This window comes from Colias croceus, chromosome 25, assembly GCF_905220415.1.
Source record: "Colias croceus chromosome 25, ilColCroc2.1".
Taxonomy (NCBI): Eukaryota; Metazoa; Arthropoda; class Insecta; order Lepidoptera; family Pieridae; genus Colias; species Colias croceus.
The window spans coordinates 5327856-5616213 of NC_059561.1; the positions used below are offsets into that span (position 1 = coordinate 5327856).

Genomic DNA, 288358 nt, shown 5'->3' on the forward strand with positions numbered 1-288358 from the left:
ATTTTCAGAAACGTTAGCTCTAAGGTTTTTTTTAGTTAAGTGTTAAATATTTAGTTTCTTAGTAGTTAATATTGAATGACAAACTGTATTATGCTTTTTTGTTAAATATTAGTTTATTGTGAATTATTGTAAACATTTAGTTTGTTTCTTAATTCTACAAATAAAAATTAAATAATTAATTATTGTAAAATTAATAAAAACAATGTTACAAGTTAATCTAAATATTGGATTGATTTGTATTGCTATCATTATATTTTTTATCTGATTATTAAGTTGAAGTGCAAGTAACTATGTTTTATAAATAAATAAATTACTTACATAAATTAATGGTATTTCATTTTGGGAAAATAAACATTTAAGGTTCTATTACAATTATTTGATTATTAACATTTGAAATCTTATTACTATTTCTTTGATAAACATTGTTATTATAATATTAAGGGCTGATTTTTAAATCCTTGGTTAAAACTTATTCATTGAATAAGATATTAAACTACCATTTCAAAAATGTATTCTAATTGCCCGTATGTGACAGTTTACAGGTGACATTTTAAAATATTTGTGTAAAACATTATTGGACGGATAAATTTTAACCAAGGATTGAAAGATTGGCCCTAATTTAAATAAGATATTAAAGTTAAGTCTCTTGGTAGATATTGTATTGTACATCTGATTCAATTATTATCGATGTCACAGAACATATAAAGAGAGGTATGTTCTGTGATCGATGTTCTTTACAAATAATGCAAGATCTGTGTGCAAGATGAACTCATGACGGGTTTGGAGCTCAATAAACAAACTTTTTTTTACCCATGTAGTCTATGAAAATTGCTAAATGGAATGAAATGTTTCACCACAATAAAAATTACCCTATATCACTCCTTAGCTTCCTAACTACCTATTTCAAAATATTATATCGGTCCATTTTAATGTAAAAGAAACATAAATATTAAACACAATATGTTATTTATTAAAAGAAGTCTCTTTACTTTCATTGTTTTGTAATTTTCAAGTAATCTTATCAGCTAGATATTATTTTTATCTTAATATATTCCGCGGCAAAATTTTAATTTATTAAAATAGACGTGTGGCACTCGGGGGACGGGGACTGCCGCGGTAAAGCTATTGCATAATGCATAGCATAGCATGCCTTCAAGCCACACCTTCGTGCCCGTCGGGGTGGGGAGCGTGAGGTTTTTCCAATGGTTTTTCGTTACACAATTTCTGTAAAAAAATAGTTAATACCTAGTGCCACAGATAATAATATAATACTGTACTAGGTAGGGCTGTAAAAGTACCTAGTTACATATAGGTATTTGGTTAACATATTTTCATTTTTCACGGAACACAAATCCAATAATTTATGTTCCAGAAGAATTTATAACGTGTGATCTTTCGATGTGATGTGTGTGTGTGGCAAATGACGTAGAAGTTATTTCTACGTCATTTGCCGCGGAATCAAAAAGGTTTTGAATAGATTTCATAATAGTAACTACCTAGGTACAAAAAAGTGAAAGGTATTCAATATAAGCGCCCGGCAAACTTCTTGGCCAAAAAGTAGCGTGGTGGCCGGTGGGGGAAGCTTGCGCATATAAAAATGTACCTACTAAAACTTGATGCGATACCACGTTACTTTTTGGTCAAGAAGTTTTCCGGGCGCTATACCTGTATCGCATTTTAAATATTATATAAGTAGGTAGCTATATAATATTTAGTAGTTAGGTAACTTGGATTAGAAGGCGTTAGAAGTAAGGATGATTTAATTGGATAAGTAATGAGAAAATAACTATTAACTAGGTACTATTAGGTGAAAGTTATTTTTGTAATATTACGCGAATGCTTTCAATGCGAATTCGCTTTATTCGAAACTAGGTTTCCGCCCGCGGCTTCGCCCGCGCTGTCAAAGAAAAACCCGCATAGTTCCCGTTCCCGTGGGATTTCCGGGATTGCGTCATTTTCCCGAGATAAAAAGTAGCCTATGTCTTTTCTCGGGTATCAAAATATCTCCATATCAAATTTCATGAAAATTGGTTCAGTAGTTTAGGCGTGATTGAGTAACAGGCAGACAGACAGAGTTACTTTCGCATTTATAATATTAGTATGGTCGAACCATTCCGTGCGATCAAAGAGAGTTAACTACGGTATTTTTGAGTGTATTAATATTAAATTATATATTCAGGCTTTGTGTCCTACTGCACTAGCAAAGTACTTTGGTAGAGTAGGTGCCTAATTTATATAGGTCAAATTTAAAAATAACTGTGTTGATAGTCCTATGACTACCTAATGGCACAGCCGTGTGCGGTGTATAAGTATGATATTTTGTCGCTCAAATACCAAGCAAATACGGTTAAAATGTGGTTAACCGATTATAGATTCCAAAAAGATTGATGAGCTATACATAGGTAATTAGGTAGTACATAATATTATTGGTACCTATATTATTAAATATTAGGTAGTTAAAGCTATTATAGATTATATCTTAAATATTAATATGCAGGGCGGTTTTAATCTACTTCATTACCTAAAGACTTTGTTCAACAAAACAGAACAAAACACGCTATTTTAATACGGTAACTAAAAAGGTTTTAAGGAAAAAAACATGATACAACCAGAATATTATGTAGGTACTATTACGTTAAATATCCAAATACATACGTTGTTTACAGGCACAGCAGCGTAAAAATTTTATAAGCCACGACGCGACTATTTTTTTCGCTCCACGAGCACTTTGCTGGAGTTTTGCAACGGTTAAAATCTGAGCTTAAAACCATGGGTACACAGTGTGTTAAGGGGAGGACGAGTGGTGAATATTTACATATAAAGTAAGAATTTTTTTATGATAACGTGTGTACTGTATAATGGAGAATGCAAAACGGTTATAAAATTGTGTATAATATCAAGCGGTATAGTTTGATTAAAATCCGGAAAATTTATTAGATGTATTAGAACTAGCGCGCAAGAGCAACTTTTGTTTCCGCAACTATTTTGTCTCTCCCATTAACTCTATAGGAAGTTGCGTCGCTACGTGCGCGCACTAATTTCTTACTAGCCCATAGAGCATAGAGGTGATGGGAGAGACAAAATAGTTGCGGAGACAAAAGTTGCTCTTGCGCGCTAGCTCTTTAGAACTATATTTTAGAAGTATTACTACTTATAAGGTACCTCGGGTCTCGGATTATAAAAAAATACATATTTATTACCAATAAAAAAAATGAGGCAAACAAACTCTTACAACACAAATTCTCGATTATCTAGAAAATCCTTAACATATTATGACATCTTTTTTTCTGTAATAAGCATCCAATTAAATGAAAAATAAATTTAGATAATAAAAATCCAGTCCTGTAATTGAATAATTAAAACCAACACTAATAATCATAATTTTCTACAAAACAAAACAAATAGAAGCAAAATCACCTCATTCTGCTATAACGTAATTGTACGTTCCATTTCTCATGCCACCTTAATTTGTCGCTAAACATAACATGACAGCGAGTGTGTGTGTCCTCTTAACGCGAGAGGACGCAAACCGTGCATAATTAATATCTTCTAGCGGACACATACTGCATATTCATGAGTACGCCTCAGCATAAAACTAGATTATTAGACCGTTTTCAACTGTTGCAGTTTATTTTTTATCTGTATCAATTCATATTCTGCGCGGGCAAAGCGTTGTGCTTTTGTGTTCTATAAATTCAAAAAGCGCGGCAATTTGCGTTGGGAAAAATAAATAGATGCTAGAGATTGTTAAATTATGTTTAAGGGTTGTTGATGTTTGTAAATGGATGTTAAATATAGCGGTTGAATTATAAACATTTGTGATAAACATAGGTTTTATAATGCTAAGTAGGTACTCAATTATTTTTTGTGGCCGTTGTAGCTATTATAACAAAATTGCCATTATTGTCAGTGACTGGTCACTTTCCTATACAAAACTTAAAATTGCCTAGTCAAAATATTAACAACATTTAGTTAGTTAGTGATTGGAAAACTTCATTGAGGCTCTATAATAATAATACACCATAAACAAAATTAAGTCATAGAGTTATATAAATATACGTTTAAAGTATCCCAGGTTATGTCTATGACTAGAAAGATTGATAAATTGGATAAAATCAACATTATCGGAGCAGTGTTGTTCACGTCAATCGATCGGATCTGTTAAGCAAGCAATTTCCAGATTAAATTCTTGGAAACCAGGTCAGAGGCAGACATAAAAACTTGCCTTTCGAAGCGTGCATCCACCTCTACTATAGAAAATTGACTTTTTTAATTATAGAATAATGCACTACGTTATATACTGACTTCCGTCCGCCTTTGTCCGCAGAGTAGGTAGTGTTTTTTATCATGATGTATGAAATAAACATTTTAACTAAAAAGGGCTCTGGCACAGGCTCTAGTATGTCGATATATCGGTGAAATCATCACGCAATAGTTTTGCATTGCGTATGTTTCTAAATTGAAGACCGTCAGACAGGTAGACAAAAGACATAAAACAATTTTGAAAAGTTATCTTTACCTATTGATAATAATTAATGTTGTTTTAGGTATCACAAAGCCAAAGAAAATTTTTAAAACATCTTAAGATTACAGGCAATTTATCGCGTAATTTAGAAATAGCATTAATACCTACTTAATTAATGACTTTAACTCATCCAGCATGCAAATTATGAATAATTCTCGACTCCATTTAATATTTTGTAACTGTAGTAGGGGTGTTCCGTCAAAGCCGTAATTTATAGCTCCTCCGATAGAGCTTTTAAAGCTACTGTGTTGTCTATATAACGTGCTTATACTTTTTGGTTTAATATATGAGTATTTCGTTTATTATTTTTTAGTTATATCGTCTCATTTACACATAAAATAGATGCTGGTAAAGTCTGTTTTAATATGGACAGTTTCATGCAAGAAATTAAGTACTTATTAACGGATATATCCATACTTAATATTATAAATGCGAAAGTACTTCTGTCTGTGCTGTCTGTTACTCAATCACGCCTTAACTACCGAACCAATTTGCATGAAATTTGGTATAGAGATATTTTGATACCCGAGAAAGGACATAGGATAGGTTTTATCCCGGAAATCCCACGGGAACGGGAACTATGCGGGTTTTTCTTTGACTGCGCTGGCGATGCCGCGGGTGGAAAGCTATTTAACTATATATCGCTATACAAATTTACAAAATATATCTCTACGATTCGAACACTACAACGAGCGTGATCTTGGACAGACTGAATAAATCATGTCAGAATTTTTACCTCTTATTCGTAAGTTATTAGCAGTCGCCGTAGCCGGAATCGGCAAGGAGTGAGTGATTATTAACACAAATATGTACTTTTACATTTTTATTTTTCAATAATATTACGAATAAGTAACTAAGTAGGTACCTACCTACTAAAGATTGTGCTTTTATTACATTCAATTAAGCAAACAGGGTTTGATTGATAATTCCTTATCACCCAGATTAACTAACAATATTATTTTTATCCTCTAACCATACAAGATACTCTTACAATATCTAATTTCGCCTACATCAAAGCATAGGTATATTAATACCTCGAAAACAAACTTTAGCATCCCCAGGGAGTCTTGTTTACTCGCCACTAGTTTATGTTCCGAACGGGCTTCCTTATGTTTGGTTTGGAAATTTCGTATCAGCTATGTGGGTGTGCTTTGGTAAGGTGTGAGAGATAGGCATTATAGGATTTAAAATAATGTAGAAAATTAGCAATATGTCGATAATGAGGAATTAAAATGAGTTGAATTATGAATTTGAAACACGATAATTTTTACACTAGTCTCTTATATTTTATCGACTGTCTAAACTTGAAGCTATAGTAGATATGCATATGAAAATTCGTAAATTTTCTGGAAAAATACTATAACTAAACGTGTAGGTACGGTGTAGGTATTGTGTAATAGCTAATTTCTAAATAAAATTCGGAAGTGGACAGTGTTAAATCAAAGCAACATTAGCACAACATAGCCTGATTGGTATTATAAAGTTAAAAGTGGTAAATGATTAACTAAAATTACGAAAAAAATTCCAAAATTATTTACTAGCTTTCCACCCGCGGCATCGCCCGCGCGCAATCAAAGAAAAACCAGCATAGCTCCCGTTCCCGTGGGATTTCCGGGATAAAACCTATCCTATGTCCATTCTCGGGTATCAAAATATCTCTATAACTTTCATGCAAATTGTTCAGTAAGTTCACTTAAGGCGTGATTGAGTAACAGACAGACAGAGTTACTTTAGAATTTATAATATTAGGTATGTACACATACAATATTAGCATTACTGTAGATAGCTAGTAACTACTATGTTTGTGGTATGTTTAATAATTAATTAATTAATGTATAAATTAAACGCTATGATAACGGGACTTCACTGTGTATCTTAGGGGAGAGGTCAAAATAATTAGTTTACGATATGAATAAAGTCCCTTGCTAATGTGATTGATAAAGTTTCGTATTTAATCTATATCTACTAATATTATAAAGAGGAAAGGTTTGTAATTATGTATGTATGTATGTATGGTTTTCACGCATAAACTGCTGGGCCGATTTTGATAAAATTTGACACAGACAATCTTTAGACCCTGAGAAAGAACATAGCTAGCTGCTACCTACCTTTTATTGCGAAATATGTACCACGAGCGAAGCCGGGGCGGACCGCTAGTATATATATAGATTCAAAGATGGTTTGTGCATTGGTTACCAACTATGATTATCCAATGGATATAGGTTCGGTTTGATGAATATCTATAAATATTTTTATTTAGGTTTTGAACATTAATAAAAAGGTAGAGAAATGATGTTCTTTTTACACTTTATTAAAATTTAAAGTTTAAACCAAATTTAATATCCTATTCGTTTAAGAAACCATATCTTTTTTTAAACCATTTTTTTGTTGTAGATTAGTTACCTACCTACATAAACTAAAGTTTTTTTCTGCGTCTTTGAAATCACTGAGCCGATTTTAATAACAACTTCAAAAATAAACAAATTGTATAAAACAAATAAATTCAATCTAATTAGGTACATAGCTAATTGTTTCAGAGAAACAGTAGGTACCTACGTAACTAGGTAGATAAACAATAAGCATAGTTAGTTATATGTGTACTTGCAATAATGATTTACAAATATTGAGTTTAATCATTATAAAAACTAATACTTACGATAATTCGATTCTTTTTAGATATCTTTCAATCGCCATCAACGAATGTGAAAATTATTACAGCAATTTAAATATATATTTTTGTAATTTATAATTTTAAAAAAATATTATTAACTATTGTAACATAACTATATTGTATTTGTTATTTGCTAGTCTACAGTTAAAACTAAGCTAATATCTACCATCATACAGGTACCCAGAATTTAACCCACAAATTGCAGTTCATAAATGTTTACATCGCGTTTTTCCAAAAAGTAGCATGATTTGTTTTCTATAACTCCTGTTATATAATATCTTCATTTCACATTCAATTCAGCCCAGCTACCAGAGATTGATGGGCAAAATAGTTATAAATATATCACGTTAAATAAAAAAAAAACGTGTGTCGAGCACACGTGTCAGAAGCGAAACTTCTTTGGCAAGATTCAAAGATTCAAAAATCATCGCCGTACACCATGATGCGACGATATTGCCATGACGCGTTTACTCTCAACGCGCCTAAAGAAGTTTCACTTCAAGAAAAAAAGTAATCTATACTAATATGAGGAAAGGTCCTCTTTATAAGAGGAAAGGTTCGTACATAATTATGTATGTATGTATGTATGTATGTATGGTTTTCACGCACAAACCTCTCAACCGATTTTGATGAAATTTGGCACAGATAATCTTTTGACCCTGACAAAGAACACCCATACCTTTTATTGCGAAAGATGTACTAACCACGGGCGAAGCCGGGGCGGACCGCTAGTATCACATAAACAAGATGGATAAAACGTGGAACGCCCAAACGTACTACAAACGTACATTTTGTGTACGAAGCTTTGCCTGACTCATCACGCGGGGGTTTCCTCAAGACGCACATCAAACTATATAAACAACTGGATCTCGTAATCACTTATCATTCCCGTTCTATAAACCACAACAACAAACATGTTCGCTAAAGTATTTGCACTGACTTTAATAATCGGCGCGTATTCCCGCCAGATCCCCATAGAAAGTAAGTTTGAGCAATTGAATCTACAAAATGACGATTTGGAAGACTATTACTTCGAAAAGGAACTTGAGAGTGTAAGACCTATATATTATACGTTAAGAAGAGTCCCTCGGCAAGTGCGTGGTTCAGTTAATACGAACCCTGATGGTACTGCTAATGTGATGGCAAAAATACCCCTAGCTGGTAATGATAAGAATATTTTGAGTGGTGTTGGAGGTATATATGGAGCTAAAGATGGAGGTTTTGGCGCCGCATCGGCTGGTCTGGCTTTGGATAATATGTAAGTAGTATCTTTGTTATAATTAAGTTCTTTATTATGTATGTAGTGTCGTACACATAATTTATGTATACCTTTTAGTATACCTATTGTTTTAGATATTGAAATCGGAATCATATTTCAATCTTCGGTTCTCTTCTTAATTTTATTTGAAATCGAATGACAAATGGTTGTTTAATTTTGATGCATACTTATATTACAAAAAATGGCAAGTCTGTAAAGTTAAAATTTTTTCCTTACCTAATCTAAATTTTATTTTAATCAATTACGTAACTAGATACGTAAAAAAATTGTAACACTATTATACTTTTCGCTTACAATAAAACACAGCTCTTACACCACTTCAACTTTATTTCTTTTTACAACTTCAGAAATGGCCACGGCGCAAGTATCACAGGCAAGCACATCCCAGATTTCGGAGACCAGTTGACAGGTGCAGGGAAGGTGAACCTATTTCATAATGACAAACATGACTTGAGCGCTAATGCCTTCGCGACTAAAACCTTCCCTAAGAACCCTGTGATACCCAACTTCAATACGTATGGAGGTGGTGTGGACTACATGTACAAGTGAGTTTATTAGCAGTTTCTTGCATTGGTAGTTTTGAGTTGGTGTTTTAGCGATCGAGATAGAAATTGTTTCCATGAGATGTAATGATGCTACATTTTTGCCATGCTTTTAATTGAAAGATTGGCTTATCATAGATTAGCAAGTTATAGCATAGTTTCTTCTTCTTCTTCTTTTTTTTTTTTTTTTTTTTCTTTCTTTACGCGGCAGAAACGTGGACAGTGCGCGAGTTGGAAAAAGGGAAGATAAATGCTCTAGAAATGTGGTGCTGGAGGAAGATGCTGGGGATATCGTGGACAGAGTTTCGCACCAACGAGTCCATACTCCAAGAGCTCGGCATCAAACAGCGTTTATCGACCGTAGTACAGTCACGCATACTGCAATACTTTGGACACGTGTCTAGGCGAGATAACAACTCCATTGAGCGGCTAGTGGTACAAGGAAAGGTGGAAGGAATCAGATCGCGCGACAGGTCACCAATGCGCTGGACCGACCAAGTGAAATCTGCTGTAGGAATTCGCGTATCAGACTGCGCCAGACAGTCTAGTAACAGGAAGAGATGGCGGGAGATCGTGCGGAAAGCTGTGTCCGCCTCTACCACCGATGTGGACGTCTCAACGTGACCACGACCACTCTGCCAAGAGTGAATCGACAAAGAAGAAGATTAGCAATATAGATACCCAATTTTGTCTTATGTCATTATGTTCTTATTCTATAAGTTAAATACATATAGTATGCAACCACGATGCCTAATTTCGATTTTCTCACCTACCTATCTATCTACTTTTACACTGAATGGAGTAGCCAATAGATAGTAACTATTATATAAGTATCTATTTAACTTGTGATTGTGATATTTCGATATAAGCAAATTATTATTTATGCAAAAACAAAGTAGTACCTACGTCATAATACAAAAGTATACGAAAACACGAGTGCTTTTTGATGTACTTCTACATCCTTTATAACGAATTCTAATCATTCCAGCAACAAAGTTGGCGCATCCTTGGGCGTCGCGCACACAGATCTCATGAAGCGAACCGACTACTCCGCGATGGGCAACGTGAACCTCTTCAGAAACCCCACCAGTTCCTTGGACTTCAATGCTGGAGCCACGCGTTCCATATCACCGTATATACCGAAGAGCAATTGGCAGCCCGCTTTTGGAATGACGTATTCTAGATATTTCTAAATGTCTATTAGTAGATGTAGTTTAAAATGTGAATGTAATGGCCCTCTTTACAATGGGCAGCATTGGACCAACAAAATATGATCGTCGATGTTTGCCGCCACTATGGCGATTGACGATTATGAATAAACATGTAGATGTTTATTCATATATAGCAATAGTGGCGGTAATATGGGAATATGGGAAATTTAGTTTAAGATAGCATTGTAGAATAACGGCCAACATTTAGGTTCTAGACTCTAGAATCTAGAGTCTACACTATCGTGATTGTTTCTACTCGCCAAACGCTGACCATTGTGAAAAGGGCCCATTATGTATCTATAGTAAGTACATTATTTGTAAGTAGTTTTGGAATTGAAGGAATTGTTATTTAGATCAAGTATTAGGTATTCTTTGGCTATGTTTTGGAATAAATATAATTGTATGTGGAACACCTTGGAGACTGATTAATTATGTATTTGATACAATAAAATATTTTAAGATTAATTCCATTCTTTGATTTTTATATCCATTTTATATTAAATAACTTGATATAATGAAAAAAAGGAAACCTATATAACTATACACGCACCAAGAGCGATGGTGGGTCGGACCCCATAGTTTATTTTAATCTCACAAGTAATCAATATTATAATTATTAAATTAGAAGTTTAACGTTATTCGTAAATATCATTGGTATGTTCTCATTTGTTTATTAATTTTGAATATCTCATAATATATATTGAAGACTAGCTTCCGCCCACGACTTTGTACGTGCATCCCCGTTTTTCCCCGTTCCCGCAAGAATTTCGGGAAATCCTTTCTTAGCGGATGCCTACGTCTTAACATCTACGTTACTTAAATTTCAGCCTGATTCGTCCAGTGGTTTGGGCTGTGCGTTGATACTTGATAGATCACTATATCAGTCACCTTTGAGTTTTATATTATATAGCTATATGCTTCTTTTTTGGATGAATATGTACCTACATAAAAGAGAAAACCATTCGCTTTTTTAGTTTTTCCCCATCAAAACACAACAAAACGAAATAGCTACCCTGAAAGATAAAAAAAGCAACCATAAATATAAATTTTCGACTTTACAACAATACTAAAACAAGGGAATTTGTAGCGAAACGATAATGTCGGTAGTTAATGTAAGAGGAATGAGGGTACTTTGAAATTTATTGCAGAGTTACGATCTAGGCACGACCTTTGAGGGTTTGTGTATAAGGCTTTAGTTTTTAAGTTAAGTAATTAAATGAAGGCTTACGTGAATAGTATTACTTTGGACGGGGTTTTGTTGGGTCGATAGTGTAATCACTGTAAGAGTAGACTTGCGGTGTTAAAAATAAATAATGGTGAAAAACATTAAGGTCTTTTAATTTTTATGGCTTTGAAATTGTATATTTACTTCATAAAGTACCTATTTATAATACACTATACCACTTAATATAATATTTGAATACTTAAAATATTAATACATAACTAGGTAAGTACATAACTATATAAAATACAGATAATTTTTATTACCTAGTTTAGGCACTAGTCTCACACTTATTTATATGTACTGAAAATGTATAAACTTATTTATGTAACTGGTGTGAGAAAATAAACTCTTTTTTATTTTATTTATTTTTATTTATATATTAAAGTTGTGTTGTTGTAACTAAATAACCGAAATAAAAAATATACCCTATGATAATGCGGCTGACTATTGAAAAATTTCAAACCCAATTTAGTAGATCCATAGATTACCTGCTACAACGTCATAGACTCAAAAACTCTATAAAATTAGTAGCAATTGTAATATCGTAATATCTCCTTAGAAATCGCAATGTAATAAAAGTAATAAAAACATTCGCAATACAAACGCGTGAAAACAAAACAGAAGAACGTAAAGCTCATTTAATTATAAGTCTCAAACGCTTTGGAAGATAAACAGAATACTTTGGATGTTGTGAAAAATCCCAGCAAATTTTATGTACAAGAAGCGAGTCGAGAGCAGACATTGATAGCTAAGTGCTTAATGTATCCGGAGAGGCTGCGCTGCGAAATTGAAATTGTTTTAGGGTGTTTAGTAACGTAGCGCTTTTCTAAATTAATTTATTCTAGGTAATATGGGAAATTAAGTTTAAGATAGCAAATGTTAATTTAATAAACAGAAAGTTTGTTGTTGTATGATCGATACCAATGTCGATAAATTGAGATCGTATGTGTAGAGCTACTACTAGAGATTATATTGTGTAGAGCTACTGTAATCCAAACTAACCTACGTAATCAGTTTCCTGTTAACTTTGGAACGCATATTCAGCAAGCAAAGTTTATATATTATTTAGTTATTAATTTAAGTAATAAATAAACATTTTAATTGACATTAGGTACCTTCTTAGGGCTTAGGGCAATTATACAATAAAAGAAGCTTTGCCTGATTCCAGTTTTTACTCATTTTTCACTTCCATCCATTGTTTGATTCATAATGCAATCTACGCGACCAAAACCGCGGTCAGAAAGCTCTTATTGTAGTAGGCAACTAACTAGTAATTTTTCAAATAATATTAAATCTCATAAAGTTAATTTAAAAACGCTATGTATTTACCGAGCCTTACGTAAACTCTTCTTAAGAGTTATTCAGGTTTAATATTTCGCAAACAAAATAAGCTTTAATAGCGAACGCTTATGGCTTCATGCCACAACTTATCAATATTAAGATCAACCATTACAATAAAAACAAAGGTCCATAATATTATGTAATATTTTTTAAAATAACTACCTACTAGTACGTTAGGTAAATTTTTACTATCACGCTATTATAAACTTTTTTGAATAGCTTTCAGCTTATTACCTTTGCTTATTGGACAAAAACGGATATCTTGAAAGAGTTGGAATAAGTCAAGGAAAATTGTAGGTACATATTTTATTATTTTGCATGATTAGGGCAACTGGAAATGCATACCAGCTATAATTACCACAGTATTACAATATCTATAAATATTGTAATACTGTGCCTATACGTTTACCTCATAAAATTGTATCGCCGCTTGACTAAAAGACCAACATTATCAAAGCTTTTCTGTGCACTCAATAATCATAGTAATAATTACAGTTTTAACACGTTCACTGCGGGTCACCCACAATCGGCCTGGTGCTGTGCCAAATCACTGTGCGCGAGGAAAAAACAGGTCTTTCTCGCTTGTGCGGAACAGGTTTTCTGGGCATTTTTACGAGCATGATAGAGACAAATATAGTTTTCGAATTGTGGCAAGAAATGTAGTAATATAGGCAGTTTACTTCCGCGACAGGTCGTTTTCGACCTCCGCCGCACAGGACTTTAAAAATGTTACCTCAGTGCGGGAGCGGGCCTGTTTCGGTGGGTGACCGGTAGCGACCTGTTGCCGCACTGTGTAGATGCGTACGCGTTGAGCCGCCAGTAGTGTTGTGCAGTCAAAAGAAGGATGCGCGCTCATCGACTTCAAAATGGCGCATCGTAAAAAAATATAACGCTAGAAAATGTAAGTAATAGTGATACTGAAGACGATTACGAAGAGACTAAACGAAATAAATACAGGAAAATATTTCAAAAGCAAGAACCATAGCCATCCACCAGCAAAATCACAATTTTAGAAAATAAAATAATCCGCCCAGCAAATTATAAACGCCAAAGTATTCTCGGCGACGACATAAGTGACGAAGAAATTTTCCCTAAAAGAAAAAAATATGACTACCCTGATTCTAGAAATAATATTTACATCAGTCCGAGTGGAACAAAACTTCGTCATGTACAGGAGTAGGGCCATGATAACTCGGTTACGAATAATATCGTGGTAAGAACACATTAAATAGTTAAAGTTAATTATATAAAAAGAATTGTATTTAATTTTGTTTTTAATAACCTTTTTTATTGTGTTTGGCTTAGTATACAATTTAAATATAATTAATGATTCGATAATTTATTTTCTTTCACTATCCCATCACTATAAAAAATACACTTTGGTGCGGGATCAGGCCTTGTCGGCCTGACAATTTCGATTGCTAATTTCTCAATTTCTGTTTAGAGAATCCAGGGGCGGGATCAATGTATAGACAAGTGATTCATCAAGATTTCAAAACTGTAAAAAAATCATAGATACTTTATGGGTTGGCTAAGATAATAGAGCTTTAAAACTTCTCAGAGCTGTCGTGTCGAAAGGGCCTGCCACGCACATTAAGAAAGTCAAGTGTGTGCTTTTTTGGACTGCCACCGCACCAGCTGAAAGTTATTGTTATTTTTTACGCAGTGAACGTGTTAACAGAGTCAAATTAGTCAACATAGTGTGTAGTTATCGACTTGTTATATATTAATGAGTTTCGTTGGTTCTAAATGTGCAGTGTACGAGTATAGCTGTGGTTTGAACTAATGACATTATGTTCTGGTTTAGTGAATACGTCAAGTACGTAGACAGAGATATTTATATGCTGGAAGAGGAGTTACTATGCCACAAATAAAAATAAAATATCATACTGTTTTGTGCTGGAAAATTACTACTAATACTATCCTTAAATCTTTGTACCACATTTCTTGCAAAGAAATAACTTGAATTTGCATTTGAATACTACTATGCGATACATCTAAGAATGTCAATTAAATTTATGTGTCAAATGTCATCTGAAAAAAAAGAATTTAACGTTGTTTCCTTCCTACTGACACCTATGACGTCACAAAATGGGGTTGACTCACTTCTTAGTTGAATGGAAACATACAGATAGTTTATTAAATACAGAGACGTTTAATATTGACATACGCTTTAATTATTTGCTGTATTTAGTGGGGTCAACGATCGGCTTATAATTCATCGTTTGTTTATCGCCTATCAGTTGTCAAAGTTCATCGTACAACTCATTGACTGCTATCTAACAAGTATCTAACAATATAGGCGATATGGGTTTCATTCAAGAAGCTTATATTATTATCTAATACACTGGAGATTACACTATGAACATTAACTTGTCACAAGAAAATAATAAGGATAAAAAAACATACAGGCGTCATTCAAGGTCGTATTTTCTTGTGACAAGTTAATCATTCAATGAAACCCATAGCTGTGCTTACATAGCAGTAAGTAGTAAGTACCTACCTACTCAGAGTACAAGTCCAACATTCGAATTTAATCAATTAGACTTCTTTTAGAAGCACTTTTGAATTTTTCTAACATATTATGAACATATTTTTACACAAAACAATTTCTACAGGGAAGAGCCGGTATTACCTCGGCCAACGTGAAATAACTGTAGTTTTCATTTGGATGCGCGTCACTCATAAGTCTTAACCAATTTGAACATCAGTCTCACAATCAAAAACTCTCTAAAATTATAGAGAAAAGACAGTATTTAATACATAAACTATTTAAGTGTGTAATTTTAATTTAAGTAATTAAAAAAAGTTGTAACTTGTACTTAATATAAAGCTACAACTCTAAAGTGCTTATTTATGATCTACGATAATAGCAACTTCCAAACATACAATACAAACTCGGACAGACTCAGAGGCCAATGGCTAGTACTATACATAATACAATAGAAGTGAACCAAGTACCAAGAACAGCTGAACTTACATCCCAAGCGGTTGGACCTCAAGGATTCCCTTGATAGTGTCGTTACCGTGCCAAAGTTTCTGTTCAAACGATATCGTTTGCCGTTCGCTTTATTGTAAACTATTCTGGGTTGTAATGGTGATCGATATGTAAAATTTAATTTAAAGTTTACTGTGTACTATGATTTTATTTATTGTACCTATGTAAAAAAATTACCTTTAATAAAAGGTACATAATACATAATATAACAAAAATTGTAAAGGAATTTTTAAAGATGCCTTCTCGGGTTTTTAAGAAGGAACATAAATAATTACTTATGTAAGAAAATTTTAATAAATGTATTTTTAATAGACAGGATTTGTTGTTGTAAAATTGCTCTTATTTTGATATAAATGCATTTTATTCAAAAGTTAATCGCAAAGGTATCATATATGTAAATATAGTAGTTATAATGTGTAAAAAAAATTTTTACTTTTTTTAATTATGCTTATTAGCTACGCCAGGCCAGCTAGTCTCTGTAGTATAGTATCTTAGCTAAGCTAAGCTGAATCAAGTTTCCTTCCTTCAATTACATGTCTAGAAACAAGCTCAAAATTCGATAACCCAAACTAGCATTGAAAAGAGCAAATATGTAACGTTCCGAACGTATCTAACGTAGTACTATTATGTAACCTAACCAAGCTTTATATACCTAGTATCTAGTAAATTTGGATGCTTGCCAAATGCAACGCTCATCCATTATGTTGACTCAGCACTGTATGGGGAGAGCGCGTTTCCGTTGTTACACGAGATTTTATAGACAACTAGCTTTCCAGCTTCGCCCGCGCTGTCAAAGAAAAACCCGCATAGTTCCCGTTCCCGTGGGATTTCCGGGATAAAACCTTTCCTATGTCCCGGGTTAAAAAGTAGTCTATGTTCTTTCTCGGGTATCAAAATATCTCTATACCAAATTTCATGCAAATTGGTTCAGTAGTTAAGGCGTGATTGAGTAACAGACAGACAGACAGAGTTACTTTCACATTTATAATATTAGTATGGATTAATAGTGAACATACAGTATACACAACATATCAAATTATAGTAATGTCTGTAGACAATTAATATAATTTTATATGTAGAGCCGAGACCTTACGGTCGTTTTATTTCAACCGTTGGTTGGACCTCTAACAGTGTCATCCATCGGCCAAAAAATCTCCGTATCTGTACATGGCGATAGTCCATATTATCATTATGGAATGTATCATGTATGGTGATTGCGGAATACAAGAAGTCTCTGAAACATTCAGCAGCCCTCATGGGCTGGGGTGGTTTCAACACTGAGTCCTCTCCTGAAAACTGATGAATTTGAAAATGAAATTGAAAAGCGCGCACGCCAGTCAAACCTTTTCTTCTGTATTTAATTTAAATACAACACGAAGTCTATTAATTTTTTTTGCCTCAATTATTGTCTTGTCTGTTGTTTTCCCAGCTTGTTATGCAGCATTACAAAAAAAAAACTACACAAAAAGTCGTACCGCAAAACATTGGAACTACACCACCCGGTACAAAGTAAATAGAGCCTCTCGAGTGTGCAGTGATTGAAGCATGTTACATGTCCGGTGGGTCCATTCCCCAAAATGCATGGATTTGGGTTACGTACGCCTTTAGATCGTGCGTACACTCGATCTGCTGTACTAATGTGTTTAATTGCTTGGTTATAGGTACCTACTGACTACTGCTTGGTAGTTAATCTATACTAATATTATAAAGCTGAAGAGATTGTTTGTTTGTTTGAACGCGCTAATCTCAGGAACTACTGGTCCGATTTGAAAAATTCTTTCGGTGTTAGATAGCCCATTCATCGAGGAAGGCTATAAGCTATATAATTATCATCATCACGCTAAGACCAACAGGAGCGGAGCAGCGCGGGTGAAATCGCGTGTGTACTTACCACATATCATCAAATCCGAAAAACTAGTAACGATTCATGCAATTATAAGTAAAAAACACGAGAATAACCAGACTCTTTATCTTCTATCTTTACCAACCTACATGCTTAATACTAACATTGTTAAATATAAATAAAGATCTACCTAGGTAGGTATTTGATATTGAAAACAAGAAAGATTGAGACAAATCCAACATAAATACGGAACGAGATTCAAAATATAAATAAGATAAACTCGCAAAGCTTCTCAATTTTTCTACTTCAAATAAAGTGAAATATTCATAACTCGTAGTAACGTAATTTCCAACGTCTCTGTATATATACAATCTACAGTTTTTAAACTAGAATTTTCGCCGAACCATCGGGAAATGCATGTCAAAGTTTCGGAGAGCACTACCAATATTGACGGAGGCATGATTAAAGTACTGAAAAACGTACGTTCTTAGTAATCAAGTTAAAACGTTTGAAAAACATTTCTGTTACCTGTGCGCTGTGTAGGTAGACGTGCTGTTCGCCGCGGATTTTTATATTAGGAATGAACTTGATTTTGCTAAGATTGAGGTGGTGGCTGATTTATTTATGTTAACAGTTATTTTACAGAAATCAGCATAGGGCTGTAAGAACAGGATTCAAACCCACAGAACTACAGTGTTCAAACCCACTAGTATGTACGTAAGTAACATACATACGAATTTGATGTGAAATTAAGCCAATTTCATTTCATAATATGTATATTATAAAAATTAATACTGAACTCTACCTACGAGGTACCTTCAAACAGATTTTTACTACCTAATGCATAATAATCTCATTTAAAATCATTTAAGTATATTTAATAATCTCATTAAATTTTTCCAACATAGTTCCCATTTATTTCGTCAAGACTAGCAATAGTAGGGTTGTCAACTCTGCATTTTTGAACGGGGCCAAGGGCTCTTAACAGATAAAATTCTCGTCTAAAAGTCATTGAACTCGGCTTGCTTTACAAAACTTTCATACTCGTTTGTCATTGTAAGATAATGGAACGTTAAGAATCGAAATCATTAAGAACAGACTGCTAAGAAAATTTACCGTTAAGTTTCAGTGGCAAAGCTTAGCTTCATATGTAGGTATCTATCAAATGCTATAATATTATATAATATGTACCTAATTTTTTCCACAGTGTAATCTTCACTTTACGTTTTTATAAATACTTACCTATAACTGAAAGATGGTGAGTATACTCAAGGATTCATTCTTGTATTATTATTTTTTTTTACTTTTAGTCTTTAAGTAATAGCGCTTTTCATGTTATTCCTCGACAGCTTAATTGTTGAACAGCTTGTCATCATCATTGCATTAAAAAAGTCTACCTACACATCTTTCAAAGGCCAAAAACGCAATGTCCCCAACATTGCAATTGCTTATGAGTGGCGGCTCTACATTATTACATTCCCGAATTCTAGTATAAATCGTGTTTTCCACATTCTGATAATCCTAGCTCGCAATCATTCATACCCGACGTGAAATGGACGTAGTAACTGCTGCCAAAATCACTATGTTGTGAATGTGGATTTTTACGCGCGAAAACCGTCCACATTCACGTTTATACCTGGTCACGGGGCTTCGCGGCACTAATGTAGAGCCATCATAACAAGTTCATGGCATGCTCCTTTGCTGGTTGTTGTGTGAAAATGCATTATAGTCCGTTTGTCTGCTGACGGTGCATAATAATTTATTCATTTAAAAACTGAAACTTAACAACCCTATTACTAGCGTTACCAAATCTAGGACGTCTCGCATCCCGTATGCTACTGTTTATACAACTCTGCAAACAATTCCACAGTATTTGCGTAGTTGAATCGATCGTGAAGCTACGTTAGCTCTAGGGTTGAAGAGCGATTGTTTATTTGTTTAATGCTTATGGATGAAAATACGTTGCTTGTAAATAATTATATACGTCATTATTTTTGGATTGAGTTGCCGTATGTTGGAGATAGTTTGGACTGTTTTGATCCGGAGCGTAGGTACTTTTAAATGTTTGGCAGTTGGTGGCTTTAGCGAATTTGACTATAGAAAAGCTAATGTGATGCTTTATGTACAACCTGGTATATAAGTTGATTCAATGGACCGCGGTTTTAGCAATTGTCTTCAAGCTAAAGAAGAAAACTGAAAAACTGACACAAAATTTCGGGTCAATTTTAACAGGATGGCGGTTCTACAGGGGTCTTAGTAGGCAATGACAAAAAGAAAAATGATGGTCAGAACGCTGACACCGGATAACTTAAGATACTGTAATACTTTATATTAGAGAATCTTAACATAAAATCTATCTTCACCGTGTGTGACGCGCTTTAGCGAGATGATATTATTATAGAGAAAATATTCACTATGTTACAATACGTTGAGTATGTAAATTTATTTGTGTTCGTGTTCGTGTTCGTGTTCGTAAGCGCATAACTCGAGAACGGCTGAACCGATTTCGATAATTCTTTTTTTATTATATTCCTTGAAGTACGAGGATGGTTCTTATGTAGAGAAAACGTAAATATGTACCACGGGCGAAGCCGGGGCGGGCTGCTAGTTGATAATATATATTCTGAACTAGGTTTCCGCCCGCGGCTTCGCCCGCGCAGTCAAAGAAAAACCCGCATAGTTCCTGTTCCCGTGGGATTTACGGGATTTCGTCATTTTCCCGGGATAAAAAGTAGCCTATGTCCTTTCTCGGGTATCAAAATATCTCTATACCAAATTTCATGCAAATTGGTTCAGTAGTTAAGGCGTGATTGAGTAACAGACAGACAGACAGAGTTACTTTCGCATTATTTTATAATATTAGTATGGATGTAGGGGTAAACCTACCAATTATTGGCACTTTAAGCAGCTACTTCACAAAACCGGTGCAATTTGCATGTACAATTATGTTTTAATTAAGAAAAAAACATTTTTACTGGTATTCTAATCTATGGAGAATATTATTAAGTACTTGTCAATTTTAAATTAAATCGCTTTATTTGATATAGTGAACCTTTAAAAGAAAAACCTAAAATACCAGTTGCTGGCATAGTCAAACCTTTTATTGGCAGTGATTGTTACCTATTATTGTCACTATTCTTGCAAGACTGAAATGTAATGTAAAAGTATGTAGGCTTTCAAAGTGCATACTATGACATTTTAAAGTTAATTTGTACCATTCATAAATTGTAATAAACAAAATAAAAGACTTTGTTAAAAGAAATGTATAGGAACATACCATTTCAGTTGGAACGCTTATTTTTAAATATGGTTTTAAAGTTTCCATAAAATATTAAAAGACAACCAAAAAACCTACTAGGCTTAAATAAAAAATAGAACAAATTTAGCTTAAGATTATCTTACATTTAATTAAATCACAGCTCCGATTGAATGAGATCATAAGTAATTTTTAAGTCATGTTCGTCATCTGAATCAATCTCAATTAACATTTTTGTAAGTAATTTTTAAGTGCCAATAAAATGGATAAACGGATTTTAAGCAGCCCAATTGTTGGAACACCACAAATAACTAAAAGTTGGCGGTTAAATTTTAAAATAATGTGTAAAAAAGGCAGATCATACATTCAATAATAAGACAAAATGAATATGCATAAGAAAAACACAACGGAATTGCAATTTCTTTTAAGTTCATGATAGCTCTTACCTTAGTAAAAAACGAATATTTTGAATATTTTTGCCACACAAGTCCCGGCTTGTCAAACAGATGGTTGATACACCGCCATGTTTTAAGAAATAAAAAACATTGTTTGCTAGTTGAGTAAAGAATGATACGCTACTTATTAATTTCTACTAAAAAATTTATACTGGCTACAAAAAAATCTTAATTTTCTTAAAAAACTGGAGCATGCCAATAAATTGGTAGAGTGCCAATAATAGGGTGGTTTACCCTAATTTTGAAAAATAAAAAAGTTGTGTAATAATTACGCGCCTTCTATCATCTGTCAGAAATTATCTGTATTAAAACTACAAACTGTCAAAAATCTGTGGTCAAAAACGCCGACGGCCGATGACTTGCGTTGATTACCTACCTACTGATTAGTTTTGATGTGAGTTTTTCATGAATAGATTTGAAATAGAAATATTTTTAGTTGATTAATATTGTAAAATCGATTCTAAGTAGGTTTATAACGTTGCTAAACCGTTAAACATGGCTTCAAATAGGGAAGAAACGATGCGTCAATTCTGTGATGTTACGGGCGCCGATGAAAATCGCAGTAGATTCTTTTTAGAATCTTCTAATTGGCAACTCGAGGTAAATCTTTTAAATTTCCATTAATTTTATTACTTCATTGTGCACATCTTCCAATGAAGAACGTATTTTGCCAAGCTGTATCGGAATACATGCGCCTTGTTGCTTGAATTTCTTTGTTTTGTTAAGGTTTGTTATTAAAGAAGGCTCACAGATAACGTATGTTTCAGGTTGCCCTGTCAAGCTTTTACGAGAATGGTGGTAATGTAGACGAGGCTCCAGCCAACGCACCGGCGGTGACTGCGTCTCCACAACCTATGTCAGAGAGCGACATGGATTCGCCACCGGGATCACCGGAAAAGGCTCAGAAAAAAGACAAGAAAAAGAAAACAAACACAAAATTTGCGACGTTAGATACTTTAGAACAGGACAGCTCTAGTGAGGAAGATGAAGGTTTGTTTCGTTCATTTATAAATTTGTATTTTTTGTTCTGTAGTTTATAGATAAGTAGGTGCTGGGCCAAGCTCAACCAAGGTTGCGAAATAAATAACAAAATATAGTATGTGAATTACTGTCCATACAACTTCACAAATGACACTTATTGTACAAAAAAAAAATGGTAGAAAGTAGAAACATCGTTTATGTCATAGGTACTATGTTATTCTGAATTGTAGATATAGCTATATTGTATTTACAAAACCTTCAACATTTGACGTTTTTCTGTATTATATCTGTATCAATATTACAATAAACTAGCGGTACATATTCACGTTTTCTCTACATAAGAACCATCCTCAAACTTCAAGGAATATTATAAAAAAAGAATTAACAAAATCGGTTAAGCTGTTCTCAAGTTATGCGCTTACCAACACATTTTTGGATTCATTTTTATATATATATATCATTAATAATAGATTACCAAATAAAACATAAATTCTGATATCTGTATTTGTAACCAGTCTTGAAAACTGGCTGGTTACCGCAAACTGAAACAATAGTACAAGACTTCTTTTGTTGCACATCAAATTGTCCAAAAAAGAATAACAATTCCAGTCAAGATTTACTAAATGAACTAAAGAAAGAGATAGATAGATTGAAAGCAGAGATAGAAAGACTCACAAAAGAGAACAATGAATTAAGAACAGAAGTTTCAAGATTAAGACTGGTTGCCGATGAAGAGGCAGGTCTGTTTAATAGTTACAATATTGTATAGTATATACTATAGGTATATTAAAATATTACAGTCTTGTGAACTTTGTATAGGGTAAAGCTTGCCTGGCAGAGTTCACAAGGCGATAAGACCACCGATTAAGTTTTTAAATAAAAGTATCTACAAATTATAAAGATTATATTTTTTGTATGTTGTTAGCTATCATTGAAAATACATACTATACTATATAAAGTAACTGTCTGTCTGTCTGTTACTCAATCACCCCTTAACTACTGAACCAATTTGCATGTAGATATATTTTGATACCCGAGAAAGGGCTACTTTTTACCCCGGAAAATAGGATAGGTTTTATCCCAGAAATCCTACGGGAACATGAACTATACGGGTTTTTGTTTGACTGCGCGGACGAAGCTGCGGTTGGAAAGCTAGTGTTTACTAAATTAACTTTGTATATGAACTTGGGTTTCTTTGTTTACAATTTATTAATTCTGTGTAACTAATCAGCTCCATACATTTCTCCTTTTGATAATACTTATTTATATCATATCCTGTGATGGCTGTTTAAAACACATTACAATGTGTTTTATTACTTGCATACATGCTATGGTCATAAAAAATAGTTCATTTCATTCCTTAAAATGAACCTATATTGTGGCTATTAAAACAAAAATATTTCAAACTAGATATCCGCCCGCGGCTTCGCCCGCGTTTGTAAAGGAAAACCCGCATAGTTCCCGTTCCCGTGGGATTTCCGGGATAAAAACTATCCTATGTGTTAATCCAAGTTACCCTCTATATGTGTGCTAAATTTCATTGTAATCGGTTCAGTAGTTTTTACGTGAAAGAGTAACAAACATCCATACATCCATACAAACTTTCGCATTTATAATATTAGTAGGATAATATCATAAGATATTAAGTGTGTCTTTTCTACTAGAAAAATAATGTTCAAAATCAGTTCAGTTTTTTTTTTTTTAATTTTATCCCATACAAGATTGGCGACCCAAAACAAAGTCTTTATGATTTTTTTTTATTGTTTCAGGCCAAGCATTCTACGCAGGTGGTTCAGAGAGGTCAGGACAACAGATATTAGGCCCTCCCGGCAAAGGGAGGAAGGACATTGTCACAGAAATGTTTAAGAGCATTCGCGAGTAAGCATTTTTTCAAATAATGCTCTAATTTTATCCTCAATAATGCTCAGGCACACCCCAGACACTCCATACAAAATTATCGTTTTGACAGTCACACTGTAGAGAGTGCAAATGTGTGTGTTAATGCTTTAGGGAAGGCACATTTGTGATTAGCGTAAAGAAATTCGCGTTTTTCTAATGAAATACATCCGTAAACAGCACAATATCTAACCATTTTCTTCTAAAAACGATAATCACAAATCCAAAATAATAAAATTACTTTATGTCAATTTGATTAATGTTGTCAATCTTCGTTGCGTATCGTCCTTACGGAAAAATGCGGGCCATTTATAGCCTGATCGTGCGGGGTGAGGTAAGTGTTTAATTTTGGCGGGAGGCGGGAGAGTGTCCGTTCTGTAGCGTTTAGCTACTACATATTATGTATTCTGTGGTTCAGGTTTATAATACTGTGCATGTAACTATACAACTCGTAATATACTTACTCCTTTGTATTTTTAAGATACTGGTTATTAAAATTTGCTAGTATTGAGTATGTTGAACATAATCACACGGGGAGTGCTTACATTTAAACTTAACATGATGGATTTAGTTCTTTTCCTTTATTGCCCCCAGTGGACCCCAAAATACAGGCTGTCCTAGTTTGGGGTCCAAATGTTACATGTTTGTACCTAACCCACAAATTGATCAATAAATGATTTTTTATTTTTTTTATTTTATTATTGCAAAAATACTGAGGATGAAGATGTTCATATTAGTTGTAAAAATTGAAATTAAGGAATAAAAAATCATGATTTTCAATGCAAAATAATATTTAATGAATAAATTGCATATCCAGTCATGGTATAATTTCTATTTATTTACTTTCAGACGCGGTGCTGTTGTTTTTGAAGACGAACCATCGTCAACTAGCCGCGGTCGTGGTGGCGTCTTTTCTGGAGCTGGATACAGGCTTGGTAAGTTTAATAATAATCTTTTATTAGATATTACCTTTTTAATTAAGTAATAAATGGTAAAACTATATTATGACGATTCAAAAGTGCTTCTAGAAGAAGTCTAATTGAATAAATAAATGTTTGAGTTTAAATTGTATGTAGATACGCGCCCTTGCGCCCCGTTATACCATCTCCTTCCACTTGATCGCGGTCAACGTAGAGCAGTTAGAATGATTGGCGACCCAAAACTTAGCGATCGGCTTGACCCTCTTGCTTTGCGACGAGACATTGCTTCACTGTGTGTCTTTTATCGCAAATACCATGGGGAGTGTTCAGAGGAATTATTCGAGCTCATACCTGCAGCGGAATTTCACCACCGCTCCGCCCGTCACAAAGTAAACTTCCATCCACACCATTTGGACCGCTGGCGAACGAGTACCGTACGCTTCTCGCGACACTTTTTACCCCGCACTAACACCTTGTGGAACAGTCTACGCTCTTCTGTATTCCCGCACGTGTATGACTTAAAAACCTTTAAAAAGAGAGCCTACACCCATCTTCGACAGCCGGTAACAGCCTCACAAAGGTAACTTTGTCAGTGCTCATGGGCGGTGGTGTCACTTCATTAGGTGATCCACCTGCTCAGTTACCTGCTCTTACATTACAAAAAAAAAAAGATATGTAAATGCATATTTTAACTATGAGGTCTGATAAATATTTGATATTGTATCAGTTCTAGTATGCTGTTATATTATGTTGAATTCATCAGTTTTGCTTACCTGACTTAAATCACTTAACTAATAAAAAAAACACTAAAAAGTTGGCAATTAAAAATTATTTTGGTTTTTTATAATAATTATTGCATTTAAAAAACTATATTAATGTGTTCCAGGTCAAACAGCAGATGATCATGAACAAGTTACGCCAGGCGGAGCAGCACAGACGCAAGTAAATAACATATAATTTAATATTTTTTTGTATTGTGTTTTCTGAAGTACCAAAACTCAAGAAAATTTATGTACTGGAAGTCACAATGGAATTTATGCATTGTTATTTAAATTGACCTTTTAAAATATTTTTTTTTTGCTCAATAATATAAGTACTATAAATAAATAGCTTTAAAAAAAAGTCAATTTCGGAATGTAAAACGTTTTTTAATTCCAAACTATATTTATAACGGTATATTTCTGTAGTTTTTTTTTTATATTTCAAATGTTTCAGGACCAACCACGTTCAGTACGTCTCCGTCTATACAGAGAAGGTTTCACCGTTGATAACGGTCCGATACGTCAGTATCAAGATTCGGAAAATTCCGAGTTCCTCAGCTGCATTCGAAGAGGGTGAGTGTAGTTTTATTATTTACAAAAATACAAAAAAGTTTTTTTTTTATTGAATTTTGATGTATCTTGTAAAATAAATATTGCACACCTCAGAGAGTGTTGAAATGGTCTTTTTTTCATTAAACTTTATATTTATTTACCAATTTACCTATTTAATTATCAATACTTCCAGTGAAATACCCCCTGAGCTATCAGGCGGTGGTGAGGTTCGGGTGAGTCTCGAGGACAGACGGCACGAAGAGTGTCCACGTACAATGTCCAAGACGCAGGCCTTCACTGGCAAGGGACATTTGCTTGGCAGGTGAGTTTGTATTTATACGTATTTTTTTATGATATACTAGCTGACCCGATATACCAGATATACTAGACGTCCTTTCTTGGCACAATTTGTCAAAGCTATGAAAATTAAATAGTCGCTTCGTTTTCGTATTTTTAAGCTAGTGCATAGCTTCTATCGCGGGCCTTGAGCGCGGGGACCTAATCGAGAAATTCCATAACGAAAAAACCTCACGCTCCTCACTCCGACAGGCTCGGAGGTGTGACTTGAAGGCATAGCATGCAATAGCTTTACCGCGGCAGTCTCCGAGTGTCACACGTCTTCTTTTTATAAGATCTTTCTGCTGACTATGACAAACACATCAAAATAAGAATTTGCTTGCTCTGACAAAAAAAAGAATTATCGAAATCGGTCTAGCGGCAAACGCGTGATAGCGTGACTAACTGGTCACGTCTATCCTATCCATGGGCAATTTCACAGCTTCTTATTAATTTAATGTATTAAATTGTCATATTATTGTGTGTTTCGTGTTTTTTATTTGTATTTGTTCTGTGTTATGTTATTATGGTTGACAGTTGGAATATATTGTGTTATTGAAGTGAAACTTCTTTATCGGGGTTGGAAAAAAAAATATTTTTTTGAAAAATAAGGTTATAAAGAAGTTTCACTTCTTACGTGTGTACACTAGTATACGCACACATTTTTTTGTGTGAATAAAGTTTGTCTATGTCTTGTATATTTTGTATTCTAGCTCAACACCAGTGAAAGTGGGCGTACTCATAATGCCATTAATGTCATTTGATATTTGATTTAGTTTTATTATTATTACTTCAGCCCGACCCCAGCGACAGTGGGTGCGACTGTACCGGTAGCTGCCCAACCCGGCGACCGCTCGGCCAACCAGCGCGCAGCACAGCTGGCCGTGCGCGTCGACGAGACCGCGCCTGTCACCACTGTGCAGGTGAGTGACTGTACGCGACTGTACCGCTGTAGCTGAGTGACTATACGTGACTGTACCGGTGCCGTGGCTGATTTTGAATTTACCCTATTTTATGTTTTCGAACAATTCGAAAATTGCCCACACACAGACGTTCACTAACTTCAGTAATACCATCATCGACTTAAATAGGCATGACGAAAGATTTTGAAATCCTCTTCCATAATGTGTGTATACGTTTACTATACCTATATTTCGGTAATATACTTAAATTTAACGAAGATAAAAGCCATTTTTCAAAAAATATTTATCAACTGTGCCAAAACAGCTCGCAGGTGTCATGGCGTAAGCGTGACGTCACTCTTTAGTAAATACGTAATTATTTGTATGCATTGCGAAGAAAATTAAAAAAATATATATTTAATATGTGTTATAAAAACGAATTTCAAAGTTTATAAGTGGTGTGCAGTATTGCAGTGTGATTCCACATTATAATAATGCTCAAAAATGTGTTAGTAATTATTTCAAGCGAGAAAATAATAAGAAATGATTGTATAAAGTTGGCGCAGAGATCCCCAAAACCACGTATTCGTGAATTCGCAATTATATTTCTGTTCTGAGTCGATAAAGCATACGTGAAACAATAGAAAATAAATAAAAATGCGTATTTTCAACATATTCATAACAACAAAATACATCTGACGTGAGTTGTTTACTTAAGCGTGACGTCACGCGTGTTTTAGTCAAAATGGCCAACTGCAGAATTTCAATGTTTTATTTTATTGATAATCTCATTAATCTTAGTGTTTTTAAGATTTTTAAGTCACTATATTGAATTTATTTATTATACATTTTCCCTTAAAAACACTAATACGATCATTTATGGATACTGTCGTCATGCCTATTATATCTGATGTTAGACTAGCTTTCCGCCAGCGGCTGCGTAGTCAAAGAAGAACCCGCATAGTTCCCGTTCCCGTACGAATTCCGGTACAAAACCTATCCTATGTCCTTCCTCAGGTCTCAAGCTATGTCTGTACCAAATTTGAAGTAAATCTATGCAGTAGTTTTGGAGATTAGCCTGGACATACATACAGACAAAAATTCTAAAAACTATATTTTTTGCTTCTGTATCTATTGTAGATCACGCCCCAAGTATTCTTTTAAAAAATATTCAATGTACAGTTTTGACATTCCTACTACTTTATTATATGTATAGATAACCGCAATTGTCCACAAAAACGATCCAATTTATATTTATTTTTCCAGTTTCGCCTGGCAGATGGCAGCCGTCTAACCGGCAGGTTCAACCACACGCACACAGTGGAGGATCTCTACCAATACGTGTCTACAGCTGAACCGAGCTATCAAATACAACCGTTCGTCTTACTAACAACGTTCCCGAGCGTGGAACTATCGGATCGCTCTATAACGCTAGGGAACGCTAAACTGTTGAACACCACTGTATTACAACGGCTTAAATAAATGATTGATATGTGACTGTGTTTTGTTTTGGGGTGGGTCTTTATGATGTCTTATTTGTGCCTCATTGTAAAGACTGGGGAGAGGCGAATTTATGTAATTTCATTTTGGCTGTTTTTAAACTTGTGAGATAAAAAAGATCTCTTTTGTAGGTACCTATATATTTATGTAACAAAAAACTACTAAAATGTGTCCATTGTTGAACTGAGATATTATAACCGTTCGTCTTACTAACAACGTTCCCGAGCGTGGAACTATCCGACCGCTCTATAACGCCAGGGAACGCTAAACTGTTGAACACGGAACACCACTGTAATAAACGATTGATATGTGACTGTGTTTTGTTTTGAAGTGGGTCTTTATGATGTCTTATTTGTGCCTCATTGTAAAGACTGGGGAGAAGCCAGTTTATATTTGTTTTTGGCTGGTAGATTCGAAATAGACCGGTATTAATGTTTCAGTTAGTCCAAAACGCGTGGTTTTGGCATATCTATATGTAGGTAAATAATGTTACAGTAAAAATAGCTACAAAAACAAATATCTAAATACTTAAGGCACATTTACAAAAACAACCCACTAAGCTTCTGTACACAATTATTATTATTTCAAAACCTATGCAGAAATGTGAAATTAAAAGGTTTTTTTTTTTTTTCTTCAATATGTATTTCTAGGAAAACAATTTCTTTTCTTTATAACTATAAAATATTATTCATCAATTCCATGTTCTGTAACGTATATAATAAATGAAACATGGTTAAGGTGTTAAGTATATAAGTCGTTTTGTAAAGACTGAACGATTGCTAAAAAATAATATTTTTGTTTCACTTCGATACCCATTTCAGACATTACTAACCAAATTGTAAATTTATGTTTCACCATCATACCTACTTCTTTAGATACCTAGGTATTTAATTTGAAGACAATATTGTAAGTGTTCGAATAAGATGGTAAATAATAATTAGTACCAAATTTAAGAAAACAGTTTTAAATACTTCAACGATTAACGATGTGTTTAACTAGCCTCTATGGACTAAAATAAGTATGTATGAAGCAAAACAAATTGTGTTATTTGTTGAAAAAATAAAGATTTTCAAACCAATAAATGCTTGCGTTTCATTAAATAAAACAAAAGACATAATAACAACCACTTTATTAAATACTGTTATCAACAAAAATATAAGTACTAAGATGGTAAATCTAGGTACACTATCATACATAGTCAAAACCTTTATCAAAAAATGACATCCTTTCAGTTCACTCGAAAAATAATTTATAAAATTTGAAATACATTTCAAAATATACATTTTACGCCAGGATAAGCCCTTACAAACGCGCCATCTTGTTTAGGTACGTCACAACGCAAAATGGCCGCTAGCTGCAACATTCGGCTCTTGGGAAATTGCAAGCGCAAGGGTCTGTCGCTATGCATTCAGCTGGGCACATACAGTCACAGGCTGAAATAAAATAAAAGTTAACTTTTAATATTGTTCACTTCAAAATATGACATCACAATTTGCAATATCACGAAGCAGCAGTTGAATGGATATAGAATTTAGATGATATTATTACCTATAGGTATTGAATTTAGTTCATCAGAACAGCTCATAAATAATTACCTATACTGGTACTATACTATACTACACTCTCGAATAAAAATCTCGTTTAAAATCGTTAGGTAGTCTTTAATTTCTAAATGTACCTATAGGTAATAGTTACTTGCAAAAAATCAAACAAGAAAACACTATGATTACCTACTGTTTTCTACAATATGTAAAGAAGTATGTGTTTATAACTAAGGTTTATAAATAAAATAACTTACGTTTGCAATCACCATACGAGCAGGGGTCGATGTATTCCGTGCAGTCCTCGCCGGGTGGCAGGAACGACGACCGGTATATTGTTGTACCCTCCAGCTGAATATTAAAGAAACTGTTTAATGTTGTTTTCTAATTAATTATGTAGAGGTAGAGCAAGAGCATTCTTTCGTGGTCATTTAGTGTAGGTAAACGAAAACTCGTATTCAGTGTTGTTCAGTAGGTATTACAACATTGCATTGCATCTTTTTGAACGTGATAAGAATAACGAAAAAATGCTCTACGCCAGTTTACACTAAAATAATTTGACATAGTGGGGCTAGAATGAGCATTCCCTCGTTTGATGTAAATGCACCTTTAAAACGTAAGATGTTGTAGATTGTAGGTATGTTGCATACAACAATGTTTTGGGTAAATGTACCTACTCATCTAATGTAAGCTGTATGTACTATATTAGTTACTTGCTCTGTGGCTGTATGTAGGTAGGTATGTAGATTTGTTTTGTTTGTATGTACAGTAAGCTAAGACAGTAAGTAATAGGTTGTAGTTAAGTATGATTTTGCGCAAATGTGTTCATCTTAAATGCATGCATATAATTATGTATGTATGTTTGTTTATGTCTTACCTTTTGACACGGCTTCTGGTACTGTCCCTTGCAGGCCCAGGGCGGCCGCTGCGGCGCCGGCGCGCACACGGGCTGGTACGACATCTTCTGTGTTGTACTGCTCTCCATTTTAGCTAGAATAAAAATGGAAATTTCAAATAGCCGTCACAGTTTAAAATTTGATAAAATAAAGATAGGTAACTACATAGTATAAAACAAAGTCTATTTCTCTGTCCCTATATCCCTATATATTATGCTTAAATCTTTAAAAACGATGACGCAACGTATTTTGCGTTTTTTTAATAAATAGAACGATTCATGAGGATGGTTTTATTACTTATATATCATTTATTTAAGTATATAGAAAGCTAGTAATTAATAATATAGTTTAAAGATAAACTAAAAAACAAGTTGTCTGACTGAGTCTAAATCGAGTATTTTTATTGCCTCATAATTCTCCACGTTTTGTTGGAAATTTTCTTGCAATGGTCACACAGAACTGTGTAATAAGTTACTATTATCTAATCTGTGTTAGTGTGCATTAACAGTGCAACGTAATCGCATATTTAGCGTACATGCACATTGACCTTATTTCTGCGGTCATGTTTCTAAACATGGCTTTGGATTAATAGAATTCCAATGTCACAGCATGATACCGACGCGACAAAATTTTCGCTCAATGTATTATTATTTTTCATTGTTGTTTATATTATGAAGTTAAGTAGTCATATTTTTTTACTCATTCTAGACAATTACAGACTACTTACACAATAATTGTTCTAATTCGAGTAGACCAACAAATCTAAGCTCATCTAAATAATTAGGTAAGTAAATTTTGACTCTACTATTATTATTTTTATTCAATCGTTTCTTTTCTTATGTCTATCATACTAATACTAGAATTACATTATCTGTGCTAATACTTTAAAAGATGATGAATGTATGGATGTTTGTTACAGTTTCACGAAAAATCTACTGATCGGATTTGTATGAAACTTTATACGAATATAGTTTATACATCGGAATAACACGTGAGCGATGGAAACACATAATTTTTCAGTTAAGTGATATTTAGTACTAACCACTTGGCTTTTCATATCCTCTGTTAGGTGCGTATGAAGTCGGTATAGGCACTTTCCCTGGGTCCAGGAAGGACATACGATTCACAGTGCGATCTAGTGACAGAATAATTAATAATTTTAATAAAAATAATAAATAAAGCACAAACTGAGAAATTTTAAAGGATTCACGAGGCGGGATTCGAACCCGCGTCGTTTTGCCATACCAGGGCAGTGCTTAAATCCTCTCAGCTACACATGAGCTCGTCTGAGCAATGGGATTTCTATTACTCTTTCGGTTTTATGTGCCTAAGGGACACACACACTATCTATTGAGGTGATTAAACAACCGTCTCAACATGATCTCAACCAATATGAAACATTATTTCAATGATTACAATATTTTAAGAATAGAACGCGGCTTTTCTTGAATTCAATATTAGTGATTCTAATTTCACGTAAGTATGAATGCTTCAAAAGTTCGACGACATGTGACTTCCAGCGTCCGCCAAGCTGCACTTGAACAGCGTGGTGGATAATGGCCTGAACCCTTATACGAGGCCCGTATCCCAGCAGTGGGAACATAATATGTTATTATATTATGGCCTAATGATGATGAAGTCTACAAAGCCAAAAGCACAAACTTTCAAAAGGCTGTTCCACACAGTGGAACTTGTGCGCCGGTTTGAAAGACTCCCTCGGTGCCGCCGCCTTCGGCACATAGTCGTGCCGCTGCGTGGTGAGGTTCTGCATCGGGCCCTGCCCCCACATGTCGTGGTGGCACGGACGGATCGCCTGCGTCACGCATACTGGGTTCGGCAGGAAGGACAGCTGAAACGGGAGCAAGAAAGAAAAAACATAAAAAAATGTGCGCGTGTACTAGTGTACACACGTAAGAAGTGAAACTTCTTTATGACCTTATTTTTCAAAAAATAATTTACTATATGCAACTTTACAGAAATACGTCGAATCACGCGTGGTAGGGATTAGTAAAAGATGGCGCGTAACGGAAAAATGTCACGCGTAACGAAAAAATGTTACACTAATTTTTTTTCCAACCCCGATAAAGAAGTTTCACTTCAAAAACATGTCCAAAGCACACGTGTCAGAAGTGAAACTTCTTTGGCAATATTCAAATAAGTAGGTATACCAAAATCGTCGCCTTGCTCACTTGCTCAATGCTCAGTGAAACGTCTTTAGGCGCGTTGAAAAAAAATTAAAGGTCACGTCATGAAAAAGGCGACGATTTTGGTATCATTGAATCTTGCCAAGAAAGTTTCACATCTGATACGTGTGCTCGGCACACACGCTCTTTTTAATTCATTTATTTATTTATAATACTTTATTGCACAAACTAAATTATGAAAAAAATAATATAATATTACTTAGTTAGTTGTATATTTTAGTAGTAAGTAATATTTTATATAGGTATATTTTAGTATAAAATTTAAATAAGTATATCCCGCCAACCTTATGAACAGTGTCTCCGTCCATCAAAGCGGTGGATGGCACCAGGTTGGGCACCGGCTTGACCGGTTGCGGTATGGGCGCAGTTGCTGGCAGATAACTGAAATGTATAGAAAGAAAGAAAGAAACCATTTATTCCAACACACATATCAAATAGCATTGTAAATTATAATAAATAGGTAATAGAAAACAATATACAATATTTAACCCTAGTTAATAGCCCAATAAGGGGCCATCCATAAAGTACGTCACACTAATTTCATGAGTTTTTGAGCACCCCCCCGTGCTTGTCACAGGTGGTCACATTTCTAAGATCCCCCCCTCCCTAGTGTGACGTCACATGTTTTGCAATTTAATATCGAAAAATTATTAAATTGGAATTTACTGGTTGCTTGGAAGAAATTGCTATTTAGCAATAAAGCCGCCAATTGCTTCTAATGTCCTTGTATTGTAAATTAAAAATTGTGTGCAATAAAGAATATATAACTAACTATATAACTATAACTAAATTAAAACAGCAGTTCCGAAATTAGTTTTATTTCCATTTAAATTTTTTATGAAATAAACATAATATCAAATATTTGAATCAATAACAAAAAATAAACTAATGAATAAATATAAATTGTCAACAAAACAATTTAAACCATATTGCCCTAAAGATTGGACATATTTTTTAGTTTAATTTATATTTCAAATTACGCGATTAGTACCTCTAGATTTTGAAATGTGATGTCACGAAACTTAGGACCCCTCCCACCCCTTGTCACACCATGTCACACTTTGTCGACCCCCTCCCCCCCTCTTTACGTGTGACGTACTTTATGGATGGCCCCTAAGGTATTGACGAATTGTGTACTATGTAGTTAATATGGTAGTTAAGTTAAATTATTATCGACATAATTGTCCTCATTATGTTTTATAGAGGTTTATCAATGTATGTTTCATCGTAATAAGTCTTTAAGTTATTAATGATCTCTAGAACACTTCATGCATTTTTAGGATGATTAACTATTTCATTTTTTTAATCCATTAAAAATGAAATTATCATCCTAAAAACGCTCATACAATTTTCACCCCTATTTACCTGTTTTTGTATATGGTTTGCGTTTCAAATCGCTTGGACGCCGTGACGGGATTCGTACAACTGTTTGGTAGAATGGCGCAGCGGCGGCAATCACTCGCTGGGTTTAAGAAGCTGAAATAATTAAATCGCACCTAAATTTCATAATCACTATCTCTATACTATACTATAAAAATGAATCGCAAAATGTGTTGGTAAGCGCATAACTCGAGAACGGCTGAACCGATTTCGATAATTCTTTTTATTATATTTCTTGAAGTACGAGGATGGATCTTATGTAGAGATAACGTAAACGGGCGAAGCCGGGGCGGACCGCTAGTTATACATAAAAATGAATCCCTATTTCCCTTGGTCACGGCATCACGCGTGAACGGCTGGACCGATTTCGATAATTCTTTTTTTTATCTCGTATTTCCTTGAAGCACGAGAATGGTTAAACATGTACTACGGGCGAAGCCGGGGCGGACTGCTTATATACATTAAAAATGAATCCCTATTTCCCTTGGTCACGGCATCACCTGTGAATGACTGGACCGATTTCGATAATTCTTATTTTGATGTGTTCGTTATTGTGAGGAGAAGAGGTCTTATATCACGGTTGAGAAGCATTGATAAATATAATACCTATTTAAGAGAAATGTCCTTGCACTAGAATGATCTTATTTTTTGAGTCATAAGATAATAAACTGCAGTTATCAAAACTACGGCTGTAAAGCTATTCCGTTGTAATAAAACAATGATTGTTTGATTGGTATAATGGTATTATTCTATTCGTTGTCTGTTGCTGGGGCTGCAGGTACTTACTTAATAACGTTTTTTTTAAACGACCTCTATTATTATGTCAATAAAGATTTTTTTATTTTATAATACGGCTCCAAGTACCTATTCAGTATTGTCGTAATCATTGTTCCCGCATAGGTACAAGAGACCGAAATTGCTTGCTTTAAAAATGCCGAATTTTACCGACTCTATCAAAGAATAACCAGCAGTTACGCTGTGATATTTTACCAGCTGAAATGAATAATTAATATGAACGTCATGCTAACCTCATGCTGTATGTAGTATTATCTTCTATTTTCTGGCAAGGTTTCTGATACTGCCCCTTACAGGCCCATGGTAGAGGCTCTTTCGGCATCAGCTTGAAACAAAACCTTATTAATATAAATTTTCAATTAGTAGAAAAAATTCGATCACGAGGCGGGATTCGAACCCGCGTCTTCTGCCAATCCTGGGTGACGTCTTGACTCTTGACCAACTCCACCCGTGATCCAGCCAGAGCAATCGAATTTATTCTACTCTTTCCGTTTTATATGTCTAAGGGACCACACCCCGCGCCATCTATTGATATAATTAACAACTCAACCAATATAAAAAATTATTTCAACGATTACAATATTGTAACGATAGAACGGTATTTTGTTGAATTTGATATTTTTGGTTTTATAGCATTCAAATGCTTTATAAATATACTTTTTTAAAGAGTTGCAGATTGGCAGAAGACGCTGGTCTACCTGATTTGGCATAAAGCTGAGCTTGTGCGTTGTGCTCGATTCCATTTTGGCCGCTGGCTTTTCATAACAACGCTCTGGTGCGTACGATTTGACTGGTTCCATCTTATCCGGGGGCAAATAGGACAGCTTGTTAACTGTGCGATCTGGAAAATTATGCGATCAGCATTTGTATAGAGGAAGAGGTTTTAATCATACGTTTTTAAAAGAGACCGTTTATTTTTGGCTAACGCAGACTAACATACTGATAACTAATATACTTAGTATTTTAATTGGTGTGAAACAATGAGAAATAATGGCTACAAAAGATGGCCTATAGAAAAATAAACTAATGCCTTTACGCTGTGTGCTCTTTGAGATTTCAACATTATTAACGAACAAAATATGTCCTAGTAGAGGTCTTTTTATCAAATTTCTTGCGAATAGGTACTGTACATTCTAAAGGACCATAATTATGCCTTTTCATTTGACATAATTACATAATAGGTACATCTTAATTGACAGAATATTTAAATTAAGATGAAATGGTGGCGCGAACACCCCGTGTTGGTGAATGCCCTCACTTTCAAAGGGCTGGTCCACACAGTGAAACTTCGCTGGCGGCTTACAGCTCTCTCTGAGCACACAGGGCTTCGGCACATAGTCGTGCCGCTGCGTGGTGAGGTTCTGCATCGGGCCCTGCCCCCACATGTCGTGGTGGCACGGACGGATCGCCTGCGTCACGCATACTGGGTTCGGCAGAAAGGATAACTGGAATAAAAATATGCTAAAATTGAACATGTCGACGTAAATAACTTATTTCTAGATCTTATGAAGTAATTTTGAAATTATTCCGTACCAAAAGAGCGGCTTTACGCAAATATATTATGTAGACTAGGATAAATGTTTAAGACGTAATGCCATCATATTCAGAAGAAATTGATAATGATGATGATACCTTTTGAACAGTACACGACTCCATTGGCTCACAGCTGGGCACCAAATTGGGTTCTGGTTTTTTCGCTTCTCCACGAAGATTCTTACATCCATCAACCGGCAGATACGACATATTGTATGTAGTGCAGTTCTCTACTCGAGCCGTGGGCTTCATGTAACATCGCCGAGGAGCATACGAATCGGGGATTTTTGGTTGCTTGTAGCACTGTCAGTAATTATGGTTTTAAGGATAATTTACGCTACACAGGGCCGTGGCACGTTCGTGTCCTAGCTGTGCCCACAATCAGACATTATAGTATACTTTTTTTATGAACATATTATCAAAAAAAGTATCCTGGACCTGTCGTTTCCGTCACCAAGGGAAAAAGGGATTCTTTGTTATGAATAGAGATTAGAGATACGGAGCCTACCAACTTCTAAGAAGTGGAGGAATTAGGACGCTTACTGGTTTAACAATCGGCGGTTTGCCGCAACAGCACGAGCGGCACATGCAGCTGAGCTCTTGCTTGCCGTCCAAGGGCTTCCCATCGCGAGGGCCGGACTTGATGCCAGCGGTGGGCGCGCAGGGCGCTGCGGCGGGGCAGGACACACACCTACACATAGACAGGAGGTTAGAAGGGTATTTTTAACTGACTTCAAAAAAGGAGGAGGTTCTCAATTCGACCGTATATATATTTTAATGAAGTTAAAGTTCTTTAGGCGCGTTAAGAGTAAAATTTCAGGGTCGCGTCATGAAAATACCGTCACGTCAAGGTGACGATTTTGGTATTTTTTAATCTCGCCAAAGAAGTTTCACTTCTGACACATGTGCTTGGCTCTTTTTTAAACGCCTTCACAGAGTGTTCGCGCCTCCTGGATTATTGTCTAGACATTATTTACTTTAATTCGCATTCAATATTAGTAACTAGTGATATTTATTTTCATAACTTGAGTCTCTACATCTACTCTACATAGTACATTAAAAAAGTAAGTTTGACCCCGAAGAACCAGGGGTCTAACTATTTTCATGCCAACGTTTATTAAAATCGGTGCTGGGTTTGGCCGTGAAGGCGTAACATACAGACAGTCAGAAAGACATACTCTACAGATTTTGGTATTTATAGCATATTAAGTGTAAAAGATAACATTACATCAATATAAAATTTCAAACTTACTCGGGCATGATTTACGTTGGTAAAAATATATATCTAAAGATAAAAATAATCTAAAAACTAAATTTAATAATAAACTGAAAGGAATTTAAAAACGCATCTCCATCTAAAAATGTTATAGAAAACTGTCAGATATGATAGACTCAGTAATTTTTTTTCAGTCGATGCATTCCTTATTTAAAATTTACGCACAGAGAGTTTATAGATATCGTTTTATTTTATAATAAACAACGTTTTTGTTCAAGTTAAAATTTAATTCTAACTTATTACTAATATTATTATTTTCTTTATTACACCAGAAGCTTACAGTTATCTATTACTAGGTTTCCGCCCACGGCTTCACCCGCGCATTCAAAGAAAAACCCGCATAGTTTCCGTTCCCGTGGGATTTCCGGGATTGCGTCAGCGTCAAAAGTAGCCTATGTCCTTTCTCGGGTATCAAAATATCTCCATACCAAATTTCATGAAAATTGGTTCAGTAGTTTAGGCGTGATTGAGTAACAGACAGACAGACAGAGTTACTTTCGCATTTATAATATTAGTATGGATAGACTATGGAACCTACCTCATTATTTAATGTTATGACTGAATAAGTTAATTAAATATTCCTCTTTGATATATTTTAAAACTATTTTTACACCAGGTTATCTAATAACAAAAACAAATCAATTTAGTTAATTACTTGTTATTGATTTCCGTTGCCGCTTTAACAACAAATTCAAAAAAAAAACTTTAAGGGGGTTCCCCATAGTACAGAACCGTTCGTGCGGGAGTCCGGCTCGCAGTTGGCCGGTTTTTTTAATTAAATCGTTAGGAAAATGAAATATATCGGTCACATATTATCCTTTGGGGTCTAATTTGAATGCGATATAGCAACACTCGAATAATTTGTCTCGTAAACGACCAACATAGGTAATATTGTATACGACTGACTCATTGACGATGACCACGCGACTGCACCATTTATTATTATATTCTTATAATACTTGCTCTGTGGACAGCACGACACATACTGGTCATATTATCTAATCAAAGTTTATCTTATTTCATAATTTTATTAGATAATTTTATTATAATAATATCTGCGTGTAGATACTATAATTTATTTTAGTGTCATTTATTAAAGTGTTCTTAGTTCATGTGAGTACACATTTTTAATAATTTATCAATGTAATAAAAATGAATTGCTAAATTTGTTGCTAAGCGAGACATCTCGAAAACGGCTGAACCGATTTTGTTAACTCTTTTTTTTTAATATTCTTTGAAGTAATGGCATGTTTATGGATAGAAAATGTAACCACCATGTACCACAGGCGATGCCCGGGCGAACTTCTTGTATGTAATTAATGTGTAATTAATTATTAATAAATGTGTTTGAAGTAGGTTATTAAACTTCTTTGGAACGGCTTGACCTATTCTCATGAAATTATGTCCGTATCGGGTAGGTCGGAGAATCGGACAATTTGCTTCGTCGTAGTCGGGTAATAATCATCGAGATTCATGTTTATTTATGGATTAAACGATTAAATAAGTTACTGTACTCGAGAGTTGAGATATCAAAACAATTTGAATAAAACTTCGTAACTAACGCAAACAGAAGTTACAGCTGTAAATTATTGTCACAGTAACAAGAGAATCAGACCTATAGACTTAGGTATCTTGAAATTTGTTATGGAGCAACGTCTTATAGTATAGCACAGGCGACTACACCACCGAAACTAGCGCCCCCCCAACATTTTATTTTTTTACTCCTAAACCAGATCAAATTTAAAAAATCTAGCTCGGTACTTTGCTAGTATATTACTTGTAGTATTTTTGGTATTACTTTTCATTATTTTGCATTCGGTAAATTAGGAGAACTTTTGATTACCACCAAAAGTGGCCACTTTTGGCGGTAATCAAAAGTTCTCTAGAATAATGAACAGTTAGAATAGTGAAAAGTAATACCAAAAATACTACAAGTAATATACTAGCAAAGTACCGAGCTAGATTTTTTAAATTTGATCTGGTTAAGGAGTAAAAAAATAAAATGTTCGGTGGCGCTAGTTTCGGTGGTGTAGGCCTCTTAAAGAGGAAATTATGTTATATTTTAAAGGTATGTAATAAAAATAGGATTGTACGGGAGCCTCAGAGCGCGAGTCCGACTGGAACTTGTCTGGTTTTATTGTTACACCTACTCGTTTCTTTTTCCAATAGGTAGGTAGGTACCTACCTTTTATTCGATTATAATATTGGTTCTTAGATCGATATTTTTTCTGTTGCCAAAACATACCTATCGGTACTAGTTTATGTAACTATGCCTAATATATTATACAGATAATGCCAAAGCATTTTGTCTGGTCATCATTATCATTAGACCATCACGATACACCATGACATGGTAGAGGCAGGTCTATAGAATTACGTAAAATGCTGTACTCCTTATTTTATAATATCTCTATAAGTGAGATGTTCTCTACACTGGTCATCATCAGCGGTATTTTCTTAACCGTTTCTCACTCTGAGAAGATAGTATTTTAACACGTTCAGTGCCACCGACTCGCCCGGAGAGTCCACGTAAATTTTATTCCAGCGCCGTAGACTCGCCCGTCGAGTTCAATGTGTTTGCTATTTTTTTCCGAAATGCATGTGTATTTTCTGGTTAAAATGATACTGAAGACTAAATATACCCTAATCTAAAGAATTACGTGGTGGGCCGGGTGTGCAGACCCAGTTTATAATCGAAAGAAAATAAACTATTCTGCAATGCCTTGAACTCGCTAGGCGAGTTCACTGACATAGATTCTCAAACTTTTATTAATGAAATATCTATATGTACGGTTGATACTTTTATTTTCATTTTACCAAAAGTCACATTCACTCGTAAAACAACGGCGGATTGTGTTCTACACCTTGCAGGGGCTCGAATTTGGTGTTATTAAATAGGCAAAGGTTACCTTACACGCTACTTTATCACGCAATTGCCGACCTTATGTAAACACAATAAGGATAATAAATTGCATAGTTATTATTATGAAAAGCATTCCGAACCAATTCACATACTAACACGCAATTATCGAACTTATGTCAAAGTAATAAGGATTATGTAATAGTGACTTAACACTTGTGGAATATAATGTGCAAATAGTTGTCTATGAGCTATTTTATATTTATTATACTCGTACAAAGTTTGTTATCATTGCTCTTGTGAGTCAGAGGAACTGTTTAAGTAACCATTGTTGTAAGTATTGCTCTTTAAACTCAACTCTCGGTCTATTACTTTAAGAGTTATAATTGAAAGAGGATCCCTTCGTATTGTTAAATAAAAAAATGTGTGAAACTTGAAAAGATTGAGAGCCACTGCATAAATTACGAAACAAACTTACCTTTTCTTTTATCTATAGTGTTTCTTGCCATTTTTATATGTTAAATTACACCGTATGTTAGTAAAACTCTTTTTAATTGCGTTAAACACGTAACGTACACTGTCACGGCCACAAAAATAACAAAACATTGTTTTTACCCTAACGCAATGCCACTGAACTCGCCTGGCGAGTGATTCAATTCGTGTTGCAGCGCCGGGGACTCGCCTAGCGAGTCCAACGTAAAATGTATGCGGCATCCGAGAAAACATCGTGAAAATCGTAGTGGTAATGAAAGTGTTAACATTTTAACTGTTCGCAGATGACCTGCACGATAAATATTTCTTAATTTCGAGATAGCAACCCCAAAGTGAATTAATAAACTTCGGAACGTGTCAGATAAATTGCAGATAACAGATAAAATGTCAGCAGTCAGTTGACTTGACAATTGACAGATAAATATTTAGTTTGGGTTCCCGGCAAATTACAAATTACAATTTACATCCAAACTCAATTTAGAGATTAGAGATTAGTTGTAGTGATTTCTCCTTTAAATATTACCTTGGTGATCCAGTTTTTCGTATTCCGGTAGTGGAAACCGGAATCTATATAATATAAAAATGAATCCCTATTTCCCTTGGGGACGGCATCACGCGTTAACGGCTGGACCGATTCTGATAATTCTTATTTTGATGTATTCGTTATTGTCCGGAGAAGGATCTTATGAAAGAAAAACTTCACGTGTTTGACAATTTGCGCGAAGACAGGCCAACGTCTGTCGGGTCAGTTTGTAATGTACATGCCATTATTTTCATAACACAGTTTTTTTTAACTAATGTTGAAGTTATAATAACATTTCACTGCTTGTTGTTTGCTGGCGTCACATATTGTTCACAATATTAAGAAGAATTTTATTTTCAGATATAAAATGGAGTGTACATGTGACTATATCCTCAAAACACAGCCTGACTGGGAGGAGCATTACGAAAACTGCAAGGTCAAGTGGATTGCTCGTGAAAAGCGAGATTATCCAAAGTAAGTTTAGTATATTATATCTTCCTAAACGTCTTTCTTTCTTTAATTTATTATTTCTTTTGCCCCCTTCGAAGAATACGCACAGGTAATCTATACTAATATTATAAAGCTGAAGAGTTTGTTTGTTTGAACTCACTTATCTCAGGAACTACTGGTTCGATTTGAAAAAATATTTCAGTGTTAGATAGCCCGTTTATTGAGGAAGGCTATAACTAGGCTATATATGTACCATATAAGGAGTACCTTAGGCTTAAGGAGTTAATAAGACATTCCCACAGGAACATTAGGATTAAAAAAGTGTTCCATAAGTGACAATGAGCAACCGTCGCCCCATAAGACCATTGACTGCACTAACATACATAGTATTCAACCAACGGCAACACTTTCATCTAGTAAAACAAAACATCTTTCCATGCAGGAAATTATTGTGTTGTCAGATAATATAGGTCAGGGTTTTGGCGCTTTGCTTAACAACTTAGGGCATAAAGTTACTAATTTTTGCACTCCTAATAGTTCATTTATATATATCATGAATTCATTAGATAATTTTAGTTTTAATGAAAATAGTATTGTTATTATATTATACGGAGATATTTTTAATTTAAAAAAACATGACATTGATATAGGATTTCAAAAAATGTTAAAAATTAGTGGTGAGACAAAATGTAAATTTATGTTGTGTACATTACCGTATTTGCCTGGTTTGACACAAAATCAATATAGGTTTATCTATAATATTAACTTGAAATTGTATAATTTAACAAATCATCATAGTGATGCATTTATATATTTTGACTAAAATTCCTGTATAAAATCTTTTTGTATGACAAAGAATACAGTGTATCTGCCATTTAGATATAAGAAAGAACTTGCTATGTTAATAGCATATAAAATTATTAACCAGTCTGGTACATGTTCTGTATCAGACCATCGATCTACTATAATTTTATGTAGTAGTAACTATATACACCAACCTAGGTTAAGTGTTGACAGAAAATTTAGCCCTAAGCTAGATTTAAACTAGTATGTAAGACAACAGCTAAGCAGCCTTTTTCCATTGTACATCAAAATATTCAAGGCTTGGCTAGCAAATTATTAGAAATAGAATTATTCTTAAATCATTATAGTATTAAAGTTTTTTGTGTAACAGAACATTGGCTTAAACAATGTCAGTTGTTAATAAATGTTGATAATTATGAGTTAAAAAGTATATACTTTAGGAAACATGCTATTCATGGAGGTTCTCTTATTTTTGTACACAATAGTGTCAAATGCAAAGAACGAACTGACATTGTTAGTCTATCTGTAGAACGCACCATTGAACTGTCCTGTGTTGAACTTGAGCGTTACATTATTGTTTGCGTTTATAGGCCTCCTTCCAGTGACTATAATATGTTTGAGACAGTCATGGAAGAAATATTAAAGCGTTTGAGCAGAAGTGAAAAGAAGGTTATAGTATGTGGAGACTTTAATATTGATTTACTTTCACACACACAAACGGCAACACGAATAGTTAATTTATTTCAATCATTTAATTTACATAAACTTTTTGATGAACCCACACGAATTACACCTAGTTCTGCAACTTGTATTGATAATGTTTACTGTGATTGTAACTTTTTAGAAAAAAATATTCTCAATACACTGACTTCGGATCACTGTGGCCAGAAAGTAGTTTTTGAATGGGATTGCATACCTACATTTAAAAGAATTAATGTTAGGCCTATAACTAAAAAAGGCATTCATAAATTTAGAGATAATATTAATAATAAATTGCCTGGCCTGAATGATCAATCCTTTCATAATAATCCTTGTGAAATGTTTACAAATCTTTTTAATTTAATTCATAATGAGTTTGAAAAAATCTTTAAAGTTAAATCTTTAAGTATTACCAAGGATTTACCATTTAGCCAATGGGCAACACCTAGTATACACAGATGCAGGAATGTTTTATATGAGTTATATGGCATGAAGCAATATAACAAAGACATGTCATTTCTTAGTTATGTTAGAAATTATTCAAAAACTTTTAAAAAAGTTTGTTTCACTGCCAAGTGCTTGTATGTCAGAGATAAAATACGCAACTCTGATAACAAAGTTAAAACGGTTTGGTCAATTATTAATGGTGAAATGGGCAAAAGCCAATCAAATAGTACCATAAAACTTGTTAATGCTGGTAGGGTCATTGACAAAAGTGCTGATGTTGCGCTTGCTTTTGAAGATTTTTTTAGTAGTGTCCCTGTTAGTATTACCGAAAAATTAAATTCGTCATCAGCGCTTGCGGAGTCCTACTTGAGGGACCATGTTGCTGAGTGTAATGTATTATTTGAATTGCGACATGTGACTGCAGAGGAAATTGTTAAAACTTTTAAAACATTAAACTTAAAAAAAACATGTGATCTCTGGGGAATGTCTGTAAATTTAGTAAATAATATTATAGAAAACATTGCCAACCACTTAGCGTTTATATTTAATCAATGTTGTGACTGTGGTATATTCCCTGATTTATTAAAGTTAAGTAAAGTAATTCCTTTATTTAAAAGTGGTGACCAGGAAGACTGTAATAACTATAGGCCAATTTCCATTTTACCAACTTTGAGCAAAGTCTTCGAGAAATTAATTTTAAACCAATTATGTAGTCATTTTGTATCAAATGGTTTACTGCACGCCAAACAGTTTGGTTTCACAAAGGGGCGCTCTACTACTGATGCTGGAATAGCTCTTTTGTCACATATATATAAAGCATGGGAAAATTCAAAGAATGCTTTAGGGATATTCTGTGACCTTTCTAAGGCTTTTGACTGTGTAGAACATACCACTCTATTACGGAAACTAAATTTTTATGGTATTAAAGGTTTATCTCAGGACCTCATAGCTTCATATCTTCAGAACAGGGTACAAACCGTTGTTGTTAATGGAGAGAAATCTCGCGGTGCGCCGATTAACATAGGTGTTCCGCAGGGATCTATCTTAGGACCGTTTTTGTTCTTAGTATATATTAATGACCTACCTTATTATTTGCAGGATATGTGTGAAATAGTACTGTTTGCAGATGATACCTCATTAATATTTAATGTGGATAGACATGACTCAAACGTTGACGAAGTAAACTCTGCTCTTTTACGCATATCCAATTGGTTCACTGCTAATAATTTATTATTAAATGCAAAAAAAACAAATTGTGTAGAATTTATCCTTCCAAATGTAAAAAAGGTAAAAAGGGATATTATTTTAAACGGGGAGGTATTATACCCTGTGGATTCTACTGTTTTTCTTGGATTGACACTAGATGAGAAGTTACAATGGGGGGCCCATGTTGCCGCCACCGCTGCTAAGCTTAGTTCAGCTGCATATGCAGTTCGAAGAATAAGGCATCTCACCGATGTAGACACGGCTAGATTGGTTTATTTTAGCTACTTTCATAGCATTATGTCCTATGGAATTCTTCTATGGGGCAGGGCTGCAGATATTGAAACTATATTTATATTACAGAAAAGAGCCATACGCTCTATATATAATTTACGTGCTAGGGACTCACTAAGAGATCTCTTTAAGAATACTGGTATCCTCACTGTACCATCACAGTATATATTTAATAATATTTTATATGTACACAAAAACGCAGACTTACACACAAGAGTAGGAGATAGACACTGTTATGGCACAAGGAACAGAAATAAAATTGAAATGCCATTTTACCGGTTAGCTAAAGTTAAAAATTCATTTATGGGTCAAGGTATACTTTTTTACAACAAAATTCCTCATAGTATTAAAGAGTTTAGTAGTGCTAAATTTAAGAATTATGTAAAAAACGTCTTAGTTCAGAGAGCCTATTACAGCATTAAGGAATATATGGAAGATAAAAACCCATGGAGGGTTGTCGCGTGAGAACCGCAGGACAGTTCTTTGGCATATTATGATAATATATACGTACGGTTACTTACATATTTTGTAAAATTAAATTGTAATACTGAAATGATTTAAAAGAGCAACTATGGAGTTTCTTGCCGATTCTTCTCCATAGATACTGCTTTCCGAATCGGTGGTAAATGATAAAAATATGTATTGACGTTTCAAAAGTGCTTCTCGAAGAAGTCTAATTGAATAAATAAATGTTTGAGTTTGAGTTTGAAAAAGGAAAAACTCATATGCTGGTAAAACCGCGACGCGCAACTAGTAAAATATATATATTTATAATTCTTTGTTGTATAGAAACAACGATGGGACATTGCGACTCAGAAATAAGCATCTATTAAAATTGGATTATGATGTACTGTACCATTTGGGGTTGGACACGAAGACCCACGATCTGCAAGCAATGTTCGGCGATGTTAAAGTAAGTTACTTTTGTTATTGTTTCTCATAGAAAATATTATGTATTTATACATTCTAGGTAATGTATGGTTATTTATTAAATTGTTTGTAATCTTGTAAAAATTTAAAATTATTTCAGATAAAATTTTCTGTTTTAAATATAATTTTAGATAAAAATTTTGATCTTTTGATCAATTCTCAAATGTTGACTTCATATACTCATATTATGTTAGTAATGTATGTAACCTATTTATGTATTATGGGGACTTATAAACAAATAGTCCCTGAAAACTAAAATATTTTAAAATAAAAATAAAAAACTTTCTGAATAAAAGCCAGCATGATGGATCATTTTCTCAAATAAAATAACAAAGTATAGACTTTTTTTTTTTAAGCAATTAATATGTAATTAAATTATTTCAGTTTGTATGTATGGGTGGTACGAAATATAGAATGAAGGAAACTGCAAAGCACATGGCTAATATACTAGATATACAGTGTGACTTCAAGAATATAGTTAAACAGGGTCACAGATACGCACTATATAAAGTTGGCCCCGTTTTGTGTCTTAGTGTAAGTAGATGTTATTAATATGCTTATGAAATTTCAGCTGAAATAACATTTTATCGCTGCTAATATTATAAATGCGAAAGTAACTCTGTCTGTCTGTCTGTTACGCTTTCCCGCTTAAACCTCTCAACCGATTCTGATGAAATTTGGCACAGACAATCTTTAGTCCCTGAGAATGAACATAGGCTACCTTTTATTGCGAAATATCTACCACGGGCAAAGCCGGGGCAGACCGCTAGCTTTATTTATAAAAGGTATGAGTACCATACAATTTATTGTACAGTAACTATAATCATTTCGAATGGCTGGAATTCCATTAGTTTCTTATTCCATAAGTACAGAAATTATTTTTAATAGAAGGGTATATACAATTTATTAGGTTTACACAAAGCGGTCGAAGCCGCGGGCGGTGAGCTAGTATAACATAAGGATGAATTAAGTCAAAACTCGTGTTTATATAAAAAAGTAAGTGGAAATATATAACTTACACTTACGCCACAAAAACTTATAAATACAGTAGAACCCGTTTAATACGATCACGCTTAATACGATTTCTCGTATAATACGCCATTTTTCATCAGTCCCTGCAACTTGAGACATGTTTTCATACATTATTTAACGCTTAATACGATCGTCATCCCGTTTAATACGCTCTAACGGCCAACACATTAACCCCTGCGACAGCGGCCGACTCAAGCCCGACTGACTGAACTGACGCGATGACTGCTGTGGTTTCCTGGATATTCATTGATGATAATGTATCATCATAAGAAATTCAATCTATTGAACATCTTATTGAGAGTGTGAATAACACACAAGAAGAGGCTCAAAGTGGTAATGATCAAAAAGAAGATGAGTCAACTTCGATATTGACATACGCCCAGGCATTATCAGCGGTTAATGGTTTAAGACGCGATGTAACTTCTTTAAATCAAAAGCGACGACAACAAAAATTATTTTCGGATAGTTCGATTCCCGGTCGATGCAAGTGATTTTTCGAACATCTTTGAATGCAGTAAAATTCCTTTTTAAAAATAAAGGAATGTTTCCTTTCAGCAAAATTTGCTATCATTAGTAAGTACTTACTTCAAGTACTTTCCCTCCAGGGCCCATCGAAAATTTCCACACTGTAGGTATATTATAATAACGTGATTTTGTATAACGTACATAATGTTTAAATGTACAATAGACTACATCCGAAAAACCATAATAAATATTAATACATAATATGTATGTAGTAAGTCCGTTTTTTTATTTCCCGCTTATTACGCTTTCCCGCTTAAGACGCGTTTTTGGTTGAGTCCCTGGAAAATCGTCTTAAACGGGTTTTACTGTACTCCTTTAAAGTTTAAAGAAAATCTACATTTTATTATATATTACATATATATTTACAGCATGGTATGGGCGTTCCATCTATGACGATAGCTCTAGAGGAGATATTGAAGTTACTGCACTATGCTAAAGCTAAAGATCCCATAATATTGCGTCTCGGTACTAGCGGTGGGATCGGAGTGACGCCGGGCGCTGTCGTTATATCCTCGTCTGCTTTAAACGATACTCTGGAAATGTGTTATAAGCTCGTAAGTAAACATGACGTGACGGTATTGCCATGACGCGACCTTGAAATTTTACTCTCAAAGCCACTGAAGAAGTTTCACTGCAAAAGAGCGTGTGTACTGAGCACATGTGTCAGAAGTGAAACTTCTTTGGTAAGATTAAAAAATACCAAAATCGTCGCCTCACTCTACGACGTGACGGTGTTGCCATGATGCGACCTTGAAATTTTACTCTCAACGCGCCTAAAGAAATTTCACCTTAAAAATTCTTAAATTGTTTTCATTTATGAAAATCCAGAAGACAAACATTAATTAATATTATTTGTTTAAGGCGATTTTGGGTGAGGAGAAAAAGTTTCCATGCAATTTTGACAAACGATTGAACCAAGAACTCTTGTCAGTCGCCGATAGCGAAGATTTTGAAACTCATCTTGGAGTTACATTGTGTGCAAATGATTTTTACAGAGGTAAGTTTATCCTACTTATATTATATTTGCGAAAGTTTGTGAGGATGAATGAATGGATGTTTTTGCACTTTCACGCAAATACTACTGAACCGATTACAATGAAATTTAGTATGGTAGGTAGCTGAAGACCCAGAATAAGAAGGCTACTGTTTTCCCCGGAAATCCCACGGGAACTATGCGGGTTTTTCTTTGAAAGCGCACGCGGAAATCTAGTATTTTTACATTTATTTGCAGTTTATATTATTTTATAACTTAAGTCCGGCTTGCCTGTTGTACATGATAGCCTATTCTAGTCAAGAATCAAATCGGTAGAAGTTTTTGAAATTAGCGCGTTGTTAAAAAAATAAGTTTTTTTTTATTTTTAATTTCTGAATTAAAATACTAGAGTGTAATAATAAAATCAAGCAATAAAAATTACTAACCACACGTAATATTTTCAGGTGAAGCGAGAACGGACGGTGCGTTCTGCGACTACACAGAAGCAGACAAACAGACATACTTGCAGAAATTATTACAATTAGGTGTAAAGAATATGGAAATGGAGGCCACAGCGTTCGCCCACTTTACAAGCGCGGCCGGTGTGCGGGCTGCTGATGTGTGTGTCACGTTACTTGATCGATTGTTGGGGGATCAGGTGTGTATTAAAATATAAAAAAATAACAAAAAAAGTCATCACAGAGGGGGGGGGGATCACAGGGGACACAATAGTAATCCATACTAATATTATAAATGCGAAAGTAACTCTGTCTGTCTGTTACTCAATCATGCCTAAACTACTGAACCAATTTGAATAAAATTTGGTGTGGAGATATTTTGATACTCGAGAAAAGACTTAGGCTACCTTTTATTGCGAAATATGTACCACGGGCGAAGCCGGGGCGGACCACTAGTAATATATATGTATGATATCTGTAATATACCAATAATACAATTTCAGTGTCTGTTTTAATATTGAAATAACTGATTTATACTAAATGCTTATATATGCGTATACATATATATCAAAATAGTAATTTTTACAATTTTTGTCTGTTTGTTCCGGCCTATCTCAGTAACGGCTTCACCGATTTTGACGGGACTTTCACTGACAGATGTCAAATATTTTTTAAATCGATGTTCCCACAGGAAGGATTAAAAGGATAAACGCATTCGCACGCGCGAATGCAACCGCGGGGTGCAGACAAACAGACTAAAATTCTAAAAACTAAATCTTTGGCTTGGTTGACGGTAGATGGTAGATCACCAGCCAAGTACCAAATATTCTTTTAAAAAAATATTGAATGTACAGTTCTGATTTTCCTACGATTTTATTATATGTATAGAATATGAATTATAAAGAGTTATCTTTTAATTTCTTAATAAATATATTCTTTTCTTTTAGGTAACACCGGAAAAAGAAGTTTTAACGGAGTGGCAGAAACGTCCTGCGAAAATTGTAGGAAATTATATTCTCAAATATTATAATAAATAACCTTTGTTTTACTTGGAAGTGAAATATACTTATATTTTATATTTTTATAGTGACATTAAAATTATAATATTATCTATTATGTAATAAAGAATGTGTTTTTAATATTTGTTTTATTTTTTAATTAGGCAATAACATATGTTTTTGAAATATCATGTCTAAAGTAATATTATGATCATAGTCGTTGTCGCGATTTTTTAATAAATATTATCTTTTTAATTATAATGTCTAATATGTTCAGTCCTTATCGCGATTTTTAACACAGCCATTAATTTGGATTAAGATATCAAACGTTAAACAAAATATATAACTATCATTGTGATAACATCTATACCGACATTATAATTATTATTTTTTTAAGGTTATAAAATAAAATTTATAATACACAGAGCTTAACATTTTTATCTCCTAATTTTAATTATAATTACCTTTGATTAACTTTTACAGTTTTGCTATCAATTTAAAAAAGCACCTAATATTATAAAAATTGTCGGTAATATTATAATCAATTAGTCATTAAGGTTTATAAAGTTAGATAAGTATTGTACCTATATTATTGTCGTGTTGCAAATAAAATAAAATAATAGTGTTGCAAATAAAATAAAATAAAATAAAATCACACTTCACTTCTAAATAGAGCTTAAAGTCGAAAGAAAAAAAGTCTAATCCCCTTTGAACCTCTCTTGTAGCTCAGATTAAACACGATTTACTCACGATTTACTGATAATTCAAAAATAACATTTTCGCTTTCTATTTGTGTTTGAAGGCGACAAATATAATTTTATTAATTGAAGAGTTTTATACATATTTTTGTGCATTGAAATCTTTATAAAAAAATGTTTGTTGAATTGTTTGTAATGATTGCACATTTGAATGGAACTTTCACTGAATAAGAAATGAGTAGGTTTTATAAATTTTTTAAATGGTTTGCGCAGACGAGGGATTTTTGTCCGTCGAGAAAAAAGTACGCGCGGACTCGACGCACACGGTGTGCAAAGAATGGAAGCGAATATTCAGAGGTTACAACACGGACTAAACTAGTAGTTAAAAATAGTTAAATAGATACACTTAAAAATATTTTATTAAAGAAATTATTTAACGCCAATTTTGCATACTTGTCTCTGTCTTACTGTGTCTGTATTTTATGTTAATACCTGTGTGTGCAATAAAGTATTATCTATTTATCAGGAACTATAGAACTATGGTGCAAGCTAACGGAATTCTAACTTTTTCATGCTCTCCTGTATAGTTATCTGATAATAGTTGTTCAGTTCATAAGTTCAGACATGTAATATAATTCGTATCTTCTAAACTCGTAGGTTAAACCAACTTGCATTGACCCAGGTAAGTTTCATAAAAGCTGGATCTATTAATTGGATTTTTTTTATTAAGTTTTCTTGAAGCTTTAGTTGTATTATTTAAATAAGTTTGAAATGCGACTCTTGCCTTGTTTATTTTCTACGCTTTCAAGCCAAAAGCGGTCCAGTTTCACCAATTTGCATGAAACGATAGATTAAATAAATAAACGAACGAAATTTTCGCATTGTTAACCCACATGTTAAACTGTAGCCCGGGATATGCGCAGGTTTCCCTCCAAATTCCAATTTCATTTTACATCTACGTCAGTCGCTCGTAGACCGTCTACGGGGTGGGCATGCTACGCGCGTCGTAGCACCTCTTAATGAATATTTTTATTTTTCATTAATTAAAAGAACGTTTGGAATGTGCTGATTTTAGCGTGATGTGTGACGAGTGAGTTAGTGTGTAAGAATCTTTCTTCAATTTCATAAAATGTGTTAATTATTAGGTTAGCTTGTGCAGTGTATTTGATTGCAATTTTTTTTGCAAATGTCGACTCTATGTGTATGTGATTTATGGCGCGTAAGTATTTTTTTATTATTTTAAGTTCAAGCTATTTCCTGAAATAGCTTTTCAATAAAGGCTTTATCTGGATTCAAAATCTACAATAGAATTTGATCAAACTAGAATTAATTTTACCTTAAAATTAAAAGCATGCCGTTCATACCTTGTAAATAATAGCATCAAAATTCGCATTACGCATTCAATTGATATTCCTACTAAATATAACAGTCTGTATGACTATAATATGTAGAATTAAGTACTAATTATAAAATAAGAAAGTAAATATTACAAGCAATAAGACATAGGTAATAAATAATATATTACTAACTAGCTTTCCGCCCGCGGCTTCGCCCGCGTTTTCAAAGAAAAACCCGTTCCCGTAGGATTTCCGGGATAAAACCTATCCTATGTCCTTTCTCGGGTATCAAAATATCTTTATACCAAATTTCATGCAAATTGGTTCAGTAGTTAAGGCGTGATTGAGTAACAGACAGACAGACAGACAGAGTTACTTTCGCATTTATAATATTAGTATGGATTACTATTAAACATTACGCATTGTAACTGAATATATCAAACTTAAATCTCAGATTTAACTAGATCCAACTAAGGTTTCTCTCACATCCTGCGATCTTAAAATCGCGTGTCACGATTATTTATTACCATGTACTTATCTGACAGCGTGGTAGACAGCAGTAATAGGTGTGATAAAACCAGAAAAATGAAAGCTTTCAAATATAATATTTATTTCTATATATAAGTAGTGGAAGCAAAAGTATATGAATTGGGAATGAATGTTTTATGAATTGTTTTAAATAGAAAAGTATTGACGGTTAAGTGGTTAAGCTTTCTCTTAAGGTGCATTTACATTAAACGAACATAGAGCTAGAGCAAGAGCATTCTTTCGTTATATTTTAGTGTAAACGAAAACTCGTATTCAGTGTTATTCAGTATTAGAATATTGCGTATTATAATATTTTCGAACGCACTAAGAATAACGAAAGAATGCTCTACGCTTGTTTACACTAAAATAATTTGACATAGTGGGGTTAGACTGAGCATTCACTCGTTTGATGTAAATGGACCGTTAGATGGATTGTAAATAATAAGTCTCACCAAAAAAAGGAATTTAAAAAAATATATAAGTAGTTACCTATTTAAAAAATCAAATAGATAAAAACAATAGAATAATTTAAAATCAAATATTTTATGTGTTATCCAATGTATGGATTACGTATACAGCACGTCATTTCCATTTCTTTCTGAGTATTTTTGTGTATATTCGATAAGTGTGAGCAAAGGTCGTAAGCTGTTTTTGATATCTCTTAGTTATTAGGGTGATCTGGTGGAACGAAGTTTGCTAGGTCATAAAGTATAGGTATATAATTCGGGTTATGTTTTATGAACTTCAGATAAAGCTACATAGGAGCTTAAGCGACATCCCTTGTTCCGTAGGTAGATTTTCAGGTCTATTTTTAACTTAGATTTTCTGTACGTCTCTCGAACCAGAATTTGTCTCCAATCAAGCAGCTGCCTAATGGAAGAAATTTGGCACAACACATACAATTTATAATCCAATAAATGGATGATTAGCCTTGTTAGAAGCCAGACAAAATCAGAATGGTTAATAAGAAACTCGAGATTATTATAATATAATCAGTTCTTGGGCATAATTTATTTATTTATTTATTTATCACACTTTATTGTAATACAACCATTATATAACAAAAAACAATAAAAAGGAGATATATGGAACGAGAAGGACGTATTACAATTGGCGGCCTTATCACTAAGCAGTGATCTCTGCCAGGCAACCAAGCGGCAAAAAAAGCGAAATATTTAATAATAATTTTTTAATTGAGCTGAAATTGGAAAACCATAAAAAAAAAGAATAAAAAAGAGTTATACACTAAATGAAAATTATATGCACATACATAACTATACATATATGTATAAAAACTATACTATAAATAACCTAACATACTTACTTACTTACTTACTCACTCCTGTGGCGCTGAAACCCCGAAGTGGGTCTTGGCCTCCGAGACGAGAACTCTCCACCTTCCCCGGTCCTGAGCGGTCTCTTGCCAATTGTCATTGGCTTGGAGCTTACTCAGGTCTCTCTCCACTTGGTCGCGCCAGCGATACTTGGGTCGACCAACTGGCCGTCGGCCCGACGGACGACCCAAGTATGCTCTCTTCAGACCTCGCTCCTCACCCATTCGCTCTACATGCCCGAGCCAACGCAGGCGTCGTGATTTTATTTCCCCAAGTATATTTGGCTCGGCCATGAGTTTTTCTAAATCGGCATTCTTACGGACTTTCCAGCTTCCATCCTCTTGTTGGATAGGACCAAAGATCTTCCTAAGAAGCTTTCGTTCGGTAACTAAAAGGTTACGCTCTTCGTTCTGGGTTAGGGTCCAGGCTTCACAACCATATGTAAGTATTGGTCTTATAACCGTCTTGTATATCCGCAGTTTGGTGTTTTTGCTTAAAAGCCTGGACACGAGCACTTTATGCAAGGCTGCACCACACTTGAGGGTATTTTGGATGCGGATTTTGATTTCTTCCTCTCTGGTGTGTGCATCAGTTATCGTGCAACCCAGATATCTGAAGCTTGCTACTCCCTCGTACGTCGTATCTCCAACCTGTAGGTTTTGGCGCTGCGTTCGTGTGTCCCTATAGCGTTTCATGTGGAGATATTCCGTTTTTTTGACATTTATCTTTAGTCCGACCTTTTCTGCTTCTTCTTTCAAGATCTCAGCGGCTTTGCTAACTTCGTCACGGTTTTCACCAAGCAATGCGAGGTCGTCTGCATATCCAATTACCTTATGCTTTCCATTTAGTAGCACTCCGCAGTCCAGTGCAAGCATTTTCCGCAGGGTGTATTCCAGTACCAAATTGAATAGCACCGGCGACAGAGAATCGCCTTGCTTTAATCCGGTGAAAACCGCAAACTCTTCTGTTAGTTCCTTGCCTACTCTCACTCGCATGTTACTGTCTTCAATAGCCGCTTTTATTAAGTCCACCAGTTTGGTTGGGATTCCAAGCTCCTTTAAAATTGCGAACAGGGCGCCCCTATCGATACTGTCGTAAGCTTTTTCGAAATCCACAAATAGCGCGTGCATGCTCTGAGCATATTCCCACCTCTTTTCCATGATCTGTTTGAGGAGGAAGATCTGATCTATCGTACTTCGGTTCCGACGAAACCCACACTGATAGTCACTGAGAATTTTTTCCGCGTAGGGTTCCAGTCTGTTCAGCAATATGTACGACAGGATTTTATATGCTGTTGGCAGCAGAGCAATTCCGCGGTAGTTGCTACATTTCTTCTTGCTACCTTTCTTGTGAACTGGGCAGATGATCCCTGTATTCCATTCTTTGGGCTGTATCTGTTCCTCCCATATCCTTCTGAGGACTTCGTACAACTTGGATTGAATCACCGCTCCACTTTGCTTCCACATTTCAGAAGGCACGCCGTCAATACCTGGTGCTTTGTTATTTTTGAGCCGCATAATTGCTTTGTGCACTTCTTCAAATGTGGGCGCGGGTACGTCTTCCATGTTGTCTTCAGTCTCCCTGATTATTTCAGCTTGAGGGGGTGGGCAGTTAAGTAGGTTCTGGAAGTACTCTCGCCATGCCATCTTGATGTCATCTCTATCAGTAATGAGGTCACCATTTTTGTCCTCCAGCACTTGGGTTGTTGGTTGGTATCCTTTTTTTGTGGTTTTCACTTCCTGGTAGAATTTCCTTGATTCCCCGGCTCGTATAAATGACTCCATATTTTGAATGAGGTCATCAAAATGCCGTCTTTTGGCTCTTCTGATTGCTTTCTTGAGTTGAAACCCGCATTCCATGTATTTTTCAACCCATTGCCTATCTTGCTCCGCCAGAACCTTATAGTGTCGTTTTTCTTGCATTTTGTCTTCACACTCTTGGCTCCACCACTTCCTCCGCTTTTTCTTTTTGACCTTTCCTAATACTTTAAACCCAATTTCTTTTACGGTGTTCTTTATATTTTCCCAAACTGTATCAATGTTTTCATTAATATCTAAATCTTTAAATCTATTACTTAACTCTAATTGAAATTGTTCTTTAATATTTTGTGATTTTAGGTTTTCTATGTCAATTCTATCATCTGCAGTTTGTGTATGTCTTGTTACTGATTTTATTCTAAACTTGAGTTTTATTCCCAGCAAGTAATGATCACTGTCACAGTCTGCCCCGCGGAAAGTTCTCACATCCTCAATGGTTCTTTTGTGACGCTCATCAATCGCTACGTGATCGATCTGATTAATGGTGTGTCCGTCCGGGGATCGCCAAGTTCCCTTATAAATATCCTTGTGCGGAAACATAGTACTTTTGACTACCATGGCTTTGGCTGAAGCAAAACTTATTAGTCTTAGCCCATTGTCGTTAGAGTGCACATGCTTACTATGTGTTCCGATTGTTGGGACATATATATTCTCCCGTCCAATTTTGGCATTAAAATCCCCCAGTACTATTTTAATATCGTAGCTCGGTAATTGGTCGTATATTAATTCAAGCTGTTCATAGAACTGATCCTTATTATCGTCTTCCGCTAATTCTGTAGGAGCGTATACATTAACTAAGGAGATGTTGGCAAACTGACCTCTAATACGAAGTACTGATATTCTATCAGATACAGCGTCGTAGCGGATGACATTACGGATGAAATCTTTGGCGACTATGAATCCAGTACCGTGTGTATGGTGTCCAGTGTCATTACCTATAAAATAAAATCGCTTTATCGTCAATATTACACTCCCCTTTGCCCGGCCATCTTACTTCTTGGAGTGCGGCTACTTTTACACTGTATCTACACAGCTCACTATTTACTTGGTAAATGGCACCCGGGCGAAATAGGGAGCGGACATTCCATGAAGCTATTCGTAAATCCTTTATGCCATGCCTGGAGTCGTCGTTCTTGGGATCGGGTTTCCTTTTTCTCGTTCTCGGTTTCGTAACACGAAGATTTTTTATGTGGGAGGGGTGTTAACCCGCCGCACAACCCCCATATTGCTGGAGGACCACACCCATCGTTGGTCAGCGAGTCCATCGGACTTAGCCAGTAGCGTAGCTAGGCTGTACTACCGACCATCCCCCCATCCGCCACCCGGGGGACGCTCCCCTACGCCACGTGGGCCAGCGCGAGGAGTTTTTTTTTTTTTTTTTAACCTAACATAATATATACAATATATTATAATAGAAAAATAAATAAATAAATGATAATACATACATAAAACTACATAAAGTATATCATATACTAATAAATGTAAATACATATTGTAATAAATATATTATTCCGAATTAAAGGCAGATAAGAGGAAATGTTTCCGAGCAAGTTTTTTAAAAGAGGAAAGAGAGGGAGCAAGTCTTATCTTTAGTGGTAAGGAGTTCCATAGTCTAACAGCAGAGGCAGTAAAAGAATCGGCATAGAAGTTAGTGCGACGAGATGGGTTACTCAAAATAAGTCTGTCGACGGATCGGAGAGAGTAGTCTTCACAGTGTAGAAATGAAAAGTTATTCTTAAGGTAGGAAGGAGTGATGGGATCAAAAAGGATACGGTATAATAATTGAAGGTGATGGAGATTACGTCGCATGCGAATAGGGAGCCACTTGAGTCGTCTACGATATAAAGATACATGGTCGAATTTCCGAAGGCCAAAGACAAATCGTATTAGAAGATTTTGTAGACGCTCAAGTTTCTCCATGCTCTCAACTGTAAGGTCAGGAAAGCACGCATCCGCGTAATAATTTACTATCATATAAATTTCTTGGTCATAATTTACTTATATAATATACAAAGGTTTTATTCATTAGATAATATTATGTTCTGCGTCTAAAAAAACTTGGCTACGACTACAGACAATCAAGATATAATGTCATTGACTCATATTATCGAGACAATGCTCTATACTATAATAGAGTAGTAGTAGTAGTAGTCATACTTAATAAAGCGATTCTTAGTAATTTTTAGGAAATGTTTGTAAAATATAGAAGGTTTCAAAGAAATTGGTTTAAGCTTTGATTAACGACTGATTCTAGTAAAAAGTATCTATACGATTGCCTTTTGGATATTTTGTTGGTTAAAATAAATCAATAGATTTTTCATGTGTGTAGATAATAATTAAACACTGTGATTTGAGATTAAGTATTTATAATTATTATAAAAATGAACAATACAAAAAGTTTATAAAATTAGTAGTTACCTACATTCAAATCTGTAAGGGTATTTATTATTAAAAAAACATAAGTTTTTAGAATCAAATATTGAATTTAGTATAGTAGGTTTATTCCACAGTTTATTCGGTAAATTAAAATCAATTTGTACGTCGGTAATTGCAAACCTTATTACGACTTAAGTAAGCAAGGTTTGCAAGCTATAATGGTTTTATAGAAGCGGTTTGCTCCGGTTTGACTTCCGTTTTCCATACTATTATAATTTTAAAACTTTTCGTCTATAAACTACTTATTATAATTTTAAAACAATTTGAAAATTTCCGAAATTTTAATTCAATTTGCAGAAAGAACTTTACCTAATTAAACAAATTTTTAATGACCTAATTTTTGGTCTTCGTTTGTGAATTAAATAAAAATCTGCCACACAGCATGAATTCAAATTGGTAAGTTAAGCTTCAAATTGGAGTCTAAATTACTTATCTACGTGGTTATTTATAAGTACCTAAAGTGAAGTCCCTTGTCCCCAAGTGAGGTAAGGGGCAGATGCATACATCTGTTTCACTGATCGATTTTCTTTAGGGACAAGTAGGTGATCAGCCTTCTGTGTCCTGCCAGACCGAGACATTTCTTTTCTTCGTCTCCACCGGAATCGAACCCAGGACCCCTCAGTTTTACGCTCATGCGTCAACCACTGTACCAAGGAGGCTGTCTAAACGGCGGCGGTCTGGTTATTTATAATGGTTTTTTAATTCGAGTCACGCCTTAGCCAGTTTTGTTTAACTTAGCATTAGCTCCTAATAGTTGGTCACATACTTTCATAGCATAGCTATTTTCCTAGTTTAGCTGCATAGCATATCTAGCTATGGAAAAGCACCCTTAAGCAGCACTGGCGCAATAAATTCAAATTGTATCTCATTCCTGTCACAGATAGCATATTGGGAATATCGAGAACGATTTGATATTTTATCAATGGGAACACGTGTAGCGGGGGTTTAATATCGTTTTATGTGTAAGTAGAAAAGCTTGGAAATTTTTAAAGAAGTGAAATTATTGAAGTCGGGTTAGTACATTATTTTTTTTGTTGTGTTAAAATTTAGAAAAATTCAGGTAGATAACTAAACTTTCATAAAGACGTCAGCCGTGTTAGCTAATATCCTTGATAAAATAAGACAAATAGGGGGCGGATCGAGAGATCCGATATGCGAGAGCATATGCTCGCATACCTATATAGTAGAGCCACAGATAATATAATATTATATTAATAGAGCTCAAAATCCTCTATAACTGCAATGACCTATTATACTAGTAGACGCGGCATACGCCAACATCATTGCACTAAAAAACAGCGTAATTAATACATACCTACTTACTAACGCATTATCACCAATACAGTTGTTCTCTCTTTCACTCTCACGCACGAGACATAATACATGTCTCACTCATGTACTTCGTAATAACAACTGCCGATTAAAATACAAAAAGAACGTCCAGCCACGACGCTGAATGGTGCGTGACTAAGTGAAACTCGGGCACTTACCTGAGTTTTTTCTTGCCAAAATAGAGAGCGGGTAACGTATCTAGCTCTTTTATATATCATAGTATAACTGTTGCAATATTATAGCCATTATATTATGTTATGAAAATTTTATTATATTATGTTTAGGTTTTCAAGCTTCGAGCTTTGCACCGACTTTCTTTCATTTCTATTATTTTTATATTATATTCATATACCTATTCTGCGTGCTATTTATGTTTTTAATAATTACACATTACTGGGGTTCAAATTCATGTAATAGCTATTATAGTCACTAATGGCTATATATTTACATAAGGGAGACGGTCAGTAACATTCAAAATCCCGAACAATTCTAATGAATTATTTATAAGTTTATGGACAAGGGTGAAAGATTACCAATTTAAATGTGAGAGTTGTCAATTGGCTAACAAATAGTTCTGTTGGAAGTAAGAGCCAAATATTTATGAAGTTATTAACATAATCTTAATATTATGCTTTTCATTCATATGCTGATTTATAAACATTTATGATTTTTATATAATTCAATAATTAAAGAAACTTATGTAACAGCTGATATCGTTGTATAACTCAGTAAAAATGTTGTGTGGTTTTATGAAACCACGGTAAAAGTGAAACTTTTTTTCACACTATAGACATTTAGATAACTAAAAATTATCGTATTTGTACGATAATTATCGTACGTATCGTACGTCACGCGACATGCGCTACACAGACCAAAAAGTTTGAGACGATGTAATAAAAGTTTCACTTTAAAAACATAAAAATGAGCTCTACTTTATGTTTTTATGGGCTGCAATTCCAAAAAGTTGGTTATTTTTTGTAACGTGTAGGTAACATGTAATACATTGTAATACAAATTGACTACACAAGCAACGAATATAACAATTAATATAAACTCTATCAAAATTAAACTTACTTAATTCGAAAACATTCAATAACTCAAGCAAAAAAAAATTGTTTATAGTTAATTAAACTCGAAACGAAACAAACGACTATAAATTTACATTATTACTGGTAAAAATTACTGGCTGGTTGGCGAGAAACCTGACGATAATTTTGAGAGAAAATTCTCGAGCCATTTTTCTTTTTATGCTTCCAATATTCACGATTATATTTTTATTTTTACCGCGTTATGACCTTATTCACCAGATTAACACAGAGTTGCAATATCTATTTTTAATTATAGCAACCATTTTCTATATTAGCTAAAGTTATTTCTTACACTTTTATACAGCCACTTAGCCGCTTTAGTTCGTAGTTTAAATTGAAAATTCTATTGGTCAATACTGCTTTATAAAAATATGGATAAATGTTACTAAAATAAATAAAAATAAAATTTGTCTCTTCACAGCATTATTACATTGCTTGCATACCTACATTGTGAGTTTATCTTACTCAAGTTATAGTAGACCAAAAAATCTGTAGCACATATACACAAACATACATACATAAGACATTACTCCCAGTAGACTGTGAAGCTTGTCTTCCCTAGGGCTATAAACTTTATGAGTACGTATTATGGCACTCAGAGAGATAGATATTAAAATAATATACTCCAAGTTGCTCTGAATATAATATGTTTTGGCAACCCTATAGAGAAACTGTAACATAAAATCCGTATCAGTCAGTGAACCTATTGGCTATTGTAATATAAACCACAAGAATGAAGAAGCGAGAGCGTTTGTATGGAGAAGGAACCGCTTTTCGACTTAACTTCATAATATAAACTCTTATACAAATACTTCTTAATTAAAATATCTGCAACATTGATTGAAATCCGAATTAAACTTCTAATTTTGTTTCTATATATTATTTTCTGAATAGACTTGAAGATCTCTTCATTGCTTGCCAGACAGAAACGTAAGGACATTTCTGTCTGACAGGGCATAGAATTTTCCACCGATATTTTGCGCCGATAAACAAAACTCTACATTTTAAAGTAGTACCAAATATTTTAAAATATTTTAAAGTAATACAAGTAGGTACCTTACTTGTAAAATCTAGCGTTCTGTACCTTACTTGTAAAATGTAGACATTATTATACCAAGTCTGCATAGAATACGCAATGTTTACCAAAATTACCTTAGCAATTAACTTTGAAACCACGTCTTGCAGAAGTCCTAATCATAGTTCCTAATCATACCTAAAGCTTGCCTATAAACCTAATTATTTAAATACCGATTTGAATATTTAACACATAACTAACTTATTACGATCTCGGGTGATCGTACGGCCTCGTCGTTTGGAGTAATGCCAAGCGTCCCATTCAAACATCTCGCCGGCTTAACAAATCGATGTCGTTTTATCGAAGCTGAGACTCGTCTTTTAAAGTTCTGCATCTTATGAGATGCATGAATAAAACTACTATTTCCTATTGCAGCCTATACGACTATAATTAGCAATTTACTGTTTAGCAGATATATTATACACAGTTGAACATATACATTTTTGTGTTGTGAATTGTGGAAGTTTAATATGATTTTGTGGATATTTCTACTACAGATATCATAGTACTAGTATTTATATGCTATGGAACATAATTAGTAGAACGCATTTCAGCATAATTTTAATAGATATTCATATATTCAAAGATATTAATATATTTTGATCCTTCAGAAGAAGACTTCATCTCCTACCTATGTCTTTTCTTTCTATCTTTCTCAGCCCGGTTTAACCCAAAGTTGGGTATAGGCCTCTTCATGTGCACGCCATTCCTTTCTGTTCGTCGCCACCCGCATCCTTCCCAAGATCTTTACTATGTCTTATTTATTTTTTATTTATTTTTATTTTATTCATAAAAGGCACCTTACAGCTGTTATTAAGATAAATTATACAAATTACATATAAAAACGCCAATTACAAGGCACACCAGTAATAGTCCAATTGTGTGACAACAAGAGGTAAACTAATTAATTGTTTTCTTGTTGGGAACAATACTTGTTTTCTTTTTCTTTAACAAAAGTACAATTGTTCTTGATGAAACATAAAACGTACATAAAAAATAAATGTGACTTCTAGTAAACAAGCAATATCAACAAAATAACATTAAAGTTGAGAAAAAAACAAAAATAAAAATGAGCCTAATAATATGACTGTGTGAGTGAATGAGAGGATGTGTGAGTGAGTGTGTGTGTTTGTGTGTGTGTGTGTGTATTACTTATTCAAATTATTGATAATCTGAAGAATTGCACTTTTAAATCTAGGACGTGACAAACTAAATATATCAGCTGAGCAAAATTTATTATTGTATACTTCGGGGAGTCTGAAATATGGAGAATTTTTAAGATAGTTTGTAGATGTTGAGGGCACTAAGAACAAATTTTTTTGACGAGTGCCTTGACTTGGAACCCGAAAATTTAAAGGATTCAAAATAGAGATACAGTCAAATTTATTATTTAAAATATCAAACAAGAACATTACGTCGATTAGATCTCTTCTGTCCGATAGAGCGTTAATATTGTAATGTAGGCAAGCTTGCTCGTAGCTTGCAGGGAAATGTTTAGATTTAAAATTTAATTTCTTAAAAAATATTTTTTGTATCTTTTCTAGCCTATGGATATAGCATTTGTAGATTGGTCGCCATATTACACATGCGAACTCAAGGATACTCCGAACATATGCGAAGTATAAGACCTTTAAGCATCGTATATCATCAAAAGGTTCAGCTGTGCGCAAAACAAACCCTAAATTAGCAAAAGCCTTTTTTGTGACGTAGTCAATGTGATCGCTGTACGTGAGTTTCTCATCCAGTATCACGCCCAAATCCCTTACTGTATTTGTGGATGGAATTTTTTCGTTGCAGATTGAATATTCAAAATTTATAATATTTTTTTTATTTCTAGAGAAAGTTATTTTTTGGCATTTATTAATATTAACGGATATCTTATTCATGTTATAGTAGTTTGTTAATCTGTTAAGGTCGTTTTGAAGTGATAGACAATCATCTAAGCTAGCTATTTTAGTAAATATCTTTTTATCGTCCGCATATAAAAGAAATTTAGAACTATTAAAGCATTTATCTATATCATAAAGATAGATATTGTACAGCAAAGGCCCCATGTGCGAACCCTGGGGCACACCTGAAGGGATATCTACAAAGTTAGACCTATAACCACCAACTACAACGGCTTGACAACGATTTCTTATGTAAGAATCTATCCATCTTAGTAGGTTACCTTTAATATTAACGTCTGAAAGCTTGCCTATTAGAACATCGTAATTTACTCTGTCAAATGCCTTCTCAAAGTCTGTATATATTACATCAACCTGCACGTTGTCACTCATATTGATGTTGAGATAGTGGGTAAGATCCAATAAGTTTGTTAACCTTTTGAACGCCAATGACATCTATAGATGTCATGCGCAATCGTGCCCTGTGCGCCAACGACACCTATACATGCCAAGAAACAGATCATAGATAAATACAAAATAAACATATTAAACCTTTACTTTTACGTGTTTTATTTATACAGTTTATGAACTGAATCCCCAGTTATTACATAATTGTACACAGTAAACAAAATTGCCAAGTAGTTATTCAAATATTTGATGACAAAAAATAACTTAATTAATGGCTAAAAAAGCACGTTCTCTCGCGCCAATGACATGTATACGTGCCTACTAGTGATGTAGTGTAATATTCAAGTAACTTCATTTATTTTTTATTTTATCGTCACAAACACAATGTATGCGTTCTAGCATAATATTTATTGTCCATGTAATGATAAAAATTCGCTTAGGTCCAAAATGTATAAATATCTCTAAAAATCTGTAGGTACTTACCTATTTAGCAGTTTTCAAAATTTATTACCTAATAAGTCTAATCAGTGCCTTTATTAGAATATTCTTATGATACAAATTGTCGCTATGTCATATCAAAATATGGTAATCGACCTAAATAGGTACCTACATATAATTAGTATTTGTAATAACTCAAGTATTAAACTAAATGATTGGAAAATAAATATGTAGTTTTAATGCAATTCCCTTTATTTAAAGGTAATAGTTGTTTTGATATTTACAAATAAACACTCCACAGTAATACCTATAGTTCATATAAACTTAATAAATAAACTCGATAAGTTATAATAATATACAGCTACACATCCCTAATCAGAAGCGAGAGATTATAAAAAAAAGGATGGTTGCCCGCGCCATTGGCATGTATACATGCCAATGGGGCGTAACTGATAGAGAATAGTGCTGTAACTTGCTGCAATTTTATATGTATTTTTGTATCTCAAAAGGTTGATTTTTTTTGTTGATAGTTGCTATAAATGTGGTCTTAAGTTTTTACAGTAGGAGATGAGGTTAAATAAATATTATTTTTGTGTTATAAGCTGTTTATTCAAATATTCAGACGTGAATTATTATGTTTATCGATAACATTTTGGACTCCCTACTATTTTCAAGGTTATCTCATTGAATTTGTGGCTTGGCGTGGAGGGCACGGCGATGCGTTTTTGCTCTGGCGGTCAAAAGGTTAAGACATTTCGTGATTTTATAAAACCGTGTTGATTATGTGGAATATAATTCAGAGCAGCAGCACAAATAGGTGTTCATAGTACAACGGATGTCACCTGTTTCTAGGAATTTAATATACTTATCTTGATGTAAGAAGAACATGACTGACGGGGATTCTGTACGTATGCACTATGAATTACGACTGTATTTGAGAAGCAGCATCTATACTAATAATTATAATAAATCTGAAGAGTTTGTTTCTTTGTTTGAACGCGCTAATCTAAGGAACTACTGGTCCGATTTGAAAAATTCTTTCGGTGTAAGATAGCCCATTTATCGAGGAAGGCCAAGGCTTGATATCATCACTCTAAGACCAACTGGAGCGCAGCAATGCGGGTGAAACCGCGGGGCACAGCTAGTGTAATATAAACGTATGCACTGCGAAAACAAAGCATAACTGAATAGCTTTCCGCCTGTAAAGAGTTTCGAGTTAACATCTTTTTATTATTATTTTATTAATAGGTACTATTTAAATTATTGTTAAATTAAAACAAACTATTACTTATTGTTGCTATTTTGAATCATAGATTTATTCCATCAGTTTACTTAGTAATGACAATATAAGCATACTTTTTAATTAATTTTTCAAGGATCAATGCACTTAATTCCTAGATTTAGTGCATAGTGATATAGTTCATATTTCAAAAATTTCCACGAAACAAATGCTAGCTTATTAAAAAAGACGGTTAGTATTAGCAAATGCGAAAGTAACTCTGTCTGTTACTCAATCACGCCTTAACTACTGAACCAATTTGCATGAAATTTGGTATGGAGATATTTTGAAACCCGAGAAAGGACATAGGCTACCTTTTATTGCGAAATATGTGCCACGGGCGAAGCCGGGGCGGACCACTAGTAAAATAATATATTCAAAAGTAGTAGGTTCATGTTGCTTGTAGTTTTTTATTCACATTATAGACACGACTATTGCAATTACTTAGGCCTGTAATTACAAAGTAAACGCAATTTATTAACTTGCAAAGTGTTATGAGTAAGAATACATATTCCATTTGCTAATTGATGCTTCAAACTTTAGGGTTGTTGGAAAACCTGTTGGCTAGAAGCAAACATTTGCACACTATATAGGTAAGCTACTAAAAAAGCACCATACAATAAAACATAAATAGACGAAACTTTAAAGAGTCAGAAAGTCCTATGTTTATTTTAAGTAACAAGCTTTGTCCTAAACCTAACAAATTATATACTAAAACCTTCCTCTGGAATCACTCTATCTGTTAAAAAACCGCATCAAAATCCTTGGCGTAGTTTTAAAGACTAAAGCATCGGAAGGATAGGGACAGAGAAAGTGACTTTGTTTAATGTTATGTAGTGATATTAATATATTTACTTTTATGCATTTTCGTTCATGCATAATAAAGTGTTAAATAAATAATAATAATACAGAATATATTACCAGTATTTATTGCTAGCCAACATAATGTTCTTATAAAAATTATAATAACCTTTATCGAGCCAGGAAATGTTTCAACAATCTTTTCATTTTATTGCATCAACTGTGTATGTGTTTTATATTTCTTGAAGACTTTTAATTATTGGATGTAATTAGAGAATTGAATTTTTAAATCTAAGTTCTTCTCACTTCTCAATATAATTATTTAATAGATATTGCAGTTGCTTTGTGTGTTCTCTAACGAAAAAATTTGAGCATGATGCGGGACGATCGAAAAAGTTATATTCTTTTCATAAAAACCAGGTCTAAAACATTTTAATATGATAACTATGAAACTAATTACTAAAAATTGAACTATAATTTTCGTCAAAATATTCTAGAATTCAGCCCATTTCAAAAATATAAAAATTTTGAAGATATTTCCAGAAAATTTTGATGTATACCTACTATGTTTATATAATCATGCCACAAAAATATATCCGATTCTTTTTTGAAGCAAAGTATTCAATTCGTTGTCTAGAGGAGATCACTCATAAGTAATAAGGCTGCCTTCTGTGCGTTCCGTTGCTGTTCTTCTTCGGTACCTTCTATTAGAATAAGTTTTGTTTGTCTGATTTTATGTTGGACGTACAATAAAGTGTTATAAATATCCTTGGTACAAAATATATGTGCTGCATTTCATGTTTGATTCAAAAATCAACACCAGCTGTCTCGTTCCATTTAGATTGCGTGAATAGAACATGTGGTCTAAAGGTGAACAACGTCAATTGTGGGATGGTTTCACATGTCCGGTACGACTCAGCTATTGATTTGAGGTGAAAACTTGTGTCATACAAGTTGCACTATTCGTGAGATTATTAAGGGTAAATACTGAATTAAATAAATAAATATTCAGAACAATTTTCACAGACGGCACGATCTGATCCCATACTAAGCTTTCGCTTGTGTTATGGAAACCAGATGGCTGATAGACATAAATATATAATTTTAAATAAACACTTATATACATAATTAACACCCAGACACGGAGCAAACATAGACTTTAATAGTTGTCTATGTGAAATACGACAAAACCAAATTAAAGAGAACCTGCGCTTAAAGTTAAACCCTGTCTAAAGTTTTTTTTGCTAAGACAGTTTTATTTTAGCCATAAATGTATCTCATTAAAAATGTTGAAATTATAATATAATATCATGAGACGAATTTCTATCACGTAGTAACCCTATCGGTTTTTATTTATTCATTAGACCCCGGAGCCGAATTTCAAATTTAATTAAAATCAATATTTAACGGCGTGTTGTAGGTAGTTATTGTTTGGTTGGAAATTAACGTTGCAATATCGAATAATGTTAATGGTACAATACTTTACCACTGTAAAACGTTATTAAGACAATAATTACGAATACTCGCAAAATTTTGTATTTTATCCTCTATTGTTACATATTGGAAATAATACTGTTTTAAGACATCGTGGTAACCCCACTGACCTAAATTCGAATATGGCTGCTAATCTTGCCTGAGACTAGCCAACACTTGAGATAATGCACAAATGCACACAAGAGAATTAAATGTATGCAATGAGCAAAAAAATAATTGACTTCAATTTTATTTTCAACACTACCGTCGATTCGCAATGTCGCTTAGACCATAGGCTAAGTAGGTAATCATAATCTATACTAATATTATAAAGAGGAAAGGTATGGTTTTCACGCATAAACTACTGGACCGATTTTGATGAAATTTGGCACAGATAATCTTTAGACCCTGAGAAAGAACATAGGCTATCTTTTATTGCGAAATATGTACCACGGGCGAAGCCGGGGCGGACCGCTAGTTATTTATAAAGATAATTATATGTAGGTACCTATAACGATAATTATAATAAGCTGGTTTAAAGCTGGATAAGAAGCTGCTAAGATTTATAAGAAAACTAGGTCTCCGCCCGCGGCTTCGCCCGCGCAGTCAAAGAAAAACCCACATAGTTCCCGTTCCCGTGGGATTTCCGGGATTGCGTCATTTTCCTGGGATAAAAAGTAGCCTATGTCCTTTCTCGGGTATCAAAATATCTCCATACCAAATTTCATGAAAATTGGTTCAGTAATCAGTAGTTAAGGCGTGATTGAGTAACAGACAGATACACAGAGTTACTTTCGCATTTATAATATTAGTATAGTATGGATTTCACCGTTGTTTGACATAGTTCCTATATTGTATTGGAGCATTATCACAGCCTTGTTTTAGTGATTTTTGAATAGTTTTCTGAGATACTTCTGATATATTTTTTCTTTAATAGAAAATTGAGGAAGGAAAAGATTGGTATAAACATCTGAAGATTCTCTCTTATTGGACATTGATGAAAATATAATTAATATTTTCTAAGCTATAAGCAAAGCTCACGGAGAAAGTTTTGTTGAAAAAGTTTGTTCCTAATTTGCTTTTATACGAGATAACTCAGTTTGAATAAACAAACAGAAAGAAAGTGTTTTACCTACAAGGTCATTAATTATAAATGCTACTGTTTTAACGACTTTAGTAAGACCACAAAGTTATGTATCTACAATATTTTCTTCTGTGCATATTCTTTGTAAGAATTTGTGCCATCAAAAGAACCATAGGACAGTTCTCTGGGATCATTATTATGATACACCTTATCGTCGTCGTTGGCCTATACATCTATTACAGACGATTTATGGTGCTATGCCTGAGCAATGCTTTTGGTGTCCAAACAATCACACACGCTTTATAGGTTCATGTCAATTTCATATAACTTTAATAGAACTAGAGGCTTTCTTGTCGGCTCTTCTCCGCAGAAATTACTTTCCAAATCCGTGTATATGGTTAACCTATGTTATGTCGATTCAAAAATGCTTCTAGAAGTCTTATCGAATATTTAAATGATTGAGCTTTAAAGATAAAATTTCTATAAATTAAAATCTGTTAGAGAATATTTAGGTATGCTTTTATTTTAAATTTCTAAAAATTTAATACTTCATTTATAGCAACGTAAACAAGGAAGTAATTTGTCAGTAAAGCCAGACTTTAATGTGCACTAAGTCCAGAATCCGTTATAATCTAGTGCTTACGTTCATATCTGAATTCAAAGAGGTACCTTATATTTAGACTTAGCTTGAGCTAAGCGCAAGTAATGAAAATTGATTTTTAACAAGCAAGGATCAAGCGCATTCTTTGTTTTAAAACAAATATTTATTCTCAAATTAAATTTGTAGTGAGTGTAATTGTTTACTAAAGTAACAAAATTTTAATTGGCCGTGTGTATCATCGTTTTAGATAATAAAATACTTAATAAAGAGTAAGCAATAAATTATTTGTATTTGAGTTATAGACATGGCAATTAAGAGAATGCTTAGCTAAATATTTTATTTATTCTGGTTTCTGTTCACGTAAAAATACTTTTTCAATCTTATTTACAGCATAACATTAACTTCTATTATATTTATTAAATACAAAATTATTAAAATATTCATATAAAACCTCCGTATTTTCTATCTCCATTCAATAGAAGTGACAAACAGATAAGGCTGTAACAACTTCTTATCTCTATTAGGTTCTACTACTGTAACACAAAATCGCATTTACAGGTTATTTATGACGTCATGAAATCAAGTTTATCTAAACAGATCTAGTTATAGAAATCTCTTAGATAAAACATTGCTGTATTAATTCATTAATAAAAAATGCACAGATAATAAATAACAATGTTTGCCTTATATTTGATAACATACCTACATGCATCAATTCATGTTGTATCATAATGACTAACTACTGATTAAAAGTCCATAAATTATTATTATAAAGCAAGTGAAAATTATTTTAACAAATGAGAAATGTTAAAATAATAGAAAAAATCTAGTAGGAGGCGACGCCTGACCACTCGGCCACCCGTGATCTCGCTAGAGCAATTGATGAAAACATTTTAATAGTAAAACCGAACCTGTGATATTAAGAAGAACAAAGCCACCGTCTTATACTCCTGATCTTCTTATCAATCAATTTGATAACTTTAGTATCAATTTATTCTAGAGTTGGTGCAATTCAACTTTCTTCATTATTTCCTCCCGAAAGTTAAAAAGTAATAGGAAGCTGGGGACACGCTTTACGACTTTAGAAGTCCATCAGTTTCTTCAGCTATATACTTTTACGATATGTATAAAAATAATGCTCTTTTCGGTTATAAGATAATGCGATAAACAAGAAAACATGGTTAAACACAATGTTTAAATGTACTTAGGTATTATTTTATCCATGAAATTTTAATAATTTCCTTTTGATTTCACCCTAAAATTTTTAACATTCTGTTTCATTTTTTAAATTAATCGCTCATGAAACATGCAAATAACTAACCACAATTTTATATGATTTGTAATAAGGTAGAAAGGTTGATTAAGCTCTCCCGAATGGCACTTTAAAATGAGGCTAATCAGCCACATTTTACTTCAGTTGTCTCTTTTCCGCTCACGATAGTTAAATCATGCCATCTCATTTAGACGTCTAAATCATGAGTGCGTTTTTGAATCGAATGTTGTGTTGGTACTTACCTTTGTATACTTATAATATGTAACCATCATTAAATTTCTTTCATGGACAACTCATGTCAGAAAATAGAAAATAATACTTTGGAATTTTTTGCATATTTACAAATGGTTCAACACTATAACCACAGTACTATAACAGTAAGGTTCCTCCTCGTGTTTTCAAAACCTCGCTTTGAATAGAAACGCTGCGTGTTGGCCCGAATTTGCGCCAACTATTGTGTTTCGATTACAATCAACTCAACGTCGTAATTACTTTAATATACTTTATGCTATTAATAATTCAATACTACTTAGTAATACGACATCTACCTTGATTTGTCGCAGACTGTGATATGTTAATTTTATTAGAAATTGGTTTTATTACGTAGTTCGATGCTTTCGAACGAATCTGTAAAGAAAATAACTATGTATCATGAATTGTCCATGGTAGTATTATAATACTTATAATATTATCAAAGTTCATGCTAAAGTAAAACAAAATTAATGTGCACCCAACAAATGAAGACACCAATCATGTCACATGTACATTTTTATAACCACCTTCCTAGGAAACGTTATAAGTACCTATAGCCGAAATGGTGGAGCAACACATTCAGCTATTCATTTTTATTATATCTATAGGTACTTGTAATATTATAAAGCTGAAGACTTTGTTTCTTTATTTGACGGGCTAATCTCAGGAACTACTAGTACGATTTGAAAAACTATTTCGGTGTTAGATAACCCATTTATCGAGGAAGGCTGCTATATAATATCATCAAGCTAAGACTAAAAGGAGCACTGCGAGTAAAACCGCGGCGCACAGCTAGTAGAAGATAAACTGTGTTTTCAATAGCTTTATTCATAATAAAAAACACATCAACCTCAGTATCATATACGACCGTAGCTTATTTATCTGACCTGATTGTCTCTAGAGATATTTGCACATGGCTTGTGCATCCTTGACATACGGTCCGTTGAGATTGGTCACAGATTAGATTAGCCTTGTGGTTATTAACATGCTGTGTTGATCTAAAGGTTTATAAGTCATTGATTAAAGTTATTTGTGCGTTTAATTGAGATAATAGAATTGTTTGAGTAATTTAATAATAGTCAGGACCGTTTAAACCATTATAAATAGATTACGGAAGAAAAGGTAAAAATATTGAAATTTTAATGTGTGCCTAAGCACAGTTTTTTAAGGAACATTCACTAACTATAAATATATTACCGAAAGGCAGATGATCTTACAGTTTAATAACGTAGCTTTCGGTGCTTGGAGTTATCATTGTTAAAAGTATTACAACAGATAGAAAGTTTTGCGTGAAAAGTACAAAACTACATTCTTTCGGAAACGCACTTCATAATATAACTACATACTTACTTACCTAGGTGAACATGAACACGAAATTTTATTTTATATAATTCCTTAAAAAATCGTTCGTTGTTAACTCACTCAATCTACAAAATGTACATAAAATTCCTAACTCATTTAAAAAATTTAAACAATCCCAGATATCCGAAAAGTTTTTGAAACACGTCTAAAAGTTGAAATTCTGTTTAACAAAGGATTTCATTGGAACCGTTTAATTAAAACATTTTATTTGTATTGTGAATGATTTCACGAATTTATTATTTATTCTCGTTCCATTCCCTCCAAATTATTAATTGTATCTCTACCATATTTGCTTAATAATTCGGTGTTTATATTTCACGTAGATAAAACAGAACGCTTAAAAAAGTATCGTACCTATTTGTATTAAATATGGGCTTCAAAATAGAATAAACTTTGTATGTGGAGCAGATGCATTTCACGAGTATCAAAGATCGATTTTATCAACTGACAGAAGTAATATATAGGTATTTAAAGCTAGGTATATAGATTGCCTTATATGCTTACTTTTGCTAAATATAGCAAAATTAACTCTATCTGACTGTCTCTTCTTCGGTTCGGTCGGTACAGTTTTTATTAAAGAAATCCCACGAGAACGGGAACTATGCGTACAAAGCCGCAGGCGGCTAGTGTTAAATAATTAATTACCGATTTGATAAGTAGTTCATAGTTACGGAATCCATACTAATTAATATTATAAATGCGAAAGTAACTCTGTCTGTCTGTCTGTTACTCAATCACGCCTAAACTACTGAACCAATTTTCATGAAATTTGGTATGAAGATACTTTGATACCCGAGAAAGGACATAGGCTACTTTTTATCCCGGGAAAATGACGCAATCCCGGAAATCCCACGGGAACGGGAACTATGCGGATTTTTCTTGACTGCGCGGGCGAAGCCGCGGGCGGAAACCTAGTAATAAATATGCTCCATATTCCGAATGTGAAATATCATACCCAAATGTAACTATATGTAAAAAATGATGAAAAGAAACACAATTAATTATACTTTCAGCATCCTAAAGTCATAATTATCTCAAGGCATAATTAAATGAACTGATTCGTTATTTCAAGAGGTGATTCAGCATTTCCTTTTATAATGACATATATTTTAATATCTTATCTTGCGAAAAACATAAAAATGTAATTTAATAATGTAATGTGAGTGTTTTCTGTATTGTATCGTGTTAACGTTAAAAATAATGATAAGTACTAGACTGATAAGGATTATTAAAAAGATGGAATGTACATAATATTATAGTACGAACTACGATTATGTGAAGCTTTTATATGCTATAAAATATTTTACTCAATTAAAAACCAAGATCAGAATCCTTTGCGAAGTTTCTAAGCATTCATATAGATGGAAAGACAGTGGGGAGCGACTTTGTTCTATGCTTCGGTTCTATGCTATGTAGTGACTACCGGTCCACCCCGTGGTACATATTTCGCAATAAAAGGTAGCCTATGTCCTTTCTCGGGTATCAAAATATCTCCATACCAAATTTCATGCAAATTGGTTCAGTAGTTTAGGCGTGATTGAGTAACAGACAGACAGACAGAGTTACTTTCGCATTTATAATATTAGTAGGGATTTGAGATTAGCGCGTTCAAGCAAGAAAACTCTTTATAATATTAGTAATTTATAGTTCGTTCTTATCACTACATAATAGTATACAAAGTCGCTTTCTCTGTCCCTATGTCCCTTTGTATGCTTAAATCTTTAAAACTATGCAACGGATTTTGATCCGGTTTTTTTAATAGATGGAGTGATTCAAGAGGAAGGTTTTAGTATATAATTTATTAGGTTTGAGACAAAGCGGGCGAAGCCGCGGGCGGTAAGCTAGTAGTTACGATTTTAACATACATAACAATTAACAACACTTTTCCTGAAAAACCCAAATAGAAATTATTCAAACGCAAAGTGCGTGTAAACACGCTTGACGTTTTTCATGTAATTTTTTTCGTATTATATCATTAACATTCGGTCACGATATCATTAAAAGGGCTTGGCAATTTGCACGCTAATTGTAAAGTTAATTCCATGTTAGTATAGCCCTGGAGAAAACTAGGTATATTAAAACCATTTCGAGGGGTTAGGTGGGTGACGGAAAATACAATTATAATCCTGGATTTAAATGTCCAATTTACATTTAATACATTATTCACATTTAGGTAGCGCCCAATCTATTACTTGTGAGATACTCCATTAGATCTCGATATATTTTTGTGAACTCCTCAAAGCGAACCAATGATAATGTATATCGCCTTGTTTAGTTTTACTTTATTTACATGAAAAAAAAATATCGCTTAACTATATCGCATAATATTATAATCCTTATTAATATTATCATTTATATTTTCAACGCATCATTTTATGATATATTATATCTAGAAATAGTAAGAATGCTAGACCGTGACATGTACTACTTTTAAACGCTGTAAAACTTTAAACATCTCATTCCCATGGGAATTTCCATTTAACATACGGGCGAAGCCGTGTTCGTAACGTAATATTAACTAAATTATAACAGCGAATCTATAGCGTTAATAATTAAACTATTCTCCATACTCCATTGACCACTTATTACCACTTAACTAGCAAACGGAATATTCAATGAACTGACAAAAACGACGCTCGAATCGGTAACTCGATCCCAATTCATCCAATCCTCTTATGTTCTCATTTCAATGAAGAAGGATTACTAATACTGATATTTGAGAAATTCTTTGTGGAATATAACGGAATGGGATGAAAATTCAGAAGTTTATTATCGATGAAAATTTATTCGTGAACTAGCTTCCGCCCGCGACTCCGTCCGCGCGGAAAAATTAAGAAAAGTTAAGATTTATTTTTTTCTACGTATTTTTCCGGGATAAAAAGTATCCTATTTTATGCCCAGGATAATAAAGTATAATTATACCAAGTTTCATCGAAATCGAACCGTTAGTTTTCACGTGATGCCTGAACATACAGACAGACAGACAGACAGACAAAAATTTTTTTAATCACATATTTGGTTTTGGTATCGATCCAGTAACACCCCCTGCTATTTATTTTTTCAATATTTTCAATGTACAGAATTGACCCTTCTACAGATTTATTATATGTATAGATGATCAAATAATAACTTTTAGTTAATGAATGCGATGTTTGAGTAAATTATGTTTACCTTCATTACCTATAGTTAAGTCAAATTCATTGGATTTGTTTCTAATAAAACTAATATTAGTCTGAAATATTATAGAATTTACATATAACTTAACTTTGTATATTTTAGTGTCTACAAAGTTCTAAACTGAAATCATTATATTTCGTTTGATCTGAAAGTTATAACTAACTTCATTACCACATACCTAAATACAGAAACTATCAGGGTTTTCAGTATTATACATTTTGTACATCAATTTGATTCATTATAAAATTAAAACTATTTTATCCACGCACTAGCGCACTAGCTGTGCTCCACGGTTTTACCCGCAGTGCTCCGCTCCTGTTGGTCTTAGCGAGATGATATAGCCTCTATAGCCTTCCTCGATAAATGGGCTATCTAACACCGAAATAATTTTTCATATCGGACCAGTAGTTCCCGAGATTAGCGCGTTCAAACAAACTAACTCTTCAGCTTTATAATATTAAGTATAGATTAATCATAGATTTGCGTTCTCAAAAGGTTTTCACCAATTCACAATGTATAGAATTCATTCATATATAAGTGGCCATACGATCGAAGGGCCATACCCATATTTTGAATGGTCGACGTTATTGTGCCGATTGCCGATGCTTGAAAATTGATGACACTCAGATCTATTGTAGCGTAGATGTATTGAAACTATTTCTATTTTTGTATGACTGTTCGAGTGATTCAAAGTTTCTTTTATTAGGGTAAAAGTGTGTTTGGTTTTTACCAATTATGGCTTAAGCGTCACGGCTTTTCTTCATTGCTACAACACGTTGCTGAATATTATTTTAGCCACGAATTTCGCTATGTCGTCTTTCTATGATTGACAGAAAACTTCGTGTCCGTTTTCATTAGAGCTGTAACAAGAATTTCACGATGTGGCTTTTTTACTTTAACTATTACATTTCTTGTGTTTATCATCAAACTGCTCCTAAATAGCTGGACCAATTTAAATGTTTTTTTATGTATCTTCAGTTGGATTGGAAAAAAGTGTAGATTTGGAATTCGAGAGCAAAGCAGCGTGCAAAAGCTAGTTTTCTTGTGAAAACCTTCTATTCGTTTTAACGAAGAAACCACACTCATTCAGAAAAAAAGAGAAAACCTTTGCAAGGTTTTTTTTGTTTATCAAAGCGAAGTTGGGTCTCTATTTTATAAGCCCTACCTTTGTACAGTCATGTTCAAGCTTGAATATGCTCTTTGCTAGATGTATACGACAGTTGTTAATAACTTAAAAATGTACACTTGCAATTGGATCAAACGTAGATAACGAAAAATTTCAAATATACTGCATAAATATTTCTATGAATTTCACGTCTTAAATATTTTTTATAGGCAGGGAAATAAATCGCAAAAGTAAAATAATATTATGGCTATAAAACTGTGCAATATCATTTCAGATCAATGTTTTGTGGTCCCAGTCTCTGCGTATAAAAACATAAAACATGAAAAGAGTTTTTTTGGTACAAATAAATTGCTGCCATGTGAAAAAAACGGTCAAATGCAAATCGATAGAGCTATGTAAGCTATGAAAACTAGTGATTTATTATTTTATAAACATTTATTTCCTTTTAAAGACCTGTTAAATGTAGTATATATTTGTCAATAAAGTCAAGATCACTAGACTCTATTACTAATCCAGTCTTTATATTGGTCAAAGCATGACAGGGAACTGGGAAGGACCACGGGTAAAAAGTAGATACTTTTATTTCAAGAGCCCGTAGACGCAATGCTATATCATTCTTTAACAGTGGGTACAGAAAGACAGATATTTTAAGCAAACAAACACATAAAAAAATAAAAAGGCATTTCTATTTTCTACTATATAAAAATAAGTCGGGTTTTCCTTCCTGACGCTATAACTCCAGAATGCACGAACCGATTTCCACGGTTTTGCATTCGTTGGAAAGGTCTCGGGCTCCGTGAGGTTTAAGTATAGCAAAGAAAAGGTGTCTCTGGTGGCGAAACGGAGTTCGCCCGGTTTGCTAGTTTATTATAAAAGAGAGTATACAACTATTCTCATTGAATTTTTTGCAGACATTACTTATTCAAGAATCCTATAGTTCTGAAATCCATCAGTGTACTCAGAACTTGAGTTAAAAGCATATGTGAATAGAATAAATACAAACCGAGGGACCTTTTAGCGGTAGTAAATTGAATTGTGGTAAAAGACAGAGAATGCAATAGCATACGAAGCAATTTTCTTCTTGTTTCTTATACTTAGCTAATAATAAGAAGTAAGTTAACTAAAGACTGTGCAACGTATCTGTTGGTAATTAACGACTGCATGTGTTACACTTCTGTTAGAAAAAATCATACTGATATTATAAATGCGAAAGTTGATATATATGTTTGTTATTCTTTCACGCAATGAACGAGTATGAAATTTGACACACACATAGAGGGTAACAGAGGGTAACACATATATGTGTTAGTCAAAGTTAGGATAAGTTATATCGGAAATCCAACAGGAATAGGAACTATGCGGGCTTTTCTTTGAAAACGCGGGCGAAGCCGCGGGCGTAGGGCTATAACTTAACCGAATATTTAATACAATATGATTTATCTTCACCTGTATCTTTGTATATAACCGTCTCCTTTAGAGTTCGATTTTGACTCACTTTAAATGAACAGATTTTCAAACTCTGCACAATTATCAACGATCAGTATCAATGCAATAATTTCCTGAATTTATAGCGTGTTTTATAACTATATTATTTATTATATTTGAGCTTTTATAAATAAGTGGGTTTCATTATAGTTGGTCTGACATGTATATTATTTCAGAAAAAATAATATATGCCAGACAAGTGCCAGACCAACAATTTATGTTATAAACAAACCATAACCACTAATTAGAAACTTCGTGGTATTAAAATTATTGTTTGAACTAAATATAACTTTAGTTTTATTCTGTTGAAAATACAAGTTGAGCTGTGAATTGTTTTTGTTTGAAGTTTCGTCGAATTTTCAATCAAAATGTTTTGTTTTTCAAATAAATTATAATTTATGGTAACTTATACATATTATAAGTATTAACACGCTACTATTAAGATATTAATACAAAAAGAAAATTCATTTTTAGTCACATCAACTGTATTAAATATATAGTTTTGATTATTTTTCACTCGTATTCATGAATATATTTATTTCCCCCTAAGTATAACATTTATCGTTATATTAGGCAATGTCTCTTTCAAGGTTCTATCTACTAATAAGTAAAAAGTCATCGATACAAATATAAAACAATTAAAATAATTTATACTTAAACATTTAGTTCTTGTCTAATGGTGTAAGTTGCATTTATTTCTGATACTGTGAAAATTAAACTTCAATATAACATTGTATTGCGTGCAAGCGTCCTTAACAAAATTCGTGACGACTTGCCTTATAAATATTTGAGTCACGATACAATGAAACATGGCCTGCGTTATTACTTTGTGGTGACACAGAACTGCTGTATTATATACCTCAACCTCACTAGCTGTGCCCCGCGATTTTACCCATATTGCTCCGCTCCTGTTAGTTTCGGCCTTCCTCGATAAATAGGCTATCTACCACCTAAATAATTTTTCAAATCGGACCAGAAGTTCCTGAGATTAGCGCGTTCAAACAAACAAACTCTTCAGCTTTATAGTAATAGTATAGATATATTTTTAATATTATATATAGAATGTTCAATTATATAGTTGTAAATTAGTAGGTTCAGTTATTACACCCCGTGTAATATTTACGTCAAATAAAATTAACGTGTTCTACGAATATTGAATTTCATGTTTTGTTTTTGTATTTACCATGTATTCATAAACAATGTGTACAAATTATGTACAACTAGCTTACTGCCCGCGGCTTCGCCCGCTTTGTCTAAAACCTAATAAATTATACACTAAAACCTTCCTCTTGAATTACTCTATCTATAAAAAAAAAACCGCATCAAATTCCGTTGCGTAGTTTTAAAGATTTAAGCATACATAGGGACTGAGAAAGCGACTTTGTTTTATACTATGTAGTGATGATAACATCTTATAGTATGTAGATGTAAGATCTTTATTATTTACATTATTTTATAAACAAACCACAATATAATAAGGTTATACAAAATAATAACTGTTTTGTATACGATATAATGGATTAACAAGGCTTAACCACAGGGCACAATAACAATAATGCTTTAGTACAACAAGCTTTTCGCTTAAAAGCTCTTATAACTTTTACAAGCTCAATCAAAGCTTATACTGTATATATACAAGTAGTATGTATATATACACAACATACAATATAACAAAATAATCATTTTATTATGTTCATGTATAACTAGCGGCTTGCCTCGGCTTCGCTCGTTATACATATATAGCACTAGCTGCGCCCCGAGATTTCACCCGCGTGGCTCCGCTCCTGATGGTCTTAGTGTGATGATATTCAGCCTACTAGCTTTCCGCCCGCGGCTTCGCCCGAGCAGTCAACGAAAAACCTGCATAGTTCCCGTTCCCGTGGGATTTCCGTGATAAAACCTATCCTATGTCCCGGGGTAAAAAGTAGTCTATGTCCTTTCTCGGGTATCAAAATATCTCTATACCAAATTTCATGCAAATTGGTTCAGTAGTTAAGGCGTGATTGAGTAACAGACAGAGTTACTTTCGCGTTTATAATATTAGTATGGATAATTGGATAGGCTTTCTCGATAAATGGACTATCTAACAAACAAACAAACTCTTCAGCTTTATAATATTATAAATAAAGAGATTATAATATAATTAAATAACAGTATAGATTAAGTATGGATTGTTCAATAATTTAAAATGATTAAAATGCAAATACCAGGCACTTTATTAAATAGAAAAAGTCGCAAAGAATATTAATTTGAAGGGGTAACCCTAAGGGACTCTTCAATTTATCATAGCACTTTATTCCGTGAGGCCTTTCGTGTTAGAAAATTATTATTATAATCTCTTGTTGATATGAATGAGCTGTTTTAAATTTTTATTTAGAACTAGGTTTCCGCCCGCGGCTTCGCTCGCGCAGTCAAAGAAATACCCGCATAGTTCCCGTGGGATTTCCGGGATTGCGTCATTTTCCCGGGTTAAAAAGCAGCGTATGTCCTTTCTCGGGTATCAAAATATCTCCATACCAAATTTCATGAAAATTAGTTCAGTAGTTTAGACGTGATTGAGTAACAGACAGACAGACACAGTTACTTTCGCATTTATAATATTAGTATGGATTGAGTTGAAATAGTTTTTCCATATAAATATTCGAATCACTGTAAAAAGTGTTGGTTATTTCTGGATAACAAATTATTTCAATACCATTAGGTAGGTACTACATATTTGGAATTTTTGTATGAAAAATCGACCTATGCCCCAGTTTTTATATTTACATTCATCAAATTGGAATTAGGTAATTCATTTCTTTTGTAGAAATTTAATTTCAAAAATTGCTTTTTCGATCAGCAAGTCATTTGCGAACCAACGAACTTGCTATATAATCATTCACCTTTTAACCTTAAATATAGAAAGAACTAAAATACATTTATTTCAAGGCCAGGAGGTTTTATCCGCGGACGCATCCGTGTGCAAAATCAATATCTATAGCATGTGTTATTCTGATGACCTATATTCTTGTACAGTTTCATCCAATTCAGTCTAGTAGTTTTTACGTGCAAGAGTAACAAACATTTTACTGTATCCATACTTACAAACTATCGCGTTTATTATTAGTAATATGATTACCATTTTCAACGTCATAATATAAATAACAGCTGGAGTTCAAAGTACAATAAATAATATTATGGAGTTCAACTGAACTGAAATAACATTTAATAGTCGCTCACTCTAATAATATTATTCTATAGAAACTTCTTTTTGACTGAGATATTAGAATAGTATAGAAATTTTCCTTTGACTGTAAAGAAACTTCTAGAAGCAATTACGAGTACAATTCTTGCAAAACGCTAATAGATATTATTTTTATAGAAGCCTTTGACTGCTATTTTAGAATTCTATAGAACAATCGTGAATAAAACGGTAATAGATATTTTTTTATAACAAAAAACTAAATCGCCCGGAAATAGTCTGAAGTTGACAAAACTAAAATGTGACCAACCGGATAGCACTACTTTCAGACAAAAATAAATCATCAAAATCGGTTCACCCAGTCGAAAATTCGTCATCAACAATCAATCAACACAGTTCAATTGAGAACCTCTTTTTTTGAAGTCGGTTGGAAATTCATAAAATAATGTTATTTTTTCAGAATCTTCCGATGGTGCGCCGACCGCATGTGAATGACGTCATGCATCTGCAAAAGATGTCTTAATGACGATATGTCCAAGAAACATTCGCCGCAACCAAGTGAGTATTGGCACAAGATTGGCACAGATTATATTAAAATATCAAGTATTGATTAAATATTACTCGTTACATACAATGAACTGCAGTAATTCGCTACATTAGCAATGTAGTCTTTGATTATTTTAACGCGGTGCGCTACGGCGTAGCTGTTCTGCTACGCGTAGGTTACGCGTTGGCCATCTACACATCGAGCAGCGTTGGCCCAATAAATGATCGTCGATGTTTACGGCGCAATTATGGCGATTATGAATAAACATCCTAAAAGACGGCGGATAGAAGAAATTTCAGAAGACCTGTATTTTGTCTGCATTGCACTGTGGATGCCCTCTGCCCCAGCTAGGGGACACAGGAACATAAGTCAAAGTCTGTATTTTGTCACATCCTTCATAGCAAACGAAAATACTTGAAAATAAAAAAAAGGAGATTAAAAATTGTCATAAAATATTAAAAATCAAACCCTTGGCACGAATGTATTATTTGTTCACACGCTCGCTTCTCTTATGAATCGTAAAATCAACAAACACATTGAAAACTTAATATTAAGTCATAGCCACTAACTACCAAAAATTAACGTCCTAAATATGACAACTGTCCCTAGTAATTTGGGCGCCACTCAAGCTAATAGCCACCAATTCATTTTGTTGACGTACAGGCAGAAAGTTTAACCGATCATTCAAACTTGTCAAAAATTCTGTTAGCTCAATTTCACGTGGAACAATACTTTATTACAACCTCAATCCATCACGTCACATGTACCAGTCCAATTTATTTATCCGCAAATTATCTGATATTTACGAATTGGCGTTTATGTTATCTGTATCTGTTTTTATTCATTTTTAATCTGTATTATTTATATTTTTGTATATTATAATACCATGTACAGAATATTAAACATTATCTGGACAGTGTAATATACAACATTGGACCATTGTCTAATTTTAATAATATCGATCTATTAACTTTTTTGTTTTTTGGAGAATATCTTACAATATTGATGAATAATTCTTACCAAGTGTCCAAGCGATGTCTATATTATGTTTCATGCAATAAGCTATTTTGGTGCAAAGTCTTATTAATTAAGGAGCAGTTTGCACAATGTTTCCTTTACCACATCATAACTAACAATTAATTATTTACATGTTCCCTTGTCACTCGTATTTTGCATATGTTGCGTTACAAATACAACGTTCTCTAATTAATTTCATAACAAACTGAGATGTAATTCTCTTCAATTAATTCAAAATATAATATTTTTAATCAAGAACAATCAATTAATTCCTATTGTGACTTGTGACTTCTTGTGATTGTAAATTCTCTCTCGTAACCTTGTAGATTGCTATACCCTTTTAAACTTTGAAATATTTTGAATCTGCATATGGGGTTTATATATAACTAACTCTCCTACTTACACTTAACTTTATATTAAAACCTTCCTGTTTCTACTCTACGTATAAAACCGTATTAAAAATGTTCTGTAGTTTTAAAGATCTAAGCATCCATTTATATTATTAATGTTATATTTAATTATCTAAATAAAAGCCATTGAATAAAATAGTGTAACGTTCAATCCATTATGCTTTATAGATTTCGCAATGGTCTACCGCACATTTACGCTCGATAGCTACAAGCGATTGCTACGCGTAGCAAAACAGCTACGCCGTAGCGCTCCGCGTTAAAATAATCAAAGAATACATTGGTAACGTAGCGAATTACTGTTTATTGTATGTAACGAGTAAATGGATAAACGTTGTGTTTCGTAGTCGATTAAATGTAAGCCGCTACGAAATGTTTCGTAGAAATTACGTAAACTGACAACAGAAGTTATAATGTAATTTAGAGTTGGCATAGTTGTATTTGTAGACTGCTTCTTATTTGAGTTATAAAACTTACTCACAATAGAGTTAACAAAACTGTTATAAAATTATAGAGAGAATTTTAATTGTAATGTAGAATATCATGATAAGGTGTCTATATAATAAAAACCCAACACTTTCTAGATACTAAAGAATGGTAAACAAGTGTATCTATATATCATCTACAAGCAGATGATTATAAATAGTTGTAACTATTACTTTTAAAATAGATATTTATATAAGAGATCCTATAGGATTGAATCTAATTAGCATCTTTATAGGGTTGCCTAACCCTATAAAGATAATAAGAAATTCTTATTATCTTTTCTTAAGAATGCAGTGAGGCGCGAACGCAGCTGTAGCCTGTAACTCGTTAAAGAAAATTCCATTACTTTCCTCTGTTGTCTGGATTTTTTCTTCTTCAATATAAATTTAAACATACCCTTTAGATTAAATCATTATTTTATAATCCCTCCGTCTTTTACATTTTCAGAGCTGAAAAATAATATAGAAAGCGATAGAATATGTTTTATCGTCCAAATACTTTAAATTCTACAATCACTATACAATTTTAGTACCTACGAACATCACACTGATCCATCGGAGCTAGACGGATAGCTATTTAAGAAATAAACCCCGAACAATGAAATTTATTATTGTAACAAAATAGCGTAAGAGCAGCAATAAGTCAAGCCATATTATAAGTATTTGCATAAGTATAGAATGACATAAGCCTTTTTAAAAGATACAGCGATAAAAAGGATTACTTTACTTATATATCCGATATACATATATGTACATATGTATATATTTGGCTTCAACTGTATAAAGTAGAACGCAATTACTTAAAGCCTTTCGAGCATTTAAAGAAAGAAACGTTATTACAAAACGTAATTTCCTATTTAAACCTAATGTACCTACGCTTGATTTCTTTTGAATTTAACCCAATATAAGGTTTTTGCAATTCATTTAGTAATTCTGTCTATCTAAGTTAAGTAATCAAATACTTTTCATTTTTATTATTATGCAATGTCAAAAAGTTAAATGTTTAAAATATATTTCAGGACAGTTTTCACACAAGGCACGATCTGATCCCATACTAAGCTTTCGCTTGTGTTATGGAAACCAAATGGCTGTTTAATACATAATATATGTATCTACTTTTAAATAAATACTTATATAGATAATTAACACTCAAACACGGCAAACATCTATGTTCATCACACAAATATTTGTCCTGGGTGGGAATCGAAATCACGACCTCTGACTTGGAAGGCAGGGACACTACCAACTTAGCCAACCGGTCAGTTTAAAAAGTAAAAATATTTTACTTCGATGATAATAAAATTTTTCGACTTCATTCTATTTTTGGGTTCATCAAAATTTAATTTGATAACTGCCTTAGATTACTGAACAGAATATTGTTTTAGTATTCATTATTCTGAACATCTTCTCTTTAGTCATTGAGATTCCATTTAAATCAAATCCAAAATTAATTCAGACAATGTTATTAAAACAAAAGCTACCTAATTATCTTACTCATACAATGGAAGGAAAACTAACAATGATGAAATTACAATGCAAAATATACTCTCTCATACTTTGTTAGACACATATTATAATTAACTGGCGGTCGGGTATATTTAAGTGTATGTTTAACTAAGAATTTAGTTATGTAGATTGTAGATCATATTCAGGTTACTGTTAAATTAGTAAACCTTTTTATGAACATGACGTAGGTTTATTTAAATGTTAATTAAATGTAGGTAAACCACTGAACATTTCCTTTAGGTTTTATGTTCATCTACAATGTACAATGTAAAATTATTAATTGTAATAATTGAGGTTGTGAAATAAAGATATATTTATTTTTATTTTTTTATTATTATTAAAAATTTCATAGTTGTTTTGAATTAGGTCAAGAGGAGTCGGGATGAATTGTGGGCATAAGGGAATTGAAAAAAGGAGCTTGTATTGATTCAATACGTCAGAAAACATTGTTGTGTAATGTAAGTGTAGTACATTTGGGCAGTGGAGCCTGGACATGACCCATTATTCATAGGTTACACGCTCAGTCTGGAGTCAGTTCAGTCCATCAGTTTGATCCGGCTTAGACTGATGCCAGAATGATGGATGAAAAACACGGGTATTCTGAACCATCAGTCCGTCAGTCAACCGGTTAGACGATAATTCTCCCGTCATTCTGAGCAGACTGATGGACTGAACTGACGCCAGACTGAGCGTGTAACCTATGTCGACGTTTCCACCAATGCATGCGCGAACGCGGTCTATTAAAAAAGCTGCAGTGTCTAAAATTCCGATTAACATATTGTATCTTATATTTGTACTTGTAAAAAAATACTCAACAACTATGACGAATATCCTTGACGAAATAACCTTTAAAAATAGCCAGATTATAGTACAATCATAAAAATAATTTAAAATTATAAAACACGAGTAATTCACGAAGCAAATACGTGTCGGTAGGTTAAACCCTGTTTAACACGCGATGGCGTGTTGAATAAACGCACTTACAAACTTAATAAGGAATTTAAAAAATGTTGATTTGTGCAAGCGACTGTAGTTCTTACTCAACAAGTCACATAGTATTTTATCCCATGAAATATCATTGCGTTTAATCCTTTTAACGACCTATATATTACAATGAACCGTTCTAGAAATTGCTTTCATTTTTAACTTCAGTCACTATTTCTAAATGTAACATTCTTCACGAAGTTATTCGAGCAAGAAATTTGTTGCAATACAAAATACGACAGGAAGTTAACATAGTTTACCTACTTCTTTTCTACAACTGATTCAGTTATATTGAAACCTCATAAATTCTAGTATATTTATTTTGTCATTTCATCATTCGTAGAATAAATTTTATAGTATGCTTTACTGTACGCCATTACAGACAGGATATTAAAATTACATATTTTTCAAAGAAAGGGACGTGCAAAGGTTGCGTTTTGGTTTCATTTATTCATAATAGAATAAAGAATATTTATATAAAACCAGAAAACATTACCTTATTATAGAATCTTCACGTCAACTGCAACGTCATTCATCTGTATTCTACGACAAGCTTTACTCTTTGAATATTACAGTCCTTGTATTGAAACTTAGGTTTGTATTATATATTATAAAGGTAAGGTTTAAAAATATATAACACTGAGCGTATACCATACAATTATTTTTATCGCGTATTGAAAACCAAAATACCCACGAGAATACCCACTTCTTGACATATAAAGGAAGCTTAAACACAAAACAAATTCGTGATAAACAAATCTCAGAAAAGCCTCTTTGTAAAATGCGGAGGTGAACCCAATCTGTCCTATTTTTCGGGCTTAATTTAAAGTAAAGATAAGAGAGCTTCATGCGTATATTTCTTATGTAGGTATCTATACTAATATTATAAAGAGGAAAGGTTTGTAATTATGTATGTATGTATGGTTTTCACGCATAAACTACTGGACCGATTTCAAAAATTCTTTCACCATTAGAAAACTGCATCTTCACTGAGCAACATAGGCTAGGTTTTATGCCCGGAAATCCCACGGGAACGGGAACTATGCGGGGTTTTCTTTGAAAACGCGGGCGAGGCCGCAGGCGGAAAGCTAGTTTCTTATACGGTATAAAATTCATTTAAGATAAGGTATAAAAAAGAACTAAACATAATTTGGAAGGTATTAAATGATAATCATCCACATTACATTACATAGAAAACGAAACAAAATGTGTTTAGGAACTCCCCTATGAATATTAGCTTAGCTAGGAGATTACAGTATTTGAAAAAGTGTGAAAAATATCACACATTGTAAAATGATTTTTGTCTCAGAATATGAAACTACGGGAAAAATATGGGGTCAAGAATTTAGCAACCTGATATCGTTTCAATGTCTGACACTTCAATAGGAACCAGGCTTTAAATTTAACAATATTTATTTTCTGTGCATATTTGACCAAATAAAAATCAACGAGAGACTTCCGTACACGACACATGTACTTTTCGAATTTTCCGACTTAGGTATCTTACGTATTTTGTACTCTTTCATGATGTCCAGATTTTCAGGCGAGGTTGGACCTTATCTAAAAGGAGATATTTTATTCACGTGAACTGGGATTGCAGGCTTGCGAAAATTGAATCTACTATGTTATATTTTTAGATTATTATCATGTTGCTTTTAGAGTATAATATAGGCTAGCTCTTTTGCATGAAATGGATGAATAAACGTGTTTGGAAATTAAAGTTTTTTAATGGATTTTAACGTTTAAAAACCGTTAAAAAGTCTTTAATTGATAAATGTATAATACAGGTGTAAGATCAAACACTAGAACATACTAAACGTATTTGCCTGAAGAAAATAAATATATCTTCTGCCGAATAATAGAGTTTGCTGGTAATATTGTACTTTTATTGTTATTCACTAGTATAACATCATTATGTGTTCTACAAAATACATAATATTAAATTCATTCACATAACTACGTATAGTAAATTGTAATGAAAAAATAAGTGTTCAATTACTTCACGCATCGTTCACAACGCTATACAATGAAATACCAGGAAATACATTACATTAAACAAACGACATGCTTTCTTTTAAGGATGCATTTACATTTTACATCAAACAAGCGAATGCGCATTCTAACCTCACTATGTCAAATTATTTTAGTGTAAACAAGCGTAGATCATTATTTCGTTGTTCTTAGTGCATTCGAAAAGATTCTATGCAATGTTCTAATACTGAATAATTGAACACGAGTTTTCGTTTACACTAAGATCACGAAATAATGCTCTTGCTCTAGCTCTATGTTCGTTTGATGTAAACGCACCGTTAAACGAAAACAATAAACATATTTTTTATACTTCATTTCATTTGAAAAGAAACCTTGCATGTGGAGAAATTGTAACAACAGTTATGAATATGATATTTCTGTATAAAATATACTTATTTATGAGGTCCTGTTACCACAAAGTAGACTAAAATAATGTTATTTCTTTTCGTTTTATTTGTAGCATCTGTACTCGAATTTAAGTATGTTTTGTGAATTCATTGTCATATTTATTTCTTACATTATTGAGATTCTATTTGAGATAGCTTCGTTATGAGAACCTTGGAAGATAACGTGCGTGAAAAGCTTTCTAATATTCTCGCGTTCTTTCGAACTAATTATTCTTGAGTTTTGAAAATATTTGTACAATTTTTAACTTATATTTATAAATATCATTTCTTTGTTTTTTCAAGCATTTTTAAAATAACTAGCCGTGCCCTGCGTTTTCACCCGCATTGCTTCGAACCTATTGGTCTTAGCGTGATGGTTTATAGCCTAGATGATATTATGATATGATGATAGAGCTTTCCTCGATAAATGATCTAACACCGAAATAATTATTCCAATCGGACGAGTAGTTCCTGAGATTGGCGCGTTCAAACAAACAAACTCTTCAGATTCATAATATTAGTATAGATTGTAACGAAGGATAAGAAAAATTAATACCTATTTATCAATTAATTATACATATACCTAGATATATAGCTTAAATTCATTGGGAATAGAAAGTATCATTATAATAAACAGTGAAAATGTAATTAGATGATGAATAGAGCAGTAAGTATATTAATAAAGGTAAAGACTCAATATTTTCTACGTTTTAAAGGAAAAATAAAATATATAATGTAAGAGCTAATGAGTTTTTACATTGAAGCTATAACTTATAATGAGAACATAAACTTGGGAAACATAGATAAGGTAATAAAGTAGTTTGTGGTACGTATATTTCTGTCATTTTTAACCAACTTTTAAATGGAGAGGATATATTTTTTTCGTTTTATTTTTAGATTTCCTTCGAGAAAACTAAAACAAGAAAGTAAGTGTTATTTTAAATCATACAATTTATCGGTTTAATAACAATAACAACGTTTCTTACTACAACCCACTTAAATTGTAAATAACTTACATGGGCGACCTCAATTTAGTACAACACATTTTCAGCCTAACCTTTTTCATAATAAATAAAAAGCTACCAATACAAAAACCCAGAACCTGATTTACAAGAAACTTGGAACATAGTAGCTACAGATAAGGGCATTATGCAAAAATGTCTTGGTTGGTTAAACTATAGATAATAAAAATAATATACTGACTATGAAATTTTAGGGGAAATTTACAGCAGCTTGCGTAAAAAGAAGTTTTCTCTACGCTAATTGGTTGTGTTTTTTTAGTACTTTGGTTATATTGTTTCTATTTATAGATATATCAGGAATGTTTATTTGTATGATTAATATATATTTAAATAAACATAGGTGCGTATTATTAAAGTACAAGTAAGTGGTTTAAGTAGGCGGGCGAAGACGTGGGCGGGAGGCTAGTTATTTTATATGATAATGATCTAAAGCACTCTACAAGTAACATGAATATTTATTACAAGTATTTTAACGTCTGTGAACTCATTAGGATCTCGAAACTGAACGCTTTTAACGAAATAAGCTTCTCAATTAGATATACCTATAAAGGATTTAACTTAAATGATTAATTCTTATAAAAGATAATAATAGGACTTGACGGATTTGTTAAAGTATTTGTAGCTATGTAATTAAAGTGTTAATTGGTCTGAATACTAAATTTATCTAATGTTAATTGTAGTCTTAATTTTACTTACTTTTCATCATCTTAACTGCTTTTATATTGCTTCAAGTTTTTAAGCTAGACAAAAGTATTTTACATACGAATAAATCGTTGATTAATTAATTAATTATTATAATTAATTATTTACGTTAGAACGGCCATATTGTCAGTGTGATATAAATTTATTTAATTTTAGTAGAGTACCAATTATTGTTTTAAAGATGATAATATTGCGGTTATGGAAAATAGGTCTTTAATTTGTATATGTGCATATTTTATTAATCAATATCTACAACAGAATTCAAACTTGAATCTTATTGATTATCTTATCTTACTTATCTTTTTGTTATCTTACTTTTTACCATTTTTTCCACTTGTGTATCATAATTACTATAATGTTTAAAACACTATTAAATACTATCTCTATAAAGACAGAAGGTTATAGTTTAAACAAATGTTAGATTTATTATAATCTGTAGAGAGTAGAGACCCATAGGTATATAATAAGTTCTTTAAATCTTTATTACCAACACATTGTTTGAAATGTATTACCGTGTGTGCGCTTATTACAATGTGTGTGCGCTTAAAATTTACAGCAAAAGTTTCCAAAGATTGTAAGAAATTGCTTCTGAAAATTTCACGCCTTACAAATTGGTCTTAAAAGTTAAATTCTCAAGTGTTCGAGTTCTTGTATTGCTTTTAGTACATTGTAAGTTGTAATGTATACTTCAGTCATATACTTACCTACTTTTAATTGTGTTTGCTATAGTTAAGCTCGTCACACAGAAGATGTAGAGATGTTAATCATTTGTATCGTCTCAAGATCTTCTGTAATTATAATTAGGTGCGTTTCCAACGACTTATTAATTTATTTAGGCATTTTTTAACTTAGAAGTTTTTTATTCATTTTTATTCTAAAGTAGGTTATCTTATATCTAATCTAATATACATGTATATTTGCATGTATATTAGATTGCCTATGATATACATGTATATTATAAAGGCGAAAGTTTGTATGGATGTTTGTTACTCTTTCACGTAAAAACTACTGAACCGATTACAATGAAATTTAGTACACATATAGAGGGTAACTTGGATTAACACATAGGATAGTTTTTATCCCGGAAATCCCACGGGAACGGGAACTATGCGGGTTTTCCTTTGCAAACGCGGGCGAAGCCGCGGGCGGAAATCTAAATATTTTATATGTGCCTCCCACGTAGTCCTGTTTAAATTTGGGTTAGTTTTACAATTTGAAGACGGTTCAGCTTTTTGCTATAAATATGACTGATAAAAATTGATAATATGAAATATATATAAATTTATAAAGAATAGAAAAAATTCGATCACGAGGCGGGACTTGAACCCGCATCCTTCGCGCCATTCCGGGGCGGATGCCTAACCAACTCAGCCACTCGTGACCCGCCCGAGTAATCGAATTTATTCTATCCTTTCAGTTTTATGTGTCTAAAGGGACACAGCGCGCGCCATCTATTGAGATGATTTATCAACCATCACAACCAATATGAAGCACTTTTCAGTGAATACAATATTGTAACGATGGAACACGACCTTTTCTTGAATTTATATTTTTTGGTTTTTATGGCATTCAAATGCTTTATAAATATAAATTTATAAAGAATAGAAAAAATTCGATCACGAGGCGGGACTTGAACCCGCATCCTTCGCGCCATTCCGGGGCGGATGCCTAACCAACTCAGCCACTCGTGACCCGCCCGAGTAATCGAATTTATTCTATCCTTTCAGTTTTATGTGTCTAAAGGGACACAGCGCGCGCCATCTATTGAGATGATTTATCAACCATCACAACCAATATGAAGCACTTTTCAGTGAATACAATATTGTAACGATGGAACACGACCTTTTCTTGAATTTATATTTTTTGGTTTTTATGGCATTCAAATGCTTTATAAATATAAATTTATAAAGAATAGAAAAAATTCGATCACGAGGCGGGACTTGAACCCGCATCCTTCGCGCCATTCCGGGGCGGATGCCTAACCAACTCAGCCACTCGTGACCCGCCCGAGTAATCGAATTTATTCTATCCTTTCAGTTTTATGTGTCTAAAGGGACACAGCGCGCGCCATCTATTGAGATGATTTATCAACCATCACAACCAATATGAAGCACTTTTCAGTGAATACAATATTGTAACGATGGAACACGACCTTTTCTTGAATTTATATTTTTTGGTTTTTATGGCATTCAAATGCTTTATAAATATAAATTTATAAAGAATAGAAAAAATTCGATCACGAGGCGGGACTTGAACCCGCATCCTTCGCGCCATTCCGGGGCGGATGCCTAACCAACTCAGCCACTCGTGACCCGCCCGAGTAATCGAATTTATTCTATCCTTTCAGTTTTATGTGTCTAAAGGGACACAGCGCGCGCCATCTATTGAGATGATTTATCAACCATCACAACCAATATGAAGCACTTTTCAGTGAATACAATATTGTAACGATGGAACACGACCTTTTCTTGAATTTATATTTTTTGGAATTTATATTTTAAATTCGATTACTCGGGCGGGTCACGAGTGGCTGAGTTGGTTAGGCATCCGCCCCGGAATGGCGCGAAGGATGCGGGTTCAAGTCCCGCCTCGTGATCGAATTTTTTCTATTCTTTATAAATTTATATTTATAAAGCATTTGAATGCCATAAAAACCAAAAAATATAAATTCAAGAAAAGGTCGTGTTCCATCGTTACAATATTGTATTCACTGAAAAGTGCTTCATATTGGTTGTGATGGTTGATAAATCATCTCAATAGATGGCGCGCGCTGTGTCCCTTTAGACACATAAAACTGAAAGAATAGAATAAATTCGATTACTCGGGCGGGTCACGAGTGGCTGAGTTGGTTAGGCATCCGCCCCGGAATGGCGCGAAGGATGCGGGTTCAAGTCCCGCCTCGTGATCGAATTTTTTCTATTCTTTATAAATTTATATTTATAAAGCATTTGAATGCCATAAAAACCAAAAAATATAAATTCAAGAAAAGGTCGTGTTCCATCGTTACAATATTGTATTCACTGAAAAGTGCTTCATATTGGTTGTGATGGTTGATAAATCATCTCAATAGATGGCGCGCGCTGTGTCCCTTTAGACACATAAAACTGAAAGGATAGAATAAATTCGATTACTCGGGCGGGTCACGAGTGGCTGAGTTGGTTAGGCATCCGCCCCGGAATGGCGCGAAGGATGCGGGTTCAAGTCCCGCCTCGTGATCGAATTTTTTCTATTCTTTATAAATTTATATTTATAAAGCATTTGAATGCCATAAAAACCAAAAAATATAAATTCAAGAAAAGGTCGTGTTCCATCGTTACAATATTGTATTCACTGAAAAGTGCTTCATATTGGTTGTGATGGTTGATAAATCATCTCAATAGATGGCGCGCGCTGTGTCCCTTTAGACACATAAAACTGAAAGGATAGAATAAATTCGATTACTCGGGCGGGTCACGAGTGGCTGAGTTGGTTAGGCATCCGCCCCGGAATGGCGCGAAGGATGCGGGTTCAAGTCCCGCCTCGTGATCGAATTTTTTCTATTCTTTATAAATTTATATTTATAAAGCATTTGAATGCCATAAAAACCAAAAAATATAAATTCAAGAAAAGGTCGTGTTCCATCGTTACAATATTGTATTCACTGAAAAGTGCTTCATATTGGTTGTGATGGTTGATAAATCATCTCAATAGATGGCGCGCGCTGTGTCCCTTTAGACACATAAAACTGAAAGGATAGAATAAATTCGATTACTCGGGCGGGTCACGAGTGGCTGAGTTGGTTAGGCATCCGCCCCGGAATGGCGCGAAGGATGCGGGTTCAAGTCCCGCCTCGTGATCGAATTTTTTCTATTCTTTATAAATTTATATTTATAAAGCATTTGAATGCCATAAAAACCAAAAAATATAAATTCAAGAAAAGGTCGTGTTCCATCGTTACAATATTGTATTCACTGAAAAGTGCTTCATATTGGTTGTGATGGTTGATAAATCATCTCAATAGATGGCGCGCGCTGTGTCCCTTTAGACACATAAAACTGAAAGGATAGAATAAATTCGATTACTCGGGCGGGTCACGAGTGGCTGAGTTGGTTAGGCATCCGCCCCGGAATGGCGCGAAGGATGCGGGTTCAAGTCCCGCCTCGTGATCGAATTTTTTCTATTCTTTATAAATTTATATTTATAAAGCATTTGAATGCCATAAAAACCAAAAAATATAAATTCAAGAAAAGGTCGTGTTCCATCGTTACAATATTGTATTCACTGAAAAGTGCTTCATATTGGTTGTGATGGTTGATAAATCATCTCAATAGATGGCGCGCGCTGTGTCCCTTTAGACACATAAAACTGAAAGGATAGAATAAATTCGATTACTCGGGCGGGTCACGAGTGGCTGAGTTGGTTAGGCATCCGCCCCGGAATGGCGCGAAGGATGCGGGTTCAAGTCCCGCCTCGTGATCGAATTTTTTCTATTCTTTATAAATTTATATTTATAAAGCATTTGAATGCCATAAAAACCAAAAAATATAAATTCAAGAAAAGGTCGTGTTCCATCGTTACAATATTGTATTCACTGAAAAGTGCTTCATATTGGTTGTGATGGTTGATAAATCATCTCAATAGATGGCGCGCGCTGTGTCCCTTTAGACACATAAAACTGAAAGGATAGAATAAATTCGATTACTCGGGCGGGTCACGAGTGGCTGAGTTGGTTAGGCATCCGCCCCGGAATGGCGCGAAGGATGCGGGTTCAAGTCCCGCCTCGTGATCGAATTTTTTCTATTCTTTATAAATTTATATTTATAAAGCATTTGAATGCCATAAAAACCAAAAAATATAAATTCAAGAAAAGGTCGTGTTCCATCGTTACAATATTGTATTCACTGAAAAGTGCTTCATATTGGTTGTGATGGTTGATAAATCATCTCAATAGATGGCGCGCGCTGTGTCCCTTTAGACACATAAAACTGAAAGGATAGAATAAATTCGATTACTCGGGCGGGTCACGAGTGGCTGAGTTGGTTAGGCATCCGCCCCGGAATGGCGCGAAGGATGCGGGTTCAAGTCCCGCCTCGTGATCGAATTTTTTCTATTCTTTATAAATTTATATTTATAAAGCATTTGAATGCCATAAAAACCAAAAAATATAAATTCAAGAAAAGGTCGTGTTCCATCGTTACAATATTGTATTCACTGAAAAGTGCTTCATATTGGTTGTGATGGTTGATAAATCATCTCAATAGATGGCGCGCGCTGTGTCCCTTTAGACACATAAAACTGAAAGGATAGAATAAATTCGATTACTCGGGCGGGTCACGAGTGGCTGAGTTGGTTAGGCATCCGCCCCGGAATGGCGCGAAGGATGCGGGTTCAAGTCCCGCCTCGTGATCGAATTTTTTCTATTCTTTATAAATTTATATTTATAAAGCATTTGAATGCCATAAAAACCAAAAAATATAAATTCAAGAAAAGGTCGTGTTCCATCGTTACAATATTGTATTCACTGAAAAGTGCTTCATATTGGTTGTGATGGTTGATAAATCATCTCAATAGATGGCGCGCGCTGTGTCCCTTTAGACACATAAAACTGAAAGGATAGAATAAATTCGATTACTCGGGCGGGTCACGAGTGGCTGAGTTGGTTAGGCATCCGCCCCGGAATGGCGCGAAGGATGCGGGTTCAAGTCCCGCCTCGTGATCGAATTTTTTCTATTCTTTATAAATTTATATTTATAAAGCATTTGAATGCCATAAAAACCAAAAAATATAAATTCAAGAAAAGGTCGTGTTCCATCGTTACAATATTGTATTCACTGAAAAGTGCTTCATATTGGTTGTGATGGTTGATAAATCATCTCAATAGATGGCGCGCGCTGTGTCCCTTTAGACACATAAAACTGAAAGGATAGAATAAATTCGATTACTCGGGCGGGTCACGAGTGGCTGAGTTGGTTAGGCATCCGCCCCGGAATGGCGCGAAGGATGCGGGTTCAAGTCCCGCCTCGTGATCGAATTTTTTCTATTCTTTATAAATTTATATTTATAAAGCATTTGAATGCCATAAAAACCAAAAAATATAAATTCAAGAAAAGGTCGTGTTCCATCGTTACAATATTGTATTCACTGAAAAGTGCTTCATATTGGTTGTGATGGTTGATAAATCATCTCAATAGATGGCGCGCGCTGTGTCCCTTTAGACACATAAAACTGAAAGGATAGAATAAATTCGATTACTCGGGCGGGTCACGAGTGGCTGAGTTGGTTAGGCATCCGCCCCGGAATGGCGCGAAGGATGCGGGTTCAAGTCCCGCCTCGTGATCGAATTTTTTCTATTCTTTATAAATTTATATTTATAAAGCATTTGAATGCCATAAAAACCAAAAAATATAAATTCAAGAAAAGGTCGTGTTCCATCGTTACAATATTGTATTCACTGAAAAGTGCTTCATATTGGTTGTGATGGTTGATAAATCATCTCAATAGATGGCGCGCGCTGTGTCCCTTTAGACACATAAAACTGAAAGGATAGAATAAATTCGATTACTCGGGCGGGTCACGAGTGGCTGAGTTGGTTAGGCATCCGCCCCGGAATGGCGCGAAGGATGCGGGTTCAAGTCCCGCCTCGTGATCGAATTTTTTCTATTCTTTATAAATTTATATTTATAAAGCATTTGAATGCCATAAAAACCAAAAAATATAAATTCAAGAAAAGGTCGTGTTCCATCGTTACAATATTGTATTCACTGAAAAGTGCTTCATATTGGTTGTGATGGTTGATAAATCATCTCAATAGATGGCGCGCGCTGTGTCCCTTTAGACACATAAAACTGAAAGGATAGAATAAATTCGATTACTCGGGCGGGTCACGAGTGGCTGAGTTGGTTAGGCATCCGCCCCGGAATGGCGCGAAGGATGCGGGTTCAAGTCCCGCCTCGTGATCGAATTTTTTCTATTCTTTATAAATTTATATTTATAAAGCATTTGAATGCCATAAAAACCAAAAAATATAAATTCAAGAAAAGGTCGTGTTCCATCGTTACAATATTGTATTCACTGAAAAGTGCTTCATATTGGTTGTGATGGTTGATAAATCATCTCAATAGATGGCGCGCGCTGTGTCCCTTTAGACACATAAAACTGAAAGGATAGAATAAATTCGATTACTCGGGCGGGTCACGAGTGGCTGAGTTGGTTAGGCATCCGCCCCGGAATGGCGCGAAGGATGCGGGTTCAAGTCCCGCCTCGTGATCGAATTTTTTCTATTCTTTATAAATTTATATTTATAAAGCATTTGAATGCCATAAAAACCAAAAAATATAAATTCAAGAAAAGGTCGTGTTCCATCGTTACAATATTGTATTCACTGAAAAGTGCTTCATATTGGTTGTGATGGTTGATAAATCATCTCAATAGATGGCGCGCGCTGTGTCCCTTTAGACACATAAAACTGAAAGGATAGAATAAATTCGATTACTCGGGCGGGTCACGAGTGGCTGAGTTGGTTAGGCATCCGCCCCGGAATGGCGCGAAGGATGCGGGTTCAAGTCCCGCCTCGTGATCGAATTTTTTCTATTCTTTATAAATTTATATTTATAAAGCATTTGAATGCCATAAAAACCAAAAAATATAAATTCAAGAAAAGGTCGTGTTCCATCGTTACAATATTGTATTCACTGAAAAGTGCTTCATATTGGTTGTGATGGTTGATAAATCATCTCAATAGATGGCGCGCGCTGTGTCCCTTTAGACACATAAAACTGAAAGGATAGAATAAATTCGATTACTCGGGCGGGTCACGAGTGGCTGAGTTGGTTAGGCATCCGCCCCGGAATGGCGCGAAGGATGCGGGTTCAAGTCCCGCCTCGTGATCGAATTTTTTCTATTCTTTATAAATTTATATTTATAAAGCATTTGAATGCCATAAAAACCAAAAAATATAAATTCAAGAAAAGGTCGTGTTCCATCGTTACAATATTGTATTCACTGAAAAGTGCTTCATATTGGTTGTGATGGTTGATAAATCATCTCAATAGATGGCGCGCGCTGTGTCCCTTTAGACACATAAAACTGAAAGGATAGAATAAATTCGATTACTCGGGCGGGTCACGAGTGGCTGAGTTGGTTAGGCATCCGCCCCGGAATGGCGCGAAGGATGCGGGTTCAAGTCCCGCCTCGTGATCGAATTTTTTCTATTCTTTATAAATTTATATTTATAAAGCATTTGAATGCCATAAAAACCAAAAAATATAAATTCAAGAAAAGGTCGTGTTCCATCGTTACAATATTGTATTCACTGAAAAGTGCTTCATATTGGTTGTGATGGTTGATAAATCATCTCAATAGATGGCGCGCGCTGTGTCCCTTTAGACACATAAAACTGAAAGGATAGAATAAATTCGATTACTCGGGCGGGTCACGAGTGGCTGAGTTGGTTAGGCATCCGCCCCGGAATGGCGCGAAGGATGCGGGTTCAAGTCCCGCCTCGTGATCGAATTTTTTCTATTCTTTATAAATTTATATTTATAAAGCATTTGAATGCCATAAAAACCAAAAAATATAAATTCAAGAAAAGGTCGTGTTCCATCGTTACAATATTGTATTCACTGAAAAGTGCTTCATATTGGTTGTGATGGTTGATAAATCATCTCAATAGATGGCGCGCGCTGTGTCCCTTTAGACACATAAAACTGAAAGGATAGAATAAATTCGATTACTCGGGCGGGTCACGAGTGGCTGAGTTGGTTAGGCATCCGCCCCGGAATGGCGCGAAGGATGCGGGTTCAAGTCCCGCCTCGTGATCGAATTTTTTCTATTCTTTATAAATTTATATTTATAAAGCATTTGAATGCCATAAAAACCAAAAAATATAAATTCAAGAAAAGGTCGTGTTCCATCGTTACAATATTGTATTCACTGAAAAGTGCTTCATATTGGTTGTGATGGTTGATAAATCATCTCAATAGATGGCGCGCGCTGTGTCCCTTTAGACACATAAAACTGAAAGGATAGAATAAATTCGATTACTCGGGCGGGTCACGAGTGGCTGAGTTGGTTAGGCATCCGCCCCGGAATGGCGCGAAGGATGCGGGTTCAAGTCCCGCCTCGTGATCGAATTTTTTCTATTCTTTATAAATTTATATTTATAAAGCATTTGAATGCCATAAAAACCAAAAAATATAAATTCAATATGAAATATGTGTAATTTATATGAATTCACATACAAACCGCGAAAGCAATTTGTAAGCAAATATTCCCAATTTGTTTGGTTTTCGCTATTACACGTTTTGGAATGTTGGTATATATCTATCTCTGTCACGCACATTGAATTAGAATGAGAGAATCAAGTATTCCATTCATGTATTTACGCCTATTGCAATTTACTGGGTTATTGCAATGGGGTCATTCAAGGGTTGACAATTGCTAGAAAACAGAGTTCCTCTGAAACGAATAAGTGATAACGATAATTGTCTTTATTTTTTCAAATAATGTTAATTAATTAAATTATTACGTTCTCTTACATTTGAATTAAAATAAAATAGCAACAGTACATAATATTGTCATAAATAACCATTATATACAATCTTAGTTATAAATACGGAGGCAGTAGCCCATTGCCGTAACTAATAGGATTAAAAAAATATGAGCAATCTGTAGCACTACAAATAGGTAGTATCTTAATTTAACGGAAAAAAATAAAAACTAATAACATATATAAGAAGGGTACATACTTTATATGAAAGCAATGTTTTCAGTATTTTTTACATTTAAAAATATATTATTGACAGCCCTACAAAATGCATGAATAAGGCGCTTTATACGTTGTCCTAATTGGCACGTTTTGTGAGGTTAATGTATTGTATTGAATGGCGGAATTTTATTTGAATGGAAGGTAATAAAAGACAAATATTTAGGGTTGTTCTAAGCCCAAACGTTTACACGCGGAATGAGAGTCAGCGTTATATAAACAAAACCTTTGGAATGAAGCCACCCAATTTGATGAGGATCCATATTTTATATTAACGATCTTTCTATAGATTTGTATTTTTAACGAGAAAGATACCTACGTAAGTCTTGTCCCGTTTTGAGTTTTGGGGAATGTGTATTTTATTTATTATTTTCTTTTAATGATTGGATCATGTTTGTTTTGCCAATCCAAACGTTGTTTATGTGAGTTGCGGATAAATAAATCATTCAATGATAAAAAAAATACTTGTATTATACTGAAGGTACTACGGTAACATAGCCTAAAAATGAAGTACTTATAGCCTACTAACTACGTAGCAGTTTTAAGTTAAAATCGTAGCAAATAAAGTCAAAAACAAAAATGTCTTATAATATTTCCTTAATAATATAGATTTAAATGTTAGTGTTTATGTAGAAACGAAATAATAAGCAACGTAAATTAACGCGATTATATTATTTGACCCTCATTACTCAATCTGCCCGTGACCTTGCTAAATGTTAAGAGGGATAAAATAATACCACAAATACGAAAGCGTGTTTGCTTAGTCACATGCCTTTCTCGTCACTCTACCTATAGAGCGATATTACAATATGATTTTTTGTCAACAAATATATTTAGCTAGAGAATGATATAGAGTTGAATAGACTAGAATTCTTTTTTTCGCAGTAAAAAAGAAACATAAAAAATATACATGAATTTTTTCTATTACACCACGAAAAAGGCGTATAGAGCTCTTAGCATAATATGGATGCGAGTGCTTTCACCTCTGTTTTTCAGCCATAGCCTGTTCTAGCCACAAATGTCAAGCAAGTAGATACCAAAACAAAAATAAATTTATCAAAAAACATAAAAAATATACATGAATTTTTTTTATTACACCACGAAAAAGGCGTATAGAGCTCTCAGCATAATATGGACGCGAGTGCTTTCACCTCTGTTTTTCAGCCATAGCCTGTTCTAGCCACAAATGTCAAGCAAGTAGATACCAAAACAAAAATAAATTTTTTTTCAGAGCGATCCGAGGCTCTCAGCGGACGTCTATCCAAGTCAGCATCAGAGCTGTCATGTGCTGCGCCGGTGCAAGCGTCCCCGCCCCGCGCCCGCTCCGCGCACCACCACACTCCACTGTCTGTTGTACACAGGACGCATCACTTTTTCAGCAATTTGAAGGTAGAATATATTATTATTTACAAGCGTTCGTCACTTGGCAAGAATCGTCGGCCAAGTCGTTTAGCACAACACTAGGCAAAAGACATGGGATGCGTATTTACACAGGACATCATATCTTTGGCAATTTGAAGGTAGATAGATTAACTCGTCTGTATGACTACATACACTTAACTTGGCATAAATCGTTGGCCAAGTCGTTTGTCCACACAACTTGGCAAAAGACGTTACATGCGGATGTCCTCCACGTCGACATCACAGCTGCAGCAGGGTTGCTTTTTCAACTTCCTTCATAACAAACATAATTAAATATAAATGATGGCAATAATAAAATGATGACAAGCAAAGCCTGCCAAGTGCCGGGTATTGTAGCGTTTTTCATCACGTCGCTATTATGTATCGTAGCTTGTTCAATTAAGCAGTATTATGACTTGGTTATGACATTATTATTGTATTTCTTATCAGGAGACGACGGAAACTTCGTCATCGTTTTAAACTCTTGTATAGGTAGAGAAAGGCTCTATAAAAGCGATTCAATCATTACAGAGATAACCATGGCATAAATATATAGGTATTATAAAGCTGAAGAGTTTGTTTGTTTGTTTGAACACGCTAATCTCGGTAACTACTGGTCCGATTTGAAAAATTATTTCGGTGTTAGATACCTCATTTATTGAGGAAGGCTATAATATCATCACGCTACGTCCAACAGGAGAGGAGCCACGGGAGGGAAACCGCGCGGAGCAGCTAGTAACAAATAATCACTTGAACTACATATTCGGATTACCTTTACCTTTACTTTCCTTGGTTTGGAATACCTACAAAATAACAAACATATTATTTATATTATGCATGTATAACAAATAATGTAACATTTACAAGTATTAGTTTCTAGCTGTCTGCCCGTGGCACTTCTTATCTCACGACAGCCTTTCCCTAAACAAACGTGTCCCTATTTTATCTTAAAGTTTTGTTCAAGATTAATAGTCTAGCTGTAGCCTTTTTCGTAAAGTTTTGCCTAACAAACGTCTTCAGTAAAACGTTTTGTGTATAAAAAATGTGTGATTGAGTAATTAGTATATTTCAGCCTTAATAGTTTTATGATAAATACAAGCACGTCCATTTCTTTTATGAGCATTATAAACAAAAAAAAGTTCACTTTAAACATACATTTCATATAAATCTCTGACATAAAACTTGTCTTAACAGAAGATTTGATAATTAGTATTAATTAATATACCTTCTCCCTTTGGAGAATGCCAGTTTTTATTTTAGAAATTAGAAATATAGAGCATTACAGATCCATTCAGTTCCATTTACAAACATATTATTATGTATGAATTAAAACCTTCTTGCCATTGCAAGCCGGTCATTATTCTTAATTAGTTTGAGTCCGTTGGAACTCATATTCCATTTCACTATTACCACGGAATATGTTATTACCAGCATTAGAGTTAATACCTTTACAATGTACTCTCTCATGGATTAAAAAGCATTACATTAAAAAGCAATATAGAACGTAAAGGTATGAATTATTATTGAGAAAATGCTTTGTATAAACTATAAAGGAGAAGCACTAAAACTCATATTACGGTGCATTTACATCAAACGAACATAGAGCTAGAGCAAGAGCATTATTTCGTGATCTTTTAGTGTAAACGAAAACTTGTATTGAGTGTTGTTTAGTATTAGAACATTGCATAGAATCTTTTCGAACGCACTAAGAACAACGAAAGAATGCTCTAAGCCTACTTACACTAAAATAATTTGTCATAGTGGGGTTAGAATGAGCATTCGCTCGTTTGATGTAAATGCACCGTTAGAGCTAATCTGATATTATATGTAGCTACATAATAGGTAGGTATATTATAAACACTTAAAACGCTTGCTGTAGGTAAAAGATAATATATGTAACAAGATTATAGGTAAATACATTGTAAAGGCATGCTGTAATGGATATAAGTCGTAGATGATAACAGATTATTATAAAAAATATTCTGCGTGTATTTTTTTAACTAAGTATTGCCGATTAGAAATGTAATTTCTATGGAGAAGAATGGACAAGAAACTCGATAGGTTTTCTTTTCTTAATCTATAAAAGTCATTTAAATAATATTTTTCAGAGGTTTTGAATCATGTGAGAATTTTAAATGAAGATAATAATGTTTAGCATCCACTAAATTGTATCTTTCACACAACCGTATTACTCGCCAACCTTAATTAATTAGCCTAGTCTAAAGAATTCTTTATAATATGTTTTTTGTAATTAAGTATTCTAATCACGTTTTTACTGGAATGTATACGCAGATTGATATTTTCGTAACCTGTGTTTTCGTTAACATTGTAAGACAACGCGTTACGCATTCGAAAGTATATTTTATTCAGATATTGGTATATTTGTCACGAATCTGTTAATATTAAAACTTGAGAAGATTTCCATTTCTTTTTCTAGTAGAGTTTTACGAAAAATAAATTTTATTCCTATTGCAATAAGGTAGTTTCAAGTTTACAGTAAGTTTCAACTTTTCAGTAAGTTTATAAAATTTATTTACATATTTAGGTTACTTTAGTTAGAACTTAGACTATTGTGTATTCTATGAATTATATATATTTTTTGTTCCCATTATCCGGTTGTACAATCCTTACACATATTAAAAAAAACAACTGAAGAAATAATTTCCTGAAAGAAGTTAACATTTTAATGAAACAAATATAACAACCTAACAAATATAACCATCTACATAATATCTAATAATATAACTGCTTCATTAAAACAGCACCGGTTTCAACTTTCACCAGATCCCGTAGTTGATATGTCTATCTAAAGTTCTTCAGTAACAACCCTGAGTTTGGAATTATCTTAGGTTTATAAACAAGGCTCGTATTCTAAAATTACATAAGGACTAATAATAATTAACGAAGTGAAACATACCTATAGAGGTCATCAACCAAGGGAACATCATAACGAGTTGTTTTCCTGTAAAATATTAAATATACGACTGATTTTGTTACTAAGTATTTAAGATAATTTTTGTAAGTTTATACTTGAGAATATACTTATTCACTCGAATTCATCTGCCTATTTTTACATATAAGTAGGCACAGGCAACAATGTTAAAAAAATGTTAAACGTGAATTATTCTTTATTTTCTTACAACACTCCCAAACGCGTTTCATTTGTAAAGGATGTTAATACATACAAAAGATTTAATGCGCGGAACCTTTTAAATAACAGCACATATTTGACGCATAATTAGCCAAGTGCCTTCCATTTTGTTTTACATTCGCTAACAAACTCTGAAGAATAGCGGCTTTGTGTATTACAAGATAAAAACTCCTACCCAAGTGATCTTTTGTGGACTGTTTATATCATACTTTTTAAACAACATTTTTGAAATAAAGACATATAATCCATACTATTCCATACCAATATTATAAATGCGAAAGTAACTCTGTCTGTCTGTTACACAATCACGCCTAAACTACTGAACCAATTTTCATGAAATTTGATATGGAGATATTTTGATACCCGAGAAAGGACATACGCTACTTTTTATCCCGGAAAATGTCACAATCCCGGAAATCCCACGGGAACGGGAACTATGCGGGTTTTTCTTTGACTGCGCGGGTGAAGCCGCGGGCGGAAACCTAGTACTTAATAATGTTTTATTACTTTAAATTATTCGATGAATAAGTTTAAACCAAGGATTGAAAAATCAGCCCTAAGTATTTTAGTTTTTAGTTCATTAGAATATTCTCCGCTTGTAGTAGGTAAAACACTTGACTCTACGCGGTTTTCTTTAGTAAAAAAATTGTCCTATTACTAATTCATACTTCATGTAGTTGTAGATAGTATAATAGTAGATAATAATTATGGAGGCTATTGGTATAAGCCATGTATAAGCTATTTCAAAACATTTATCCATAAAAATACCGCTACCAGGGTTAAAGCAACAGAGGCGATAATCCCCAGAGATGGTCCACTATTTCCTCAAAGCGAAGCCTTTATTTATTGATTACATTACCTCCTATTAGTGTCAGCTGTTGGTTGCGTTTGATCTGTCGGTCGTATCGGATTTTGTTTTATATCCACTTTCTTATCATACTAGCTGACCCGACAGATATTGTTCTGTCTTTGCGCGAATTGTCATACCCATGAAGTTTGAATTGCATTGCATTGCATTTTCTTAATTTTTACGCGAAAATTTCTTGATATTTTATTTCATAAGATCCTACTCCTGACAATAACGAACACATCAATATAAAAATTATCAAAATTGGTCCAGTCCAGAAAGGAAATAGGGATTAAATTTTAAATGCAAAAATATAATATCTTTGTGTGTTTTTCGTGCACGCCGCAAAGGATTGATTTTAGAATATTATGATCATTGTGTACCAGTTACATAATTATATAAGGCACTTTTTATTCCGGTCAAACAACTCATTCTCATGGGAATTTACTTAAAAAGTCCTTGTGGACGTTTAATTAATCCCCGGATTAACTTCAAACAAAGCAAGTGAAGCATATAAGCGGATTTAGGTATAAAGTAATTATTATCAACCTTACACCGGTATTTAAATTGGTTTTCAGGTCGAATGATTTATATATTTGAAACGTGGACGAAAATTGCTTGAGTTTATTAAATTTTTTCATTCAAAAACCTCTTTCATTATTTATTTAAAATCGAAATTGAAAACGAAAAATACAAATAAAATTCCTCTCTTAAATTGAAAAGTTTGACCTGCCTATTAAAACTGCCTATCTATGAAGGTTTAATTTTCATTTATAGTTTAAAGATAATACTTATTTGAGTTTAACCAATTAAATTTTTTCTATTTTTTAATCTTTAATTTACTTGTTTTAAACCTTAAAATATAAGCTAATAATTGACGTCACATTAAAACGCACGACCTTGTCACGACGTTTTAGTACCCGAATTTTCTTAACGACCAAGAAAGCAATTAGTCGCTGCTAAAGTGCTTATTCATCTTATAATAATAATAAATTTAGAAATAATTTTGGCGTAATTACTTGAATCCAAAAGTTATTTCTGAAAGGCTAACAAAACTAGGCTATGGGCGGCGACGAGATTTCAGAAAGTGAAAGAGTTTGTTTGTTTGAACGCGCTAATCTCAGGATCTAGTACTGGTCCGATTTGAAATATTCTTTCGGTGTTAGACAGCCCATTTATCGAGGAAGGCTATAGGCTATTATATATCATCACGCTAAGACCAACAGGAGTGGAGCACTATGGGTGAAACCGCGAAGCGCAGCTGGTGATAAATAATAATGTACCAAATAGGAAAATGCTAATCTTCTACTCTCAATTTTGCCTGTAGGTACATAATATTTATTCATACGTTACACGCTCAGTCTGGCGTCAGTTTAGTCCATCAGTTTGATCCGGCTTAGACTGATGCCAGAATGATGGATGAAAAACACGGTATATTCTGAACCATCAGTCCGTCAGTCAACCGGTTAGCCGTTAGACGATAATTCTCCCGTCATTCTGAGCTGACTGATGGACTGAACTGACGCCAGACTGAGCGTGTAACCTATGTATTAAAGAGTAGAGTCGTTATAAAATGTACACGAAAAATATACGTTACAATTCATGGAAATGAAACAGAAAAAGAAGAATAAATAAAAATTATTCAGCTCTGTTCTCTGGACGAATACGAAAAATAACAAATTAACAAGCGGTTTTGCTTGAAGTTAGATGAACAGTCTTATGCGGCTATAAAGTTTGGGACAAAGGTAATTGGCATAAGCATGGATAACAATGTACGTCATTATTTTGAAGAAAAAGACACATTTTGAAGCACAACCTTGGAAAAAAAATAACTTTAGGTAAATAAGACACACAAAAATAGGTAAGTAATTTCTTATGTTCTGTTTTTTGTTCATTTCCAAAATCCAAACAGAGATTTCTGTAACAGCGTATAATTATTAATCACGTTACGTATTAACTTTAATTAAAACAATAAATTTTATTACTTTATAAGTGAAAACATGTGTTCTTCTATCTAACCAAAATTACCTAATCTTATCATATAGAGAGTTCAAAGTCATCCAACTATGATAATAAATCATTCTCATGTCTTCTCAGAAGATGCGTGATTTTATTTTCTAAGTGCTTTCCTAAGTGTCGAGTGATAACTGATTAGGTACACTTACATGCATAGGGGTAGATTTATTTGCGTAAAAGTGACTTCATAGTGAGGAGTAGGAGTGAGATATATTTGAGCTCTGAAAAAGAACATTATTGTAACATTTCTAATTGCTGCTTCACTTACGTTAATTTCACACTATTCTCGAACATTCCAGATTCGCTGGCAACGCAGCAGGAGACGAGAACGATGTCCCGCGGGGACTATCCTATCTGTCACCCTCGGACCGTTTAAATTAAGTTTTTAGGGAGGGAGTGATATACATGATTTAATAATAATTACAATAACGTAAAAAATCCTCTACAACATAAAAGAATACACCAAAGAAATGACTCTAATTCCGAACTAATCTCGAACATTCCAGAACCGTTGGCAACGCAGCAAGAGCCGGGAGCGATGTCCAGCGGGGACGGTCCTATCTGTCGCCCCTGGGCCGGACAGCAGTGGCACAGAATATGCGGACCATAGCTCTGAACATAGCACGCCTGCTAACTCGCCACGACATAGGTTAAGAAAAGGTAAGTGCATGAATATTATACATAGTTTAAAACCAGATTAACTTATGAATTTATGATATGATCACCAATCTACGAGTATACTGAAGAGTTTGTTTGTTTGAACGAGCTATAATCTCAGGAACTACTGGTCCGATTTGCAAAATTCGTTCGGTGTTAGATAACCCATTCATCGAGGAAGGCTATATGCTATATCATATAGCATAGAAAGATCATATAGATATCACGCTTAGACCAACAGGAGCGGAAACACGTGGGTGAAATCGCGGAGCGCAACTAGTCCTTGATAAGTATACTAAGTTTTGCTAAAATCTGGCCGCTTAAAGTGGGTCGAAATCGAACCTAACGGTGTCAGGATGGATATCATAATTTCATAGAAAAAACACGTTTTTCACTGCAGGTTCATTTTAAAATTGCAGTTTGTTATTTCGCCAATCCGAAGCGTTTTTCATATGCGTGGGATCGTTCGGATGTTGGAATTCTATAATAATAATAAATAAAACATATTTAAACTGCAAATGTTTGTTTTTGTAGTTAAATGTAGACGGGTTGTCATCCGCACTATACTCGGTTCATGTATGAGGTATAAGATTAATATTTATTCCTATACAGTAAGTATTATTCATAATAACTGTACCTACTCTTTATAAAAAACTCTTATTCTAAATACATATCTAATATTTGTGACTTACGGTAAAAAGCTGAATAAAAACGATCAAAAATGTTTGGTGAAATAATTATTTTATTTATTTAATAAGGATATTAACAAAACACCCTAAATATTAAAACACCCTATTTGAGTTTTTTTTTTTTTTTTCAATATTCCGTCTAAAATGGTATAGTAACCAAACATGCGTATTGCGTACATTACAAGGACCATTATAATAAACTTCTCTAGGGACCATAATTGTGTCTAAAGATATTTATATATTCACTAAGGCCCAATTAGGCACATTACAGTGTGACCTGCTATAATTCTGGTTAAAATAGCACTGGATTTTCCAACGTTATTGTGACCTTTGGATAATGTTTAACACCGGAGTTTATAAGGTACTAGTGGTCCGCCCCGGCTTCGCCCGTGGTACATATTTCGCAATAAAAGGTAGCCTATGTCCTTTCTCGGGTATCAAAATATCTCCATACCAAATTTCACGCAAATTGGTTCAATAGTTTAGGCGTGATTGAGTAACAGACAGACAGACAGACAGAGTTACTTTCGCATTTATAATATTAGTATGGATTTTGTGCATAAAATATTTTAGTTTGGTACTTTATGATTGTAATATATGACTATATTTATTTAATTTAAAGCTTACATTTTTATTAACACAATTATAAGTCTCGTATTGCTCTATTAAAATTAAATATTATTTAAATACTATATCATAATATAAAGTATCTTTTTGACGGATTATTCTTTATAATTTTTTACTTTTTATGTCCCATTTACATCGTGTCAGCCATACCAAACAAGAATATAAACTATCTGTGTAGGTACTTTAATTTCATCCACATCGGAACAGCCGTTTCTACCTGACTGATTAACAAGCGCCTAAACCTTTATAGATATCTACTAAGTAGAAGAATGCCAAATTGCTTGTAAAAGGTGAAGCCGGGTGCTTAATTTAACGCTTAGGCAATTTTGAAGGCTAATTAATGACTTACATTACTGAAAAGTCCCTTATTAATTTGCTAGCTACCTTTATTAATAATATACGTCTTGAAAGAACATTTTGTTTTCTAACATTTACTACTCAATTGTAGTGTTAATCATTTTATATTTCGATAAATTATATTATGTTACGTATGTTGTTACTACCTACTAATAAATGTCATTGAAGCGAAAACGGTCTAGATAGTGTAACAAATAGGACATCTAGACTAGGTACTTACTTTAATATTTATGAAGAGGAAGTCGTTTATTTTTTATAGTTTTGTAACATTTTTACAGATATTATCGTAATGCAAACATAGAGAAATCCAATGAACCAAAAATTGATTAATCCGTTCATTTCTATCTTGATTTATGAGTAGGTACGTTGTATCTGACACGACTTCATAAACCGAGTTTTAAAAATGAGGAGGCTCTAATTTCGACTGTATTTTTGTGTTTTTTATCTCAGAACTTTCGATTGGGTTAACCGATTTCGTTAGTTCCTATTTCATTGGAAATTTTTTGCCTCCCGTATGGTCTCATTTGAATAAATTCTCTTTCTGATCATTTTAAGGCGATTTAATTATTTCTTAAGAATAATTAAAAATCTATGTTATTTTATACAATACGTAGAAGAATAAAATTTGTCTGAGCCGAAAGAGCTGCACCTACATAAAATATATTTCGTCGTATTAACGTCTATTCCAGACACAAACTTGAATGAGAATCCACAAACTATACGTAACAATTCTATTCTTCTAAAACCTATTACAATAAGATGTATAAGTTCCAAACTTATTCCATTGGATTTATTTCTAAATCCCTTTCAAACTAAAATTGTTGGGTTTTATCGAAGATATTTCTATTACCTATTGTTTATAGGGAGAAAATGTTTTTTGATTAAATTATTTGCGTTTGTAATACTTTTACTAGGGAATTTCCTTAATATTTTCCTTTTTGCCTGAACATATTATTATTTTGAGTAGGTACCTACCTAGTTATAGTTATTTATTAGCTATCTTTACAGAAGTATAAAATAAATATAGAGATACTTTCTAACATATAGGTACATCAAAGTGTAGTAAAGTGGAGTTCAATAATCTATATCGAAGGATCGGATATCGGCTCTGTATATACCTCTTGGATCCTTTTTTATCATTACGGTTCATTTACATCAAACCAGCGAATGCTCATTCTAACCCCACTGGCACTATGTCAAATTCTTTTAGTGTAAACAGGCGTAGAGCATTATTTCGTTCTTCAGTACGTTCGAAAATATTCTATGCAATTTATCACTGAATACAAGTTTTCGTTTACACTAAGATCACGAAGGAATACTCTTGATAAACTCTTGCTCTAGCCTCTAGCTCTAGCTCAATATATAGGTATATTTGCGACTTTACACGCGTTTTTCTACGAACCGTAAAAATACATTATTGATATCTCTTACTATGTGTATTATGGCATAACATTACGCAGGTTTTACTATACAGAATTAACTATACGCCAAAGAAATGTTTTTACCTAAAAATACGTTGTAAGCTCTAACGTGCCCTAACATTAAATACGGTGTATGTGGATTACTAAGCAGCGATGTTCGTTCGACCGTATTAACTAAAATACAACTGGACATTTCCCACAGCTTTAGGATTCTCTTGTAGGCCTTTTTATCTTTTGTTACGTTTACAAATACAAAAGTAAGTGAGATCGAGGATGAAAATATACAACAGTGAATAATGTTTTATTCTAACTTATTCGTAAATCTGAATTTACGAGAAAGCATCAATAAATCAAGAAACGCATACAAAGAGCCATTTATGACGCAACATATTTTAAACATTTAATCGACGTTTTTATTCGCATTTTGTTATAGAAAATGTACATATTATATTTTTCAACAAACGTGAATTGGTTACGTAACTCGTAAGCCGTAACCAGAAAGGAGGAAGGCTACGGTCCATTCATAAAATGAAAATGAAACATCATTTGGAAAAGAACCACAGTATGAAATATTTTAAACAGCGCCATCTGTAAATATTTTCATGAGCTAAATATTAGGAACAGCGCCATCTATTGAAATAGCATGACAACACTTCATCATTCGTTTTTCCGAGCAGAGCAATATTTTCCCCATCTTCAGTTTTTCATGAAAACTAACTTCTTGTGGAACTCTCCAACGCTCGTTGCTTTTAGATCTTTTAGTTTCGTTTCTTCTCAAGAGATCATGAATAAAAGATAACTTAAAGTTGGTATAAGCAGGCGCTAAGTTGTAGGACACACGGAGTGGAAAATAAATAAGAGGTGAATTCACTTTAAGAAGCTTTAAAGTATTAAAAACGTAATTTTAGTAGTTCAAAGGAAATCATTCTTCATCATATTCCTCATACATACTCGATACTGACTATTTGCTACGTTATTTAAGTTTTCTTTAGTTTCGGCATTTCGGTTTCATTTCGTTTATCTATACCTACTTTTATAAAATGAAGAAAGATTTAAAATAAATAAGTAACTACCATTATTACAATTAATTTTTCTTTTTGTGGGCCCAACAAAGATTGTATTGACTTTTGTCATTGATGATAATGACTATGATATGTACATAATATTGGGATCGGGAATTGCCATTTTAGAAAGAGAAGATGTATAGGTACTTAATATTAGTATGATATTCAATATCCGCCGCCTGCTCAATTACCCCTTATTTTTCAGCACATTTGCGTCTATAAAACTTGTCAACGTTAGCTTGATTGATTCTCCGAAATGTAGGTTATCTTGAATCTCTAGTATTTATGGGAAGGATTAACGGCCTGTGGTCTACAAATAGTAGTCGTAGCTTAATAGGAGAGATGTCGTCTATAAATTTGAATACTTTAAAGATAATAATAAGAATCTTCTCTCAATAATTGTTCAATAAAAGTTTGTGATAGTTTTTACTGATAAGTAAGTAGAGATTTTAGTACTTAATGGTTTATGAATTCATTGGAAATATAAATTAATTTCGTAGGTACCTATTTCATGTTTATGAATTAGTAGATAAAGAATACTGAAAATTGAAGATTGCTTATTTTATAAGTACCTATGTTTTATGTGAAAGACTAAAGTATAAGTAGATAATTTAATGTTATTACTTATTACATTACATTATTGTAACAACTGCATTATCATCTTCGTGGTTACATCAATCAAATTGATCTGAAATCGTTTTCAAGCGCAGGTACAACGCTAGCGTGGGTATCAAATGTTCTCAATTTCAAGAAGGTAAAGGGTAGGTACATGTAGGTAAAAGTGATTGGATTTTATCGTTCGATTACGTTTGTACGTGTTTGTACGAATACGTAATCGAATCACGTAGTACCTGAAGAGAAAAAGTAATGTAGTAACTTAGTTGTTCACTCAAAAACGTCGATACTGATCTTATCTTAACTTTTTCACACACAGAAATATAACAAACAAATCACACTATATAAAAAGGAGCAAAGATTACCGGCTTGTATATTATCTTCGTCGAATCTTTTAGGATTCAAATATAAGAATAAAAAAAAAAAACAGAAATTCTTTCAGGATAGTTAAAGAGAGCAGTACCTACGGTAATTAATATCGACTGATTTAAATCTGAACTACAATTTTACAGTAGGTATATTAGGTAAGTACATCCAATCAATAACAGTTGTTTTTTAGAAAGCCTTATTTAAAAATACTTTTAAAAACTCATCATAATTTCCGCAGTTCGGTAGGTTTATTATAATATATTCGTGGAAATGTATAGAATAAATTTAAGACAATATATTATGTTTAGGTATACTCAATAGCATAAGGTTTCACTAAATAGGTAGGTACACGTTTCTTTTCCTTTTCACAGAGCAATAATTATGTACCTTTACAATAAAAGGTACATAATTAAGGTTGAATGTAGGAGTAATAACTTATATATAAGATGTTTTCAGGTGAAGAGGGCCATTAAGAAAAAGAGTGCCTTAACCTCCGCGCCCTCAATTCTAGACGAAAAAAACTGTGAATAGCACCGATATATTTGTGTGAAAGCTCTGAAATAACCCGCTGATTTAACTGAGATATATGACCTTAAGCCTTTAGGCATTATTGAGGTTAATTGTAGGGCTGTCACTTTTGTAAAATAGGTGTGAATAAATAAAAAATAGGTTTATTATTTACAAAAATAAACGTAGAAATAAGTGTTGTTTCAATTATTTTATACAACTTAACAACGTGTCAGATATCGAAAACTTTAATGATATAACAGTTAGATCTTTTTTATTGAATTCACACAATTGTATAATAATTTGAGTGTAAAAATTAAATTAATAGGTATTAACTATGGAGGAAGGAGTAAATGCAATTCCTCTAATTATTATGAATTAGTTTCAAACTGAAACAAAAGACGCTAGTTACATCACAGTAAAAAGATGCACGTAAAAGCTACGATGTTTTCTTATCAATTTGGAATTCATAATAACGCGCCGTTGCTTCCCAGAGAAAAATATAAAGCTTGTGTAACTGTGGAATCAAGCGAATGAAAGCAAGAGATGAAATAACAAGCATTTCTTTACAATTCTTATTATTTACTTGATACATGTCACATACATGAACATATTTTAACAACGTTCTTTGCAGTCTAACAATTTCCTTGAAGTCTTTCTATGCATAAAGAATTTGATAAGGTAAACTTTTATTTTAGTTTTACAATTTATCCTTTGTTTCTAAATGAAAAATCATAGTTTATAATACACAATTCATAATATTATTGTTAGTATGAGATTTGACAACCCTATTTAAATTTACATTTCTAAACCTTCCGAATACTCGGTTTCGTTTCTATATACATACTATATAGTGAATAGTCTAATTTAGGCTTAAATTTTCAGTTAGATTTAATGTCACTCTCTCACTCTCTCAGCTCTAAGAAAAAAATATATATTATAGATTTTAAATTTGAACATCGCAGCAATATTTAAGAAAAAATCTTTCTGTATTTTCCTTATTTCTTACCGAGAAGTAAATAAAGGTTAAATGGGGCATTAAATTTTTGCACTGCCGTAAGAATGAATAATAGTACCAATTACAGAATAATAGCACCAAATTATTCTGAACTTGGGGTCAAATGACTATATTTGAATTCGTTGTAACTAGTCTAGACATCTAACATTTTTGCAATGGCGTCATGTAAAGAAGGTACGTGAGATATTTATTTATTTCTCCCTATATCTATGATGTATCTGTAATTTCATTGTTTCTGTAATTTGTGATATTATGGCCAATGATATTCAATTAAACAAAAAAAAGGTCGTTTTTAAATATGATAGGCACAAAATGAAAGCTAAAGTTGGAATAACAGGATTTTTAATGGATTTTGACCATATTAAATTCGCTGTGTAATGTCATAGCAATCATACAATGGACAATGAAGTCTTGATACTTGAATTACTTAATTTACATTTTTATAGGCAATAAATGTTAATTGACGGGGTATTCCCTTAGGCAGCTTTGTTCCCTTTGTAAATATAGTCAAGTAATTGAATGTTATAGAACTGGCCTTAAGCACAGATTTATCAGAAGAGTAGATTTAAAGTTAAATACGTTTTATGTCTTATACTTTTCCTAGAAAATAACTATATTTAACATTATATTTTGTAGAGTATCGTTGAATCCTCTCTGCGACTTACATAACGATTTTAGAACCTCAAGGAATTATGTTCTTTGTTTAGCTATATTTATCCTTGTTTATCTAAAATTAAACCATAATATAGTTTTAAAAATAACGTTTTCAGATTTTTTAATTCATTTTCAATATCTTTGATATCGGTATCAATAAAATGTAAAAATATTTAAGACCTTACAGCGCGGCGTAGCAAATCAAATTCGCCATCTATAGATATGACATCAACTAGCAGTTGTTTATGATAGCATTTTTCTTAAGCAAAAATATCCCAAGTAACTATTTAGTACATGTCTCGAATAATAATGCAAAGGATACGGAAAACAAACATTAATTACGTCTTCATTGTAATTAACTTGGAAGGGGACATCTTTGTTTGAAAGTGTAATCAACTCGGCTTCTTCCATCACTCGCTTAATATATTCTGGTATAATTAACGTTACAATACGTAAGAAGATTGTAACTAATCTATACTAATATTATAAAGAGGAAAGGTTTGTAATTATGTATGTATGTATGGTTTTCACGCATAAACTACTGGACCGATTTCAAAAATTCTTTCACTATTAGAAAGCTGCATCTTCACTGAGCAACATAGGCTATATTGCCTTTTCAAAAAAATTAGAGATCCTTACCAAAAATGCAATAATGTAACCCATGGTGTATAAAATTCCTTAATAAAAATTCTGTCATCGCGTGCGCTGCGGAATCTTTTCCTTGATGTACGAGGATGGTTCTTATGAAAAAAAAACGTAAACATGTAGGTACCACGGGCGAAGCCGGGGCGGACCGCTAGTAAGTAATAAGCAGACAGCTTATTCATGTCTATCCTTCTAATATTATAAATGCGAAAGTTTATGAGGATGGAAACTGATCGGGCCTATATAAAATTTGATACATAGACGGATTTAAATCTGAATTAGCACATAGGCTACTTTCATATTTTTCGATTACCTAATTAATAAACCAAATTAATGTTTTTGTAAAAAAATTGTACCTCGTCTTATCCATAAAGTAAATAAAGTTAAATTTAAATCTAAAAAAAATATGCTTTCATCTTCATTATTATTTTTTTCTGAAAATTTTATCCTTAAACACGTTAGCAATTTCCTAAAATTAAATCCTGAGATACCATAGGAACATATATTTCTCTACATAGATCTATGAGCTTTTGTTTCTAAAGAGCAAAACATTTAGAATGTATATGAATGGGTTGCGTACATTGCTGCGATATTAATGAATATAAACAAACAACATAATCTTAAATATATATGTATTATAAAAATGAAACCCGTTTCACGTTGTCACGGCCGCGGCATCACGTGTGAACGGCTAACCGATTTCGATGATTCTTTTTTTATTATATTCCTTGAGGTACGAGGATAGTTCATAAGTAGAGAAAACGTTAAAATGTACCACGGGCGAAGCCGGGGCGGACCGCCAGTATATATTATAAATACCTACTACTATAAAATTACTAAGAAGACGTATCTCATATTTAAAACAACTCAATCGATCCATCTCTCTATTATCTGGAGATAAAAATAAAATAACAAAATGTAAACTAAGTCCCTCTACCATAATGCTTTCTTAAGGAAACAATTTTGCAAAATCGATTAAGAATTTCCTTATTTTCTTGCAAACTAACTTTTTTATTGAAGTATCAAGGTTATAAAAAAGTATAATTTTGCATATCAATGTGAAAAATCGAACTTTATACTAAAACTAATCAAGATGGAAGCCACACAGTCAGTATTGGTTTCATATACAAGTGTAATAAATGTCTCTTCATGATTGAAGGAAGGTATAGGTTTTCTTATTACAACAAATTCGTCTAGCGAATGATAAATGATGATGAGCTACAAAAAATGGTTTTGTAAATTATGTACTTACAGAGAAGTATTACGTACGGATGTACGTAAGCATTATATAGACCGTACAAAATATATTATGTTCACATTATTTACCAAATGCAATTATGACATTACTAGCTTTCCGCCCGCGGCTTCGCCCACGTTTTCAAAGAAAAACCCGCATAGTTCCCGATCCCGTGGGATTTCCAGAATAAAACTATACTATGTGTTAATCCAGGTTACCCTCTATATGATTGCTGAATTTCATTTTAATCGGTTCAGTAGTATTTGCGTGAAAGAGTAACAAACACACACACATCCTCACAAACTTTCGCATTGATGTATATTTCATATTAATTTCAGGTATTTAAGTTGTATTCTGAAACAAATCAAACCTATTAAATCATAATATCATAATACAAAATAATTCCATTCATCTGTTATTTATTAAATACAGAAAAATAATATGTTTCCTTGAACAAGAACAGAATCAAATAAATAAAACATCACGTAACCACCGAGATAATAAAAGTATACAAACTTTACGGAGGTCCTTTTACGAGTTTGACCGATATTTTACATGATGTTACTTCTTATGTGTGTAAACAAGTATCTAAACCTTAAAAAATGTTTTCTATTTAATAAAAAAACAATTAACAGTTTTACTCCCTACCAAATATTGTTTAAAAAATTTTGTCCCAAAAGGTCATTTCTAATTAGGTAAGTACATAACGTCTAAATAGATTTTCAGTATTTTATAGATCGTTAGAGCTGTGGTTTAAGATTTAAAACTCATGATATTATAATTTTCATTGTGAATATTGCAATGTATAAATCAAAAAAGTTGTTAAGATGAAAAACATCCTCAATAAATACAATTATCAATAAGAAAGCACATTTAATTGTTGGATAGGACATTCAAACATATTAAATTCGACATTTCGAGTAATGTACTTGCAAGATAATAAACATGTTCTGACCGTAGTAATCTGAAAAATAACCTTGTTTACTTTCAAATAATATTTCGGTCACGTCCCTTATAGATTGTCTTTGATATTGCTTTTACCTATTTCATGAAACATTATCGTAAAAATAACATTTGGATTTAAGGTATGCCTTAAAAAAGGTCATGAAAAAAATACTTAGTACGATTTGGAATGCTCATAATGATAAAGACTAAATATTGAGTTATTCTTATTTAGATGTTACTAATAATAATTATTATTAGCCTGACGCTTTGTTAATGTGCTCTACAGACTACATACTATAACAGTAGGTATAGTATTATCTGTGCCATAATCAATGCTACGCGTAACGCGTTGGACCCTGGATGCTTCTTTTTTATTCCCTTTTTTTTATAGTGGGGAAATCTTCCAAAGATACCCACTGCCCCCGGGGAAGGAGCCGTGGGTTATGTCGGATTCTTACCGACTAAAACCCCACTGTGTTCCGTCGAGCTGCTTTAATGATGGGGCCGCGGGTATTTTTTATTCCCTAACAAAAGGAAACCTAACTAATAAAAAACTTCGAGCAGTCAAATTCCTTTCAAAAATCGACCATATTAATTCAGCAGTCATGTTAGTTAGAATAAACAACACAGTTTTACAAAGCACATGTAAATATTTTAATTATACAATACATAATGTAACAAACAACGGTGCGATATGCAAAACCCTGACCTCGTATAAGTTTTGCAATACGACCCCAAGTCAACGAATAAATCTATGAACGATTTCAATACCTAACTTTAGTTCTAGAAATAAAGACTGAAGTACAGGAGCTTTAGCTATCTGTAAGTTGATTCACGTCTTTTCCACTGAGCATATTGCCTGATATTGCCCAGTATATACGAGTATGTAGGTACCTAACTCAAAAAATAATGTCATTCTTTTTATAGGCCCATAGGGTTATAGCGTCTAAGAAATTATGAAACAGTTATTAAATAATTTAAAACGCAACCCTTGATCTACATTTTAGATTTAGCTGCATTGAAAGGACAACCAGGAATCATCTTACTGTTGTTTATAGGTAGTAGTAGGCTTCTAAACGATTACACTAATTAAGGATAAAATGCGATTATTATAATTATTATATAAAATAATTATATTAAGTTATATTATCACGATATCTTTCATTCAGATAATATTATTTGAATGGTTCCATGACCTTTAAAGTGGCACAAATGTGAGAATAGGTATTAAATTTGAACATGTGTTGCGAAAAATGAAACAAAGGCTTGTACTAATATTAAATTTGCTACCTTTTCTGTCGCTCATTGTATGAAAAATTTTAAAGGAAAGTTGATACACACAGAAGCATAGTCAAATGACCCCAGAGTTTTAAAAAAGAGGATAAAATTACAACAAATTTTATATAAGTAATTTAATTATTTATTACACAACAAGTATAAAAGCAATGCACTGTGTTAAAATCGTACATTTTTCATAATTCTCTTAAAATTCCATTTGTAACAATATGCCTACGATGTAAAAATAGTATCTAGCAATACATCTACGAACCACAAACTCATTACTTTTCAAATCGTCTAGCAATAAGCACAAGCCTTTTAAAGTGTCCAATATGTCAAATTGTCATCGTCTATAAGGGTTGACGTATACCGGCCTAAATACTGATTTATGACTTGTGAAGCCATTAATTAAGAGAAGAGGAAAACTACTGATATTTAGCTCTCTATACTATTAATTAATTATGATCATTTCAAATGCGTTCAAATTCTACAAATGCGTAATCGTTACAAATAAGAAATATTGCAGTCGTGCAGGTTAGTTCCTTCTGATTATATCAAACTATGAATTTATACAAATACGGAAATAGTGACTTTTTCGGCCAAGATATTACGGAAAACGAAACGATAGATATAGTTAATTATCTTGGTATCACCGAGGAGGCTATATTATTATGTTCTTTATACAAATCTAAAGTACTAATCATCGCATCGCTTCGACCGTACACAGTCATGAGCTTACGCACAAGCTGCATAATGAAGCATAATCAAAACTGTTTAATTTCTCACTACACTTCAATAGTTTAGCAATAAGCTACTAAAATAGCTAAAGCTGTATCACTATCGTACCTTTACCACAGATAATACAATACTATACTAGTAATCGTAGGTACTATAACAATGTAGGACTTTCAGTGAGCGCTGATCCTAACACGGGATTGCTATCCCTTTCTCTCCTTCTGTGATCAGTCCGCCTCGTAACCGAGTGTGTGGAAGTCGTGCGATGCATTCCAATTTTGTTTTCCCGCGTTTTTTCATTTATAATCTTTGATCTGTCAAGTGTTGATCGACGAATTATTGGATGCAGTGTCCACATTGGAACAGTGCAAATAATTGTGTTTCAAATTAAAATGCATACATAAAATATTATAATTTCCATGTAAGACTAACATTTGCATACGTTTTCGTTGTATAATTTGAACATACGAACGTTCAGGAGATGAATTATTATTAAAATGTATACTCAAAATGTTTTTCTGGTGAAAGCGTAACAACGGGATTGTTATTTGATTACACAATTAAGCTTTATGACTAAAATAAATTGAAGTATATTTTTAGAAATTAATCATTTTAATTCACCAAAATAGACCAATTTTGGCGTTACAATGAAAATATTCATGCATCGTCGTTCAAAAGTAAAGTGAAATTTTTATTTTAAAGCTCAGTAGTTACCAAACGTAAATAAAAATGAAAAATAAATATATTAGGATTAACAATAGCCCCCAATGTTTAAACTAAATCTTAAAAACGTACCTAATTTTTAAGAATAATACTGCCTAATACGGAAAAAAACAATATCGTAGCAGTATAAAATACTGGCCGTTTGCACGTAAAGATAAAAAATTAAACATTTTTCCTTTATCTAGAGGCTCTCTGTCTTCGTTACTGTAAGCAGTTACGGAACAATAAAGTTTTAGAAATTTATTTCTGTTGTCTACGCGCTTTTGCTCGCACAAATATATTATTTTGTTTTTGTTAGAATAGAGATATTTTTATCGTATTTCCTGCTTTGTTAAATTGAATTATTAATATTGTCTCATGATAGACAAACAAATGTATCAAGTGGCTTTATTGAAGTGAAACCAACTTCTTTATCGGGGGTTGGAAAAAAAATAAGTGTAGGTAGGTATGTAACATTTTTGTTACGCGTGACATTTTTCCGTTACGCGCCATCTTTTTCTTATCCCTACCACGCGTAATACGATGTATTTGTGTAAAGTTGCATATAGTAAATTATTTTTTCAAATATATAGTCATAAAGAAGTTTCACTTCTTACGTGTGTACACTTGTACACGCACACATTTTTTTAATATTTTGTGTCACATACAACTGTATATTATTATGTTTGAAATAGTTTATTTCTTACAAATATTAACTTACTACTTTTATAATTTTATTTAAACTATACATAAGTGCTTTAATAATTAATTTTATCTTTTTGCTTTGCGCTTCAGCTAAAGGATAATTATTCTAACAAACGAGAAAAGTTTGTTGTTATTACAATGCTAGAGATGCATAATTATTATATTATTATGAATAAGAATACCTAACAGGTTTTTTAAATATTTAATGTGAAAACATACTTCTTACATTAATATTTTGGATAAACTACATAATATATTATCATAGGTACAAATAACAGGGGGTTATAATTTTTTTTTCATTGATTGTTAATTGAGTAGATAATTACTTAGTATTAAAAATTTTATAAAACAAAGTCCTCCTTCGAGTCTGTAGTTTTATTCGTGATTAATTCAAAACATTAGTACACCCATTTTCTGTTTTCCGCATCTTAAGGTGCGTGCATCTAGAGGTTTTTATTGACTAATTATTAATAGGTACTTAATTTTTAGACGATGCGGATGTATCCTCGAATGGAAGGCTAGTTTATTATACACCTATACAGCAATATAACATCTAAATTTATACATTTTCAGTTATATATAAAGCAAAGTATGACGTTGTTGAGCACAATACAAAACCACCCTTTAGGTTTTATAATTAATGGCACAACAAACCGGACAATAGTTTTAAATTTGAACTCGTTTATATTTCCGTGGTATTTAAATTTCAAATGTCACAAATTAGGGTTGAATTTCGAGACGATTAGGGGCACGCTTCGGTCATCCTTCATTACAAGAAATACGCTATTTTTGTACAAAATAAAGTGCTATTCGTATAACATGAGCATGATTATTGATGTATCGTATTAACTAACATATCCCAACTCTTATTATCAATCATTCTTATAAACTAGCCACTTGTCCTGATTTTACCCGTTGTAAGTTAGCACACTAGCTAAACTAAATCATACAGTGAAACGTTCCTAATAGGAAGAGTCATTCAAGACTCTACCTATTAAAAAAACTGCATCCTAATCCGATCCGATAAAGAAAGCTAGTAGGTAGGTATTTTTATTATATTCCTAAAAATAATATACTTATTAAACACTTAGGTACAAAAAATTTCTCACAATTACAAGTTAATTTCAAAATACAAATTAAACAACGAACACACGATTTTAACATAACATTAGCGCTTAGCTACTATTATGTATTCTGTGATAACATTGTAATTCAAATATCATAGACATTATAACATCTCATTTCAATATTGATAGTTTTAAATGTCAAGTCATGCGTGTTTGTTATTTGTTATGATACTTCCGTTATTCTACGTTGACCTAAAAATTGAAACGTGATTTTTAGGTATGTTCTAACAGCAATGTGTTTGTTTACTTTGTATGGATAAGGCATCGATGTTATCAACATATTTACGAATACGGAAAAACTACAAAAGCTCAACGAATATTATAATATATCGAGATTTTGTTTATTTTAATCCATATTTATTCTTTGCACGTTTGCCCTTTGTACGGTTTAGAAATATTCTACATTTGTGACAGGAAGCATGATAAACCGTCTTTTATCAATACCGAGCGTTATATAAAATATTGTATTTATTAGAATTTGTTTTGAAAACCGCAACTCATTGATAATATTAAAACCCACGTGGTTTTTAAAAAATTGTTCGCTACGTTACAAACGTTAAAATTTGCTATTTCTAAATAAACGAAATTAATTCATAATTTAAGTACTAGAGTTAAATTTAAAATGTTCTGCTCAAATACCCAGAACATTTCAGATACCTACATAGTAAGACAGTCGCAATAACTTAGTTTAAAATGATACTTATTATTATTTTTACAATTTCAATAACACAAAATAACTAAAATGAACAAAGGGGAATAATCACAGTTAATTTTAACAAGCCATGAAGCCCAAAAAATATGCTTAAACTTTGCAATATCTTAAAATCGGTGACCCAACAGCCGAGTCCAGTTTAAAACTAGAGCGAAGTGATATTTCATCTTACAGTCGTTTTCATACACCGATATTTCTTGTGTGTTATAAGGATTTTAAGACAATAGCAAAAACAATGCTGTATATGAATTAGATGAATGTGTCATTTAATTTACTTATTTATATTTCATGTTTTTGTTTAACCTATTGTGGGGTAAGAATGCAAAAGAACAATGAAAACAATCGCCTTCGCAAAATAGTACTGTTGTTTTCAATATACCTACCAATTCTTTTAACATTTTACTTTGAGTACAACTACTTTAAAACTGTCATTTTATAAAATCTCTCGAAAAGCTCTAATTGTTTCTGTAAACAAAATGGAAAAACTAAGTTAAGATATCTGCGAATAGTGTGAGTTTTTTAAAACTGAAAATCGTCGACAATGCAAATGGTTTTGTAAAGAATTTAATTGAAATTAACACTAGGCTTCGTTCAGATAAGAATTTGTGTTGCATTGTTCAGTGGAGCGGAATGAAATTGAAAACTATTGTCATTTGTTAATTAATATTGAAGCCTATCCAATGAGAATCTAGCATGGAAAAGCGGTCTAGTGCGAGAGCAACATAGGCTCTTTCAAATCTGTTAATCATAATATTACTGATGAAATTCTAGGCATTACTTCTTTACTTATGTTCATATTTTATTTGCCTTGAAAATGTAATTTTAAAATTTTAATACCGTCTCAATAAGTCAGAGAACTCGTAAATTATTTTATCTTTACAAACAAATAAAAACCCATACATTCAAAAGACAGCTAATCTATAATCGGTCATAAAACGAGTTTCCTTGTACACGCGATGGTTTTAAAGATAAATGGAAAATCAACAAAGTAAATTAGCAAAATTGATAGCTCTCAAGGGCTTTAACCTCGTATAAAACGCGAATAGAAGGATCTCACGTGAAGAGGAATAAGATAATTCTTTATTATACAATTGAGTTCTTTATGGGGATTATTTTGTGATTAGAAGTGTTTATTGTAAATGTAATTATATATTTGTAAAATGGTCTCTGTACACAATGGGCAGCGTTGGGCGATAGAGACAACCACGAAAGTTTAGAGAGCTAAATTCTTGATTCGCCGTCGTTGTAGATGACTTCATAAGCGCCGTAAGTGCGGCAAACATCGGCGACCATTTGTTGGGCCAACGCTGCCCATGGTGTAGTGGACACAATTTATTTAATAGAGCAGCTGCCGCGACTGTGAGGATAAAAATTTATTGCAGCCAACCCTTATTCTATATTACGCAGAAGTAGCGTCATTTACTGTGTCATTTACTTGTAATACAATCCGACAAAGATTTATCAAAGATATTCCAGACTTGTTTTTATGACTGCTACGAAGTTCGTACAACCTTTAGAAAAATTGGGCTTAAAATTAATACGCATTTTTACTACTGACGTAAAAGTATTTTATTACAGTGGAAAAAGATACTATTAGTCAAGTTTTTTTGTAAGCAGAAATATAAGTGTTACATAGTCAGTAGAGATGAAAATTTTGGCTTCTATCTTCATCCATACTTAATATTATAAATGCAAAAGTAACTCTGTCTGTCTGTCTGTTACTCGGTTACCCGGGAAAGGACATAGGCTACTTTTTACCCCGGGAAATAGGACAGGTTTTATCCCGGAAACCCCATGGGAACGGGAACTATGCGGGTTTTTCTTTGACTGCCCGGGCGAAGCTGCGGGTGGAAAGCTAGTAAGAAATAACGTCTACATTAGTTAAAAGAGATGAAGATGCAGTATACATAATTTTCAACTTCCTAGACTAGACGAGCTTATTGCAATAATCTTAGCATAACTTTAAACAAGCTGTAGGAAAATTTATGCATTCCAAGCATAATCCTAATTGCACTACACAAGGCGGATTATAAAGCGGTGTTAATAAAAAAAACCTTTTTTATATAAAAAATCATATTTTTACTAAATAGCTTCTAAGTTCTACAATGGCTTAGTTTATTTAAAAAGATAATAAAAGTTTATAATATTACGTACATATTATAGTATAATTATATAGTGGAGATATTTGGTTGAAAATTTTAATTTTTACTTTTTTTCGCGGGTGACATTTGGCACAGCTAATTGAATATATTAGCTGTGCCAAATGTTTAATTAGCTGTACAAAGCTATATCAGGAACCTTTGATTCCTCAAAATAACGTCACACGACATTCTCTTTCAATCCTCGTTTAATACAAAAGAAAACAACAAAAACATCTCACCTTGCCTACTCAAATGTGTTTTATCTCTAAGTGTGATCACTCATAGCACTACAACGAAGGTCTTCCAATCACTAAGCCTACTCGAAGTCTTTGTTAGACATGGCAACTTCGACACTGAATAAATTATAGAATACAGATTTAAAATGTCTTTGTTGTGTTTTTTTATCACTTTTGATGCTTATAAGTCGTAATATTAGGAAAGGATACAATTCATAATTTTCATTATTTGGTAATTATCTAGAATGCCATGATATTATAATACATAATATTATACATGAATACTAGCGGTCCGCCCCGGCTTCGCCCGTGGTTCATATTTCGCAATAAAAGGTAGCCTATGTTCTTTCTCAGGGTCTAAAGATTGTCGGTGCCAAATTTCATCAAAATCGATCCAGTAGTTTATGCGTGAAAACCATACATACATCCTACTAATATGATAATTATGCGAAAGTTTGTATGGATGTATGGATGTTTGTCTCTCTTTCACGTAAAAATTACTGAACCAATTACAATGAAATTTAGCACACATATAGAGGGTAACTTGGATTAACACATCGGATAGTTTTTATCCCGGAAATCCCACGGGAACGGGAACTATGCGGGTTTTCCTTTGCAAACGCGGGCGAAGCCGCGGGCGGAAATCTAGTACATATTATACATATTACATATATAATTACAAAACTTTCCTCTTTATAATATTAGTACCTATAGATTGATATAAATACAATGTTTTAATAATATTAATTAACAAAGAAAAAGATAAAAACTTCAAAGAACCTATTAGAAAAATTACTTTTAAAAGCTTCACTTAATGTTTTCTTAAAGATATTTCAGCCTACAACATTAAGAGCATTTATTTCATATAAATATTTGATGTGGCGAAAAGTTTCTCTGAAACTGTAACGACGTGAAGGTAGACCGACAAGCCACATTTCAATTTATTCCTCTGACATGCTGGGGCGTTTGATACAAAATTGGGTACATATTTTGTGAAATTTCATTTTTACTTGCTATCACAAGTATGAGTTTAACAAGGGTAAATATACAGTTACAGTCTAAAATACCTAATATAGATAGATAGTTAAATGAAAAAAAAATGCATAGTTAAAATACTTGTAAGTTTGCTGTAAATATTCTCAGTATGGGCTTGGCCCGTTTTATGCTGCTTCTAGTTATTTATTTTTTTAATTTAATTAATTACCGTAATACTGTACATGGATCGTGCAAATTAGCCTTTTAAATAACGACAACAACTGCCAGAACAAAGACTTTATTTAAGAATAGCTACATAGATAATTATAATATTGCGATGTAACATAGTATTATGGTATTAAACTTATTATATTATGCTGTGATCTTTGTTTAGTACTTAGTTGATTTACGAATTCTACAGATATTCTTCTTTCGTCTTTTTACCAACCATAATTTCAAGGTCTTAACTAGTAGGCTCGTAGCATTAACCAGCCACATTAAAAAAAACTAAAACGCTGCAAATAGTGTAAGGACAAAGTTTATAGAAAATAGATGTTTGTCAGAGTTTTAGAACAAGTTACTGGTATAGAATACTTGGTAGTCATAAAGTTTCTTCCCCTCTTCTTCGTTAAAGTTTTCTCCAACGTGCGTTAGACCACTAGACACTTAGGCATCACTACATAGTATAAAATAAAGTCGCTTTCTCTGTCCCTTTGTATGCATAAATCTTTAAAACTTCGCAACGGATTTTGATGCGGTTTTTTTTAATAGATAGAGTGATTCAAGAGGATGGTTTAAGTATATAATTTATTAGGTTTTAGACAAAGCGGGCGGTAAGCTAGTAGACAATATTTTATGAGTTGGTGGGATGTTTTTGTAAACTAATGGTATAGAAGATTAGATTTTTGGGAAATTATATAGTTAGGTATTATTTATCAAGAAACAACCAGAGCATATTTTTTGATTCATCCAATCAAGGCGAAGCCGGAATAAACGGCTGACTTAATATATATTTTTTCTTAATTTTAGTGATTTGCTAATATTTTTGGTGAATTTTAATCTCAGATTCGTCTTAATTTTCTATTTCCGGTTTTCCAAATTATTATTTTATTTTACAATGAATGTGACTCCGTACATTCGAACAATTAGTTACTTACAGAGATTATTACATTTTATCTTTTAACAAATATTAATTTTTAAACTATAGCCATAAAAGGCCATAAAACACAATATTTATTATTACGTTTCCATTCATGTTTGTCGTAAATATAAAGTAAGCAAATAACATTTGTAACTGAATGGCTTGTCCTTGACCGTTTTGGCAAGGATTCAAACGTTCAGGACTTCAGTCGCAATGTTTCTTGTTTTTGGCATAATTTTACTGAAAGTTAATTAATCAATTTTCTGTTTCCTGGTTGGTTTTAAAATGTTTACATAAAAAATGTTAATAATCGATAAAAAATATAGTATTGATTTATATTTGTTATTACACCACAGATACTATACTATTACTATTACATTGAAACTTACTAGAGTACCTAAGTACCTACGTACTTACTACATAAAATACTGAAATTCTAAACTCGACACTAACAGCTATTGAATAGATATATAATATATTTATCGCTTTAATTTTTTTAATAAATTTATATTTTAACCTCAATAAAAATGTCATAGATTATATTATTATTACATGAGTGAATTTTGTAAATATTTACTTTTTACAAATAAAACTCGATTTAAATTTCGAATACAGCCTTGTTGAATTTCCGGTAGCGTTAAATCGAAATCGATACTGGCAACTGGGAAAGCGTCGACGACTCTAACCCAAATAAGCTGTTCCAAATTTAAATTTATTTCTCCGCCAAATTGACATAATTCAAAATAAGAATTACTTTGTTGGATAAAAATAATATCGTCTATTTCTATTTAGAGAAATGTTTATTTATACATCGAGATAATTGTTAATTTATACCATACTAGCTTTCCACCCGGGCAGCATCGCCCGCGCAGTCAAAGAAAATCCGGCATAATTCCCGTTCTCGTGGGATTTCCGGGATAAAACCTATCCTATGTCCTTTCTCGGGTATCAAAGTATCTCTATACCAAATTTCATGCAAATTGGTTCGTTGAGTAACAGACAGACAGAGTTACTTTCGCATTTATAATATTAGTATGGATACTTTATTATTCACTATCATCCAATTAATGACACATTCTCCGAACATATCAACAGATTTTATTTTATATCACTTAGTTACATGCAAAATAAATGTTTTACATAAATTTTTACCTACTCTCCACAAATAAAATCCTATTCCGTTTGAAATATTCAAAATTATCCATTTATAATAAATCCGTGAAAACTCTCCAAATCTCCGTAATCTGTGATTCTTATACAATTGCCTCAACTCGCTTCACTTAATTCATAGTTGAATATTAATGAAGAAATAGAGTCTTTTTATTATATTCTATGTAAGTAAACATAAACGCATGAACTTTCAAAAGACAAAAGACTAGAAGGGACAAACAAGGGAAAACTCCGCCTACGAGTCGTTACATCACTAGTTTGGCTCATCGATATAAAGGGAACCGAGAAAGCTGCAGACGATTAATGATTGCTTGAGGCTTTTCTTATAGCGTAATTAGAAATTAGTTTCAGAGACTGCTAATGTTTCAATATCAATAAGAACTAAAATGAAAATGTGATTGAATTATATACATTTTTAAAGAATAGAAAACATTCTTTTAAAAAATTGGCGGAAGACGCGGGTTCGAATCCCGCCTCGTGTTCGTGTATTTTTTCTAATCTTTAAAAATTTTGAAAATAAATTTCCAAGGCAAAAAATCAAAGCTTATTTACTATTCCGTATATATATATAATATTAAATATATTAATTAATAGGTACACTATGGCTTTGCACCCTGTTCTACTGGAATTTCTCTTATTTCAATTTTCTCTTATAATACTAGTTTGAAATTTGTGAGGTCTGACTCAATGGTAAATACAGCTTTCGTACACCCAAAACCAGACTATTTCATCTCTCATTTTTCAACGCGAAGACTTCAATTATCAAATACTTAGGAACTCAAAGAGTAGGTACTCTAGCGAATTATTAGTACCAAGAATAACAAAATTGAAGCTTGAAAATATAAGTGAGTTTATATTTCCGTATTTTTCATTAAAATTAAAAAAATATTAACAGAATTAATTATTTTGTTTCTACGTCACTAATTACTGAAAAACTGTATAGGTACAGTAATAACCTAACGCGTAAGTACGGATGAAATTTTTCATGTAATCGTTCAGATATTTGTAAGTAGGTAGGTAGGTCAAATTTCTTTGCCAATTGACAAATCTTTATTTTCAAATTCTTTGATAATAATATTAATTTTACTTTCCAAAAATTGTACCTATTTTTAATTTTAACTGCGCTGTTTGGTAACTTTATACCTAACTGAAATGTTAAACTTTCAATTTATCAGTAATTTAACCATGCAATAGAAGCTTGATAAATTCTCTTGAGCGTTGCTTCTTAGTTCTTGTTAATTTTCTATTCGCATAACATTATTTCTACTAACTTTATCTCTAAAACACCGAATAACCAGTTTTTAAAATAACTATGATAAAATATATTATAAACCCGCATCCTCACAGTTTTATTGTTTACCCGACTGCATAAAAAAGAGAATTGCTTTAGGTGTGTGTAAATTTCGTGGCTCGCTTTCTAGTGTAAACGGTTTGATGAATTTAAGCCTGAGAGAAAATTAAAATGGCGGTTTTTGCAGCCAAATATATCCTCTCGAAGATATATCAATATGAACGATTTTAAAATCTTTGCATTTTATCTTTGTGTGACGGGTTTAATTTCGTGTTCAAATAGCAATCCCGTTACAACCAGAGTAATTTTTTTAAAGAACTCAACGGTAGATATTAAAAAACACATCAAATATGGGAGACACACAAAATGTGTGACGTAGTTCAAGGAAAATCTGGAACATCATGAACACAATAAATTGTAATTTACACGAAAAATAAAAACAAAAAATAAAAAAAAATAGTTACAATGCGATAACCCGCCAATATAATGTACAGCCACAGACAATAAATAAATGTGTTCAATATGGCGCCACAGATTATTAAATGCGCTCACGAACTGTGCTCTGATGAAGAAAATTAAACTAGCTGTCAGGAAGTGGCGGAGAATGCGCCTCTTCCGAAAGAGAGATGGTAAGTTGTAGTTGTCTAATGTGAGACAAGGATAGAATGATTCAAGAACGCTTGTAATCAGCTGTTCTATCTGCAGATGATTAAAATATTAAAAAATACTGTTAATAATGCCATCCAAAGAAAAGGACCAAAAGTGACAGAGACCACGATCACTTAGAAATCCATTTTGCATTTCAGCAATGGTTCATTTTATTTGATCTAACTCTTTCATCAATATTAAATACAAACGAAAATGTTTAACTTACATTATAAAACTCGTTTGAATTTACACTTATGACGTCACAAAATGGCACTGAATTCCTATTGTTTGTTGGATAGCAAACGCATATTTATCAGACGATCATTGGATAGTGGTAGACTGTCAACGTGTTAATTATCATACTGAAATTAATTTATGACAAATTGGTTACGATTAAATAAACTAAAGTTACAAAGTGTTTCAAACTATTTACATTTCAACACGGAAATGTCCCTTTGACAAACTTCAAGTAATTCCAACTTGGAACTATTGAAGCTGGAAGATTAGGTAACTATTTACTTCATAATGTATGCCGTGAGAGTTTCTAACATTCGATTTAACAACATATTCAAACTTATTATTACATAAGATCTTAGTTTTCGTATAATTTCGATAAAATACGAAAATTAACGGCAAGCAATGCAGTTAAGAAGTCTTTATGATGTTTCATATTATTATGCAGATTAGAGGGAAAAAATGATAATAGAATCGTCACCGATTTTCCTTTTCTTTTTTTTTCACTCACTGCACATACTAATGGCCGGTTTACACGAGATTAGTAACTAAGTGCTTAGTGCTGGTCACGTAAATCCGACCATGAATCTGTGAAGATTGGCTTCCATGTTTAAATTGCATTCTGAATAAACACGTCACATGTATCTTGAATCGTGTTTCATCACGCGCCCCGGTTCCTTAGCCTTTGCCAATTTCAGGACTAGGAGTTGTAGCTACTTTTCAAGTACAAAGACCAATTTTGAATGCACAATTACTTACCTACTTCATTAGTAAAATTAAATTGTTTTGTTCCAGATCAGTCGCTGACTCGGCAAGCCTCTATAGACCCGGTGCCGTCGACGTCAATAACACCATCCCACTGCGGCCGACCGCCGGTTGAGTTGTTACAATTGGTGGGTAGTTTGAAACTTTCGTGTTGTAGGTAGTTACTATTTAGTTAATTGTGGTATTGCTCGGTATAGTTTACGGAGAAGTATAACTAGCATAGCGGCAAGTTTCTCTAGCGCTGGTTCGAACCTGATGGTTTGACCTTTCGCAATGTATCTGACTTCTGGGTAATATTATTACTTCGGGCGCGACAGTAACCATACGTATTAAATCCACATTTCACTGTCGAATACAGATGTTTTGAAAATATTAGATGTATAGTGAAGTAATTTGCTATCACAGAATAGATATTTGGATTTGAATATTGCAATGAAATTTTATTATTTCAATTTTAGGTACCTATGCTTAGTTATATCCACACTATATTTGCGCTAAGAAAACAAACCTAAAAATACGATAAATATCTAAATAAATAGGTGACCAGTGAATAAAGTGATCTTTTACAGTTAACTCCAAGTAAACTTAGCTTAAAACAGAATAACTATGTAATATAAGTAATGTTTTGTTTGACTGTGATTTAATAAATAAGTCTGTTTAGCGCAAGGTCGATCTTGCCCATACAGACATATTTTAATCAGTAAAACATGTCAAATGCATTTTCCCAATACGCCAAAAGAGACACCAACTTCTCTTTTCCTTAGTAAATTCTTTTTAAACTTAAAATCGAGCCGGCTTTACTAGGTAGGTATTGGATCATGCAAAGCGCTAGGGAAATTATCTCGACTCACACGGTAGGACATTCGGGCTACTACAAAGTTTATTTCAAAGGAAAACTTGTTTTAAAGCTTCCAACTGTACGTATTAAGTGTACCCTACAAATGATTCACTGCGATAATAATTATTGTATGTTGCGTGGATGAGAAACGGAGACAAATTAAAATAAGGTTGTAATATCGAGTCAAAATTAGAGCGCAATGTACTACTAAATTTTGACTTTTTGCACCATCTACCAAAGACCTACTTAATATTTTTATATAAACCAATTTCAACATGAACATAAACTGAAACAAGAAGGTTTCATAGAAAGAAAAAGTCGAGGAAAATTTATCACGGCTAAAATAAAACGCCTACAAAAAATATGCCAGTTGTTATTGCGGCAACATATGAATAGGCGCCTATAAATGTATATAATTTATGTGATTTATGTATTGTTATGATTTCCCGTACTGTTATTGCTGTTAACTGATAAACGCTATCAATTTATGTTGAAATTCCGTACGTTCCGTAATACGAAGTTTCCAAGCGTGTCGAAATAATTCGAATTATTCTACTTCATACTTGTTTGACGATATGGGGGTGTAGCATATTAGATTTTGTGATGCAGTTGAATTGTAACTGTTCGGTTTTTTATTTTTATTAATTACACTGACGACTTAAGTCATTTGTGTGCTTCAAAGTTCAATCAGTAATAAAACAGATTCAATAGAGGAAAGACGTTTCATTTCAACACGAAAACACGGGTTATGCAAAAACAAGCCTTATTGCCGCAACATATGGTTGCATTCGTACCGGATTAACCTGAGCTACAATCGAAGAACAAAAGAAGTACCTACACGGGCAATTGATCGCGATAAGACGCTCATTATACGAAGTTATTTGTAACGAAGTTGTTATTGAAAGACAATATTTATGATGGCGAATAATAATACGGAACAAATCATACGTGTTTTGGAAAGTACGGCGGAACTTATTAAAAAAAACGCAAATTAACATATCTAAGTGTCCTAAACAAAGACTATCCAAAGGATATTTACAATCGCGAATAAGACAATTGGAGGATTATTGGCAAACCTTTCAAAGCGCACACTTAGATTTAGTAAAAATAACGCCGCGAGAACAAAAGGCGCTTTTACCATACTTCGTCAACGAGGAATTTTACATTCACGAGGACCTTTATTTATGCACACTCGCTGATTTGAAGGATAAATTATTGAACATGGAGTCCACTACATCAGCCCTGGAGTCCAGCCATGACAGCACCGTGGTACACATCAACGAACGAGTGAGGTTGCCGCGGATTGAGTTACCTACGTTCGCCGGGAGCTATGAGGGATGGCCGACATTCAATGATTTATACCTAAGTTTAGTGCACAACAACAGCACGCTTTCCGAGGTACAGAAACTACAACCTACCTTAAGAGTCCGGCGGAGGCCGCTGCCAACTGCAATTCGAAGTGAAGGCAAAATACGCTCGAATATTGTTGTCTCTGTTGCACAATTCCCGCCGAAGCCGCGCGTGAATTTGTGTGAATAGTGTGTAGTTGTGTGAGTGTACCATTCATTCATATTGACAAACGCATTTCTTTTTATTTAGGAATATAATGTTTCTTATTTACTTTATTTTTGCAGCAAACTTTGGGCAATCGTAAGTGTATGTGCAGAATAGCAATGCGTTTTAAGGAAATTTCTCTACAACACTTATATCCTACTAGTAATATTATAAATGCGAAAGTTTGTATGGATGTTATGGATGTTTGTTACTCTTTCACGTAAAAACTACTGAACCGATTACAATGAAATTTAGCACACATATAGAGGGTAACTTAGATTAACACATAGGATTTTTATCCCGAAAATCCCAAGGGAACGGGAACTATGCGGGTTTTCCTTTGCAAACGCGGGCGAAGCCGCGGGCGAAAATCTAGTCTTCAATAATATCTCAACATCTAGGCTTTGTAGAAAAAAAATGTAGCTGTAAAAATCAGGGTACATTTTTTTCGCAAATATAATCTATACTCTACTATACATAGGGCAGGTGACCCGGTTTTGGCCATTTTAAGAAAATTGTAGACTTTGAGGCTATATAATTTTACAGTTTTTGTTATGACGGACATATTTCTTGTAAAACGTGATTAAATATGTATAAATCTAGCCTAAAGATATATTTTTTTTCATAAGGATTCAATGGAAAAATAATCCTCTAGGAAAGAAAAATAAATGGTAGTTTGTGCCATTTTTGGCCAGATTTACCCTATTTCTGGCCATGTCATGTGCCAGTTCTGGCCATCATCAAATTCATCAAAAATAAAAAGCAGATAATTCAAAGTAATGAAAAATTTATTCGAAAATCGCTTATTTTACGACCAACAATAGATAAAATAGCTAACATAATATTGACGACATATATGAAATATAATATCTCAGCTTGAATTAAAATTACAATTATGGAGATCAACATTATATACGAGGTAGATATCTATAATCTAACACAAGAGATCCTTTTGGAGCTAGAAAAAAAGATGTTTCAATCACAGTTCCAAACTCTCGCAGGGTTTTCTAGAATCTTTAAATTTTCATCACCGAGCAATGAAGAAATTTCTTGGAACCAGTTCCGAATTTTCTCTTCAGTTATTAAGGCACGAGCTTTATTAATATACTCGGCATGTTTTTTAGCTCAAATCAGGATGTCTCGCCATAAATCCATCGAACCAGGATCTTGAAGTCTATCGCATTTATAAAAGGTGTAGCAATTTTGCCCTTCACAACAATTTTCTTAACAGAATCCAGTAAACCTTCCTTGTTAATAGGAAATCCAGCGCGAGCGCAATCTTTGATCCATATGACAAGTTCGTTTTCTAGTTGTATTCCAAGAACTGACTGGACATGTCCAGAAGTTTCAGGTGCTTTTCCAGAAATTTTGTGACGCAATGTCGTTCGAGGTACATTAAAATCTCTACTAGCAGTGGCAACGGGCATTCCATTCTTTATTGCGTTCAATAGTAATGATATTTTATGCGGTGAGTACTGGAACAATTTTCTTTTCACGACACCGATTTTTTTAGTATTTGGTTTCGATGGAGGCATTATAATTATTATAACTCTGAAAATGAATAGATTAATTATATCAAAATAGCTTAGTAATTAAGTTGAAAAATCACGATAAAAACTAAATGGCCAAAAGTGGGGTTCTACGTGCACCACTTTTGGCCAATCATGTGGCCAAAGATGGGAAAATTCATTCATTTTGGCTCCATTAGTGGCCACCTCTCATAACCTCACTTAATAAACAAATAGCGATAAAATAACATTAGTGTGTTATTAGACAGTGTATTCTTTATGAAGAATTAACATAAACATTAAAAAAATAAGAAGGATTTAAAAAATAATTATTGATTACTCACCCGCTCGCCTTACCCGTTTTGCTAAGACTTAGAACAATTGACGCTCTTCAAAAACTAACGACTTGTTGGATTGAAGTAAAGTTTGAAACATCAGAGCTTTCAACGCTATCAGTGCTGCCAATAATAGATCTTTTTAATCCCGTAAACAATAGAGTAAAATATTTGTCTTTGCCTTAGTTATAACGATTTGAAGTTCTAAATGGCCACAAAGGGGTCGGTGGCCACAACCGGGTCACTTGCCCTATATAATAAAAAAATCTGTAGAAGGGTCAATTCTGTACATTGAAAATATCGAAAAAGTAAATAGCAGGGGGTGTTACTGGATCGATACCAAACCCAAATATGTGATTAAAAAAATTTTTGTCTGTCCGTCTGTCTGTCTGTCTGTATGCTGACATCACGTGAAAACTAACAGTTCGATTTCGATGAAACTTGGCATAATAATTATACTTTATTATCCTTAAATAATCTTAATTTTTCAGTTTTATCCATAGACGTTGTTCTGTAGAACCGCGAACACACGTTGCGTTACCCGCAGTGGATTCTTTTTTTTATAAGATGTCATTGTCAGAGTAACTCAAAATGGAGAAATAAACCATCCACGCGAAGACCGACATCCGCGCGGACGGAGACGCGGGTGGAAGCTAGTCAGAAATATTACAATACAATTGGCAAAAAATACGCACGCACAATGCACTATATGTTTTTACTTTTAGGCGCAAAAAAGCATCCTTTGACCCTTTTTTATCGGAAATATCTAAGGAGCTTCTCTTTACACGAGTAGAACACCCATAGTTTTATTTTAAAACACGATTTTTAAAAAAATATTTAAAATATTGGGATTTTCGCGGCCGACTGAGCTACCTAAATAAATTCGTAGAAAAAAAAATTGATACACTAGAAAATTTATTATGTTGCTAATATATGTAGTGATTACAGGCGCAAATTATTTTAATTAAAATAATTATTAAAGAAATTATTTTAAACCAGAATTAACAATACTTGTATTTAGGTATACCTACTTAATTATATTTAAAACGATAAATTAAATTAAACTAAAAAACACAAAATATGCAAAAATAAATTAAAATTATTATTATACGAGCATAGAACCTCCACCCTTTTTGTTTTAGGATGAAAAAGAAAATAGTTTGACAGGCTTGTGCTTGACAAAGTGGTGACGTGGTTTTCACACATCGAAAATATTACCAACACATACAAACTTTTTTCTATACTATGAAGTTTACTGTATGTATCTGTATATTGTGCTTGATGCGACAGCACGACGACCGATGAAAATTTGTGATTAATTTGAACGTGTGCCGTAATACCAAAAACGATTAATGAAAACTCAATGCTTTTCCAATTTTTTTTGCATATTGTGTAACTTAACAATGTAAACCATGTTTCGAATTACATTACATTAAGAATATTGCCGTTTTTATTACAGAATGGATGAGTAGAAAACATATCATTTATACTTTAAAAATGTGAGAAATACAAATCGTTTACAATTCGTTGTATTTAAGGTGGATGTTCCGACCGTCCCTCCATACATTTTTGATTACCTCTAAACACTTAACACAGACACTATTTCTTTAAAACTAATCATTTTATCACTTCTCTATAATGAAATGTGTGCGCGTTCGACCTTTTTAATCAATAATTTACAATATTTACTTAGAAAAACAACAGTAAAATACCGGAAAAATTTGACACTTCTACAGTAGTGTGCGTGACTTTTGCCAAGCGAAACACGACATAAAGCACGACATCTAGCGCATAGACTATATACTTATTACAGATCTAGCGCGTCAATGTCTAAACGAAAGGCGATGTTTAGACATAAGACGCGCTAGATGTCGTGCATTCGCGTTCGTTATCTTATACATAATGAGCATAATTCTAATAAATCAAAGTTCTGTGTAAAAATTGAGTAATTTCATTTCCAATCGTTCAAAGAAAATAACAATAAAATAAAATAAAACTAATGACCTTAGAAACTATGTTTTTTTTTGTAAACAATTTATTACTCATTATTGTTCGTCCGTCGTAGGTCTGTAAACTGTATTGTACCACAATTGTACACTGAAGGTAAATGGTACTGTAGGTACTTTAGTTCGGCGTCGTCGTCGGCTTGATATAAATTACATTCTTGATTTCATTGACACGCGCTATGATTTGCGCGCGGAATTTCTTGTGTTGTGAATTTATTTTTGTATGCTATGCATTTTAATTGATTCAAATTGCAATGTTTCTCTAGTATGCATTTGAGACTATATTGTAAATTGTAATAATTGATCGTGGGTATAGTAATTAATTATTCTAATAACGCAATTAGTAATATATATGTATTTTCGGTGGGATTCAAAACAAAAAATTGGCCCGTGATTTTTATGAAATTTCACCACATTGCAAATCACATCAATCATAGTTCATACACATGTATGACGAAAGTGATTAGTATTGTGGCTAACATTGACTCATCAGTTCATCACTGAAACCAGTGATAAATCAGTACCTATATCATAATATTGTGTTTGAATATTTTTAAACAATGATTTAAGTATACAATTATTATAAATCGGTAAACTATCAAAGTAATCACAAACTTGCAAACATTGGTAAAATGTCCAGTAGTTTATGAGCCTATTCATTACAATCAAACAAACAAACAAAGTTTTCCTCTTTATAATATTAGTGTAGACAAACACTATGAATACGATCACGAATGCAAATTCGGGGATTTTCTAATTATTGCTAAATAATAATTGAATTCGTTTTGAAATACTCTATAATTTTTAGTGTATAAATATTAAATAGACATTTATAATGTGGTGCTCATTTTTTTTGTACTGCTAACGCTATTGTAGGTACCTATTTTCGTTGTTTTATTTCAAGTGAACACGGCCATACAATTTTGTCACGAGCCGCCTATGATTGTAGGTACTTTTGTTAGGCTCCTTCGTCGTCCGCGTCGCGTCGGCTCGAAAGTTCTTGATTTCATTGTCACGCGCTATGATTTGCGCGCGGATTTTCTTGTGTTGTGAATTTATTTTTGTATTATTATTATTTTTTATTTTTTTTTTATTTTATTGATTCAAATAAAATATTTCACTAGTATGCATTTGAGACTATATTGTATTATGTATAATTTATCGTAGGTATAGTTATTCTTATAACGCAGTTATATTTTCGGTGGGACAATTTGACCCGTGATTTTTCTGAAATATCACCACGTTGCAAATCACATCAATCATACACACGTATGACGAAAGTATAGTGGCTAACATTGACTCATCAGTTCATCACTGAAACCAGTGATAAATCAGTATATCATATTTTATTGTGTTTGAATATTTTTTAAGCAACGATATATACAATATTATTATAAATCGGTAAACTACCAAAGTACTTCCGAATTTTCAGACAGACAAACAAGTAGTTTGAACACGCAGTTTTCTTATACTAGTAGCAAAAATCAAAACCATAATATTATGTTTACCTACTATATTTTACTAAAAGTCGAGTGCGTCGAAATCGTAAATAATAATATAATGTTTTTCACCTTCCTGGTTATTTTCCCATAGTAAATAGTGTTTTAGGTTTGTTGTTGTAGGTAGGAATAATAATAATTATTCTTACTTGTTGGTTATGAAATGTATATAATTGAAATAATTTACTTTTACAAATCATTAGTGATATTAGTTTTGAGTGAAAATGCTTGGATCAGCATAATATTATATGGTACTTCAAATACATGTTTTGATAAAAAAACAATAGTGTAATAAAATAAAACTGCGTTTTATTGTAATCAATGTTGACAGTTTTAAATTCCAAAATTATTGATCAATAAAATAGTTTACACCAACAAATATAACTTTTATTTTTATAACCATCGTTCATAATATAAACCGTAGCAGGTGGCGTTTTGAAGTTCTGTCTACTCATACAGAAAAATGGAAAACTTGTTTTTTTTGTAAACAATTTATTACTCATTATTGTTGTTTGGCTGTGTGTTTGGCAACTCGAAGCGTGGTCGTCCGTCGTAGGTACCGGCGTCGCGTCGTCGCTCGTCCGCGTCGGCTTGATATAAAACATTCTTGATTTCATTGACACGCGCTATGATTTGCGCGCGGAATTTCTTGTGTTGTGAATTTATTTTTGTATGCTATGCATTTTAATTGAATCAAATTGCAATATTTCTCTAGTATGCATTTGAGACTATATTGTAATAATTGATCGTGGGTAGGTATAGTAATTAATTATTCTAATAACGCAATTATATTTTCGGTGGGATTCAAAACAAAAAATTGGCCCGTGATTTTTATGAAATTTCACCACATTGCAAATTATATATTATACAATTACAATTACAATTATTATAAATCGGTAAACTATCAAAGTAATCACAAACTTGCAAAATATGCTTTTCCGAATTTTCAGACAGACACACAATTTTATTAGTTTGTTTTAGCAAAGTAGGTACCTATACCTATACGCTTACGTCGCGCGTCGCGTCGCGTCGTCGAAAACGGTGCGCCCAGAAACAAACATACCTACCTAATTCAGTTACAATCCTTTTTTTGTTCCGTAATATATTGTATTCTAATACGATTTTTTTTATTCGTCGGCCAGTTCTACTAGGTATAAAAAGATAAAATTGAAATATAATAATTATTGTAGCGACAGCCATATGTTAGGTACTATGTTTTCGTAAATATGTTTTTCACCTTCCTGGTTATTTTCACATAATCTTATATATATATAAATGAATCGCAAAATGTGTTGGTAAGCGCATAACTCGAGAACGGCTGAACCGATTTCGATAATTCTTTTTTTATTATATTCCTTGAAGTACGAGGATGGTTCTTATGTAGAGAAAACGTAAACATGTACCACGGGCGAAGCCGGGGCGGACCGCTAGTCTAATATAAAAATGAATCGCAAAATGTGTTGGTAAGCGCATAACTCGAGAACGGCTGAACCGATTTCGATAATTCTTTTTTTATTATATTCCTTGAAGTACGAGGATGGTTCTTACTTCTTATGGAGAGAAAACGTAAACATGTACCACGGGCGAAGCCGGGGCGGACCGCTAGTAAATAATAAAATAATAAATAGTGTATTAGATTTGTTATTGTATCTTGTATACCTACGAATAATTATTCTTACGTCTTGTTGGGAAATGTTCAAATACCTACATATTGAAATAATTTACTGTTACAAATCATTAGTGTTATTAGGTAGTTTTGAGTGAATAGGCATGGATCAGAAATTCAGAATATAATATGCTACTAACTACTCAAATACATACACGCCAAACTTGTTTTACATTCACGCCATCTAGAGTTCAATCTTTATCATTTTTGTATACGTCTGTGTGTGTAAACGACCCTGTATGCAATGACAGATGTTAAAACGCATGGTTTTACCGAATTGGGTGGATTTTAAGGCAATGATATGACATATTTAAATAAAATATAATATTCAGTAATCGCCATGACTATTCCTACGACCTTAATCTTTTCCAATTACGCAAAAACTCAAATAAACTAGAAATGTAGAATTCAGCGCCATCTAGCGGGACATTGGCTGGGAACAGATCGTAGCAATCACCTTAAGTATTTTGCAATAAAAATAATATGGGAACCTAGATAAATACTGTCTTATTCCGAATAACAGCACAATAAAGTGGAAATATGCTCAAACTGAAAATTATTTTGGTATTACGTTTGTATGGAAAAATTGTCGTCCGCCGGCCTCTTAAGTCCAGTGTATCAGGCGAGGCAGAAAGTTTATTACGTAATATTAGAATTACCGAAGCAAATTATACACAGGCTTGGGAAACATTAAAATTAAGGTACGGAAACAAACGTTTAATTGTTAACTCTTTATTAAAACGACTTTTTTCTCAGAAAAAATGTATTTCGCAAACTGCTTCTCAGTTAAAATCATTATTAGATACCACTAATGAAGTTTTAAATAGTCTTGTAAATTTAAATGTATCCATCGACTCTTGGGATCCGATTATAATATTTCTCGTAGTGCAGAAGTTAGACCCAGAGTCTCATAAAGCGTGGGAGGAATTTGCGTACACAAAAAGTGAAGAGTTACCGAAGTGGTTAGATTTAAAACAGTATTTAGAGTCTAAATTTCGTACATTGGAATTAATTACACCGCCTGTAAGGTCTACTAAAGAACGCGTTTTTCATGTAAGTACGTCTGTTAATTCTGTGAAATGTTGTATAATGTGTAATGAGAATCATAATCTGTGTAAATGTAAATCTTTTGCAAAAATGAATTGTAATGAACGTGTTGAATATGTAAAAAGTAAGAAATTGTGTTTTAACTGTTTGGCCCCAGGTCATTCGGCATTTAAATGTCGTATACCTTTGTCGTGTCACATATGTAAAAAGCGTCATCATTCTCTTCTACACCGATCAAATATAGGTATAGGTACAGATTCGTCGGTATCCGAGGTAACTACACAACCGTCGACATCAATGCGGACCGATGTAGATGAGAAGAAGGTGTATACTACAATGACGTCTTTACATAGTCTAGGAGATGGTGAACATAAGGTAAGTCTCTTGGCAACTGCGGTAGTAGTGACTAAAGGTGAAAATGGACACACTACTACTCTTAAGGCATTAATAGATTCAGGGTCACAGGCATGTTTTATTACCAAACGAGCTGCACAAGTCTTAAAGTTACAGCTCAAGCCGGTTAATATGATAGTACCTAACTGGCATGGAGTCTTTGAAGGTACATGTAAGGAATGAGGTCAAAGTAAATATTTTGTCTCGGTGGGAACCTAAGTTTGAGTTACCAGTACACGCCTACGTGATGTCAAAGTATTTAAAAATAAACTTACCTTCGAGAAATAGTATTAAACATGAGCTTGTACACTTTAACAATTTAAATTTAGCAGATCCAAACTTTTATGAGTCGGGTTGTATGGATCTTTTATTGGGTGTAAATGAATACACAAAAATTATACAAGAAGGTTTAATCAAGGGTCCCTCAGGTACTATATGTGCTCAAAATACCAACCTGGGCTGGATCATCATGGGTGGAATTAATATGAAGGTTAACACTATACATAAGTCTTTAATGGTTACAAATTTAACAAGTGATTCAAATATTAATGACTTACTTAAAACTATATGGGAGATAGATATTGATACAAATAGAAAGTTAACTAAAGAGGAACAACTATGTGAAGATATATATGAAAGGACACATGAGAGAGATAGTAATGGAAAATATATAGTTACATTACCTTTTAAAACTGAAAAGCTGCTTTCACCTGAAGGAAACACGAGAGAAGTAGCTGTAAGAAGATTGTTGCAATTAGAGAGAAGATTTAAAAGAGATCCAGATCTGAAAAAAGAATACCTGAAAGTTATAGAAGAATACAAAGAATTAAAACACATTGAAGAAGTACCTGAAAAAGAAATAAATAAAAAAGCAGTTTACTTACCCCACCACGCCGTTGTACGTCAAGATAAGGAGACCACGAAGACTCGAGTTGTGTTCGACGCTTCCTGTAAAGGTTCTAACAACATAATATGTTAATGATATTATGATATTATCATTTAATGATATTATCATTAAATGATGAACTTTTACCTGGTCCAGTATTGCAAGAAGATCTCAGAAACATTATTATGAGGTGGAGAACTCATAAAATCTGTTTCGTATCAGACATTCAGAAAATGTACAGAATGATATGGATGAATAGGAATGATGTCGACTACCAAAGAATAGTCTGGCGAAATGATCCAACTGAAAATATACAAGATATGAGATTACTTACCGTCACTTTTGGCACAGCATCCGCTCCATACCTAGCTGTAAGAACACTTAAACAACTTGCTGCTGATGAAGGTCATCATTTTCCTGAAGCTGCTAGAATATTAAACGAAGATTTTTACGTAGACGATTGCATGTCTGGTGGTGATGATTTAGAACAATGTATTCAGCTAAGAAAAGATTTGACGGAACTATTGCGAAGAGGAGGTTTTGATCTTAAAAAGTGGTCATCTAATAGTGCAGAATTTTTACAATCTTTAGAACCAAATGATAGATCTACAAAGGCGCATTTAGATATTAAATTAGATGGTATTGTCAAGGCATTAGGTGTTCAATGGAATTTGGGAACGGATCGATTCGAATATAATTTTAGTTTAGAATCAATAGATGATGATAATGTTATAATAACTAAACGCAATATTCTTTCTGATATACAAAAATTATTTGATCCATTAGGATGGATTGCACCTTGCATTGTTTTAGCAAAAATTTTAATGCAGAAGTTATGGCTTGAAAAAGCAAATAGGGATGAGGATCTTAATATTTTTATAAAAGAAGAGTGGAAGAATATTCGCAATGATCTCCAGAATATAAAGGATATTACTATAGATAGATGGCTTGGAACAGTAAATACAAATTTTGATACAATTGAAATTCATGGGTTTTCAGACGCTTCGACATTAGCTTATGCTGCAGTTGTTTACTGTCGTGTTAGAAATCAAGATGGAACTTAAAGTACAAGTCTAATTGCTGCAAGAACAAGGGTTGCACCACTTAAGACGATACCGTGGTTAAGAAACAATGAACTACAACTAGAAAGACCAGAATTTATACAAACTGATTTAGAAGAAAAGATACCTATTAATACAGTCACACTAACAAATACTATACAAGATAAAATTTCATTAAAGTTTGAAGAATTTGATACATTAAAAGAATTATTGAGAACAATAGCTTATTGTAAGAAATTTTTGAGATTTAAAAAGAACAAAAGGTGCTTCCCACCTATTACGGTACCACAACCAAATTTAGAAACTCTTAAATTAACACATTTATCTCGTTGGCAATATTGTCAAAAAATGTTAAATGACTTTTGGTGCCGTTGGCAAATTGAATATTTGACCAGTTTGCAACAGCGAACAAAATGGTTGAAGAAGAATGATGAATTTAAAGTAGGTGATGTTATTTTGATTAAACAAGCTAATTTGCCACCTGGCAAATGGGCATTAGGGCGTATCACTGCCAAACACCCGGGGCCAGACGGTTTCACTAGGGTTTATAGTGTTAAGGGGGGTTAGGCGGTCAGCGAAAATTCAGCTATTCGGGCCTGAGGTAAGCGGTGAGGGGGTCCGCGTTTAGTATGGAATCAACGTGCTCGAAACTAAAAATCGTAAGCGCCATTCACATTTTTATCAAAAAGTGAATGAAAATATTTAGTATTTTCTAAATCTAAAACAGTCAGGAAATCGAGAAGGTAAATGCCTATGTACTAGTGATTTTATACGAATTATTATCGTAAAATACGGTTGTAATGAGCATTTATATGATATTTTAGAGGTAACTTCAGGATTTTTTTTTATCGAGCAAAATTTTTCCAATCGTGTTTTGGAAACAGTCATCCCATCACACATACGTTCTGTAATACATATTAGAAATTTCAGTGCGAAAAAACCTCAATATTTTCAATTATAGCTCATAGAAAACAGTCCATTTTTCCGTGTTCACCTACTAAGGGCCCTTAAGAGCGGTGATAGTGTAATAAAAAGAAGTGTATCTAAATTGTGTTATCTTCCTATCAATACAGATATCAATTAATCATTTAAAACAAGCGAGTCAATTCATTTCGCATGTAATTGTTCTTTTGCTATGGTATATGTATGTGTATTTGATTAATTGTATAAGTGTAAAATGTAAACCTATCTGTACTGATATTATGTGTAAACAAATATTTAATATAAAACTGTCATAAAAATGTATAAAGTTGTGTGTAAACTGAAAACTAAAATATAAAAAATAACAAAGCTTGCAAAGATGTATTATGATGTGTATTTGATAAATTTATTAAAAATTAAAGTCAAAATTATAGTGTCGTAAACAAATGTTCAATGTAATATGTATGTAATGTATGTAACATTCAAATTTAAGGTATATATTGATTTTTTACGGTGTTATTTGTTAATTCATACAGCATGCCGCTTGTTTATAAGTTAAGTAGACTACTTTGATTGTTATTTGAAAGGACTAGTGTAGTCCTTTGGTGGGCGGTATGTTCGGTTTTTTATTTTTATTAATTACACTGACGACTTAAGTCATTTGTGTGCTTCAAAGTTCAATCAGTAATAAAACAGATTCAATAGAGTAAAGACGATTCATTTCAACACGAAAACACGGGTTATGCAAAAACAAGCCTTATTGCCGCAACAGTAACATAAGTTAAATAATAAATAAAAATATTCAGAAATGTTTCTATTCGTCACTCAAACGCAGTTGAAGGGAACTAATGATTTAAATAGCCAATTGTATTTAAAATTTTCGTCTATAACTCTATTTTATAGTTTCATGATGTACGAAACCTCGCTCAAAATAAATTGATAAGCATAAAATAGGTTTCGAATAATTGGTTTTAAGTTACAAAGGGAAATGATGTTTGGTTCATCACCCTATAGAACAAAATTCACCTAATTGTATATTGAATACAGAATAATAGAACAAAGATTAATTTAAAATTATATAGGAGTAGTAGCATATGAGACATTGTTCAAAATGTCACCATATATGTACCACATATTATAGTTGTCCGTATTTAAGCAAAAAGGAACCACCCAGCAAAAACGCACTTCTGAGATATCAAAGGATTTACAAAAACATTTGCAGCTCTGTTAGATGAAGTAAAATTTATGTTTATTTTATTTAAATTCATTGATAAATTACTTATTTAAGTATGTGTATATAAATTTGCTCTGAATATTTTTAAACTTTCTAGATAATTAAAAAAATGTGCATGTGGTTCCTTTTAACATTTATCAATTGATAGGTTTTCTCTTATACAAAAAAGAACCACAACCTAGGGATTTAATGATATAAATGAAACTATGTATTTATAATATCGTAATAAAGCTTTAATTAAAAAAATATATAAAATAAAACTTATAGAGGACGTTTATTCGACGTTGTCATCAAATTGTATTTCAAAATCCACCGTGTCTACTCCATCTATGTGGTCTTCTATTGCATCATCAATAGAAGACCACAATGAGACCGTTATAAAAACTCTGTGCATCTTGAGGAATAAGATGTAATATGGCCGGAATATCGCTTGAAGGTGAAGAAAAATTTTCCAGAGGCATCGACGTAAAGGATTCTTCGTTACCTTCTGTAATACAAAGAAAAAGCTTTAAATCAAAACAATAAAGCTGCGTGGCTTTTATACGTAGGTATATGGCGACAACAAAATATCATTAGTTCTTATAAAGCCGTATGCCTACTAGACGACTAGTATGTTGTAGGTACATGCACCATGTACAAAAAACTGGCTAAGTGTGAGTCGGACTCGCGCAATGAAGAGTTTCTTACCATTGTCTATAAAAACGGCACGGTTTATTGTATTTAAATATTTATTTTATTCTGTTTTTTAGTATTTTTTGTTACAGCGGCATCAGAAATAGATCATCTATGAAAATTTCAACTGTCTAACTATCACGGTTCATGAACCGTGATAGTTAGCTCTGTCTCATGAGACAGAGGGACAGACAGATGGACAGCGGAGTCTTAGTAATAGGGTCTCGTTTTACCCTTTGGGTACGGAACCCTAAAAATCATATGCAACAGTGACCAAACCTAGCAAAAATTTAAATAAATAAACTCGTTAAAATTTTGAATTTCGTGGGCTAGGGCCTTGTTCCGGTCAAAACAGTGGCAGCGCGAGTTTTAAAATAAAACAAATAATTATATGCGCTGAATGTACTGTACTGAATCTGAATCTAAACGTATTTTACCAAAATAGTAGGTAGATACCTAGATCATCGACAGTTATTTTTAAAACAGGGTTTAGTAGTTTCATCTCACAATGACAAATGAATCGTAACAAAATGACTCTTAATTATTCGACTCGCCTTCGTGAACAACAACTGCATAGTGTCGTTAAAATACGTAAATCCACAGAAGATTCCTCTTGTACTTAATGTTTTAAATTTAAATTAAAATTGTAAAATCACTCCACAATCGGGAATGAATCAAAAGTGGATAAAGCGTACCTGCATCTCAGATTCAATAAGTACATAACTATAAATGCAAATTAATAATACTACTTACCCGTTGTATCTTCATTTTAACTTCGGTGTTCGTCTCCAATACTTTTCTTATCAATTGCTTGCTTATTTATTTATTACTAAACATTTTCATATTTAATTTTAAAGGTAATTAACAAAAACAATAGAACTTAGACCTTAGTTACTTCGCGGAGAAAAAAAATGGCCGTCACGTAGGTATTCGAACTACTTCGCTGAATGTCACCTATATTCGACGTTTTACTTTAAAAATTGGAGTTATTTAAGCTATTTAAGCACTTTCAGCTATTTAAGTAATTAAATACGTTGTTTAAAGATGAGAAGCATTGTACAAGTCAAGGCATTTGGTACCTTAAAGCGATGATGGGTTTCAGAATGTTTTACAATTTTTATTTATGCATGATAGAACCGAATGCTTGTGGTTTTATTTTGCAATAAAAAATTACAATTAAATTATGAATTTATTTTACGCATAACCATACCACAGAAACCTGGTTCCATTTTGTGTATTAAAAATAATTGTTATTAATAGAAATGTGTGTAATGTATAATGGTACCAAGTATGTGCGGATCTGTTTTGTATAAAAAGACATGATAGTAATATAGTTTATTTTTTTGAACAAAGCAGACCCGTGGTGCTGTGGTTCGGTTTTGCTTCATGTGTATTGTTCGTTGTTGCTGGTGGTTCCTTTCTGCTTTTAGTATACCTTGTTTCCAAGGTAAAAATCACGTGGTTCTTGTTTGTATAAGAATTTAGACCACTTTTAAATGAGTATTCTTCAAGAAACGTAAAAAAGCAAATTTGTCGAGTGGTTCCATTTTGCATAAATACGGACAGTTATTATATTATGTAAGTTGTCTGTTGTGTTGTAACCATGTTTGATTGCAAATAAATGATTTAATTTGATTTGAGTTAGGTACAAATTTCTCCCATTCGCGGCTATTAAATATTTTTGTATGTAGGTATTGTATTTCCTTATTCGTTGTAAATAAGATAATAATTAATAATAGAAAGAAAATAAATATTACCCTAATTAATTTTATAGCATCTTAGTGCTTGATACATTAACCTCTAATATTATTTTATAGGAACCAGATGAAGGTCAACGATTAAGGGAACAACAACTTCGACAATACGCATTCTTCCAACTACGAATACATTTGAAAAGAGGGCAAAATTTAGTTGCCATGGATAAAAATGGTAAATGAAACTCGAATGTATACAGCATAGTACACTATAACCAATACTATAACACACTACACGCTTTCACATTCATAAATGTCAGATTTATAACCATGTGAACTAAAATATAGATACCTAATAGTTAGGTACTGAAATAAAAATATATTTTTAGATTCAATTAAATTTTTTTTTATCTGTAAATCTGATTTTTATGTATTGAAAATTTGAATCGTAAAGCTGATCTTTATTAATACCGAAAACTTAGTTTAGAGATTAAACTTGGTTCTACGATTCATAGTACACAAACACGACTTACAAATCATGCAAGCAAAAATTAAATTAGCAGCTATCAAAATACACTAATTGCTATCACAAGAAGAATAATGCTAAGGCAATGCTATTGAATTATAGATAATTAAAAAAACACCTACAACAATAATAGGTATGTTTTTGAAACACCCATTGAAAGCCGAGCTAAAAAATTTCAATGCTCATGAGTTTTCAAATATAAGTATTATCACTATAATATTACGTTCCATTTTAAAAAATATTCAGAATGAAATTACTTACCTGATACGTTCATAAAAATCTAATATCACTCCAAGATATTAATTTTCCTCGAACGAATTCCAAGGTAAATGCTATTTTTATTTGAACATATACTTTTCTAGGAAAACCTCTTGTCTTTTCTTTACTACAACGTATACCTACCTGTGTAAAATTTATTTATGATCAGTCGACTAAACAGGCGTAAAATAATAATTGTAACAAAAGTTTTATTATTACTTAATATTATATATAAACAGTACATATTTAAAGAATTAAGTATATAGTATATTTTATTTTAAAATTCAATTACAACACTAACACTTATAAATTATACATTATACACGCATACAAACACATATCTAACGAAACTATAATATAATATGTAATATATACCTACCTATAATATACAATTAAATAATAGATAATATTATTATCTATTATTTAAGATTATTTGTTTGTTAGTTATTTTATTTTTAGCACTTTTTTTACTTGCAAGTATTTAGCGCTTTTGCTTTTGAACCCATCCTCTGACCACAGATAAATAAATATTCACAATTCTCACAGACTAAATAAAGCACGGATCACAGATAATCACAACCAATTTATAATCTGTCACACTAGTTTAAGAGATTGTTTAAATTCTTCTTAGAAATTCTTTGATAAATATAATAATTTGCTAAACTTTAAAACTCTTTCACTTGACAACAATAGTTACTGAAGACAATTAGTTCGTTCGAAATTCAATTAAAACTTATTGGAATTTCAATAAGTTATTACCAATTTCTAAGTTATAACATGGTTATAACAACTGTAAAATTACATTTGTTTGTAAATTTAAAAGATTATTTCTCATTTACATCATTAATACATATTAATTTAAATTGTTTTCGATTAATTTAAGTATTGTTAAAAAAATCGATTGGCATACGTACCTATATAAAAATTTTAAACAATAATAAGAAATCGTGCTTTTGACTCCCAAAATTAAGTATTAAAATAAAAAGAATCCATACCTCATTACCATCACTTCCCGTAGCGTTATATTAATTTTCGCTTCTTATCTAATAACAATATTGTGGGGTCGAAATCCAGGTTTGTTGTCAGGGACCAGTGACCCATACATCAAGTTTAAAGTGGGGGGGCGGTTGCTGCATAAGTCCAGGATAGTGTACAGAGACTTGAACCCAGTGTGGGATGAATGCTTCACTGTGCCGATTGAAGATCCCTTTCAGCCTGTGCAATTGAAGGTATGTAGTAAATTAATGTACCTACCTACTAAAATAATCAAGTCGCGGTTCTTAAACTGTACAATGTACATTATAGGGCGGGGAGTTGAGAGTCGTAACAATAATTATTAATAATATGCGTAACAAAAACAAGATGGAGTAACTTTCTATAATAATTTTTCGATTTTCAAAAATTCGTAAATAAAAAACTAAAAGTTTCCTCAAAGTGAAATTTCAGATTTAGGTTCCATAGAACAATAGCTAACCACAAAAATTTACGACTCTCAACTCCACGCCCTATAATGTACAGTTTAGCCAAAATTGAATGAAGTTTTTGTCTTATCCGCAATATCGAAATTGCAAATTTAGTTGCAAACCTAGTCTTTTTGTAACAACTTTGTAACGATGCAGATGATATTCAAATATTTTTCATACTTAACTGTTGCGAGGAAGACAGAGCGACAAGTACCTACTTAGATAATTATTTTTACAGAGATTGTATGTAGTGTTTTACAAAAAAGAGGTCTCTTATAATTTACAGCTTTTGCAACTTTGTCTCCGCAACTATTTTGTCTCTCCCACCTATGGGCTAGTATGAAAGTGCGCGCACGTAGCGACGCAACTCCCCATACAATTGATGGGTCATGGGAGAGACAAAATAGTTGCGGAGACAAAAGTTGCTCTAGCTCTTAGACTAAAGATATAGGTATCGTAAATATTTTAAAACATACCTCCTGTAGGTATAGAATTTTCTTCCTACCTATACGGTAATACTCGGCTTATTTTACTGCTTTTCTGGTAAACTCAGAATGTAGGTCAATAGTCGTTCTAAATGTATGAGTGCATATTATAATATTCATGAAGAAGTCTTAGTATGTGTGTCAGTATTTTTGTCATCTTTTTGCCTGTTACGTGCTGTGAATTAAAGGGAAAATATCTTCTTTACAATTTCTACATATTGGATGTAACATAAATACCTAACCTATAATTTATAAAGAAACATATTTTCATGCACTATGCAAATATTCGTACGCATATCTAATATTATTAAAACAAAACTTCCTCTTTAAAGTTCTACGCTTTGTGTAACAGGGTGAATTACAATTTCATTTTAAGTTAATCTAGCTAAAACTGATAATCTATACCAACTCTGAAGTCTGAACTTAAGGGAAAATAAATAAGAGGTTCTATTCGTCATTTACTGACAAAATGTTAATGGCGTTACGCCCATTATAAGTGGGAATGGCCCTGACGCTTGACCCGTTTACTTGCAAAATATTAACAGTTTAGTTTTCCATTTTAGCGGTTTGTTAATTTAGGGCATAAATTATATATCTTTGTCTCTATATGGACTTGAGAAACAAACAGCTAGAGACTACAGTGACGGAAATTCGTCGCGCCAAAAAATTATATAATTTTAATTGCTTCCTCGCTTTTTTAACCTTTTCTGAATTAAAATGTTTAAAAAATCTATGAATTTGCCTATATTATGTTGCCAATACCTAATATCTAACTATTTATTTATGTGTTAGTTGTGAATGTACTTGTCTCCCGATTTATCATTATGAAAGCTATTCCTGTTCCTTTAAATTAGCAACAACCTGACACCAATTGTTTCCAGGTATTCGACTACGACTGGGGTTTACAAGACGACTTCATGGGCTCCTGTTATCTAGACCTAACCGCGCTAGAGTTAGGTCGTTCCCAGGATCTAGTGCTATGCTTAAGAGACCCGAATAAGTTAAATCAGGACATGGGAGAGATAGTTTTGAACGTCACTTTGTATCCCAAATCACAAGAGGACAAAGAGCAGGTTAGTTGAATTAGTTTTAAACGCTTTAGACTTAATTACGAAAAGGTTAATGTGTAAAGTTTAGCGTGTTTTATTACTTGGTGTTTTGTATGAGGATTATCTATATATTCATCTAAGGCTCTAACTTGTCTTATGAAAAGGTAAGTATCAAAGAAATTACCGGTATAAGAAAATGGTCGATGTGATATAAAATTATGTAAGATTTGTTATCGCATGATATCGATGTTTGTACTTCTTTCTTTGAGATTTAAATTTTTTTTAACTAGCTGCAGGCGGCAGTTTCACTTCCGTAAAACAACCTTGTAAAAAGTTGTGCTGTGACAATTTACAAACTGTCAAGAAATCATAATTTATGCCTGAGAGATGCTTCAAGTACATTTAACATTTTATATATATTAGTTCACAGACTCCATAAACAACACTTTTGTGTTTAAAATAAAAGTAGAAAGAACAGCTATTTTAAGAACTTGTGCACAAGAGAAAATAATTATAAGGAAAGATAAGTCAACTTAGTTGTTATAAGAAAAGGCGTTGACTTATAAATTTTCGTCGTGTATTTTTCTGCACTTCTTCAAAGAAAAACAGATAAATTATTAAGACTTCAAAGTAAATTGGTACATTATTTTATATTAAAATAATAAAAGGTAGATATATACTAAATGTAAATACCTTGTATCTTCTCTGATTCTCCCGGAATTGTATGTACAGTGCGACATAAAAGAGATGAAATTAATTAATTTGGAACTAATTTTTTTTTGATTATCTGGCAACCCTGAATTATCAATGCAGCTGTCAAGTTGAATAAAAATTTGTTGTTTATTTGGTGAAGTTGAGATAAAATTGTTATTTTAAACAAGAAATTTACTCAAAAAAGGAGAAATCATGAAAAATGTTAAACGTAGCGGTGTCCGTGATGCCATATATAAAGTTTTCATTCGGTGTTTCTCATAATTTCAAGCTGAAAAACGAGAAAAATATTTGGAAAACGTTTACAGACGTACAGCAGATTATACCGGTGAGATTCCATTTATTTTTGCTCAGTACTACGTAAAATAGAATATTCCATTAGTGACGAGTGTTTAATGTACGTATCTATGGCGATTATTACGTTTTTGAAATTTAATTTGAGGTTATTTGTATGTAAACAAAAACTAGTTTTTATAGTGCGACCAGCACAATTTGAGTCAAGAAGTTATATCCAATCCAACCAGCCTTAAATAGTATAGTGATAACTATTTTCATACAGCTATCTATGAATCCTTACTTGCTACTTACTAGAGTGGACGCAGGGATCCAAAGTGAGTCTTGGCCTCCGACATAAAAAAAAAATAGTTTTAAGCTACTAAATAAATATTATGTTAAATGTACTATTTGATTTTATTCATCTTAATTCGTTTTTTATAGGGGTTTCTGAAAGCACAGTACGCAGGATAGTGGAGCAAGGGAGTAAAAATGAAGGAGAATATCTACAAAAAATAAATAAAAATAATATGTAGTTTTCAAATCACCTTGTTTTTTTTACCTGACGGACCCAGAAGGAGCGTAATGTGTTTGAGCCTTAGGTTTGAGCTGTATGTATGTATGTATGTTTGTTTGTTCGTATGTTTGATTCTATGTGCGCCTCTGCAGTCTAAATGGCTTGACCGATTTCTATAAACTAATTCCAAATACATTTAAGTAAAATTTGACCTAGGTAGGTCATTTAAAATACTAATGTATGTTTGTCTTAAATTTACACGATGATGAATGAAACAACTTTAAATCGCGGTATTTATTACTTTTTATTTTTTTGATTTTTATTCTATAGTATCAAGATTGCTTGCGTCGCAGTATCAGTGTTGCTATATGAGCGACGGTGGCGCCCTCATTTTTTGTCATCTCTTTTGTGTCGCACTGTAAGTTTATTTTCAGTACAAAAATGCATTCCGCCTTGTCTTATTTAACCAATAACTATATAATTATGTTACTTATTGTATAATCATTAACGATTATATTATAGCTTTTATCATTTTCTCAATTTATTTACCTACATTTTATATTTAATTTGTATGTTTTCATTCGTTAAACCGAATTAAAATACCGGGTATAAATAGCTATAGATCGATATCGATATAGATTAGCTAGACCAAATTCTGAAAATTAACAAAAACCTTCGAATAAATTAATACCTAATAATAAAAGATACATAAACCACAGATTATGTACCTATATCGTACCAGTCTGAAATTGTTTCAGTATATAGTTCCTATGAAACGAAGCCCAGCCTCTTCAGTTTCAGAACGTTATCTACCGAACTAAGAGGTACTATAGTAGTGAAGTCCCATGTCCCCTAGGATAAAGGGCAGATGCATTATACATCTGTTTCACTGATCGATTTTCTTTAGGGACAAGTAGGCGATCAGCTTTCTGTGTCCTGCCATACCGAGACATTTTTTTTTCTTCGTCTCCACCGGGAATCGAACCCAGGACCCCTCGGCTCTACGCTCATGCGTCAACCACTGTGCCAAGGAGGTACTATGGAATGTGTTAATAATTAATAGTAATAGGTAATTAAATTCTGATTGCAGAAGTGGGTCGCGTAATCAAAATAATTGACTAATTATTGTTGTGTACATTTATTGTTTCTTACTTTAGAATTTAATTATGGTTAAATTTTATTTAATTAGGCACGTAGGCAATTTTAATAATGTACGAACGTGTTGAAAATTAAAATTAATTTTTATAATGGGAATTTTTATATCTCTCCTTGACTATCTCGATGTGCTTGTAATTTTATATTTTTATTTTTCCTGCGATATTGAAATAAATTTATAAGTAAGTACTTAGGTAACTACTTACTTAATTTTTTTTTCAGAAAAAGGATAGAATTAGGTACCTAACTTTTCAATATCATATTCAACATAAGTTAATTATTTTTTTACGAAAAACTAAACCGCCTAAATAAAATTTTATTGGGACTGACATGGTAGGCACCCAGGCACCCAGCTTCTGATTCCTTTGACCTCTCTAAGAAATCCGTTTTTACTTTTTATCAAGTTTCTTTGAGATTTCATCTTTATAATCGATGAAATAAAACTACAGGATGAAATTTTAACGAATTTTACTATACTAAGATCGATTCCCAAGCGTGACAAATTTTTCGAAAATATTTAAATGCAGTTTTCCTTCGAGATAATTTTTCTATTAACTGAAGGGTACGTACTTTCCCTCCAGGTGCTATTACAAAATTCCACCCCGTATAACATAACGACCGGCGACACTCAATTTTAAAATAAATATTGAATATACACCTTCAGTTAGGAGCGCTTAAATAAACACATTTACCTAATGTACCTACTACATTAAAAGCAATATGAAAGCAAACAAGAAGGTATTTTGACCTATATAATATTCTTTGATGACATAACTGTAAACGATTTGATAAAAATAGCTTTTAAATGAATCAAAAGGTTATAGAGATAAAAACTAAAAAGAAATAGGACTTATAAATCGATCTTGTGTCCGCGGTTTCGCCCGCGAAATTCACGCTAGCCGTTGGTGAAAACAGAATCGAAATCTGTGCAGTGTTTTTGAGTTTATCGCATACAGTCAGACGCGGCAGTGCACTTTGTTTTATAATATGTACGTAAGTAGTGAAGAAAGTATATCATTGATGAACAGCGTATTTGTAATCGATGATTTTTTTTTTCTTATTTAACGATAGGTAAAGGTATAGATAATTATGTAAATCAAAATTCATAGATATCAATCCAGTCACTTTTATTTAACCTATAATTTGTATAATTATTAATTAACTAACTCCACTTGTCATATTATTGTCTTAAACTATATTAATTGAATCCTAATAATGAATTAATCACGCATAAATTTACAATTAATTTGCAATTGTCATGTTATGATATTAAGGTACTGTTACACATGCTTATTTCAAGCACGCCGCATGCTTCAACCGAGCACTAATTGCTGCTTACAAGCACGTGTGTCCAAGCCCTTGCTCAAAATAAGCATGCTTATTTCGAGCATGCTCAAAAATCAACAGGCGTGCGATTTTTGAGCATGCTACTTGCGGCGCGGGTGGAAGGGGGCGTGTTTCAAGCACGTCTAAACAGGTTTGCTTAATGAGCGTGCTAGTATCGATCAGTCGGTCGCAACAAGTGAAGTCTGCGTGCACAATTTCACGCAAAATGTCTCGCTGGGGCGACGAAGCACGCTATAAAATGGCATGTGTATTTGAATGTCTGCTTTGAGCATGCTTATTCAGGAGCAGACTTAAAACTAGCATGCCTATTGCTAGCAAATGTAAACGGCACATCAGCATGCTCGTATTGAGCATACTCAATAGCACGGTTTCAAGCATGCTATTTTAGAGCATGTGTAACAGTAGCTTTATTATACACATGATTCCATGTATGTTAGGTACCTTATGTAACTATTTTGTTATCTATACTTACTAATATTATAAAGCTGAAGAGTTTGTTAGTTTGTTTGTTTGAACGCGCTAATCTCGGGAACTACTGGTCCGATTTAAAAAATTCTTTCGGTGTTAGATAGCTCATTTATCGAGGAAGGCTATAATATAATTATATATCATCACGGTACGACGAATAGGAGTGGAGCCACGGGGGTGAAACCGCGCGGAGCAGCTAGTAGATATTGAATATACATGATATTGGTATCTATAGGTGAAATTAGAAATACAATATTTACTCATAATATTAGTCACAGAGAATTATTCATTCCTTCATTCCCTATCAGAACGCTACATTTCATTTAAGTTCTCATTAAAAAGATTTATGACAGCAGTCCACAGATACAATAATAATAATTATTACTGCAGAACCATTACCGGTCTCAGACTTTAGTCACAGCTTTAGTTATGAGCGTTCTACACGATCAAATATTAAATAACTGGAAACAAACATGATTTGAGGAAAAAGTTGTTGACTGTCTAAAACGATTTTCTTAGATTTGGTCGGCTTAAAACATTATTTCTTTTATTAAAATTAATAATTGTATTATAGCCAAGTCATTAGATAATTAATTTGTGACTTTATTTGTATTACCATAACTGGAACGATAATTTTGTGGTTCGAAAATTAGAATGTACGAGATTGTCTACCATATAATTTTGATAATAATATCACCGCACCGTAATACAAAAATAATTAGTTTTTCCAAACAATACTTGCTTTTCTGTTTCTGATACCTACCTAAAGTTATCGTTTTCGTTTTTTTTTACGTTTTAAGATTTTAGACATTGAACCGTAAAAAATATTGTTCAAGCCTTTTGACCAGTGCAAACTTAGCACCCCATCTATGGAATTTTGGGTCGAAAATGACCTTGATCGTTAGGTCCCCGTTAGGTCCTTTAAGGTCCCACAATTTTTTCGTTAGGTCCCCTTTAGTTTTTTTTTAAATAATTTTTTAAATTTTAGGTATAAAAAAATGCAACTTTAGCACCCCATCCATAGAATTTTGGGTCAAAAATGACCTTAATCGATAGGTCTCCGTTAGGTCCTATAAGGTCCCACAATTTTTTCGTTAGGTCCCCTTTGGTTTTTTTTTTAATAATTTTTTTTTTAATTTTAGGTATAAAAAAGTTACACTTTAGCACCCCATCCATAGCAAAATTGGCAAATTTTATCAAAATCGTATTCTTTACCGTTAGGTCCGTATAGGCTCATCATTGAAATTGTTGAATTATTTATTTTATTAAAATTATAAAATAATAAAAACCTGCGCATGCGCCTTAGAGCATTAAGGCATGCGCACATCATACATAAACAATGCGAAATTTAAATTGGTATCGTTTCATTTATTAAATTTAAATCAATAAATAAATCTATACTAGTCACGTCCGACAGATGAAACTGGCTTTTTATTTCGAAAATTTATTTGGCAACACTTGACAGTTAACTGTCATTAAAACCTGAGTTGTTGATGTGTCAAAGCTTGTCAAAGTGATTTTTTTTTTCTACAATTTTAGCTTAGGAATTTAGTGATTTCTAAAAAAAAAATTAAAAAAAAAATATATTTTTGAAAATTGAGTTGAAAACATGACGAAAACTTTAAACTATGATTAATAAATTTAAAATGAAACAATTTGAAAGAGATGTAGTTTTCAAGGAAAAACAAGAGTGTTTACGAGAAATATCTCAATGCATTGTTAAGTGTGACTTGATATTTTGATGCTTTTCATCTTGATTGCATTGCACATTATTATAAGTAGGTATGATTTGTTTAATATTTTGCATGGATGATACCAGTAATCAAGTTAAAAACTATTCAAGCAACAATATAAAATTGAACGATCTGGTCCGTTCAAAATGTTTAAAGACACAAAATCAGTATCTCGACGAGATTTATTCTTTGACCGAACCATGATAATCATGTTGAAGAGCAGTACAAAAAAAAAACAAGATGGAATAACTGCAGACATGGAAGAATTAATGATGTCAGAGATAATGATAGTGATTCTTATTCTTTATTCGCGGCTTAACGCGGCTTTTAGATTTAATATGATTATATTGATTAAACAAAATTTAATTGTATTTTATTATGTTTTTTCTTACTTTCACTAGCTGTTCTTTTTTTATCTGTATCAGATAACAGTACCAGATTACATATATATAATATTATATAGATGAAGAGGTTGTTAATCTCTCAAAAAAACAAAGCTCGTAATAATAAATTAAAGTATCAAAAATTTATTTCCAACTATAACCTAAGTTACCATAATTATGATGATTGACCCTACGCAGAAACGCCGCGATGACATTCCAGATAGTGTGGCCCTGTGGCCGCTACTAAAAATATATACCTATACACCATAAATTGACACTAATACACTAATAGTTATTTTAAGTCTAGGTTGAAAAGTAGGTTTTTAATAAATAAGCACTCTCAGAACAATAGATTTATTCAATAAATGAAACGATACGATTTTAAATTTCGCGCTGATTATGTATGATGTGCGCATGCCTTAATGCTCTAAGGCGCATGCGCAGGTTTTTATTATTTTATAATTTTAATAAAATAAATAATTCAACAATTTCAATGATGAGCCTATACGGACCTAACGGTAAAGAATACGATTTTGATAAAATTTGCCAATTTTGCTATGGATGGGGTGCTAAAGTGTAACTTTTTTATACCTAAAATTAAAAAAAAAATTATTAAAAAAAAAACTAAAGGGGACCTAACGAAAAAATTGTGGGACCTTATAGGACCTAACGGAGACCTATCGATTAAGGTCATTTTTGACCCAAAATTCTATGGATGGGGTGCTGAAGTTGCATTTTTTTATACCTAAAATTTAAAAAATTATTTAAAAAAAAACTAAAGGGGACCTAACGAAAAAATTGTGGGACCTTAAAGGACCTAACGGGGACCTAACGATCAAGGTCATTTTCGACCCAAAATTCCATAGATGGGGTGCTAAGTTTGCACTGGTAGCCTTTTGACCGTCTCAGCGCGCCATAACACATTCGAATTTGAAATTTCAAATCAGTCGTGCGCCGGTTGCGCGGGAACGTGACCGTGTGCGCATTTTATAATTCGCGCGAAAAAATAACCTAACCTCAATTTGTAAAACAAATAAATAAACGCAATGAGTGATAGAAAGCATGTGCTATTGTTTTTAGAATATGTTCTGTTTTAAACAAGTGAAATAGATGTAAATTGTGAACGGAACAAGTTTGTGGCGTCGTTTGTGTGTTGTGCAGTTTTTTTTTATTTGTACAAGGAATTTTATAGTGAGGTTGTATGCTGGTAATGCCTTTATTATGAATGTGCATTGAACAGATTTGATCAAATATTATAACTTTTATAACTTGCACACCTACTTTTAAATTTCCATTAATTTTAATACTACCTACTTAGGTACCTACCTAGTTACTGATGTATAATTTTCTAACTTAACTCAAATTACCAATTATAGGTACCTAGTAATCAGATCTTCCTCCCAATAGAGTAAAATGTGTTAGGTATTAACTACTTATTTTTGAATTATTTATTGTTCTCCAAGAAAATTAGAAGCAGTTGACATTAATTTTCAATCTCCACGCCCTTAAACTAGCGATTTTTCTGGCGATGTGTTCGTCATAGCCCTTGTTAAGGGTACAAAGTTTATAGCTTATTAATATGTACAAGAATATAATTTATCGCAATATTCATAAATATTAAATATGAAAGCAGTTTATGTGTTATATTTTCATAATTAGATGGTTGTCGATTATGAAATTTTCCCACTAAAGAGTCAAGATATTGTATTGAAGGAGGAAATGATGCTGGTTATGGTTACGACGGAAAATGCAAAATAATAATGTTTACTTACCTAGGTACCTATAGTCTTAAATATCCTGTATGCAGGGCGGGTTATTTGAATTTACTGACACTCAAATTTAACCACCTAAATTATTAATAAACGTAACTAACAATTGCAAAACTAAAAGTTCTTCAAAGTTTCGATACTTGGGAGTGTTTTGTTGTCAGACGTCACATTCATATCTGGGTATAAAAACCCATTATACCTAGGTACCTAGATAATAGGTATTATCACAGACTAATAATAATATTCTTCTTCTTCCTTTGCTCCCTTTATTTGGGGTCGGCTCTCCTCGTTCTCATGCGCCAGGATGGTCTATCCTGGGTTGTCTGTTTATTCAATTGGGCTCTCTCCATGTCTTTTGATATGGTAGACCACCAGGTGGCGGGGGGACGTCCCAGACCCCGTCTTCTATTTGGCAAGTTTAGTGCCCTCCTTACTACGTGGAGACTAATAATAATATACTACGGTATTATTATGTACGGTATTATTATGCCGACGCGTCCCCAAAAACGAAAGCGTTTATACCTACCTACCTATTTCCTTTTGTCGTAAGATAAGAAACGTTCCAGGGAGATCCTTAAAATTCCCGGAAATAGGCTCATCTTTTGTTCCTTGTAATTACCATTACGGTAGCTTTCACTGAAAACTTTGAGATGCTTTCGTACACATTCCATAATGAGGAAACAAAACTAAACTATTAAAACAGTTTTTATATTTTCTTTACAATTTTGTAATCTTTGTTTGATGTTTTTTAGATAATGGTGCTTCTAATTGTTAATAACATTTACATCCAATGCCAATTAATTCAGCCTATAAATGTGTTTTCGCATTGAAGTTTCTAAAATTATTATCATGTAGGTATTTTTAAATTGTTAAAAAAAGTGACATTTTTGTATTTGCCAAAGAAATAATGGAAGATGTTTACAATTCATTTAATAAACTCATTAAATATTGTTCTTATTATAAAAATAATACTACATTAAAAATAGATATCTACACTCATGCTGAACTCTAATCTCTTTTGTAGGTCACGACCAATCGTAAAAAGAAATAAAAAACAGTCCGTTTTATTGCTAGCATACCTACGTAGTACCTATATTATTATAAGTCTGTGCTAGCATTTATGTCTAGTCTTCCGATGTAATTATCGGTGACTGACAATCCAAAATCCTACTGATACCTAGGTACATATTATAATAAATGCGAAAGTTTGTAAGTTTGTATGTCTGTTACTCCTTCATGCTAAAACTGCTGAACCGATTTTCATGAAATTTGGATCTGGACTTGGATCAATCATCAAACCATATTAAGATAGTTTTTATCCCGAAAATCCCATGGGAACGGGAAATATGGGCTTTTCCCTTTGACGATGCGACGGGCGAAACTGCGGGTGAAAAGAAAAACAATTACCTATTCGGTGCCTTTATACGTGTTAAAAGATAGATCTAAAATAATTTTGGAGTTGTTATCTTCTACCTAATAAACTTAAGAAAAAGCATATATTTTAATACTTAAAAAAAATAAGTGTAGGTAAGTAGGTATACCTAACGACTTTTTCGACAGTTTTTCACGTCACAAATCACGACAGATTAAACAAACAATAACAAATTGTACATTAATTGAATTAAAAACGATAACACTCGGATGTTTACAAACAAGTATAAATACACAAGAATAACATAGGATACCACGTGAGTATGATACAATCAATTTAATTAATAGCTAATCATTCGTAACAGTGCTAATGTGACCGCCCGTGAATGCCGTATTAACATTATTATCGGCAAATTGTTTATGAAAAATCACGTTAATGCAATTAAACTGGTTCATATGTCTTTATAAATAAAACAGTATATTCTATATCGATAGAAACAAATTGTATGCTATCGAATATTAAATAAGAGAGGATTGATATCGTTAATTAATTATTATAGAAAAAGAAATCCCTAGTTACATGTCAAAACTAAAGGAATAGCTGTAGAAGGTAGCTTAAATTTCTTAATTATTTTAACTTATAAAAAGTATCTAAATTGTTTCTACGTAAAACCGAAATTCTGATTGATACTACTGTTTTAAAACAATTATTTCACCATTCAAAAACCAACAAAAGACTCCAGAAACACTTCTTCCAGCTTTCAATTTCTAATATCACATTTCCAGACAGCTAGAAAATTTTCCAATATGGCGCCTCCTTCAGCAGTTCCTTTGTCATGCACTCATACCTTATAAATTAGTTCTTTGCTCAGTGTAGTGTTAGACAATAGACGTGCCTTGTAAATTGAAATACATAGTAATTTAGAAAGCTTTGGACAACACTTTCGATTAAATTATAATAAAGAAGATGTATTATCGTATTTTGAAAGAAGGGAACCAGTGCGTTTTTCTTTTATACTATTTCTCATAACAAAATTTTTTAACGAGCGGTGAGGGCAATAAACAACCCGTAAACAGTTCTCAAAATACAAAGATACAAAGATGGGAATGAATACCTAAGTAATGAAGTAGGTTCTTCACTAAAATGTTGTCCATTTGGGTTTAAAGGCGAAGTTTGCTACATACATCATTAAAAGCGAGATACTTACTCCACAATATACCTAATATAAACAATTAAATACCTAGTCTGTGAAGAAAAACAACGTGAGTCTTCCAAATCTGAAAAGAATTAATTACATTTCTGGTGATACTAAATGTGAGAGAAGAAACAATTAAGTACTAGGTATAATATTACGAGAAAATTCAAATTCACCTGAAACGCCTCTTTCGCGAGAGACGGGAAAGTTATAGCTTTAATCATCCCCGCTTTTGCATAAAGCTCAGTATTGTATGCAAATTTCCGAATAATACATACATACAGATCCCTTTACTTTTATGTATCTTTCTCGATATTAAGGTAAAAATTCAGTTTAGCAAAATTCTTCACATGAATTACGTCTAGACCACATTTATTACGTATTTGTGCCAAATGCGGTGTTTATGGTTTAGAGATATGACTATTGACTAACCAGTATGTACCTATTTCTTATTAATTTATTGTATAAGGTAACAAAAAAATGAACAAATAGATATTAAGAAAGAAAATTTCACAACTTACGACCACATTTATATTTTCGCTGTTAAAATAATTCATCCAAGATTTTAATGAATAAAGAGAACGTAAAAGCAAAACCGCCAATTAAGCTAGTTATACCGTTGGGACCGGCATTGTACTTGAATGTGGGACATTTGGAATTAATTTTAATTGAATGTGCATTAATATGTCCATATATTCTCCTGAGATTAGACACGACGCGACGGCCATAATTTATTAGTGCGTACAAACGCAGTGTGTCTATAAAGTTGTGTAATTTGAAGAAAATACTAGCTGTGCTCCGCTCCTGTTGGTCTTAGCGTGATATTATGGCTATATATATAGGCTTATAGTCTTCCTCGATAAATGGGCTATCTAACACCGAAAGATTTTTTTCAAATCGGACCAGTAGTTCCCGAGATTAGCGCGTTCAAACAAAGAAACTATTCAGCTTTATAATATTAGTTTAGATTCATTACGTTCTGTTCCGACATTGAAATATTTTTTTGGATCACGTGCATTTTACAAATTTTATCTATGCAATACAGTGTAGATTATTCAGAGAAAAATATTGTTATATGAGCGTCTGCGAGTAAACTCGCCACGACTAGGCAAAGGTCTAGTTAATATGTTAACTACCCGTACATAATCATAGTACAAAAAAAAACCTGTTTCCCAGATCAAAATAATATGTCACATCTCAATTACCCAAAAGTTCCATCATCCATATAATTTATCATTCTTGCTAAAAGGGATCCTTTTGATACATAACCATTCGTTGTGATTAAATATTATGGGCTAATCTAAATTGCTTTCACACCAGTAAGAATATATTCGCCCAACCAAGCTCGGTATCTGAATTCTGAGTTAAGTTCCTTATAAGCTTAACCATTTTTACGTTTGCCTTTACAAATTTATAGTCCGGAAAATTATTTTGTTAACGTGGGGTCCGGGGATTAAAAGCTAATAAATTGGTTATAATTTTGAGATGAGATCGCGTAATCCTGCACTTGATTATTTAGAAAGAAGGAAACTTTGTTAGTGTTTCTGATTAATTATTAGAATTTGAAATTTGTCACGAGACAAATTTATATAGTTATTTGTTGATTTTAAACTAGGTACCCATCAAGTGAAAACGTGACCAACAAAGAAGCATTGTGATTATTGAATTTATAATTAATATTGAATATGAATGAGCCAATATTTGGCTTAAAGAAGATAAACATTGAATTTCTATTTCTATTAGTGCTATATTAACTAACGAACTTCATAAAAGATCATGTTAAACCTTAGAGCATTAATGCTCTAAGTGTAAAACCGTCCTAAATGGGTTTTTTTCTGATTTATGAGTCATAAATTTTCCGTCACATAAGCTACGTTGGTATATGACGTCACGAGTAATAATGATGTAAGGAAAAGTAATGACAAATATTATTGGACAGTAAATAACAACTCCATTTGTATTGTTTTCTTACTTATTTACCTTATGTACTCACTTCGTCCACACTGATCAATATAATCTGCAATTCTATTTTTGAGATTATTTTTATTGACATTGCTATACACTTTACTAAATTGAATAAAGCTTTCACATCTCCTATTTTTATCTTATTACTAGCTGCGCCACGCGGTTTCACTCGCATTGCTCCGCTCCTGTTGTGCTCAGCGTGATGATATACAGCCTTCCTCGATAAATGGGCTATCTAACACAGAAATAATTTTTCAAATCGGACCAGTAGTTCCTGAGATTAGCGCGTTCAAACAAACAAACTCTTCAGCTTTATAATATTAGTATAGATTATCTCCTTTGTCTTTTCGTATAGAATTAGTTCATCAATTTCAGACTGGTGTTAATGGACATTAAGTTTGCTTGTTTGAACCCTTATCAATGTCAGTCTTTCGAGATAATGGGTAACTAGTCTATTTGCCGGGAGACTATCCTTTACTTTTCATGACAGCAAAAGTGATTAATTTCCTTCTTTGTAAGAACGATAGCTAGAATCTTCGGAACTACGTCGCGATCGTTAACCACAAGATAGCAAAGTCCTCTACTGCAAGACTGAATTAAATTATTGGAATTTTCAATGTTTTAAAAGTAAACGCAAGCATTAGCAGTGTCGGCACTAATACTTTCCAGACGAAAGTTTTTCGCTGCAATTTTCTAGAATCTAGGGTGAATTGTGTAAAATATTACCCATTTAGCGAATTTATGATAGCTTTCTTATCTACAAAATGTATTTTTCGTGTCGCTGATATGATGAATCTATAATATCATTGGCTCTGGATTGTACCTAATATGGAGACCAATTGAAACATATTATATGCTGCGGAAAATCTCGTATACATATAAGCTGAATAGAAGTTTTATTCTCAAAAGAAATATTAAAACTAAGGCTGAAGAAAGTTACAACACGGGACACTTACAGAAAAATTTTTACTAGGAAAAAATATGTTACCCCTCATACTGTAATTTGTGTAGAATATTTTTTTAAGCTATTGCATAGCTTTTAAGCTATTGCATAGCTTCTATCGCGGGCCTTGAGCGCGGGGACCGAATCGAGAAATTCCGTAACGAAAAACCTCACGCTCCCCCACTCCGACGGGCGGAGAGGTGTGGCTTGAAAGTGTGGAGGAAGGAAGGTGGAATTCCTCCATCGAAAAAGGTTTCTCGACCAGTCTACTCGACTGGCCGGCCGTTATGGCCCCAATGGATGATGTCGGAAAGTTGTATATACCTGTACCAAAAAAATTTCGCTTGCGCGATTCAGAGCGAGGTGTCGCTACAAAGGCATAGCATGTAATAGCTTTACCGCGGCAGTCCCCGAGTGCCACACGTCGTTTTTTTTTACTAAGATTGTACATGATCGTGCGAGTGGTTCTTCATGTTCCATTTACATCTATTTTATAATAAGTATTATAGTATCTAGTAACAAAATGTATCCCGCATGTGGACAGATATAATTTCGTCAATATAAGTTTAGTGACATTTATTCAAATCGAAAGATTCACGCTTATTATATTTATGTAAAAGAAGAATACTTTATCATGTCTGTTGATGACGAATGAATTTTATAAATTCAAATCTATCTATAAAATACAAAATACCAGGACCAACTCTACTAACACCTACCTATACAAAATTAAAACGCGACGATAATACTATAGTTAGTTACTGATTATACTACAAAAATGACAAAGCATAAAGCATAAAAATTAAACATTGCAAAAGAGGAACAAATACATTACAAGGACATGCCATAACTGAGTAATTTGCACACCATATCGCTGTGTACAATCTCTTATCTTGATTGTAGCTTAAAAGGGTTTTAGATGCACTTTAAAAGGCTAACGCCTAACACCATTAGCTAACTTCAACACTCTTATCATACACGGCATAGGTTTGAGTACTAAAATTGTCAAATACAAAAAGCATTGTTTTTAAGCTATTGCATAGCTTCTATCGCGGGCCTTGAGCGCGGGGACCGAATCGAGAAATTCCGTAACGAAAAAACCTCACGCTCCCCACTCCGACGGGCTCGGAGGTGTGGCTTGAAGGCATGCTATGCTTTACCGCGGCAGTCCCCGAGTGCCACACGTCTTTTTTTTATTTAGCTACTAATTAATTATTTTTAAATGTAAATGTATTATATGTACTTACATGGGCTGTGGCAAAATATATCTATTCAGTAATAAAATGTTACATGAAGAAAATGTTGATGAAACAAAGAATAATACAATAAGCAACGTTATTGCGATTAACTATTTTCAACTAGTTTCAAATGTTTAATCTTTTTTTACCCTTGTAAAAGTTTATACGAACAAAAAAAAATTGGTTGCCTGTAAAGTCGGTATACGGGCGAAAGTTTTACGTGACAACGACTTTTTATGTCTGTCTCTCTCGCTCTTAGGCGGGCTAACCATGCCCGCGTGCCTCTTTCGGTGACTCATCGTAACGTTACCGAGCGTTACACTTTTTCATAAGTGACTCCCAGCCGCAACCTAATTTAAGACGTTGTCACGTCAAAAAATGGCGTTTATTTTATTTATTTTATTTTATTTTATTAGTTTCCAAACAGCTTATACAACAATATAACATACAAATTATAAAAGTACAATTTAAAAAGTTCTATGCATAAACCTATTATATGGATACACAAAATATGTTTAGTATGAAAGATGGCACTTCAAAATACTGTTACCATAACAATAAAACATAGAAAAATAGAATCAAAGGAATGCTTACAAGATTCGGCATAAATCCGCATGTTTCAGTTGCTACGCAGAGCAGTAAGTATTAAGCGACGAAAACTGGCTAGACTATTTGAAAATATGTCAATTGTGTTATCTTTATTAACTATTTCGTTATAACTTCGGCATAACCTATATACTGGGTTATTGTACGAAATGCATAAGCGAGTGGCGGGTATATAGAAGGGTTTAGGGTTCCGAGTGACACGAGCGTTACAATACAAAGAGAATTTAGAAAGCATATCGGTGTGAATTAGGTTATTGATAATTTTAAACATATAAATTAAATCAATGAATTTACGTCGCATTTCAAGAGAATCCAAATTGAAATATTTAAGTCGAACGTCATAGGTGGGCAAGGATCTCCTAAGGTGTTCACGATAGCATAGAGAACGTAGGAATCGTTTTTGTACCGATTCGAGCTTGTCGATATGTGTTTTGTAGAATGGAGACCACACTGATGAGCCATATTCAAGGGTGCTACGGACCAGAGATTTATAAAGAATTAGGGCACTATTTTTATTTTTGAAAGATCTGGACATTCGTAATATAAAACCTAAATTTTGATTGGCTTTTTTGACAGTAGATTCGACATGATCGATAAATGATAAGCTTTTATCGAATGTCACCCCTAGATCACGTATGGATTCTTTACGACCTATGATAATATTTGAAATTTGATACGAAAAGTTAATGCTGTTTACTTTATTAGTAAATGTGACAATATGACACTTAGAGGTGTTTAATTTCATTAAATTTCTCTCACACCAGGCATGAAGAGCAATTAAGTCTTCTTGAAGTAACCGACAGTCAGCAATATTTTCGACTTTTCTATATAGTTTAAGATCATCCGCATAAAGTAGACATTTACTACCTATATTAAATCGTAAGGGTGCATCATTTATAAAAACCGCGAACAAAAGAGGGCCAAGATGGGAACCTTGGGGAACACCGGAAGGAACAGAAAAGGGTTCAGATAGGTAGCCGTTGACAGCAACTATTTGAGTGCGATTTTTAATGTACGAGATGATCCAACGCAATAAGTTCCCATGTATACCACAAATCATCAGCTTTTTAATCAGGAGCTCATGGTTGACTTTATCGAAAGCCTTCTGAAAGTCGGTGTAAATGACATCCACTTGTCCTTTGTTGTCCAAAGTTTCTAGGAGATAGTCAGCGTATTCAGTTAAATTAGATGTTGTTGATTTACGTGCGACAAATCCATGTTGTTCAGAAATAAGTAAAGGTTTAACGAAATTGTAAATTTGATTAGAAATTGTAAGTTTGAATTAGAAAACAAGCAAGGTCTGTGATAAATTCGATAGACATAGTTTATTTCCGATCTAATGTTATTTTATAAATGGATCTATTATCAAAGCTACAATATTATTGTACAATTCCCTGGATTGCTGCCAATTTAGTAGTTGTATGATTTTTTCGAGTACTCTACACTTTGTAAAGTTTTCATAATATTAACAGTAAAAACTTTTCACGATAACATTGTAAAAATAAAAAGTTAACGTTATGAGAAATTGGATTTTATCTATGTATATAAGGATTTTATCTTATTGTTGATTATATCTTAAGCCGTAAACATAATTAACAATAAAGATTTTTCTTTAAATTAATTAAATGAGTGAAAAATAAAATACTAAAGCCATTTTTTATGAAAATTAAATTTTAAGTTATGTATCTGCATAAAATGTAAACAGCAACAATTTCGTTATGTAACGAAGAAAATATTGAAAACGTAGTACATATTATAAGCTTGAATTCCACTTTCACTGAACTGTTTTAAAAAAGCCAAGACAAATAATATAAGAAATAATCCTATCCTATAGATGTGAATTGCACCATTTTATCACAAAATATGAAGTTGAATAGAACAAACGGTATACGTGATCTTACACTTATATAGTAACTACGATTTAGCTCTTAAATATGGTTTACGAGGAAGAAAAACATCTGTTTTAGCATACAGCAACATTTAAACAACCCACACCAATTAACATCATCATATAAAATATTATATATCATCACTTAAAACTACACACTTTGTATTGAATTAAAATTCTTTGAATTAAAGATACTCAGTATATCTTCAAAACAATATACTTCTACGATATCCTAAGAAAACGCACACTAAATTATCTACTACATATTCTTCTTCCTAGAAATGCGCCCATTCGATAGCTACGTCGAACTGCCTCCATTTATTTTATCCCCAAACTGTGCAAAGCTCTAAACACAAGCCAGTGATTATTTGGAAACAAACAGTTGAACTGGAATAACAAAAATGTCGGAAATGGAGCACAAAATGGAACGTTTCAAGAACAGAATAATGAGACTGCACGAGAAAATACAAGACCAAGTACAGAATAAGATAGAAAGATCCAAACTATCGAGATTCGTGTCGCATCTATCAGATGACAAAAGTTCGATCGACTCAATGGACAGGGACAGTATTGATAAATCGTCTATAGATTCTAAAGAACACAAATCTGATAGCATTCCTTCAGTTATAATAGATGAGCCTAGTATTACCGCAGATCCGAAGGAAATTTGTAAAGACTTTCTAACTATTGAGAAACATGGAGTGTTGTACAGAAAATGTCGGTCTGCGACGAACTTAAATATAGACGATGATTATAGTTTCCACAGTTCGAGTGATTCGTGCTACTCGTGTTTATCTTCTAGTGATGAGCGGTAAGTTTGTTCTTGCATCTACTGTTATGTATAGTATAATTTACGGCTAAGAAGTCACGTGTAAACAAATTACCCAAAACAAGTGTTAAATAAAATGCACGACGATTTACTAAGATTACAAGTATATGTATTTTATTAACCGACTTCAAAAAAAGGAGGAGGTTATCAAGTCGGCCGGTATGTTTTTTTTATGTATGTACACCGATTACTCCGAGGTTTCTGAACCGATTTACGTGATTCTTTTTTTGTTCGACGCGGGATATTGTCGAATTAGTCCCATAAAAATTTTATTCGGATAGGCCCAGTAGTTAGTTTTTATTTTATGAGCATTTTTGTCTGTATTTGTAAATGTTACAAGTGCAACTTTGAAGTCGGTTGTTTTTAACGCAGCCAGTTATCACTTGTTATTACTAAATAATGTATTCTCTTGTTAATTTTAACATTTTAATATTATCGCATTTTTAGTTCTGATTATCGAAATGAAAATCTTGTCTTTATGGGTGATCTTAATTCTGGGATCTTCATGTAAAAGTATTAACTATTAACGGTCAATGGCTTCAAAAAGTTTTCCTATCTAATATCTCAAGGATCTTTATAGCGTCTGACGACATCTTATTTACAATGGTCTTATAAGGGACTTATTAAAACGTGTCACATAGCTTTATGGAAATATGATTACATTTTGTCTATAATTACAGTGAAAATAATTGCTAATGAAGTTGCTATATCATCAAATATTTTATTTATTTACATTTAGTAGTAAATTGGGGCAAATTCTTGCTTTGAATGTGATATCACAGTAAAAAATGGTCTTATACGTGATCCCTGAATAGCGTCAGCCAATTCATTTCTTTTAGTGATTTTATGAGATACTAGTGGTCCGCCCCGGCTTCGCCCGTGGTATAAATTTCGCAATAAAAGGTAGCCTATGTCCTTTCTCGGGTATCAAAATATCTCCATACCAAATTTCATGCAAATTGGTTCTGTAGTTTAGGCGTGATTGAGTAACAGACAGACAGACAGACAGAGTTACTTTCGCATTTATAATATTAGTATGGATTGTAAATGACCTATGAAAAGTATTTGTTTAGGAGTACATACCTGTTTACTTCGTCTTTAAAAGAACTTACTGAAAATAAATACAAATCCACAGAAGTGAAATCAGACCAAGAGCTGGAAGTCTTCCCCCTGGACAGAGTGTCGACGTTCCGTTTGCTATAAACACATGTACAGACATAATAGAGAAGATTGGCAGTCGATTCCCAAGGTTAAAGAATAGAAGCGACAGGATTCATAGGGTATAGTTATGTGTCAATGCCTTATTAACAATTGGTGTGGTAACGTCGTTATTAAAAAGCCAGCAAAGTGCATGTAACACCACCGGTGTTATGTGCGATATTGAATAGGCATGACGACAGTATCCATAAATGATCGTATTAGTGTTTTTAAGGGAAAATGTATAATAAATAAATTCAATATAGTGACTTAAAAATCTTAAAAACACTAAGATTAATGAGATTATCAATAAAATAAAACATTGAAATTCTGCAGTTGGCCATTTTGACTAAAACACGCGTGACGTCACGCTTAAGTAAACAACTCACGTCAGATGTATTTTGTTGTTATGAATATGTTGAGAATACGCATTTTTATTTATTTTCTATTGTTTCACGTATGCTTTATCGACTCACAACAGAAATATAATTGCGAATTCACGAATACGTGGTTTCGGGGTTCTCCGCGACAACTTTATACAATCATTTCTTATTATTTTCTCGCTTAAAATAATTACTAACACATTTTTGAGTATTATTTTAATGTGGATTCACACTGCAATACTATTTATACTGCACACCACTTATAAACTTTGAAATTCGTTTCTATAACACATATTAAATAAATATTTCTTTAATTTTCTTCGCAATGCATACAAATAATTACGTATTTACTAAAGAGTGACGTCACGCTTACGCCATGACACCTCCGAGCTGTTTTGGCACAGTTGATAAATATTTTTTGAAAAATGGCTTTTATCTTCGTTAAATTTAAGTTTATTAATGAAATATAGGGTTTTTCTTGTATAGTAAACGTAAACACACATTATGGAAGAGGATTTCAAAATCTTTCGTCATGCCTATTGACATCAGGGGATTACCATAATGTGTTAAAGCAGTTTTAATTCCAGTGTGAAAGACGGACAGAGCTATATAGATTGTCTAGCGCCATCACTTTCTCACCCTGGAATAGATACTGCTTAAAAACTTCTTGTTTACTCCCCCAGATAGTATCCGGTTCCTTTGCTTGCTCTGCCATAAAAAAAATTAATAAAGAACATGGTCAATATTTGTCGTGTTATTTGTCTTGGGGTCTACTAATACTGTTCTAATGGTGTATTTGGTTGTTGTGATGTACTAACATTTATGTAGATATATTGGGTATAATATAGTTGAATCATATATTTTATAGATTTCACGGTTGTGGTTACCATTTATGTTCTTACTAGATGTCCGCCCGCGGCTTCGCCCGCGTTTGCAAAGGAAAACCCGCAAAGTTCCCGTACCCGTGGGATTTCCGGGATAAAAACTATCCTATGTGTTAATCCAAGTTACCCTCTATATGTGTGCTAAATTTCATTGTAATTGGTTCAGTAGTTTTACGTGAAAGAGTAACAAACATCCATACATCCATACATCCTTACAAACTTTCGCCTTTATAATATATATTAGAATATTAGATATTAGAATCTGATTTACTTAGCTATAAGTCCTCTAGTACTTAAGGTATTGTTTGCTGAAGTTTTCATCCAACAAACTGTATATAATGCCTACTATGTAAGTTTGAATCAAAACAATATGTTTACGTTTTTGTGTTTCTAACAAAAACATGTTGTTCAAGAAACCCAAAGACACATATTAATTACATTTATCCAGATACCCAATCTTCCAACCTGTAGGTTAGTGTACTAAGCTCTAATAACAATCAAGGATTTCCAAAAGAAAGATACTTCACATTTTTCCTTACACATCTTAACGAAGTAATTGAGAGTATGTTTTTGTATTAACTAGAGCGAGACATTACAACAAATTACTACATAAGACTAGTTCATTAAATGTTACGAGCGAATTGATGAGCAATTCTATTTATTGCGTTGCATTTATATGTTTACGCTTTATAAAAGATCTACGTTTAGAAATTAAAGACTTTTTAACGGATTTTAAACGCGATTTATTCATTCTATTATTTTCCCGACGTTTCGAACACTTTACAGCGAGCGTGGTCACGGGGAGACTGAGATGTTGTACGTCTTGATGGTCATTCAAAAATTGTTATTTGTGAACTACCTCCACCTATTCCTCCGTAGTTGGTATCTGGAGTATTTTTCCGGATGTTGGCAGTATTGGCTGATCGTGTCTTCTAGTCTTTTGGTACGTTTGACATGGGATTTTAAATTCTTAATAACAGGATCCCAGGTGTTAGAAAGTTTCAAACCATCTTCTCTATTGAAATTTGGATGTTTTTTAATTTCAATAGCCTCGCGCACAAGTCTTGGAAAAAGTTTATTTTCTCTGGCAAGGATTTGTGGTTGGTCAAATCTTATGAAGTGGTTGTTGTCCAGTGTGTGTTCACATACCGCAGACTTCTTGTGACGCCGATGCTTGATATCCGCAATGTGCTCCTTCAGTCGGTTAGCAATGCTTCTTTTTGTTTGGCCGATGTATGAGAGACCACAGTCACAGTCTAACTTGTACACGCCTGCATCTTGTAGAGGAATATTACTTTTAATTGGTCTCAAGAATTGGTTTATCTTCTTATGCGGCTTATATATAGTTTTAATTGAAGCTCGTCTTAGGATTCTTCCAATTCTGTCAGTAACTCCCTTCACATATGGTAGGTAGGCCGGTTGTCTTTCAACTGTGTGTGGCTTCGTTCGACTCCTGTGATGCTGTGGAGGCGCCTGCAGCTTGTTGTTACGTAGTACTCGCTTGACATGCTGCAGTTCCCCGCTGAGGTGGGCAGCATCACAGAGGTGGCGGGCTCTCTGAAACAAAGATTTACCGACAGAAGCTAGTTGGCAAGGGTGGTGGTGAGATTCACCATTGAGGTACCTATCAGTATGAGTGACTTTCCTATACACTGTATGGTTGAGCATGCCATCCCGTCCCCTCATTATTAAAATGTCAAGAAAGGCTAGACGGTTGTTAGTTTCTAACTCCATAGCATCGGCGTCACAAGAAGTCTGCGGTATGTGAACACACACTGGACAACAACCACTTCATAAGATTTGACCAACCACAAATCCTTGCCAGAGAAAATAAACTTTTTCCAAGACTTGTGCGCGAGGCTATTGAAATTAAAAAACATCCAAATTTCAATAGAGAAGATGGTTTGAAACTTTCTAACACCTGGGATCCTGTTATTAAGAATTTAAAATCCCATGTCAAACGTACCAAAAGACTAGAAGACACGATCAGCCAATACTGCCAACATCCGGAAAAATACTCCAGATACCAACTACGGAGGAATAGGTGGAGGTAGTTCACAAATAACAATTTTTGAATGACCATCAAGACGTACAACATCTCAGTCTCCCCGTGACCACGCTCGCTGTAAAGTGTTCGAAACGTCGGGAAAATAATAGAATGAATAAATCGCGTTTAAAATCCGTTAAAAAGTCTTTAATTTCTAAATGTATAATACTCGCGTAAAATCAAACCCTAGAAAATACTAAAAAGATCTACGGTTAAAATTTTATGATGAATCTGTCATAAATGGATATTATTGATTACTTTCTACCCAATAATCTCAAATTCTTTCTTCGCGTTTTTACACATATTCAGATGATAATTTACCCATTTTAATCCTCTATTGCAGTACCTCCTAAAGAACACACGATTAAGTGACGTAAACAAGCGGTTAAAAGCTCAAATATGGAGTTCGGTGGTAACGATCGTGCTGGTGGAAGCGAAGAACCTCCCTCCTATGGATTTGGATACGAGATCGAGCGACCCTTACTGCAAGTTTAGGTAAGATTTGTAACTAGCCGGTATATCTTTGAAAATGTTAAAGGATTTTAACAGTATCAGTACAGTAGTTTCAGTAGTATTTCCTAATGACAATAATTGATACCTTTAATTCCTACTACAAACTGACAAAACTTCTCTTATACTATAAGTATTTACTTACTACCTGATACTTGCAACATCGTAATAAATAGTATATGGAATAAAAAGTCATCAGTCCCTTGCCCAAGAATATTCTTCTATCTTCCTACTTAAATCAATTCAGACGTTCTAATGATTTTTCCCTAACAAATACACATATTATGTATTTTTTAACTCTCAGCAAATAAAGTTTTCAATACATACGACCACTGAAATATAACAGCATAAACAAAATCGATCATACAAAAGAACATCCGATTGATTCTATTTCTGTTACACACATTGTTAACAGGTTAGGTAACGAGAAATATAAGAGCAAGGTAGTGTGGAAATCTTTACACCCATCCTGGTTGGAACAATTCGACCTGCATTTGTATGATGATCAGGAACAAATACTGGAAGTCACTGTGTGGGATAAGGATAAACAGACGAAAGACGACTTTTTGGGAAGGTAAATAAAGTTCATATTCATTTGATACTAGCAAGAAAGAAAGATGCAATTGCCAGTGAAAGAATGACACGTAAATTGATGGCAAAATTCCTAATTCGCGCATAAAAAATATACGTATCAAAACGTATGAAATATAAGACGCAAAATGCGCAAAAGCCTTACAATTTGTCTGCTGTTTTAGATATAATAGTTGCTTCGGTTTAAAAATTATAAAATTAGTTTAAGTTTCCTGAAGTTTACCGGTTATTTTAATTTTAAGCCCTACCTTCGAAAAAAGTATAATTGGACTTGAATGAATTTAATCAGTGTTCCAAACTTTCAAGTTACTTTAATAAAATGAAGAAATAAAGGCAGTAGTAATTAGTTTATACAATTGAAAACTTTTCAACTAAGTTAGAAGTTTGAGGAGTTTATTTGAGTAACGAAAATAACAGAATCAGTACCTAAAATCGTTGTATCCAAATGTCCGGAAACGAACCTATTTGCTGACGTAACTCCGCCATTATCTTTAAATAGTTTGACATACATACAATGTATACGGTACTTATCAAACCTTGACCTAGTACTTCTATTATCCAGGTACTAATTTTTAGCCCATGAATTCACGTGGTACCCATTAAAATTATTATGTATCGGTCCTATCTACTGCAGGCTTATTTGTCTTTGCATAATTTGCTAAACTGCTTTTAATTAATAGCTTTATGTATGATTGAACAAACATAAAAACTTGACATCTTTAATATAAATTAATATTAAAAACAAGATAGGTACTCCATCAAAAATATATAAGCAAAATTTTAAAGATTTGGCCTATCTGTTATTTTCGATAATTTTCACTATTAAGTTTGTAGGTACATTAAATATTTAATACATTAACCTACTCCAATATTCTCATTTCAGATGTACAATAGACCTATCAAAGTTAGAAAGAGAAAAAACCCATAACATATGGAAGGATCTAGAAGATGGGAATGGACAGATATTTTTACTCCTAACTATAAGTGGTACAACTCAATCGGAAACAATTACGGATCTGGCTAGCTATAGAGAAAATCCTAGAGATATATTGAATATTGAAAAGAGATATGTAAGTAATGAAAAACCTGTATTTATATATCATGATCAAATGTTTAGTTGATTTGTGTACACTCTTTGATAAGGTCCTCGCTGCAAATGTTGCTTTTAAAAAGGCAGATATTATTAATTATCCTACTTTATTGAACTACAACGCTATTTGCCCTAATAATTTCCGAACTCAGTCATAATATATTTCAATAAGAACATGTTTTAATGCCAAAGATAATTGATTTTTAATAGAAATTTAATATTTGTTTATTTTTCTTCAATAACAGGCGTGGTTTCGTCTAAACGAACAATCAAGTGGTGTAGGATGGTTATGCGTCAAAGTGTATGGGGCTAAGGGTTTAGCAGCTGCAGATTTGGGAGGGAAATCTGATCCATTTTGCGTACTAGAACTGGGCAATGCGAGATTACAAACGCATACAGAGTATAAGACTTTGACACCTAATTGGATGAAGATATTCACTTTGTAAGTCGTTTTGGTGATTGTTAGAAACGAAGAAAGTATAATTTATTTGGTGATTGTAACATTTTAAGTAAATATAAAGTCTCAGTCTACCTAGGTAGATATTTTATGTAGGTATTTTTGGAGTAGATAAAAATTAAATGCTTCTTGTGGTAAGGATGTATATTTGCATTATGGTCAAAAAGTTTTCTGAAGTCGTAATCGAAATGTACGAAAGTAAATAAAATATATTTTCCTCTTTGTAGTTTTAGTTTAGTTAATCCCCATTGTATTATAATAACTAAGCCCTTACTATTGGATACGTTGATGATAAAGGTTGTTTTGATTAGTTTAGTATAATATTATGATAACAAGTGGCTTCGCCCGTGGTACATATTTCGCAATAAAAGGTAGCCTATGTTCTTTCTCAGGGTCTAAAGATTGTCTGTGCCAAATTTCATTAAAATTGGTTGAGAAGTTTAAGCAGTTTAGAAAGCGTAACAGACAGACAGACAGAGTTACTTTCGCATTTATAATATTAGTATGGATTATAAGTAGGGATATGTTATAGCTTTTAACGCGGCGTGTATCCGCGTAGTATAATCAAAGCTTATGTTATATCCGCTAAAATTACATCAAAATCTTCGTTCTGATGTGATTAGGTAAAAAAAAACTGTTGCTTTTATAACAGACAAGTTTTCATAGACTAAGAGTTATTAAATTTTGGCAAACGAGTTTAAGCGCTTAGTTTTGAGACCGAAATAAAATTTATTTATTTAAATTAAAGTAAGCTGTTTCAAAATAAAATGTACTAGTTAGGTATATTTATTTAAGATAAATCGTACGTTAACTAACCTCCTGGCACCTTTCAGTACAGTCAAAGACATAAGTTCGATTTTAGAGATAACAGTATATGACGAGGATCATGATCATAAAGTTGAGTTTTTGGGGAAATTAGCAATACCGTTGTTAAATATACGAAATGGGGAGAAACGGTGGTTCGCGCTAAAAGACAAAAAGATGAGAGCTAGAGCGAAAGGCAACTACCCGCAAATTTTGTTGGAAATGTCAGTTATATGGAATCCGGTGAGTATATTGAATTTGATAGAAAAAATTAGTCCTATATATTCACTTTTTTATGTGCAAGTGACCATTATTATGAAACTGTTTTATAAACCTAGCTGTGTTTAGCCCACATTTTTAACCGACTTCAGAAAAAGGAGGAGGTTATCATTATCATATTATTGGCCGGTATGTTTTTTTTTATGTATGTACACCGATTACTCCGAGGTTTCTGAACCGATTTACGTGATTATTTTTTTGTTCGATGCGAGATGGTGTCGAATTGGTCCCATAATTTTATGAGCACTTTTGTCTGTATTTGTAAATGTTGCAAGTGCAAGTTTGAAATCGGTTGTTTTTAACGCAGTTATCACTTGTTAACAAAAAAAAACATAATACATTTTTTTTCAGTTAAAAGCAGCAATACGAGCGGTAAATCCAAAAGAGCCTAAGTACATGCACCAAGAGGCGAAATTCAAAAGACAAGTATTCATTCGAAACGTTATGAGGTTGAAAGCTATCATCATGTGGTTCATTGAAGTTGGGAAAATATTACAGTAAGTTTTTTTATTAATTACTTTATATCTACATAAGATTTTTTTTGTATGTTGTGGAAGAGAATTTTCAGCCGACTTCAAAAAAAGAGGAGGCTTCTCAATTCGACTGTATTTTTTTTGTGTTTACTGTTACCTTAACTTTCCACTAGATCAATCGATTTTGATGATTCTTCTCTTATAAAAGTTAGTGCTTCCGGTTGGACCGGATAAGGTTTTTGTTAAAATTCAATTAGGTATAAACACAAAATATTATAGCATAAGCATATCAGACTTCAAAAGTGCAATTGTTTGTATTATTGTTTTTCGTCATTTAATAATCTTTTAGTATTATTAAATGGTAATCGCTATCTATAAATGCACAAGGTTTACCACAGTTGGTATCGTTAAAAATAAGTGGTCTTCTATAAATTCATGTAATACAAAATGCATACATTTTCTCAATTGACAACTTGAATATCAATTGAAATCGATTATTGATAACAATTGACGCGCTTCCAACGTCTATAAAAGGCAAGTTATTGTGCCATTATGTTCACACAATAATATAATACACCCATTTAAAACTATTAACATTCATAAAGATAAAATAAATAATACATTAAATACTAGAACATTATTTTATACTCTTTGGAAAAAATCGGTATGAGGCGGCAAAATCAGAAAAAAAACTTGACACTGGCAAATAGTTATACCTAAGTTATAACACATAACTATTGTGTTATAATAATAAAACATAGAAAAAGACATAGTGCAATCGAAATTAAAACTTTCTTTATCTGAGCCCGTTTAAAAATAATTACAATAAACACATAAACTCATTATAATGATAGTTATATTTAAAACAGAACTCCGGATAAATCAGTTCATCCGAATTTATATCGCAATTTGGTTGTACAAGATTTATGTTGTCTACTCACGCAAAAATGTTGGTCTACAATCGATATTTTTAATACGAGAAGTTTCGTTAGTGAAGATTTAAATGTACCTATACTATCAACTAACCACAAGTAGATTAGCATTTTTAATGATACATAATATGTAGTAAAAAAAATATATATAATATAATATTAATATAACAATCTCAGGTAACAATATGTAAAATGAAAATAAAATAGTATTTATGAACTCCATAAATCATGACCGCAGGACGGTCTAGATCTGCAGTCTAGAATCTAGATGTTAAACTTATAGATATTAGTTTTATTTTGATACTAGATGGCGCTATAGTGGCACGAATATTTTCGATTTTAATTATTTATAGGCCCATAGATAACAGAGTTGATAGTTCTTCCCCCCTAGCCAAGTGGCTTTCTGTTAGCGTAGCGTTCAATAGAATAGACTACGAATGTATGAGATTGACGTAAGCTGTAGATAAACGTTATCTAGGCTAGGGGGGCTTGTTTTAATATAAAATAAAATATTATAGAAAGTGCCAGGAAATAATATATTAGCATATAATGTTTTATTTACATTTACACAGGGGATCCTAGACTAACTAGTGATAAAGTGCCGGTTATAATAATATACAATTCCTTTTTATTGTATTCAAAGCTTATTGTACATTGTGTTGTAACAACAATTAACAAATAAACGATTTTATTTTTATATAATTTTTAAGGATCACAGACATAGTTTTAGTTTATTTTTTGTAAAATAATAATTATTATTTCTTTTCAGAGACTGTTTTGAATGGGAATCAAGAATATTATCCTTCATTGGTCTATTAGCGTGGCTTACCTTTTGTTACTACTATGAAATGTGGATGCTGCCATTTCTATTGCTCTTATTTTTCGCAAGGAATTGGCTGATATATAGATTGACGGGTTAGTATGGATTGATATTTTTGTCTTGTTTGGAAAAGTAGTAATGTATTGAGTAGGAAGACAATTTAAAAATATTAACTGTTCCTCTTTTGTGTCTATATAAAGGTTTATATTATGTTATCGTGTTAGTCATTACTTTTTGAAGTGAAACTTCATTAGGCGTGTTGAGAATAAAATTTCAATGTCGCGTCATGGCAATACCGTCACGTCGTCCGTATGGCGAAGATTTTGATATCTTTGTGTCTTGCCAAAGAAGTTTCACTTCTGACACGTGTGCTCGGCACACACGCTCTTTTTTATTTGGAATGCATCTTTTAATTTTCTGTTTTTTATTTATAGCCCAATTAAACATCTACAAAACTCCTCGGGAATATTTAAAATCGTTTTTATTTAGTAGTAAGTTTAAATGTTGTTCGTGTGCATGCTTTACTTTATTTATACTAATTTTTAATAATTTTTATGTTCGTGTGACATTAATTTATAAGTAATAATAAATGTTGTTTTTGTGTCGTGGTATAATTCTAAAATATATACTTTCTACATTTAAAATATATAAGGGCAAGTACTAAAAGTAGTAATGATCAAATTAGAACTAATTTATTCGAATTAATACCGTATACTTTTATGAAATTGACCAAATATATAAAAAAAACATGGTGTTCTATCCCTGCCAGATCTAGGCTTTTTAATATCTGAAATTCGTCTTAACTTTTATTTACTTACGTTATTTAGAAAATATTATTATACCAAAAAGGCGGCTAAATTAAAATGTAACGCTTTTTTCGGTTATTACATTAAATCAATTATTAAAAAATTATTTCAGGTGGCAACCCATTATTACTACCCGTGGATGATGATGATTTATTGGCTGAAGAGGACGATGAAGAAGATGTAGATAAGGTGATGTATTTCTAATGCTTATTTATGATTGCTTACAATTTTACGTAATATTGAAGTGATACTTCTCTAGGCGCGCTGAGAGTAAAATTTCAAGGTCGCGTCATGGCAATACCGTTACGTCCTGGATGTCGACGATTTTGGTATCTTTGAATCTTGCCAATGAAGTTTCACTTCTGACACGTGTACTCGGCATACACGCTCTTTTTTATACGTTTTTACAAATATAGGTTTTAATTACAGATTTACAGATTTACAGATACAGATTTAGTTACGCGCAAATAATGTGCGTAGGACGTGCGAAGGTTTAATAGTACGAATAAATATTTGTTACGTAGAAATATGTTGTTTTCTTTCTTTTCTGTAGTTTTTGTTAAGTACCAGTTAATTGTAGTAACGATATTAATTATTTTTTTAACAGGAAGAGAAAAAATCACTTAAAGAGAGGCTTCAAGCGATACAAGAAGTGACGCAAACAGTACAAAACGCGATTGGATATGTAGCGTCTTTGGGAGAAGCTGTTAAGAAGTATGTAAAAATGAATGAATTAATCAAATGAATGATCACAACATTATTACAATACTAGCTTTTCTTATAAAACTTAGCATTATTAAGCTATTGCATAGCTTCTATCGCGGGCCTTGAGCGCGGGGACCGAATCGAGAAATTCCGTAACGAAAAAACCTCACGCTCCCCACTCCGACGGGCGGAGGTGTGGCTTGAAGGCATAGCATGCAATAGCTTTACGGTTACGGTAGCGGCTGTTTTTTTTTTTTAATTACATTTTCATTTAAATTCCCGATGAAGTATCAAATCCTTAAACTTATTTTCATATAAATTACCTACACTATTCAAAAATATTACTTTAAATAATGACTCTACAATTGAATCTTATTTATTGTATATGTTGTATCTCAAATGTTTAAAGATTTACAAAATACATTATAATGCATTTTTATTTTTTATAACTGGCAATTTTGTGTAACTTACGTATATGCGTGCATATGCGTGTTCTGACCATACATTCATTTCCTTAATTAAATTAATTGTGTTATACAATTTATGTTTATTCTCATTTAATATTATTTCAATTATTTTTTCAGCCTAATGAACTTCACAGTGCCATATCTTAGTTATTTAGCAATAATAATGCTTTTCGCGGCGATGACAGTGTTGTATATGATACCTTTAAGATATTTACTAATGGCGTGGGGTAAGTTAACTATTTTAATTATTTACTAATAAAAATGAACGGTTTCACAACTTCTGAATATGTCATGTTTAGCTAATATCTGTCAGTTAAAACGACAGATAATGTAAGAAATATACGCCATAAAATGGTAACTGGTCCTATTTTAATTAATATAAAAAACAAATTTCATTGTGTATAAATGGTAATATTTAAGTAATAAAAGAATTATCAATTAATTAGTAAGATATGAATTGACATGACAATTACTAAAACTATACCACATAATTAATATTATTTCTATATTTTTAGGTGTTAATAAGTTTACAAGAAAGATTTTAAGACCGCACACAATACCAAATAATGAAGTTTTAGACTTATTATCTAGAGTTCCAGATGACGAAACTTTGGTAAGTATTCAACAAATTTTTTTAAACCAAATCAACAAACAATATAAGCCAATATTCTTCAACGTAATTATCAGAACATACAGTCTAAATCCATATTTTTTGAACGAGTTATCATAGCACTATAACCACACCCCGGACACTCCATACAAAATGATTGTTTTGACAGTCACACTGTAGAGACTGCAAATGTGTGTGTTAACGCTTTATGGTTGGCACATTTGTGACTAGCGTAAAAAAAAATTCGCGTTTTTCTGATGAAATACATCCCTAAACAGCACAATATTTAACCATTTTCTACGAAAAACGATAATCACAAATCCAAAATAATAAAATTACTTTATGTCCTCAGATTACAAAATAAAGTACAGATGGAGCATGACAACCGCCCGTCGCCCTTGTCAAAGAAAATACGAAATCAAAAACAAATACGTCGCTGCACCAGTGCTATAGCGCACTTGTCATGCAATACGTCAAAAAGGGTTTGCAATTTTAGTAAAAAAATGCCGTCTTGTGATAATAAAACGCTGTAAAATTTGTTCCCGAAAACAAAAAAAAAGATAAAACATCGTTTCACAGGTTTTCTGTAGATTATTTGGCTGATTTATTTCTTTAATACGAATAATAATTTTACAGATATGAAGGAATACAAAACTTCAACGTATGTTGCCAGTATTTTGAAAATGAATTTGCCATTTTTATTGGTAAAACGGTAAAATGGTTAAAGGATCTTCAGGGTAATGCTGTTGGATTTTTCGATCGTGAATGTGATTATTTGTATAGTGGTTCATGATAATTATTAGATTATTTTAATAAGCATAATACATTATTTTGTTACTTTTATAAAGCTTAAAAACGTCATAGTCGTTTTCGCTAGCGATTTAATTTATGTGAACTCCATGATGGATATGATGAAAATAAAGTGTCCCGTATTCTCGACTAAAAACTACCGCTATTCGTATTCATATATTATGAAAAATAAAAAATAATATAATTATTATAGTTAATATTGAAACTTTTTTTATGTAATTTATTTAATAAAAAATTGAATACAATTTTTTGTCCATATATAACTTTAGTAGGCAGGTACTTTATGTGATAAAAGAATTTAAATAAAAATTAAAACTTGACTTCTCATTTATGTATATAGCCTACGTCACTACTCACTACCGCCACTAACATAATAATTCAGATCATTGCAATGAAACCTCACAACTCAAAATCGGTCCAACGGTTTATACTGCAGGGCGTGTCAAAGAAATATTATACATACAACCATAAACTTGAAAAACATAACCCTCTTTTTTGCGTAGTCGGGGAAAAATTTGGGAAATTTTTCAATATCTGGCAACATTACACGCACACAGAAGCACCGTGTACGTACAGTGCAGCGGTGAAATGACAGCACACATAGCTTTATTGAAAATGACGATAAATTATTCGGTTTAGTTCGGCAACGCTCCATCTGTCTTTTATTTTGTAATCTAAGTTTATGTCAATTTGATTAATGTTGTCAATCTTCGTTGCGTTTCGTCTAAGACGTCGTTGGTATCGTCCTTGCGGGGAAATGGGTACCATAACATGTCTGATCGTGCGGGGTGAGGTAAGTGTTTAATTTTGGCGGGAGGCGGAGAGTGTCCGTTCTGTAGCGTTTAGCTACTATTATGTATTCTGTGCTATAACTGTCTTTAAAATAAATTTTTATTATATCCATCATCCATATTATAACCATTAATCTTCTTAATGGCTGATAATGATAATACTTTATTTAGAAAAATATACCTATTTTAGTATTTCATAGCGCATTTATCGAGTAAAGCTACGCGAATAAAACCAGAGGAGACAACTAATTATTGTTACCTAATATTCTACTAATAAAATGATGTACAAATAAATAGTGTTATCTTACAATTATTTCTGTATACAAATTAAATATTAAGTAATATAATTATTTTGTCTACATTACATTATAATATTTTTTTTTACAGTTGGACGTTCGAGAACTAAAACCTCACCCACCGAGCGAGCGACGTGACGCGAAACGGAAACACAAAGCTTCGTAACATTCGATAAAGATTCGTCAACGAATCAAACAATATATGGAATCTCTAGAAACTTAATATAAAACCTTTTTCGAAGTGAAACTTCTTTAGGCGCGTTGAGAGTAAAATTTCAATGTCATGGCAATACCGTCAAATCAGGGAGTAAAGCGACGATTTTTATATCTTTGAATCTTGCCAAAAAAGTTTCACTTCTGACACGTGTGCTCGGCACACATGTTCTTTTTTATTTATTTGGCGATTTTTGTACAAAAAATTTCATCTCTTGTAATTCTCAGTCACAAAGCAACTAAACGCAACAAATGCACAAAGACAATATTATGAACTATAAAGATATTTGCTTGTTGGTTTGTTTGTTCTAGACCGGGAGCTAGTACAAATGACTCAATAATTTCTGTTACTATCTCCTGGTCTATTCGTATTTAACTCAAGAACTACCTGGTGGATATGAAAAATAAATTTACCATTAAGTACAATCTTTATTACAAACTAACTGCGCCCCACGGTTTCACCCGCGTGGCTCCGCTCTGGTTGGTCTTAGCGGGATGATGCCTTTCTCGATGAATGGGCTTACACCAAAAGAATTTTTCAAATCGGACCAGTAGTTCCTGAGATAAGCGCGTTCATACAAATAAACTCTCCAGCTTTATAATATTAGTATAGATTTTTACGATATTCGGCAAAATTTCGATTGCAAATACATTTTTATTGGCTGAGCAAATATAAACCAAAATTATTATAATTATTTTTATGAGATTTGAAATTGTTGGCTATATAAAAATTGGATGGATTAGTGATCTTAATTCTTTGGGTTTTTACATTTTTGTATAAAATATTAAAAATTTAACCCTTAGAAGTATATAGTACCTGGTGGAAACGTCCAGAAGTGATGAGTAAGTAAAATTAGATCTTGAAGATCGTTCAAATAGAATAATAATGACTGATTATATTAGCATTTTGATCCTATATGTTTTTTAAATATTAATCCCGTTGTTTAAAGAAATAATAGAATATTAGTACGATGGTTAAAACAACAATATCATCTAGACACACTAAGTAATTGTAAATCTATAAAATATCTTCTATATCTCAATTGTTATCGTAAATTCTCGATTATTGATGTAAATTGTAGTCTTTCCTATGTGTCTAAATAAATTTGATTATATTTTTAACTCTTTACCATGCGTCTCTTTATCCATTTATATCTGATGGAAGTCAAAGATCAAATCTATTGATTCCGTAATATATTTTCATTTTTAAATAGCGCATATCAGTTTATTTACGTATCTGTGATTGAATCCTCGTTATTTTAGAATAAAATCGTTCTCATTCAAATATGGCAACACCAAGTTTTATAAATAATATATCGTAGCTTAAAAATCTTCCATTTTAAATTTTAGTATTGTTTATTAAATTAGATTTGCCGCTAGACGCTTCCATATTCCTTTAGATTTAGAGCAAAATAGTATTAACGCAATTGAATATCTTTCTAAATTTCTGCAGTTCAGTTCATGCGATACAATATTTTGACATTATTTTTTTTAGATTATCAAATAAAGTAATACTTAAACATAGATAGTATAAGACTGAGACCAATCTCATAAATTTATTACAAAACTAACATCATAATATTATAATAGACATTGTTGACTTTATTTAATAACTCTTTGTTTTATAAGATATCACAAAAAGCATTTTTGACGTTTTTAAAACTAGATATATTACAATTAGACATCATAAGCTATGTTTAATCTTGCCTAACTATAATTTATTTCGTTATTTTCTTAAAAATTTACTCTAGTCACAAAAATTATTTTCACCTTTGAAAGTATTATTTTCTTTCAATAAAATTATGCACAATTTAAAGCACTCTTCATAATAATGCACATAATAATATATGCACAAGAACACTCGCTGTAGTTTATATTAATTGAAATTGTGATATTTAACGCAATATTATAAGCTTAGATTGTTATATTGTCGATTTAGTATAAGATTTGTAACTTATTATTTTATTACAGAATTTCTTCAATATAAATCTTGTATAAATCTTTCTATAATAATTGTTTGATTTAAAAGTGTACCTACAATTAATGTTTCACATTCACAATCACTTTTTATTAAATTGTATTCATTTTCTTTGAAATACTTGTAAAAAATAAATGCAAAAAATATACATTTGACTTGACTTCATATCTGTATCTAAATGTATTTTTCTCGTTGAAAACTTTCTAACTATAAGTATGTACAATATTATAACTAATTTGTGTCGTTTAAAAAATGAGAATATTATTATTATTAATGTAAGAAACACAAGTGATCAATGTTAACGCTTTTCATATTTTAAAAAATAAAATGAGTTATAAAAGTTTATAAGTACATTGTTTTATTCTTCAACCTTTCAATAATAAACATCCCCATAGACGCCGTCAGAAGTAGGCAGTCTACTCGAACCTCTACTTATCAGTAATAATACTGAAAAGTGAAATGTTTAATAGAGTGCCAAAGATGAAAGATGATGAAAAAAACAGGCTAATAAATAAAAAGTGCGCACGTTGTTGAAAATAAATTCGTCCCAAGTGGGACATCAAGTTAAGTTTTGCCATGGGAGCGATACGGATGAGTGACTCGTCAATGTAAAAGTTCCGCAATGCTCGGAACAGATCAAAACTCAATTCTTAATTCAATACAGCAGTTTAGATAATTACTATCGTATCAAATTATCTGTTTGCGTTTTATATTGACATCATTTGTATAATAATTAAAGCATCAAAACGTTGTAACCCACATTGTAACCTGTGGTTGTATTGTGGGTTGTATCGAATTATGAATGCCATTAAAGCTTGGTGTGCATAGGCTAAATCAATTGTAAATTTTTATCCTGGCAATATTATTTATTGTCTATGGCTTTACTCTTTGACTTTGTCAAATCTGTCATTTCATACATTCATATTTCATTGTCTGTCAATGAGTCGTGGCCGTGGTTAGCCGATTGAAGTGCCAAAAAGAATTCAACTCACCCCAGACCGATATTTTTAACCAAAATGGGTTCCAAATTGCAAGAGTACAAAGACACGATAGAACGTAGCTTAAATGACAAAAGCAAGCCATGGACGAAATATTTCGAATTAGCGGAACAGAAAACTGGCGTGAACAGAGTTTATATCTTTATCGGTGGGTAACTTTTTGAACGTTTATTTATAACTTTAGCGGTGGTTTTGACGTTTGTTTTAAATTGCAGGCTTGGTGGCGTTCACCGGTTTATATTTAGTGTTCGGATTTGGAGCTGAATTAATATGCAATTCCATCGGTTTCGTGTACCCAGCTTATATGTCTATGAAGGCATTGGAGTCGCCCCAGAAGGACGATGATACAAAATGGTTGACGTATTGGGTGGTGTACGCGGTCTTCTCGATAGTGGAGTACTTTTCCGACTTCATTGTTGGGTGGTTCCCGCTTTATTGGCTTATTAAGGTGAGTCCTTTTCAAGGTTACTTGTGTACTCCATGTGGGAGGTAATTAGACTAATGTAGTGTACATATTTTACGTACCAAAACCTCCCTAAATCTAGGCATTTCTTATTACTATGCTTTAAAATTAGCATTAACAATTTATGCATTTGTTGATTTTATCTAATCTATTTATTACCATAAAATATATTTATTAATCAGAATTCTAATTTGCAATAATTATAATAAGCAGTAGGTAATACAATCTTATCAAAGCAATCACAGATGAGTCAGTATACCTGTTGTTAACTTCACAAGTGTAACATCAAGTATTATGCAATATAAAGTTTAATATTGAGAATAATAATTAATTGTTCTTTGTTTTAAACATTATATATTTTACCATTTATAATACTATAACTCAAAATTTGTTTTGTTCAATTATCGTTTGTATGATAATTTTTATCTGCAAACTATATTTCTTTGCATTACACTGTAAAAAGTATGGTTGTTACAATGTTTTATTGTATTACTACATAACAATTGTTATTAATTACTGTATATATTTTTTCATTGTTCATCTATCATAGGTACTTGTCTATTGACATTTATTTTTTTTTTTTTTTTTTTTATTTATTTATACAAACTTAAAAGTATTAAAAAAATAGGACAACATTATAGAGAACATTATAGATTGTTGGCTATTCTAGTGTAGTTCTATGATTTTTAATATGCATTTTTTATATAATAAACTTAATAACAAATTGATATACCTACATTCCCATTGTATAATGATACTCATAAAATTGTCATCAAAAACACATTTGATATTCTAAAGATTTATGAGAGATATGTCTTGAATAGGTACATAAATAAATTCAAATACTTATTTATTTTTTGGCGAACATAATATTAAAAATTAAAAAATATGTTATGTAAGTTTTTACCAAACTGGGTTGTATTCATAATTCCATAATATGACAGATAATAGTTGAGTCATATTACCACAAGTTCAACTTGGACTTTGGAAAATATTACTAAGAGTTTCCATATAAAATAACATTAATGAATAACTTAATAACTAATAACTAGTTAGTAACCATTATTATTGAAATTCCTTTAATATTTTTACATCCTTTTAAGGCTCCATATTCAACAAAAATCTATTTGCTTTTTTATACAATATATACACTGTTAAAATTGCATCATTATAAATAACAAAGTACATCCTCAGACATTCATTGATATATACATAAAGAGATTACAAAAATCATTTTATCTTTTGATTTAATTAAGTTGCTATTCCATATCATATTTATGCTCATAATATTAATATTCAGACAAAAATACTAAATTACATCATGTTCGGGCTAAGAAATGTGTATTATCTTATCTCATATCTGAATGTCACTAGTCCAGTCTCATGAGGGTATTGACTCATGTTTTAGTTGTACATATTTGTTTTCTATACTAATGCCTGAATTTTGACTCTCTCCTTAAACACTAAATAACTACTACTATTCTTTCGAAAAAGGGAAGTATTTCTGTATTTTTAACATGCTTTTATTAGCTTCACCTGTATGTTATGTTTGTATGTTCCTTGCCCGTTGGTTACATACGAACATCCACTCCATCCACTTTGAATGGACAGTTTGAATTCGAACTTTGTACACATATCAATGATTCGTGACAATACAATAATTCTGGGAGTTTTTTTAAGTATATCAATTATTTATTATTTGGAGCCTGGATTATATTTCAATTTACAGTCTGAATCCTGTGATTGAAAAAAAATGTCGTGCTAGCTTTACGGTATCGCCACCAGACAGAGTGTCACGACCTCAGAAGCCCCAAGATCAAATCTCAGACATCCTTTCCTGTGATTGAGCCATTGAAATATACTATATTGAAAATTTACACAAAAATATTTTTAATTCTCTCGACATTTCTTTTTATGTTGCAACTTTTACCATTAATCATTCGAACTTATCTCTATACATAGTTGAGTATTTGATAAGAATATAGGTAACTCCGCTTCAGTTATCTAACTATGTTTACTTATTTTACATACATCTATGTACAATTAACAGCAATCAGTAGTGAGAATTATAATTACAAGTTGTGTATTACCCTTATACCTTTCCGTAACCTTTCCTTAAGATTTAAGCATATTAATTATGGACATAAGGAAAGAGAGAGTGACTGTAGTGATTCTTCTAACGTCTTCTAAGTGAATGTTAATGCATGTTATAGTTATTGTATTTTTTTAATTGGAATCTATTAATAATTAAAATATCAAATTATACATAACATTACGAGATATTTTATCAATTTTATATATTTCATAGTGCAAGTTTAGCATAAGTGGACAAGTCTTACACTAGATTAGAAGATTAGTCTATAGATAAAATGTCTGACATGTCTGGGACTATTTTCTACATCATAATTTTTAAAATGAATCATATTACTGTCTTATGCATAATATTATAAACAAAGCATAATATGAAGTAAATAATCTATTAGAATCATTTTATTAGTAGAATTACAAAGATAAAATAAAATTGTGGAATCTTCAAAGAACTTATATATTATCTACTACCTGTGCCCCGCGGTTTTACCCACATTACTCCGCTCCTGATGGTCTTAACGTGATAATATATGTAACGTGGCTATCTAACACAGAAATAATTATTCAAATCGGACCTGTAGTTCCTGAAATTAGCATGTTCAAACAAACAAATTCTTCAGCTTTATAATAATAAGTACAGATTCAATTATTTGTCACACTACAATGGCTCTATATTTCTGCCTGACTGCACAATCATACATATATAATGTATTTGAGAAATTCAATACTGTTTCACTTCGATTCTTAAATATTTGGTTACATGCAGTAATTCAAAAATTGTAATATAATATGTTGCATTAATTGTATTGCGAAATATGCTTAATGATAGGAAATAAATAGGTTATACTTTACTTGGTCTTAAGTAGATTTATATAAGTTTTTTTGTTTATTTTTGCCTGATTGGTAAACATACAATCATACAAACTTACAGTTGTAATTTGTAGTAAAAACTTGCTCAACTAAACTACCTAACTATTACTAAAGTGAAGTCCCGTATCCTCAAGTGGGGTAAGGGGCAGATGCATTATCCATACATCTGTTTCACTGATCGATTTTTCTTTAGGGACAAGTAGGTGGTCAGCCTTCTGTGTCCTGCCAGGCCGAGACATTTTTTTTATTCGTCTCCACCGGGAATCGAACCCAGGATCCCTCGGTTCTACGCTCACGCGTAAACCTCTGTACCAAGGAGACGGTGAAAACTATTACTACTAACCATTAAATTAAGTAAAACAACTTTACCTACTTAAGATAATAAAAATTACCAGACCCATTATGAAAACAAACAGTCATCAAAGGGCCCATTAAAATACCCGCCCTCAAATAAAAAGCTATGTACATAATATTACATATGTATGGTAAAATTTTCCAACACAATAGCAGTGTTTTTATTTACATGCAAGGTCGTTTATGAGTCACTCCTTCATTACTAGTTACCTACATAACGATATTTCATTATCTGTGCTGTGATATAATGAAAGTTGAAATTGTGTACTTGTATGACCTTATCTGATACATTTTTAAATGTTACAATATGACCTCTGGTTATTACTTAACTGTACACTAGATAACTTCGACGTGGTTTCGTACGCGTCATTTATGCCTATGCCTTTATTCATTTAGATTTAAAATCTATACTAATATTATAAAGCTGAAGAGTTTGTTTGTTTGTTTGTTTGTTTGAACGTGCTAATCTCAGGAACTACTGGTCCGATTTGAAAAATTATTTCGGTGTTAGATAGCCCATTTATCGAGGAAAGCTATAGGCTATATATCATCACGCTAAGACTAACAGGAGTGGAGCAATGCGGGTGAAACCGCGGGGAATAGCTAGTTAAAAATAAAAACCTTATACACCTTTTCTTTTCTATGTACTAGCTAGGTACTCACAGTGGCTTTACTCGTAGTATTAAAAATAGCCTATATAACTATAATAATCTATAGGCACACCATAAATCGTCTAATGCTCCTCAATAATTTAAGCTTATGTAATATTAAAGTGTACATACCTACGTAATTGTGCAAAACATTACGTCTATCGTATTGTGACGTCATATATAGTACATAAGAAACTGATTTACATCCTTACCAGTTATCCATAAGAGCATTACCGTCTGAACTAATTTATTTGCGTCTTATTTCTTTAGAACGGTATCATTTAAAGTTTGTTCTTAGTTCTTGAAATAGTAGCATAAAAAATACATTTTCAAAATGTATTTTGGTAGCTACTGTAAATGACCTAGTAATGATTGCAACCTACATTGTATGTCATTATGAACATGGCTTGCATCACATACTAATTGACTATGTAATTATGTTTAGCTTGTGACTTATAGTATGTAGAAAAAGTATGTGTTTATAAAATACCTGATTAGTTTGCCTTCTTAAAAACGATATTTTATTTTATACTGATTCCGTCCTTTGGTTAAGTAACCTTTAAAATAAGATCAGTAGACACATTTTTTTATATTTTGTCGGTATTTAACACTTAGGTACTCATAATCAAATAACAATCGTCATAAGAATTGTAATGTCCTCACTGAAAAAATATGTACTAAATAATAAAAAATCTTTTTATAGTACACAGGCTATGCCTAGCAGGAGTACAAGGGCATATCATCTAATATTGTACAATCAAAAGATGAAATAAAGATTTATTTATTATTTATAGTAACTAGAACAAAAGAGCCGTCTTATTGCCAAAAAATTGATCTTTTCCAGACTTCCCTATAAGTTTCATAGCAACCCTAGTAATCCTAAAAGAAAATTCAATTAATTACAGTGCATCTTCATCATCTGGTGCTACCTGCCAACAGAGTACAACGGTTCCCTGATAATATACCACCGCATCATTCGTCCATACTACCAGAAACACCACAACCGTATTGACGACATGGCTGCTTCAGGTGAGAATTGGTGCAAAATTGATGAATATTTGGTGAAAGGCATGCGTCTAAAATGTTAGGTGTTCCCACAATTTTATATTATACAATATACAGGGTGTTCCAATGTATTATTATACATATACAGATTACAGATTACTATGTAGTTGGCACTATGCTTTATGGTGTGTGGTAAGGCATAGGTAGGGTTTTACACATAGAGTTTCAGAATTAATCTAAATAGTGGAAAAATGACAGGGATTTTATTTATTTTTCATCCTATGAAAAACTATCCATTGAGCATAGTACATCGACGGGACATCCTGTATGTGTATAGTGTTAAGGAAGATTTGATACAAGCATGATTTTGTTTAGAAGTGTTTCAATCACAAACTATTACTTATTGTGAAAGAAAGAATTTTTGAACAATTCTCAAAGGACACTCAATTTTAAGCGGTACTTATAAGTACTTGCTATATACGCTATCCCACTTTTAGAGATACAGGACATAGCAATGAGTTTAAATTGAGATTTTAATGAAATAATTATCAAGTAAAATTATTGAGGGTTTAGTTAGGGAACAACCTAACGTTTTAGAGAAATGTTATCTAAATTTGCATGATAACCATTTTTTTTTACAATCTATATGTCAAAAACGACACACAATGTTGCCACTTTGAAATTCAATCTCCCAACCCGTCACATGATCGCATATTATTTTTATTTTTAGATATTTTGAAAAATATTGTGAAGGATGCCAATAAGAGTATCGATAAAACTGTTAAATCGTTCAACAAAGCGCTTTCAGATCTGCATAAAGACTAAATCAGCGGGTTATAAGAGTAAGGTAAACGCATGGGAAGGGATAGCTTGCGCTTACGCTTTTTGTGATGGATAGAGAGGCTAAATGTACAGGAATTATAATTAAACGTTTATGAATTAGATGGAATGAAGTAGGAAAAAAGTGAGGCGGGTAACCAAGTTTTAATTCAATAAAAATAGAATTTACTGCACTAAGTTTTTTTTTACGGGTAGTACTTTGTTTATAAATTCCACAGACTATATTCTAGTGACATACATATTTTTAAGGTAGGCAAGTATTTCAAATATAATTTGAAATACATACTGTTGGTTGTTTAAATCTATTCATTTTTTTTATTGTTTAATGCTACAAATTCAGGCTTCAGGAATACTTAAAAAACTGTGTCACTGACAACACAATATTATTACCATGTCCATGAATATTGAATCTATGAAAATTGAATTCAAAACTTTGCAAATATATTACTAACCAATTATATATCCCTCAATTAAAACTTGGCTACTCGTTTAGATTTTTTTCTTTAAAATATTCATAGTTAAAATAAAACATATCGCACAATAGAAATTAATGTCTTTATAGGTTTAGCTTAGGTATATTATTTGGGGACGGTTTAGTTGCACTAGAACTAGAGTCTGCTTCTGTGCTAATCACACTTCATTCTAAAAACAATTCATTATTCAATTCAATAAAAAAAAATAACATAAATTGTATAGTTATAACTTATAATCCATATTTGTAAATAAGCACTTCATTAAACATATTCTCTACCATGAAATAAACTATTGATATCCAAATACATATTTGTTCCAAAAATACCTTTTTAAATTATAACCTTAAAATGTCACCAACTTTATTTTTTCAATTGGCAACATTTTCAAATCATTTTATTCTAAAGATCCCATCAGTATCCAAGAGTTGGTGCAAGGTGCGAATAGGAAGATAAATTCGTCTATGAAAAAATTGGGCTAGATTGTTTGTTTCATCTCATGTATGTTATTTTTTTTTAATTTTACTAGATTTCGAATAGTACCGGGAAACTTTTGAACTTAAAGTATTTTTTTTAATTGGCACCTTGTAGGTTGTGTATTTTTTCTAATTTTTTGTATTTTTTTTATTCCTGTTGTGTTGCCCTTTGCACGATTAAATCTCCCGCTCCCTTATTTTAGGTAAACAAGAGTAGAGCCGTAATCTGCACTGAAGTAAGTAATACCAAATTTAATTGGCAATGCTTTCAGTGTACCGCCTAAATGATTTGGTAAATGTGTGTCACATGTTATTGTTGCCATATTTGTAAGGATAAATGTTATTTGATTGAATTTGTGCATAGTTTTATTCGTAATTGCATTGTTTGAAAATTTTGTGTGTCCAATATTTTTTTTATATTTTAGTGATTTATGCTAAAAATGAATATCTCTTGTTTAAATAAAATTCATGACGATAAGATTGTAGTGACAAAGTAAAATATTACAATCTCAAAGAAATACATTCACCAAATCAGACATTAAAAGTGGATACCGAATCTAATTAGATAAATAGTAATTAGATAATGATTAGTGTGAAGCTACTAAGTGTATGTGCAAACAAAATGTTAGGCGTGCTTTGTATGAATTTAAATAAAAAGAAACATATATCGAAAATGTTATGATTATTATATTTTATTTTTTTTATAATAATCATAACATTTTCGTTTTATTTAAGCCAAGAATTAACACATTTTTTGCACATATTTCTAATAAAATAAATAGTTCAAATACAATATGCTTAAATGCTTTTATTAAAGCGAAGCTGTGTCGGCATGCTTTTTAATAATGTTATATGTACTGTACTGTAGTTAGAATAAGTTAAAATCCATTTTTTGTATGAAATTAATAATATTAATATTAGTATAGTGTCACTAATGAATAGTTCTAATTGTTACTTGCACGAACTTCTGGACAGGTTTTCCTGGTTTTTATTTCTATTAAAAATAACAAGAATAAACACAATCAATTTATTTAATAATTTAACCAGGATCAGACAAAATCTGCACCGCATTAAATAAAACAAAATTATTAATGACTTTATGACGTTAATACTTATTAACTAATTTTTTTTTTCAGCTTCTCGCCTGGTAGCTGATGTTGTAAGGAAGAACAACTAGATCATGTAATTTTAATATCGGAGGAAAAGTACAAAACACCAAATACACTTTTGAACGCATGCGACACTTGCCGTCACAAAAAAATACCACAGATAACATAGTACATCGAAATAAGTGATTTACTAATAAAATATTTTTCTACAATCTCGTAATTTCTTATTTATTGTGTATCTGGGTAGGCTTAAAGGTTCGGTAACATCCGTATTATTTAAGTTTTGTATTACTTCGACTGTCTTAGTATAAAATCGTTAGTGTATCGCTTTCTGACTTGATCTTTTTAAAATCCTAGCATAAGTGACCTTGATTTTTTCCTAGTTTTTCTTCTTAAGACCCCAAGGCAATGAATTTCCTGTTTTTTTATTGTATAATTATATAAGTAGCTCAAGGAATGTTAGTATTTTTCGTATTGTTAAGTTTGAATAAAAGACCATGTTTTTTTAGTTTTTTTGTGGTTTTTCGCACAGATTATAATATGCTTTAAGTGTCGCCAATTATAGAGCATTTAAGTGTGAACACTTGTTTTATATAATGGTTACTCCGTTTTTCGATAAATCGTGTAGTTTTTTCTACGCTTGAAATGCAAATTCATATTGTGTGCCTTGTATCTGGCTGCTAAATAATATTCACGCAAGGTATTATTATAATGTCTTTTTTCACGCAAATAAAAAGGAATTCATTGTATTTTGTTGTTTTATTTCCTACTAACATATAACATAATCTTCAGAGTTTAATGGTGTTTTTATTTATACCCTCAACAGATAAAATCTAAGTTACTCTTGACAAACTATACATAAATAGTGCAAAAATAAGGATGATATAGTTTCCACTAGAAATAAATTATTTCTTTTAAAAGTAGTTACCTACTGTTTAATGAATTTTGAAATAATATTAATCTATACTTATATTATAAGCTGAAGAATTTGTTTGAACGCGCTAATCTCAGGAATTACTAATCAGATTTGAAAAATTATTTCGGTGCTAGATAGCCCATTCATCGAGGAATGCTTATAGGCTATACAATATACATCATCTCGTTGAGACCAACAGGAGCGGAGAACTGCGAGTAAAACCGCGGAGCACAGCTAGTTAACTAATATTTTATAGAAAACTACACTCCTAAACCAATATTACATAGTTTTATTGTGTTTGAATAAGCTCCTAAAGTACTGGACTGATTTTAATGATTTTTTCGCTTAGGCTACATGATTTGAAAGTATCATAGGCTATATTTTATTCTTGTTTATCTGAGTCAGTGAGAATGAGTGGCTTCAATAAAGTTGAAAGTATAAGGACAGATTGAAACACAAATAAATATCTACAATTTTATTAACTAATATAAAAACTACACATCTTAAATCTATGAACTTTTAGCAGCTTCTTCTGCTTCTTTTATTATTCTTTCTTTTTCTGCTTTCCTATTTCTCCAGGCAGTCATATATGTTCGTGGATGGATTGGGAAGAATCCTGCTAACCCTAAAAATATAATGAAAATGTTATTATTTATTGTAAATACTTCTTAAGCTATTGCATAGCTTCTATCCCGGGCCTTGGGCGCGGGTCCGAATCGAACATACCTACTCTCAGAAACTACAATGATGGATTGCAGTCCTTATGTTTTATAGGCTATATAAGTAAACACAGGTGAAGCCAATCTGAATTGTATAGCTGTTTCCATAATTCAATATTCAAATGCACATCCAAATTCATATTACAGAGATAACATATAATATTTATTTGTAATGGATTCTTAAAAAACTACATAATTGATTTTACAAATCTTTTGCCACTAGAAAGGCATCTTTCTACTTCACATAAAACTATTAAACCTACTTATTTCCCAGTACATATTATTATAATATTAGTGTTAGTAAAATAAACATACCTAACAACTCAGCAACAGGGTTAGTAACATGAGCCCCTTGTCCCATCCAGTACTTTATTCTTTCCAAATTTAGCGCTACAAGCTTCTCATTATGAATATTTGGCATGGGGTCGTATGAACCCAGCTGTTCAATGACTGGCTGGCTGTTGAGGCGTTTGCGCTGGAATAAAAATAGTAGAGTTGTTAATGTGAGAAAATTGTATGATAGGAATTCAATATATTTAGGTTTAATGGAGCATTGGTAAGAGTAGACTACTTATGTTATTATAAACTGTAGAAATAGTGCTAAGACGAACAAGTTTTTGGGAAATCATAACATAAACCGAGTATTTATTGACATTGAATCCATGTAATACTGCAGAATAAATTTATAATTGACTATACTGGAAGAAGGCAGTTGTGTTTATCCAATTCTATACTTATTGATACAAATTTTCAAGTCTTTAAGAGTTATAAGTTCTTATTTCTACTATTCTCGTTGTCTATTTCAACACATCAATATTCAAAGTAATAATTTTATTTAAGATCGTAATCGTTAACTGAGTAAATGCAGTAAGGAGTAGTAAATACCTGAGTAACCGAAATATGGAAAAACGGTCTATTTGTGCATCCTTGTCGGATTAAACGAATAGATTTGGCGGCTAAGGCGTAGTATTTGCCCGTTCCACTAGCTGGGGGCAGAGGCATGGCTTTTTTATATAATACTTTTGAAAAATAGGACAAATTAAATGAATTTCCACGAATAACCTAAAATTGTCGTGAATTCATAATATTGTCAAATGTCAAACCGCAAACGTCAGGTGTCACATTCACAAAGAAGCGAATGTCAAATTACTGAATAGGTACGTGATACGTCGTGCATACAAGGCTATTTGCAAAGGAAGCTTTTGGTTAAAAGGCTTACTGTTTTTCAATTAAATTAAGTGAAAATTTATAAAGATATCGTTTAATTTAAATGTTTTCAGTCATAAAAGTAGCCGTGAGCATACGCAAATACCCATATTTCTCCCAGGTAAATACGATAAAACAAGATATAGGTTGACTTTCCCAAAATTATTATAATTATATTAGTTATTTTTTATAGATTGGTGAGTAGTTATTTCAAAAAGGGAGACTATATTTTTATACAACTTGACGTGATAGTAACATAATAAGGCAAAAGCTAAGAACTTGATTGACTGATGTATAGTAATTTTTTTATGCGGTGAATTTGAAGTTTTATCAACATCGAAAATGCATCTATAAGATCTTAGAGCATTTATAAGATAGATAGTAAGATAAGGGTACGATATAATAACACAAAATAAAACACACATCGCAGCATAACATTATATTTTTTTAGTATCAATATTATGAATATACATAATATTATTATTATTTATTTATTGTACTTACATTATCTTTTTTTGAGACTATGTAATATACAAACCGTACAAACCTATATTATTGCGATAGAAGATGCAGCCTACACGCCTACAATTATTGTTAATAAATCTTAACATTATTACAGTCTTTTATCGCTATGCTAAAAAGGATTCACAATTTCCTAACTATGTCACACAAACACTCTATTCGACTCTAGATTGTCAGTCCTTACATTTTAACTTCAAAACTAAACAATACAATGTAGTGCCGAGACGGCATCTCAACAACTAGTTAAACATTTTAGCAACTATAAAGCTCATAACTCACAACGAGCTTTAAAATAGTGAAATGTGTGTCATGAACCTCATAAAAGGCACAATATTTTTCAACATCCAGTCATTAGGGTGGAAAGCCCTGAGTTTTAAGTTAGGGCTGTTACAACATTTTTTATGTGCGTTTACGTAATTTATGTAAACTACTTTAATTGTTACATCGTGATTCGACAACCCTTTTAACGATTTTTCCTTTACATACCTGTGTTGTATACGAAATCGCTGTTTTTAGATTTTTACTTCTGATTTATTGTAATTATATGCTTGAAATGTCTATTTTAAAATTTTGTTTGAGCGCTATTATTGTGAAATGAATAATAATTATTGTACTGTGTAAACTGTAAATACACTTAGTAGTTATTGTTGAAAACTATACACAAAATCTAACTTACACCATAATAATAAAATAAACTCACCCACCGTGAGTTTTAACTTTATTTAAATCATTTGAAACATAACATTCGAATTACAGAGTAAAAAATGTCTATCCACTACCAAGCTCTACAAAATTAAAAACTTTAAAGTGCAATCCCTAGTAGTTCGCACGGACTCGTAGGTACTTTTTGCAATAATTTGCATTTTCATTCATAGTTCGCGGCTGCATTAATTTGAATTTATTAACTTTTATTACCCCCTTATTATTCACTCATCTTCGTATCGCATTAATTAAATTTTACTATATTAATTAATAAGATGAATTCATAATAAGGACTAGATGTACTTTACGGTCTTACTATGGGAACTAACATGGCCTGTAATAGTGACGGTGAATAATATGATATTTTTTTATAAATGTAAAGATCCTCTTACACATTTGGATACCATTGGAAATAGAACTTCATAAAAATAATATATTACTATGCTTCTAATTTCCGTGTTCCCACTACGCGAGTTAGAACATTCCCTGGAGAAGGACATAGGCCTCATTTTTTCGTGAAAACATAACTTGACACACATTGTCCATTATACATCTCTCGCCGTTCCTTTTTTAAGGTTTAAAAGATTGCTCTGGACATCTAATGAAGCTCTACATAGTACGTAAGTTCTACTTTCAGCTTATAATTATATTATTTGAATGATAAGACACATGTAGGTAATATCTACACTAATCTACATTAATATTATAAAGAGGAAAACTTTATTTGTTTGATTGTAATGAATAGGCTCATAAACTACTGGACCGATTTTGATGAAATTTGGCACAGACAATCTTTAGACCCTGAGAAAGAACATAGGCTATCTTTTATTGCGAAATATGTACCACGGGCGAAGCCGAGGCGGACCGCTAGTATTGAATGTAGTCTATATAAGTACGTTTAATACCTATAACAGCTACTCTTATCTAAGAAATCTTAGAAAGATAGAGCAGTGTGACTTCGTTACTGTTTTTATCTTAATATATATAAATCTCGTGTCACAATGTTTGTCCTCAATGGACTCCCAAACCACTTAACCGATTTTAATAAAATTCGCACACCATGTGCAGTTCGATCCAACTTGAGAGATAGGATAGTTTAAACATGTAGGTACCACGGGCGAAGCCGGGGCGGACCACTAGTAGCTTATAAAAATGTAATATTATTTCCTACTCTATGAAATTTTCGTCACCAACAGAACTGAAGTTTTCAGCATAATGGAAGCAGATCGAAGCTTGCATTTTTAGAGGATCTTAGCAGTTTACAGGCAGCGCACGCGCAGTTCTACGAATATTATATTGTTGCGTTACATGTTTATGATATCGAAAAAATAAATATTTTTTCGTTTTATCGTTCGTTCGTTCGTATCGTTTTATACATAAATTATATCGTCACACTTCACAATTGTAATATGTATTAAAATTGACTTCATTACTATTTTGATAAGAGATGGTTAATCATGTTCAAATTCTCTTTCAACACTACATTGTATGTTTGTTAATTCTTTGTAAAGCGAAGAAAATATGAAGGCAAAGTAAATGCCTACTAGTTGCCAAAGCTTTTGGCACTTTTCAGTAGCTCTCGTCTACATTCGTAGCTAGTGTCGTAACCTGCTACGAGATGTACTACGATTTTAATAAGTAGTACATGTAGCTTACATATTTTTACATTTGTATTAGTTATAAACGTTATGTCCAAACACAATTCGTAAGTAAGAAGAATTGTTTTATAGTATGGCAATGGGCATGGTTATTATTAATGACTATTGTCGTAAATGTTAATTAATTATCGTTAAATGATTATGATATCGTTAAATTGCTTAAGGTTTTATTAATTTGTAGCTACTAATATTAATTTTCTTTTAATTCATTAGAAAATAAAACAGAATCTTCAAGATCCATAAGACAAACAGCAATTTATTTTATTTTATACGCATTATCCCATATCCAATAATATAATATAATACTCGACTTAGAGATACTTGCGGGTTTATGAGCAAAGTTTCAGTCTCAGAATACTTACGCTTTATAAAGTATAAAAATACATAGTCAAGTCATAAGACGCTACATAAGGAATGTAACCATAAGGCTGACGTTCTTAAGTACACTTAAACAAACTGCTAAGACTAAATTATTTAATCAAGCTCGCCCTAAAAACCTGAAGGATTTTAGGATAACGTCCAACCTACACTGGTGTTCCAGAGTACTAGCAGCGCTTATAACCGACATACCGACGACCTTACGGTAGACAGAGACAGAACTACGTTTCACTTGAAGTGCGAACGGTGTAGAACATTTAAGTGGGTCACAGAATAAGACACTTAGCAAAATTTGTTATAAAGCGCTAGAGCGCTGCTAGCGTCGCTCGGGAAAATGGGAATCTGAAAACCGGGTCTATTAATAGAACGAGTGACATATTTAAAAATGGTATGATTTTAAATATAACCATTATAGAACGGGTTTTTAAATTTATTAAAATAGAATAAGGAAGGATGTACTACAAAATTAGACGTAGGTGGAAATTAAATTCTGTTTTATATGATTTATAAAAATTAATGGAGGATGAATGAAAGATGGTTTATTAGCTAAAAAAAATATTTTATATTGTCATATCATTCAGATTGCATTAAATGCAAGAATTTATTGTTAAATTATTTTTATATAAACAATATTATATATAGTTACTAGGCGGTTTACTTTAATGGTTAAAGAACTTTATATTTTTATTATAATGAATTATGTAGCACATAAGCAATCAAGTTTTATTGATTATGAAGTATAATAATAGATAATAAATGAAGAACTTATTTTATAATTAATTAATTAGGCAATGGACGTGCCCGGAGCTCTATCAAAACTGTAAACCCTGAACCTCAAGTAGTTTCAGTATATCACTAAAATGTAGCCGTAACCGTCGACTACACCATTAAACTCGTAAATTACCATACATCAAAACACGAACGCATCCCGTACTCACACCAATTATAGATTAAAATCAGGAAAACAGCGACGACAGCGCTGCAAAAGCCGGCGCGCATGCGCCCCGCGTCACGATCGATGCTCCGGGCGTCCCGTCCAGTGTTCTCGCGCTCGCCGGCCAGTCCAGTGCACAATGCGTTCGAATTGAGGCGGGAAACACGTCAAACTGTATCTCCGCGAGTACGCCGGCGACGAGGAGCGGCCGCAGTGCCGAGAGGATTGGCGCCGGCAGGACTGGTCGGGCGCGAGGGGCCGCCTCCCGCAGGTGGACCGCAGCCCGTCCCGCCGCAGCCCTTACCTCGCGCGCGATGACGAGCCCTCCCCGGCCCCGGACGAGCGCGGCCGCTCGGCCTCCGCCGGCGCCCACCACAGGGCTCGGCCGCGGCCGCTGCGCTACCAGTCGCTGGAGCGGGACTACGACCGCTCCTACGCCCCCCCGCCGCCCCCGGAAGATGACTACTACCGACGCGAACCGCCCCCTCTATTCCTTGGAGAACTGCAATCACAAAATTCCGACCTGCAGCGAGAGCTGGGCAACCTCAAGAAGGAGCTGGAACTGACCAACCAGAAGCTGGGCTCCAGCATGCACAGCATAAAGACGTTCTGGAGCCCAGAGCTGAAGAAGGAGCGGGCGCTGCGGAAGGAGGAGAGCGCTAAATACAGCCTTATAAACGACCAACTTAAACTGCTCAATCAGGAGAATCAGGTCAGTAGATTTCTCAGTAAATCGAGCGGGGGTTGTGTGTGGCAACATTTGTTGCACGGATAATGTAGAGTAGGCGATAATAAGCCTTTTTCAGTTAGGATTTTGTGTGAACTCATACAATGCATAGTATTTGTCGGGTTATACGCCTGCCATTCGGCTTCGGCCGCTATACGCATGCTTGAAAACTCCTTCCATTGATGTCACGCTGATAGGTCAATGGGAGTACCTCTCGAGGTGGCCCAATTACGATATTTTAGCTTTAAAATCGATGAAGCGTGAACATTATGGGATCTACGATATCGATAAATCGATTTGTTTAATCGATTATTTTTCATTTTTACTGTTACTAATCCTTATTCTTATACAAAATCAATTATTATTCTAAAGGTGTGGCTTGTTATAAATCTTGGAAGTATTTCGAAAATAAAAAAGATGGCCTGATGTACAAGATACTTCTTATATTATATTTATACCTACATTCTACACAATCTATATACTTTGTTAATGATGCATAGACTGTTATACATAATTAATTATTATGAATGATCATAACCATAACAACTTGATAACCTCTACGAATAAAATATAATTGATGTCCTTATACCTACGCAATTTCGCTAAAAGAGAGTTTATTTTTTGAGTAGGTAGATAATATAAAGTATGTTTAAAAAAAGACAAGATATTGGGTAGGTATACCAAACATTTCATTTATTCATAAAAATAAATTTTATTTCAAAGGTATAACTTTTAAATATTATAATTGTATGTTTAAAATATATCAAAATCTCTTCTTTATGACGTATTCGTCAGTACTAAATTACGCTATATTTAAGGGCAATTAGTCGAAAACACAACTCGATATCAATTATATTATCCAAACCCATTCTTACCTTTTAGATCTACATCTTTTTCATACATAACCCTGAAAATTTACTCTGCTATTATATTTTCTAATAAAAAAAAATAACTACTACAAACCAAAGATTCGACCCAATACGAAAGTTCAACGACATTTCAAATAAAAACTACAAGAACTACGCCTTGAAATAATCACGTTATGAAAATTCCACGGCAGGTATTGAGTGCAAAACATTAATTACTAAATGTTGAAAGCTCTTGAAGTTCGCTGAATGAATTCGCGAAATTGCTGACGTGCTTTGCCGTGCACATTTTTAAAGTTCTCTAGTCTATAACTAGGAGATAGTTATGAGGCGTGGTTCTGCTTGCGTCTATTAAAATAATGATATTATATAATGTTTTTATCAGATTACGGCATTTAATTTTAAGATGAGTTAAAAAAATATCCTTTTAAACAGGTTGGTTTATAATTTTACAGGTTAGGTATGTTGTAATTTCCTGAGTTTAATTAACTGGTATTGCCGTAAAATATAAAAAATCGTATCGTTTTAGGAAGAACTTTAACTCGTATTCATATTATAGTACGATGTACAAAGTAAAGAAATAATATATGAAATAAAAATTATATTAAATTTGGATTTATTTATAACGTAACAAAAGTAAAAGTACATTATTGAAACAATAAAACAAAGACGAGCCTATATTAAAGTGCACTTCATATGATCATTAACAACCAATAAAATGATACAATCAGTCACCATACCATACAGAAAGTCAATGCCTTGTACTATAATGAGATCACTGTTACGTAACGATAAGGTAATATATAATGTATATGAACAGATGTCAGCGATATACGTTTATAGTTTGGGTACAATGTGCTTATACATACTCAATTTTTAATGTAAATTCATATCTTCTAGTAGGGAATAGTAGCTTACTTTGGCGATGAGGCTAGTGAAAATATTCATGATTGTAAGAAGTCCAAAACCTTGATCAAATTATAAAAGTCTTTTGGCTCTTGATAGAGATAAAAAGAACGATAATTATTTTGAACCACCTGTGATGAAAATGTCCTTATTAATATATTTCCTGATGACACAGTTGATTATAATCAGACCCAATAATATGCATATATAATATGGTTCCACATACGGTAAACCTAGCTAAAAATTAATTCATATTCCAATTTATAACAAGAAATGTTTAATCGTCTGCAATCCGCTCTTTTCAGACTAGAAAATGCAAGGCGTCCGCAGATTTTTAAGATTTTGTGTAAACTAAAGTTACAAAATGTTGCATATTGTATAATTTTTATCTGATATAGAAAGAAAGAAAGAAAAATCATTTATTTGACTCCACAATATTAAACACGATTAGCACACAATACAATTATACATATATCTATATTTATGCTTGTTACAAAGCATCTTGTGAATTTTAATAAGTCTCGAGTTATTCCATAATTAAGTATGATGAAAACGGCACCTTTAACTTATGTAGCTCTCATTAAAACTAGTGCCAGGATCTATAGTAGGTATGTAATAAAACCTTTTTAGGTCATGAGTTCATTTCACGCAGCAATTATTATGTTATTTATTTAACTGCTGATATACCATTTGCTTTCTATACCATAAGAAATCTGTTTTTAACATACTTTTAAGCTTCACCTGTGTGTTACTGTAACTGACTCCTTTAGACTTGATTTTTACCCACTTTAAACGGACAGATAATTCAAACTTCGTACACTTATCAAGGAGCGATGACACTACAATAATTTTATCAGTTTGAGCGTGCTTTTTATTGTTAAGCAATTGTGTAGCTTCTATCGCGGGCCTTGAGCGCGGGGACTGAATTCAGAAATTCCGTAACGAAAAAAAACCTCACGCTCCCCACTCCGCCGCCACGGAGGTGTGGCTTGAATGCAATAGCTTTACCGCGGCAGTCCCCGAGTGCTACACGTCTTTTTTTGAGTATATTTATTATTATTGATATCGTAACCTAAGTAATACGTGAAGATGTCACAAGTAAAATCAATAAAATAAAACTATTAATGTAATCGGATTCCTGTCACTATCGGTTTATTTACAACGCTTCAAACGTTCACCTCGATAATCTAGTATTAGATACTATTTTGAATATCATAGAGAATTCCAATAATTTTATATCAATTCTTCTGCTTATAACTATTTATAAGGAGAAAAATTGTTTATAAACATCGAATTATTATCTCATTTTATTCCGGTTTTATTATTAAAAATTATATACAATTAGCAAACCCAGAGAGGTATCTGTTTTTGACAGCCAATATAGATAATCGATTGTAACTATGCAATATTTATCCTGTAAAAGAATAAAGCGTTATTAGTCGTTATTTTATAGAAGATACTCAAAGTTAATATTTTGTAAGTAAATGGGAAATATTAATTAAAATTCAATTAACATATATTTCACAGATCAATTTCCTAAATGTAAAGCTTTATGTAGAGCTTATTTTAATTAACACTAAGTGAAGTCCCGTGTCCCCTAGTGGGGTAAGGGGCAAATGCATTATACATCTGTTTCACTGAGCGATTTTCTTTAGGGACAAGTAGGTGATCAGCCTTCTGTGTTCTGCCAGTCCGAGACATTTTTTTTCTTCGTCTCCACCGGGAATCGAACCCAGGACCCCTCGGTATTACGCTCACTCGTCAACCACTATACCAAGGTGGCGGTCAATTAACACTAAGTATCGTTTAAATATTGACAGCTAGTAAAACTATGGCATTTTACCACTACAATCTAATTATTTTATACGAAAAAGCTATATTATATTGTGAATCTTTATCATATAAGATTTCTCAAACACCAAAAAATACCCGCCCTATCGCACAATTTCGAACATCGAGACAATACGAACGTCAACTATAATACATATTACAATATCATCGTTCAAGCAAAAATGGCTCCTACTCGTTGAATATAAATGAATCTGCGAATGTGGCTTACAATTGTGAGCCTGCAATGCGCTGAAAAATTTTTCATTTGGTGTCGCGTACAGAATGCTTGATTTGAATACTTGGTTATTACATTTTATATATCAGATAACATAGATATTTTTTTAAGTTTTTTTTACCGAATCTTATAAAATTTACAACGGAATTTAGAATTAGGTAAGGTAGTATTGATCGGCTGTTTACACGGTTATATTGTGTATAAAATATATTATTATAACTTAAAAGTCGTATGATAGCTATCAGAAATTAAAACACAAATACATTTTAAGGAGCTTTCTTTCTATTAAGACTGCTCACATTATTCATTTCTGCAAATATGTCTGCAAGTTACAACCCTGTTAAACTTCTTCTTCTTCTTTAAAAAGCATAACTCTGTAGAATAGCCTTCCGAAGTTCCGAACCGGTAGTAATAAATAATTGTTGTTCTTGACGATTGTTAAGTACTTCAAAAGTTTATTTTATTAAATAAAAGAGTTTAAAACGTATCGTTTAAAAATAAAAAAGTATAATATGGTAAAGGACCACATCCATACAGCCAAGTCTAGTGTCATTACTGTTAAATTTGACATTTAATTGTCCGCATAACCTAGAAGAGGAGGGAATTAGTGATTGGTGCTTAAACAGAACTGTCATAAATAAGCTATTATTCATAATAAGCACACTTCATTTTACTACCGAACATTATTTCGTTCCGTTTTATCGTTCTTGAACAGAAATAACCTTCTTGTTAGCTAAAATAGCTTAATAGAGCGATAATTGGCTAGAATTAAAACATCAATGTTGAGCAACAAACATAACTCCCATATTAATAAAAAATTGGAGTAATATTTTACCAGTTGGTCTTCATAGTAGTATTTATATGGCAGATAAACTGTACTACATATTATAAAGCTGAAGAGTTTTCTATGTTTTTTTGAACGCCCTAATCTCAGGAAGTACTGGTCCGATTTCAAAAATTCTTTCGGTGTTAGATATCTCATTTATCGAGGAAGGCTAGCTATATATCATCACGCTAAGACCACCAGGAGCGGAGCACTGCGGGTAAAACCGCGAAGCACAGCTAGTGTAACTATATATACATAAAAATATTCATTAAACGTCGAGAACAAAAGATCTTGGCATAGTTTTTTATGGGTCTGAATAATAGGACATCACTATAATTTATTACTGCTCCTATTTTAAGGAACTTTGGCATAAAATAGGCTTTAGACCTATATCCTATTGGCATATTTCCAAAGGAATAAGATAAAAATTTCAGACGCCATACTTCGTCTAGACTGTAGCCTAGATAAAGGCAAGTTTACATTGTATGTTCTAGACATTAGGTTTATATTATTAAAATATTAAGTAAATGGAATTTCTTGGTTGAGTTATTCTTTTAAAGTAGAGATCTTTTTTTTTAATATAACAAAAAGTGTACAAAGATTACTTGTATAAGTTTGTACGTCATTTCATTGATAATTTAAAATTTTTATTTCTTATTTATCCTAAATAAACAATCCGAATAGAAAATTATAGTTTTCGTGTTACTAAATGTTTTTTTTTTATTTTTACAAGTAGGTAATATTATCAACAAATCTTAAGAAGCCCATGTCTATTCAGAGATATTATAACATAGTTCAGTAAGGAATCTTATCTTTATTGTTCTAGCTTACTACCCGCGGCTTCACCCGCTTTGTCTAAAACCTAATAAATTATATACTAAAACCTCCCTCTTGAATCACTCTATCTATTAAAAAAACCGCATCACAATCCGTTGCGTAGTTTTAAAGATTTAAGCATACAAAGGGACATAGAAAGAGACTTTGTTTTATACTATGTAGTGATTTAATTATTCATTATTTATTCTAAGCTTATAGAACAGCATCTATCGCCACTATTATCTTTAAACCAAGAATTATTTATTCACCCAAGACCAAATACTTATATAAACACCAGCGAATTACATCCCCGTTCAAAATAGGCCATAATTTTATAATATTTCAAATTGTTCTCCTGTTTTTATCCTTATTAAGATATCTCTTGAATTTCCTCGAAGAAAATACATTTGTACAAACAAGAACAAACAAGAGCGACCTAAATAAAACTGCGTCTAAGTTTATAACAGAACATTTATTCGTTCTGAATAACTTTAGGAAAATCGCTGGAGAAACTTATCTTTTCTTATTTCAAAGAGATTTCTGGAAGCAACATTGTATGAAGGATACAGGATGTAAATCTATACTTATATTATAAAGCCGAAGAGTTTGTTTGTTTGAACGCGCTAATCTCAGGAACTACTGGACCGATTTGAAAAATTCTTTCGCGGTTAGATAGCCCATTTCCCGAGAACGGCTATAGGCTGAGACCAACAAGAAGGTAGCAACGCGGGTGAAACCGCGGAGCGCGGCTAGTGTTATCATATAGTTTGATCTGGGTTAAACAACCCAACAAACTGAGATTAGAAATTAAAGATGTAAACGGATTATAAGCGAGATTTATTCATTACATTATTAACACAGTTATTAATGCCATTTAAATTCCGTTAAAATTTTTAATTTACAAATGGAAAATCAATCACATGAAAATACTATGTAAACGCAGTTTAAATAAAAATAACGAAATAATCAAATCCGTCGTCGTAAGTCGATATTTAGACTTTACACTATTTACAGGCTATTTAACGTTTGTTGGCTATAAAAATGCCGTTATCTTTTTTTTAATCCAGTAACAAGAGCTATTTTTTTTTAATTTAAAGCGCATAGGAAATGAATCATTACTGGTTTGCGTAGCCTCCGGTTGTCTATTGTACTGTAGTTTACTGAATGGAGATTTTAATTTTATTTCACGCTATATGCATCTATATCGGTTTAAATAAATATCCACTCCTACTTAGTGATTTTCGTTTTTAACCGAAAAAAGGAGGAGGTTATCAATTCAACCGGTATATTTTTATATGTATTTTTTATAGTAATTAATAGGTTTCCGCCCGCGGCTTCGCCCGCGCACTCAAAGAAAAACCCGCATAGTTCCCGTTCCCGTGGGATTGCCGGGATTGCGTCATTTTCCCGGGATAAAAAGTAGCCTATGTCCTTTCTCGGATTATCAAAATATCTCCATACCAAATTTAATGAAAATTGGTTCAGTAGTTTAGGCGTGATTGAGTAACAGACAGACAGACAGAGTTACTTGAAAAACTCGCATAGTTCCCGTTCCCGTGGGATTTCCGGGATTACGTCATTTTCCCGGGATAAAAAGTAGCCTACGTCCTTTCTCGGGTATCAAAATATCTCCATACCAAATTTCATGAAAATTGGTTCAGTAGTTTAGGCGTGATTGAGTAACAGACAGACAGACAGAGTTACTTTCGCATTTATAATATTAGTATGGATATTACCATAATTTTATTACCTTGTTTGGTTTAATGATGACTACAAAAAAAACACATTATTACAAGAACTCAAAGTAAAAGGAACACTAATAAATTCCTTGTACGTTTAACACAGATAATATAAACTATATATTAAACTGTATATAATCTATATCCTTCCACTCCTTTCGTTCAATTTGGCAAAGGTTTTTACTTAACCTGTGGTAAGCCTGTTTTGGCGGGACGCCAGCTCGCCATGACAGGTAGCTGGTAGCTCAAAATGCAGACCTGTTGACTGAACAGCCTGAATCGCTAATGAGTTGATAACCGGATTGTTAAATGCTTTTTATCTTTGCGGCCATTGTTCACGCAACGTTTTGTTTTAGTAATTATTTTTTCTGAAATCCTAATCTAACAACAAGGTTTAAATGCAGTGGGTCGTCAATTAAACATTTTTCAAACTTAAACATTTATTTAATCAATAATAATTCTTCTAGAAGCTTCTTTGGATCGTGGAAACATATTTTTACATTTACCACCGATTCGGAAAGCATATCTATGGAGAAGAACCGGCCAAAATAGTTTAAAAGTAGATCCGTAGTACCTAACAGTAGATATTTTGATCATTGACGCAGTGTCTTTAATCGAGATACCAAATGGGTCTAAGTAAAATTTTCTTAGACGCAGAACATGTTTCTTTTCCACTCAGACTAAACAAGACTACAATAATTATCTATCATACAAACTTAATCCTATGTTATATACTACTTAAAAATATCAATCAAAATACAAATTTTCAACGTTGATAAAAAAGCGATTTCTAATTTAGAAAGTACCTACACGTAGATCTTAAAGCTACAGCCTACAGCGTAGACATGCAGCTTCAGCCTACAGCGTAGACATGCAGCTACAGCCTACTGCGTAGACATGCAGCTACAGCCTACAGCGTAGACATGCAGCTACAGCCTACAGCCTACAGCGTATGCATGCAGCTACAGCCTACAGCGTAGACATGCAGCTACAGCCTACAGCGTAGACATGCAGCTTCAGCCTACAGCGTAGACATGCAGCTACAGCCTACACCGTAGACATGCAGCTACAGCCTACAGCGTAGACATAGGCGTAGCACTCAAGTTGTATTGTCCTTTTATTTCGGATCTTCATTTTTCATCTATTTTCTTATCCGTAGCATGCAGTACATTAATGTTGCCTTATAATATTTATCACTGATTTTTCTTTAACTATAAAATAAGTACCTATGCAATTTAAAAATACACACAATCATTCATAAACATGAATAAAAATCAATTGCGATAAGGATTACCTTAATATTGATTAGTATTATAATTTATATTATTTGTGGTGATGTATGAAAGAAAACGATTTTAATATATCATGCGTAATATATTTCCAAAAATTTGCAATTTTATTATAATCCTAAATTTAAATAAATCCCCTCTAATACCTTTTTAATCCAGGCAGACGTCTTTAATCAAAAAGGAGAAACCTCAATCTCTTTGAAACACAAAACCTCGGCAGGCTTTGTGAATTACGTAACAAATTTCCGATTCATTGATCTCAGATATAAAACCTCTTACTTTAATAAGGGATTCCAGACACAGAATGTCCTAGTTTTCTAGACTATAGCGATAATAGAGAACGAGTAACTTAATACTGTTATCAAACGTGTTTTGTTGTTTTCGGTATACATTAGATACGACATTTTTTTAACTATGTCGCTATGAGGGAGTGAATTACGTATTTTAAACCCTACATGTTTATTTAACAATTATTTTTAGCGTCCTACGAGCTTTTAAGGTGAATCAGCAGTGCCTAAAAGCGTATAAATTAAAACAATTGTTAGCTTAAATAGTTCTTTGTTTTAACATTCACGACCATTATAATAATTATCTTTGAATATTTTTCTACCGTTTTTTACTTGCTATATTAATTACTATAGTACATATAAAATTAAATTGGAATTAAATTAAAATTAGTAGATAGTATTTACTTTAATATATTTGTTCCCAATGAACGTAAAATAAAACTACATATTTCGAAAACAATGCGATCTTTGTTAAACTTTAGTAAGACAAAAGTGTTTAAATTGAAAACCATTGTTTGTTTAATTAAATAACGTACACTTTTCCGTGATTTCAAAGAGCAAAACTCGTAATTCCAAAGCCGCGGTACAAGAATTCTCATCTCATGTTAGTACATACGAAAACCTATATTACGTTGGAATAAATTCGGATTACATACTTCGCGCTTCCCCGTGATATTAAAGTTTCCTTCGCGGAATAACTCGGCGATCATTTTAGAACGTCTATCTAGAATGTTCTAGTGAATTCTTGGTAAAATATTGATTTCGCCTTGCCTTATTATAGTTTTATGAGCTTCAAGTGTTGAAGCTACTATTGTAAGTCATTTGAACGTATTTGATTAATTATTTATTTGTAGGTAAATCGTATATAGGTATAGGTAACTATATAATTCGCTGAAATCAAATAGTATACCAATAAAAACCAGTTTGAATTATCTAATTCGATTCGATTTTAACTGACAGAAAAATAATCAGTTTATAAAAGGAGAAAATTAATAATTCGGGGACCTGGTATTCTGTGATACCGGTTAAAACCCATTTCAGACACCAGGTCCTCCAACTCCAACTAATCACTACATAGTATAAGAAAAAGTCGCTTTCTCTGTCCTTATGTCCATTTGTATGCTTAAATCTTTAAAACTACGCAACTGATTTTGATGCGTTTTTTTAATAGATAGAGTGATTCAAGAGGAAAGTTTTAGTATATAATTTATTAGGTTTCAGACTAGTTGTTTGATAATTTTGTATGCATGTAGATTAATTTATATGAGAATTATGAGGAGAAATAAATAAATGATTTGATTTAAATCAAAAACTTACGTTAAAGATTGATACGATATAAGTTTAGTTAGTTACGTTACGTTTAGTTAGCTTAACTTAATAAAATTAAAACAGGAGTCGAATATAAACTTATCTGAAAGGCTTTATCATTTAAAGGTCCTTTACCTTTATTAAAAACTAACTCCCTCTTGGCTTGAGACTCGCCACTCCAATTAATTCAAGTTTAATATTTTATAGTCTGTACTCACTACGTTTTCTTTTTTATTTTTAAACTGAATGTGTCTGAAAAAAGTTTGCATACCTAAATATTGTGTATGTCATTGAGTATGTCATTATAAAAATACGTTGAGTTCAAATTCGGAATACGTAGATTATTATTTTTAATTGTTGTTTGTTGTACATACAAAGTTTCCAAAATTATTCGATACTAGCCTTCCGCCAGCAGCTTCGCCCGCGTTGTCATAGAAAAACCCGCATAGTTTCCGTTCACGTGAGATTTTCGGGATAAAACTTATCCCATGTCCTTTCTCATTTCTCAAGTTATCTCTGTACCAAATATGAAGTTCAGTTCTTTTTGAGTTTATCCCGGACATACAAACAGACAAACAAAAACTCTAAAAACTATATTCTTGGCTTCGATATCGATTGTAGATCACATCTAGTGTCTTGTTGTTGTATCTAGTGTCTTGTTGTAGATTTCTATGATCACATCCAAGTATTCTTTTAAAAACATTCAATATAAAGTTTTGACTTTCCTACAATTAAGTTATACCTACCTTACCTACCAGATACCTGCATTCAAACGAAAATCATTGTCTGAATATCCCTCTGGAATCACAAAGCCCGCTATCAAAGCCAAAATTGAAACCCACAAACGAATACTTCACATACAATTATAATATTAAGGTCAGATACTCACTAACGCAATCACTGGTCCCGAGAGAATGACTAGTATAAATAGTATTATCTGTGGAATAACTAAACTTCAGTTAATTGGTACTCTGAATGACTCATAGATTAAACTGAGATTAACTGATGGTTGTTTCGTGTGTTTTAATGAAATTAAATCCTATGAACAGCGTGATTATTTTTATTGAATAGACCTGCAAGTTAGTGGATATAATATTATGAAATATAATATTATATCAATATTATATACATTTATTTATAGACATATATGCAGATGTTTGCTTGCTTTTATTTGTTATAAACAATAAAACTAAAATTCAAACATTTATTTATTCAAATAGACTTCTTTTAGAAGCACTTTGAATTGTTTTAATGCATAGTTATGTACGTACATTTCCGATAGAGTCATGAATTAGTTCGCGCTTAATTAAATTTATTTCTTACTCTTTAACAATAGAAATAAGAAAGAAATATACAATACTCACCTTTAAGTATTTCACTATCTAACAGCCATTATTATAACATTTCAAAGCATGCGAAACATCTGCTTTTGAGATAAATATGTGGATTAAAATAGCCCGGTTAGATCACAGGCTAAAAATAAGAGACGATCAGCTGTGAGATATAAACAGTATGGGACTAAGTAATGAAAGAATTTATAAAACTTGCTACGCTCCGCGATTTCACTCTCGTGGCTCCACTTCTGTTGGTCTTAGCCTGATAATATATAGCCTATAGCCTTCCTCGATAAATGGGCTATCCAACACAGAAATAATTTTTCAAATCGGACCAGTAGTTCTTGAGATTAGCGGGTTTAAACAAAGACACATACTCTTCCGCTTTATAATATTAGTATTGATTATAAAAGATATTATTTTTAACCTTTGACAAATGTAGAATAGTAGAAAAATATTGAGATATAATTGTGTTTCGTAGTTTCCGCGAAGAAAACCAAGGGCAATAGTTATTCTAAAACTTATGTGTGTAATTCTGGTACATAAGCTACAACACATAAAATATATCCAATAAATTACATGAATCGAGGGTGAGGGTATTTATTGGAAGAAATTCAATATCGTAATCAATGATATTTTATATGTATATATAATATCATTGATCGTAATTAAATTGGCATGTTACAATTATTAATTAATGGTTTACTTGCGACTTGACTCTTCTTAGTGTGGTCGATTGTAACCATCATGCTCATAGATTACACTGGTCAACAATGATTTTGTTGCCCTGGATGTGAAAGTGGTTTCGAATAATTTAATGCATATTATATATAGAACTATTAATGGTTTTGGTAGATTGGCTCTAGTTTTTTTTTATCCTAATTTTCTTACTAGACTCTAAAACGCAGCATGAAATAGAAGGTATATTTGTTTTACATCATTTATTTATTACAAAATTTTACTTATTGTTTTGTTTTAGTATTTAATTAATTCAAATGGATATAAAAATAGAGAAAAATCATTAAAACTTATGAAATAGTACAAGGAAATAGATTTTATAAGCTTCTCTTCTTAGTTAATTTTGGGACAATAGTTTTCTTATGGACCATCAGTAATCTGCCATCATGTGACGATCCCATATACCCTGATACCATTATTCCATAATTTTTACTTCTTTTTCGATGTGTTCTTCCTGTTTCTCACAGAAATTCCGCAGATTTACTGGATATCTATCCAGGAGACTGTGGGCAAAGTGTAGCTTTATGCTCGTATTTGCTCATAAAATAATGAAGTTTTTTAAACAACTGTTGTGCCATTTCTTTATAATTTGGTGTTTTAAATTAATCTTAAATTAATTAATACTATATCTCTCCATTATTTACATTCAGCATCAGTTATTAAATTTTGTTAAATTTTCATTTTTTATCAATTGTCGACACGCCCGTCCTGTAGGGCCATCGGGTATTCTTCTTATACTTCTAGATTCCCTCAAAGGCCTAAATGTTCATATTTATTAATTATTCCTAATGAATTTGCTTTGTCTAATTCTATTTATAAAAACATCAAGGGAATTTCGTATACCTATCCACTTTGCTGACCAAGTGCTACTGGGTTTCTTTAACTCAATACAAACCGAACATTGTTGTTCATAAAAATGTTTTTTTACAGAAACCATTTATTATTCTGATATTCTACAGTCAGTTTTATAGAATAGGGCTGAGCGAATAAATGTGCAGAAAACGTAATTCACCTAAAAATAAACACTTGTTAGTAACCCGTACTCTGAAGGGCCGTAAGAAATTTTTATATATGAAAATCCAAATTAAAAAAAAACTAGAGCCAATTAAATAATTTTAATGATTACATTCGCAAACTGGGTACTTGAAATATATAAATCTGTAGAAATATCCAGGGCAACAAAAAAAAATTGTTTTTTTGTTGAGCTGTGTTATCTGTGTTCTAGAAGAAGAATAATAGTTAAAGAATGAAATTCAAATAAATAGAAACCCGTTCAAATCCCGCCTCGAATTATTTCTATTGTTTATCTCATATATCATATTTTGGATGCTATTTATTATGATCATTAGTTAATGATGATAAATTAATATAAAAAAAAATAATAAAATATATTTTTACTGCACAATCCTTAACATTTTCGAAACCACATCAAAATTTCTTATAGATTGAACAATTTCAACAACCCTGTCACTAAAATACACTCAGATTTCAAACATCCTTCAATCTAAAAGCTTTATAAAAATCACCTGATGGTTTCATACGTGTTAACATAGCGCTAGCAATCGAGGATATTACTTAGTTGGGTAAAACCCGGTGGGAATAACTTCTGTATGAAGCTAGAATACTCCTATAAGTTAAAGTACGTAGCAACTATTTAGTAACCTGTGCTTATTTATATTTTGTTTGAAGGACGTATTATAATACTAGTTTTACGCGCACGGCTTTGCCCGTTTTGTAGCTTAACAAATGATATCCTAAAACCTTCCTCAAGAACCAATCCATCTATTTAAAAAAACCGCTTCATAATCAGTTGGGACGGACAGTCAGCGACTTTTATTATACTATGACGAAAAGTATTTTTTGTTATGATTCACTAAACGTTGGCGAGGCGTACCTAGTCATAATGAGTAGAGTGAGATATGAATTACGCGTCATTACAAATAAGAATAGGTTCGACTTAGCGCCATATTGTGACGTCATCGGTCTGCTGTCAATTCAAACCAATTAATAATACCTAATGTTAGTTACGATATTACGTAGGTATGTTTGTTAATTGTATGTATTAAGGTATTGTTAGATCCATAATAACAAAAAAAAATCGTATTTTTCAAATGACAATTGACGTAAAAAGGTAGGTAATCCACAGAACAGCTTGTATCGCATAGTACTATCACAGTATTACAATATTATTTCCGTACTATTATGACACAGATTATATTATAAACGTGAAAGTTTATGAAGATGGATAGCTGATGTTTACACTTATGATGGATGATACTTTTTCACCGGCTGATCAATCTGTATCAAAATTCAGAGATACGATATACCTAGTCTGGATTAGTACTAGGTTATTTATATTCGTGTGACACGGGTGTGAAATTACAAGCTAAACCATCGTCCATTAGCAAATACATCGTCCATTTTCTTGTAAAATGGCAGTATTGATTATGATGAATTTTCGTTTAAAATTTTGTTAATCCCACACAGGATTTTTTGCACTACCTTAATAGTGCTGCAAAGGATTTTCGCAAATAAAAAATGATAGATTAGTTTCTACGTCTTAGCCCAAACTCTATAATAAACAACATTCTAATATAAAAACCTAAAAAAGCATAAACGTAAAATATTCTGACCCCAAAAAATTTGAAGGCATTTTCATAATTCTGTTTCTATAGTATAGATAGGAAAGAAAATTTTTACCGGTTTTAGCAAACCTAATCCGTACTGGTAGCGAAAATTACAACGATTCTAGGAAACGTTCCATACAAAAAGTACAGAATTCCCAATCACCGTTGTACTTTTACGATACGATAAAAGAATTTAATGTTGCCATAAAAAATATTGCGAAACTCGGTATCACCGATTGGCTATACGCTGTGGTTAGAGGACGCAATAAACGCTTTATGGAGAATCATTGAAATTGTAGAATTATACATTTTAAGCCATTGTTTTAGCAATCAAAGTCTCATGATATTTGATCATCTCTAAACCGTAAATTGTTGAAATATGCACCTGCCACACCTCTGAAAAAAATATGTATTGCAGTATCTTGTTATATTAATTCAATAAATAAGAAAACTAACAATGATTCTTACAATGTTGCTTTAATTTCCGCTCTATAAGACTGTAAGTTAAATTAGAAATTGATTAACAAACTCCAATTTCATTTCTCGTGTCTATTTATAAACTGGCAACACAGAAACGTCAAGTGCACTTTTTTAATTTCAACGGCCATTAGGATCACAGATAAGAAATAGGCACGATTGAATGGTTGCGTAACCGGTTGTACTATTTTGGGGCGATCAATGACGCGCGCGGCTAGCGCCATCTGTGTAGGGGTGGTACTACTAGCGTACTAATAATTGTCCCGGTTATTGTTAACGATTTTATTGTTGATTTCGCATATTTGAAGTTTGAATGTGATTTGTAATTAACACAGATTTTAGAGAATTTTGTAAGAACAATAGATTTGTTATCACAATGCTTATCTAAAATCCTTTTTATTTTATTTCATTTCGTTTATTAGTCTCTAATTATATTATCCTATCAAGGTACAAATGGAACAATAACGATAGAACATCAAAGGAAATATCCTGTAAGGTTTCCTATTAAAATCACGTTAATTAAAATATCATTGTCTAAAACATTCGCAAAACGTGGATTGCCATCATAATTAATGAACGATTAGCATGCTAATTCCTTGAATATTTTACTATGGGCCTCTTACACACAGATATGTGTTTAGAAGTTTTTAAATTAATGACGCAAATACGGCTACATTGTCTGTCTGTTAATTAAAATGTAGAGTATAACAGAAGGATTTAATATATCCAGTATTTTCCATATCTTTATTTAATATTATCACATCATAACAGAAATAAATTAGTTTCTAAGTAGTAATTAAATGTGAAATACTCGTACTCAAAGCAGGTTACTACAGGAAATTCCTGTACAAATATAGCGTCTTTAAAATCAAGACTTACTTACGTATATTATCTCTGGAAATACAGTTCTATATTAGTGTACAAAAGCACTACACATTTCACAATTACCTAAATATTTGAGAGTAGAGCTTCCATTTTCACCTACTGTCAAATATTATCTTAAAGTTTATTCGGGTCAGCGTCCGCCATCTTGCTTTAAAGTGGCAATCCACAGCCTCTACAGACTGCACAAACCGAGAATAAGGCAAGGAAATCCTTTTATTAACGGGCAACACTGAGTTTTGCCACTTTGAAGTAAAGTAGCCTACTCACGATTCAATTTCAGTAACAATCTGCTGACACAATCTGCAGTGAGCTGACAGATTGTGTCGTGAATAGTATAGTTGAGGGCACGTTGGGGGCGTAACCCAACATGTTGCGTATTGGATCGGCGCGGAAGCAACCCGACAAATTGTCTCAGCAGATTGTGTGCGTGTTGAAACGTGAGTATTGTGATTGTTCCAATCTCGGCTCAATCGCGCTGCCGCGTTAATCGCAAAATGGCGGTTTTGAGATAAACGCGGGAAAGACATTTTTACATATTTGAGGAAGATGTTTATATTTTATAGCCGTTTATACTTTATAGCCCTTGAAATCTATCAATAAAATTGGAAAAAAATACAAGCTTTACAAAGATAATTATCTTATATTTCATAAATTAGTACATATATCCATTAATAATGCGTATTATTGCGTTGAGGTTTAGCATCAGGCCAGGCATCAACGTGACGTGCACACGTTGTGGCAAGCAATCGCGGAATGAAATTGTGTCATCAGATTGAGGGTTGGATGAATCGTGAGTAGAGAACGCTCAATCGCGACTGCAACAAATTGTTTCAGCAGATTGTTGGTTGTGTTGAACCGTGAGTAGGGCCTTTAAGTGTTGACGGAAAAAAAAATCTTTTGAAGTCTTGAATGCTTATATTTAGAAGTGTGCTATTGTTTTTTAATATTATGAATGAATGAAACTCCAAGCTTTGAGAAGATTATAAATTAATCCATAGAGAGATAAAATGTTTAAATAAGACTTATAATAATTACTAAGATCGTTCAGTGGTTGATATTCAATCTTCTCATTCTGTCGACTTTTACCGCAAAATATAAGAATAGAATTAACTATTCATTCGACTATAAAAACGGCTTTTTATAGTTGTATAAATTGCACATTCCCATTTATCCAGTCTCTACAAAAAGATGTAGACTTTCTACATGAATATGTGCCGATCACACTTGTCAGAAGTGAAACATCTTTGGCAAGTTTTAAAGATACCAAAATCGTCGCCTTACTCCATGACGTGACGGTATTGTCATGACGCGACTTTGAAATTTTACTCTCAACGCGCCTAAAGAAGTTTCACTTCAAAAACATGCTTATATAAAACACAAAAACCAATGCCAATCATTTCATTGGTCGGGAAACGAATAAATATCTAATACAACCTTCGTTTCGACATTTCAGGAAGTGTTATATTAATGTTTAACGAAGCCCTTGAAAATATCGACCAATAAAATTCGGCAGAGGGGAGGTTATATAACGAACTTATAACGAATGACGCTCGTGAGGTTAATGACAATTATTCGTATGTTGAAGATAATGACGACACTATACAGATACAACCAGTAGGGAAACTTCCTTAGATTACAAAATAAAGTACAGATGGAGCATGACAACCGCCCGTCGCCCTTGTCAAAGAAAATACGAAATCAAAAACAAATACGTCGCTGCACCAGTGCTATAGCGCATATAGTGTCATGCAATACGTCAAAAAGGGTTTGCAATTTTAGTAAAAAAATGCCGTCTTGTGATAATAAAACGCTGTAAAATTTGTTCCCGAAAACAAAAAAAAAGATAAAACATCGTTTCACAGGTTTTCTGTAGATTATTTGGCTGATTTATTTCTTTAAGGGCTGATTTTTCAATGCCCAGATAAACAGCTAGATAGACTTTATTCTTCAGTTAACAAAATATTCAATTTTTCAATAGACGAATAGGACTTATCTATCGAATAACTACGTTATTTGAGGAATAAATCTATCTGCTGCTCCAACGGCCAGATAGCGTGCTATTCGACGATTAGACGTTTGAGTTGACAACTGACGCGTCAAATTTGGGATATTTTCGTATGTAATAACATAGAGCGTAGAATTTTTACAATAAAGCCTCTTTCTATAAAATAATTATCAATTAAAATCATATTGAAATTGATCTTTTGATAGTTCCTACTGATGATCATGCCATTGAAAATTTGCCGGACGCTGCCTTTATGTCGTTTCCATCGTAAAATATATAAATTTTAACACAAATTTAATCAAAACTCTTTACTCGAATCAAAACAATAATCAACAATCATAGAACACAAGATAAACTTAAAATGCACTCCTGACGTGAGTCATAATGACGGTTGTTGACATATTGCAAGTTGACTCTATCCCGCTCTAACCTGACTAATTTAATATGTTTGTTTCGCCACTCCAAGAGCAGAGCTGCCAATATGGAAATATTTGGTCAGATAGTTATTCATCAAATAAATCACGATTGAAAAATAGGCGAGCCGTTATGAGTTAGATAAGCAATTGAATAAATCTATTCGAGGGGTAGTTATTAGACTGTTTATCTGGGCATTGAAAAATCGGTCCTAATACGAATAATAATTACAGCTAAGAAGGAATACAAAACTTCAACGTATGTTGCCAGTATTTTGAAAATGAATTTGCCATTTTTATTGGTAAAACGGTAAAATGGTTAAAGGATCTTCAGGGTAATGCTGTTGGATTTTTCGATCGTGAATGTGATTATTTGTATAGTGCACTAAAGGTTCATGATAATTATTAGATTATTTTAATAAGCATAATACATTATTTTGTTACTTTTATAAAGCTTAAAAACGTCATAGTCGTTTTCGCTAGCGATTTAATAATTTATGTGAACTCCATGATGGATATGATGAAAATAAAATGTCCCGTATTCTCGACTAAAAACTATTGCTATTCGTATTCATATATGGGTCATTGTCAAATTTTGCGCAGGTTAACTTGTCCCTCAAAACTTTTTTACTTCTATACCATTAAAAAATTAACTGTCACTAAAAACTTACAGCAAATACAAACTTAATCGCATTAATAAACAGATATTAATAAAATAAAGACTTAGTTTTCATTTTTTATTTTATTTTTTAAAGTAACATTGTGGTTTTTTCTGGTAACAGAAGGGTTTTCCATACAAATTTGACCTGTCCCAAGTAGCACTTCGTTACAGAAAATATAAAATAACTACAATTTCCAATATACCAACCCACATCAATTAAAATATTACTATAAACAGAATATTGCGAATATTTCTAAAAGTACATTTTCAACCCGATCAGTGCTAAGATTTATTTTATAAAAAATATTTTAACTTTGTCCCACGTAGTGTTTGGAATCGTGTGCACTACTATGTTACTAAATAAATCATTACTCAAAATAGAGGTGGCGCTGTTTTCGACTTTCTATTAGCTTGAGCGAGGTTTCTGCAGCCATTGTGGTCGTTCGTTAGGTCTGGGGGAGGGGTACATTGAATCTCAGTCGACCGCGTGGCGCTGAACGTGCCGCGTGTTTTTATTCCGCATCAACATTGTTACCTACCTATTAAAGTAAGTAAAACCGTTTTTTTCTATTAACTTACGTTCACTTTGTTGTTTAAGGGGTAATTATGCTCAATTTGAAATAAAAAAATAACTAAATGCATTATTCTATGATTTATGTCTTTTAGAATGTAAAATTTACAACTCTGTTATCATCATTCTGTTACTTAGCTCATGGTAACAGAGTTGAGTAAGCATGTATTCTGTAACTTTTGTTTGAAATTTTATATTTGTAATAATTTTTTTTCTTAAGAATCGGTTTCCCAAAGTAATTTTGAGTTGTTATATGTAAATAAATCATATTTAATTAAATATAACCTTGAAGATATTGTTACAGGCTATTCTGCCGTTATTAACGCCCTTAAAATGCCTTCTACGCCAGCTGAGAAGCAAGCAAGTTAACAGAAACAGATCGAAGTTATTTACAGGTTATATAAAATTTAAGTAACAATTAGAAACAGTTAACAAGAGATAGGAGACGTATAAAAAACAATGCAACAGAGAAAAACGAAAGAAGTCTAAAAATAAGGACGGCAATCCAGAAAATCCAGTAAATGCTATTAAAAATGGCCATGAAAAAGTTAAGAATCTGAAGGAAAAGTATGCTATTGATAAAATATTCGACAAGAAGGCCGTTAAAATGTCTAGGCAGGAAATACAAATTATACAAGAGTGTCTTGCTGTGGATCAAAGTTTCATATGAAAAAAATCAGCCCACATGTAAGAAAAATGTTTTTAGAACCAAAATCAATCTTTTCGAACGTGACGACATATCAAAAGTATGCAATTTATTCACTTATAGTACAAAAAGAACAACTAAGTTACTGTGTTACAACTCTGTTACTTTCGTGTCCCGAAGATTAAAGAACTTAGTTACGAAATTTAGGAAAAGCTATTCAATATAATACTGCTAAATTACAATAGGTTAATTTGTCAGTTAATGAAGCGGTTATATGTTGTAATTAGCTGTTAATTTACAGATATTTCATGGAGTAGTGTAGAATTTAAGGTTTGTTATTATTCATAAAGTAACAGAGTTGACTAAAATTGTAAATAAATTACTGTTAAACTTAAAAAAAGCTTGTGCTTCTAATGGTGATTATAAGATATAAGACTGTAATTAATATAAAAGCCAAAATATGTGCGACTGGCTTATTTAATTTAATGATAAAAGGTAAAGTGTAATAATAACAGAGTTGTATTTTTTCTCCACCCTGACGCACTAAATCTGAAATAAATCTTAAATTATTAGCTAAACATCTCGGCCAACTTGAATTACAGATACTTCAGTTATTTTAACAGGCACGGGCATAAAGAAAAGTTCAATTTTAAAATATTTTCTTTTTCACATTTTTGAAATCTGCAGTTACGTTTACCTGCGCAAAATTTGACAATGACCCATATTATGAAAAATAAAAAATAAAATAATTATTATAGTTAATATTGAAACTTTTTTTATGTAAGTAATTTATTTAATAAAAAATTGAATACAATTATTTTGTCCATATATAACTTTAGTAGGCAGGTACTTTATGTAATAAAAGAATTTAAATAAAAATTAAAACTTGACTTCTCATTTATGTATAGCCTACTTCACTACAGCCACTAACATAATAATTCAGATCATTGCAATGAAACCTCACAACTCAAAATCGGTCCAACGGTTTAGGTATACTGCAGGGCGTGTCAAAGAAATATTATACATACTGTATCCATAAACTCGAAAAACATAACCCTCTTTTTTCCGTAGTCGGGGAAAATTTGGGAAATTTTTCAATATCTGGCAACATTACACGCACACAGAAGCACCGTGTACGTACAGTGCAGCGGCGAAATGACAGCACACATAGCTTTATTGAAAATGACGATAAATTATTCGGTTTAGTTCGGCAACGCTCCATCTGTCTTTTATTTTGTAATCTAAGGGAAACTTCATACAACACGTTTGAAATGGTTCACGCACACAAGCAAGCGTGTTCAAATTGTTATAATACCCTTACGATTCTCGTAAAAATGCTTGCTTGTGTGCGTGAGCCATTTCGAACGTTTTTATGAAGTTTCCCTACTGATTATAATGACGACTGTGTTTCTGATTGTTTGTATTCGTATAATAGTTGTCACTAGCCGTAATTCGACTGTTATTTTGTTGTATAACTGAAGCTTTTAATCATACAGTTGAAGTTAACTATGACATTTTGCTCTGTAATTTTCGTTCATATAATATGTTGGTATTTATTAATGTGCGTTACCTTACCTTACCAATTTAATTTAGTTCTTATAAATAAAAATCTCTTATCAATGGTCGTAATTTTACTTATTTCAGATAAATGTAATCCTACTAACATTATAAATGCGAAAGTTTGTGAGGATGTGTGTGTTTGTTACTCTTTCACGCAAATACTACTGAACCGATTACAATGAAATTAAGAACACACATAGAGGGTAACTTGGATTAACACATAGGATAGGTTTTATATCGTAAATCTCACGGGAACGGAAACTATGCGGGTTTTTCGATGAAAATGCGAGCGAAGCCGCGGGCGGAAAGCTAGTATCCATATAATTGTTAGTATAATGACCTTAAAACTATGTTAGTGCTATAATTATACAATTAATAATTATTTTTCATTGAAAGATAAGGAATACAATTCCATGTCTTTCATCATTTAGGTATATTACAAGTCTTGTACCGCCTTTTTAAAGGAACAATTCAACGTCATCAACTCATCCTTCATAGAAAATTGTCAGCAACTTTTGAATCGATTCTCCTTCAACGCACGAGCTTTTAGCTCGAATTCACAGCGAACATTGAAAATAGTTTTCATTGTTCCGCATGTGATACGGCAAAAGCCTTTTTTTGTTTCTTCCGGCGAAATTGCTGTTGCTGTGAAGATATTGTTGTTCCCGCTTGGCTGTTCCCGGTATTGTGTTTTAGTAATGAATTGAATTTCGAGAACCAATTTTTATTGTATCAATTTTGTTTGAATGGCGCGGGGATTACGTTATGTAGGTTGGTGTTTTTTAATACACTTTCAGGAACTTGTATTATGTATATTTACTATTTCAAAAAATTTAATCGTTTAAAAATCTTTCTTTTTAGTGTATTATAAAGTTAAATATCTAATTTTCAGCATTTATCGCTTTCAAGGTAACAATAAAAACTTATAAATCAACGTTTACTGTAACAACTATCAATATATTTGTTACTAATATCTATTATTTTTACTGATCAGAATATAAGGTAATATCTGATATTATTTTTTTCTTTATCTTTAAATAACGTGTTTCTCTCTTTTCTTTTTCTCTTCTTCTGTATGTGTGTGTTAAATAAAGGATATTGTATTGTAAAGTTAACCAAAATTTATTATCTTATCCGCTACATTCTGATTTGCGATATTTTCATCTCTAAATAATAATTACTAGGAAACTATTCCTTACAATCCTGCCTATCATCAACATTTAATCCTCAGCGCATTGGCTTATTTCTCACGAGAGACAATTCCAAACCTCAGTATCACAAGTACGATGACATCATTGCTCTAATAGCATCGTGTAGGCGGATAGACCGTATCTATGAGCTGCAGACTGGATTAATACTACACTAAACGTTTGAATTTATTGATGGCTTTGGTAGGTCTGGTTATACTACCTTGCAGGCAATGTATTATATTGTATTCGTAATCTATACTAATATTATAAAGCTGAAGAGTTTGAACGCGCTAATCTCAGGAACTACTGGTCCGATTAGAAAACTTATTTCGCTGTTAGATAGACCATTTATCGTGGAAGGCTATAGGTTATACATCATCACGCTAAGACCAACAGGAGCGGAGCCAAGCGGGTGCAACCGCAAGGCGCAGCTAGTACACTATATACCTATATGTACATAGGAGGCCCGTATCCCAACAGTGGGAAGATAATGGACTGATAGTGATGGTCCATAATCAGACAATATATACACGACTTCATTTGGCATTAACCTAAAACTAAACTATTAAAACTATGGCTATTGAACGTATACGTGAACATTTAATCATAAAGACCGCTTCTAAAACACTTTTGAGTCATCAAAACGTAGGTTACCATTTACCATGGTTCGGAAAGTAGTTTATACATATAAGAGCCGGAAAGAAACTATGTAGTATCTATCTTACAAATACAAAAATAGACTTCCTCTACGTCTACGCCTCCTTAATATTATAAACGTTTAAGTTTGTGAGAATAGACGGACGGATGTTTATTGCTTTTACTTCGCACAAAAACATCTCGGTTCTGTGCGAAATTTAGTACAGAGATGGTTAATAATCTGAATTAGCATTTAGGCTACTTTTTACCCGGGTACGCGCGACGCTGTTTCATACGATGTTTTAGTGCCTGCTTTCATTTCATTTTCATTAATTCTATACTATAATAGAAATTCGAGTAACTCAATCCAAAACACAAAAACTGCTGCTCTACGTATCATCTTGATGAAATGAAAATATGAAATGAAATGAAAATTTATTCGCAAGAAAAGTGGTAATACATTGGTGTTATGAGATAACATGTTCTACACAATTCGCCAGTCACAGCTGGCATGCGAATGGTTACATTTAAATCTAAATTTTACAGTGTTTGTTAATACATAGATTGTTGATACATAGATTCACACTATTAGCTCTATCAAAAGACTAAGTAGTATAGTTAGTTATACAATGGGTGAATTTTCCTTGTTTTTTCACTTCAGTAAAACTAGTGAGAACGCGAACGGTATGAAATAAGTTTTGCCAGTTTCGGGAAATGAGAATGTGCTTCCAATACTTAGGGTCGTTTGTAACACTTGTGCATTATTTTGTGACAGTAATAAATCGTACAATAACTTCTTATTTATAATTTATATGTTTCACTAAAAACTGTTACTTCTTTGTGTAACTCTATATTTGATTTCAAAACTTTTTAAAGCTTTTTAATTGGTACTTTTATATTTAAACTACTTTCATGACAATGGCTAATTAGATACGGTCATAATTCAACGTGATTTATGTGTATATTTTTTTACAAAATATGTAGAACAAGTAAACAAATTTTTCGTGAAATTCTTACTAGCTGTTGTGATCGTTAAGATTGCGTTTTATAGTTTTAATTTTAAACTACAAATAATTTGCTGAAGTATTTGTATAATGAATTAGGTTAATTTTGTACAAGGACATTATAAGTAGCTAAATTTTTTCGGCTCTACCTTACGCCGCCTATTACATACATACTTGCTAGGTACCTGATTTTATTTTGCCTTATATTTTTTCATACAATTTCTTATATACGTACAAACTATTTAGGCGAAATTCTTATGAAAATTTATTCGGCTTAAAATAGAAAACAAGTATCTTAACTTCTTAAGTAAGTAAACTTAAGTATCTTAAGTGATAGAGTTGAAGTTAATATTTTTTTACGAAAATAAAATCTGACCGTAGCACTTCAAGCTTTCATACAAATAGACACTTTTTTTTTAATTTGTTTCACAACTTGGAATTGATACAAACAGGCTTAAAACTATTTAATGAAAAACATTTGTAATTCCTAAATTAGTGAGCACATCGTGCATAGCGAAACTACTTATAATAAATAGATACACATAACACATAACACAATAACACATAACACATATTAAATACACATAACACATATTAAATACACATAATACACATAACACATATTATATTATAATATACTAGCGGTCCGCCCCGGCTTCGCCCGTGGTACATGTTTACGTTTTCTCTACATAAGAACCATCCTCGTACTTCAAGGAATATAATAAAAAAAGAATTATCGAAATCGGTTCAGCCGTTCTCGAGTTATGGAATTACAACGAAAAGTGGCATTGATTTTTATATATTAGAAGAATATAAATCTCGTGTCACAATGTTTGTCCTCAATGGACTCCTAAACCACTTAACCGATTATAATAAAATTCGCACACCATGTGCAGTTCGATCCAACTTGAGAGATAGGATAGGTTTTATCCCGGAAATCCCTCGGGAACGGGAACTATGCGGGTTTTTCTTTGAAAACGCGGGCGAAGCCGCGGGCGGAAAGCTAGTTACTTAAAATAAATAGATACACAAAACACATATTAAATAAATAATCATATTACAGAAACAAGCAATGCTAGTACGTCAATTGGAAGAAGAACTTAGACTGCGCATGCGCCAGCCCGCTCCAGAGTTACAGCAACAACTTGAGGCGCTATACGCGGAAAATGAACATCTACAACGGGAAATCGCTATTTTGAGGGATACTATCAAGGTATAATTATATTAATTAAGTCAACTTATTTACTCTTAAGAAATTAATACTAAATAGCGTCTCCGATATCAGAAGAAACACTTTAATTTTTCTGTTTTACCTAGCCCTAAATTGAACAAAATCATTTAGAACTTAATGTAAAGAAAATCTTGAGAAATCAGAACGGGAATGAAATCTATATATATGTAAATGTGAGTCTTTGCAAATGTAATAATAACCTAATATTTATTTACCAATGGCAATAATATATTATGTAATGATAAAATAGATTTTCCCTTCATCAGAGTGTTCGTTCGATCCCACTTCTGAAAAATATTATATTTTTACCATTATTGTTGGTACTTACGTATTTTTTAAATTTAAGTATACACCTACTCTCATTTTCATAAAAACTTAAATGAATTAACATTATTTAATCATTTTATATTATTTATTTTGGGTTAAATTATTATTATTGTTATACAGGAACTTGAATTACGAATTGAGACCCAGAAGCAAACGTTACAAGCCAGAGATGAAAGTATTAAGAAATTATTGGAAATGCTACAGAATAAGGGAATGGGTAAGTTAATATTATTATTGAAAAAAATTTCCACTTCTAAATATCTCTATCATCTGCCTCTATAGGCTCTAAAACTAGAACTAATGAAAACTTAATAAGTTGTATTCACACTTAATATGTAGAATATTTTACTTTAAAAGCCAGCGATATTGGACACATTGAAGAATCCAAACTAAAGCCTTTTGAACATTTGTAATATTGGACACAGTGATATTGGACACATTGAAGATTCCAAACTAAAGCCTTTTGAACATTTGTAATATATGTATGTGTGTATTAAAACTAGATTGGCGGTAAAGGAATCCCGCAAAGACAGAAACTAATTAAAAAAATAATAATTAAGCTATCATATTTTCCATGTTTAATTAAAATAATTGTAAAATAATTATTTTTTAGATTTCGACGATTACATCTACAATGAATATAAGAGTAAAACTAAAACTTGCGTAATTATTTGTACTGAATATACTTTTTTGCATGCTAATTATATAATAATAAACCTGGTGGTAGAAGAATGTATATAATATTGTTTCAGTTACTCACACAAAGTATTTTCCAGGTAAGGAAGAAGAAAGGCAAATGTTCCAGCAAATGCAAGCCATGGCACAAAAACAGGTAATTGTTTCATACTTGATGAATGTGTATTGCATGCAGTGTTAGACTATTATTCTAATAAAGGGAAATTTCACATTAGAATAACGCCAGAAATTTTCCTCGATCAGAATTATTCTCTGACCGGTAGATTTCCTGCACCTCTTCTATATAAATGCGCACGTCACCGCTTTCTCATATATATGTGTATTTACCACATGGGCGTTTTATTTTGTGATACCTTTATCAGTCACTGTTTCTGTTAGTGTTGTTCTTGATAGTTTCATTTCATTAATTTCTCCAGCCGAATGTTCTGTCGCGACGCCTTATCCCACCCACTGTGGCTTCTCTCAACTCGCTTCCTCTTCACCTCCATACACCCGAGCTTGTTCCCGAGCACAGTTTAACATTTCCCACCCGCGTCGACGTCCGAGCGTCCCATCGGCTGACACGTCACGATCGTTGCATGTTTAGCTCATTACGACCCGTCACATGAACCCTAGCGAAGACCGTCTCGTTATTTCATTGGTTCAGTTTTGTGTTAAAATTCGTTTCCGCTGGGGCTACCGCTCGCGTCACTGCGGAGGTCGCCCGTAGCCCCAGCGAGGCGGTAGCGAGCGGACGCGTGGCGGGCGTGTAGGGGCGGCCGGCGCGCGTGCTGACCGACTCGCGTGTGGCAGGAGCTCAAGGCGACGGCGGACACGCTGAGGGCGCTGCAGATGCAGCTGGAGCGCGCGCTGGCCGCCGCCGGGCTGCCGGGCGGCTCCGCGGGCGCCACGCTCACGGCGGTCCTGGAGACCAAGGAGGCGCGCATAGCGACGCTGGAGCGGCAAGTGGCCCTCCTGGAGAGCGAGCTCGCCGCTTTCGCGTCCCCGCCGCCGCCCTCGCTCGCGCCCTCGCACGCCTCGCTTTACGATAAGGCCGAACCTCCCTTCAAGCGACAAGTAAGTTTTCTGCTCAACGACGTCCGCGTCACGACGGACGGGCGGCCCCTCCAGCCGCAGCCGCCGCGGTACTACAGATACGCCACGACCCTGTGACTGCGTTCGCGTTCGCGTTCATTGAGAGCCGTCGATGTATTTTTGTGTATTGTTTATTGTTAAGAGATCGATATTTTGTTATATAGGATAGGCCCGTAGAATGTATATCGTGTGAGATTACGTTAACGATTAAGACTGTCGAGGTCGTAAGCTACGTTTTTGTAAATTGATTATATTGTGTTTTGATAAACGCTTTCGGTGTGATCGCAACTCATCGTCCAGTATAGCTTGGTCCCGCGCCACCCATCACTAGTCTAGCTCACACGACCTCTTCATGTAGTCGTCATGTCATCAGTCTCTTCACAGTATCGGTAGATAAATGTATCACAATGTAGGCGCCCGTTCATTGACGACGTTTATTCGATGATATTTTTATCTCTTCGATGCTGGAAAACTTTCTTTTGACTCATTAGCTTTACAATTACGAACGCTAGTTCTAGATAAACAGAAAGTTTTCCAGATATGAACAATGAATTCGAATCGGCTCGATTGTATAAAGTAAATTAATTGCATGTAGAAACTAAATTAAGATACGTCGAAATGTCTTCCACGGCACTGATAGAATTAAGTGCTGAAAACATTTCTAACACTTCTTTATCTATCGAAGCTTGAGCCGCTTGAATATCGATACTAACTTAACTTCAACCGTATCCATGCTAATGAGTAGCATATGTTTGACATCAGTATCATTTCCGCCATCACTTATCGCCTATGTAGATAGATTTTCTTTGTATGAATTTGTGGTTTTTCTAATCGTATGTTCGGATTTATTTGATTTTTTGATGCTGCTATGAGCAGTTGGATGAGTTCCGTCTGGAGATTCAGAGGCGAGACCAGGAGATCTTGGCGATGGCGGCGAAGATGAAGGCGTTAGAGGAGCAGCATCAGGACTACCAGCGGCACATCGCCGTGCTCAAGGAGTCGCTGTGCGCGAAGGAGGAGCACTACAGCATGCTACAAACAGACGTAAGTCAAGCTCTCTCATTAAATTCAAAAGCTGATATAAAAACGAATGTTTAATCTTTAAAATATGTTTCAAGTACTTTTTTTTGATGGAAAAACACATAATGGGAAAAAACGTAAATACGAATGTTGTAAGTACGGACAGATTAAAGACGTAAATATCAAAATAAACATATATTTTCTACTTTCTTATAGTACTCCAAATAATATTGTAGTTACATATTTTCATATTCATACATATTTGAAAGAAACATTAGCACAATACTCATTAAGATACTACAAAATATTCGTCATTATTTATAAAAAAAAAATCATACAAATAAATTATTAACATAACTAATGATTGTGTAGGTTGAAGAACTAAAAGCTCGTCTCGATGAAAAGAGTCGACTCGTGGAAAAGAAGACAGCTGCAGCAATGGCTGCTGCGCATGAGTTGGCAGAATTGAGAGATCACTCTGAAATCAAGGATAGAAAGATTAACGTGCTGCAGAGGAAGGTAAATGGGTGTTGGTGCTGTAGAAAATGTAAAGTATTATGATACTGGGCTAGAGATATTTGCTAATTGAAATTACAATTCTGTGTATCTAATATATAAAAATCAATGCCACTTTTCGTTGTAATTCCATAACTCGAGAACGGCTGAACCGATTTCGATAATTCTTTTTTTATTATATTCCTTGAAGTACGAGGATGGTTCTTATGTAGAGAAAACGTAAACATGTACCACGGGCGAAGCCGGGGCGGACCGCTAGTATTCTATGTTTTATTAGGTATCAGTTAGAATTGATGTTACGTGAATATAAAAATTTCCTGTGCCATATTATTGAACAAATAATAGGCTTAAATTGGCGGAGGTCTTTCTCCTTTGAAGTTAAAATCAATATAATGTTCAATGTTCATTTTATTCCAAGTTCCAGTATTATTTTTTGAAATGGAATAGATTGCATAGACTTTTAAAATCTATTTTTGTAAAGTGATAAATGTGTAATGTGTAATTGTATTTAATTTCGATATTTTTGTTTCGTTTACTATTATTTAAGTGTACATTTATTATATGTAATTTTTACGTTCTAAACTTGAATATTATGACGTAAATATATTTTTATGATTACGTTTTGTTAGTACGTTTTATTTTTAAATATATTATATTTTTTGTTCTATTATGTGTTTTGTTTTTATTTTTCGTGGTAACGCTAGTGGCTATCTTTCATGTTTAGTTTTATATTTTGTGTTCTGTTATTTTATTTTGGTATAAGGTATGTATTCTTTTATTTTCTTATCATTTATGTTCATTTTTGTTTTATATATTTTTTGTTTTGATAAAATAGCATGACATATTCTTACATAATTCAATATTTTTAGATTGAAAACCTTGAAGACTTACTCAAAGAGAAAGACAACCAAGTCGATATGGCTAGAGCCAGACTGAATGCAATGCAAGCGCATCATTGTTCCTCAGAAGGTGCTTTATCATCTCTAGAAGAAGTTATAGGTGACAAAGAGAAACAAATCCAACAGCTAAGAGAACAGAGAGACAGAGCCGAACATGAAAAGAACGAAGAAAGAGAGCTTCATGAAAGAGAATTAGCCGATTATAAGATGAAACTGCATGCACTCGAAAGTGAGGTAGAAAAATTGGGCGCGAGACTCGAAAGAGCTTCAGCCGAGAAGGACAGGCTTGAAGCGAAATTAGAAAGTTCACAGTCCGAATTAGGCAAATCTAAAGCAGAGTTAGACAAAGCAGCAAGTGAAGTCGGAAGATCTGGTGCCGATTGGGAAGCCGCAAAACAACGCCTCGCTAGACTAGAATTAGAAAACGAAAGACTTAAGCACGAATTAGAGAGGTCTCAAACTACGTTTGGTAGAAGCACATTAACTACGTCACAGGAACTGGACAGAGTGCAAGAGAAAGCTGATAAGATGGCCACTGAATTGAGAAGGACGCAAGCAGAGTTACGAGTGACACAAGCAGATGCGGAAAGGTCCAGAGCTGAAGCTGGTGCGTTACAAGAAAAGTTAGAGAAATCACAAGGGGAGGTCTATCGTCTCAAAGCAAAACTCGAAAATGCACAAACCGAACAGGATAGCTTGAAGGAAGAATATGATCGGTGAGTATTGTTACAAATTTTATCATTGTTATCTAAAAAATTACAACATATTTTTGCATAAAAAAGTCGTACTAGCTAAAGAAATTTGATAAAAAATTAGGGAAATTATCTTATCGATGTTGAAATTACATTTTAGAGTTTCTTCATAACTTGAAAATATGATAAAGATCACACTTTTGCGGGCTTTAAGTGACAAACTTTATTAAAATAATAAAGTAATATGAAAAGTTGAGATGGTCCCAGATTGCGATTAAATTTCTTAAGAGAAATGATTTTACATAAATTCTTGTGGAGTTTATCCCGAATAAATGTTGAATAATCATATATTTTATTAAATTTCTCTTCCATTTCAATTTTATAAGTTGCATTAGGTGGATTAAGTTTATTATCATATTAATGATATTGTGTTAAAACTTATGTAGTTACTGTACTATTGTGCTATCTACTGACTCGTACTATCTATCTCTCTTAAACATTACAAATTCAACAGCTTGAAAAAGTTTTCAAGCTTCTCATTTAAAAATACACATTAAACACATAAGCAAAACATTTCGTATAAACCTACCATTCCTTAATAACTCAGCCCCCGGAATCACAGACACAATAGAAAATCTATTGTGTCGTGGTCGGATCGTGCCGCTCGGGGCTCAATGGGTTAAGCTATCTGAAGCAACATACACATCATAATCTTACCAGAAATATTATACCAAAGACATTTAGATAACCTCAAATCCCTCCCTACAGGGTACAATCATCCATCAGTCGTCTCCACTCAGAACGTGACAAGGCCATAGCAGAACTGGACAAGGCACGAGAAGAACTAGAAAGGACACAGGCCACATTGGGCAAGGCGCAGTTACAGCAAGATAAGTTACAGGCATCGCTAGATGCGGCTCATTCAGAGATCGATAAACTGCAAGAGAAATTGGATAAGTCTGCTGTGGAAGTTAGGAAGGTAATTTTATTAACAAATGTGACGCTTTTTTTATAATGTAGGTCAATAAATTGTCATGTGAACGCTCTAATAGATTTCAATGTGTAATTTCATGTGTTGGTTGGGTAGTGGTTGGGTATTAGTTTATTTATTAAACAAAAATGAATTGACCGTTTTGTCAATAATTTGTACAAAATTCAATAATTATGTTTACAGATGTTCTATAGTAAAATGTTTGTCCCGGCTTGAAATTTAGTTGTTACACATATATTTTATAGCCTTCATTACTCAATTAGAATAATCAAACATGTTTTACGATTATTTTATGGTCTTCTGATAACACCATAACCAAATGAACGTAATACATTAAAATGAAATACGTACCTACCAAACTGAAGAGATGAATTGACAAGAAATAATGTAGTTACAATAACACACTAAGAGCTAGCGCGCAAGAGCACTTTTGTCTCCGCAACTGTTAAAGTCTCTCCCATCAACTCTATGGGCTAGTAAGAATGTGCTTGCACGTAGCGACGCAACTTCCTATAGAGTTGAGTTGCTCTTGCACGCTAGCTCTAACACATGTTATAATGTTCACTGAAAATAAACCATCATTGTCAACAGTTACAAGTAGACCGCGAGAAATCAGCTTACGATTTCGAGTCACTCCAATCACAACTGGACAAGGCGTTGGGTCAAGCAGCTCGTTTACAGAAGGAAAGGGACACCGCTCAATTGGACGCTGATCGGTTTAGAGACAAGCATGAGAAGGCACAAGTAAGTAGACTCAATTGAGCGTTTATGAAAGAGTAAATGGTGATATTGTTAAAGAAAATTATTGTTTTATATACCTACTAGTGGTCCGCCCCGGTTTCGCCCGTGGTTCATATTTCGCAATAAAAGGTAGCCTATGTCCTTACTCGGGTATCAAAATATCTCCATACCAAATTTCATGCAAATTGGTTCAGTAGTTTAAGCGTGATTGAGTAACAGACAGACAGACAGAGTTACTTTCGCATTTAATTTTATAATAATAGTATGGATATATTGCTATAAGCTGGATATGAAAGAAGTAGGGAGAAGATTGAAAAATCTATGATTATGGTCTTTGACAAATTGACATGTTCTTAGTGTTTTATGTATTGAAGAAAAAAAATTCGAAAATAAACATAATAATAGACTTGGTATGATCATGCAGATCATAAGCTAAAATTGCTAACTTTTACTAAAATAATTAATCACCTGAATCTTACGTTTTTACCCCTGGTTGGGTTTAAACCCAACCAGGGGTAAAAACGTTAAACCAGCTTTGTAATGAACTAATAAAAAGGTTCTAATAACTTCAAACCTTCGTGATTATTTGCCATTAAAGTGAATTGGTATAAAATCATTATACCTGCCTACTAATCATTTCATTTGTAGGTTTACCTAGAAGTTAATAATTTTCTTAATTTTACATTTGCTCTACTTCACTGTGTACACTACATAGTTTAAAGAACGACTTCGAACTTCAATCATGTTGTGCTTTATCAATTTGTGTATAAAAAATTATCAACGTAGAAAAAAATACTCGTATGTTAAACATATCATTCCATACAACGCAAGTGAAGTCAGGGCAAATAACTAACGAAAAAATAAATCTCTTTTGCACTCCAGGCACGTAAAACCCCAAAAATTAGGCGATATAATGCCGCTAAAAATGAGGTCACAGTCTTGATGGTCGGGAATCCAGATTATTACAAAATGGAGCTTTCTGAAGAGCGTAAAGATATTCTCAAATGTAATAAAACACTTGGCAAGCTTCACTGTATGCGTAATTCGTTCGTCTCTCATTTGTCTAGACGAGGTGGCGTCTGTGTATCAACATATGACTGTACTGTCATAATAAATTATGTGATTGATTAGGTGTTTTGTTTCGGTTTGATGTGGTTTTGATTGGCGGTCGTAAAGCTCTATGACGTGGAATGTAGTATATTAATTGCAGAAATAATACACACAATGTTAATAATTATATTTATAAACGATAGTATTGGTGTTAGATGTATTTTTTATTTAACTGAAGACTGATGACTGATTGATATTTAAGGTCATTAAATGAGATTAAGGGTTTTCAACTTTATTTACAGTTTATAGTACTTATACGTTATGATGAATCTACTGCATATTGTAATACATAGGTTCATTAAAACTTTACGTGATACATTTTTAAAATAGCGACAGAAATTACCTAAGGTACGTAAAAATGATGAATGATGAGATAAAAATGAAAAGATAACTAAAATCAAAGTGAATGTACCTAGTATTTAGAATAATATACATCACTGCTCTCACAGAAGTTCGCTAACATTTATAGAACATAGTTCAAGGAAAAAAAGCAGACTATTTCCAATTTATACGAGACACATTCAATAAATATTAAAGATCTGCTATATTTGAAATTTATCACAAGACCTTTGACCCAGACGTAACAAAGTTATGGGTATAATATAAATATTGATTGTCCCTTCGCACGAATAGTTAAAGGGACAAGTTAGGTGGAACTATGCCAAGAAGAATTTGATTCAGTTTGTACTAAATATAGGCTAGCTCTTGTATATTGAATTGGAGGATTATTTTGTGAATTTGAGAAAGCTTTTCAGTTACTTATTTTGCCGATGATGTCACTAAAATCTAATATATATAAATCTCGTGTCACAATGTTTGTCTTCAATGGACTCCTAAACCACTTAACCGATTATAATAAAATTCGCACACCATGTCCAGTTCGATCCAACTTGAGAGATAGGATAGTTTAAATCTCAAATCGTTTTAGAGAAAGCGGGCGAAGCCGCGGGCGGTAAGCTAGTAGGATATAAAATATTAAGTATCCGTTGTTTTTTGGACATGTAAAATATATGGCCCGATTGCTAATACTTTTTTTTATCATTAACACTTATTTTATTTTCTCTTAAAACATACTGGTGTACTTACGCGACTTATCCGCAAAGAAGGCATCAATAAGTTTATGTAATTAAAAAACAATCTACCCTGACAATTTTATAAAGAATTTTGAAGTAGTACATACCTAACCTACCTAACAAAATTTATCAAAACTGATGTAGGTAATCTAGAAACGTAACTGTTTATTTAAGGTTAATTTTTCTTCGGGCTGATGACGATGATGATGATGATGATTAGTATGTATTACACGTATTTAAAATACCTTACCTTCCAATACTAAACATAAATTTTGTTCACAGGCGCTCGTAGCGCGCATACAAAAAGAGCGCGATTCAGCGCTTGCAGACGCTGCAAGCTGCCGCGAGCGGGCGGAGGCAGCGGCTGCAGCGGCTAACCGCGCTGCGAGAGACCGCGATAGTGCTGCCACGGAGTTGGACGTGCTAAGGGAACGATGGGAAAAAGCGCATCAGCAGCATCAAAAATTGACTGTAAGTGATATAAATTGTTCGATTTTGTTCTTATGTTGGTTGCCTAATTTATAACAGACGAAGTATAAAGGCCACTAAATTATTTTTGCTTAAATATTTGCTTGAAATACATTTTACTGTTTACCTTTAATAATACTATGTTTTATGTTTTTCAATATTTTCTCGTAAGTTTTAAACTGAAATTTAATAAAAAAAATGTGATCACAATTTAAAGCAAAATGATCATAATAATATGATGAACTTAACTACTATATTTTCAAATATTTAATTTTAGTAAAATTAAAAAAGGAACAAAAATAAGCTTACACTTTGATTTTACTTTCAGATGGAACGAGATGACGCCCTCACTGAATTAGAAATATTGAAAGAGAAATTAGACAAAGCCTTGTATTCAACACAAAAGACCGTAGAGGAAAAAGAGACCGCGCACAAAGAATACGAAAAAATGCTTGAGAAGTATGATAGGTACATTGTATTCTATGTCGTCTTGTGGCTTATTGTGTGGTGTTGTAAAATAGCAAATAACTTATCATATAAAAAACTTATCATTTTTTTTTGTTTCAGATCTCAAAACGAAATATACAGACTGCAAAACAAGATAGACATACTGGAAGCTGATAAAGACCGTTTAGAATTGGAATTGGAAAAACAAGTTCACTTATCTACCAAATCTAGGGATGATCTGAGGAAACTGCAAGACGAATCCGCAAGACTACAGGAAATGTATGACAGGGCATCTTTACAATTAGGCAGGACCAAAGAACAGGAAGAGAAAGCAAAGGAAGATATGGATAGACTATGTGTTGACATTGAAATGGTTAGAGACCGTTACGAAAAGAGTCAGATCGAGCTGCGAAGACTGCAAGCAGAGAAAGAAAAATTAGTGGCAGACAGTGAACGTTTACAGTTTGAATATGACAGAGCAATGACACAGTGTGGTAAAGCACAAGCGTCCAATGAAAAGACACAAGAAGAAATGGCCAGAGTGCAGGTAGAACTCGAAAAGATGTACGATAAGCACGACAAAGTATCGGCCGAGTTGAGAAGGGTTCAGGCTGAATTAGATAAAGTTAAAGCGGATGCTTCAGGTGCCCGAGAAGAAGCAGAACGATATGCAGCGCGTTACGGAAAGTATCATGATACGAAGGAAGAACACGAAAGAACTAAGTTGGAAGTTGAACGGCTTCGCACACGGCTAGAGAAGACCACGCTAGAGCTGGAGCGCGCACGTAAAGCGGAAGAAGAGGTTACCCGTCTACGTTCTGAACTAGAACGCGTCGAGGGTCTCCGAGGTAAATACCAATTCGAACAGGATAAATGGAGTACTGAATTAAGCCGCATGCAAACCGAACTCGATAAACACCGCGAACGATTCGAATCATCACAAACTGAAATCCAACGTCTGCAAGCTGAAAAGGAACAAGCGGAAACTAAATTACACGAATTGAATATACAGTTGGAACTGTCTAAGAACGAAGTGACGAAATTATCAACGGCCATGGAGAAACAAAGAACTGACCTTGAACGTGCTCACATTGAGTGTGAGAAGTTCAGGGATAGATGTGAGAAATTGAAACTGCGTTCGGATCAATTAGAAAAGGATAATGAAAGACTAAAGGGAGAACTAACACAAATTGAAAGAATGAAGTTACAAGCAGTTGCTGGCGATAAGGCAAGGACGGAAGATAGACTAGAAATAGAACGACTCCGTGATAAATTAGAGAAGGCAATACAAGCAAGAGATGCAACAGAAATGGAGGCAGGCCGCTTAGCTAAAGAACTTGAAAAGTCACAAATGCATCTTGCGAAGTATCAGGAGACAAATGAGACTACACGCGTAGAGTATGATAGAATGACTAACGAATTGGGACGCATGCACGAACGCTTAGAAAGAACAATATTAGAAATGCGGCAGATTGAACAAGAAAGGGACGCTCTCAGAGCTGAGATACAGAATACTAGACGCAATATAGAACAACAACAACGTACATTAGATCATCGCACGCAAGAAACATTAGTTAAATTACAACAAGAATTAGCTCAATCAGTGAGAGATAGAGAAAAGATGGCATCTATACTAGAACAAAGAGATAAACAAGCTGATGCAATAGAAAAGCAGATAGTCAAATTAGAAGCGGACACGAAGCAACTGACAATTGAACGCGATCAACTTGTAGCCCAATTAGAAAAGTCTCAGGACATGCTTGTGAACTTCCAACGAGAATTGAACTCGTCGGAAACAGAACTGCAAAAGCAGCGTGAAGAAGTGAGACGATTGAAAGAGGAGCAAAGAAAAATCGCACAAGATTCCGAACGCGGTGCAAAATCTGTTATCGAGAGCCGCGACCGGGAGATCGCGAAATTACAACAACAAATGCAAGCTGTCTCAAAAGAAAAGGACTCTTTCAGGCAGCGCGCAGAAAAGGCTGAGAAAGAGGCACAGAGAGCCGCTGAGGTCGATAAATGGAAAGCCGTCGTCGAATCGGAAAAGACTAAAGCGATCGCAGCGGAAAAAGCGCTATCGGAATGCCAGCAACGCTTACACTCATTAGAGAAACAATTCCAGGCTCAACATCAGCAATTGCAGCAGCTGCAATCTCGTGGACCGTCCAACGTGCAAGAAGTACAGAAGCAGCTTGAAGCGGCTCAAGCGGAGGCGCGATCGCTCGCGGTTGAAAGGGAACGTTGCCAGTCGCAGCTGGAGATGCTCGTACAAGAATTGGAGAAGAGCCAGGTCAGTTGGAGGATCGCCCGGCCCACAGCTACCGGGAGGGATAGGGGTTGAATCGAGTTTCATGGGCTAGATTATCACTTTCTTATAATACCGTACACGAATTAAATGTTGTAATGTTTTAGTGACGAGTTAGAGCAACACGGCTATTAGATTTTATTTGTCTTCTACTTTCACTCTCTTCTATTACCGCAACACACATGACTACTGTCATTATTTAGTTATAAACTAAATACTTTTAAATGCTTTATTTTTAATTTTAACTTTAATTTTAATTCTTAAAATATTTTATAACAATGTAAAACATTATACTATGGTCTATGCTATAGTTGTTTAGATTAGGTACTAGTTTCTACGAACAATACTCACAAATCAATTACAAATACAGCTTACATGGAAACATATTTCTACGTTGAATATTATTTCTTTTTAAATAGACATCTCTTCTATTTATATTTTCCGCGTTGCTCTTTGTTCCGTCCACCACAGTATGAACACAAAACGAAACTCGATTGAACCGCAAATCGCGTTGTAATCATTGCACCGGTGCCATGGGTAGATTTTGATTTAATGTTCATGCGTTTATTTTTGTTGAGTCATCATCGGTGTCATGTACATTGTTGTTGTATAGTAGCATGCCTCCCACGGCCCGCTGGGCATCCTCCAACCCCTCATTCGTATTTGTTTTATTAGTTTCATCATCGCAAAGTATTTCGGCGTCAGATTCATGAATGTAAATGTTTTCTCGGCAAGTTGCACCAGACATTTCCAAATCACAAACGCACCACCCACCATATCGCGATTGTTAAATGTTCGGTGCAAGAACGCTTCACGTTTCGATAATTTTGTATATTTCAGCCATCGCTATTGCAACTGTGTATTGTGTTGTGTCATATATTAAAGTGTTTGAAACTTTCTATCTATCATTGAACGCATTGCTGCAATTATGATTTGCGTCTACGTGTTACAGCTTTTGTAATGATGGGCTTACGAGAACTTTTACTTTTGAAAGATCATAATTACAGTTGAAGCTTACTTGAATTGCTATATAAATGTAAATATTTCATGTTATAATCTTGCTGGTGATTTTTTTGTCATTGTCTATATCAAAATTAATCACATTATGTTTCGTTTTAACTACAAATAAAAAAATAAATACATTAATTCTGATTGCTTCAAAATCAAGTTTACAATTCATATTTATTTGCATGTACAGCGAAACATAGTCTGGTTAACTTTAGTTGATGACAAATTGAACACCAGCATTTGAAACATTATAGGATCGAAGAGTAAAATAACAATTCTGTGTAACAGCTCGATCTCCGAGAAGCGAACAAGAAACTCCAACAAGCTGGACAGAGCGGCAGAGCTGGGGACGATACGGCTCAGGCTAGAAAACAACTACAAGAAGAATTCAAGAAGCTAGAAGACGCAAGAAAACAATTTGAAGAGAACAGAAGAGCGGTGGAGAACAAACGGAAAGACGTGGAGGAGAAAGAGAAATCGCTAACGGAGTTAGACCGACAGTTAAAGAAGAGAAAAGAGCAAATGGACCAAATGGAAGCATCCTTAAGGAAGGTAAGAACAACAACAAATTGCAATAAGATAGGTACCCAAATTGCAGGACAGAACACACATAACTTCTATTATGGAGTCTATTGCCCCCCAATAACGTAAAACAATACTTCGAACGGTGATATATAAACCATCGTGAGGTAACCGACATGTCGAAGAATCAAAAGTTCGACAACATGTGACATCTGCCAACCCACACATGGCCAGTGTGCAGTGGGAACATGTAAATGGTGATGATGATGAATTATTTTTAATCATGATATTTACTTACTTCTAATAACATAATAGGCCGGCGGCAGCACAGCAGCGGTAACAGAAATGAATCGCAAGCTCACAGACACGCAGAAAGAAGCCGACGATCTCAAGAAACAGTTGGGTTCATCTCAAGAGGAGTCAAAGCGGTTGGCGGCTGAAACCGAGCGACTGTTGCAACTTGTGCAGATGTCGCAAGAGGAACAGGCGCAAAAGGAGAAGCAGATTATGGATTTGCAGCAGTGAGTACAAATCTAATTTTAATAGTCATAGAAAATTGCATTAATATAATCAGTGAGTACATAAACCTATGTCCCGTGAGATATATAGAAAAATGCCTATTTTGCGAACTTAACGAATTTAAAGCAATACTAATAAGGTTGTGTATTTTTGCAACGAATAGAACAAAACTTTCAAATATTTTTAGATGGAATTAGTCCATATATCAATAAATCTGATAATATATTTGAAATATGCATAAACAATGTTCTCCGCTATAGACGTAATCTATCTACTTACAGAATATAATTATGTTATGTTATACTAATAATAACTAAATTTTAGGTCTGTGAGAAACCTTCAAGCCAAATTAAAAACTCAGCAACAAGCACAAGCACAAAGAGAAGAGGTAATGTTTGCATTTTTCGTGTTATCTCCTAATACATATTTTCACTTATTAACATTGTATGCATTCCTTATTAATAAGAATCATATTTTTATTAAAATTAACACTTTTGACTACCTATTACAACATAATTAAGAATTCAGAGCATTGATCTTTAGAACGAAAAACTACTTGTAAAACTTCAGATGAATCACTATTCGTTTGCGTAATCAAGCGTAAATTCACATTATTTTTTCTAAGTATCAAAATTTGAATCCATACTTTTTGCATATTTATGATCATGATGCATTAAATTTACAAACATTAACATTGTTGAATTAACCTACAAATACTAATCTACTAACCTAACCCAAAATTAACAATTACTTTTACGCTGCATTTCAGGCCGGACCCGCTGGCTTCCTCAAAAGCTTTTTCTAAGTTAGCCCTTCTCAAGACTGTCGTTCATTTATTTTATCATTTTGTTTAATTTCGTTCTTTAACTGTCGCACTTACTAACTTTCCGTAAGCGACTTCTCCGAACTCCACGTCTTTCGGTAAATTATCATATTTAAGCTTTACAATCGCAATTCGTACTTAAGTAATGTTATTGATATTTGTATTGAATATATATTGTAATGAAGTGTTCAGATAATAATAATAATGCGTCACCTCTTGTTGATAATCCTTGAAACCATGTATACAGGTTTTCTAATTGAGTTTATTGTAACCAGCACACAAGTAAGATAATTATTAGTTTAGCGATATTTTTAAGTGTTTAAATGGAAATTTAATCGTGTTCAGCGGGACTTGTTTTTTAAGTATTGATAATGGAATATTACAATATTGTAAAACTGTTAAGCAACCATGTATCTAGGTAGAACCGTAAGTCCACTAGTCCATATTAACCAGCTTTTCTTGTTATGCGAATATCAATTGAGGAATAAACTGAAATCTTTGTTGGCCTTTCTCGAGTTATTTTTTAGTTTATACTGTTGATATGTTTTGTTACTGTCTAATTAATATTTGTTTGTATTCATTTGATTACTTTCTTTCATTTTCTCACCCCTATCGTTAGGAATTATCGCGAGCAAGACAAAGCGAGATAGATGCAATCAGCGATCTAACAGATACTCTTAAAGAGAGAGACAGGCTTAAATGCAAGTTAGAAGAAAATAAGATGAGGATAATCGATTTAGAGATAGAGTTAAATGAGTCATCGCTTATACTTTCGGAAATCCTAAAAATATCAGATAGCCAAGACTTGAATAACTTAAAAAAGAGTAAGAGTTTCTTTGAATTGCAAAAGAGTGGTAAGGTAGTGGATAGGCTCGATAAATGCAAATTTAGTAGGAGTTACAATGACTTGCATACGGGAGACAGGAGTATGGTAAATGTACAGAAGCTAACACGAAAGATAACAGATTTGACGAAGGAAATCGAAATAAAGAATTCAAAGATTATTGAACAGCAGAAATGTATTTCGATATTGGAAGATGCGTTAAGAGAGAACAATAATATAGCTGAATTCGAACAACTTTTAGCTGTTGTAAGAAGTAAAGATGAACGCATTGATGAATTAGAACATATATTAAATAATAAATCTGGTGCTGGAAAGAAATTATATAAAGAAAAAAGAATATTAGAATTGGAAGAAGCACTTAAAGAGTCCTTTTTGATTGCGACGGAAAGAGAGAAGGTATTCTATGAAGAAGAAAAAAGGAGGATCGAAGCGATAAATATGGTAAGTTTTAGAATCTAAATTGCTTAACTTTAAATATTGAAGATAATTGTTAGTGTTTACTTTCGTCAAAAAAATATCACTATTTTTTTGACGAAATCCCCTTGGAATTGATATGAGCATAAAATCAACGAACTAAATACTTTAAACAGTTGCATGTGTATCATAATATAATACATTACTTTGCAGAATATTCTTTAGAGGCTTGCGCGAGGAAATAGCAGCATAATATAAAAATGTTTATACCAATTTCAGATGAAGAAAATGGAACAAAGGATTCGCTCGCTGCAAAACGCTTCAGTGCTGAATTGTGAAACCTGTTCAATGCTAACAAAGCGCTTGAAGCTGCTAGAAGGTTTACTGCAAAGCTGCAAAATGAAACGGGAAGCAATGCTACGCCATTGGTCACGTGTCGTGTAAGTTATACAGGGTGTCCCACTATTGGTATACTAAGCGCGAAGGAACTTGTAGTTTTGCATATAATATACTGATCACGTAAAAAATACTTAAACAACAAAATTACGTCAAAAAGTTTTTGCTAAATTTTTCCTGAAAATCCATGTTTTCTTCTCTAACTTCGCGCAGGAGGCATATATCACTTCTCTAATGTGAGCATTTTGACTATGAAAACATAATTTTAAACGATAGTTTACGTGCTGGTGGCAAAGTAGGGCGGGTTGCTTGTTATGGGTGTACACATAGAGTTTTAAAAATTCTTCTTTTTGAAAAAAAATGCGTCAGGAATTTTATAAGTATTTTTTACGTATTCAGCGTATGCAAAACTATAACATCCTTTGAGCTTAGTATACCAACAGTGGGACACCCTGTAGAATAGGAATAGACAATAGAAATAAAGACAATTATTAATTATGAACCAATCATTCTTATAATATAAAAAAATATAATTTATCACTCAGTCAGCAGTGATTAAGTTTTCTAATGTTGAAACAATTGTTCATACTGAAAAGTTCGATCTGATTTTGCACCATTACAAAAATATACAAAGAAAAAAGATTATTTATTAGTGATATTAATTTAGATAAAAAATCAGGACAAAATAGATTAAACATAAATATATGATACATCAAAAGGATACCTACGTAGTTCTCGTATTTTAAATATATCCGACGTAAGTCTTTGAATTTAAAAAAAAGAAACTGTGATTTCTACAAATAGAAATTATTTATATTTTTAAAGAATAATAAACACGGTCAAAATATTTTCATAGAAAATTTTATATTGTTTTTTATAGGCAAGATCTTTTGGAAGGTGCCATTAGTGAAAAAGATACTCAAATTGCTGAATTGGAAATTAAAGGCGTTCTAGATGAAAACGAGACAAAAGCATGCGATATATTAAAGAGTGAGAGAGATAGAATGCTGAACAGATTAAAAATGGAAGTGAGTATTTTTATATCATTTCAGTTTTTATATATACTTGATCTGTTGACTCTGATTTCAAATGGCATTAAGTACACTGTACAATACATTGTGCAATAGTGTCATTTATTCATTATACAAGGCTGCTTAAAATTACAGCTTACTACACACATACAATATACATACCAGATAATATTTCTACAGTCAAAATTCGACAAAAAGTCATATTGCCAAAAAATCACAATAATCCATAAAATATACAATAATGTTAATTTCTAAGAAGAACTATTTCTATTGTATAAAATGGAAAATCTACGCGAAAAATTCTAGATTAAGAAAAATTTCTACACAACAACAAACAAACAAGACTACACCTATCAACATACTCATTTGCCAATAAAGTTTTGCCAACAGTTACCAAAAAACCCTTAAATAATTTTTACACATACTACATTAATTATTTCAGAACGAAGCGTTGCTACAATTCGAATATGAAACCGAATTACCTCAAGACGAGAGTTCCTTGCCGACGACCGTCGACGATGTGTTAGCGGCCTGTGAAGATAATCAAGTAATTGTCTGGGTATAAATGAACCACAATGTTGGGAATGCGAGTGATTTTGACCTTTTTTTATTGTAATTAAGCATGGAATGGAGTGTGGTTTCCAGAAAACAAGGCCTATAACTTAGATGAAGATTTTTTAGACCTCTCCATGCATAAACAACTATAATATTATAACTCAAAAACATTTCAATATCAAGGAAAGTTTAGACTTCAGAATAAAGATAGGTATACTGCAACAAAATATAAAATATAGGACAATACTCTTACCGCTTCTGTGTCCGTCTTGTGTGTGTGTTGCCCTTGATAAAAATATCTGTTTTTTAATAAAGTATTGGATCTTGAGTGTGACGATTTGTTTTGAGTGCCGTTTGTAAATAACGATTGTTAAAGGTTTGATTGAAGTATGTTAGAGTTTTTATTTCAAAGAAGAAGAACCTGAAACTGAATAATATGCACTTTTTTACACCCAGACATCCGAATAAAGATGTCTGTGAATAGTTTGTGTATGCAACAAGAAATATCTGGAATTCAAACTTCTCTGTACAAGTTACCTATATTAGACTTTTCCTGGCATGAAACAATGTATAATACTAAATTTGGTTAACAATCTCTCTTAAAAAATATAATTCATTCCTCATATTTTTCTCCTTAATTCTATATATTCATAATTCAGGGTCGAGATATTAGTTAGGTCAATGTATGACTATTTGTTATACAGGAACAATTCACCAAAATGTCTTCAATTCTAAGAGCAATAAAATACTGCTAGAATTAGATGCAATCGTATAATTAATCCAACTATGTGTACTTAGAAAATCAATAGTAATGATGTTGATAAGTGCCAAACAGTTAATAAGACTAGAAATCAATTATGTGAAATAGCATTGTTTACAGGAGGAGGACATCCCCGCCACTGTGCTGTGACGTCTTAAAGCTAAGTCTTATCTGTGTTGTGGCCTAATACCAAGAAGCTTATATCTAATACACTGGAGATTGCACTATGACCATTAACTTGTAACAAGAAAATATGACCTAGAATGACGTCAGTCATGTTTTTTGTCTCTTTCTGTTGAGTGACCACGTTGGTTTGTAAATTCAGGATTTTTCAAAATAGAAAAAACTAAAAATCATGGTCTATAAATAATAACGACATAGGTATATTTTTAACAGTATTTATATTATAATATTATGGTCATACTTTATAGGTACATACAATTTTAATTGGTATAGAATGATAGTTTTAAATAACTTTTGGCTACAAAGCTTGGATATGAACCGATATATAGCATTAACATCCTTTGTAAATAGAGGAAAGTTGTGTTTTGCATCAGATGCTGTTTACCAAATTGTAAGCTACTCAGATCTTCTTTTTAAACGCGTTGCTTCGACGGGTCAATTTCAAGCCAAAATCATCAAAGAAAAACTGTTTATAGCGGCCTTGCACAAATTTCAGATAACTTTACAAAGTTTATTTTTCAAAAGGTATTTTTTTCTGGGTCGTAATCCTCAGTAATCTTGATGGGCACATATATTTCTTTTTATTTTACTTTTTGGAAAGCTGAAATACGTAAAACAAAAAATATAAGGTAAGTTAAAAAAGTATAAATTTCAATGTAAAAACGAACAATCTTATAACTACATGTGAGTGCAATACCGATGTCGTGTGTTGTTTCATTACTAGTAACAATCTTTAAAATGGTGTTCTAAATTTTCATCATAATATTGTTATTACAATATATTCTCCTCGCTATCCATAAAAACTCGTCATCATGGTTACCTTACTTGTTAAATTTGTTTATTGAAAACTTGTTGAAAAATGATAAAGTATTGGGGAAATTACAAATTTAACATGACTGCTTACTAAAATGATGCTTAATTAGACAATTTTTTCCATTGAAATGATTCTAAACAGGTCAATGCTGGAGTATTGAGGAATATTGTAAATAACGTAAATATACACTTGCCTGTGAAATTCTATGCCAGAATTTGGTGTCCAAACACTTCTGCAATTTTGCACAATACAAGGCATTCTTTATATTCGGAAAATATTCATTAAATAAGCAACAATATTAACTTAAATATTCGAATCGACGCAATTTTTTTGACACACATGCCATATTGACAAAGTGAGAGTTGCTACAATTTTATTATGGTGACTACCCATAAGCAGGGAGTATCGCTTTTTAATAATTGGTTCAGATACTTATTTTATTTAGCATAAATAATAATTGTCTCATCCAACAATGCTTCTGAATGACGTTTTTGGCAATTTATCAACAAACTCATGTACAAAAACTAACCTTTTGCACAGAATATTACAGCATACATAGTAGCCTTGGGAAAACTTCGTATTAACAGTGGCAATACCAAGTTAGGTGTGAAAGTGATAAAAAACATGAACTGGGCAATATTTTCTTGTTACACGTCAATGTTCATACCGAAATCTCCAGTGTATTAGATATAAGCTTCTTGCCTAATACCATCGCACTTGTCATCTCATCCGCTACTTTACCAATCATCGCTTTTCACCAGCCTAATTGCCAATATTCCTAAACCAAAGATTGTGAAGGAATACATTTTCCATCCTTGTAGTCTATGTATGACTCAAAACCATTGACAGTTCAATTTTGGGGGGAACGTAGATGTCAATTTTGACAGCTGTCAGAAATGTTGTTTTTTTTTTTATTCGTAATTAAATTTGTTTTTCTCTGTTTTATTGAATTGTTTTTATTTATTCTCACACGATACGACACGGAACCATTTTGAGTGATACAAAATAATATTTTTTTAAACGAAATTGATTGATATTTAGTGGAGATTATTTATCCTATTTATATACCCTATTATAGCACTTGTTAAAAGTTGTATACATGTAAAGCAATAAATTAACCTCTGCTCGTCTTAGATTATTCATATTGGTGTCTATTTTTTAACTAGTAAAGTCTTCTACTGATGCTGATAATGAATTGTTATAAAACTAATATTAATCCTATGATAATACTTGATGCTTAGTTATATTTCATTTTAAGCACTATCTCGATAAAAATGTTAATGTAAAACAATAATATGATACTCTTATTTAAAATATTCATTTAAACGTGGAAAATACTGAGATGCACGGTTTTGAAAAACAGTTAAAATAATACTTTAGAATTATTTTTGAAATTACATATCATGCACAAAGTTTGAAAGCCTTTGGGCATATCATTATGTTACGTAGCTTGAAATGTAGAATTGGTATTAAAGACAATGCTTAACGAATCAATAAAGCACTGCCTTATGTAATAAGAGTTTCCTTTCGATTGAGAGCCTACGTTAGGGACGTTAAGCCTAAGCTTAGGGACGTCTGTTCGCCTCGGGTGTACGAAACAGAGTGACGTATGCGGTAACTTGCATCCTGTATGGCAGCTATTTTCAACTACCCACAGTATTTATAATGTGAAATTGTGAGCTTTTTATATTTTTTACAACCGTCTTGCAAGTGTGATAGGCGTGTAGACAATCCAATTTGTGAATATAATTTATTACATGTATATGTATGAATGGTACTTGTACATTACGTTGACTTCGTTAGACATGTTTGTTGTTTTATGAAAGTTTTATCCGTTGTTCTGATACTTGAATTATTTATCCACGTTACAGTTCATAAATTGGATATTCTGTACAAAATAAGTGACATAAAATTATGTTTATCCGAAGACAATGGTCGCTTCAACATGGAAATAATTTATTTACTCCTTTTACGATGTTAATTGAATTTGTTACGGGTCCAAAAGGCCATTGTCTGTTATTTTACTGTCAATTTTTATTGTTCTTCAATATCAGATCCATAGAGAATTCCTCGGGCATAAAGTCGAGGTATTTATTACATTGCTAATGTAGTGTGTATCTATGATAGATGAGGTTAGAAAAGCTGCAATGTGTTGTTGATTTCTAAATCGAATAATTATGTTCCAATAAATACAGATAACTAATAAATTATTATAATTAAGTTTTTGCATTGTTATTAGGTACAATGGAAACATTTTTAACGGGTTAAAACTTGGATTATAGTTATATTATAATGCTGATTACTAGAGTTGTGAGAATAATTTTTTCACCTCTTTTGATTTAACTTTTTTTTCAGTCTATTACAGATATAAAACCTTTGTTTTCTATGTCAATAAGTTTCAACAGCATTATTTTAGTTTAATTATAAATATGTTTTCCTCTTGTTTTATTTAATTACGAAGTTATTAGCATTATAATGTAACAAGCTCTACTCAACTAGACTTTGCAGCTATAATTTTGTATTGATAAATTGTAGGTGAATTATATTATCACAATAATAATATTAGTTAATTGTTATAATGGTATGACGTTCGTATTGTTTCACACGTTGTATTGACCGATATGCTAATATAAGGATAAATGTTCTTTGAAATATAATATCTTCGTATAATATGATTTGTGTCTATTATTTCTTACCCTTTTCCTGTCTTAGTTAAAGGTAATACTGTACAGTTTATTAATACCTTTTTCAAACAATAATTATAGTGTTAACCGATTATCAATTATGCAAAAAATTGCATACTTTGAAACATAGGTACTATACTCCAAAATTAATAATGCGCATGCAAATCTTCGCTAATTGTCATATTTCCAAAATGTATTTCATTTGACTAAACAAATTTTACTTAATTATGCATGAAGAAAATGCATTTAACCACTCTATATAGGTACCTACATATAACATATCGTCTTCCGGGAATATGACAGTTACCGAACTGTGACGAAGATTTCTATGCGCATTATCACTTTTGGAGTACTGTAATTTATTAATTGTTTAGCACGGGATATAGGTAGATCGAACAGAAGCTGCGGGCGAAAAGCTAGTTTCTATATTTATAACTACGACTAATCCAACAATAAGACAATACAGTATAAATCTGTGAATGAATTTATAAAAGGTTGCTGTAATTGTAAGTAGAAAATATTTCTATAAAATACAAACAAACTTTAATTTTATAAAATAACACAAAAGACACAATAAGCATAATATTGAGGAATTAACTGACAATATGGAATCCGGGCTAAACGATCGGTGTCGATAAAATAATAACACAAAATATTACACTCAATTATAATTAATCAATAGAATAAATTCATAATTATTAATCGTGAAAAGGTAAAAATACACTTTCAAACACATTTTGTTTCCACGCCATCTATCGTGGAGTAGATTTGTATACAGGAAGTCATTAAAACGTACATATGATACAAGAAAAGTTTTATCTACTCAGCACGAGATGGCGCTACATAATTTCAACACACAGCTATTACTTTTTATGTTTATTTGTCTACGGATTGTTTACAACTTTCTATAAAATTTTATAAAAACGAATTATGAAGTTATAATTAATTTCATTTATGTGGAATATAAAGTGTGGAAATATAAATGAAGAAGAATTAATATTGTAAAGTTTGTATTAGGTACCTACTTTCTTATAATTAATTATTAGTGTCACCAAAATGGTATTTAAAAAAATAACATTCGATTATTACCTACTACACCTATTCGATTATTCGATTATTACCTACTTTAAGTACAAAATAAACATAATATAATAGACAGACTTTTTATAGAATAATATATTTATTAGTACCTACCTAATCATCCATAATATAATATCTACTACTACTGCTTACAAATAAGACCTAGGTACCTAAATACTACTGTTACTTTGAGAAACAATTAAATCTAGAACGAACAAGCAAATGAAATCGAAATGTCGCAGACTAGGGCTAGTAGTTTTTATATAATTATGCTAGGGTTGAGCTGAGCCCGGTAATTTATAAATGTTATTTTTTAAGTAAATTTATTTCATCGATGTTGAATGATGTTTGATTATTATGTATAGTTATAAGGAATATAATTTAAAACCATACTTATTATTTTCATCATAACGATATGAGCAGAAACACTGAAATTTGAACTTGTGAGCGACATTGCTTACGCGACGTAAAATTAAGTATATCCTATCCTATGACACACATTCATTCAGCATCCCATTGTCGTGCAAAAGCAGCAGATTTTCATCTCTATTAATTCCTTACAACTGTTAATTCGTAAATTGGTACACACTTCAGGTGGTTGTTATAAAAAGCAGTGACGTCAGCTACCGCTTCGTTAGTGGTGTGTGCAGCGCTAACCAATAGCATATCAAAAACATTTTTTATGATAATAACCTTTGCAACAAGATAGTTTAAGAAGAAATGCATGTACCTTTGGTGTCTGGACTATTGGTGAAACATTTTTTACATTGTTAAATTGTTTTTGAATTAATCTATTGCAGACACACATAAACTATATATTATAAATTCTATATACTGTGCTATACCAACTTTTTATACTATGTAGGTATGTATGTTAATTTATTTTTTTATCTGTCAACCCTTTTTTTTTTTTTTTTTTTTTTTTTTAAGTGGGGAAATCTTGCATAGATACCCACGGCGTCCGGGGAAAGGGCCGCGGGTTATGTCGGATTCCTACCGACCAAAACCCCACTGTGTTCCGTCAAGCCACATAAACGACGGGGCCACGGGTATAGGTAGAATTCTTCCGTGACCCCATCAGCAGCTGCCCGTCTCCAGGCCGACACAAACTATGAGCCCGCCAGCTCTTACCTCATAGGGCGGCGTGAACGGAGCACGTCTCACGCCGCCTCATCTCACCGGACGATGGACTAAATCCCCGCTTCATCGCCCGGCGCCCCTCGTTAGGGAGGCTGGTTGCGGCCGCGTAAATCAGTCGCAGCGCGACGACGACGCCCAATAGGACGTCGGCGCCGGATCGGGTCTGCGTGAGGATCCCTCTCGCGAACCCGCTCCGCCTCCTCTTTCCGCGAGATCACGTCCTCGGAGAACGTGATCACCGCGCGCCAGGATCTGTCGCTACCCACCATTGCGCGAACAATGGAGGGCAGAGAGAGATCCGACCCGACGACCGCGACCAAGCGAGCTCGAGGCTCGACCCACGCGGGGCACACGGCAAGAGTATGATCTGCCGTGTCCTCCGGGCAGGCGCACCAGTGGCAAGCCATGCTGGGCTCCCTCCTCGCGACTTTACACAGGTACCGCCCGAAGCAACCGTGCCCGGATAGCACCTGTGTAAGGCGGAAGGTTATGGCCCCATGCCGCCTGTCGCACCACTCTTGCAGAACCGGTCGAATCGCTGCAACCGTCCGCTCTCCAGCGCTGGGCTCTTCAAGCCGGCGTTCCCACTCCCGGAACCGCCGGTCGATAGCCTCAGCCCTCCACTGCTCGACCTCCTCGTAGGATGGGGTGACTCCAAGCGACTTAGACGTTGAGACGCGGCGATACACGTCCGCAAGCATCTCGGCGTCCAGTTCCCACGGGGGCGTCCCGGCCATCACGCACGCTGCCTCAAATGACACCGTGCGATACGCCCTCACTACTCTAAGCGCCATGACCCGCTGCGGTCTCCGCAGGAATGGCCTATTACGGGCGCTTAGAGCGTCCGCCCAGATGGGGGCCCCATAGAGGGCCATGGAGCGGATAACGCCTGTATACAAACGGCGGCACCCACTCCTAGCACCCCTAAGGTTCGGGAGCAGACTTCCCAGTGCCCCAGCCACCCTTATCTGTCAACCCTACGTTCGCCCCAATCGAGTCGCGAGCGGAACTCCCGCGCACCTGTTTCCGGTGACGTCACTCGATGGCGGGAATAAATATTATTTTAAGGAAATCAAACGAGTTACCTGATGGGGACTTACAATATACCACGGATGTAGGACTTTGAGAGTTGGAGAGAGTTTGCTTATAAAAGTAAATAAGCGACTAGGTAGCATAAGTTACATTTTGTCGCATAATTTGTGAAAGTCCTGAATTATTGTTCATATTAAAATTATTTTTTCATAATAGTTACATTAAACAATCTTTTAGTTTGATATTATGTTTTGCAGGAAATACAAATAGCGCACAAAGTCAGTAACTCCATCATTTTTTCTTAATAAATTCGATTTATTAATATATATAGGCACAGACTAATAATAAGATACTGATGTAGGTATGTGGTCACTGATCAATGTCATATAATTGTATATACAAATTAAAATATTTTTACTTTATAATATTATCTTTGAAAGTTTGAAGTAATTTAACTTTTATTATATTTGTTATGAAACAATATAGAAGAGTAAAAAATAGATGGAAATACATATAGGTAACCCATTATTAATATACAAAGAATTAAAACAATTAGAAAGAAATTAATTCGACTTAACAAAAACTCAACCCCCATAATAAGTCGGTCGAATTTACACCGAACTATTTTTAGTTTTTGTGGAATGCTGCGGTTATCCTAATTGGTGTAATAGGCGGCCAGACGTGGCTCCAAGGCAATCTGTCTTATGGTGTATTTATGGTAAGAATTCTGCATTAGATACATGTTACGTAAATTTGAAAAATAATCAATGCAGCTTTATTGTGTGTTGTGCATATAATGTAAGCGAAGTCTGTATTAACATACATACTTTTTAGTTTAAACATTATTGATCATATTTTAATTATAGCAATTAAGTATAACCATTACTCCATACTTCGAAAATACTTTTTTGAAAATCATCAAAGTGGAATCAGTAACTTACTCTTAAAAGTAAACACATAATTTACAATATTATGTATTATGGTCATGAATTCTAATTATATTATTGTATGCTATCTATAAAGGACTGTTTGTTACGTATATAGATCGAATGTAAGCAAATAAAATAATAAATAACAAATACAAACACCTTAACAGTACAACAGCTCTGCGCAGGATTAAAAAGTGATTATAGTAATTTAATTTTTCTTAGATTTATTTATGTTAAACGTATACAGAGGAGATTGAATAATGACGGGTTTGGTGATAGACGGAAAGGTCTGCTTTTTATTATTATCGGTTTAGATTTCAGAGTTTAGACTTGGTGTATATTTAACCATGCCAATTTTTTACAAACTCGTTAAAATTAATATTTTAGTGTAGTAAACCAATGCCAATTTTTTAAGTTTACTTTTTCGTTATAATAAATAATAATTTATAATATTATGATGTAGCAGATATATGTAGTTAGGTATGTATTAAATGTTGGTCAATAAAAAATATAGCTTGTGACATCAGGAAAAACGTAGCTTATTACTTGTGAAAAGCTTTCAAATCGATTTAAGTACTTTTATTAGTTAGTTTTTATAAATCCCGAAATAAATGTGGTTTTGAATTTTTCAAGGTGTACTCATTGAGTTAATATTATGTACTACGTACGTACATATTAACTCAATAGGTACTACTTTTTTAATGTGTCCATAGCTCCTAACATCATAAATCAATTTTTAGTTTTGGGTAGGGCATGCACCCGGGTTTACCCGGTTCCGAAAAACCCGGGTAAACCCGGGTTTTTTGATGATCTTGAGAACCGGGTCTGAATTGTATGAAACCCGGTTCTCCCGGTTCCGACCAAAATATTAAAATATAAAGTATTATTTATATTTTGCTGCATTATTTTAACAAATTTATTCTATCTGGCAACGCCAGACTCACTTGCATCGCGAATTTTCGGTCCACGCCTCAAGCGTGGCTCTGATTGGTTGTCTAACCTTAGATGCTATAAGCTTCCTACGGGTGTATTACCAAAAAAAAATAGGCTTCGAAAATGACAAAAATTAGGCTACTGAAATATTTTTATTAGATTTGTCGTGAATTTGAAAAGCTGTTGATTTTACTGTTTCATATAATGATCCAGTCATGTTTTTGTTTTTGGTATCAAGCTGAAATTTATATCGAATACACAAATCTTCGGTCCCTTAATGCTGTGAAAAAGTCAAACTCACAAGCCAACGCATCAAAAGATACAGCCGTAAATGCTGAAAATTTTCGCAAATTTCGACATTCGCATGGGACTCAAAACCTACAGGGTACTTCTCATGAACACAGAGCCTTTAAATTTGGTAAAAGCGTCTTATAAAAGTATAACACAGATAAAGGAAAAATTGCTAGAAACATAAATTTTAAAGTTACAACATTATAAAAAATAGGTTTGTTCGGAGCCCTCGGAGCGGGAGTCCGACTCGCACTTGGCCGGTTTTTTAAGTTTATATGTGATATTATGATAACAAGGTACTTTTATAAGACTGATAAATAAACAGAAGTATTGAAATTTTGTTTCTTTATTAATTAAATAAAATAAGACACAAGCCTTGTAAAATAAAAGGCACATCAGGTACTTTTACAGTTACTTTTGTTTAATTTCGTATTTTTTCCGAGGTATTTAAAAGAACCGGGTAACCCGGTTCTACCCGGTTCTGAGCTCGATTTGGAACCGGGTTTCAGAAACTTGGAACCGGACTCGGTTCTGCATGCCCTAGTTTTGGGCGAATAAGAAAGCTTTTTGACCATACGCAGCTATTCCCTCGCCTTCAGAGGATTTCAATCGACAGTTCTGCTAATAACTCGAATTTTAGTTCATTATGTATTGTTAGGTATTGAAAACAATTTTTTTGGTCAAACGTTTATAAAATAAAAATTTATAAATCAAATAAAAATTTATACATATATCATACCTATGTGTTTGTCACCATTCTCAAAACTACTTTCCAACCCAACATACAAGAGAACCAACCACTAAGCCTTCAGTACCAAAAATTACGTAACAAATTCGTATTAACAAAATTATCCGAAATGATGTCATCCGTACCGATTTATCTGGTCACCATTGCATATACTTACTATACACACATACATGTACATAAGTATGGACGCATGTGTGCGATAATGCAGTAATGGCATTTCACACGAGTAATTTATATCGAACCTCTTTTTGAGTGTGAAACTGCTTTAATAAAAAAAAATATTAGAGGATGTGGAGGATGGCTATCTATCTATAGCCTTCCTAGAGCTTAGTCTTATAATTATCTGAATCATAATATTATAATGTCTTAAAATAAGATAAATATTTGTTACGATTTTCATGTCAATATTGAGGTAGGTACCAAAAAATATATACCTACCTACTTACTGAATTCTGAATTTTGTTTAATATTCAGGAAAGTTCTGTGTTTTATGTCTCGTATGAAGAGCCTTTAATGTAGATGGCTCAAAACATATAAAACAGGCGAGCAAAGAGCTTTTAAAACTATTGAATATCTCGCGCAAGGGATTGTAAGCTTTATTGCTCGTGAATAAAGCACAAATTGGCGTGTCCTTAAAATATTATTCAAAAAGCGCGGACAAATAATGAGATGGACTGCGGATACTTTGTACTAGGAATTATATGGTTGATATTTTGTAATAAAATTCATTTTAATTGTAAATTGCACTTGTAAAAATTCAACTTCCTTTTTAACGTAGATTCAAATAAATTGAGAATAGATTTAATTTTCGTATTGGTACAATATTCGTTTTTATGTTGAGGAGCTAGGACAATGGAATATACTTATTATAGTCTTTATGATTATGTTTTCAGAGATAAAAATGTCCACACCAGCAGAGGAGTATTTGCCGCCTACGCAAAGCTAGGAATGAAAACGGAAAAATCTAACAAAAAAACGTCATGGTTCATGTTTTTTTCTGTAATATGTAAGTTCCATTGAGCTTAGTAAACCGATAGCGGGACACCCTGGATAGGCGCACCGCGCAAGTTACAACTGTTCATAAAGTCTTAAAAAATGACAACCAAAGTAGACTGTCGCTTCCAAGCATCCCACAGGCCACAAGCATCGACACAAAACTCTACACTAAGTCACAATTATTTAGTATTTTAATCCCCTTGTTACCTTATTACAACTACCTCTCAATACCACTTTTTAAGCAAACAAAAAAGCGACAAAAATTAAAAAAAAAACAAAGTATCAAGACCATTCACACAGCATACAGTACCAAGCATGCGCACGCAGTATCTATCCATTATACAATAAGTTTTATATAAGATTATATACGTTAAGTACATAATTATATATTGTCCGGTAGAGCAGTGGCCAGAGGTTTGTTAAATAGGTCACGAGTTCGACTATAATTGTTTTAATTTTTACGCATTATATTCGTCATCATCAGACCATATTAATTTGTCCTACTACTGGGACATGAGCCTCCTATGAGGGTTTAGATTTTAGAACTTAGGCCATTATACAGGCTGATCGATGCAACTTCGTCTGAACTCAAAAGGCTGCAGTCCTCTTTGTCGAAGCGTTCATATTATATTTTAGCTGTGCTCCGCGGTTTTACCCGCAGTTCTCCGCTCCTGTTGGTCTTAGCGAGATAGTGTATAGCCTATACCCTTCCTCGATAAATGGGCTATCTAACATAGAAAGAATTTTTCAAATCGGACCAGTAGTCACCGAGATTAGCGCGTTCAAACAAACAAACAAACTCTTCAGCTTTGTAATATCAGTATAGGTTCTTCGTCTTCATTGACTTATTTGACAAATAGACTTTTCAACAAATTATAATTTAACAAAAAACTTAATTTTCGACTGATAATTTAGTAATTAGAAATTAGTCAAACAATTAATCAAATTCGTCAAATTTATAAAATAATTTTGACTTGCGCTAAATTGAACGAGCGCTCTTAAGAACTTCTCGATTAATTATACATCTCTAGATCTGGTTTTTAAATCAATAAAATCAGCTCATATATTATGTTCCTAGTGCAGGGACACAGGCTTTCTGAAGTTTCAGGTTTCCAGATGGCCAAGTGCGGGTTGGCAGATGTCACATGGCGTCGAACTATTTTTTTATTCTTGGACATGCCGGTTTCATCACTATGTTTTCCTTTACCTATTGCATGTGATGATGTGTGATGGCGTTATGTAATGTGCAGATAAATTGAAAAATCTCTTTAGTTTTATGAACCCTTGTCCCATCTAAAAACCAAGCCTTTATTATTGAAGATACGAACTTAGCTACATACTACGCAAACTTAAATCTATAATAAGATCGCAAATTAATTAAAATACTGGTAGGTACCTACCTAAGGTACCTACATTGAAATTTTCTATTCTGACAATTTTAGCTCTGTGGCCACCAGTAAGAATCTATTATACTTTTAGGTTCTCTAAGATTCCTTTACTGTATAGTGTATAGGTTTAGGTAGGTAATGTAAGATAAGAACTACAGGGTGCATTATATTACAGATACATTATACTTCTCTTTCACTGATCAATTTTCTTTAGGGACAAGTACTTAGGCGATCAGCCTTCTGTGTCCTGCCAGACCGAGACATTTTTTTTCTTCGTCTCCACCGGGAATCGAACCCTGAGGAACCCTCGGTTCTACGCACTGTACCAAGGAGGCGGTCGACATGTTACTTGATGACTTCACATAGCTGTGTAATGTAAGATAATTTTAAAAATATATTTAAGTTGAACAAAGTCATGGGCATCAGCTAGTCTTTATTATTTACAAACAAACCTGTCATTGATGATAGATGAAGCATATGTTACATCACCAAATATGAATATTGATGGATGAATGATAACTATTTTATTTATTCGTAGGTAATATATCTACTACTAACTAACTAATAATCGTGAAGCTTTTGAGAATGTTTGTTACTTTACAGTTTACACACAAAAACAGCTGTTTCGATCTGTATGACATTGGAGACAGTTATTTTAAGTAGCTATAGAAATTATTGATAAAAATACATTTCAGTATTAATAAACTTTTGTAAAATAGGTATACATTTACTAAACATTCAAATCTAGATTCTATTTGAGCGGAGTCATGAAAGGTCGGATGTCAGGTCACCAAACAGATCAGAAGCCAAATGTAATATTGGAATTAAAATTTAGTAAGTAGGTAACTACCCTAATAATTAATTAATATCAGTTCAATATCATCGACAAGTCAACCAAAAAAAAAACGAATCAATATCAAAATTAAGTAATATCAAATTTTATACCATTTTTCAAAATTTTCAAAACCAAACTACCTACCTATTATTATTAGCTAATTCCAAATTCAAACGCATTTCCGAACGCGCTGTCTAGAAAAAAAAAACAAACCATATACCTAACTGTATATATAGGGCCGTACGAAAGTTACTGTTATCTTGGCATATCCTCTCTAGGCAACGCGCCCATAAAGTAACGTATTTATTATCTCTACACTCGCGAAGAACGGTACGGCGTACTTGATGTGCGCGTCTCTCCCCCCTCACTGCTATTGTTACGAACTTCACATAAAGTACCATAATTCGAGACGAGAATATTTCTACCTCTGGTCTCCGATTAAAACGCTATTTTCTCCAAAACCAACGTAAATACTTTTAATTTTTTTATATAGAATGAAAGAGCAAAAAATTTGCGATTTTTTGATATGCATATGCATTCAAAACAATGCGATATAATCACGTAAAAAGGCCAGTTTAAATAAATTCCTTATCTCTCTGGCGGCTATTTTAAATGCGGTACTTTATAGACGCGCGCAACCATGTTGAGCCGGATTTGTCTGAAGCGAGAGAGCGCGGAATAAACTCGATACTTGCTGGGTCTCAGAGCAACCCTTCGTCTTATTCTCCGTCCTTGTCTTGCGCGACGCTCGACTGCGCTCCTCTAGTAAAGCTGCGAGTGCACTGCATCGTAAGATATTTTTTAATAATTTGGTATTACTGCATTATTTTACTAATGCATACTAACTAAACTAATACATGGCGCTAATACTGAAGGCATGTTTAAATAGTTTTAATATTATTTATACCAACCAAGTATTCAAATTAAATTTTCAGTAACGACAGCTGAATTTCCTTTGTTTAAATATAATACTAATTTATCCTATTGAGTTGGAATTTACCTGTGATAGTAAAGAAACAAAAGGGCATTGAAACTTTCTGGCATATCAAACCCGCCGCCATTTTGATTTTTTTTCGAAATCGCGGCGCACGATTAAAGTGGTATGTATGGATAGAGTATACATAGACAAACAAAAAATGTCTTATAACATAGTACCCTAAAGCGTCACATTACCGAGATATTTGGAGGTAAATATCAGTTTATAGGAAGAAAGTAGGTAGATTCATTACATAAAAACATACATACATTACATAAAAATGTAAGTAATGTAATGAATACCTACTTTCTTCCTGTAATAATAATAATCTACCTGGGAGTGATTATTTGGAGATAATATTATGCATATAGATGTCGTGGTCATATCGTAGATTTGATCATTTCATGATATGAGTGGCCATTTCACGAAATGGTCGCATATCGTGAAATGGCCAACATAGTTTGATCAGATCGTTAAATCGTCAACGTTTCACGATTTGGTCATCCACATTTGGCCAGATCGTATAAAATATAAAGAGTCCATAAAATATTAAAAAATTTCAGAATAACTATATTCTAAAAACTTGTTTAATGTCATTTAAGTTAGTGCCGCGGCAGCGGCCGGCGAATGCCAGAAGCGAATCGTTTTTGCAATAGAAAACAGTTAGGTTAGGTTAGGTTAGACTTTGATAAACAACGCACGAGCCGAGCGAGCAAAGCGAGCGTGCCGCGGCAGCGGCCGGCGAGTGCCAGAAGCGGATCGCTTTTTAAAAAACAAACAATTTTAATAATATAGTAGTTTCTTAAATTATTTTATTAAAGTCGCATTTTTTCTTAAATACATATAAGAGATCCACATTTTCCATAGTACTCGTACCTCTTCGTCGTAAATTCTTTGCTATGACTTTCTTCATAATATTGTTATTAAACGAATTATGAAGTTTTTAACTGCTAATAATTTAATTTTCGCCAGCGGCCGCCATCTTATCACATAAACACAGAGCTTGCAGCGCCTCTACCCACGATTAATGTAACTATTTTACGATATGATCAAATAATTTTGATCATTTCATGAAAAAACCGTGCGTTAAATGGCCATATCGTGAAACGATTTCTTATCACTGATCTGCCCAAACCACATCATGATGTGGCCAAACTAAATTGGCCATTTCACGATATGCGACCATTTCGTGAAATGGCCACTCATATCATGAAATGATCAAATCTACGATATGACCACGACATAGACACGTAATAAGTCTATTTTTAGTGTTTGTCGTACTCATAAGTGAATATTTACCTCCAAATATCTCGGTAATGTGACGCTTTAGGGTACTATGTTATGAGACATTTTTTGTTCGTCTATGTGTCCTCTATCCATACATACCACTTTAATCGTGCGCCGCGATTTTGAAAAAAAATAAAAATGGCGGCGGGTCGATATGCCAGCGTCCATACAAAAAGTTTCAAACCCCTTTACCCAGTTTATAAGCCTTTCGAATCACCTAATAAAAATTAAATATATCTTGACTTATTATCCCGATTTTATGGCGTCCGCGTCGCAACTTATGCTAGATACAATAAAAAATCCCAAATAATTTGCATTTGCAATTACAAATATCTTGAAATCGCCTAACATTCCTACTGGAGGGGTGACCTTAAGCCCGCGTCCCGGTCGGAGCGCCTACGTAGTTATAGCGCGAATGTACTTTTGCCCACTTTGAAATATATCGTGCCTAGAGCAGAAACACGCAACTGCTATCTTGTGTTTTTTAATTATTTATTTCTTTATACGCTATTTTGATATTTGTCGAGATGCTGTTTCGTCTATGTTATAGGGAGTTTTGGTTACATAGGTACATGTTACGGCAAACCACATCTATATAGGTATGGTTTGCCGTTTGGTGCTTATCAGCGTAAAATAATGAATTTATTTTCTTATTATGTTTTAACTGACCACTTGAACTTCATTCCATCTCATAATAGTTCCTTTCTTGTTATAATTTTTTCTAATTATAATATTTTCCGATAGTCTACAGTCTACATATTATTAACAAAGAAAATCGATCAGTTCGACAAGTCAAGTCCAAAACCCCAAAAACAGACAAACACACTTTAATATAATTATTTAAAGTTTAAAAGCAATCACTTCGTACATTTATTACCAACAAACGAATCATAATGTCCATGTGATTTATCTATTTCGCAGTTGATCTAATGTTTATTGCAGTAATCAGATCATTTGCATTTTATAGCCGCGTGTACATCAATTAAAATGTTATAAGATGATTTATAATCGCTTACGGATGGGCTAATGAATGAAATGTACGTAAATAAACTTGTGAGCAGAGAAATGCTTGGTTATTAATATTTATTAATTGGAGTTATGTCGTAAAAATTGTGGAAGAAAACGTAGATTGTTTAAGTATGTGACTGTTACAATTTTTCTCTTATCAAATTTATGTGTAGTAAGTAACGTGTAGTTGTTTAATTACCTAATAATTAATTCATAGTACATATCAATAAAAATCATATTGAGCTTCCCTACATCAATGTTATCAATTTTTATAAATCTATTTATTTATCAGCGCTACAAAAATAAATTGAAATTTTCAGTTCCGCCGTTTCCCGCGTCGAAGGTCAGCTGTCTAGAAGCGGGCGCTTTTTATACATCGAGAGCCCATCCGAGGAAACAAAAAGACTGGATTTATATATTTTTTATTATTTTATTTATTCGCCTTTATTCTCATATTTTATTTTCGTTAAATTTTCGCATATCGCACGTTCGTCCGTTATTGTTTTTGTACCTAAATGTTTCCCGCGCTTTCGACGAACTGTCAACTGTCACCGCGCAAATATGTGGCAAAGGAAACTTGATCGAATGCCCGAATGAGGTTTGACATAAACCGCTTTTTGTAAAAATGCTTTACGCGCGAGTTTCGTTTGATATTTTTAAATTCAGATTTTCTATTTTCACTTTTGATAGTTGTTTCAATTACTACATATAGAATAGTTTAACTAATAGATAAGAATTTGGAATTGAATCAGCAATATGCAAGAAATATTTAAAATATTATGTAAATATGTAAATTCCTTGCTCCAGTGAGTACCTATCGTACAACCATTGCAAGCAATAGGTCGTCGGTTCAATTGCATAAATTATTCTCAGGTAATTTAAATAAAATGTGAAGAACTTATACGTCTTATACCTACTTAAAAGTGAAATGAAAAGCTGAGTTCATTTCAAAAAGAATGCTTTTTTGGATTGATGTTTGATATTACGAAATATACGTAATCAGTAATGTAAATAAAAATGGTTTTATTTATTATATTTTTTGATAGCATTATTAGTAGTGTTGTTTTGAAAATATTACAAAAATGTTGTGTTTTCCAACTGTAGTGATTAATGCAAATTTTTCAATCCTGACTACCAATATACAACATCTCATGTTATAAATAATTTAAACAAAACTGAACTTAACCCGTACATTTTTGGTTTTTAAGAGATTGTACAAAAAAGGTCAGATATAAAAACAGTCAATACCTACCTTCTGAATAATGAATATTCATAATCTTAACAACCTGTATTCGATATTACAATTTAAATTTTATTCATCTTACAAATGAACAACAAATTGATTACCTATTTTTGTAGATACAGACTCGTAAAAGTAATAATTATATGTACTTATAGGGTATGCTTATTATGTACAGTGAGGTCCAGTAGTGCACACACTCTGTTTGCGCATACCAATGATACAGTCGTGTGAAAAAGTGCTTAGTGTTTTTTTTAATAAGAAGTATTTGGTGCTATTGTTATTGTTTAATATTAATTGGATGTAAGCAGGAAATTTTGTACTTAATTAATTAACATTTTAATATTTTTTTTATTTTATAAGTTGGTAGTTATTGACGCAGTATATTATCGTTATTTATTTATTCATTTATAGCTTCATCTTCGTGCTGATTCTTCAAAGTACAAGTAGTATTTTAAATATTTAGCGCATCGAATTAAAATTACTAACATTAGATAGGTAGCACTTGAATAAGATCGAATAATTAACAAAAAAGTTTGATATATAACCTTTTATGAATAAAACTCATACAAATATCGTGAATCGTGATGAGGATGCTCCATACACGATATATCTATAAAGAATACATAAATAGATAAATAGGTAATTACCATAGTAAATAGAAAAAAATGCTATACTTTGCACATGCGTAACGCGCTGTCATGCGTGCATGATCGTCTAATTAAAATATTGTTTACTAGCTTTCCGCCCGCGACTTCGTCCGTCTAATTATATACTAAATCTTTATTGAGAATTACTTTATAAAAATTCGCATCAAAATAATTCGTTTCGTAGGTTTTAAGATATGGACAGACAGACAAACAGCAGAATGTGATTTTAAAGTATTATACATATAGTGTTGACTAGCGTTGCTCCCGCGACTTCGCCCACGTAGTCAAAAGAAATTTCCATGGAAATGAGATTTATTAGCGCAGAAATAAGTAGTCGATATCACTCTCCAGCCTCCTAATTATTTGCACACAAGAATCAAATCATCTAAACGCTCAGTTGCAACGTGAAATAATGACAAACAAACATATTTTTATATAATACTTAGTATTAAATTGTTTTTAAAAATATCTGCGTATTATGTGAGCTGCTGATTGCCAAGATACCATGCAAAGTCATGCTTTATGATCACCGTGTTTGCCTGAGAATTCTATAGGTAATTAATTGTTTGTTTTTCTCTGCTATTTGTTTATTTTCTTCGTTAATTCATTAAGGAAAACATGCAGGCCTTAATATAGATAGTGGAGTAAACAAACTTTGGCCAAATTAGTTTTTAAAGATGCTGAGTAAAAATTAGACTCAAATTTAAACGGAATAAAAATTATAAAATTACGAAGTACATATTTAGATAAAGCATTGTCTAAGGGCATTATATTCTAAAAATTATAGATATTACAATTAGTTGGAAGTTTGAAGAAAATAAAAAGGTTAAAAATTAATAGTGTTATGGTCTGTTTTGTACCTACGTACTAATATCGTATTTCCTATGTTGAATCCTTTTTCCTCTAATAATAATTAGTTTGAAATGTCTTTATCTTATGCTACGAAACGACAGCACAGGATATTAACTTCCACAAATATCTTTTATGTTTATCACGCGATTCCGAAAAAATAATAATGTATTTTTCACTCGATTGTCCATATATATACGTATAATATTAACAAGGTAGGCTGGGGAGCGATGAACAAACAGACCGGAGGCGATACTGCTGTATACATATAACATAACAAATGTATAATTTTCCTGAGTGGAATTATACATTTTTAAGTATATTACCTATTTATGTAGTTAATGCTTTGGGTTGGGTTGTTTAGTTTTCTCATTTTGATTACGTTTTGAGGTTATTTCTTTTGTGAGTTTTTACGGGAGTACTTACAGAATAGTAAATATAGATAGGTATATTTTTAAATTAGTTACTGGTTGCTGGCACTGTAGGTTTCATAACGAATTGCAACCATACTAATTACTATTATTCTATAATAAAGTCTGTTTGTCTGTTAACGCTTCCACGGCTGGCAAGTCATAGTGAATGGCAAGTCATAGAACGGAATTAGACTGCTGAAGACCCACTATTTCAAAAATCAACTTCTAGAGGATAATCAATACCAGATAAAAAATTTAATATAATAATAATTAATTTTGTTGTAATTTTTTTTATTCTTCTCGATAATAACAAGGGTTCGTCTCGATAATTCGCAAAAGCATATTTCTAAAATGTTATAATGTTTTTTTTTGTAAAAACTTTTGTATGTAGACAAAATGCTAACTCACTCACTTTTTGATAAAAATCCCGGCGAAAAATGAAGTTTCTCTATATAGGAAGCTCTATATCTGTGGCTCTATAAATATGCAAGCAACGTCGCAGGTACAACTAGTATGAAATTCTCCAATCAAGCCCGCGGCGTTTCTCGATGTTTCTAGAAAATTATACGTTTTACTTGTAGCGTAGATAAATAAACCGTTTTACCCTCTTTCATTGAATATGAATTAAAATTATCAACAATTCGCGAAGAATGGATGCGGCATTATATGTATTTCAATCAGTGTTGCTGTAGATAAAAAAATATTTAATGTTAATTCTACATTTTAATCGCTTTTAATTTACTGTATTAAAATTAATATTGAATATTTTTATAACTTTAAGAACTTATGTAATGAATCTGAGATTGAAAACTTAAATTCGTAACTCCGATTGGTAACCACTATATTAGTCATTAGATCCTTATTATAGTGCAGCTTAGGTAGGTACATATTTTGAAAATTGTGAACGGATGACTAATATACCTACTTCATACATTTGATATTGCGAATGCACAATTTATTGAATTTATTTTTCAACTTTGAAACATTTCAACATATTATACATATACCTAACTAATATCTGATAAATAAACTAACATACCTATATCGTAACTGATTTCAATATCCAATAATTTAATTAGAAAAATAACACTAATCACTTACCTAAGTAATTATTGTCATTCAAAGACCAAATGAAAATAAATAAGCACATCCAACCCCATTAATAATTCAAACATCCGTATTTTCGTCACGTTAAAAACTTTTTTGCATCGCGTGCTTTGTGACAGACAGACAGACGGACAGCGCAATTTATAATATGTCCCTATCGCCCGATCTTAGCACGCTAACTAACCACCAATTTACAGAGACCTCTCATTTCGATATCACACAACACAAAAAGTATCAAAAGCAGAGACCTACACAAATTGGTCGCGTTTTTTCGTGCCAATTTAACTTGATCTCTGTATCATGTTGATTTCGTTAAAAAAATGTTTGGGCGCGCGGCTCAATTAATTCTGGTTTAGTTTTTAAGGTAAAATTAGATGTAAAATTGATACTAGGTTAAATTGTTCGATAATTACAGACGGGGAAGGGTTTGTTCCGTGTTTGGTAGTTTTTTTTAGATAGCGATCAGTGAATCATCGGGCCGGTTTTTGGATTTTAGCACTGGCAATTTTACTGCATATTCCATTATTTAAAAAGTGAAATAACATGTTCAATTTTTTAAATTATAGAGTGAAAGGTGGAATTTTTAAGTAGTCTTTGCAAGGAGAAGCTAAATACGTTATATAGACACGTTTATATAATATTTTATAGACTTTGGAGCATTCAGGTATAACTAGGTATAAGGTCTAAACTCAAAACTTAAAGTAAGTATGCAAGTTATTGTTTTTTTAATTTTTAGTTGCTTTGATTCAGTTCTTATTACCTAATATAGGTACATCAAAAAGTTCTAGTGGTACCTATGTAGCAGCTAAGCCGCAAAAATCTATGAAGAGATTTCTTAAACATTTTAAGGGACATTAGGCATAGAATTACTAAACCAGACGACCAGTCCCCAGACGTATGAGTTATATTGTAATAATAATATATATATTTTATAAATAAAATGCCCATGAACATAGACTCAATTTCGTTTCGTTAAATATCTAAAGATGTATTTGTACTGATATTCTACTTGCAGGGAAAGCGGGGCCATTTTTCATTGTTCTCATTACTGCAACCCTTTATGAAAACGCCCTTGTACCGTTCGCAGAAAAAGTAGATTACATTTTATAAATTTATTTTATTGAATTTGTTGATTTAAGTACCTAACTGTTAAATAGAAAAAAAAACTATGTGTGCGTGTACTTGTGTACACACGTAAGAAGTGAAACTTCGTAATGACCTTATTTTTCAAAAAAATAATTACTATATGCAACTTTACAGAAATACGTCGAATCACGCGTGGTAGGGATAAGAAAAAGATGGCGCGTAACGGAAAAATGTCAAGCGTAACGAAAAAATGTTACACTAAATTTTTTCAACCCCGATAAAGAAGTTTCACTTCAATATGTATAAAGTAAATTAAATACATATTATATTTATGTTTATGTATGTATTTGGTTATTTTGTTAAAACAATTTATTCTTACAAAATTATTTGTTCATGTCTATTTATTTGCATATTAGATCTGGTATAAAATTACAGAAAGAAAGATGTATTTTTACCAGTTCTATGTTTTATTACAATAATTATTTTTCGCTTAAATTTATTCCATAATCTAGTTTGGGTTAAAGTTTTAAGGTTTAATTTCAAATAAAGGACCCATAGGTACCTGCTCTTCCTCTATTTCCGATATAACACCTAAAAGTATCCATTGCTCCAAAGAAGAATTCTATTACCTATCGTACATTTTCCAGTTTTTTTTTCTTTGCCAACGGTACTTTCCCCAATAGCAGGGGGCTAGGGACGTCGGCATTTTTCGTTGCAAGTTGATTAAATCTCCTCTAATATATAGCCTGCATATTGCAATTGTACTTCTTTTATTAAAAAATGTATGTATTTTTCATTTTCATGGTAGCTGTAATCGATACAGTACAGTGAGCTTGATTATCTGTGGAATTTAATAAAAAGTAAAAACGTAAGTAAGTAGGAAAACTACGCAACGGATTTTGATGCGGTTTAAAGAATTATTAATGATAATTATTGGCTCACACTACCGAAGTTATTATAGTATTTTTATGCTTTACCCGACGCGGACGGTTGCCTGGTAGAAATGGCTTATAAGTCCACCCATTGTATAACTTTTATTTTGTTTTGTTTTCATTTTTGTATTTCCTTACTATGTACACTATGAAGAATACATACATAAATAAATATATGTATTATCTGTGGTATAAATACTTAGGTTTAATATAGATTTCTGTATGTAACGTACTTTTTAGATAACAGCAATAATTTTTGAAGATAGCTGGAAAATTGATAAGAAAATAGTCGTCTTATTAATCCAGTTTATTAGCGGACCTTTCTTAATTTTTGAAGCTTACCAGCTATATCTTGTATTTTATTTATAATTTAAACCAAAATATTACATAGAAAAACATATTTAAATCAAAAGCGTGTATATTATATTCATTTTATTAAGCTATTTATATCCATAAAATATTTCCATCTATATTTCTATTTTGACATTAATTCGATACCGGACAGCTTCGACTCATTCATTCTAATAAAAAACAAACCATTCCTCAAATGCGATATAAAATAAATATTTTTTCGCGAATATACATGAAATGAACACCCATTTATCTGTCGCAGACGAAATATATGTGTCACTAAGCCATATATTAGACGGGGTCATATAAAAATATATAAATACAATTCTGTGACGACATCTCGACGCGGTCTTATTCTTTTTTCTTCACTACATAGTATAAAACCAAGTCGCTTTCTCTGTCCCTTTGTATGCTTAAATCTTTAAAACTACGCAACGGATTTTGATGCGGTTTTTTTTTTAATAGATAGAGTAATTTAAGAGGAAGGTTTAGTATATAATTTATTAGGTTTTAGACAAAGCGGGCGAAGCCGCGGGCGGCAAGCTAGTTATATGTATAGTATATACTTAGTTACCTAATAATAATTAATTATATTGCCGCTTCATTCGATAACGGATAAAGTCATCGAGATATATGTGTACGTAGTACATATATCTCGATGGATAAAGTACGATAAAATCTTTATTTTAATTCAGAATAGGCACGCCAGGAAAACTTATAGCCCCGTCTAATAAAACAGTTGGTGGTCCACATTTTCTATGAAAAATAGTTTTCATGAAAAATAGCTCATAAAGGCCGTAGGAATATTAAGAAATATGTATTTATTGTGGTTCTACGAGGTATTATATAGGGATTATTAACGGTTGGAAACTGTCGGAAAGCACGGTATTGTAACTAGTTATTATTTTAAACCTTACATTGTACAACAAACTGTGCTTTAAATTTAAATGCACTAAAACGGTTTGAACTCTGTTATTGTAAATGTCGAATTGTCTGTTAATGAAATCATGTTAGATATAAAGATACCGAGTTAGTACACCATTTATAATTGGAGTCAGTATTATTCGACCGGTTTTTATGATCTTTGGAGTGTTGTTTCTGCCTTATAGATAAATTGAAAAAAAATGAAGTTTGGCGTGTCTATAACTATTTCTTTTTAAAACCTTGTATGTTTTTTTCTTTTCAGATCAAAAAGAAAGAAGAGAGTAGCCATTAGGTGGCTTGGCGCTAGTCGTCACATAAAGTTGTAATCGGCATGTCTAGAAACCAAAAAGCTTTTTTACATGTATAGGTACCTATTACCTCTAATATCTATAGGTAAGAAGGTATCTAGGAATACAAATATTATTATGACCTATACCAATAAAAGAAGCTTATAAGTACCATCTAATTTGAAGAGAAATAGATTGATTTAAATGTAATTCGGTTTCTTACTATTATAATACATATATATAGATGTGCACAATCTCTATTAAACTGCATTAATTTAAGCTTTAAAAATCACACTGCAGTCTAGATAATACAGGGTGGAAGCTGATAGTTATAAGTAAGTAATGCTATAAATTATCACTAGGCTCCAAGAATCCGGCGTATCGTAATCTCTGACTGTCACGCAACTTTACAAAAGGAAGACTGGCTCAAAGGACGCCGACAAGGAAAGGGAACAGGGAAAGATAAGCGATAGATATGTTATTATTTCATTTTGTTGTTATTGATATTAAATAAAATTATTAAGCGAAATTCAGATTTGTTAATAGTGCTAAAACCTAAGGCTAAAACTACCTAGTTACTAAAAAGTAAAAAGACACTTTCTGGTATTTCTTGTAATGTCATGCATTAGGTAGTTACATTTAGTTTTCTCTTTTACACACATTTTTGTGGTAAATATTCTGTAGATACGTGAGCATAATTATTATAAAAATAATAGGTACCTTCAATTATTTCTACTTTTTCTCAAATTATTCATCAGCTGAAAAGTTACCTAGGTATAAGTTTTACTTACCTACTGTTTTTTTCACGAGTGCCATAAATATTGTGATGTGTTATGATTTAAATTTCTATGGGCTTCGTTAGATTTCGTTTTATAATTTTTCTGTTTAATTATAAATTTCTTTACAAGTAAAATAATTGCTTGTTTTTAAATGCTTCATTTAGGAATGTTATATAAATAAATAATAGCTTACATCATAGCTTTACTTACTGGAATTTCATCCTTACGACGTCCTCAGGCAGAGCTAAAAACGGCACAGCTAGTCTCGTCCTTTAATCTTAACGGGTTATTTTAATTCTAACAGTTAGCCGTTTTATACAATAACTAGCTTGTGCCCGCGAGTCCGTTTATGTTAGTTTACGTGTAACTTAGGAAATATATGTAGGTACACTAACAGCTCGGTACAATGTTTCAAATCAGCAATCCTTGGGCAAGTGTAAAAATTCATAATTTTTGGTAATTTCTATACAATTTAAACTGTGACTCAGGAAGAATGTAGCTTTCTGCTAATGAAAGAATTTTTGCAATAGTAGTTTTTGAGTGAAAACGTTACCTACAAACATACGTACAAAAATCACACATGTTTTGTTTTGACATTATTAGATAAAATAGATATATAGAAATTTACATGATAACATAAAGATGCACAAATTTCATGCACCAGGCTCTAAATTGTAATCTACCACCACTATTTCAGTCAGTATATATTTTCATCTTTAAAAAACCAACAAGGGGTAACAAATAAAAATGCTTTTTAATTCCACATCCTTTATATACAGCACAATACATTAGTCTTAAAAATAATTAACATTTACTACATTTTTATTTTTTACACATTACGTTAACATTTAGCGAATCTAAATTAAAAAGAATACTCTAGAAGACAAACACTACATAATACGTCGCTGTCATTTTGACAATTGACATTTAATGGCGCGAAAATGAAAAATTATTAGTCATAATTTTGGCCGAGCTGTCACTATTTACAGTTTATTAGAAATGTGTTTTTTTTTAACAAAGATGGAAGGGATTTTCTTCATAAGGTTGTTAAAATGATATAGGGCTAAATTTTCTATATAGTGACAATGAAAGAATGAAATTTACTCATATTTATTCGATAGTGTGTGGAGTGAAAGTCCAGACACTCAGAAACTGTGGAAATATCTTTGTTCTTCAATATTATATTTAAACGGTACACACTCAAACCTTATTGATTTCATATTGGAAAAATATAAATATATAAAACCACTACATACACATTTCTATAATATTCTAAAATGTACATAAAATAATATACAAAATTGTATCGTTTATTTATTTTATCATTAAAAATTGGTGTTATTTACCTTACATCTAGATTAGATTTCTGATGTACAAAAATAAAATAATTTTCAATACAATGGCAAACTACATTATGATTAAGTATTTTTATTAGTTTTTCCTTATTTTGATAAAAAAAAATTCTTCACTGTATTAAATGTATTTCAGTATATATGAAAGCATAAATGAATTTTTAAATATGTTACTAAAATTATTTCATTTTATCTACTTTGACGTAGGAATGTGTCGTGTGATGAAGCCGTGTAAATGCTAGTGTGCAGGTAACTAACTGATACAATAATAAAAATTTCGCCGACATGCGACATTTGCCAACCCGCACTTGGCCAGCGTGGATTATGACATGAACACTCATAGGAGCCACTCATAGTCACGTCTTAACGACAAAAAAAGATGTGTGTCCAGAGCTTTAAAACTTCAATTTGACTAAGAAAATAATACAGCCGTTGCTAGAACAAAACTACAAAACTACATCTTCCCGACTGCTATAGACCAACGAGACATCATTTTCCACTATTTTTATGCAATAAATAATTAAGCATAAAAGGCTAGTTACAGCATTGTTATAAAACAACATTCATTTTATGACGCATATTGAGGTCATAACCTAAAAATGTTAGGTGACATTTGAAATTCCAATTTGAAACCGCGCCAAAAACAAACGAATTTGTAATCAACTAAATAAATAGAATTCCATTCGGAAAGTTTGTTATCATAACATAATACAAATAGTTTTATTAATTAATTAATAATAGACAATAATATTCGATAACTTTGATTACCTTTTGTGCGTTTTACAATAGTTATGACTTATTACGTTCTATTCGTCCGCCATTTTGAAAAAGAATTCGTTACAAATAATTTCCCGCCTTTTCACTATTCTTATTAGTTATTACAAATAAATATTCCATCTTAGTACTACAATAAATACCATTCGCATATGTACAGCTTCGTCTTGGCAGTGACCCGCTGGTCCAATCCATATTTACAATTTTTTCCAATATTTAACAATATGGCAACCTTTATGACCTATCATAATTCATTATGCTCTGGCTCAAAGGATTTTGCGCAACAAACAAATTACAACTATTGTATTTTAATCTATAAAGAAATATAACTGTGACAGATTTTAACACATCTATTTCATTTAAAATACATTAAGGGCGCTTTTCCACCAATAATATACGAGGATGTGTAGCTAGGAATGTGTTTGTAACTAACCAATAGTATAGCTTCATACTCTAAAGTCTAAAGTCTAAACTCATTAAACTTCAAACTAAATGAACGATATGATTGGTTATTTACAAACACATTCCTCGCTACACATCCTCTCACATTATTGATAGAAAAGCACCCTAAAAACTCTCATTGGCACAGATAAAAGAAAAGTCGTTTAAACTATACACATAAACAGCAATTGTAATCGTAAGTTTTGTGATGAATACAATCAGCAAAATTATGAAATTAAAGATTTAAAAACTGAGTTTAAGCATTTTTTTTTATTCTGTTTTCTAGCAGGATTTATTACCATACTTTTATCCTTTGATTAATAAATATCTATAGAAATTTAAACATCGTTTCGATACAATTATTATCATTTACTTACAGTATCAAAATCAGTAAAAAAAAAACAGTTTGTCAAATCTTTAATTTAAAAATCGACCAAGTTCAAATAAATAATACCATCAATTATTATGCTATACAAAATTCTACTTACAATGTTGATTTTTGCATTTATTAATTTATTTTTAAAAGCAGTCTATTATGTATACAGGCACCTTCTTTGTAATGTCTTCTTAAAATAAATAGAGTACTTACACAAAATAGAGAGTACATAATTTTTAGAACGAACACGCTTTAAAAAAAAACATTCTTTGTTTTTTTTGACACGAATATCTCTTAAATGTTTTTCTGATTGATCTCTCTAAAGTATAATGTGTGCCAATTATTACGTGATGTTAAAATAACAGAATATAATTAACTAAATAAAAAACCAAACTACTTACAACAAAATATGTAGATAAAAACTAAAAATATAAATTATACTAAACTAACCGTCAGTCTGATACAAATAAATACGTATAAAATAATAATGAAAATTCGAGTCAACAATACAGAATAAATACGAAAAAAATGTGATTATGTATTATTACAAATTAAAGCGTTGGTTACATTTGTAATAACAAAGCATCTATCGTAATTCGTAGTACTTATATCTCACGAATAATACTTTCACTATTTTTAAAGAAGCCCTTATAAAACTGTAAACTGTAAAATAATAAAGAATAAAATATTTTAATTATTTGAAAGACGTGTGATATCCGACTGTAATTAATTCAAAGGGCACACTATTGCCCTTGAAAATATGTTAATATGTCCTACATTTATACTGTCACTTCAATTACCACACTGAAGGCGTTATTATGCTTTTAAAACCTACGCCTTTTCAATACAATAATATAATAAATAATTACGTTACGCAATGCATCAAATACACTTCTGTATCAATGTAACATTATGCAATTTTAATCAGTACTAAAATATATATATATTGTGATGCTGTCTAAAGCTTTTTAACTCTACTACATATCAGAAGATAACATAAAAAAAATACAACCTGGATGATCCTTTTTTTTGTTGCTATGCGAATATTGTTTTTATTTAAGTATTATTTAATTTTGAAATAAATTAAAGATGCATATAAAAAGTTAAAATAAATTTACGAACTCATGAATTATAAGTACTACGATAGATATATTATCTTTATTTTTAACCGACTTCAAAAAAAAGGAGGAGGTTATCAATTCGGCCGGTATATTTTTTTTTTTTTTTTTTTTTTTTTATGTATGTACACCGATTACTCCGAGGTTTCTGAACCGATTTACGTGATTCTTTTTTTGTTCGATGCGGGATGGTGTCGAATTGGTCCCATAAAAATTTTATTCGGCTAGGCCTAGTAGTTTTTATTTTATGAGCATTTTTGTCTGTACTCGATGACTTAATTTCAATGTAGCAAGTAACTTTGATTCACTTCCCGGTAACCGATTGAGCTGAAATTTTGTATACGAATGTAAATTGGATAGCGATGAAACATTATCATGACATGGAGCTGATCTGATGATGGAATCGGAAGGTGGCCATAGGAACTCAGTAATATATTGACTCAACTTTATCGAGTTTGGGCTCGTTTGATTCGTGTTGAAAAATACACTAAAAAGTATTAAATAAAAATAACTGCGTTAAAAACAACCGACTTCAAAAACGGAAAAGTAAGAAATAAAAAAGATTTGATATTATTAATTACTACATATTATTTTTATGTGCTATTTATTAAATAGGTTTGAAGTCGGTGCCAAACACTAAGCACTTAGTATTAAGCCCATGCACCGACATCAAACCTTTTTAGTAAATAGCACATAAAAATAATATGTAGTAATTAATAATATCAAATCTTTTTTATTTCTTACTTTTCCGTTTTTGAAGTCGGTTGTTTTTAACGCAGTTATTTTTATTAAACAATACCTTTTACGTAATGACGCTCTTATCTAAATGTTTTTATTCATAAAACAGTAATGAATAATTTATCATAATTGATTGCTTAAAAGGGTGAAAGGGTAATCAATATCCATTAATTTAAAGGTGCGAATCATGGCTAGGTAAGAATTGGCGCGCAAACTTTAAGCATTTTTTTTTATCCTGGAGTGACGTCATTTCCTTTACCCTTTTAAGTCAATAACCTCCAAATTCACAAATTGTACTAAATTTTAAAAGACTATACTGACTAATTAAAAAATGACATGTTTCTTTTAAAGTACCATAGATTATAGAACAATAATTTCGAAGCATCTTTCAAAACTAAGTAATTTTTGAATCTTGAAGGATCTCACAAAAAAATCGATTGTATAATATTATTTAATTATTACGATAGTATCAATATAAAAACATTTTATTTTGAAATTTTTTCGACGTCATGCAATCAATAAAAATATAAATTATTTTTATACATAATATAAACAATAAAAGCGTCATTATAAAATGCGAAGTACCAGGGGCACATAATTTTGCCGAGGGGGTTGCGGAAGAATTCTAACAAATACCCGCGGCCCCCTCATTAAAGCGGCTCGACGGAACACAGTGGGGTTTTAGTCGGTAAGAATCCGACATAACCCACGGCACCTTCCCCGGGGGCCGTGGGTATCTTTGGAAGATTTCCCCACTATAAAAAAAAAAGGGGCACATAATTTGTATGGAAGTTAAGAGATCACGGTCGCGCGTCATTGGACGATTCGACGTCACTCGAACTGCTGGAAACGGACTTCTTCGGCTTGTATTCTGTTATGACTACTGTTACACCGCTTACGGTTACCTTGTGGGGGAATAATGTGGTTAGAAATGGTTATGACTTGTGGCACATGTGACTAGTAAGATTCGGTGTAAGTGCTAGCCTATTAACGACGAAGACAATAACACTTCTTTACAAATCCTCCGATTATGTGAAATTAACACGTTTAATTGATCTAATAATAATCACAGGTAACAAGTATCTCCCGGCATTTACACAAAATCGTCACACACATAATGATGATGCATAGACATGCTGCTTAACGCAAAACCTTGTAAGAAAGTTCTCTTCTTAAAGGAGAGCCTTGCATCACTGCTCAATAATACCTCTAACTTTATAAACTGAAGAGAACATCACCTAGACATATATTCAAGACAGCATTCATCAGGCAGCCCACCTGCCTATTTGCTGGCTTGACATAAAAAGACAAGCATTTGTCCTTAATAGCCTATTAAAAAAAAAAAGCTCACCTCTCTGGTCTGCGCGGAGCTCCTATCAACATTATTAAGTCTGGGCGGTCGGCGTTTCTTCTTAAGCGAGTTGGCTGACCTGGGCCGTTTCTGCGAGCTGGTCGGCGCTGTGCCCGCAGCTTGCGCGGCGACCAGCGCCGGGTTGATACGGGGCTTCCGTGTTGAGGTACCTTTGAAGAATGGCCTTTTAGAGCTTGCTTTAAAAATTCTAGCATTTCTGTAGAGTCGAAGTGAAATCCCGTGGGAGTGAGACGTTTCACCACGCTAAAGTTGAATTGGTCACTAACTTCCTAACTATCCTCAGACACTTTCACATTTTATAACATTAGTAAAAGCGTGTGTAAATCGAAATTAGATGTTGAAGATTACAGGTTGTTGGTTTTTGGAGATATTAAATTGGGAAACAATTTATTAAACAATTTCTGGAAAACTCGGAAGATTCGGAAAACGCCTATGATTTATTTTTGATAATGTAAGTGTTCGTTTTGACAACTAGCAGGTATATATTGATAAGAATTACATTACAATACTTATGCTAGACGTATTTTATATACAACGCTTAGATATTAATCTACACGACTATCCACTATACAAAACAGCCCCTCAAGTTTGAAATTTGTAACGCCCTTTCTATTCCGAACCGATATTCTAATATTCAAGTTATACCTCAAGTATAGGGGTTAATGCGAGAACTGTGTCGCAAAACCACGTTCCCAGCAAATTGAATTCTAAGACATTTCGGATTGCCTCGAGCCAAGTCTGAGAGGCAATTTCTGGGAATCTATAGGCCTAAATACTGGAGTATATGTATCTATGGTATATCCAAGACTCGGAGATTGGTATATAACGTGGTTTATTAAATATGTAGCTCTCATTTCAGCGTTAAGAGGGTTTCAAAAGTTCGATGCTTATTGTAACGATAACGTGAGTGTTATTTTCTAAATAGTAGTAACTAATGTAGGAATTTACCACATAATAAATATGTTTAATATCACAATTGTATTTATATTTACATTTTAACGTCAACGTCAGAAAATCGTTAAAATCTGTCCATCAATTTCGAGCAGATTCCTGATGGAACCGATAAATTTGATTATATCCCTCTTTCTAAAATACAAGCCCGAGCACAATATCCTATCGACCTATTATCTGAAAATACCTTGACCAAAGTCCCAAGGAAAGGAAAAATTAATATTTAACATCAGGGCCGAACCTTTTAGATAACCCGAAACCATAATTCCACTCCTTGTTCCTCATCTACGATTCTACGATATTACTATGATCAATTAACTGTCGAAAAAATTAGACTTCAACGATCTAAAGTAAAGCTCCACAAATCCTCTAACGAAGAACTTTCAAGTTGCATAACATGCACATACTAAAGCGATATTATAGCACTACGTATAAGGTACCTAGTTTCTAGAAATTTATCAAACGGGACACGCTTATCGTGACCCAGTTACGCGAACGTCGGAATGCGGAGGCGACCCTATCTCTGAATACCAATGACCATCTTCTTCTATAATTTAACATAAATTACATAAATTTTGAAGAAAATTATATATGGATTTTGTAAATCGCCATTTTTTACCACATATTACGACCTACTACGTTTCTTCCACGGTCAATAGGTGGACAGGGCCCGTCTACTTGAGACTATGTAAAATCTACTTTAAATATTTTTGCTTTTCTATTATCTAATTAGGCATATATTTATGATAGCACTAGTACAGTATAGAACTTCACTATAAATTTCATATAGGATTATCAAGGCATATTTCTAGTATTTAGCGGTTTTAGATAGACGCAATAATGTATGTGTGATCAAAGAACTCACATTTAGGTCATGATATTATGTTTACAAGAGATATTATGGCGTACTGAAATACGCGAAAAGAGCTCGACTGCATATTTCCTTACTCGTAAGACAATAATTCATTCATGTGATAACTAGTCAGAATTATTCTATAAATGTAACATAACCAATAATCTACCCAGTCCATTCTACTCTTTAAGGTTTTATCTATTACCTTTAAATGTCGTTGAAATGTCTAGTTAGATAATTGAATCAAATAGATTAAAATTAAACTTCAGTATAATTTATGTATATTCACAAAAAAAAAATACATAAACAGTATCTACTTAAATACTTTAAGAAAAAAAAAGATATATTATAGAATGGAAGATCTAAATATGCTTGCAAAAAAGAAATTCTGAGGGCTTTTCTTGTGTGTTACGTCTGACAAAGTACACAAAAATATAGGCAGAAGTGATAAATTAACTAATTAATGACTGAATTCAATGTATTGCATATAATCTTCAATCTATATACACACTATACAGTGGACAAAAATCTATTAGAATTACCAAAGGCAACATAGTATGACGCTTCTATGATATTTATTTTGTTGAATATATTGATAGACTCATTTACAAAAGAGTAACAGTCGGACTAAAGTCAACTTCTACAACTTAACAATCTATGACAGCAATTAAAGAGTAAAATAGAAGTAAGATGTAAATGCTTCCAGTATAAAAGTGATGGCGCTGAACAACCTATACACTATACAGCTCTGTTATTTCACATTGGAATGAATACTGCTTTAAGACGTCATGGTTATCCCTCAGGTACATTATGTACACATTGTATACATTTCTAATATTAGATACAAATTGGAAGTTATGATAGTGGAGAGAAAATATGATTGGTATGAGGAAGGCAATTCCTGCACCAAATATAAAAATTAGTTTTACACATGTTAATTAAAATTTAGATATTCGGTAACAATATTTTTAACTGTTATATTTATAATATATTTTATTTTTTGCTGAAAATTATGCTAAGCCATATCGCAATAAATTATAAGACATCACATTAAGATTTAAGAGTAACATCAGTTTCTTATTGCGTGGAAGTCAGTCATATCCTAATCACTACATAGTATAAAACAAAGTCGCTTTTTCTGTCCCTACGTATGCTTAAATCTTAAAAAGTATGCAATGGATTTTGATGCGGTTTTTTTTTAATTGACAGTGATTCAAGAGGAAGGTTTTAGTATATATAGTTTTAAACAAAGCGGGTTAAACCACAGGCAGAAAGCTAGTTAAATATAATTGTCAATATTTGTTTTTATTGATACAAGCATTCACGGCTAGTCAGCGGCTGTATGAAAATTATCACAGATATAACTAGCTGAGCCCCGCGGTTTCACCCGCGTTGCTCAGCTCCTTTTGGTCTTAGCTTGATGATGTATAGCCTATAGCCTTCCTCGATAAATGAACTTTCTAACACCAAAATAATTTTTCAAATCGGACCAGTAGTTCCCGAGATTAGCGCGTTCAAACGAACAAACAAACTCTTCAGCTTTATAATATTAGTATAGATAAATCAGTATTAGCATATATACCTAATTGGAAATTATTCTTTGAAGTTTAGTCGAGAAAATTAAATTAAATACTGTACCTAAAGCTGGCAACACTAAAAGGTCAAAGACTGGTTCAATAACCTCATATTCAGACTTCAGCTGTTCCTATAAGACATAACAATGAGTGAAATGGAAGCTTTTAGGGTAATAGATATAACTTACAATTAGATTAAAAATAAAATAATATAAGAAGTTGGAAGTTATTATTAGATAACAGTTTTACAAAAGGATAAAAAGTATGGGTATCATTGAAACGGGAGTTGATATTTGAGTGAAGTTTAATTTCATCTCTGCTGTATGAATGAGTAAAGTATTTCAACAATTTACAAATATAACAAAAATTTAAACAAAGTATGTATAATGTAATGGTCCAAACAATTTATTTTATTTTTGATAATATGTTTTGTTTATACAGTAAAATTGTTATAATGTCCAGTTTTAGAATTGCAACACTAAGAAATTGTTCATGTGGCTACTCACTATACATATTCAAAAGATATTGATTAGTTTGGCTCAGTCTAGACATGTTAACGACCTAGGTAAACTGATCGATACCGCCGAATTTTTTCTTTGTCTACACATTTGAAGGTTAAAATCGAATTTATTCTGATAAGTAATGCAAATTATCACGTATGCATGCATTATAGCATTGTTTATTACCATAGTATCGTGCTCACCTTTAAAAATGTTGACAGTTTGACCTATATTTACATGAATTCCGTAAAAGTAATAGCATATTGGATGATATAAATACCTTTTCTAACATCACACATTGAACATTTAAAGGCTTCTGCGTTATTTCTATATGTACAAACGCTGCAATCCCAATAATTTTCTTCAAGCACTTTGGAGGGTCGTTTCCCTCTCCGAATTGCATTTTTCTTGTCCATTTTAAACTCACTGACTATTTATAATAATAATTACACAT

At 32.9% G+C, this 288358-nt stretch overlaps 10 protein-coding genes and 2 long non-coding RNA genes across 24 annotated transcripts in view; 9 read left to right on the forward strand and 3 right to left on the reverse strand.

Moving 5' to 3' along the window:
• The first annotated feature begins 8070 nt into the window (after positions 1–8070).
• On the forward strand, positions 8071–10319 carry LOC123703279 (defense protein 3-like). The gene is made up of 3 exons (XM_045651231.1): positions 8071–8454; positions 8823–9020; positions 10006–10319. The coding sequence occupies exons 1-3, from the start codon at positions 8111–8113 to the stop codon at positions 10208–10210; spliced, it is 747 nt and encodes a 248-aa protein (XP_045507187.1). The 5' UTR covers positions 8071–8110; the 3' UTR covers positions 10211–10319.
• Positions 10320–21682: 11363 nt separating this feature from the next.
• LOC123703231 (NSFL1 cofactor p47) lies at positions 21683–29191 on the forward strand. Its single transcript, XM_045651165.1, has 9 exons — positions 21683–21946; positions 22114–22336; positions 24097–24205; positions 25073–25158; positions 26030–26085; positions 26359–26477; positions 26650–26778; positions 27589–27715; positions 28961–29191. Exons 1-9 carry the CDS (start codon positions 21842–21844, stop codon positions 29174–29176), a joined length of 1170 nt encoding a protein of 389 aa, XP_045507121.1. The 5' UTR covers positions 21683–21841; the 3' UTR covers positions 29177–29191.
• A 1117-nt stretch (positions 29192–30308) lies between these two features.
• Positions 30309–38940, reverse strand: LOC123703226 (stabilizer of axonemal microtubules 2). The gene is made up of 13 exons (XM_045651159.1): positions 38796–38940; positions 38087–38234; positions 37643–37846; positions 37269–37455; positions 36709–36851; positions 36244–36335; positions 35201–35311; positions 34120–34216; positions 33294–33480; positions 32674–32766; positions 31613–31725; positions 30993–31086; positions 30309–30627 (listed from the first exon to the last, which is right to left on the reverse strand). Exons 1-13 carry the CDS (start codon positions 38801–38803, stop codon positions 30545–30547), a joined length of 1560 nt encoding a protein of 519 aa, XP_045507115.1. The 5' UTR covers positions 38804–38940; the 3' UTR covers positions 30309–30544.
• On the forward strand, positions 32161–51598 carry LOC123703227 (uridine phosphorylase 1-like). Of its 4 annotated transcripts, none has more exons than XM_045651162.1 (8): positions 32161–32415; positions 43055–43168; positions 47381–47504; positions 47906–48055; positions 49447–49632; positions 49940–50075; positions 50516–50709; positions 51457–51598. In XM_045651162.1, the coding sequence occupies exons 2-8, from the start codon at positions 43062–43064 to the stop codon at positions 51544–51546; spliced, it is 987 nt and encodes a 328-aa protein (XP_045507118.1). In that variant the 5' UTR covers positions 32161–32415; positions 43055–43061; the 3' UTR covers positions 51547–51598. The 4 variants fall into 4 exon arrangements, with proteins under 4 accessions (XP_045507118.1, XP_045507119.1, XP_045507117.1 ...); XM_045651163.1 differs by lacking the exon at positions 32161–32415 and adding an exon at positions 36683–36785; XM_045651161.1 differs by lacking the exon at positions 32161–32415 and adding an exon at positions 39731–39932.
• Positions 51599–53250: 1652 nt separating this feature from the next.
• LOC123703224 (multiple C2 and transmembrane domain-containing protein) lies at positions 53251–190862 on the forward strand. Of its 5 annotated transcripts, XM_045651158.1 has the most exons (21): positions 53251–53424; positions 83439–83536; positions 103039–103196; positions 109729–109882; positions 133918–134015; positions 151325–151436; positions 153060–153214; positions 154815–155006; positions 178229–178380; positions 178811–178969; positions 179870–180056; positions 180322–180518; positions 181367–181580; positions 181968–182113; positions 183791–183936; positions 184276–184332; positions 184760–184836; positions 185255–185361; positions 185937–186046; positions 186335–186432; positions 188418–190862. In XM_045651158.1, the coding sequence occupies exons 2-21, from the start codon at positions 83470–83472 to the stop codon at positions 188490–188492; spliced, it is 2661 nt and encodes an 886-aa protein (XP_045507114.1). In that variant the 5' UTR covers positions 53251–53424; positions 83439–83469; the 3' UTR covers positions 188493–190862. The 5 variants fall into 5 exon arrangements, with proteins under 5 accessions (XP_045507114.1, XP_045507110.1, XP_045507111.1 ...); XM_045651154.1 differs by lacking the exons at positions 53251–53424; positions 83439–83536; positions 103039–103196; positions 109729–109882; positions 184276–184332 and adding an exon at positions 132565–132869; XM_045651155.1 differs by lacking the exons at positions 53251–53424; positions 83439–83536; positions 103039–103196; ... (3 more) ...; positions 153060–153214; positions 154815–155006 and adding exons at positions 162529–162776; positions 172825–173356; positions 174510–174654.
• Positions 155721–156482, forward strand: LOC123703228. Its single transcript, XR_006752964.1, has 2 exons — positions 155721–156021; positions 156411–156482. It is a non-coding gene; the product is annotated as an uncharacterized LOC123703228 (long non-coding RNA).
• A 579-nt stretch (positions 190863–191441) lies between the features above and the next one.
• On the forward strand, positions 191442–200589 carry LOC123703200 (receptor expression-enhancing protein 5-like). Of its 5 annotated transcripts, XR_006752960.1 has the most exons (6): positions 191442–191663; positions 191731–191963; positions 196846–196969; positions 197676–197792; positions 198935–198967; positions 199868–200589. XR_006752960.1 is itself a non-coding variant. In XM_045651125.1 (5 exons), the coding sequence occupies exons 1-4, from the start codon at positions 191534–191536 to the stop codon at positions 197768–197770; spliced, it is 582 nt and encodes a 193-aa protein (XP_045507081.1). In that variant the 5' UTR covers positions 191442–191533; the 3' UTR covers positions 197771–197792; positions 199868–200589. The 5 variants fall into 5 exon arrangements, 4 of the variants coding, with proteins under 4 accessions (XP_045507081.1, XP_045507082.1, XP_045507084.1 ...); XM_045651125.1 differs by lacking the exon at positions 198935–198967; XM_045651126.1 differs by lacking the exon at positions 198935–198967 and having other exon boundaries at positions 197676–197787.
• Positions 200590–201216: 627 nt separating this feature from the next.
• LOC123703064 (probable 28S ribosomal protein S16, mitochondrial) lies at positions 201217–202577 on the reverse strand. The gene is made up of 3 exons (XM_045650942.1): positions 202361–202577; positions 201791–201950; positions 201217–201381 (listed from the first exon to the last, which is right to left on the reverse strand). Exons 1-3 carry the CDS (start codon positions 202475–202477, stop codon positions 201266–201268), a joined length of 393 nt encoding a protein of 130 aa, XP_045506898.1. The 5' UTR covers positions 202478–202577; the 3' UTR covers positions 201217–201265.
• Positions 202578–207332: 4755 nt separating this feature from the next.
• Positions 207333–249000, forward strand: LOC123703065 (plectin). Its single transcript, XM_045650943.1, has 16 exons — positions 207333–207587; positions 233515–233664; positions 234130–234226; positions 234762–234841; positions 236656–236823; positions 237172–237318; positions 238185–238930; positions 239675–239885; positions 240489–240641; positions 243104–243292; positions 243618–243757; positions 243857–246026; positions 247338–247601; positions 247887–248092; positions 248415–248478; positions 248860–249000. Exons 1-16 carry the CDS (start codon positions 207465–207467, stop codon positions 248893–248895), a joined length of 4944 nt encoding a protein of 1647 aa, XP_045506899.1. The 5' UTR covers positions 207333–207464; the 3' UTR covers positions 248896–249000.
• On the forward strand, positions 226765–228573 carry LOC123703066. Its single transcript, XR_006752948.1, has 2 exons — positions 226765–227391; positions 227720–228573. It is a non-coding gene; the product is annotated as an uncharacterized LOC123703066 (long non-coding RNA).
• A 321-nt stretch (positions 249001–249321) lies between the features above and the next one.
• On the forward strand, positions 249322–256585 carry LOC123703051 (ERC protein 2-like). Its single transcript, XM_045650925.1, has 7 exons — positions 249322–249339; positions 249533–250198; positions 250451–250611; positions 251448–251595; positions 252041–252157; positions 253034–253094; positions 254611–256585. Exons 1-6 carry the CDS (start codon positions 249322–249324, stop codon positions 253061–253063), a joined length of 1140 nt encoding a protein of 379 aa, XP_045506881.1. The 3' UTR covers positions 253064–253094; positions 254611–256585.
• A 26119-nt stretch (positions 256586–282704) lies between these two features.
• LOC123703232 (YY1-associated factor 2) overlaps positions 282705–288358 on the reverse strand; it is a 5777-nt gene continuing 123 nt past the window's right edge. The window contains exons 1-4 of one of the 2 annotated variants that reach the window (XM_045651167.1): positions 288185–288358; positions 284006–284175; positions 283436–283559; positions 282705–283253 (exon numbers count right to left, since the gene is read on the reverse strand). The exon at positions 288185–288358 is cut by the window's right edge and continues 123 nt beyond it. In XM_045651167.1, coding sequence (XP_045507123.1) covers positions 283455–283559; positions 284006–284175; positions 288185–288320 — 411 coding nt within the window. In that variant the 5' untranslated portion in view covers positions 288321–288358 and the 3' untranslated portion in view covers positions 282705–283253; positions 283436–283454. Of the gene's footprint in view, positions 283560–284005; positions 284176–288184 lie in introns of both variants that reach the window. The other variant, XM_045651166.1, reaches the window with a different exon arrangement.

Excerpts from the sequence above, each read along its gene's own strand:
- LOC123703279 (XM_045651231.1), top strand. The coding sequence starts at position 8,111 with ATGTTCGCTAAAGTATTTGCACTGACTTTAATAATCGGCGCGTATTCC. Across the intron at positions 8,455-8,822 it reads GGTCTGGCTTTGGATAATAT|AAATGGCCACGGCGCAAGTA; the intron begins GTAAGTAGTATC and ends TTACAACTTCAG. Across the intron at positions 9,021-10,005 it reads GGTGTGGACTACATGTACAA|CAACAAAGTTGGCGCATCCT; the intron begins GTGAGTTTATTA and ends TAATCATTCCAG.
- LOC123703231 (XM_045651165.1), top strand. The coding sequence starts at position 21,842 with ATGGCTTCAAATAGGGAAGAAACGATGCGTCAATTCTGTGATGTTACG. Across the intron at positions 26,478-26,649 it reads CTCAGCTGCATTCGAAGAGG|TGAAATACCCCCTGAGCTAT; the intron begins GTGAGTGTAGTT and ends CAATACTTCCAG. Across the intron at positions 26,779-27,588 it reads AAGGGACATTTGCTTGGCAG|CCCGACCCCAGCGACAGTGG; the intron begins GTGAGTTTGTAT and ends TTATTACTTCAG.
- LOC123703226 (XM_045651159.1), bottom strand. Across the intron at positions 36,852-37,268 it reads TGTGGACCAGCCCTTTGAAA|ATCGCACAGTTAACAAGCTG; the intron begins GTGAGGGCATTC and ends ATAATTTTCCAG. Across the intron at positions 31,726-32,673 it reads AGGATATGAAAAGCCAAGTG|CTAAAATGGAGAGCAGTACA; the intron begins GTTAGTACTAAA and ends TTTTTATTCTAG.
- LOC123703227 (XM_045651160.1), top strand. The coding sequence starts at position 42,857 with ATGAAAGAAAAACTTCACGTGTTTGACAATTTGCGCGAAGACAGGCCA. Across the intron at positions 49,633-49,939 it reads TGGAAATGTGTTATAAGCTC|GCGATTTTGGGTGAGGAGAA; the intron begins GTAAGTAAACAT and ends TATTTGTTTAAG. Across the intron at positions 50,710-51,456 it reads ATCGATTGTTGGGGGATCAG|GTAACACCGGAAAAAGAAGT; the intron begins GTGTGTATTAAA and ends CTTTTCTTTTAG.
- LOC123703224 (XM_045651158.1), top strand. The coding sequence starts at position 83,470 with ATGACGTCATGCATCTGCAAAAGATGTCTTAATGACGATATGTCCAAG. Across the intron at positions 83,537-103,038 it reads GAAACATTCGCCGCAACCAA|AGCGATCCGAGGCTCTCAGC; the intron begins GTGAGTATTGGC and ends ATTTTTTTTCAG. Across the intron at positions 153,215-154,814 it reads TTCAGCCTGTGCAATTGAAG|GTATTCGACTACGACTGGGG; the intron begins GTATGTAGTAAA and ends AATTGTTTCCAG.
- LOC123703200 (XM_045651125.1), top strand. The coding sequence starts at position 191,534 with ATGGGTTCCAAATTGCAAGAGTACAAAGACACGATAGAACGTAGCTTA. Across the intron at positions 191,964-196,845 it reads CGCTTTATTGGCTTATTAAG|TGCATCTTCATCATCTGGTG; the intron begins GTGAGTCCTTTT and ends AATTAATTACAG. Across the intron at positions 196,970-197,675 it reads TGACGACATGGCTGCTTCAG|ATATTTTGAAAAATATTGTG; the intron begins GTGAGAATTGGT and ends TTTTATTTTTAG.
- LOC123703064 (XM_045650942.1), bottom strand. The coding sequence starts at position 202,477 with ATGCCTCTGCCCCCAGCTAGTGGAACGGGCAAATACTACGCCTTAGCC. Across the intron at positions 201,951-202,360 it reads TCCATATTTCGGTTACTCAG|CGCAAACGCCTCAACAGCCA; the intron begins GTATTTACTACT and ends TTTTTATTCCAG. Across the intron at positions 201,382-201,790 it reads CCCTGTTGCTGAGTTGTTAG|GGTTAGCAGGATTCTTCCCA; the intron begins GTATGTTTATTT and ends TTATATTTTTAG.
- LOC123703065 (XM_045650943.1), top strand. The coding sequence starts at position 207,465 with ATGCACAGCATAAAGACGTTCTGGAGCCCAGAGCTGAAGAAGGAGCGG. Across the intron at positions 207,588-233,514 it reads TGCTCAATCAGGAGAATCAG|AAACAAGCAATGCTAGTACG; the intron begins GTCAGTAGATTT and ends ATCATATTACAG. Across the intron at positions 246,027-247,337 it reads AAGAATTGGAGAAGAGCCAG|CTCGATCTCCGAGAAGCGAA; the intron begins GTCAGTTGGAGG and ends TCTGTGTAACAG.
- LOC123703051 (XM_045650925.1), top strand. Across the intron at positions 250,199-250,450 it reads GGATCGAAGCGATAAATATG|ATGAAGAAAATGGAACAAAG; the intron begins GTAAGTTTTAGA and ends TACCAATTTCAG. Across the intron at positions 252,158-253,033 it reads ATAATCAAGTAATTGTCTGG|GAGGAGGACATCCCCGCCAC; the intron begins GTATAAATGAAC and ends CATTGTTTACAG.